The sequence below is a fragment of the Salvelinus alpinus genome, chromosome 9 (genome assembly GCF_045679555.1).
Source record: "Salvelinus alpinus chromosome 9, SLU_Salpinus.1, whole genome shotgun sequence".
In the NCBI taxonomy this organism is placed as follows: Eukaryota; Metazoa; Chordata; class Actinopteri; order Salmoniformes; family Salmonidae; genus Salvelinus; species Salvelinus alpinus.
The window spans coordinates 36655648-36875220 of NC_092094.1; the positions used below are offsets into that span (position 1 = coordinate 36655648).

The 219573-nt window shown below is 41.8% G+C and overlaps 3 protein-coding genes and 1 pseudogene across 7 annotated transcripts; 1 reads left to right on the forward strand and 3 right to left on the reverse strand.

The window, feature by feature from the left end:
* The first annotated feature begins 519 nt into the window (after positions 1-519).
* Positions 520-144588, forward strand: LOC139584742 (N-terminal EF-hand calcium-binding protein 2-like). 2 transcript variants are annotated; one of them, XM_071416913.1, is made up of 13 exons: positions 521-898; positions 3777-3801; positions 49657-49765; positions 51730-51755; positions 52075-52172; positions 103382-103521; positions 103966-104093; positions 106705-106784; positions 124863-124919; positions 139658-139770; positions 143201-143278; positions 143874-143965; positions 144355-144588. In XM_071416913.1, the coding sequence occupies exons 1-13, from the start codon at positions 581-583 to the stop codon at positions 144381-144383; spliced, it is 1293 nt and encodes a 430-aa protein (XP_071273014.1). In that variant the 5' UTR covers positions 521-580; the 3' UTR covers positions 144384-144588. The 2 variants fall into 2 exon arrangements, with proteins under 2 accessions (XP_071273015.1, XP_071273014.1); XM_071416914.1 differs by lacking the exon at positions 124863-124919 and having other exon boundaries at positions 520-898.
* A 2037-nt stretch (positions 144589-146625) lies between these two features.
* LOC139584740 (putative sodium-coupled neutral amino acid transporter 8) lies at positions 146626-154049 on the reverse strand. 3 transcript variants are annotated; one of them, XM_071416911.1, is made up of 11 exons: positions 153988-154049; positions 153560-153820; positions 150488-150686; positions 150065-150221; positions 149850-149954; positions 149188-149245; positions 148341-148455; positions 147882-148029; positions 147517-147716; positions 147360-147411; positions 146626-147241 (listed from the first exon to the last, which is right to left on the reverse strand). In XM_071416911.1, exons 2-11 carry the CDS (start codon positions 153746-153748, stop codon positions 147139-147141), a joined length of 1326 nt encoding a protein of 441 aa, XP_071273012.1. In that variant the 5' UTR covers positions 153749-153820; positions 153988-154049; the 3' UTR covers positions 146626-147138. The 3 variants fall into 3 exon arrangements, with proteins under 3 accessions (XP_071273012.1, XP_071273011.1, XP_071273013.1); XM_071416910.1 differs by lacking the exon at positions 153988-154049 and having other exon boundaries at positions 153560-153901; XM_071416912.1 differs by lacking the exon at positions 153988-154049 and having other exon boundaries at positions 150065-150089; positions 153560-153856.
* Positions 154050-164559: 10510 nt separating this feature from the next.
* On the reverse strand, positions 164560-184431 carry LOC139584743 (membrane-bound transcription factor site-1 protease-like; annotated as a pseudogene).
* Positions 184432-188948: 4517 nt separating this feature from the next.
* On the reverse strand, positions 188949-203130 carry LOC139584744 (serine/threonine-protein kinase H1 homolog). 2 transcript variants are annotated; one of them, XM_071416917.1, is made up of 3 exons: positions 202858-203130; positions 200785-201938; positions 188949-194961 (listed from the first exon to the last, which is right to left on the reverse strand). In XM_071416917.1, exons 2-3 carry the CDS (start codon positions 201733-201735, stop codon positions 194644-194646), a joined length of 1269 nt encoding a protein of 422 aa, XP_071273018.1. In that variant the 5' UTR covers positions 201736-201938; positions 202858-203130; the 3' UTR covers positions 188949-194643. The 2 variants fall into 2 exon arrangements, with proteins under 2 accessions (XP_071273018.1, XP_071273017.1); XM_071416916.1 differs by having other exon boundaries at positions 202756-203130.
* Between the last annotated feature and the right edge of the window lie 16443 nt (positions 203131-219573).

Here is a 219573-nt window from a genome sequence, read left to right on the forward strand (position 1 = left end):
TTCTGGCTATAAATATGCACATAATCGAACAAAACATAAATGTATTGTATAACATGATGTCATATGACTGTCATCTGATGAAGTTGTTCAAAGGTTAGTGATGAATTTTATCTCTATTTGTGGGTTTTGTGAAAGCTATCTTTTCTGTGAAAAAATGGCGGTGTGTTTTTGGATATTGTGGTGAGCTAACATAAATATATGTTGTGTTTTCACTGTAAAACATTTTAAAAATCGGACATGTTGGCTGGATTCACAAGATGTTTATCTTTAATTATATGTACAACATGTATTTTTCATCAAAGTTTTATGATGAGTATTTCTGTATTTCACGTTGCTCTCTGTAAATAGTGTCACCTCAAATTCTTCTCTCGACTTGTGTGCCTACGTTGTAAACTTTCAATAGGCTAGGTTGTAGCAACCACGAAAATTGCCAAGGCACCAATAGACAGTCCGCAACCCTCTGAAAGTAATGTTGAAGAGAGGTGTGTTTTCGGGGACGTTCGGAGGGTCGATGATGATGTAAGAGGAGAGGGAGGGATTGCCCCCATAACGCTCAACATGAACGCTCCGCGGCAAAAGGATGTGTGAGCAAGCAGCGCGCTACTGCAGGGACGGTGTCCACAAACTGCTCCAAAAAGAACAACCGAAACTCCGGGCTCAGGACAGCAAAGAGCAACCAAAACTCGTGGCCGAGGAAAGCGAGTCAGCGACGGCTGCACAGTCTGGAAACAGCGGCGCCCAGCCCGGTGGAATTGACGGGCTCGTCCGCTGGATAGTCACCAAGATGAGCGACAACAAAAGCATCTCTACCCGGGAATACGCGAAGGAGGAGGCAGCGGTTGCCCAAGAGCAGTTCTTCGCACCAGAGCCACGGAAAGGCATCTCTGTAATATTGGATGTAGGTATCGCTTACTTACCTGTAGGATTATCAGATATTTTACCTGCAAATTATTCATTGGTATGGTGGCAGAGGTGGAAGAAAGTCCCATTTTAATTCAGTGCACAATTACGCGTAAAGATCATCCCCAATGTTGTGCCAATACTGTTCACATCATCAATTCGTTACATAGCCTCTCGGAATATACACGTATTCACTTTATATCACTTGAAAATAAAGTTTTTCTGTAATCTGTAGATCAGATGATCCGTGTTGTCCTTAAACGGTGGATGAATTCTAAGCACCATAACCAAATCAAATAGGCTACTCAGAGTTTTTATGGAGTTGGCCTAAAAAGGTAGACGAAATTACTTTGCCACGAGCAGCACCGCATATATTGGCCGTGTCCGAGAGCATCAAAACCGTTATGTATCATGGGTAAGTAGTGACCGATTGACTGATCTACAAATAATATTGAGTTGTTATTTATGATGCAAGGTGATTTGTAGATCAGTCCGCCTTGCCTTTAAAGGCGGCTGCAATGTCGAATGTGCCAATTGAGATGCGTGAAATGCAAGACTTTGACACACATTATCTGCGCACAACGGGTTCACTTCATGCTGTGGGTTCGGAATCATAAACAGCGGTGAATTTAGTTGTTGCGGAAATTGACCCATTATGCTGTTTACTTTCTGCATCTACCACATATCACTGAGTCTACCTGTAATTAAGTGCACCCCATATTGGATGTGGGTGGTGCGCATAGACTATACATCCTAGATATAATATTATCCATGCTCTAAATTGGTATCAATTGGTGTAAATGCTCCTAGATGTGTGCAGTTTGTTACATTGTAGTCTTACTGATGTCATTTTATGCCATAGCATGCATATATAGTACAGTCCTTTAAATGTTAAATGTTGTCATAATAAATCATCTTATACAGAGCTATAGATTAATATATGACTGATAGCCAGACATCTTGTCTTTATACCACTAGTGCATCTTTGACAGGTATACCTTACTTTGAATAATTTATATATTTTTTGAGTATCCAGCAATTACGCTAGGGGTAGGCGGCTGAAGCTGGTCTCAGCAGTATTCATTTAGTAGGTCAAAGTGTTGCCATAGGATTATTCATCATTGCTTCATAATTATGTGTGTCTGGTGCTCCTTCTTCTAGGGATCTACATATTGCATTTAGGGGTACAACTAATCTGAGAGTCAGAGAAACTAGTTCACTTTTAGCCCCAGACTCAGATAAGCTAGGTGATGAAGAAGTGGTGCATGGAAACTCATTAGAATTCTGAAATGAAGACCAGAGGGGTAGAAGTATCCTAGTGTGTGTGTGTGTGGGGGGGGGGGGGGGGGGCTTGTGGGTATCCTTGTGGGTACCGGAAATCCCCCAAAGTTCGCACAAGGATAGTAAAACAAGAAAAATACTCCCTTGTAGGGACATTTTACAGGTCCCCACGAGGACAGACTATTTTAGGCTTAGAGGTTAGGGTTACAGTTAGGGTTAGGATAAGAATTAGGGTTTAAAGTTAGGGGTTAATGTTAGGGTAAAGGTTAGGATTAAAGTTAGGGTAAGGGTTAGGTGCAGGGATACGGTTAGGGGTTAACAAAAATAGGATTTTGAATGGAAATAAATTGTAGGTCCCCACAAGGATAGTAAAACATATGGTGTGTGTGTGTGTGTGTGTGTGTGTGTGTGTGTGTGTGTGTGTGTGTGTGTGTGTGTGTGTGTGTGTGTGTGTGTGTGTGTGTGTGTGTGGGGGGGGGGGTGTGTGTGCGTGAGTGCGTGTGTGGGTGCGAGGCAGAGAGAGAGAGATTACGGGGGAAATATAGTATTCAATAATATTATCTATTGCTTGGTGTGTGCAATTACATATCTGCCATTAAATAGGATTCCAAGACCATTGTCTAAAGGTGTGTAAGTATTGAAAACCCATAGAATTAGAAGACAAACTTCACAGTGGCTGTTCTTTGTACTGTATTTTTATAGCCTCGTTTTTCTCCTCTCTTCTCTCCTCCACACCCCTCCTCCACACAGCAGAGGCATAGATCCATCCATTTGTAATGAGGCAAAAAGATGCAGAAAAAACGCTGCCTCCTCTCTATTTTTTCTCTCTTTCTTTTTCTCTCTCTCTCTCTCGCTCTCTCTCTCTACCTGTTCCCACCATTCCGTGCCTCTTTCTTTCTCACACATTTTCTTCCTTCTTGTTTCTCAGCCTCTCATTATTACCTGCTTCTTAATTCTTCCTTCTGCCTTGCATGCTATTCAAGTCTCCATCCATCCCCATGACACCTCCGTTCCTTCTCTCTGTGCCACAGTGAGTGGCGTTGGCAAGTCACCGCTCTCATTCTCATGTAGTGTTCTCACATGACTTGTTTAGGCTAATGCTCTGCTGAACTGTCTTCCATTTACTGTAAACCAAACCCATCTGTATTGTTTTCTATTGTATGAGGCCCTCTGTAAACTCCCTCCCTCTCTCAGGCTACCTAAATATGATTCTCAATCAGAGACAACGATCGACAGCTGCCTCTGATTGAGAACCATATCAGACCAGACATAGAAATACAACAACATAGAAAACAGAACATAGACTACCCACCCCAACTCACGCCCTGACCAACCTAACACAAAGACATAAAAAGAAACACAGGTCAGAACGTGACAGGATTAGAGTCTTAACCGTGCCATTACACACGAGTGCATCATGTGGTTAGGCTTTTTAAACAAGATTACGCTGGGTTTTCACTTACTTTTACCTAGCTATTCAGGCAGGCTTATTTACTGTCTCTCATTGCCCTTTTGCGTCATGTTTTTTCATGTTTTTACACTGTTCACGTGACTAGTCCCTTCACTAATGTAGGGCTCATGTTTTGTCTTAACAGATTTTCCGGAGAGCTGATAAGGATGGTAAGTGTGTTTTGGTTTGTTAAACATATTTAGTTATCATGTTGTCTGTGTCCTCTCAGTGAGGTAGCTACTCTGGCCAGTCTTGTGGATTGTTAGTACATTGTTTAATTTCCAGGCTAGAACAGTGTGGTGCGGTTCCAGAGCTTCCCTCATTCCCTCATTCCCTCTGGCACTTGTTTGTCCTGCTGTCGTGTCTTGGAGCCTTTGACAGGATAGAAGAAAACTAACAAGGAGACAACTTAGAAGGATACGTTTTTATACCAACCAGATGGCCATTTTATTTTCTGATCTGTGTGGTTGCACTGTATCTCTAACTACCTTGTGGAATAGCAATGGTAATTTCACTGCTATATTTTTTAGTTATCTATTCTGTGTGTATGATTCTTAGAGACACAGTAGATACACTACAAATATGTTATTAGCTCCTAGTTAAAGAGAATCCTTGTCATTTGATGTATGGAACAAGCTCAGTTTGTGGTATTTTTACCCTCCTCTCCTGGGAAATGTTCTGTGGCTGTTTCAATGAAAGAGAGATGCTAAACACACTGTGCGGGAGGGATAGAGAGGCTGAGAGAGAGAGAAGAGAGTGAGTAGCAAGAGAGAGAGAAAGAGATGGAGATAGATAGGGGATAAGGGAGAAAAAGATCAGGGGTCCAACATCGCTCCAAGATCTGCTCTGGTCTTCACAATGGGATCCATGTATGGATCGACTAGGGTCAAGGTTTATCGCCTCTCCCTCTCTGCCCGCTTCCAAAAGGGCACCTGCTAAATAAGCCTATATGTCTCCTAGCGTTGATAACACAATTAGCAGTGAGAAGGGTAATCATTAGTGTGTGTTTTATAGCTGAGCTAACATGCTCCTTTGGCCCAGGAGCTTTTATCATTGCTGCCTCCAGGTGAGCGCTGCCTAACAGGCCCTGATTAGAGGTTCTGATCCTGTGGTGTTATGCTGCTGGGCCCACCGTCATAGAGAGGAACGCATCACAGCCCTTTAAATACGGACGTCCTGTAATGAAACTCTTTCCTGAGCGAAAGAGAGGTATCAGTAATTATAGACAAGTGTGTGGTAATGGAAATGTAATTGTCTTCTTTCTCCCACTCCCAATGCCATGATATGCTCCACTCCCGAAACTGCTCAGGGAGGGGGTGGGGGGTAGGTGGGGGGGGGGGGGGGGGTGTTCCCATCCAGCATTAAAGGAGGTACAGCACACATGTTACAGCACACATGAAAAAATACTACAGTTTGCTATAGACTACTACAGTACTTACTGTAGAATTCTGTTGTAAACTGTAGTACCTACCTACCTACCTACCTACAGATTATGGAAAATTTGCTTTTTGAGTAGTTTGTCCAGTAGGTTTCCTCAAGGAGAAAGCCCCCACTGCTATGTCAAAGATAATAAAGCCAAAACGCTATAGTATATACTATAGTAATAGCTGCAAAAAACCACTACAGTAAATACTATAGTATAATACAGTCCGCAAAAATACTACAGTAATTACTAAAGCAATTTAAATTATACATATACTATAGTAATCTATAAATAGTACAATTTACTACAGTCATTTCTTTAACACTACAGTGAATATTACATTAAAGTCTGCAAAAACACAACAGTGAATACTATAGTATTTATACCATAGTATACTATAGTATTTTTTCATTTTGGAGCACCGCTAGTTTGTATGAGAGTGTAAGCATGTATACCTGATTAGTGATTGCCTTGCCTTGGTTGTTGTGGATCTCATACTCCATTTTTGGAACTGGCTTGCAGAGAGTAATCAACTGCCTATTGTATAATATGCCATTTTCATGACTGCTCAGGGTACAAGTTTTCAGAAATGTTATTTTATTGATGCACAATGAGGAAATATTTGCAGATTTCAGCCTTTGTGAGTAAGACCTTTAAACAGGTAAACATTCACAAGACCGTAGGGCCAGACTGATTACCAGGACTCATTCTCAGAGCATGCACTGACCAGCTAGCAGGTTTCTTCACTGACATTTTCAACCTCTCCCTGACCCAGTCTGTAATATCCATATGTTTCAAGCAGACCACCATAGTCCCCGTGCCTAAGAAAGCCAAAAAAGCCTCTCCCTCAATGTCAGCAAGACAAAGGAGCTGATTGTGGACTACAGAAAATGGAGGGCATAGCATGCCCCCATTCACATCAACAGGGCTGTAGTGGAGACGGATGAGAGTTTCAAGTTCCTGTATCCATATCACTAAGGACCTATCATGGTCAAACGCACCAACATGATTGTAAAGAGGGCACGACAATGCCTCTTCCCCTTCAGGGCTTCTATACCAGGCAGTGTCAGAGGAAGGCCACCCAAGTCACAGTCTGTTTTCTCTGCTACCGCACGGCAAGCTTTTACCGGAGCACCAGGTCTGGGACCAAAAGGCTCCTGAACAGCTTCTACCCCAAAGCCATAAGACTTCTGAACAGTTATTTAAATGGCTACCCGGACTTTCTGCTTTTCACCCCTTACTGTACCTACATGTGCATAGTACAGTACTTCAATCAATCACCTAACCAGGCCTACATGTACATATTACCTCAATCAATCACCCCAACTACCTCGTACCCCAGTACACTGACTCAGTACAAGTACTCCTTGTATATAACCTGTGTGTAGCCTTTATATTGTTATTTATTGTGTTATTTTATTGTGTTACTATTTTCTTTTTATCTATTTGTTCATTTTCATACTTTTTAACTGCATTGATGGGAAAGGGCACATAAATAAGCATTTCACGGTAAAAATCACATTTTTATTGGTCACATATATATTGAGCAGATGTTATTGCACGTGTAGTGAAATGCTTGTGTTCCTAGCTCCAACAGTGCAGTAGTATCTAACAATTCACAACAATACACACAAATCTAAAAGTAAAAGAGTGGAATTAAGAAATATAGGACGAGCAATGTCGGAGTGGCATTGACTAAAATACAGTAGAATAGAATAGAGTATATACTGTACATACAGTTGAAGTCGGAGGTTTACATTCACCTTAGCCAAATACATTTAAACTCAGTTTTTCACAATTCCTGACATTTAATCATAGTAAAAATTCCCTGTCTTTGGTCAGTTAGGATCACCACTTTATTTTAAGAATGTGAAATGTCAGAATAATAGCAGAGAGAAAGATTTATTTCAGCTTTTATTTCTTTCATCACATTCCCAGTGGGTCAGAAGTTTACATACACTCAAATAGTATTTGGTAGCATTGCCTTTAAATTGTTTAACTATGGTCAAACGTTTCGGGTAGCCTTCCACAAGATTCCCACAATAAGTTGGGTGAATTTTGGCCCATTCCTCCTGACAGAGCTGGTGTAACTGAGTCAGGTTTTGTAGGCTCCCTTGCTCGCACACGCTTTTTCAGTTCGCACACACTTTTTCAAATTTTCTATAGGATTGAGGTCAGGGCTTTCTGATGGCTACTCCAATACCTTGACTTTGTTGTCCTTAAGCCATTTTGCCACAACTTTGGAAGTATGCATGGGGTCATTGTCCATTTGGAAGACCCATTTGCGACCAAGCTTTAACTTCCTGACTGATGTCTTGAGATGTTGCTTCAATATATCCACATAATTTTTCTTCTCCTGATGCCATCTATTTTGTGAAGTGCACCAGTCCCTCCTGCAGCAAAGCACACCCACAACATGATGCTGCCACCCCCGTTGTAATGGCCGTCGTCGGAAGGAGACCAAGGTGCAGCGTAGTGAGCGTATATTTTATTTTATTATTGTAAATGTCGCCAACAAAACAAGAAACGAAGAAACAACCGTGAAGCCTAACAGGGCTATAGTGCCACTAACAGAGACCCACAAACACCAAAGTAAAAAAGGCTGCCTAAGTATGATTCCCAATCAGAGACAACGATAGACAGCTGTCCCTGATTGAGAACCATACCCGGCCAAAACATAGAAGTAAAGAAACTAGAATGCCCACCCTAGTCACACCCTGGCCTAACCAAAATAGAGAATAAAAGCCTCTATGGCCAGGGTGTGACACCCGTCACACCAACACCACAGTTGGGATGGTGTTCTTTGGCTTACAAGCCTCCCCATTTTTCCTCCAAACATAACAATGGTCATTATGGCCAAACAGTTCTATTTTTGTTTCATCAGACATTTCTCCAAAAAATACGAGCTTTGTCCCCACGTGCAGTTACAAACCGTAGTCTGACTTTTTTATGCCGGTTTTGGAGCAGTGGCTTCTTCCTTGCTGTGCGACCTTTCATGTTATGTCGATATAGGACTCGTTTTACTGTGGATAAAGATACTTTTGTACCTGTTTCCTCCAGCATCTTCACAAGGTCCTTTGCTGTTGTTCTGGGATTGATTTGCACTTTTCGCACCAATGTATGTTCATTTCTAGGAGACAGAACGCGTCTCCTTCCTGAGCGATATGACGGCTGCGTGGTCCCATGGTGTTTATACTTGCGTACTATTGTTTGTACAGATGAACATGGTACCTTCAGGAGTTTGGAAATTGCTCCCAAGGATGAACCAGATTTGTGGAGGTCTCCAATTTTTTTTCTGAGGTCTTGGATGATTTCTTTTGATTTTCCCATGATGTCAAGCATAGAGGCACTGAGTTTGAAGGTAGGCCTTGAAATACATCCACAGGTACACCTCCAATTGACTCAAATTATGTCAATTAGCCTATCAGAAGTTTCTAAAGCCGTAACAATTTTCTGGAATTTTCCAAGCTGTTTAAAGTCACAGTCAAGTTTGTGTATGTAAACTTCTGACCCACTGGAATTGTGATACAGGGAATTAAAAGTGAAACAATCTGTCTGTAAACAATTGTTGGAAAAATTACTTGTGTCATGCACAAAGTAGATGTCCTAACTGACTTCCCAAAACTATAGTTTGTTAACAAGAAATTTGTGGAATGGTTGAAAAACGAGTTTTAATGACTCCATGTAACGCTCGTTGTCTGAAGATGAGGAATCATCGGACCAAAGCGCAGCGTGGTAAGTGTTCATGTTAATTTATTAAAACAGAACACTAAACAAAATAACAAAGAGAATGAACGAAACGAAACAGTCCTGTCTGGTACAGACACAAAGACAGAAAACAACTACCCACAAAACACAGGTGGGAAAAGGCTACCTAAGTATGGTTCTCAATCAGAGACAACGATAGACAGCTGCCTCTGATTGAGAACCACACCCGGCCAAACACACAGAAATAGAAAACATAGAACACAAAACATAGAATGCCCACCCCAACTCACGCCCTGACCAAACCAAAATAGAGACATAAAAAAGGAACTAAGGTCAGGGCGTGACACTCCAACCTAAGTGTATGTAAACTTCTGACTTCAACTGTATGAGATGAGTAAAGCAGTATGTTAACATTATTAAAGTGACTAGCGTAAATTCTACACTTGTTTTATTCGGCGCATGTTTCATATACAATTTGATTTGAGTCACTAGATTTATTGTTGAAGTAATTATCTTTCTGAGAGGTTTAATCCTGGTGTTGCCTTAGGTTTCAGTTTGAGTGGAATGTTTGCACCATACTATAACAGGGTGAAGGGAAGGGAAGGGAAGAGAGAGAGTGAGAAGGAAAATACATTGGTGAGGGGAGAGAAGCCTTGCTGGGAGGATTCGCATAAAGGTTTCAGCTTGCCCTATTTTCTTCTCCTTCTCTCTGTGGGTACACTGCAGGGAAAGTCCCTTTCACAACCCAACAGAGGGAAACATGAGTCTGACCCACTAATCCAACATTTCCTTCTATGCTATAATGCTCTTTTTGTTCCCCTCTTATTCCAGTATTTTGCGTCTTATGCCTGTGGTGAGCTCTCAGGAGTGTTGACCGTGTTGCTTAGATAACGGCAGTTGTTCTATTTCCTGCCTACTGATAGAAATGGGCCCATAGACTAAGTCGTCTATCGTCTATCCCAGCTGTAATGGAACCTGCACAGCGTGCTAATAGAGGTGACTTTGAAGTCTGCTCCGGACGTGTCACCTCACTGCAGGGTAGGCTGATCCCTCTTGCCCCCATCACAGCGCTGGCTTTCCCTGGTTTTCCCTGACTTTCCCTGGCCACAGATTTGACAGGAGTCAGAACAGGAGTCAGGACAGAGGCCTGGGAGCTTCACAGGGCAGCTGGAAGCTGATGAGGCATGAACAGATATAACTGCTGCTGCTACTCTCCTCTCCGCCCTGTCCTGTCCTCTGTTCAGCATCATCTATTATTCAGGGGCCTCTGCCTTGGCATTTCTGACATTCTACTCAAAGTTGGAACATCATTTGAACCAGGGCAGTCGCCAATGTCAGGAAAGGACAGTGTACGTACACACACACACCCATGCATTTCCACCTCATCCATTTTCCTCTTTCTCTCTATGTCTATCTGCCTCTCTCTTGCTCCCTTACTCACTCTGTCTGTTTCTCTCACTTTTGTCTCTCTCTCAGAGTTACCATATTGTATACTGTATAATACATTAAGATATATATATACACACACACACACACACACACACACACACACACACACACACACACACACACACACACACACACACACACACACACACACACACACACACACACACACACACACACACACACACACACACACACACACACACACACACACACACACTCTCTCTCTGTCTCTCTCTCTAAGTGACTTTCCCTTGTGTTTTTTCATCATCCCTGTGTGAATACCTGTCAGACACGTGTCCTCCCGGTAGGATAGTGCCTGGCTGTCTGATGCCTGGTGCCCTTGTTCCTTTCTTTTTGGGTTTAATTATTGTTTTTGATGCTCCATAGATTTCTGACTCATTTAGCTTGAAGTAATTATTGTCACTCACGGTGATAAGGAGACAACAGGCATTTAGGGATGTTTCTTTATCCAAGATTCTCTACAAATGCGTACGCAGTGATTTTAGTGTTGGGCTAGGGTAAAGGGTAATGACGTGGTAATGTGGTTGACCTAAATGAGCAGCATTACTGCCACAAACACTTGTAAACATGTGTTCCTCTAACTGCCCCCCAGAGTTTGTCAGCCTGTCCCCAACCTTGCTCATTTATTTTTTAACCTGCAGCCAGGCCAGCGAGAGGACAGGGCTGGGGAGAGGAGAGGGCTGGGGAGAGGAGCAAGAGGAGACTGGAAGAGAAAGGTGCTCATGGTTTATTCAGCATCAACACCAGCATGATAGAACCTGCTCACTAACTTTAAGCCTCAGATAGGCTATTCTATTCCCCAGACCAGACCAGGCCAACAAGAAACACAGCTTTAATATATATATATATAAAGACAGTTTTGGGAAACTACAGTGCCCTCCTGCCAGCATTACTTTGAAAATGTTTTTTAAAAGTTAAGCTTTACTGAAGCGACACAAAAGTACATTAGTCACTCCCTACAGGACGGCATGCTAGCTAGTACAGTACATGTTCTCTGCAGGAAAGTACAGGAAGGATAGGATAGGAGGTCTAATTAACTCCGAGCTGGCTGCTCTCATTACAATTTTCTTATTTTATTAAGTACAGATACATTTAGTTATACCACTAGTCCTTGCTGTGTATTTCAGCAGTCTCATAATTACTGATATCCTCACTCAAAACTGTGCCATCTGTATTTAATAACCAAAAGTGCTCAATTACAGTACCTGAATCCAAATGATACAGAATAGACCATCTGTCCCAACAAGCTCTCAGTCTCACTGCAAAATTAAACGTTCATCCACGTTCTCCAAATGTCACATTTTGAAGTTGCTCCAAACGTCAAATTTGGAAGTGTTTTTGTTGCTCCTGCTACTCTACAAAAATCTAATTTCTAATTTAATAGTTAATAGTTAAGTTTAAGCACTCATTCCGAATAGTTAAGGTAAGGGTTAAGGTTTTGGGATAGGATTAAAACATTAAGTTAAAAGGCTTCTTCCGAAAATAGTCCAAAAAATGCACGTGGACTAGCCTATAGCCTATGTTCTGTTCAGTTTGTGTCACGCCCTGACCTTAGTATTCTTTGTTTTCTTTATTATTTTGGTCAGGGTGTGACGAGGGTGGTATGTGTGTTTTTGTCTTATCTAGGGTTTTTTGTATGTCTAGGTGTGTGTGTCTAGTCTAGACATATGTAGGTCTATGGTGGCCTAGATTGGTTCCCAATCAGAGGCAGCTGTTTATCGTTGTCTCTGATTGGGGATCCTATTTAGGTTGCCATTTTCCAGTTTGGTTTGTGGGTTATTGTCTATGTGAAGTTGCATGTCTGCACTCATTGTTTATAGCGTTCACGTTCATTTTGTTAGTTTGTTTAGTGTTCTTCGTGTTCATTCGTCTTACATTAAAAGTATGTATTCACATCACGCTGCGGTTTGGTCTCCTCACTACGACGTTCGTGACAGTTTGAGAAGGAGAGCGCAAAGATGAGAAGGTGGACCGGAGGTCAACTTTGATAGCTTGCTACTACTGTAATCTATTTCATTAAAAACAATATGTTTCTCGCCAATGATGTATTATTGAACTCACAATAAGACAGATTCGAGTAACTTACATTGTCGTGACATTGTATTGATTAATGTGACGACTGCTGCTCATCGAATGATTAACGGTTTACAATTACGTGATTAAATGAATCAGGTAATTATTAACTCATTAACGTGGGGCACCATGGGAAAGTTTTAGCTTTATTGAGTTTCTATTTCCCAAATTAACTCAAAGAATATCAGAATATCAATTTTACAACAGTCGCAAATTAATCAATTTCCTCTACAGTCTCATTCTGAACGTCGCATAATCCGGGAATCTGCACAAACCCGAGTCCCACCAATGAGTCCGTACCACACCAATTGGGTTGATTATTTATTTACTAACAAGCTAAAATGATAATATAAGATACACATACACAAACACACAGTCTAGGCTATTGATTAGAACTTAATACAACAAAACAGCTCCCTAGTGGGCCAACACAAAATGGGGATTTCAAAAAAAAAAGAAAAAGAGAGTGCACGAGAGAAAAATACACTTGGGTCCATTTGTCAGTTATGCTTATTTTAACCCTAACCTCGCACTCAACTGCCGCTCTTATGGGTCAGAATATAATGATGTAATTACGTGTTGAAGGTCTCTGATGGTGGTCTCTACGTGGACAGTTTTGTCTTCACGGATGACACACTTCTCTGGTTACAGGGTTAACTCTCTCTTCCTTTGTCTTAAACCTCGTGTTGTGTTTTGGGGTTGCTGACTACTCAGACCTTGGCTGCAGCTCAGGTCACTTAGTCTGAATGTAAATTCTTAACTCACATGTTTTATACCCTCGGGTCAGAAGTGGGCATTTCCGCCTTTAGGGCAATTCTCTGGGTGTACCAAGTTACGAGGCAAGGTCTGGATTTTACTCAGATCCAATTTAGACAACTAACTTCACATTTCGTCTTTACAAAAACATTCTCTTTGATCTGGACATTTTCCACAAAATCGTACAATATGCAAACACCCAGCATATACTAGGAAAACTCTTAAAGTTACAATGTTTTCGTTATAACGTCGTCCTTTAACTATTAAAATGACATTCATTTTCATATTCCATCTATCGTCATTACCACCATTGTGGCTGACAAAACCTATTGTCCCAAAGTCCATTTATTGCATGTTAATGTTCTGAGGCCGGTTCTCCATAGTGAGAGGACAAATGAGATAGTGAGAGGACAAATTTACAATGGACGTGAGGTGTCATAAAACTCCCCCATCTCTATACCTCTCGATCTCTTCCCCTCTGGTGGGTGTGAGAGATCTCTCTGTAGGATTGTGGTCCACTTTAACCTGACCCGAGCAGTCCAGTCATGACAACATTGTGGTGCTGAAACTTGAAGCAGCAGCCACGGCACAATCAATTTGAAATGGACAGCTCATGGTGCTGATAGTAGGCAAAATTCATTTAAACCGTCTTCAGTTTAATTAGACTTTACTAACAACAAGAGAGCTTTTTGTTGGAGACTATTTCTTCCTATGTAGGCCTTTTCTGTAGTCAAATAACTAGTGGCCCCATGGGTGGAATGTTATTCCTATTTTTCATAATTTCATAATTAATAAACATTATTTTTTTAACTTCAGAAAATCTGGTGTTTCTATGTCAAACGGTTTTGTTACATTTCAGTCTTCTGTGATGTATATAAAGTGTAATATTGGGATGCAAACTCAAAATGTAATACATTTCAACTATATATCTGACATGGTACATTTCTTTCTGGGGTTTTTTGCTCATAACCATGTGTGTGAGGTGTATACTTTGGTTTCAAAGCAGCTTTGTTTAAGACTACCAAGAAACACTATGTGTGACCCTGATTTAGCCCATTGCAGTAAATGGTTAAGAAATAAGAGGTAGGCCTACCTGTTTGACAGACAAAATTAGGCTATGGGCTGCAATAGCTATATATAGATGTGTCAGTCAATTCCTCCACCCACCATGCACTCTTTAAATTGCCGACCTCCGTGTCAGCGAAGGGCTGTTAAGTTAAAACCAAAATTCAAATGGCATAAAGCACAGGCCTACCTCTTGTTAACTTAAGATTTTGAAGAAAATAAAACAGATCTGATTATATAGAGTGATCAATAACAGAGCTTTGGTCCGCGATGCTTTATGCTTAGAAACAAGCTTTAAAATACCCTGGAAAGATGTGACTTGTTTCTTTGAAATTCAGAGGCTGAGCTACAACCTACTATAGCCGAGAAGACAAAAAATGTGCTTGTGAAGTTGTCTAATTCTGTCACTATCAATTGATTAAGCTATTCACTTTCTGTCCAATAGAAGATGTTTAAACCCAGACAGCTTTTAGGGTTAAGCCATGGAAGAAGAGTAGACAGAGGTTAAAGCTTACATTGCTCTGCGTCGGTAGGCCTACAGTACTCTGTCTGGGGTGGAAAGGTAGGCCTAACTTTTGAAAGTGCCATGCTCAGATTCCAAATTATTTGCAAACAGGGACAGTTTCGTTGCAAACAAGAAACATTGATTTGGCATTGGAGAAATATGATGAGATGAACACATAACACCTATCTCTCTGTACATTCTTAGCCTGTAATTTCAGTCATTTGTGTGGTACTAAAAAATATTCTGCTAATATGTAAAATGACGTAGAATTGCATGAAATGTTTTTAAAAGGCAATATTTTTCTCCGAACTGCAAATACGATGATAGATTCATGCAATACTTTTACTTTAAAGGAGATCGTTCCACCCCTACTCTTGTCCACGGTGTTCTGCAAATGCACAACCTTCTGGCCCGCAGCCCTGTGTGCTATCAAAATTCCTGCGTTGCCATGTAATGCTTACAGGAGGAATAGCAGTTTCTTAAACGGCATATCTAAGGCTCTGGTCTGTCCAAAAAGTGAGGGTAAACGGTAGACATGTTCTCTGCTATCCACTTTGTTTTAATTATTATTTGGGGTATAGGGGAGGGTCACTTGTTTTTCTTTTCAAGCATTCCAGGAGGGTTTATGCATACTATACATACACATGGATTTAGTACTGTAGATATGTGGAAGTGGTGGAGTAGGGGCCTGAGGGCACACAGTGTGTTGTGAAATCTGTGAATGTATTGTAATGTTTTAAAAATTGCATAAACTGCCTTAATTTTGCTGGACCCCAGGAAGAGGAGTTGCTGCTTTGGCAACAGCTACTGGGGACCATTAATACATACAAATACAAATACAAAAGTGTTTGAAAATGGTTTTGGCACCCGCAGATCTGTCGCACTACCTAATCCCAGGAGTCCATGGCTAATTAAAACACATTTTGGGCCTCAAGCAAAGAGCTTTGGGTTTGTTCCCCTTTTCAATTGTTATGTTCCCCCCCGCCCACCCCACCCTCTCTCTCCTCAGTACTCTATTAGGTTTGGCCAAAAGAATTATGCCAATAATGTTTTTGAATTGTCACCCAGAATAAGCAACGGAGTGATGCTGTTTTTGAATGTAGAGGTATCAAATAAGGTAATCAGAATTGTTTGGGTGACAATGGTACTGAGCAAATAGAGGGTGTGTTTCTGACTTTCCTCCAAAGGTGTCTGCCTCAATAGTGTGTGATTGTGTACCGCAGTTCGAGGCGTTACTGCATGTGGGCAGTCCTCGAGCATCTCTGCATGTGGCTTGTGTTTAAGTAACGCTTTTGATATTCTGGATTTCCCCTGATTGTCTATGCAATTAAAATGTGGGTCAATAGGGAAATAAAGGTATTATCAGAGTTTTTTGTTTAGGATATGCCATCATTGTAGTATAATTAATGTGCAAGGTTTGATGTTAAAATGTACACTATCGTTCAAAAGTTTGGGGTCATTTAGAAATGTCCTTGTTTTCCATGAAAACATACATGAAATTAGTTGCAAAATGAATAGGAAATATAGTCAAGACGTTGACAAGGTTATAAATAATGATTTTTAATTGAAATAATAATTGTGTCCTTCAAACTTTGCTTTCGTCAAAGAATCCTCCATTTGCAGAAATTACAGCCTTGCAAACCTTTGGCATTCTGGTTGTCAACTTGTTGAGGTAATCTGAAGAGATTTCACCCCATGCTTCCTGAAGCACCTCCCACAAGTTGGATTGGCTTGATGGGCACTTCTTACGTACCATGCGGTCAAGCTGCTCCCGCAACAGCTCAATAGGGTTGAGATCCGGTGACTGTGCTGGCAACTACATTATAGACAGAATACCAGCTGACTGCTTCTTCCCTAAATAGCTCTTGCATAGTTTGGAGCTGTGCTTTGGGTCATTGTCCTGTTTTAGGAGGAAATTGGCTCCAATTAAGCGCCGTCCACAGGGTATGGCATGGCATTGCAAAATGGAGTGATAGCATTCCTTCTTCAAGACCCCTTTTACCCTGTACAAATCCCACTTTACCACCACCAAAGCACCCCCAGACTATCACATTGCCTCCACCATGCTTGACAGATGGTGCCAAGCACTCCTCCAGCATATTTCAATTTTTCCTGCATCTCATGAATGTTCTTCTTTGTGATCCGAACACCTCAAACTTAGATTCGTCGGTCCATAACACTTTTTTTCCAATCTTCCTCTGTCCAGTGTGTTCTTTTTAATATTTTATTTTTATTGGCCAGTCTGAGATACGTCTTTTTCTTTGCAACTCTGCCTAGAAGGCCAGAATCCCGGAGTCGCCTCTTCACTGTTGAAGTTGAGACTGGTGTTTTGTGGGTACTATTTAATGAAGCCGCCAGATGAGGACTTGTGAGGCATTTGTAGACACTCTAATGTACTTGTCCTCTTCCTCAGTTGTGCACCGGGGCCTCCCACTCCTCTTTCTATTCTGGTTAGGGCCAGTTTGCACTGTTCTGTGAAGGGAGTAGTACACAGCGTTGTACGAGATCTTCAGTTTCTTGGCAATTTCTCGCATAGAATAGCCTTCATTTCTCAGAATAAGAATAGACTGATGAGTTTCAGAAGAAAGTTCTTTGTTTCTGGCCATTTTGAGCCTGTAATCGAACCCACAAATTCTGATGCTCCAGATTCTCAACTAGTCTAAAGAAGGACAGTTTTATTGCTTCTTTAATCAGAACAATAGTTTTCAGCTGTGCTCACATAATTGCAAAGTGGTTTTCTAATGATCAATTAGCCTTTTAAAATGATGAACTTGGATTAGCTAACACAACGTGCCATTGGAACACAGGAGTGATAGTTGGTGATAATGGGCCTCTGTATGCCTATGTAGGTATTCCATAAAAATCAGCTGTTTCCAGCTACAATAGTCATTTACAACATTAACAAGGTCTACACTGTATTTCTGATCAATTTGATGTTATTTTAATGGACAAAAAATTAGCTTTTCTTTCAAACAAGGAAATGTCTAAGTGACCCCAAACTTTTGAACGGTAGTGTATGTGTAATCTGTTGATGCGTTGGATAGCAGATGTAACACATACAGCACCTTCAGAAAGTATTCAGACCCCTTCACTTTTTCAACATTTTGTTACATTACAGCCTTATTATGACAATGGAAAACAAAATCATATCACATTTACGTAAGTATTTAGACCCTTTACTCAGTACTTTGCTGAAGCACCTTTGGCGGCGATTACAGCCCTGAGTCTCCTTGGTATGACGCTACAAGCTTGGCACGCCTGTATTTGGGGAGTTTCTCCCATTCTTCTCTTCAGATACTCTCAAGCTCTGTCAGGTAGACATTTTTTTTCAGTTCTTTCCAAAGATGTTCAATTGGGTTCAAGTCCGGGCTCTGGCTGGGCCACTCAAGGACATTCAGAGACTTGTTCCAAAGCCCCTCCTGAGTTGTTTTGGCTGTGTGCTTAGGGTGTTGTTCTGTTGGAAGGTGAACTTTCACCCCAGTCTCATGTCCTGAGCGCTCTGGAGCAGATGTTCATCAAGGATCTCTCTGTACTTTGCTCCTTTCATCTTTCCCTCGATCTTGACTAGTCTCCCAGTCCCTGCCGCTGAAAACATTCCCACAGCATGATGTTGCCACCACCATGCTTCACCGTAGGGATGGAATTGGCCTGGTGATGAGCAGTGTGTTGCATATGCAAATCATTATAGCCTACACTCTTAGAAAAAAGGGTTCCAAAACTTTTTTTCGGCTGTCCGCATAGCAGAACCCTTTTTGGTTTTAGGTAGAACTCTTTTGGGTTCCATTTAGAACCCTCTATGTAAAGGGTTTTCCTTGGAACCAAAAAGGGTTATTCAAAGGGTTCTCACATGGGGACAGCCGAAGAACCATTTTAGGTTCTAGATAGCTAGATCATTTTTTGAGTGTATTGTTTTCTCGGTTTTTACTTTCCTAAAACATTAATTGTCCACCGCACAGTTCAGCTGTCAGAGATTTGAGCACTATGACAATAAAACATTTTTTTTTATGAATCAGGGTTTTTCATGCATAGGCTTTCTTGGCATTCTCTCAACCAGCTTCATGAGGTAGTCACCAGGAATGCTTTTCCAATAGTCTTGAAGGAGTTCCCACATATGCTGAGCACTTGTTGGCTGCTTTTTTTTCACTCTGCTGTCCAACTCATCCCAAAGCATCTCAATTGGGTTGAGGTCGGGTGATTGTGAAGGCCAGGTCATCTGATGCAGCACTCCATAACTCTCCTTCTTGGTCAAATAGCCCTTACCCAGCCTGGAGGTGTGTTTTGGGTCATTGTCCTGTTGAAAAACAAATGATAGTCCCACTAAGCGCAAACCAGATGGGATGACGTATTGCTGCAGAATGCTGTGGTAGCCATGCTGGTTAAGTGTGCCTTGAATTCTAATTAAATCACAGAGAGTGTCACCGGCAAAGCACCCCCACACCATCACTCATCCTCCTCCATGCTTCACGGTGGGAACCACACATGCGGAGATCATCCGTTCACTTACTCTGCGGCTCACAAAGACACAGTGGTTGGAACCAAAAATCTCAAATTTGGACTCATCAGACAGATTTCCACTGGTCTAATGTCCATTGGTTGTGTTTCTTGGCCCAAGCATGTCTCTTCTTCTTATTGGTGTCCTTTAGTAGTGGTTTACCAAAGAAGGCCTGATTTCATGCAGTCTCCTCTGAACAGTTGATGTTGACATGTGTCTGTTACTTGAACTCCGTGAAGCATTTATTTGGGATGCAATTTCTGAGGCTGGTAACTCTAATGAACTTATTCTCTGCAACTCTGGGTCTTCCTTTCCTGTGGAAGTCATCATGAGAGCCAGTTTCAACATGGTGCTTTATGCTTTTTGCGATTGCACTTGAAGAAACTTTCAAAGTTTGACGGACCTTCATGTCTTAAAGTAATGATGGACTGTCGTTTCTCTTTGCTTATTTGAGCTTTTCTTGCCATAATATAAACTTGGTCTTTTATCATATCGGGCTATCTTCTGTATACCACCCCTAACTTGTCACAACACAACTGATTGGCTCAAATGCATTAAGAAGGAAAGAAATTAGACAAATTAACTTCTCTGCGCTACAGATCCCTTTTACGGGATCCCTTTCCTAAACAACCGCTAGAATTGCAGGGCGCTAAATGCAAAAATATTACCAAAAATATTTATAATCATGCAATTACAAGTGAAATTTACCAAAACACAGTTTAGCTTGTTGTTAATCCACCTATCATGTCAGATTTTGAAAATATATTTTACAGCGAAAGAAATCCAAGCTTTTGTGAGTGTAGCTTTCAATGCTACAACAGCTAGCCTTATATTAGCTTGGTTAGCTTGGTCACGGAAGTCAGAAAAGCAATGAAATTAATCGCTTACCTTTGATAATCTTCGGATGTTTCCACTCACGAGACTCCCAGTTACACAACAAATGTTATTTTTGTTCGATAAATATTACTTTTATCATAAAAAAAAAGCCATTTGGGTTGCGCATTATGTTCAGAAAATCAAAGCCGTGTTCCGTTCGACAAATTCCAAAAAGTATCCGTAATGGTCGTAGAAACATGTCAAATGTTTTTTATAATCAATCCTCAGGTTGTTTTTAACAAACATAATCAATAATATTTCAACCGGACCATTACCTATTCAATAAGAGACAAACGGAAAATGGGGAGCTCCTCTCGCGCGCGCAGGAACTATTCGGAGGACACTTGACTAGTTTTGAAAAATCTTGTTCATTTTTCAATATAAAAGCCTGAAACTATGTCTAAAGCCTGGTCACAGCCTGGGGAAGCCATTGGAAAAGGAATCTGGTTGATACCCCTTTAAATGGAGGATAGGCGGGCCAGGAAACACAGATTTAAAAAATATATATATCACTTCCGGGTTACATTTTCTCAGGTTTTCGCATGCAGAATAAGTATTGTAATACTCACAGACAATATTTTGACAGTTTTGGAAACTTTGGAGTGTTTTCTATCCTAATCTGTAAATTATATGCATATTCTACGATCTGGGCCAGAGAAAATGTCCGTTTACGTTGGGCACGTTATTTAAAAATAAAAAAATCTAGCGCTAAGAGGTTAACTTTTAACTAGGCACACCCGTTATTTGAAATGCATTACAGGTGACTACCTCATGAAGCTGGTTCAGAGAATGCCAAGAGTGTGCAAAGCTGTCATCAAGGCAAAGCTTGGCCACTTTCAAGAATCTCAAATATAAACATTTTGATTTGTTTAACACTTTTTTGGTTACTACATGATTCCATATGTGTTATTTCATAGTTTTGATGTCGTCACTATTATTCTACAATGTAGAAAATAGTAAAAAATTGTGAAAACCAGTGAATGAGTAGGTGTGTCCTAACTTTTGACTGGTACTGTACATTTTTGTCTTCTTTTAATGCCTCTTAAGGGGAAAGTAATCTAAAAGTTACTGAATGTAATCAGATTACGTTACTGAGTTTGGGTTACGTTACTGTTTACAATTTTGGACAGGTAACTAGTAACTGTAATGGATTACATTTAGAAAGTAGCCTACCCAACCTTGAATTTGTTAGATTATAGAAGTAACTGATAGGCCTAAAACATTCTTACTCACCTCAAATTCAACTATCAGAGTCAGTTGGAGCACCAGTGCGTACTGCCTTCATATGATAGGCCTGCAACATAATAGGCTAATAGCCACACCACACCAAACCTTCACAAAAGTTTCTAAACTTCATTAGGGTAATATCAAAACTAAGTCAAGCCATTGTTTATAGGGAAAATACGAGCAGGCTATTATAACACTGCAAACACAACATTAAGTTGGAAATTCATTTGGCCAAAGAAAATGATGGGTTGTGCCTCCCCCACCTTGCGGAAACTGCGGTGGGGTGTGCTATGCCAGTGCCTACCACGTTTTCATAATGTAGAATATATCATTATGTAATAATGAATCTTATACAGTGCCTTCAGAAATATTCACACCCCTTGACTTTTTCCACATTTTGTTGTGTTACAGCCTAAATTTAAAATTGATTAAATTGTAATTGTGCGTCACTGATCTACACACAATACCCCATAATGTCAAAGTGGAATTATGTTTTTAGAAATGTTTACAAATTCATTTAAAATGAAAAGCTGAAATGTCTTGAGTCAAGTATTCAACCCTTTGTAATGGCAAGCCTAAACAAGTTCAGGAGTAAAAATGTGCTTAACAAGTCACATAATAAGTTTCATGGACTCACTCTGTGTGCAATAACAGTGTTTAACATGATTTTTTAATGACTACCCCATCTCTGTACCCCACACATACAATATAATTATCTGTACGGTCCCTGAGTCAAGCAGTGAATATCAAGCACAGATTCAATCACAAAGACCAGGGAGGTTTCTAATAGTTCACAAAGAAGGGCACCTATTGGTAGATGGGTAAAAAAAGGAATAAGACATTGAGTATTTTTTCCCTTTGAGCATCATGAAGTTATTAATTACACTTTGGATGGCGTAACAATATACCCAGTCACTACAAATAGACAAGTGCCCTATCTAACTCAGTTGCCAGAGCAGAAGGAAGCTGCCTAGGGATTTCTTTGTGAGCTTAATGGCTGTGATAAATATAACTGATAATGGATCAACAACATTGTAGTTACTCCACAATACTAACAGAAATGACAGAGTGAAAAGAAGAAATAATAAAAATACTCAAAAACATGCATCCTGTTTGCAACAAGTCACTAAAGTAATACTGCAAAAAATGTGGCAAAGAAATTCACTTTTTGTCCTGATTACAAGGCCAAATATACACTGGAGTTGCTTACCAAGATGAAATTGAATGTTCCTGAGTGGCCTAGTTACAGTGTTGACTTAAATCAGCTAGAAAATCTATGTCAGGACTTGAAAATTGCTGTCTAGCATTGATCAACAAATAAGACTGCTCTTAGATACTTACCCAGAAAGACTCACATCTGTAATTGCTACCAAATGTGATTCTAACATGTATAAGATATATTAGTGTTTTATTTTCAATCATTTTTTTCCAAATGTTTCAATTTTTCTTCTATTTGGACATTACAGAGTATTTTGTGTAGATCTTTCGCAACAAATAACAATTAAATCCATTTTAATCCAACTTTGTAACACAACAAAATGTGGAGAAAGTCAAGGGGTGTGAATACTTTCTGAAGGCACTGTATGTAGTTTATTGCAATAGCACTATGTGACTTTAAATAATACTTATATCACGGCTCAGGAGAAGACCCGGATGCAGACAGTTCGAAGTAACAAAAGTTTATTACAAAAACAGGGGGCAGGTAAACAACAGGTCAAGGGCAGACAGAGGTCAGTAATCCATAGCAGAGTCCCGAAAGGTACAGAACGGCAGGCAGGCTCAGTGTCAAGGCAGGCAGAATGTTTAAAAACGGACTACTAGAATATAGGGACTAGGGAAAAACAGGAGTACGGGAAAAACGCTGGTAGGCTTGACGAGACAAGACGAACTGGCAACAGACAAACAGAGAACACAGGTATAAATACACTGGGGATAATGGGGAATATGGGCGACACCTGGAGTGGGGTGGAGACATACACAAAGACAGGTGAAACAGATCAGGGTGTGACAATTTATCTCAAAACTGTGATTCTTAAAAGATGTTTCTAGAGATTGGTCAACTCTGTCAGATTTGTCTAAAATGCTAAATTAATCAGGAATGAGCAGGGTCAGCTATACAATCAGGACCCTTCATTCATGTCCTCATTACATGTAGTGCAACAAGACCGCTCATGGTCTGTAAAGTTCTCTACATTTGAGAGATTTAAACCAGCAATATTGGAATCACCATAAACTATAAACTCCATCTGCCTTATAGATTACGATAGAATATGAATTTTGGTTGAAATATGTTACATTGAATTACGTTTTAGAGTCATAGGGCAACTGAGAAAAAACAAAATTGCTACTGTGTATACCACTTGTATGAAGAAGAAATGTCAACACCGTAAAACATCATCTCTGTCAGACTTGTGTCTCATGTCAACTCCGTCAGAGTGCTGACAGATCTGATAGAAAGGTTGTCTTTTTGGGGGATTTTCAAATGAATCAATATTCAGAAAAAATATTTGCTGTGCTAGACCTAAGTGATAATGTTTGCTTTATAAATGTTAAAACATTTGGAAAAACATGCCAAAATGCTAAATAAATTAGCCCTGGAGCATTTAATAGTGCTATAAAACAAATCAAAAGACGTTTGGATATTTGAATAACCTAATGTTAGAATTAAACAATAAAGACCTTTAAACACTTGTTGGACAATTACTGTAAAAATGAAATGCCTTTTATTGTGTCCAGTTAGTTGCATTTTATGAAGAAAAGATATATAAATTGGAGGTTATTTCTTTACATGGTGTGATAGCTTACACTTTGATCCAGAGGTGGGACCAAGTCATTGTTTTACAAGTCACAAGTAAGTCTCAAGTCTTAGCACTCAAGTCCCAAGTCAAGTCCCAAGTCAAAACGGGCATGTCCGAGTCAAGTCTCAATTCAAGTCCGTCAAGTATCAAGTCGAGTCTCAAGTCCTAAACTTTGAGTTTCGAGTCCTTAACAAGTCATAATGTGTTCTTCACCAAATGTAATACCATTTCATATTTTTAACAAGCGTAATAGTTAGTATATTACATTTAAGCAAATCATGTCGAACAAAGTTGGAAGTTGTTGCGTCTCCATCTGCAATTTTCTACTAGCATGTTTTCCAAGTTGCAATCCGTTTTTTGATGATACAGCGTTGTCTTTATATCCGAAAATAATAATTTTGGGTATCATCTTTCCAAGGGCTCCATCTGAATTCACCTGCCGACGTTCCTCTGCACTGCCACGCACAACTTTTTCTCAGCTGGCACAATTTCATTGGCTGCTGTCTGATTCAAACTGTAATCCGTTAAATGAAGAGTTGATGCGCTGCACACTTTTTTTAATAGCATCATTTTTAATATTTGGGCTTGGGGAGGGTATCAAGTCAAGTCACGAGTCATTGGTGTTAAAGTCAAAGTCGAGTTGCAAGTCATCATATTTGTGACTCGAGTCCAAGTCATGTGACTCGAGTCCACACCTCTGCTTTGATCTATCAAAATGTATATAATTTTTTTTTGCTAAGACCAATTTTTCCTGAAAAAAATTGAGGTTGTTCCGTCTTTCATGAATCTCCGAGATCTAAAACAGTAACATTTTTACTCAGCCTTATAGCAAAATGTGTAAAATAGCATGAGATTACTACACATTTTCCTCTCTACACCATGGCAACCCCCCCCACCCCTCATTTTGGAGGTGGGGTTGAGGGTGGGGCCATGCTCGAACCTTGCAAGCGGGCCCTGCGAAACTGTTTTACGCCACTGTAGGCATTGATTGGAGTTAGGAGACAGACTATAAGAGAGTATGATTTTTTATAGTAAATGTCTTGATCTTGTGGATTTTAGATCAAAGGCTCAAAGTTAAGATGCCCCTTGAAGATTTTTTCTTGACCTGAACCTTTCAAGGTGCTGAAAAGCTTAGCACTGAGATAAAGCCCCCCCACCCCCCTCTCACTCTCTCTTCTAAACCCAGGTTTTGTTATCTCCGGTCATACATTTCTGGCAGAGACTCTCTCCCCCTGGTCATGCAGAATGAGAGGCAGAGAGCACAGAGAGAGAAAAAATTACTTCACTTGGCCAAACTCCTAAATCCCCAAAATGGGAGAATTAAACCATCTTTCCACTTTTGAGAATGTGGGAACGATCCGTGTACACATAAGGGACAGTGATGTTGAGTGTGTTTCATTTGGTGATCTCATGAAGGACAGGAAACACACATAACGATATCTCTTAAAGTGTACATTTCCCAGCTGTCAGGTTTACATCTAAATATTGGGGAAAGTATGTGATTAAACATGAAACTATTTGTGAAAAGATGTAATGTGATGTTAACCTTCTAAATGAGAGTATGGGTTTTTCATATAAAGATTAACTACTCAGTGACCATGCCCACGTGAGCATAGACATTACGTCCACGTCATGGAACCGCCCTTTTCTACTGAAACGTATAAATCCCACTCCTGATGAAATTCACACCAGACCACGCAAACCCCGGTGTAAGATAAGGTTGAAAATTTTTGAATTTCTGAGACCAAAACATGCCGGGTGACGCTGGTGTGTGAAGTGGTTTAAACTACAACTCCACCAAAGGACAAGACTATACCAGGTGGAGCATTGGCTACACGGCTGGAAATGGTTCAACTCTGAGACTATCGATCCCTACAGAATATGAGCAAATCTTGAATATGAACAAATTACTAGTCGGGCTAGAAATTATGTAAACCTAGGACGAGAATACAGACAACCGCCGAAGTACCTATTCTATGAGAACATTTGTGAATGGTACTCTGAAGTAACCATTCTAACCACCTACAACCACAAAAGACTTTGTGACTTCAATGAAAGTTAACCAGAGACTCTGATGAACCCTACAGGGCGATCAAGGATTCCAACAGAGAAGACATACAGGCGTAAATATAATGTATATACATTGCAATTATTCTCGAATGAGCGGCCGTTCATATGCAAAGGATTAGCATTTCAATTAATACAATTATAGACTGTGTGTCTTTCCTGCTCTTTCTCAGTCCCACCCCTTTCATTTTGTCTACCAAGCTGTAATGTCAGCTTAGCCCACTAGGGACTTTTCTATCTTTGTTAGTAACCAATATCTTCTGTTTGTTTGTTATGTATTTCTGTGTTTATTTTGTTAGTTAGTAAATAAATAATTAAGCCAATTTGTATATTGCTGATTCATAATTTATGCTAGGGTTTGTGCAGATAACCAAGAATTGTACAACGTTCAGATGAGACTGATAGAAGGTAGCAATTAATAATCATTAATGGCAGACTGTAATTGATAAGATATGAAAATATCTGAAGAGTCGATTCGGGAAATAGAGACTCTTTTAGAGGTCGACCGATTATGATTTTTCAACGCCGATACCGATACCGATTATTGGAGGACCCAAACCAAAGCCGATACCGATTAATCGGACGATTTTTTTTTATTTATTTGTAATAATGACAATTACAACAATACTGAATGAACACTTATTTTAACTTAATATAATACATCAATAAAATCAATTTAGCCTCAAATAAATAATGAAATGTTCAATTTGGTTTAAATAATGCAAAAACAAAGTGTTGGAGAAGAAAGTAAAAGTGCAATATGTGCCATGTAAGAAAGCTAACATTTAAGTTCCTTGCTCAGAACATGAGAACATATGAAAGCTGGTGGTTCCTTTTAACATGAGTCTTCAATATTCCCAGGTAAGAAGTTTTAGGTTGTAGTTATTATAGGAATTATAGGACTATTTCTCTCTATACGATTTGTATTTCATATAACTTTGACTATTGGATGTTCTTATAGGCACTTTAGTATTGCCAGCGCAACAGTATAGCTTCCATCCCTCTCCTCGCCGCTACCTGGGCTCGAACCAGGAACACATCGACAACAGCCACCCTCGAAGCAGCGTTACCCATGCAGAGCAAGGGGAACAACTACTCCAAGTCTCAGAGCGAGTGATGTTTGAAACGCTATTAGGGCGCACCCCGCTAACTAGCTAGCCATTTCACATCGGTTACACCAGCCTAATCTCGGGAGTTGATAGGCTTGAAGCATTGCGAAGAGCTGCTGGCAAAACGCACGAAAGTGCTGTTTGAATGAATGCTTACGAGCCTGCTGGTGCCTACCATCGCTCAGTCAGACTGCTCTATCAAATCATAGACTTAATTATAACATAATAACACACAGAAATACGAGCCTTTGGTCATTAATATGGTCGAATCCAGAACCTATCATCTCGAAAAAACAAAATGTTTATTCTTTCAGTGAAATACGGAACTGTTCCATTTTTATCTAACGGGTGGCATCCATAAGTCTAAATATTCCTGTTACATTGCACAACCTTCAATGTTATGTCATAATGGCAAATTAGTTCGCAATGAGCCAGGCGGCCCAAACTGTTGCATATACCCTGACTCTGCGTGCAATGAACGCAAGACAAGTGACACAATTTCACCTGGTTAATATTGCCTGCTAACCTGGATTTCTTTTAGCTAAATATGCAGGTTTAAAAATATATACTTCTGTGTATTGATTTTAAGAAAGGCATTGATGTTTATGGTTACGTACACATTGGAGCAACGACAGTCCTTTTTCGCGAATGCGCACCGCATCGATTATATGCAACGCAGGACACGCTAGATAAACTAGTAATATCATCAACCATGTGTAGTTATAACTAGTGATTATGATTGATTGATTGTTTTTTATAAGATAAGTTTAATGCTAGCTAGCAACTTACCTTGGCTTCTTACTGCATTCGTGTAACAGGCAGGCTCCTCGTGAGGCAGGTGGTTAGAGCGTTGGACTAGTTAACCGTAAGGTTGCAAGATTGAATCCCTGAGCTGACAAGGTAAAAATCTGTCATTCTGCCCCTGAACAAGGCAGTTAACCCACCGTTCCTAGGCCGTCATTGAAAATAAGAATGTGTTCTTAACTGACTTGCCTAGTTAAATAAAGGTGGGAAGAAAAAAAAAATCGGCATCCAAAAATACCGATTTCCAATTGTTATGAAATCGGCCCTAATTAATCGGCCATTCCGATTAATCGGTCGACCTCTAGACTCTTTAAACATTTTTCCCGTGGTGCCCCTAGTTAATTAAAGTTTACATGATTAGCTTAATCACGTAATAATAATTACACATAGAGAATTGATTTGATAAAATTACAGTCTTCACATTTAAGGATAGTAAAGACTTGACAAAAGCTTTGCCATCCACCCCCCTGTGAGCTGTAACTTTCATGCTCTGAGCACTCATGCTGCATTTAGACAAAACAATCCACAAATATGACTCAACATTGGCTAGTCTTCGTATGTTTGTAAGCTCTCTATGCTAATAATACAATTGAAGCCTTATTCTAATTGAAGTGTTCCATTACGTTAACGTTAAAGGCCCAATTCAGACATTGTTATATCAATATCAAATCATTACTGGGTAACAATTAAGTACCTTTAATAGTTTGCCATTCAAATCTTTAAAAAATCTTGCTATGACTGTCTGGGAGTGGTCTGAGTGGGGAGGGGAACACTGAAAACTAGCTGTTATTGGCAGTGAGGTTTGGAACTCTCTTTGTTATTGGTCTATTAACTAATTTACCACCTGGTGATGTCACCAGGCAAGCTGAAGGTCTGGTGTATATTGTATTTTCAACCAGCAACTGTCAGGAAATAACACTGATCAAATTTTTACAGTGTTAGATTCATCAGTTGTTACAAAATATGATACAAAAGACAATATGAAACAAATAATTTGGACCGCACTGGGCCTTTAAAGGTAACACTTCTTTCCAGCTGTGTTGTCTCCTGCATTCACTGCAGACAGACTAGAGAAAGTTACTGACACCTGTCTAGTCAGGTGATCTATAGTGACTGTCTATAGTCTCAGCTGGAGACACTATGACACTAAGTGTATCACCTGGAATACCATGGTTAGCTGCTGTCTGACTTCAATACAAACTTCCCTGTCATAAATGCAGGTGTAATATCTTCATTTCACCATTTTTTTCAGCAGGAAAATAATACTGCAGTAACAGGAAATGTGATTTATTTTTGGACATTTTTATAGGGGTTGATACATTTTCTGTTAGGATAAATCAAGTCTGACATTTTAAAGTGGTTATTACATACTTTATAAGTATTTTTAAACCTTGAATATATTACAATTTGCATTTCCTGCCGCACAGGAAAATTGTCTGTGACAACAGAGCGATCAAATTAAAGGGGCAATAATTTACTTATAAATGAATGATAGGTACCCATCTTGAAAATATATAACTTATTGCCTTATGAGCTTAGTTCATCTGTCGTACCCCATCAGAACCCAAAATATAAGCTTGTTTTACTCAAGATAACCTTTATAGCAGCTTGAGGACATTTTCCTATCACAGTAAGCCTGTGTCTCACCAGGGATCTCAGAATGTCTTCCTCTGACTCCTGCAGTGAGAAGTGCAGGCAGGATATATTTACGTTGCCTTTCTGGCACCACTATCATATGCCAACCTACTGGCAGTACTGTCATTGGAACAGTGGCAGTAGTGGAGCCGTGTAAGCCTGGGGGAGGCTGTGGGCAGATACCACACTCTCCAAACTCCTCTTCAGCGATGGCCCACAGCAAGGATCACAATTATCCATTTCATTCTGTGCTTATGTAACTGGAGTAGAGTGAGGACTGCCAGCAGGGGAGATTTAGCAAAACTTTTGTTAAAACCATTTGGTTGTTGCTGCAGGGGGACTGAGGAGCTGAACACCGGTTCATGCAGCATTCACAGTCTCAGATTCATACTGTAGTTACCATTGCAGTACACACATACAGGGAATGCACACTGTCTATTAATAAGAACAATGCATACCAACAAAATAAGTGCTTGCCTGTGGTATTATTATTTTGTGAATGATTTTACCATCGTACTCAAATTAGGTGATATATCCCAGTTGTCCACCCAGTATCCTGTGAGGTGTGGGAATGAATCATTGATGTGACCTTTCTGCTCAAAGCCTTTTATAAACAGACAGACAGCCTCTCTGACCTTCTTACTAACCAGAACAAACAAACAACTCAATACGACAGGATCACAGCACAGCACTGTGTGTCCTGGCATAGATTACACTACCCAAATCGACCAGGGTTGTGTCAGGTAGAAGGATGGCAGAGACAGGCGACATGGTGGCTGAGTTAGACTGAAAGTGGAGATTAGAATCAGCCTCTTGGTAATGTTGTAGTGGAAGAATGACAGAAGGTGATAGTTGTGACTAGCAGCTGGCTGGAGTGGGAGCACAGCGTGATGACTCAATCACGATTTATGACATTGTTTGGATGGCCGACCATCTGTGGGCTACCACAGGGATCAAACACACCTTATCTGTGGCTATCTCGATGAAGTGTGGGTTCTCACAGAAGTCCTAGGGTCACTGAAGCCAGGAGAAGTGATGACTGATGAAACTTGAATCAACTAAATTAATGTTACTGGTTTGATTTAATTGTCATGTTTGGATTGTTACAAGAGTTCATGAAGAGCTATGAATTTTCATATGTTTCAATGTACTCTAAGTGCTATGGATTTATTGTTACAGAGAAACTGTTATTTTGTTTGTCGGACGGCGCATAGTTCAAAGAGGAGCAATACAGGGGTGTGCTCTTATTATACAGTGTTAAGGTGTGGTGATTTGATTTGAGTTTTTGATTTGATTAGATTAGAGAATGTGTGTTGTTTTCATGCCTTTGTTTTAGTGTTTTTGGGCCATGCAAAGTTATGTTAATTAGACGATTGGAGATACTGGGAGTTTGCGTTTAAACGTCGATCATGCAGTCATTGGTAAACCGATCTCCTGATGGGAGAATGATTGTCATAGACGTGAATTTTCTATGCTGTTAAGACTTAGGATATTTTGTATTCTTTTTATTGTGAAGATTTCTGGTATGTACCATTTGGTAATTGTATTCTTATTGAGTAACTGCAATAAATCGGATTACTTCAAGCTAGAATCCAACACACAAGCACAAACCATATTCTTCACATTTCTGAGTAATATTCCTTGAATTATTATTTGGTGAAATGTTTAATGGTAAATGTTATTCGCAAAGTATTCAGACCCCTTGACTTTTTCCACATTTTGTTACGTTACAGCCTTATTCTAAAATGCATTAAATAGTTTTTTCCCCTCATCAATCTAAACAACAACCTATAATGACAATGCAAAAACAGGTTTTAAGACATTTTTGCTAATTTATAAAAGATATAACTTAAATATAACATTTACATAAGTACCCTTTACTCAGTACTTTGTTGAAGCACCTTTGCCAGTGATTACAGCATCGAGTCCTCTCAGGTGTGACGCTACAAGCTTGGCACACCTGTATTTGGGGAGTTTCTCCCATTCTTCTCTGCAGATCCTCTCAACCTCTGTCAAGTTGGATGGGGAGCGTTGCTGCACAGCTATTTTCAGGTCTCTCAGGAGATGTTTGATCGGGTTCAAATCCGGGCTCTAGCTGGGCCACTCAAGCACATTCAGAGACTTGTCCCAAAGCCACTACTGCGTTGTCTCGGCTGTGTGCTTAGGGTCGTTGTCCTATTGGAAGGTGAACCTTCGCCCCAGTCTGAGGTCCTGAATGCTCTGGAGCAGGTTTTCATCAAGGATCTCTCAGTACTTTGCATCGTTCATCTTTCCCTCGATCCTGACTAGTTTCCCAATCCCTGCCGCTGAAAAACATCCCCACAGCATGATGCTGCCACCACCATGCTTCACTGTAGGGATGGTGCCGAGTTTCCACCAGGCGTGACGCTTAGCATTCAGGTCAAAGAGTTCAATCTTGCTTTCATCAGACCAAAGAATCTTGTTTCTCATGGTCTGTGAGTCTTTAGGTGCCTTTTGTCAAACTCCAAGCGGGCTGTCATGTGCCTTTTACTGAGGAGTGGCTTCCGTCTGGCCACTACCATAAAGGCCTGATTGGTGGAGTGCTACGGATATGGTTGTCCTTCTGGAAGGTTCTGTCATCTCCATAGAGGAACTCTAGAACTCTGTCAGAGTGACCATCGTGTTCTTGGTCACCTCCCTGACCAAGGCCCTTCTCCCCCAATTGCTCAGTTTAGCCGGGTGGCAAGCTCTAGGAAGAGTCTTGGTGGTTCCAAACTTCATCCATTTAAGAATGATGGAAGCCACTGTGTTCTTGGGGACCTTCAATGCTGCAGACATTTTTTTGTACCCTTCCCCAGATCTGTGCCTCGACGCAATCCTGTCTCGGAGCTCTACGGAGAATTCCTTTGACCTCATAGCTTGGTTTTTGCTCTGACATGCACTGTCAACTGGGGACCTTGTATAGACAGGTGTGTGCCTTTCCAAATCATGTCCAATCAATTGAATTTACCACAGGTGGACTCCAATCAAGTTGTAGAAACATGTTAAGGATGATCAATGGAAACAGGATGGACCTGAGCACAATTTCGAGTCTCATAGCAAAGGGTCTGAAAACTTACAGTATGTAAATAAGGTATTTCAATTATTATAATTTTTTTATCAATTTGCAAATATTTTTAAAAACCTTTTCTATAAGGGCACAAGGTGAGACCCAAATGCAGACACAGGAGGCAGATGGTAGAGCTCCGACATTTATTATAACAAAGGGAGTAGGCAAAGGCAGGTCGGGGACAGGCGAGAGTTCATATATCAGGTCAGAGTCCAAACAGTACCAGACGATAGGACGTCTCGAGGTCAAGCTAGGCAGGGGTCAGAAACCAGATCTGAGTCCAAAAACAAGGGGGATAGGCGGGCTTGTAGGGGATAGGCGGGCCCTCACTTTCAAAACATAAACATTTTCATGATCCATTAGGTAATTTGTAATTTTCAATGATTAGTGATGTTTTGAGATAGGTCTGTATTAAAATAGATACAGTTGAAGTTGGAAGTTTATATACACCTTAGCCAAATACATTTAAATTCAGTTGTTTTTCACAATTCCTAACATTTAATCCTCGTAAAAATTCCCTGTCTTAGGTCAGTTAGGATCACCACTTTATTTTAAGAATGTGAAATGTCAGAATAATAGCAGAGAGAATGATTTATTTCAGCTTTTATTTAGTTCATCACATTCCCAGTGGTTCAGAAGTTTACATACACTCAATTAGTATTTGGTAGCATTGCCTTTAAATTGTTTAACTTGGGTCAAACGTTTCGGGTAGCCTTTCACAAGCTTCCCACAATAAGTTGGGCGAATTTTGGGCCATTCCTCCTGACAGAGCTGGTGTAACTGAGTCAGGTTTGTAGGCCTCTTTGCTCGCACATGCTTTTTCAGTTCTGCCCACAAATTTTCCATAGGATTGAGGTCAGGGCTTTGTGATGGCCACTCCAATACATTGACTTGGTTGTCCTTAAGCCATTTTGCCACAACTTTGGAAGTATGCATTGTCCATTCGGAAGACCCATTTGCGACCAAGCTTTAACTTCCTGACTGATGTCTTGAGATGTTTCCTCAATATATCCACATAATTTTTCTTCTCATAATGCCATCAATTTTGTGAAGTGCACCAGTCCCTCCTGCAGCAAAGCACCCCCACAACATGATGCTGCCAACCCCATGCTTCACGGTTGGGATGGTGTTCTTCAGCTTGCAAGTCTCCCCCTTTTTCCTCCAAACATAATGATGGTCATTATGGCCAAACAGTTCTATTTTTGTTTCATCAGACCAGAGGACATCTCTCCAAAACGTACGATCTTTGTCCCCATGTGCAGTTGCAAACCGTAGTCTGGCTTTTTTATGGCAGTTTTGGAGCAGTGGCTTCTTCCTTGCTGAGCGGCCTTTCAGGTTATGGCGATATAGGACTCGTTTTTACTGTGGATAAAGATACTTTTGTACCCGTTTCCTCAAGCATCTCCACAAGGTCCTTTGCTGTTGTTCTTGGATTTATTTACACTTTTCGCACCAATGTACGCTCATCTCTATGAGACAAAACGTGTCTCCTTCCTGAGCGGTATGATGGCTGCGTGATCCCATGGTGTTTATACTTGCGTACTATTGTTTGTACAGATGTACGTGGTACCTTCAGGTGTTTGGAAATTGCTCCCAAGGATGAAGCAGACTTGTGGAGGTCTCCAATTTGTTTCTCGGAGGTCTTAGCTGACTTCTTTTGATTTTCCCATGATGTCAAGCATAGAGGCACTGAGTTTTAAGTTAATTGCTTTGTCACATTTTTTGCAGTATTACTTTTGTGTTGTTGATCCATCCCCAGTTTTCGCCTATCAAAACCATTCAACTCTGTAACTGTTTTAAAGTTACCATTGGCCTCATGGTGAAATTCCTGAGCAGTTTCCTTCCTCTTTGGCAACTGAGTTAGGAAGGGCACCTGTATATTTGTAGTGACTGGGTGTATTGAGGTAGTTGTTAAAAAACTCTTGTTAAACACTATTATTGCACACAGAGTGAGTCCATGCAACTTATTATGTGGCTTGTTAAGCACATTTTTACTCCTGAACATGTTTAGGCTTGCCATAACAAAGGGGTTGAATAGTTATTGACTCAAGACATTTAAATTTTTTAATAATTTGTAATATATAAAAATATATATATATCCACTTTTACATTATGGGGTATTGTGTGTAGGCCAGTAACCAACATAAAAAATGTAATCCATTTTAAATTCTGGAACACCCAGTAGTTCCAGTTTTTTTTGTATTTTTACTATTTTCACATTGTAGAATAATAGTGAAGACATCACAACTATGAAAAAACACATATGGAATCATGTAGTAACCAAAAAATAGATAAACAAATTTAAATATAGAAAGAGGAGGAAGGGAGGCGCTACTAAGGTACACAATAGTAAATTATGGTAGACAGAAGGTGCTCTTTGGTAAAAGGGGTAAATTGGTCATCAAAAAGAAAAGAGGACCAAGGCACACTTCATATAATTAATTTAAATGCCTTAATTAGTATGGCATGTTCAATAGAAACAAAGTTAAAAAAATCCTACGTGTTGTCAATTAGACAATGATGAATTCTACCAATCTCTTACCTTCAACCCTACAGAGGACCTAAACACTGAATTGAAAGGGATCCTCACAGGAGCTAAGGAGAATGGCTACATTTCAGACAATGAGTTCAAATTTATTTTCAATGGCAGTCCGCGTATGGCTTCTTTTTACCTTCTTCCAAAAGTCCACAAAAGTCTTGAAAATCCCCCAGGCAGACCAGTCACTAGTGGTAATGAAAGTCTGACAGAACCCATCTCTAAGTACATTGATTACTTTATTAAGCCTTTTCTGACGTCACTTCCAGCCTATCTTCAAGATACCACAGATGTGTTGAACAAAATTAAGGAATTGAACAATATAGGTACAGCTTCCTTTTTAGTCACCATGGATGTGGAGTCTCTATACACCACCATTGAGCATGAACAAGGTTTGGCAGCTATGCACCATTTCTTGAGTACCCAACCTGAAACTGAGATGCCTCCTACAGAATTCATTGTCTTACTGACTGAATGGACTCTTAATCATAACATCTTTATCTTTCAGGACCGTATTTTTAAACAGGTCAAAGGATGTGCCATGGGAGCTTGCTACAGCCCTTCCTACGCTGGTTTGTACTTGGGTAAATGGGAAAATGACTTCATTTTGGATCCTTCTAATAACCATTTCTTTGACCGGATTATATGGTGGGGACGCTATATTGATGATGTTTGCCTGTTTTGGTCTGGCTCAGAAGATGAACTTATTTCCTTCCACCAATACCTTAACAGCATTAACCCTAACATCAAACTAACTATGGAGTACAGCAAGGATAACATTCATTTTTTGGACCTCGACATTAGTAAAAATGACAAAGGTTGCACAGATCAATCTTTAGTAAGCCTATAGATGGGAATACCATTCTGAGGGCAAACAGCTTTTACCCCAAAAGGCTAAAAGAGAATATTCCATATGGGCAATTTCCAAAGAGTCCGCAGAATTTGCGATCAGGAAACAGACTACAGTGTCAAATCTGCTGAATTGGAGAATCGCTTCTTGAATCGGGGCTACAGCGTTCAGGTCCTGAAAGATGCAGGTACAGTATAAGGGCTGGATTACTTGACAGAGAGAACTTGTTGCGAAGGGGAGTGCCTCGTGATACATCAGAGATAGTGTATTTTGTTACAAAATACAGCACTGAAGCAGAGAACATTAAAAGAATCATTAAAAATAATTGGGGAATCATCCAAAGTGATACGCTACTACGCCAAGTCTTTCCTGACCCACCAGTCATAAGCTTTAAGAGATGTCCTACCCTAAATGACAAATTAGTCCACAGTTATCTTCCGGGTGACTCTCAAAAAACTTGGCTTGACCACAAACCCAAGGGCTCTTTTAAATGTAATCATTGCAACCATTGCAGAAATATTGCACGGAATAAGTATCTTGTTGACACAGTTTCCAAAATGGAGTATTACGTCAAGCATTTCATTAACTGCAAAACCACTCATGTCATCTATAGATTGGAATGTCCACAGTGCAATGTGTTCTACATTGGACGGATAAAGAGACGCCTTCAAGACCGCTTAGCGGAACACAAGTACGCCATACGGGTAGGCAATGAAGACTACCCCATGGCAAGGCACTACAAGTCCTTACACCATGGCAACCCTGCCTCCCTACAAGCTATGGGTATTGATCATATTCCGGCCTCTATTAGAAAAGGGGACCGTCTTAAACAGTTAAACCAAAGGGAAAGTTTTGGGATTTACACACTACAGGCCACTAAATACCCTGGTTTAAATTAAGATATGGATTTCTCACCCTTCCTGTAGGGTTGTGATAGGTCCATTTGCTGTCATCTAGTGGACATTTTGCTCAATTGCACTCAGCTATGTTTAGACTGTTGTTGTTCATGTTTTGCTGTGTTCTAGTGTACTATGGAATATATTTATTTCTTATTCTTGACACTTCTCCCAGTCATATTTAAGGTTAGAACTACCTTTCTAAGTGTCCTGATACTTCGAGCTTGGAGTTGTATTTTTATGATAACATAGCTACAGTATTTCACTTTTTAATGTGTATAGTATTGCTTACTAGGTGTGTCCAATCAATTTTGTAACCACTCCCTCTTCTAATTAGGGCTAATTGGAAAAGCTGTTCAAAAGAGGACATTGTATTATTTTTTTGTACTCCCTGACGAAGGCCATGCAGCCGAAAAGCGTCAGATTTTTAAAACTTTGTTTCTATTGAACATGCCATACTAATAAAGGCATTTTAGTTAATTATATGAAGAGTTCCTTGGTCCTCTTTTCTTTTTGATGACAGATTTAAATATATTTTACATTTGAGATTCTTCAAAGTAAACACCCTTTGCCTAGATGACAGCTTTGCACACTCATGGTGTAACGGATGTGAAATGGCTAGCTAGTTAGCGGGTACGCGCTAGTAGCGTTTCAATCAGTTACGTCACTTGCTCTGAAACCTATTAGTAGTGTTGCCCCTTGCTCTGCAAGGGCCGTGGCCTTTGTGGAGCGATAGGTAACGATGCTTCGTGGGCGACCGTTGTTGATGTGTGCAGAAGGTCCCTGGTTCGCGCCTGTGTCTGGGCGAGGGGGCGGTTTAAAGTTATACTGTTACATTGATGCTGTTGACCCGGATCACTGGTTGCTGCGGAAAAGGAGGAGGTTGAAAGGGGGGTGAGTGTAACGGATGTGAAATGGCTAGCTAGTTAGCGGGTACGCGCTAGTAGCGTTTCAATCAGTTACGTCACTTGCTCTGAAAGCTATTAGTAGTGTTGCCCCTTGCTCTGCAAGGGCCGCGGCTTTTGTGGAGCGATGGGTAACGACGCTTCGTGGGTGACTGTTGTCGATGTGTGCAGAAGGTCCCTGGTTCTCGCCCGTGTCGGGGCGAGGGGACGGTACTAAAGTTATACTGTTACAATGGCATTCGCTCAACCAGCTTCATGAGGAATGCTTTTCCAGCAGTCTTGAAGGAGTTCCCACACATGCTGAGCACTTGTTGGCTGCTTTTCCTTCACTCTGCGTTCCAATTCATCCCAAACCATCTCACCTTGTGTGTGTGTTTTTGCTCGTCTGTGTGTTTTATGTGAATGAGTCTATCTTTGTTTCTTACTACAAGAGTTAGCGTATAGTAGGGAATCCATCCTGAGGGAAATCTTTCTTCGTCTTTCTGTTAACTTCTTACGGCTGAGATCCCGTAAACGGGATCGACTTGACAACAGCCAGTGAAAGTGCAGGGCGCCAAATTCAAACAACAGAAATCTCATAATTAAAATTCCTCAAACATACAAGTATTTTACACCATTTTAAAGATAAACTTGTTGTTAATCCCACCACAGTGTCCGATTTCAAAAAGGCTTTACTACGAAAGCACACCATCTGATTATGTTAGGTCAGTACCTAGTCACAGAAAAACACAGCCATTTTCCAGCCAAAGAGAGGAGTCACAAAAAGCAGAAATAGAGATAAAATGAATCACTAACCTTTGATGATCTTCATCAGATGACACTCATAGGACTTCATGTTACACAATACATGTAGGTTTTGTTCGATAAAGTTCATATTTATATCCAAAAATCTTAGTTTACATTGGCGCGTTATGTTCAGTAATGTTTTTCCTCCAAAACATTTGGTGATTTTGCAGAGAGTCACATCAATTTACAGAAATACTCATAATAAACATTGATAAAAGATACAAGTGTTTTACATGGAACTTTAGATAAACTTCTCCTTAATGCAACCGCTGTGTCAGATTTCAAAAAAACTTTACGGAAAAAGCACACCATGCAATAATCTGAGTACAGCGCTCAGAGACCAAAACAAGCCATACAGATACCCGCCATGTTGTGGAGTCAACAGAAGTCAGAAATAGCATTATAAATATTCACTTACCTTTGATGATCTTCATCAGAATGCACTCCCAGGAATCCCAGTTCCACAATAAATGTTTGTTTTGTTCGATAACGTCCATAATTTATGTCCAAATACCTCCTTTTTGTTCGCGCGTTTAGTTCCAAAATCCAAATTGATGACGCGCAGGCCAGATGAAAAGTCAAAAAATTCCATTACAGTTCGTAGAAACATGTCGAACCATGTATAGAATCAATCTTTAGGATGTTTTTAACATAAATCTTCAATAATGTTTCAACCGGAGAATTCCTTTGTCTGTAGAAATGCGATGGAACGCAGCTAACTCTCATGGGTGCGCGCCTGAGTGAGCCCTGACTCAAACAGCTCCCATTCCCTCATCCTTCACAGTAGAGGCATCAAACAAGGTTCTAAAGACTGTTGATATCTAGTGGAAGCGCAATGTGAAGTGCAATGTGACCCCATAGACACTGTATATTGGATAGGCAAACCTACCTACCCCAGATTTCCCACTTTCTGGTTGGATTTTTTCTCAGATTTTTGCCTGCCATGTGAGTTCTGTTATACTCACAGACATCATTCAAACAGTTTTCGAAACTTCAGAGTCTTTCTATCCAAATCTACTAATAATACGCATATCTTAGCTTCTGGGACTGAGTAGCAGGCAGTTTACTCTGGGCACCTTATTCATCCAAGCTACTCAATACTGCCCCTAGCCATAAGAAGTTAATGCCTGCCCTTTCTGTGTTCTCACTAATGAGCTGCGGTCATGAAGGTGTCAATCACATGACATGGCTGGATGCAATGTGCTTCTCTGAGCCAGGGCTCAGTAGGGTCCCTGTCCAAATGACATTTAGATGCCTGGTAATTAACCAGGCTGCCTTTCTGTGTGTTTGTTTGTCTGTGTGCGTGTGTGCATGTGTGTGTGTTTGAGTCTCGGAACTCTGTGTGATATCACAGAATTGTGTGTGTGTGCGTTTGTGTGTTTGTGTGTGTGTTTGTGTGTGTGTGTGTGAGTGTGTGTGTTTGAGTCTCAGAACTCTGTGTGATATCACATAATTGTGTGTGTGTGTGTGTGTGTGTGTGTGTGTGTGTGTGTGTGTGTGTGTGTGTGTGTGTGTGTGTGTGTGTGTGTGTGTGTGTGTGTGTGTGTGTGTGTGTGTGTGTGTGTGTGTGTGTGTGTGCGTGTGTGCGTGCGTGCGTGCGTGCGTGGGTGGGTGGGCGGGCGGGCGGGCGGGCGGGCGTGTGTGCATTAGTGCCTGAGCAATGGAGCAAACGGAGCAGCTGCACCCTCACTTTCAAAACTAAAAAATGATCATGATCCATTAGGTAATTTGTAATTTTCAATGATTAGTGATGTTTTGAGATAGGTCTGTATTAAAATAGATACAGTTGAAGTTGGAAGTTTACATACACCTTAGCCAAATACATTTAAACTCAGTTTTTCACAATTCCTGACATTTAATCCTCGTAAAAAGTCCCTGTCTTGGGTCAGTTAGGATCACCAGTTTATTTTAAGAATGTGAAATGTCAGAATAATAGTATAGAGAATTATTTATTTATTTCATCACATTCCCAGTGGGTCAGAAGTTTACATACACTCAATTAGTATTTGGTAGCATTGCCTTTAAATTGTTTAACTTGGGTCAAACGTTTTGAGTAGCCTTCCACTAGCTTCCCACAATAGGTTGGGTGAATTTTGGCCCATTCCTCCTGACAGAGCTGGTGTAACTGAGTCAGGTTTGTAGTTCTCCTTGCTCGCACACGCCTTTTCAGTTCTGCCCACAAATTTTCTATAGGTTTGAGGTCAGGGCTTTGTGATGGCCACTCCAATACCTTGACTTGGTTGTCCTTAAGCCATTTTGCCACAACTTTGGAAGTATGCTTGGGGTCATTGTCCATTTGGAAGACCCATTTGCAACCAAGCTTTAACTTCCTGACTGATGTCTTGAGATGTTGCTTCAATACATCCACATAATTTTTCTTCTCATGATGCCATTTATTTTGTGTAGTGTACCAGTCCCACCTGCAGCAAACCACCCCCACAACATGATACTGTACCCGGCACTTGCGGGGCGCAGGCACAGGATGCACTGGGCTGTGCAGACCCACGGGAGACACAGTGCGTAGGGCTGGTGCCATATAACACGGACCGAGGAGATGCACTGGAGACCAGATGCGCTGAGCAGGCTTCATCGCACCTGGCTCGATGCCCACTCTAGCCCGGCCGATACGAGGAGCGGCAATGTAGCGCACCGGGCTATGAGTGCGCACTGGAGACATCGTGCGCTTCTCCGCATAACACGGTGCCTGCCCGGACCACCTTTCTCCACGGAAAACACGGGAAGTTGGCTCAGGTCTCCTACCTGACTTAGCCACACTCCCCGTGTGCCCCCCCCCAATAAATGTTTGGGGCTGCCTCTCGGGCTTCCTTGCCAGCCGTGTTCCCTCGTAACGCCGGTTCCCTTTTCCTGCTGCCTCCGCTCTCCTGGCTGCCTCCACCTGTTCCCATGGGAGGCAATCCCTACCAGCCAGGATCTCCTCCCATGTGTCTAGAATGTCCTCCCATATCCATGAGTCCAGAACTCGCTGCTGCCCGATACCACGCTGCTTGGTCCTTGGTTGGTGGGTGGTTTTGTAACGCTCGTCGTTGGAATGAGGTGAGGACCAAAGCGCAGCGTGGTAAGTGTCCATATTCAATTTAATAACTGAACACTAAGAATAACAAAAATAACAACGTGAAATACAAAACGAAAACGAAACAGTCCCGTATGGTGAAAACACAGACACAGGAAGCAACCACACACAAAACACAATAGACAACAGGCTACCTAAATATGGCTCCCAATCAGAGACAACGACTGACACCAGCCTCTGATTGGGAACCATACTAGGCCAAACACATAGAAATATAACCATAGAACAAAACATAGAAAAACAACATAGAATGCCAACCCCAACTCATGCTCTGACCAAACTAAAATAAAGACATAAAAAAGGAACTAAGGTCAGAACGTGACAATGTGTTCTCCAGTCCTGAACATCAAGCCTCACCAGGCCTCTGTCTCTGTGGCCATGTTCTGAGGGATGAGTAGTAGGAGTCGATTAAATCTTAATCACGTTGGGCTATTGTTCATTAATTGATCCTGTCAGTGAGGCTGGGGATCATAATGTTTAATGAGGGTAGAACTCCATTAATGAGGGTTGAACCCAACTCTAATCATGACAGATGACAGACACTCATTGAGGAGACACGGGATTTATAGATTACTCAATATCTGTCTCTACCAAGCTCTGTACTTAATGTAATCACGAATGATACAGTATGTTGCTGTATGCTTCACACCTACGCTAAAGTCTGTTCATTTATGTGGTAACATCTGTTGGTATGCAGCTGGTGTGTGAGGAGTTGGGTGTGTTCCTTTATCCTGGCAGATAGGGCAGGTCTGGCTGTGCTGATGGATGGAGGGAGATAAGGATAGCTGACAGCCTTGTGTGAGCCACTTGTGTTCCTCATTTATCAGCCAAAACAGGCCTCTGTCTCTGGAACAGGCCCTGGCTGTGTGTGGGGCCGATCCTGTGTGTGTGTGTCACAGGAGGTTGGTGGTTTCCATGTATTTGATGCTATTTCATTCGCTCCGTTACAGCCATTATTATGAGCCGTCCTCCCCTCAGCAGCCTCCACTGGTGTGTGTGTTATCATTTTCAGACATTCACACACTCTCTCTCTCTTTCTCTCTCTCTCTTTCTCCCTCACACACACGCACACAGACACATTATCACTTTCAGACACTCACAACCACAACTTGTTCTCTAATGAAACTCCCCTCAATCCATCATGGGAAGATATTCCTCTGTGTGTGCTAGTCTCGCTTGGTAGGGGGCTACTCTCCTGTTCTGAATGGATGGATCCCTGACATGTACCACCTCAGACAGGAGATAATAACTGAAAAAAGGTCCTTTATTAGTCCAGGAGATAAAAAAGAGAAAATATGGGTCATTGGAAATGAATGAGTATATCTCTATACCCTTTACCTGGATCATTTGAAATGAGGAGGATGGGGAATAGAGGAATGTTTATTTAACCTTTATTTAACTTTTACTGCCTCAGAAACCCGGATCCGGGAGCACCCCCCACCCCCCACACACTGATTAGCATAGATAGCATAGCTTCAGAAGTAGATAGTAGCATCTAAATATCATTAAATCACAAGTCCAAGACACCAGATGAAAGATACAGATCTTGTGAATAAAGCCACCATTTCAGATTTTTAAAATGTTTTACAGGGAAGACAAAATATGTAAATCTATTAGCTAAACACGTTAGCAAAATACACCACTATTCTAACTCCATCAGTTTCTTACTCCTTCAGGTGCTATCACCAATTCGGCTCAACTAAGATATTGATAGCCAATAACCTATAAAAAAAACCATCAGATGACAGTCTGATAACATATTCATGGTATAGGATAGTTTTTGTTAGAAAAAAGTGCATATTTCAGGTAGAAATCACAGTTTACAATTGCACCGACCATCACAAATCCACTAGAATTACTAGATAGAGCAACGTGTATGACCAATTTACTCATCATAAAACATTTCATAAGAATAGACAAAGCATAGCAATGGAAAGACCCAGATCTTGTGATTCCAGACAATATTTCAGATTTTCTAAGCGTTTTACAGCGAAAACACAATAAATCGATAAGTTAGCATACTACATGTGAAAACGTTACCAGAGCATCGATTCCAGCCAAAGAGCGCTATAACGTAATCACCGCCAAAAGATATTAATTTTTTCACTAACCTTCTCAGAATTCTTCCGATGACACTCCTGTAACATCATTTTACAACATACATATACAGTTTGTTCGAAAAGGTGCATATTTAGCCATACAAAACCGTGGTTACACAATGAAAATACTAGGAAATCAAGCCTCAATATGTCTGACGTCATCTATCAGAGTGATCTAGTTTAATTAAAAGCTAATCATATACTTGACTAAAAAATACAGGGTTGACAGGAATCGAAAGACAAATTAGTTCTTAATGCAACCGCTGATTTACATTTTTAAAATTATCCTTACTTTTCAATACAGGGTTGGCCAAGTGAAGCTATACAAAACAAAATGGCGAAAAATGCGTTTAAAATATTTCGACAGAAACACGGTTTATCATATTAAATATTGCTTACTTTGAGCTGATCTTCCATCATATTCTTGGGCAATGTATCCTTTCTATGTTATAAACGTCTTTTGGTCGATAGATGTCCTCTGTCCTTCGAAATGTCCACTAACAACGACCGAGACCGCGAAACGTTCCCAAAGCTAGAAAGTGCACGACAAATAAATTCCTCAGAATCGCACTAAACGGATATAAATTGCTATAAAACGTTTCAAATTAACTACATTATGATGTTTTTAACAACTATAACGACTGAAAACATGACCGGAGAAATATAGCTGGTTAGAAAACGATTTGGAACGAGACAGGTCCGATGGCCTTCACGCTTGAGGCGCACGTTGAGAAAGAGGGGTCTCTGTACATTTTTGTCATTTATAATGGCTGTGAACGTCCCATCGAGTTCATTGAAAACGTGATGACGTACAGACACCCAGAGGAAGACGTAGGTAGTGTCGGTTTCTTCATAGCATTCACTGTGGCCTTATAAACAGACCCCAGATCAGAGGTAAAAATTTCTGAAATCTGAACCCTGTCATGAAAAGTGCTGTAAAAATTGTTCTGTACCACTCAGAGACAAAATTTCAACTCCTATAGAAACTATAGACTGTTTTCTATCCAATAATAACAATAATATGCATATTGTACGATCAAGAATTGAGTACGAGGCAGTTTAATTTGGAAATGTAAAAAAAAAAATAATGCTAACAGCTCCCCCTATTGACAAAAGGTTAACTTGGCAAGTCAGTTAAGAACAAATTCTTATTTACAATGACAGCCTACGGCCAAACCCAGACAACGCTGGGCCAATTGTGCGCCGGCCTATGGATCTCCCAATCACAGCCGTTTGTGATACAGCCTGGAATCGAACCAGGGTGTCTGCATTGATGCCTCTAGCACTGAGATGCAGTGCCTTAGACCGCTGCGCCACCCGGGAGCCCGAGTGGTGCGGAGAGAGGAGAGAGATGTGCACAGAGTGAGATTGAGACATCCCAAGTAGGGTCAGCTCACTTGTTCTGGTTGCCATGACAACCAGGCAGCCCTGCGCCCCAAAAAGCAATGATTAAGGATAGGCATGAATTACATAGTGTATGTCTCTTCTTCTTCTTAGAAGCGCACAGGATGTGAGAGCCCTGCTGGAAGTTAAAAGTGCTAATTGCATCCCCTTTGTCCGTAGCAGCAAGGTCTGCATAGCGTCGTCCCCATTCCCGTCTGCCCACTCAGACATATTAGCAGAACTGTTCCCATCTGTCTGATGTACCCCTATATGTCCTCACTTCAGATCCCTCCCCACATGCACACACTTATCCATTTTTATCACAAAATAACACCAATGGCTTTGAGGTCTTTTCATTACTTTGAATGTCCCCTCTTATCTGGGCTCTTAATGTAATCTGAAAATTGTGGCCATCTGAGCAGAGCTTTTCATGCAAGCTTGGCGTTTACAGTCTGTTATTATAAGATCCTGATTCTAAGATATGAGTGATAGTACACCTATTAACCTGGAACACAGAGAATGTTCTCTTCCCTGTTGGTGAATGGAGGTAGTGCTGGAACCTGTGATCTGCTCACATCAGAACCTATCCAGCCCTTATCCCATAGTACCCACTGAGCTTCAGCAAACTGTAATTTAGAGTAGAGGATGGCTGGGTTGGGCTGGCATGCTTTTTCATGCAATGGTATTCCTTAGTGGTGAGTAATGTGGTAAAGTAGGTCAGTGTTTAATTAACTAGTGGTACAGTTGTGCTGAGGCTCTACCCCTCGCAGAAAATGGAGTAAGACAAGGGGACACAGAGGAGGGGTACCCTCTTAGAAAAAAAGGGATCCAAAGGGTTCTTCAGCTGTTCCCATAGGAAAACCCTTTTTGGTTTCAGGTAAACCCTTTCGGGTTCCATGTAGAGCCCTCTGTGGAAAGGGTTTTACATGGAACCCAAAAGTGTTCTACCTGGAACCAAAAAAGGTTCTTCAAAGGGTTCTCCTATGGGGACTGCCAAAGAACCCTTTTAGTTTGGAGATGAGCCTGTGTTCAGTAGAGAGATGGCTCTGCTCTCTATCCTTCCTCCTCTATTCCAGCAGTTCACTCAGCTTTTATGTGCCTATGCGTGTCTCTCAAAAGCAAACAAGAGACAAATGACAGTGACAATGGAGAGAAGAGAGAAAGGAGGGGTGATAGAAAGAGCAATGACAAAGGTAGAGAGAAGAGAATGAACAGGGGAGGGATATCAATAGGATAAAGAGGAGGACTGAAATAGAGAGAGAGGGATGGAGGGGGGATGTGCTTCTGCAGCCAGTTGTCATTTCAATTCAAAGAACCGGATTCAAAAGATGTTCTCTTTAAAACCTCTTAAGGATCGGCCCCTTTTTTTCAATTTTCGCCTAAAATGACATACCAAAATCTAACTGCCTGTAGCTCAGGCCCTGAAGCAAGGATATGCATATTCTTGGTACCATTTGAAAGGAAACACTTTTGAAGTTTGTGGAAATGTGAAATGGATGTAGTAGAATATAACACATTAGATCTGGTAAAATATATGGCAAAGAAAACCTTTTTACAAACCTTTTTTTGTATATTTTTTTGTACCATCATCTTTGACATGCAAGAGAAAGGCCATAATGTATTATTCCAGCCCAGGTGCAATTTAGATTTTTGCCAGTAGACAGCAGCAGTGTATGTGCAAAGTTATTGACTGATCTAATGAACCATTGTATTTCTGTTCAAAATGTTGTATCAAGACTGCCCAAATATGCCTCATTTGTTTATTAATAACTTTTCATGTTCAAAACTGGCCACTCTCCTCAAACAGTATCATGGTATTCTTTCACCGTAATATCTACTGTAAATTGGACAGTCCACTAATCCTAAAGAAGTCTCAATAGTTCTGGTCGGTGGCAATAACTATAACAACTCGTTATTTTTAGGCTTGCGCTGCAGTCATTTTCATACACTGGAGTTTAGAGCCCACACTTTGTCCAATAGCCAAAAGTCCAGTTGAACAGCTTCAAGGGCAAACATAGTGGTATGAATATTTAATTTCCTTCCCATTCACATGGTGAGCCAGGGCACAGTACGGCTCCACAGGCTCCTGTAGTCCATTAAAGCTGACTGGAGTCCACCTGGCTGGGACTGGGCTTGGAGTCTAGGGCTAAGGGTGGGGCTGGGGACTAAGTTTGGTACTGGGGCTTAGGTCTGTTTCTAGTTCTGTTCCTGGGTCAAGGGCCTCAGTGGATCAAGGGTGGCCCTGTTTCAGTTGGAGTCTGCAACAGACTCTCTCCCACCTCCAGCTGCCTGTAGCAGCCATGTACAGTTGAAGTCGGAAGTTTACATACACCTTAGCCAAATACATACAAACTCAGTTTTTCACAATTCCTGACATTTAATCCTCGTAAAAATTCCCTGTTTTAGGTCAGTTAGGATCACCACTTTATTTTAAGAATGTGAAATGTCAGAATAATAGCAGAGAGAATGATTTATTTCAGCTTTTATTTATTTCATCACATTCCCAGTGGGTCAGAAGTTTACATACACTCAATTAGTATTTGGTAGCATTGCCTTTAAATTGTTTAACTTTGGGTCAAACATTTCAGTTAGCCTTCCACAAGCTTCCCACAATAAGTTGGGTGAATTTTGGCCCATTCCTCCTGACAGAGCTGGTGTAACTGAGTCACGTTTGCAGGCCTCCTTGCTCACACACACTTTTTCAGTTCTGTCCACACATTTTCTGTAGGAATGAGGTCAGAGCTTTGTGATGGCCACTCCAATACCTTGATTTTGTTGTCCTTAAGCAATTTTCCACAACTTTGGAAGTATGCTTGGAGTCATTGTCCATTTGGAAGACCCATTTGCGACCAAGCTTTAACTTCCTGACTGATGTTTTGAGATGTTGCTTCAATATAGCCACATAATTTTTCCTCCTTATGATGCCATCTATTTTGTGAAGTGCACCAGGCCCTCCTGCAAAGCACCCCCACAACACGATGCTGCCACCCCCGTGCTTCACGGTTGAGATGGTGTTCTTCGGATTGCAAGCCTCCCCCTCTCCAAACATAACGATGGTCATTATGGCCAAACAGTTCTATTTTTGTTTCATCAGACCAGAGGACATCTCTCCAAAAAGTACGATCTTTGTCCCCATGTGCAGTTGCAAACCGTAGTCTGGCTTTTTTATGGTGGTTTTGGAGCAGTGGCTTCTTCCTTGCTGAGCGGCCTTTCAGGCTATGTCGATATGGGACTCGTTTTACTGTGGATATAGATACTTTTGTACCTGTGTCCTCCAGCATCTTCACAAGGTCCTTTGCTGTTGTTCTGGGATTGATTTGCACTTTTCGCAATAAAGTACGTTAATCTCTAGGTGACAGAATGCATCTCCTTCCTGAGCGGTATGACGGCTGCGTGGTCCCATGGTGTTTATACTTGCGTACTATTGTTTGTACAGATGAACATGGTACCTTCAGGCGTTTGGAAATTGCTCCCAAGGATGAACCAGATTTGTGGAGGTCTCCAATTGTTTTTCTGAGGTCTTGGATGATTTCTTTTGATTTTCCCATGATATCAAGCAAAGAGGCACTGAGTTTGAAGGTAGGCCTTGAAATACATCCACAGGTACACCTCCAGTTGACTCAAATTATGTCAATTAGCCTATCAGAAGCTTCTAAAGCCATGACATAATTTTCTGAAATTTTCCAGGCTGTTTAAAAGCACAGTCAACTTAGTGTATGTAAACTTTTGACCCACTGGAATTGTGATACAGTGAATTATAAGTGAAATAATCTGTCTGTAAACAATTGTTGGAAAAATTACTTGTGTCATGCACAAAGTAGATGTCCTAACCGACTTGCCAAAACTATAGTTTGTTAACAAGACATTTGTGGAGTGGTTGAAAAATTAGTTTTAATGACTCCAACCTAAGTGTATGTAAACTTCCGACTTCAACTGTACTTCACTCTAGAGTCAATCTGAGATAAGGCCTATATCAAAAGCTCTGCAAGTGGTTTTTACTTCATTGATCTTACAGCTCGCAAATGCCCAAATCATTGTATAAATTCTTTACCATAATCAATAATGGTTCAGCATTGAGCCCGAAAACTGCAGGGAGATTTTGATAGATCGTGATGCGGATGATGAAGATGATGATGATGATTATCGTTATGACGATCATTATGCTGATTTTGACATTGTTAGTGATGATAATGGCGATAATGATACAACGCTAAAGAGGATGTTTATTGATCACTGTGTGTATATGATAGTCACAATGAGCCCAGCGTGTAATGACAGTGACCATGGTGTGTGTAGTTGCATGGCTAATGGCAGCATGGCTAATGGCAGCATGGCTAAGGGCAGCTGTTAACCTGATTGATGTCCCTCCTTTCCTCTCATCTGCTCCTCTCCTGCCTGCAGATGATGGGAAGCTATCTCTGGACGAGTTCCAGGCGTTCTTCTCCGACGGGACGCTGAACGAGGAAGAACTGGAGAAGCTGTTTCACACAATTGACTCTGATAACACCAGGTGAGACAGAGCATCACATCACACTGCAACAGCAGAGCAGAGCTACAGACCGGAACACAATGGGTCTGTACCTCAGTGTGAAGATACCATTGAAGCTATATGAAACTATTGCATTTTTTTACCGAAGTTGTCCTCTCGTTTCGGTCTACTTTTATCCATTGCTGGGCTATCCTTGAACCTTTATTCCCCTCTATTCATGCTAGTAGCCTGTTCACTAACATATAGGGCTGCAAAAGACGTGTGTGCGTGTGTCTGCATATGTTAGCAAATGGGAGTATCCTATAGGAATGTGTGTTTGTGCTGTTCAGTGCTACACAGGCAAGTTGATGTTTATTGTCATGAGTCTTGTCTTGGAGGCAGAACTGAGCGATTTCCCCTTAGATGAGCCAGCTGCAAAGACAAAATTGCCAATTTTGTCAAAATTCATGAAAACTAAAATTTGCTTTTTGGTCTTAACTTAAGTTTAGGGTTAGGCATTAGTGTTAGCAGTGTGGTTAAGGTTAGGTTTAAGGTTAGGGTTAGGTTTAAAATCATCAGATTTGATGACTTTGTGACTGTGCCATGTAGTGACCACTCTGCAGAGCTGCCTCCAGAACAAGATTAATGACTGAAACGTTAACCTGCACTATACAGTAGGCCAACTCTGCCTGTGTGTACTTTGATCTAGTGAACTAGATCTGTAATATGTAAATCATCACCTGGACTGTTCAAATAAAGTGTGTGACATTGAGGAGGAAATTTCACAAGTCTGAGCTACAATAAATAAAACTGCCATGTGTATGTGCGTGTGTATGTGCGTGTGTGTTTGTACGTATGTGACTGTGCATGTGACCGTGCGTGAGTGTGTGTGCGTGTGTGTGTTTGTGTGTGTGTTTGCAAAAGTATACAATTTATCTATACTCGTAAATATCACATCCACTTTTTGAAGGTCTTTTGATGTGGAACTGTGGAACCTTCAGCTGACAGGCCTTTGTTGATGACACCTTTAGATTAAAAAAAGAGAAAAGGAGAATGATGAAGAGAAAAATGAAGCATCTGGAAAGGAGATAGAGAATGATGAAAGAATTGCAGAGACTAAGGACAGTCGTCCAGTTCCTGTGTTACCTGTGGTCTCTCCTCTTATCTCCTGCCACTCTTTCTTTCTTTTACCCTTGGCTATCCATGACATCAACCTTGTTATTTTCCGACACTAAATGCTTTCTCTCATTAGAATATCAATTGAAATAACTTTATGGTTCCCCTAAATTTCTCTTTAATCAGGACTTTATCAAACACATCTTTAGATATTATCAGAAAATGTCCTTCACCATGACATTTTTTATTTTATTTAACCAGGCAAGACAGTTAAGAACAAATTCTTATTTACAATGACGGCCTAGGAACAGTGGGTTAACTGCCTTGTTCAGGGGCAGAAAGACAGATTTTTGACCTTGTCCGCTTGGGGATTCGATCTAGCAACTTTTCGGTTACTGGCCCAACTCTAACCACTAGGCTACCTGTCACCCCCATTACTCAACAGTATAACAAGTTGATTGGCCTGTTTAGAATGTTAAATTACAATGTAAGCTTTTGCTTTTTAATGCCAATCTATTTTATCAGCTGACCGGACCACAGCAAGCAAAGATGAACTGTTCACCTTGTTCCTGCTCCTCATCAATCTGGTTCCGCCAGATTGTAATTTGTAATCAGTGATATGAAGCAGTTTCATGCCAAAGAATAAGATTCAAAATGAATAACAATTTAGTGACCTGAAGCTGAACTCATGGGCACAGATATGCTTCTGATTCAAGTTCGGGTCTTGTAACCTGCTGGTCCCCCCTGATGGAGAAGTATAGATATCGAGGGTTATACTGTAGATCCATGTTGTGTCGCATGCCAGCCTTTCCTCTGTTTCTTACCCCATTCTCCCACTGCCTCTTCCCGCTCTCTCTCTCCCTATGCTGCTCTAACCTGTGGTGTGTTAGTAATGTTGACACTAAGGAACTCTGTGGTAAGTTTTAACAGATTACTCTGTGTGTGTGTGTGTATCTGTGAGCTTTACATGGTGTTTGTTTGTGTCTTTGGATGTATTGGATATGTGAACGTATGACCAGATTGTTAATCTGTGAAGTCAATATGCCATGAATAGTTTTTCATCCCAACCATCCCAGTAGAATATCTGCATTGATTAATCACGTAGCTAGTCCGTTATCCCATAAGTCACATGAAGTGCCTGTGTGTGTGTGTTTGTGCGTGCCTGTGTGTGTGTGTTTGTGCGTGCCTGTGTGTGTTTGCTCCTCTTACCACTGTCCTCTTCCCTGTCCTTCCAGACTACTTTGCCAAACACATGGGTGACTATGAGGGTGTACTGGCCTCCCTGGAGACTCTCAACCTGTCCATCCTCAGAGCCATGGACTTCACCAAGAAGGTGAGTCTCAACCCGGTACACTACACTACTAGGTGCTATTAGATGTGTGTGTGCCAGTTTGTCCTGTCTGTACTACTGTATGTATTAATCATTTGCATGTGTTTTCAGGGCTGTGCTAGTCATGGAATTTTTTATGATGGTTATTGCTCAGCCAAATGACCGCGGTCACAGTAATAACCATTGGAATAGCAACAGCAAAAAAAATAAGAAAATATTTAAAATGTAAGACACACATGTTCTCCTCCCCTCCGCTCCTGACTGGATCTGTTGCCATAGAAATAGATTTCTATGGCAGCCCAGGTAACCGAAGACTTGTTTGCAACAAAGTTGCATCATGTTGTTAAGAATCCATGTTATTGTAGAAACCAGTGGCGTTCGGGTGTCGTTTAAGATGTGGCAGGATCAATATATTTTTGGGGGAACATGGCCATATTTTATATTAGAGCCTATTGGATGACTGTCATTCATATTCCATTCCCCCAACTGATTGTAACGTCGATAGGTTTAGGCTACTACATGATACTCTTATTTTCCCTATACCCATCATGAGGTTGCTACAACCTAGCCTATGAATGAAAGTGTACAACATTTGTGCACAGAGAATTTTGAGTAATAAAGATGACAGACAGTGGTGACACATTCATATAATTCCTTCTCACATCTATCTACACTCTTTCTTCCTCTCACGTTTTCCCTTCGCTTGTAGACTTCAGTGCACAACACATCAGCTGTCTGTGGCCAGGTGAAAAAAACATATCATGACTGCTAACCACTAAACACAGCCTACATCATTGTCTCGTCAGAGTCAACATAGCTACTAGAACTAACGTATTAGTAAACCCGCATCAATCAGGCAGTACAGTGTACATTCAGCAGCAAGCAGTTTAGCAGGTCCTGGTGGCAATAAATGAATCAAACCAAAAGTTTACCTTGACTTGGAAGAGTTCCAGTGTTGGATAGTCATAGTCAGGTAACTCCCCTACCCCTTCCTCTCTGTTTGAGCCGGGTGTATGAGTAGGATACACTACCTAGCTGCATTAGACGTTAGCTAAGTAAGTGAAAGTTTAAAAAAAGGGCCTCCCGAGTGGCACAGTGGTCTAAGGCACTGCATCGCAGTGCCACTAAAGAACCTGGTTCAAGTCCAGGCTCTGTTGCAGCTGGCCGTGACCTGGAGACCCACTGGGCAGGGGGAGGGGAGGGTTTGGCTGGCAGCGATGTTCCTGTCCCATTGTGCATTAGCGACTCCTGTGGCAGGCTGGGTGCAATGCATGCTGACACGGTCGACAGGTGTATGGTGTTTCCTCCGACACATTGGTGCGGATGGCTTCCCGGGTTAAGTGGGTGTTGTGTCAAGAAGTACAGCTCTTAACCTTCGCCTATCTCTCCCGAGTCCGTACGGGAGTTGCAGCAATGGGACAGGTCTGTAACTACCAATTGGACAAAAATGTTTTTTTATCACTCTCTTGCTTCTCCTTCATTTTGGAATAAATGTATTGGTTCAAAACTGTTCAACTATTGTCTTTCTCTCTCTTTGAGTCAACTACTCACCACATTTAATGCTCTGCAGTGCTAGCTAGCTGTAGCTTACACTTTCAGTACTAGATTCATTCTCTAATTCTGTGATTGTGTGGACAGCAGGTCAGTTCATGCTGCAAGAGCTCTGATAGGTTGGAGGACGTCCTCCGGAAGATGTCATAATTACTGTGTTAATCTATGGAAGGGGTGAGAACCATGGGCCTCCTAGGTTTTGTATTGAAGAGGACAGAAGCTAGCTGTCCTCCTACTACACCATGGTGTTACCCTACAAAGTGCTGCTGGGGCTACTGTAGAGGTTCATTACGAAACAGTTTGTTTTAATAAATGATTTGGTGGCGTAAATATATTTAGTATATCTTTTTATCTAAAAAGGATAACTTTTTTAATGTTTCACTATTTCACTATTTTTTTTACTCAATTCACCTCCCTTTCTTCCTCTGAGGAGTCTCCACTGGTAGAAACAGACTCAACCGCACGAATGCCAGGCCACCCCGTCTTCAGTCAGTCGTTCGTTCCACACACCAAAAAATATAAATGTTTTATTTTCATGAAGGTCTTCATCCATAAACGTCTGTTACATGGTTATGCAGTAATTGTACCAGCCCTAGTGTTCAATGTGGTTTACATTGCAAGGTGGGGACTCAATGCATCCACCACCAGAAACCATTGCATTGGAGCTGAGCCTAGCTTTGCTGAGGATGTTCTTTCTTATAGACAATTCCTAGCAATATGGGGCTGAAAGCTCCTCTATCCACCAGTACTCTAATGTAACGCCCATGTGCTGCAGATAGGACTGGGGATTACAGTAGATGTGTGTGATGCGCTAATGTGTTAATGTGGCAGCCACTCAGATAATGTCTATATAGCCTGTTGTTTCAGAGCTTCACTTCCATATTATGTTTGTGCCTGGCTTCTCATTAGCGTTGAGTCTAGGTTCATCTTGATGATGGTAGGGCATCCAGCAACACACAGCCATCAGCTAGTTACCTCTCCCCATTCTAATCAAATATATTTATAAAGCCCTTTTTACATGAGCAGATGTCACAAAGTGCTTATACAGAAACCCAGCCTTAAAACCCAAACAGAAAGCAATGCAGATGTAGTTGCACGGTCACTAGGAAAAACTCCTTAGAAAGGCAGGAACCTAGGAAGAAACTTTTAAGGGGTGGCCAGTCCTCTTCTTCTGGCTGTGCCGGGTTAAGATTATAAGAGTACATGGCCATTAAGGCCAGATCGTTCTTCAAGGTGTTCAAATGATCATTGATGACCAGCAGGGTCAAATAATAATCACAGTGGTTGTATAGGGTGCAATAGGTCAGAACTTCAGGAGTAAATGTCAGTTGGCATTTCATACTCAAGCATTCAGAGGTCGAGACAGCAGGTGCGGTAGAGCGAGAGATGGACGAAAACAGCAGGTCCGGGACAAGGTAGCATATCCGGTGAACAGGTCAGGGTTCCATAGCCACAGGTAAAACAGCAGAAACTGGATCAGCAGAAACTGCACAACTAACTGGACTGGGAACTGCCAGGAGTCATCAGGCCAGGTAGTCCTGAGGCATAGTCCTAGGGCGAGAGAGCTTAGGTTCACACAGGACACCAGATAAGACAGGAACATTTCACCAGATAGGACAAACTGACCCAAGCCCCCCATCACATAGACTATTGCAGCATAGATACTGGAGGCTGAGACAGAGAGAGGGGGGGGGGGGACGACGACACTGTGGCCCTGTTCGACAATATTATGATGTAACCCCACCCACTTTGCTAAAGCACAGCCCACACACCATTAGAGGGATATCAACAGACCACCAACTTGCTACCCTGAGACAAGGCTGAGTATAGACCATAAAGATCTCCTCTACCACATGAGCCCGAACGGGCACAAAACTGGACAGCAAGATCACCTCAGTGACTCAACCTACTCAAGTCGAGCATAGCAAAAAAAGCCTGACACAACGTGACACACCCCTCCTAGGGACAGCATCGAAGAGCACTAGTAAGTCAGTGACTCAGCCCCCGTAATAGGGTCAGAGCCAGAGAATCCCAGTGAAGAGAGGGGAGCCGGCCAGGCAGAGACAGCAAGGGCGGTTCGTCAGTCCCATTCCTTGCCGTTCACCTTCGCACCCCTGGGCCAGACTACACTCAATCATAGGACCAACTGAAGAGATCTCCATAGCCTCCAGTAAAGACTTAAAGGTTGATACCGGGTATGCGTCTCTCACATGAATAGGCAGACTATTCCATAACAATGGAGTTCTATGGGAGAAAGCCCTGCCTCCAGCTGTTTGCTAAGAAAGTTTAGGGACAATAAGGAGGCCTGCGTCTTGTGACTATAGCGTATGTATCGGTATGTACAGCAGGCCCAAATCGGAGCGATAGGTAGGAGCAAGTCCATGTAATACTTTATAGGTTAGCAGTACAACCTTGAAATCAGCCTTAGCCTTAACAGGAAGCCACTGTAGGCTAGCACTGGAGTAATATGATCCTATTTTTTAGTTCTAGTCAATATTCTAGAAGCCGTATTTAGCACTAACTGAAGTTTATTAAGTGCTTTATCCGAGTAGCCGGAGAGTAGAGCATTGCAGTAGTCTAATCTAGAAGTTAAAAATATCATGGATTAACTTTTCTGCATCATTTCTGGACAAAAGGTTTTTTGCAATGTTACGTAGATGGAAAAAAGCTGCCCTTGAAATATTCTTGATATGTTCGTAAAAAGAGAGATCAGGGTCCAGAGTAACGCTGAGGTCCTTCACGGTTTTATTTGAGAGGACCATCAATATTCATTGTCAGATCAGACAGCAGATCTATTTTCAGTTTAAAAGTAAAAAATGTGCCGCCATCCACTTCCTTATGTCTGAAACAAAGTCTTCCTGGGTACGCAATTTTTGGGCTTCACCATTTTTCATTGAAATGTACAGCTGTGTGTCGTTGACATTGTGTTTCCAAATGAAATCATCAAGAGGTAGATTATTTAGTGGAAACAATCGTGATCTAAAACAGAACCTTATGGAAACATACAATTGATTTGTCAGAGGACAAACCATCCACAGAGACGAACTGATATGTTTCCGACAGATAAGATCAAAACCAGGCAAGAACTTGTCCGAAAGAATGTGGTGATTGATTGTGTCAAAAGCGGCACTAAGGTCTAGGACAGCCAAACTCAACTGTTATGTAAAAGGCAATACATCATTTTTCAGACATCTTTAAAAAAAAGAATCAACCAGATGCAGCGGCCGCTTTAACGCAGCAAACTCTCTTTCTCGCTCTCTCTCTAAGCAACGACCGCCTCTACTAGTGCCCCATCTAATCCAATCGTGTGGTTATATGCTAATACAAGAAGCCGCGTCTTACCCAATCACATTAATCCAAATATCCTCAGCGGAACCTTGGGACAAGCAGGCAGAAAGAAACAGAAAGATTTGACCGCGGTTCAACTGTAAATATCACAGATAGAAGAAGCTTAGTTACCAGTATCTTTGTTAATATGGCTTGTTAAAACAAATAAAAAATACTCTGAAAACCGTATATTCAAAGACGAGTGGACAGAACAGTATTTGTTAATTCTCCCCGCAACTAGCAGAAAACAAATGTGCCTAATATGCAATGAGTCTGTAGCTCTCGTGAAAGCAGGCAATGTTAAGCGCCATTATGACACCAGGCATAGTAAATTCGACCAGACGTATCCCCTGAACACAGAGGTGAGAACAAACAAGATTAACCAACTCAAATCCCAATATGAGAAGTCCACCAAAGTCCTTGTCAATTCTCTGACAGCCTAACAACGTGCAATGGAGTGTTCACTGAGGATAGCTTGGGTTATGGGAAAAAAATTAAAAATAATTCAGACGCTGAGATGGTAAAAGAATGCATGTGTGAAGTTGCTGACACCTTGCTTGAGGGTTAAAAAAAGATGAGCTCAGGGAAAATATCAAACAGATCCCATTGTCAGATTCCACAGCAATGAGGAGAACTGAAATATTAGCTGAAGATTTAACTTCACAACTTGATGTATAAGGGCACAAGGCGAGACCCAGATGCAGACATGGGAGGCAGATGGTTTGAGTCTTGATATTTATTAAACAATCCTAAAGGGGTAGGCAAGAGAATGGTCGTGGACAGGCAAAAGATCAAAACCAGTTCAGAGTCCAGGAGGTACAGAGTGGCAGGCAGGCTCGAGGTCAGGGCAGGCAGAATGGTCAGGCAGGCGGGTACGGAGTCCAGAAAATAGGCAAGGGTCAAAAAATGTGAGGAATAGCAAAAGAGAATAGAAGCAGGAGTACGGGAAAACCGCTGGTTGACTTAAAAAGCATGCAAGACGAACTGGCACAGAGAGACAGGAAACACAGGGATATATACAGCTATATATAAGCGACACCTGGTCAACACCACGTCAAGTGAAACAGATCAGGGTGTGACATGATGAGGCTATTCAGAATGCAACATGTATTTCATTAGCTGTGGATGAATCAACAGATAACACTGATAATGCCCAGCTTCTGGTGTTTGTCAGATTTTATAACGAAACAAGGAATTCTGTGAGGAGCTGTTGGGCTTAACAAATCTAGAAGCACACACGCGAGGAGAGGATATGCATGAGGCAATCAAAGGGATGCTGACAAAAGGGGGATAGATCTGAAGTCACCACAGATGGAGCTCCAGCCATGATAGGAAGAGGGAGGAGACTGGTTGCACGTTTGAAAGAGGACCACCCTGACCTGACATCATATCACTGCATCATCCATCAATTTGTCCTGTGTGCCAGTCTGTGAAAATAGTATTCTGAGGTCATGACAACAATGATGAAACGTCTCAACTTTTTGAGAGCAACATCATCCCTACAACACCGCCTGCTACAAGGCATTCTGACAGATGCCAATGCCAGTTTTGATTACTTACTACGGCACAACAATGTCAGATGACTGGCAGGGTTCTGGAACATTTTTGGGCCATTCAGGAGGAAATCAAAGCTTTCTTATGAGAGCAAAATAGTGACACGGCAACTCAGTTTTCTGAGTTTTCAGAAGATGAGAAGTTTCATTTTTGACAGGCACCTTAATCAACTGAATGTTAATCTGCAGGGACAGGACAACACAGTGTGAGACATGATAACAGCAGTCCGGGCTTTTCAGAAGAAATTGGCGCTTTTCAAGAATGATCTCCAGGGAGAATTGTCCTCTTCCCCAATCTTTTGGTGCAAATGCAGGGAGACAAAGATGTTCCCAACCATGTTGATTTCATCCAGAAGCTGATGGATAACTTCAAGGCTTGCTTTGATGACTTCACTGTTGGAAGATAACTGCTGCTGCTCATCCAGAACCCCATTCTTGGTCACAAATGTGACAAAGTTGTCAGAAGAAGCAAAACAGATCTTCAGATAGGTAGATGTTGCATCACAACAAATGGAGTTGATTGAGCTGCAAGAAAATGTGGCTTTGAATGAGCAGGCTGGAGATTGTGATCCTGATACTTTCTGGGAAAGATGGTGCCTGCAGCTGATGTCCCTGTTCACAAGAAACTGGCATTATACATCCTGACTATGGTTGGCTCCACATACAGCTGTGAATCAGCCATCTCCACAATGAACTTCATTAAAAACAAATACTGTACCAGGCTCACCAATGAACACCTGCACCATTGTCTCAGAGTTGCTCTCACACTATTTGTGCCAAAGTTCAAAGCATTGGCAGGAGACAGAAAGTGTAATTTCTCTCATTAATGCAAGGTAAGGCCCAGAGTGACTTATACATGAATATTGCATGGCCCACAGCGACATTCTGTCCATTCAGATTATTATTTTTGTTCAACTCTCCTTTGTTCTCCAGAAAACATGCACTGTATTTCATTTAAATATATATATTAATTCAAGGCCAATGTACAATGGTTCACAGTGCACATTTTGCATAGACAATTATGCAACCACTTTTGTTCTTCAGCAATGTTGATGGAATGTTGTACGTTTACATTCGAAAGAAGTTGTAATTCATTCGTAGTCTCATTTAATGTATTTAATGTACATTTTATATAACAACATGTTTCCTAAGTCGTAGACGACTATGTTTGTTACTACGCTGTACCACTGCGGCAATAAAGGATGATATCCATCCGGACCTTTGCCACCTAGGAAATGTGTGTCTCTGGACCTTCTCAAATAGTAGTTGAGTACCCCTGGTCTAGGAACAAGAGGACAGATGCAGAGCCTTGGTCTAACGCCATTAAAAGGTAATTTACCACCTTCACGAGTGCATTCTCAGTACTATGATGTGGTCTAAAACCAGATTGGAGTGTTTTGTATTCATTATTTATCTTCAGGAAGGCAGTGAGTTGCTGTGCAACAGCTCTTTTTTTTAAATTGAGAGGAATGGGAGATTCAATATAGGCCGATAGTTTTTTTTACATTTTCCGGATCAAGGTTTGGCTTTTTCAGGAGAGGCTTTATTGCTGCCACTTTTAGTACGTTTGGTACACATCTGGAGGAAAAGAAGCAGTTTATTATGTTCAACATAGGAGTTGAACTATTTCAGTAGTTTAGTTGGAATAGGGTTCAGTAGGCAGCTGGAAGATTTAGAGGCCATGACTATTTTCGTGAATGTGTCAAGAGATACAGGATTGCAAAACTTGAGTGTCTCCATTGATTTTATGTCCTGGCAGTTCTGTGCATCTCTTTTTGTCGAAGAAGTTCATGAATTCATCACTGCTGAAGTGAAGGCCATCCTTTCTTGGGGAATGCTGTTTTTTAGTTAGCTTTGCGACAGTATCAAAAACACATTTTTGATTGTTTTTATTCTCCTCAATTTGGTTGAAAAAGTAGGCTGATCGTGCAGCAGTGAGGGCTCTTCGAAATTCGGTACTGTCTTTCCAAGCTAGTCAGAAAACTTCCAGTTTGGTGGAGCGCCATTTCCATTCCAATATTCTGGAAGCTTGCTAAGGTATTTTTTGTATACCAGGGAGCTAATTTCTTGTGACAAATATTTTTTGTATTTAGAGGTGCCACTGCATCTAGGGTATTACGCAAGGTTACATTTGGATCCTCAGTTAGGTGGTTAACTGATTTTTGTACTCCAACAGAAGGGCATCTAGGAATAAAATAAAATAAAGTATTTCACCTTTATTTAACCAGGTAGGCTAGTTGAGAACAAGTTCTCATTTACAGCTGCGACCTGGCCAAGATAAAGCAAAGCAGTTCGACACATACAACAACACAGAGTTACACATGGAATAAACAAACATACAGTCAATAATACAGTAGAAAAAGTCTATATACAGTGTGTGCAAATGAGGTAAGATAAGGGAGGTATGGCAATAAATAGGCCATGGTGGCGAAGTTATTACAATATACCAATTAATCACTGGAGTGATAGATGTGAATCTTTGGGTTGTCCAAGAATTTATAGTGCAGTTTTTGATAATCCTTGGTTGGGGTCTGAGCATATTATTTGTTGTGATTGCAAACATAATAAGATGGTGGTCCGATAGTCCAAAATTATGAGGATTTTTTGTTGTTGAGCCACAATATTTATTCCACGGGACAAAACTAGATCCAGGACCTACAGTACCAGTCAAAAGTTTGTACACACCTACTCATTCAAGAGTTTTTCTTTACTATTGTCTACATTGTAGAATAATAGTGAAGACATCAAAACTATGATATAACACATATGGAATCATATAGTAACCAAAAAAAGTGTTAAACAAATCAAAATACATGTTATATTTGAGATTCTTCAAAGTAGCCACCCCGTGCCTTGATGACAGCTTTGCACACTCTTGGTATTCTCTCAACCAGCTTCATTAGGTAGTCACCTGGAATGCATTTCAATTAATGTGCCTTGTTAAAAGTTAATTTGTGGAATTGTTTTCCTTTTTTTTGAGCCAATCAGTTATGTTGTGACAAGGTAGGGGTGGCATACAGCAAAAATAAAGAAAACCCCTGAAATGAGTAGGTGTGTCCAAACCTTTGACTGGTACTGTAGGTCTGGAGACACATTGGGCAAAACCCCCTGAGTCGATGATGATTCCGAAAACCTTTTGGAGTTGGTCTGTGGACTTTTCCATGTGAAAATTGAAATATTGAATATTCCGTGAAAAGAAATTGAATATTATCTGCCATGACTGATGGCCTTGGTCCGATAGGAATTCAGGGAACTCAGTGAGGAACACTGTTATACGGCCCAGGAGGCCTGTAAACAGTAGCTATAAAAAGTGAGCAAGTAAACTGCATAGATTTCATGACTAGAAGTTCAAAAGACAGAGACTGTTTTTTAAATTTGCTGTCATAAATATTAGCAAAACCTCTGTCTTTGCGGGATGCGCAGGGGATATGGTCTCTATTGTAACCAGGAGGAGAGGCCTCATTTAACATAGTAAATTCATCTGGCTTGAGCCATGTTTCAGTCAGGCCAATCACATCAAGGTTATGATCAGTGATTAGTTAATTGACTATGACTGCCTTGGAAGTGAGGGATCTAACATTAAGTAGTCCTATTTTGAGATTTGAGATATAATCACAATCTCTTTCAATAATGACAGGAATGGAGGAGGTCTTTATTCCAGTGAGATTGCTAAGGTGAACGCCGCCATGTTTAGTTTTGCCTGACCTACATCGAGGCACAGACACAGTCTAAATGGGGAAAGCTGAGCTGACTACACTGACTGTGCTAGTGGCAGACTCCACTAAGCTGGGAGGCTGCTTAACAGCCTGCTACCTGACCTGCACCCTATCTCATTGTGGAGCTAGAGGAGTTAGAGCCCTGTCTATGTTGATGATAAGATAACAGCACCCCTCCAGCTTGGATGGAGTCCTTCACTCCTCAGTAGGCAACGCTTGGTCCTCTTTGTTGGGGAGTCCCAGAAAGAGGGCCAGTTATCTACAAATTCAATCTTTTGGGAGGGACAGAAAACAGTTTTCAACCAGCGATTGAGTTGTTCGAGTCTGCTGTAGAGCTCATCACTCCCCCTAACTGGGAGGGGGTCAGAGACAATTCCTCGATGCCAACACATCTTTCTAGCTAGGTTACACACTGAAGTTATGTTGTGCTTGGTGACCTCTGACTGTTTCATCCTAACATCGCTGGTGCCGACGTGAATAACAATATCCCTATACCTTCTACATTCGCCACTTGTAGTCTCAGCCTACACCATCTAAAGATTAACCTTTACGTCGGTAGCCCTGCCCCCTGGTAAACAATGTATGATTGTTGGATGATTCTGTTAAGTCTAATACTGCGGGTAATGGAGTCGCCAATGACTAGGGTTTTCAATTTGTCAGAGCTAATGGTGGGAGGCTCCGGCGGCTCAGATCCCATAACGGGTGGAGGAGAGACCTGAGAAGGCTCAGGCTCTGACTCCGACTCGTTGCTTAGTGGGGGAAACCAGTTGAAAGTTTCTATCGGCTGAATGAGCGACACCGGTTAAGCATGCCAAATGCATTTCTTTCCAGAAGCCATTAGAAAATTGTCCGGCTGCAGGGGCTGTACAGGGGGATTAACACTACTCCTTTTATTTACTGGTGGCACAAACGCTGTATCATCCTTTCCTACACTTAAATTTCCCTTGCCTAACGATTGTGTCTGAAGCTGAGCTTGCAACTCTGCTATCTTCACCATAAGGCGATAGTTCACCTGTATATTAAGAGTTCAGGGACTGGAATGAGAAGCCATAATGAGAAGCCATAATGAGAAGCCATAATGAGAAGCCATAATGAGAAGCCATAATGACTTAGCTTTATATTTTTTTTGCGGCCGGAGGAGGTCCTGCAGATCTATGTCCAGATAAAGGGTACGGGGTGAGTAAGTGGGAGGACAAAACTAAGACCTTAGTAAACTTATTAAATCCATAGTTTGATTATAAAGTTATTAAAAGTTAAAAGCGAAAAAGTTTGGCAGCTAGCCAAGTGGCAAGAAACAGTACAACAGTACAGAGACAACGTGGAAGTGCGTTGAATGACTGTTGAACAACTGCTGTTTTATGTATCAGTCTATCTCAGCCCTCACCATTGCTCTCTTTCTCCAGGCTGAATATCGGCATCCCGTGCAGTTTACAGTCCTGGTACTTGACAGAACCGAGCTATATATAAGTACTGCAGGTTAGAGTCCTTAAAGAGTTGGCTGAATGGCTGTTGTAAACTATCTAGGCGTACACTAACTAGGAGTTCACATTTTAAATATTGATGGTCCTTTTTACGGTGCTGCGCTAGGCACAGGGGCGAAAATCTGATATCAACCTTGGAGGGGACAATTACATTAAATTTTCTCAAGAGCAATTCCTGAGGGGGACATCAAAAGTAGTGCTGTAACACATAGCCTACGTTGTAATATGTTAAATGTATATTGAGGAACCATAATCACTACTACTGGATAATTGATAGGTACAGTAGTTAATTGAAGGGTTGTCCCAACTTGTTCAAATGTTTAAATCATTATAATACTACTACTAATAATAGTTATAGCAGTGCTCCTTACCAGTCCAGTATGTATGCAGGTATTCGTACTTACAAACAGCAATATCAAGAAAGGCCAGTAGGTGACAATGGTACTGTACACTGTATGGGTGTAGTTTTCATAAATACAATGAACATGGTGCGATCACATCTAAAAGAATCTCCATTGAGAACCATCACAAAGTTGGTCTCCGTATTGAATTGACCTTTTAATTAGACTTTTTCTGATACATTTATATAGTCATTAAATATCTGCCACTGGCCTGAGTCTACTACAATAGCTTTACAATAACAAAAAGCTTAAAATAAGTACAGTTCTAAAAGCAAAATAACTACTTCAATGAAAAAGCCAAATAATCAAACAAAATATCCTTCAGTGTCTCAACTCTTCAAACAGCAGCTATGGACAAGTATGTCGCACAAAGTATGCCATTTTAAATAAAATAACAGGAAATAAATAATTTGTAAGTGTACTGTCATGTACTAAAAACTGAAAACTACTAAACAAAAGAACAAATACCAATTACACCAGGGGTTCTCAAACAGGGGTCCATGGACTAATTGGGTTTCCAGTAAGTTTACATATAATATAGAGTGGAGGTCCCTGAGGACCACTCAAAACCTTGCCTGCCTTGCCTCAAAATATGCAGGGGTTCCAGTACCCAAAAAGGTTGAGAACCACTGCTATACACACTACTGAACAAAAGAACCGAACATATGTTTGCGGGTTTCAATGGATCCAACAAATTGCTGGCAGATATTTTCCCTCTTGAGACTGTCCAGCCTGTCTTTATGTACATTACAGACAACTACGCCGTTCAGTCTCTCTTGGCCCATGCTAGCCCGTAGCCAAGTCTTTAACCTGCGGAGTGCATTGAAACTCCTCTCAGCCTCACATGAAGACACTGGCACCACAAACAAAATTCTGATCAGCACCTCAACTTGGTCAACCAACCGCCGCACCTCCACTGGAAGCCTCCTGAGGACCTCTGCTGCCTCTCCACTGCTGCTACAGGGGTATTTGTTGTGAAAGAGAGGGATCTGCACTGAAAGAGAATCTATGTTCACCTCTGGGTACTGATCTAGAGACTCATCCAACTCCCCCGTGAGAAGCGCTCTTTCCAACTTTTGCAGGACGTTTAGACTGTCCTGGTCAAAACGGTCGCCAAACTGAACCTCTACACCATCCAACACTTAAAAGAATTCTGCCCTATAGTGATCCACTGCTTTGCCAGCAAATTGTCTTGAGTGTGACTCAATGGATTCAATGGAGTCAATCAATGTTGTTGCTTTCTCATACAGTGCAAGGTAGCTTTCGTCATTTCTCTTGCCCCTAAGAGATGACCGCACACACTCGACTGCAGCCTGCATACCAGAGACAGTCTGAGTTTTCTTCTGCAGTGAAATGTTTAGACATTCAAGCTCTCCAGGAACAGCAGAGGCAAGTGTGAGGCCCAGCACAGCCTTGCCTTTGCTGAAGTGCTCGATTAGCAGCACACACACACATTTACACAACATATGCTGCAACCTTTTGTACTTTTAATATAGTTTGTTTCATATTGGCTGGCTTCCAACAATAGCTGAATTTGTAAAACTAGCGAGCACAAATTCCGTTTCTGTGGTGTTTGCTATAATCTTTGCTACCTGGTTAAATAAAGGTAAAATTAAATTTAAAAAAGTTCACTAGCGACAATTTAGCTTTTGAAATGAGACCATTAAATATAGTGTTCAGTTTGGACTTCAGTTTATCGCTAACCTTATCACAGGGACTTTGAAGCACTACAGCTGCATGCTGATCTTGGAATAAACTGACGATAGCAAAGATTCAATCTTTGACGACGCCACATCATTGGAATAGGTACTAGCTAGCTTGATAGTTAATGTTTGCTTTAGTTTGCGCGCTAGCTCTGCAAATTCAGCTATAGTGTGTGTGAATCCTGCCAACATAAAACATCGCTATGGTGCGATTGACTGGATTAACCTCACGTTAATTACGTGCATTGAGTGCCTTTCGGACAGTAAATACGAACCCTCTCTTACCTTGCCAGCTAAAAAACTGTCAGTGGATCAAACCATTGTGAGGCAAAGGGCGGGGGGTCGCAATCTTTTGAAACTTAAAAACGCGCTATTAAGTGTCTATAATCAACACAAGTGCTTTCATTGCGTATTATTAATATTATTGAAATTACATAGTTATGTTTACAGTGATAGATTGGGGGGGACAAATCATATTTTTCCCAGGATGGGGGGGTCGTGTCCCCCCCGTCCCCCCTGGGATTTCCGCCTATGGCTAGGCAGTGCTGCAGCTACTGGTGCTGCTGTGTTCACATGGTTGGCTGTGCTGCAGTGGCCTCCTCAGGACCTTGGGGAAGAGAGAGATGGCGCTTCGGATGAAAACCATTTCTGTTTTAACACAGCTGAATGACTACAAACAAGAACACCTTCAATGATTTAGAAAAGCTATTTTTTCCATCACTGTCATGTCCTCCTCCACCCTTTTCTCCATCACCAATCTCTTCTCGTTCACTTCTTTTATTATTTCTCCTTCTCTCACAGCATTTGTTCCTGTTCTTCTCTCTTCTCGTGCAGCACTGACTCTGCTGCTATGCTCTGATGTTTAATCTTAAACATTAAACGTCTCCTTTAACGTGAAGTGTGTTTACAGGGCTGCTGTTGAACCCGTTTACAGGTGGAAGGTCTCAGTATGTCTGAAACCTCTTGAAGAGTATCTTAAATAACTCTCAAGGCGCCCCCTGTGAGAGTTATTTTCCTACTAGCGCTGATAAATCTTTGTTGAGGAAAATGTACTTGATACGATTGTGATGTGTTGTTTATTAAGATGAATGCACTAATTGTACATCCCTCTGGATAAGAGCGTTTGCTAAATGACTAAAGTTTAAAATGTAAAGTTTCCCTCTGTACGGATTGTGAAATTCTCCCAGGGAAAGAGGGAGCATTAAAGAATGCTGCTTTCATGCTTAAAATTCCTGCCTTATGGTGGGCAGCACAATCCTCCTGCCTGCTGTTCTGCTTTCTACCTTTGAACTTTGACACAGTATTGAGTTGCGCATCCCTTGAGTTTGATTGCAATCATGTCCATTATGGCGTTTCCCCTGGTGAGTGTGTCAGGTGTTCTCTTTCGCCTAGCTGGAAAATAAAGCCCAGGAGATTGATGTCTATTTCATTTTGGATAATCTAACAACCCAGGCTCAACTCCATGTGATGTGTGCTTGAGGACCTGACTGGTTTACAGAAGAGGCTATTGATAACTTCTCTGTTTTTGAGATAGACTGTGAGTCTATCTTTCATGTCTCAGGGGACACACCACTAATAAGTCATGTAAATGTGATATTTCCATTCACTTCATGAAATATTCATCCTGTGAAAGTCTGTGTCAACTAGAGGGACAGTTGTAACCCCTTTTTAGGATGGAAATTAAATATGCAGACCAAATTAGGTAATTAATAAACAGGAGCTTGAAATAATGCATCCTGAACTTTCACGCAAAGCTTTGGTAATTAAGAATAATTTGGGTGTTTATGTGAGTGATTTACATCTCTGCCTCCCTCTGGTAGTGCTAGCGTTACCGCCTTGTCTTTGTTAAGCTGCAGGATTACTCAGGTGGTTAAGAGCTACATTCATTTGTAAAACTCCTGAATATCTTGGGCATTGCATACAAATCTTTATTGTTGTTGGTGTAATCCACTCCACAGAGACAGAAGGAAATGTCAGTGAAGCAGTTTGTGCCATACCCAAATCTAGCTGGTATACCTGTGTCCCTGCTAGCTTCTTGATCTTCCATAGCTGCCTGCGAACATGTCATTAGCAGTATGTGAAGCAGACACGGTATGGGATTCTACCTGCTGCGCTGAATTGCTTCTGATGACAGGCTGATCACAATGATTGCACTCATACCTGTACAGCCAAACTGCCATGCGGTGATTTTGTTCTGTGTCTGTCTGTATCCCTCTAAGAGCAGGCTGTGGGTCAGTCAGGGGCTGTCATTAAGAGAAGATTGGCAGCTGACTCCCTAACAGGGATCAGTCATTTCTCACCCTGCAGCTGACATACTGATCCAGCACTGGACCACCAGGACTCACTGTGAATATCTGGATGGCAGGGACTGGATTTGATGCTAATGGAAAGAGATGTGAGATGTAAGTCCTTTGGGGGAAAATCTTCCATTTCCACATAACAGTCAGTTAGACTATATCAAAATAACCAAACAAACATATAAATATGTACCCAAATAAATACACAAGTGTACAGGACATGTGTGTTGAATATTCCAACTACTGTACTTTAAAAGCAGTTATGCTAATAAGGAAGTCTGAAATGTTTCCATAACGTTTTTAATTGGCTCTTTAGCAGGTGGAAACGACTAATGGACACTCCCATGGGGGAGGATAGGAGTAAGGGAAAACATGAGAATTCATTAAACACATCTCATCTGCTTTTCGTCCTGCGCACACTGTTTAATGAGCTACTCTCATTATCCTCTTATTTATTCAAGCCTGGACTCAGCACACACACACACACACGAACACACACACACACACACACACTTTTTTTCTGAATCCACTCAGGACAAGTTGTTTATTTTGCTAAGTGACCTTCCAAGTTTGCAACTTTTCCAATGTGACATTTCTTACGCTGGACTGTTGTTTTCCTTTTTTTGATTTTCTGTCCTTTCTTTCTTTTTCATGTGCACCACTTTCATTTTCTCTCTGTTCTCCTCTCCACCCCTCCTCATCCCTGCTGCGCCCAAGAGGAAGCAAAACAATATATATATTTTATTTTTACAAAGAAAATGTAGTAAGGAACTATATACTGTATACAGTAAGTATTCAGACTCCTTCACTTTGTCCACATTTTGTTACGTTACAGCCTTATTCTAAAATGGATTAAAGAAAATCCTCATCAATCTACACACAATACCCTGTAATGACAAAGGGAAAACAGGTTTTTAGACATTTTTGCAAATTTATAAACAAAACAAAGAAATACCTTATTTACATAAGTATTCCCTTTGCTATGAGACGTGAAATTGAGCTCAGGTGCATCCTGTTTCCATTGATCATCCTTGAGGTGTTCCTACAAATTGATTGGAGTCCACCTGTGGTAAATTCAATTGATTGGACATGATTTGAAAAGGCACACACCTGTCTATATAAGGTCCCACAGTTGACAGTGCATGTCAGAGCAAAAACCAAGCCATGAGGTTGAAGGAATTGTTCATAGAGCTCCGAGACAGAATTGTGTCAAGGCACAGATCTGGAGAAAGGTACCAAAACATTTCTGCAGCATTAAAGGTCCCCAAGAACACAGTGGCCTCCATCATTCTTAAATGGAAGTTTGAAACCGAAACTACCAAGACTCTTCCTAGTGCTTGCTGTCTGGCCAAACTGAGCAATCGTGGGAGAAGGGCCTTGGTCAGGAAGGTGACCAAGAACCTGATGGTCACTCTAACAGAGCTCCAGAGTTCCTCTGTAGAGGTGGAAGAACCTTCCAGAAGGACAACCATCTCTGCAGCACTCCACCAATCAAGCCTTTTTGGTAGAGTGGCCAGGCAGAAGCCACTCCTCAGTAAAGGACACATGACAGTTTGCCAAAAGGCACCTACAGGACTCTCAGACCATGAGAAACAAGATTCTCTGGTCTGATGAAACCAAGATTGGCCTGAATGCCAAGTGTCACGTCTGGAGGAAACCTGCCACCATCCCTACGGTGAAGCATGGTGGTTGCAGCATCATGCTGTGGGGATGTTTTTCAGCCGCAGGGACTGGGAGACTAGTCAGGATCGAGGCAAAGATGAATGGAGCACAGTACATAGAGATCCTTGATGAAAACCTGCTCCAAAGAGCTCAGGACCTCAGACTGGGGTGAGGGTTCACATTCCAACAGGACAATGACCCGAAGCACACAGTCAAGACAACGCAAGAGTGGCTTCAGGACAAGTCTCTGAATGTCCTTGAGTGGCCCAGCCAGAGCCCGGAACCCGATCGAACATCTCTGGAGAGACCGGAAAATAGCTGTGCAGCGACACTCCCCATCCAACCTGACAGAGCTTGAGAGGATCTGCAGAGAAGAATAGGAGAAACTCCCCAAATACATGTGTGCCAAGCTTGTAGCGTCATACCCAAGAAGACTTGAGGCTGTAATCGCTGCCAAAGGTGCTTCAACAAAGTACTGAGTAAAGGGTCTGAAAACAAATGTAAATGTGATATTTCAGTTTTATATTTTTAATACATACATTTCTAAATACCTGTTTTTGCTTTGTCATTATGGGGTATTGTGTGTAGATTGATGAGGGGGGGAAACTATTTAATACATTTTAGAATAAGGCTGTAACGTAACAAAATGTAGAAAAAGTCAAGTGGTCAGAATACTTTCCGAATGCACTGTATGTTATATATACAGTATATATTATATATGTAGTATATATTTTGTATTTCTTTACTGCAACCGCCAACCACAGGAGGACTCAGGAGTGTAGACTCTCAATGAGTGTAGACAGCCTGCTGCTGCAGCTCTGCTAATCATCAGATGGGGGGAGGAGGTTGGGGGCCCACCTGCCTTGATTGGGTAACTGATTAATAATTTTGTAATAATTCTGATCAATCATTTTTTTAAATAACTGTGGATTAGGTTTTATACACAAGCACATACAGGTACAGTATCTGCCAAAATAAAGAAAACACCAACATAAAGTGTTGGGCCACCACGAGCTGCCAGAACAGCTTCGATATACCTTGGCATAGATTCTACAAGTGGACCTAAACCATGCCAGGAAAATGCACCCCACACAATAACATATACTTTGTATCCTTCGTTCACTCAAGTGTTTCCTTTATTTGGGCAGTTACCGGTATGCCTACAGCCAGGAAGACTGCAGTTTGGGCAGCATGCGTGTCAAATATACAGCTTGCTGCTCTGTGCCAATAGACATATAATACATAGGGTTTTGTAACCTCTTACCCTGGCAATTTGACTGTTAAACTCATGGGTACACTAGCAATGGCTGCCAGTCTTGACTTGAATGGGAACTGCCATCTATGGATTATATTTCTATGGTTGGTTGTGACTGTCGTTTTGCCTTTTGCAGATTTCAAAATACAATGTCGGGAAAAACGTACAGTTTGGAAAGCAAATGCCTACTGCTGAAAAAGAAGACTAATCTGTCTGTAGAAACAAAATGTAAAAACAAATCTCAAAAACTCATTTTTTTTATACTAATAGCAGCACTGTTTTTCAAAGTAGCTCATCTTGAGAGAGGCTATTGGCACGACGGGCACACCAGCCATCACCGTGAGTAGCTATGGTTTCATTTTCATCATAAGTCAGTGTGTTGCAGGAAATTATATTTAGTAGCCTACTGTAGCCTATGATATATATTTATACTGTACTGTATATAAATGTCCTCCTAATATTGTACAATCTGTGTGTCGCTTCATTGGCATGGGCTGTTGTTTGTTTGAATTTAAGACCAGATTGATCTTAGTTTGTCAGTCAGAGTAGCCACTCATTTCAGTCACTCATTTCAGTCATTTGTGTGGTATTAAAAAATATTCAGTTAATGTCTTCTGTCATGTAAATCACGTGTGGAAATCCTAAAAATGCCTCTGCTCAACTGTAGCCTATGCCACATGGCAAACGTTATCATGACTTTATTATAAAGGGGCTTTTTCTTTAACAGTAAATTTACTACACTTCGAATTGCATCTTGGTGCAAAGATTTATTTACAGAAAATTATGTTGTGAAAGGGGGGAGGCTATGATTTCGTAATCCGGCCCTGCCTGCCGTTCCTTTTCTTGAGAGATGGAGGGGGGTTATTTAAAAAAATATATATATATAGTAATGTATTGTCACAGGCATGGAAGCTATTGTTTAAAATGGTAATGTAGAGAGATGTCTTAAAAGGTGCAGGGCTGGTGCAACAGCCCTTTGAACAGCTCTATCTCATTGATTTAGGTTCATATTGACAGATGACGCCGAAGAACATGGCTGACATTTTACATTCTCCCAACCAATTGTGCTATTTTGTTAGTTTTTTTGCGTTTGTATAACTTATTTTTTTACTTATTGTGTACATAATCTTGCTGCTACCGCCACTTATGACCGAAAATAACTTCTGGACATTAGAACAGCGATTACTCACCGCGGACTGGAAGAACTTTTTCCTTTAACGAGTCTGACGAGAAGGATATCCTGCTTTCAATGGAACAGGCCCAGATCCCCGCATTTTGCGGGAAGAAAAGATGCAAGGAAAGGGGCCGCAGATCGGGCAGCCTTCTGATAATCCATAGGCGATTGAGTAAACTCCCACTGCCATCCGTTCTTCTTGCTAACGTGCAATCATTGGAAAATAAAATTGATGACCTACGATTAAGATTATCCTACCAACGCGACATTAAAAACTGTAACATGTTTCCCCGAAACGTAGCTGAACAACGATATGGACAATATAGAGCTAGCGGGATTTTCCATGCACCGGCAGAACAGAGACGCTACCTCTGGTAAGACGAGGGGTTGGGGTGTGTGTCTATTTGTCAATAACAGCTGGTGCGCGATGTCTAATATTAAAGAAGTCTCGAGGTATTGCTCGCCTGAGGTAGAGTACCTTATGATAAGCTGTAGACCACACCATCTACCAAGAGAGTTCTCATCTATATTATTCGTAGCCATTTATTTACCACCACAGAACGAAGCTAGCACTAAGACTACTCTCAACCAACTCTATAAGGCCATAAGCAAAGAAGAAAATGCTCACCCTGAAGCGGCGCTCCTAGTGGCCGGGGACTTTAATGCAGGCAAACTTAAATCAGTTTTACCATATTTTTACCAGCATGTCACATGTACAACCAGAGGAAAAGAAATCATAGACCACCTTTACTCCACACACAGAGATGCATACAAAGCTCTCTCCGCCCTCCATTTGGCAAATCTGACCATAATTTTATCCTCCTGATTCTTGCTTACAAGCAAAAACTGAAGCAGGAAGTGCCAGTGACTCGCTCAATATGGAAGTGATCAGATGACGTGGATGCTACACTACAGGACTGTTTTTCTAGCACAGACTGGAATATGTTCCGGGATTGATCCAATGGCATTGAGGAGTACACCACCTCAGTCATCGACTTCATCAATAAGTGCATCGACGACGTCGTCCCCATAGTGACTGTACATACATATCCCAACCAGAAGCCATGGATTACAGGCAACATCCGCATCGAGCTAAAGGCTAGACCTGCAGCTTTCAAGGAGCGGGAGACTAATTATAAGAAATCCCACTATGCCCTCAGACGAACCATCAAACAAACAAAGCGTCAATACAGGATTAAGATTGAATCCTACTACACCGGCTCTGACGCTCGTCGGGTGTGGCAGGGCTTGAAAACTATTACCGACTACAAAGTGAAACCCAGAAGCGAGCTACCCAGTGATGCGAGATGAGCTAAATGCCTTTTATGCTCGCTTCGAGGCAAGCAACTCTGAAGCATGCACGAGAGAACCAGCTGTTCTGGATGACTGTGTGATAACGCTCTCGGTAGCCGATGTGAACAAAACCTTTAAACAGGTCAACATTCACAAAGCCGCTGGGCCAGACGGATTACAAGGACATGTACTCAAAGCATGCATGGACCAACTGTCAAGTGTCTTCACTGACATTTTCAACCTCTCCCTGACCGAGTCTGTAATACCTACATGTTTGAAGCAGACCACCATAGTCCTTGTGCCCAAGGAAGCAAAGGTAACCTGCCTAAATGATTACAGACAGTCGTGAAGAGGGCACAACAAAGCCTTTTCCCCCTCCGGAGACTGAAAAGATTTGGCATGGGTCCCCAGATCCTCCAAAGGTTCTACAGCTGCACCATCGAGAGCATCCTGACTGGTTGCATCACCGCCTGGTATGGCAACTGCTCGGCATCTGACCGTAAGGTGCTACAGAGGGTAGTGCGAACGGCCCAGTACATCACTGGGGCCAAGCTTCCTGCCATCCAGGACCTATATAATAGGCGGTGTCAGAGGAAAGCCCATACAATTGTCAGAGACTCCAGTCACCCAAGTTATAGACTGTTTTCTCTGCTACCGCACGGCAAGCGGTACCAGAGTGCCAAGTCTAGGACCAAAAGGCTCCTCAACAGCTTCTACCCCCAGGCCATAAGACTGCTGAACAATTAATAAAATCTCCACCGGACAATTTACATTGACCCCCCCTTCCTTTTGTACACTGCTGCTACTCTTTGTTTATTATCTATGCATAGTCACTTCACCCCCACCTACATGTACAAATTACCTCAAATAACCTGTACCCCCACACACTGACTCTGTACCGGGGCCCCCTGTATATAGCCTCATTATTGTTATTCTTATTGTGTTACTTTTTATTATAACTTTTTATTTTAGTCTACTTGGTAAATATTTTCTTAACTCTTCTTGAACTGCACTGTTGGTTAAGGGCTTGTAAGTAAGCATTTCACGGTAAAGTCTACACTTGTATTCGGCGCATGTGACAAATAAAGTTTGATTTGATATTTATGCAGCTCCAGTGTATCTATGGTCACCCATCTACACACAATACCCCATAATGACAAAGTAAAAACATGTTTTTAGAAATTTAGGAAAATAGAATGAAGGGAAGCGCTGCTAATGTACACAATAGTAGATTTTGGTAGACAAAAGGTGCTCTTTGATAAAAGGGGTAAATTGGTCAACAAAATAAAGGAGGACCAAGGACCTGTTCATATAATTAATTATTATTACACACATAATGAGTCCATGCAACCTATTATGTGACTTGTTAAGCACATTTTCATTCCTGGACTTATTTAGGATTGCCATAACAAAGAAGTTGAATACTTATTGTAGTGTTGAAAACATAATTCCACTTTGACATTATATTATATAGTGTGTAGGCCAGTGACAAACAAATCTCAATATAATACATTTTAAATTCAGGTTGTAACACAATAAAATGTGGAAAAGTCAAGGGCTGTGAATACTTTCTGAAGGCACTGTTGCTGATGCTGTATCGGTTTGATCATGTTCCATCCTTTCTTCAGTAGGGACAGAGGGACAGAGTATCTTCAATGTGTTTTCAATGCTGACACACAGTCCAAACCCAGAGATAAGTCCACTTAAGTGCTTCTGTTTTTGTTTTGTACAGGACCAAAGTTTCATCCAACTACTTTTTCTTAGATGAGGTCATTAATAGAGGTGAATAAGGTTTCCTGAAAATGAGATTCTCAATAGCTCATTGCTTATTTTCTGTTTACTGCTGAAGTCACAGCATCTTTGTCTGTGTAGCAGTGAAGTTATATTAACCATGGCCCGGTGTGAACTCTAGTGGCACTTAATATCCATACCTCTAGCCTAATCAAACCTGGTGACTAGGGTTACTGGGTTACCACGGTAACAGAGGAGGCACCTATCAAGAAGCCCTCACCTGCTTTGCTGTAAACCAGAGGTGTTGGAGGGGAAAGCCAAGGGATTGATCCCTGCTGTGCCTCTGTTTGTTCTGTTTCAGGGACATATTTCAACAGTCAGTGTTGATAATTTCATGAGGATGTGTAAATAATTTTTTCACTAAAGTAATTTGATGGGTGTGTCATGCAACCAACTGTCACAATAACATCTGTTTGTCATCAAACATCCCAGTGTGTGGTCTGTCTAAAGGGATATATTTTGCATTGTTAGCCTGGCTCTCTGAATAATAAATTTCCACGCAGTTAATATACTGTATATTTTTTTGTGGGAAGTTAAAGAGGGTGCAGAAAGAGGGGGAAGGAGTGAGGAAGCTAGCCTTCAAGGCATGGTTGCTGTGTTTCTCAGGGGAGGGCACATCCAGATGAAGCTCTCTCTCTCATTCGTTCTTTTTCCTCAGGAACATGCTCGTGCTGCTGCTGTGGCACACAGGGCTCTCACAGATCTGTCTACGTCTGAATAATCTAATTGGGGAGCTCATTTGAAATTCTATATACAGTGGGGAGAACAAGTATTTGATACACTGCCGATTTTGCAGGTTTTCCTACTTACAAAGCATGTAGAGGTCTGTAATTTTTATCATAGGTACACTTCAACTGTGAGAGACGGAATCTAAAACAAAAATCCAGAAAATCACATTGTATGATTTTTAAATAATTAATTTGCATTTTATTGCATGACATAAGTATTTGATCACCTACCAACCAGTAAGAATTCCGGCTCTCACAGACCTGTTAGTTTTTCTTTAAGAAGCCCTCCTGTTCTCCACTCATTACCTGTATTAACTGCACCTGTTTGAACTCGTTACCTGTATGAAAGACACCTGTCCACACACTCAATCAAACAGATTCCAACCTCTCCACAATGGCCAAGACCAGAGAGCTGTGTAAGGACATCAGGGATAAAATTGTAGACCTGCACAAGGCTGGGATGGGCTACAGGACAATAGGCAAGCAGCTTGGTGAGAAGGAAACAACTGTTGGCGCAATTATTAGAAAATGGAAGAAGTTCAAGATGACGGTCAATCACCCTCGGTCTGGGGCTCCATGCAAGATTTCACCTCGTGGGGCATCAATGATCATGAGGAAGGTGAGGGATCAGCCAAGAACTACACGGCAGGACCTGGTCAATGACCTGAAGAGAGCTGGGACCACAGTCTCAAAGAAAACCATTAGTAACACACTACGCCGTCATGGATTAAAATCCTGCAGCGCACGCAAGGTCCCCCTGCTTAAGCCAGTGCATGTCCAGGCCTGTCTGAAGTTTGCCAATGACCATCTGGATGATCCAGAGGAGGAATGGGAGAAGGTCATGTGGTCTGATGAGACAAAAATAGAGCTTTTTGGTCTAACTCCACTCGCCGTGTTTGGAGGAAGAAGAAGGATGAGTACAACCCCAAGAACACCATCCCAACCGTGAAGCATGGAGGTGGAAACATCATTCTTTGGGGATGCTTTTCTGCAAAGGGGACAGGACGACTGCACCGTATTGAGGGGAGGATGGATGGGGCCATGTATCGCGAGATCTTGGCCAACAACCTCCTTCCCTCAGTAAGAGCATTGAAGATGGGTCGTGGCTGGGTCTTCCAGCATGACAACGACACGAAGCACACAGCCATGGCAACTAAGGAGTGGCTCCGTAAGAAGCATCTCAAGGTCCTGGAGTGGCCTAGCCAGTCTCCAGACCTGAACCCAATAGAACATTTTTGGAGGGAGCTGAAAGTCCGTATTGCCCAGCGACAGCCCCGAAACCTGAAGGATCTGGAGAAGATCTGTAGGGAGGAGTGGGCCAAAATCCCTGCTGCAGTGTGTGCAAACCTAGTCAAGAACTACAGGAAACGTATGATCTCTGTAATTGCAAACAAAGGTTTCTGTACCAAATATTAAGTACTGCTTTTCTGATGTATCAAATACTTATGTCATGCAATAAAATGCAAATTAATTACTTAAAAATCATACAATGTGATTTTCTGGATTTTTGTTTTAGATTCCGTCTCTCATAGTTGAAGTGTACCTATGATAAAAATTACAGACCTCTACATGCTTTGTAAGTAGGAAAACCTGCAAAATCGGCAGTGTATCAAATACTTGTTCTCCCCACTGTATATAACAGGGTTAGTGGTGAATGTTAGATTTGAATATAAGTCTGCAGATGACAGGTTACTGCTTAGCTAGGTATATTGTTGGCTTATTTATTTTATGTACAGAATAGACAGAAGCTTTTGTTGCTCCCTTTACTATTGTGATAGGTGGTACCGCCAATAGTATGCAGTCATTGTTGCTTCCATTGTGATACACATGGCACACTATGTCCCTTTTCCCTACCCCAGAGTCTCCTTTCTCTTCTCCACTCAATGGAGGTTTTTGATCTAGTTAGAGGGTATGAGATGTAACTCAGAGAGACAAATAATGCATGCATGAGTAATGTGTCTCACTCCCAGCTAGAACATGTTCAGGTCACGACTCCATGCTTTCACATTGCATTGATGGGGATGTCAGCTCCTTTGTCTTGCTGATGCTGAGGAAGAGGTTGTTGTCCTGGGACCACACTGACAGGTCACTGACCTCCTCCCTATAGGCTGACTCATCGTCGTCAGTGATCAGGCCTAACACCGTCGTGTCGTCAGCAAACTTAATGATGGTGTTGGAGTCGTGCGTGGCAATGCAGTTGTGGGTGAATAGGGAGTACAGGAATGGACCAACACTCCCCTAAGGGGCCCCCGTGTTGAGGGTCAGCCTGGCAGATGTGTTGTTCCCTACCCTCACCACCTGGTGGCAGCCTGTCAGGAAGTTCAGGATCCAGTTGTAGAGGAAGGTGTTCAGTCCCACAGACCTGCGCTTAGAAGGCATTTAGCTCGTCTGGCAGGCTCGCGTCACTGGGCAGCTTGCGGATGGGTTTCCCTTTGTAGTCTGTGATAGTTTGGAGGCCCTGCTACATCCGATGAGCATCAGCGCCGGCGTAGTAGGATCCGATCTTAGTCCCGTATTGACGCTTTGCCTGTTTGATAGCTCGTCGGAGGTCGTAGCGGGATTTCTCATAAGTGTCCGGGTTAGTGTCCCGCTTGAAAGTGGCAGCTCTAGACTTTAGCTCAGTGCAGATGTTGTTTGTAATCCATGGCTTCTGGTTGGGATATGTGCGTACGGTCACTGTAAAAGACGACGTCGTTGATGCACTTATTAATGAAGCCGGTGACTGATGTGGTAAACTCCTCAATGTTATTAGATGAATCCCGGAACATATTCCAATCTGTGCTAGCGAAACAGTTCTGTAGCTTAGCATTCGCTTCATTGACCACTTCTGTATTGAGTGCGTCACTGGTACTTCCTTTTTGAGGTCAGATTTGCCAAAGGAGGAGAGGAGAGCCTTGTATGTGTTTCTGTGTGTGGAGTAAAGGTGATCTAGAGTTTTTTCGCCTCTAGTTGCACAGGTGACATGTTGGTAAAAATGAGGTAAAACGGAATTACATTTCCCTGCATTAAAATCACTGTTCACGAGAAGCGCCATCAATGGATGTGCATTTTCTTGTTTGCTTATGGCCCTATACAGCTCATTGAGTGCGCTCTTATAGCCAGCATCGGTTTGTGGTGGTAAATAGACAGCTACGAAAAATATAGATGAAAACTCAACACTAATATTGCAGATAGATTGTGGCTTCTAGCATATGTATTTGTTTTTGTAAATATACAGTACCAGTCAAAGGTGTGGACACATCTACTCATTCCAGGGTTGTTGTTTTTTTTATACTATTTTCTACATTGTAGAATAATAGTGAAGACATCAACACTATGAAATAACACATATGGAACCATGTAGTCACCAAAAAAAGTGTTAAACAAATCAAAATATACACTCTTGGCATTCTCACAACCAGCTTCACCTGTAACGCTTTTCCAACAGTCTTGAAGGAGTTCCCAAATATGTTAAGCACTTGTTGGCTGTTTTTCCTTCACTCTGCGGTCCAACTGATCCCAAACCATCTCCATTGGGTTGAGGTTGGGTGATATGTGTTATTTCATAGTTTTGATGTCTTCACTATTATTCTACAATGTAGAAAATAGTAAAAAATAAAGAAAAACCCTTGAATGAGTAGGTGTGTCCAAACTTTTGACTGGTACTATATTATTTTAAATATACACTACCGTTCAAAAGTTTAGGGTCACTTAGAAATTAAAATAACATCAAATTGATCAGAAATACAGTGTAGACATTGTTAATGTTGTAAATGACTATTGTAGGTGGAAACGGCTGATTTTTAGTTTGTACGACTATGTAGATATTCCAGAGGCCCATTATCAGCAACCATCACTCCTGTGTTCCAGTGGCACGTTGTGTTAGCTAATCCAAGTTTATCATTTTAAAAGGCTAATTGAGCATTAGAAAACCCTTTTGCAATTATGTTAGCACAGCTGAAAACTGTTATGCTGATTAAAGAAGCAATAAAACTGGCATTCTTTAGACCAGTTGAGTATCTGGAGCATCAGCATTTGTGGGTTCGATTTCAGGCTAAAAATGGCCAGAAACAAAAAACTTTCTTCTAAAACTCGTCAGTCTATTCTTGTTCTGAGAAACAAGAATAGGGTGAGCCATTCTATTTAATCATTTCTGCCCTCCAAATTCATATTCATTATTTAAACAGGCCTGTTTAATTTTGTCTGGCTTTCCGTTCCAAATAAAGTGGAATATTTTTTGCTTATATAATTAAAAGAAACAAGTCATTAGTTGTCGGCAGGGCCATAAGTAAATAGGTATACTGGGATATGACTAAAGAATTAATCAGGGGAATTTTTCCACAAATAAACAGGTGTTGCCCTTTCCATGGTAGCAAAATTGGATCTTATTTTGCTAACTTTCTGTTCAAATGTATTGAAGTGAGATCATTTATTTATTTTGGGATATGAATACCGAGTATGTCCTCTTCACCGTCGGACCATTTTATTTGTAAACTACACGGTAATGTAAAAGTTGTATTTTTTAGAGATCCAATACGTAATATCATAATTCGGTTTTAATTGAGAGAGGTTCGAAAAATGATCTAGATCCTCTATGAGGCTGTGCAGGGATCCAAATTACAGATTTTAAAGGAGACATGAATCATCAGCGCACAACGACTCCTTTATTTTTAAGCCCTGGATTTCTAGCTCCTTGATATTATTGTTGGATCTGATTTTAATAGCTAACATTTTGATGGCCATTATAAATAGATATGCCGATAGTGGACAATCTTGTTTTACTCCTCTTGACAATTTAATACTTTCTGAGAAGTAGCCATTATTTACTATTTTACACATGCGGTTACTATACTATACTTATCAAAGGCTTTTTCAAAGTCAACTATGATTACCACACCTGGTTTCACATAGGCTTTAATTTCATCTAGAAGTTCCTTCACATTAGTCTTTCTGTATAGCTGTTAATATTTCAAAAAAATCCTGACAATTAACTTCAATTAGTGGAGATGGAGTAGACTGAAATGAAAACATATGCTTAAAGTACTTTGCTTCTTCTTTCTTGGATGACTCCGTAATTTGTAACAAGTTTCTGCAAATTATTTTTGGTAGCATTTCTATGGTGAAGATAATAAAATAAAGAAATTGGTGCATTTTTCCCCATATTCCATCTGGCTCGAGTCATACGTCCTCCAAAACATGACCCACCAAACCGCGCTTCTTAATACCTGCCCGCTTAACCCGGAAGCCAGCCGCACCAATATGTCGGAGGAAACACCGTTCAACTGACGACCGGGGTCAGCCTGCAGGCTCCCAGCCCGCCACAACAGGCCAACTGTGCGCTGCTCTAAGGGACTCCCAATCACAGCCAGTGGTGATACAGCCTGGGATCGAACCAGGGTATGTAGTGATGCCCCTAGCACTGCAGTGCCTTAGACCGCTGTGCCACTCGGGAGCTCCCTATTTCTCTAACTCTCTTTGTTTAAAAGATCAATATTGAATTGCATGGCCTCTAAAGGCACATTTTAAATGTGTCCCATAAAATAAGGCTGTACCTATGTTATGTAGGTCAGTTGTAAATTCTTCTGTCTTGGTTAAAAACAAGTTTTCATCCAGTAGGCTTCGATAAAATGTCCAATATCCTCGCCGAAATTCTGTAAGTGTTTACCAATTATTGGATAATCCGACCACATTCTGTCCCCTATCAACACTCTTTTAACTTTTGGTGCAGCGAAAATTACATAAGAAAGTAGTCAAGACAACTAGCTTGATTGAGCTTCCGCCATGTATATCTCACTAAACCGTATTTTAATCTACCACCATAATAATTGAGTCATGTATAGCCTGTAAGCTCGATAAATTATTATATATATATTTTCAAAGAAGAGTGGATCATCATTATTTGGACCATATAGATTAATGAGCCAAATCGGTTTATGGTCCAGTAGCATATTTAAAAGGGCCCAGTTTCCTTGTGGATCTGTTTGAACAGTTTGCACATTGGGATTAAAATGATTGTTAATTAATATCATCACCCCTTTAGAGTTTCTTTGCCCATGGGAGAAATATATTTTGCCCCTCCCCAGTCATTTCCCCATGCAACTTTGTCTTTCCTGTTGTCACGTTCTGACCATAGTTCCTTTTTTATGTCTTTATTTTAGTTTGGTCAGGGCGTGAGTTGGGGTGGGCATTCTATGTTGTTTTTCTATGTTTTGTTAGATCGATCTACACCCCTCCCCCCAATTACATAAGTAAGTAGTAAATATGACTAGCTTGATTGAGCCTCCGCCATATCTACACCCCTCCCCCCAATTACATAAGTAAGTAGTAAATATGACTAGCTTGATTGAGCCTCCGCCATTTATATCTCTCTAGGTCAGGATATTTAAGCCTCCATATATCCATTAATTTGAATAGGGCTGGCAGTAGGAATTCTACATTTTTGTCAGCAGACGTGGGATTTAGTTTAGTTTAGTTTAGTTTGTTAATTCGGCAATTTTAAAAAACAAACACACATAAAACTTAAAAGCCATACATGCACATTAATAAAATCATCAAGGATAACACACAATAACGTCTGGGACTTATTTCCATTGTGGTCCTCTTGAGACAAGATGGCTAGACAAGATCGAACACAGTTTGGCAGTGAAATAATAAAACAAAAACATAAAAGAAGAACATCTATCTCATCATTCCAGTTACATCATAGGGGTTATTCATATGGGCACAGAGGACATCAAACATATTTTTACTTTATTTTTAAAGCTGTCCAGAGAGGACATTGTTTTTATAGGCAGAGGCAACTCATTCCATTCTGAGGCTCCAGTATACAAGAAAGTACATTTCCCAGTACTCCTGAACCTGTATAAGCACACATCAGCAAGACCTGATCTGGTGCTGTGATTGTGTGCATCCCTAACACGAGGAAAGTAATCACTTAGATATCTGGGCGCAGGACCATAAATACTCCTGTAAACCAAACCTAGTCTAATCTGGGACACCCTAGCCTCAACAGGCAGCCAGTTTAGTTCCTGAAAGCAGCTCCTACCTATGTGACTACGTGGACTCACCTTCAATACTACCCTGATCAACTTATTCTGGGCTATCTGGAGCTTCCCCTTCATAAGTTTAGATAAGCCCCCAAACCAGGAAGTACTAGCATAGTCAAAATGGCATTGAAAGCACTTTCATGGAGTCCTTATCAAGCACCTTGGACTTCCTAGCCAAAAACTTCAAAGATTCATACACTCGCTCACGCCACCACTCCCAAACTAACACCTCTGCCCCTCTCTCCCCTTCCACCCATAGATCGATCTACACCACATTCACCTTTCTGTCATGGCTGCGTAGGCTACTTGCAGAATACCTATAAAACAGATAAGGACTCCTCCTTAGTGGGTGGGTCGCTCAGGTGGGTGTCTAGGATATAGGGTTGGCACCGTTCCATCATGATAGGAAAAATTATATTTTAAAATGTAAATCCCATATCTGCACAAAAGTTAAGACTCACACTCTGTCCTACTAAGTCCTACTCGCAGACACACACGGTCTCTGGCTTTTGCAACCATTTTCCTTACTCACTCACTTAACTCAATCACACAAAACACACAGGCACTCCATCTTCCTACACACCCGCACTCCCCTCACATATACACCCATACATACCCAGATACTGTGCATTTTATGTCGTGTTTTTATTTGTAGCTTGTTGATTCCTGCCTAATTTCGAGCTTTGGGTACTTTTGTGTTCCAATTCCTTGTGATTGGGGATTTATTATTTCATGAATTGTCCTATCTTTTATCTATTTATAAATACTATACATAGAAAATAGAATACCAATTATGTTATAACATTTCCTAACTTCAATAATATAGTGTATTTTTTGATTCTTTATTATTTTTTGATTTATTACAATCCCTATCATTAATAGTGTTGGATTTTGTCTAGAATAGCCATGGAGTAGTCTTGGTGTCTCGGAACAGTTGGTTATCAATGTATAGCTTGTTGACTTCAAGAGCTACACGTCTCCCTTTTAGTCTAATGTTTTTGAAAAGTGGATACAGTACTTTGCGTCTTTCTACGATTTCCTTTGAGAATGGATCGTGCCTATTTTAAAGCCAGCGAGTCTTTTCTCCAGGCTTTTAACCATTATTTTATCTTTAAAGGATGCAAATTTGGCAACAATTGGGCACTCTTATCGCTGTCCTCTCTGTCCAAAACAATGTAAGCGTTCAAGTTTAATTTGGTCGACAGTGTCGCCTGGGATCTGCAGCACTTTAACCATGAATTCTTTCACCACTCTCTCTGGATCTTCACCTTCATCCTCTTTCATTCTGGTAAGCACCAGATTTTTGCGCATTGATCTAGTCTGTATATCAGTAGGGATTCTCTTAACAACTTGTTCTCTCTTTTAAGTTCATTAGCGTCAGCTTCGATGACATTGACTGTCCCCTTCATGTTTTTAGTTTCTTTTTCCAGTGTCGCAGCTTTCTCATCACTCATTTCAAGGATCGCCTTCGTCTCTTGTATATCTTTACGGACTAACTCAAGGTCGGCTAATTTATCATTTATAGATTTTAGCAGTTTGGTTTCCACACTTATCGTACAGGGTGGTGAAAGTAGGTCATTCGTGTCAGTAGAAGAGTCTCCACCATGTTTTTATTTTGACTGCATTGGTAGTGTTTGTCAATAAAATTATCTAGCCTTACAAGTTGTTGTGAGTTATTATCCAGTTTAGATGTTGTTGCCCACGAGTGAGCAGATCAGCGTAAAAGTACTATTATTTGGTCTGTTTTGGGGACATGTATTTCTAAACTTTTTCAATAGGCATTTATGAGGCATTCTGCACCGCCATCTTCAGTCCGCCATATCAGCTACAGTAGTGTGGTGTAAAGACAAATATGTGACAGAAGCCTACCGTCAATTAGACAATGACGAATTCTACCAATCTCTTACCTTCAACCCTACAGAGGACCTAAAAACTGAATTGAAAGGGATCCTCACAGAAGCTAAGGAAAATGGTTACATTTCAGACAATGAGTTCAAATTTCTTTTCAATGGCAGTCCGCGTATGGCTTCTTTTTACCTTCTTCCAAAAATCCACAAAAATCTTGAAAACCCCCCAGGCAGACCAGTCATTAGTGGTAATGAAAGTCTGACAGAACCCATCTCTAAGTACATTGATTACTTTATTAAGCCTTTTCTGACGTCACTTCCAGCCTATCTTCAAGATACCACAGATGTGTTGAACAAAATTAAGGAATTGAAGAATATAGGTACAGCTTCCTTTTTAGTCACCATGGATGTGGAGTCTCTATACACCACCATTGAGCATCAACAAGGTTTGGCAGCGATGCACCATTTCTTGAGTACCCGGCCTGAAACTGAGATGCCTCCTACAGAATTCATTGTATCACTGACTGAATGGACTCTTAATCATAACATCTTTATCTTCCAGGACCGTATTTTCAAACAGGTCAAAGGATGTGCCATGGGAGCTTGCTACAGCCCTTCCTACGCTGGTTTGTACTTGGGTAAATGGGAAAATGACTTCATTTTGGATCCTTCTAATAACCATTTCTTTGACCGGATTATATGGTGGGGACGCTATATTGATGATGTTTGCCTGTTTTGGTCCGGCTCAGAAGATGAACTTATTTCCTTCCACCAATACCTTAACAGCATTAACCCTAACATCAAACTAACTATGGAATACAGCAAGGATAACATTCATTTTTTGGACCTCGACATTAGTAAAAATTACAAAGGTTATTTGCACACATCAATCTTTAGGAAGCCTACAGATGGGAATACCATTCTGAGGGCAGACAGCTTTCACCCCAAAAGGCTAAAAGAGAATATTCCATATGGCCAATTCCAAAGAGTCCGTAGAATTTGCGATCAGGAAACAGACTACAGTGTCAAATCTGCTGAATTGGAGAATCGCTTTTTGGATCGGGGCTACAGCGTTCAGGTCCTGAAAGATGCAGGTATAAGGGCTGGATTACTTGACAGAGAGAACTTGTTACGAAGAGGAGTGCCTCGTGATACATCAGAGAGAGTGTATTTTGTTACAAAATACAGCACTGAAGCAGAGAACATTAAAAGAATCATTAAAAATAATTGGGGAATCATCCAAAGTGATACGCTACTACGCCAAGTCTTTCCTGAACCACCAGTCATAAGCTTTAAGAGATGTCCTACCCTAAATGACAAATTAGTCCACAGTTATCTTCCGGGTGACTCTCAAAAAACTTGGCTTGACCACAAACCCAAGGGCTCTTTTAAATGTTACCAGTGCAACCATTGCAGTAATATTGCACAGAAAAAGTATTTTGTTGACACAGCTTCTAAAATGGAGTATTACCTCAAGCATTTTATTAACTGCAAAACCACTCATGTCATCTATAGACTGGAATGTCCACAGTGCAAGGTGTTCTACATTGGACGGACAAAGAGACGCCTTCAAGATCGCTTGGCGGAACACAAGTACGCCATACGGGTAGGCAATGAAGACTACCCCATGGCAAGGCACTACAAGTCCTTACACCATGGTAACCCTGCCTCCCTACAAGCTATGGGTATTGATCATGTTCCGGCCTCTATTAGAAAAGGGGACCGTCTTAAACAGTTAAACCAAAGGGAAAGTTTTTGGATTTACAAACTACAGGCCACTAAGTACCCTGGTTTAAATGAAGATATGGATTTCTCACCCTTCCTGTAGGGTCGTGATGGATCCATTTGCTGTCATCTAGTGGACATTTTGCTCAATTGCCCTCTAGCTATGTTTGGACTGTTGTTCATGTTTTGCTGTGGTCTGGAGTACTGTGGAATATATTGCTTTCTTGTTCTGGACACTTCTCCCAGTCATGGTTAGGGTTGGAACTGCCTCTCTGGGTGTTCTGATGCTTCTAGCTTGGAGTTGTATGCTCATGATAACATAGCTACAGTATTTCACCTTTTCATGTGTATATTATTGCTTACTAGGTGTGTCCAATTTGGTAACCACTCCCTCTTCTAATTAGGGCTAATTGGAAAAGCCTTTCAAAAGAGGACATTGTATTCTCCTTTTTCTGTACTCCCTGACGAAGGCCATGCAGCCGAAACGCGTCGGTTTTTAAACAACAACTTTGTTTCTATTGAACATGCCATACTAATAAAGGCATTTTAATTAATTATATGAAGAGTGCCTTGGTCCTCCTTTCTTTTTGACCGCCATATCAGCCTTTGAAAACTCTCTTGGTAAATACTATAGTGTGGTCTGCAGCTTATCATGAGGTATTCTAACTCACGCGAGCAAAAATTTGAGACTTCCTTAACATTAGTGATTGCACACCACACCCCTCCATCCCTCGCCTTACCCGAGGCTGCCGTCCGGTCTAGGCAATGTATTGAAAAACCAGCGAGATGTACTGTACATTACAGTGCATGTTTGATGGCACTCTCAGACCCTCAACGTTTTCCTTGCAGAATCATTCATGTGTTGTTCACTGATGATACAGGAACACTAGATATGGTTTCATGTAATTCTCCATGCCAAGAGCTCAAAGTCATATCAGATGCTGAATGTATATTCAAATTCAATGGTTGCTAATTGGTTTAGTTCTGAATCTGGGTATAGATGACCATATTTTGATCCAAAATGGAGTGGAATGTATCCATAAGGTCTGTAGAAACAGATTTGTTTAAGGTGTGATGGTACGATGGCAGTCTAAAGCACCTTTAGATATGATGCCAGGTTTATTAGAACCAAACATAGCTTCTATACTGTAGTAGTCAGTGGCAACAGTCAATATGAATTTCATGCTGGTCAGACTGCGCTGCAGTGGATAGCAGCCGTTTTACAGGCTCCTGACCATTTCTCCTCTTTTGCGTTTTTTTTTTTACGCTGGTCTTAACTTTTTTGTACATAATGTCTCTGCCATCGTTTCCTATGACCGAAAACAGCTTCTGGACATCAGAACAGCTATCATTAACCTCGATTTGGATCACAATTTCTACTTCAATGAGTCGACAGCTCTGGACGTTCTGCTTACTCCGTACCAGGCCCTAATCCCTGGGAATCGAAGAGGAAGTGACGGCGCAAGAGAGGCAAACGTGCTGGCATCCTGATGAGACAATGTTGGCAAGCAAATAAGCCGCCTCTGCACTCCATTCTATTGGAGTACGTACAATCGCTCGAGGCTATCCTATCAATGGGACCAGAAGAACTGTAATATTCTATGTTTCTCGGCAACGTGGCTGAACATGGATATGGATCAGACACACTGTATGTGTCTCAGATGTATGTGTCTCAATTTGCCATCTTTATATAATTTCTCCTTCTCCTAACTTCTCTGACAGAATTGATGAAAGCCAAATGGAGAACGTTCTACCTTTCCTAAAGATGCATGTAGTCATCCATCTTGTTCTGTCTGATCACAGAGCATGGGGAGATAGGACACAGGAAATCAATGACAAAGTTTGATTTATTTATCATTTATCAAGTTCACTGTATAGTATGTTTTATTTACAAACCTTAATACAGTGTGTCACACCAAATTTAGCAACAGCTGCACAGCATTCATTAGTTATGTGCCGATTTCAAGTAGAGTTCGCTTTAAAGTTGGATGCAGAGGTCAGGTTTTATAACTTAGCTTTCTTCAGTCCTGCATATGTTTTTTTGACCTTATTGATATAGTGTATCCAGTGTTAATGTAAAAATAAAACCATACACGACAACACAGAATCACACCAGCAACCTTAATAAAGAATTCTGTTTGAATTCCCTCTCCAGCCTAGCCATAAACCTCTGGGCCAAAATGTATTTGGTTAGGGGCACCACAGTTATTCTCCAGTTATCCTCTCTCTCTCTCACTGCAGCAACAGTTTCTATCATATCCCCCTACCCGAGAGAGAGACCCTATTTACTTTTGGGAATAGAAACTAAAAAAGATTGAATCCTGTAATCTATAATTCATTGAGGTCAGGGACCTCTAGAGACTGCATCGCCCCATCTATCTGGAAGGTTGATTTGCTTTGTTTTCATCTTACTCTTCACCTTGTGTTGTGGTTGTGTTGTGGTTGGGATGTGGTGCTGCTAACACATGACACCCTAGAAGCTATCATGTTTTGTTTGAATCTACTTGATTCTAATTTTCATACATACGCATCAATGCAGTATCAGCAATGCCCATCAGGTACTAGACCAGCCAGCCAATCCAACTGCTTTTCAAACTGACTTATGATCAGATTTTTCCCCCGATAATATCTTTAACTTTCATTCAGTCCAATTACAGCCCAACATAATGATAACTGAATTGTTAGTGCCTGATGAATAGTACCAGTGAATTGAATGTTGAGATTAGAAGAATCTTTGCTCGTCTCAAATCTTTTCTTCACCAGAGAGAGGAGGGAAGTGAGAGAATATGACATGCTTCTGCCTGTCACTTTGTGTGTTTATAATCAGTGCTTGACTTGGACTGAAATAGGTGTCGGTACTCATTTTGGGTGGGGGTACTGTTTACATTTAGGTGCAGGAGTGCCACAATACTTTAGAACTAATATTCTATAAGAGGAACAGGAACTCAAACAGTAGAACATTTGAGGTGCTGGTACTTAGCTCCGGTCAACTCCTGCCCAAGTCAAGCACTGTGTAACGGATTTCATCCGAAGAGGAGGAGCAAGGATTCGACAAAAATGCAGCGTTGTAGTTCAACATATTATTTATTTACAACAAACAGACGAAGACGAAAAACTCTTGAATAAAATACAAAACAACAAACGAAGTAGACAGACCTGGACTACGAACTTACATGTAACGAAGAACGAACGAACAAGTACTGACTACAAACAAACGAACGATACAGTCCCGTATGGTGCAACAAACACAGACACAGGAAACAACCACCCACAACACCCAATGTGAAAACACCTACCTTAATATGATTCTCAATCAGAGGAGATGAAAACCACCTGCCTCTAATTGAGAACCATATCAGGTACCCATTAACCAACATAGAAACAGAAAACATAGACTGCCCACCCAAACTCACATCCTGACCAACTAACACATACAAAAACTAACAGAAAACAGGTCAGGAACGTGACACACTGTTTATAATTACATCTTATCAGTTTGAAATAGGTCAGGCTTTCAAGGATTCTCTCTCTGTCTCTTCATAACTCGTTGTTCTCACGTTATTTTGAGTTTGAGTCTCCCTTATCCATTAAGAGAGTGCTGTAGTAGCTTGACTTGAAGTATCAACATGGATGGGAAAATAGGGTAGAGGGGTGTAGGAAGGATAGGAGAGAGAGGTAGAGGGTGTGGGAAGGAAGGAAGAGAGGGGTAGAGGTGTGTAGGGAGGATGGGAGAGTGGGATTGAGGGGCGTAGGGAGGCTGGAAGACAGGGGGGTTGGGAGAGTGAAGGTGAGGGGTATAGGGAGGTTGGGAGAGTGGGGGTGAGGGGTGTAGGGAGGTTGGGAGTGTGAAGCAGAGAGATGTAGGTAGCATGGGAGAGTGTGGGAGAGAGATATGGTTTGGGCAGCAGCAGGGTCTGGGGTGTGGAGGATGAGAATATATGTGGTGGAGCAGCAGCACTACGTTGGCCGGCCCATCCCTGGCTAATAATGTGCTCTTTCGTTAAGCCTGGGAGCCTCCTGTTCTACATTAAACCTCTCTGGGGGTTTTCTGTGTGGCTCCAGGCGCCAGTCGGCGAGACAAACTCCACAGCCTCCCTCTCTCTCTCCACCCATTTTGTCTTCAGTGATGCTCCAGGAGTGTGTTTGCCGTGCTGCAGACTCGTAGTCAGTTGTCTGAAATGTGGGCAGTTATATCCCAGAAGTGATCCCTGTCTGGAATATAAGCGCCATGTGAATTGAAACAGACTTTCGGAGGAGTTTGGCTATGGACTTTCTTTCTTTTCTTACCGCACTGCAGTGGAGTCCTCCTTTCATGCAATCATATAATATTGTCTCGTTACTCCCTTTTGAAGAGGCAGGTTGTCAGTTCAGTGGTTTTACTGAATGCAGTCCTTCTGCATCATTAAATTAAATCACTGAGCGGCGGGACAGAAGAGCTAGAGCAATGAGAAGCATTTAGACAATTTACAGTATGACTCCTCAGTAACCCTTCCTCTGTAGCAGGGAGTACAGTAGGCACAGGGATCCAGAGATACTGCCGTGCTGCATCATGTCTTTAATCAAAGACGATAGAAAAACGCCCCCGTTGAAAAGTATTTATTGTCCAGCCTTCTCCACCGTCCAAACAAAAGCCTTATCATCATTTCAGAATCCCAGGCCTTCTCCAAATCACCCTTCCTGATTAAAATTGCCTGGAAAATGGCGGTGAGCAGCGATTATAATTAGGTGCTAGACGGGACTCATTTGGTGGTATTTGGGGGCATTGTTTGTCGTTACCTTCCTGCTGACCTGATGTTGTGGAGAGAGGTGTCCACTGGGAGAGAGGTACACCTAGGGCTGTGGCGGTCTCGAAATTTCGTCAGCCGGTGATTGTCAAACAAATAACTGTCATTCTCACGGTAATTGACCGTTAATTAACATAAACAAATTTATCATCTCCTGGCTTCCAACACAGCCTACAAGCCTCTTTAAAAAGTCTAATAAATCCATGTAATATAGCCTACACCTTCACAATAAATCCATAATTTATTTTATACAGGTCTAAAGAAGCATGATTTGAAGAAAATGTAGTCTATTTCAGAAGAAAAGAAAAGCATACTCTGAGTTGTCCTTATGTTAGATACTGATGTGGATATGCCAAATGGCTGTGGGCGACACTAGTTAATTTTGCAGACAAGATTGGCTTATAATTCCATGGCATTATTTTATATTATTTTATAGTATGAAGAATATAATTGAACAAAGCTGAAATAAATATTTTCTCCAATCGATTTTAGGGAGTGTGCACATGCGGCTATTCTGTGTTGAGCAGTTAACAAAAAAATAGGTACTCATATGCTTCATTTAGAGTTATTAATGTAACTTTAGTTGTTCGACAAACGTTGTGCTATATGTTTAGATTTTTAATACAGAATAAGGTTGCATGATGAAACTCTAATGATGATTTGAAAACAGTCGCTTGAAAGGTATGAATTCTGCTTTGTTTTTTGCTTAGGCTGTACACACTTCGTCAGTCTCTCATTCACAATTTGACAAGCACTTGATAATGCCTTGAAGTTCAAGGCGGCATCCCCGTTGTGGCCGTTATGCATCCTAAAAAATCCATGCCTTTTGCGGTCCGGAGTGCTGCTTTGTGCCCTTCTCCCTGAGTGTGCTGCGCAATCCGAAGTGTGTCTCACTCACACATGGCTCTAAGTCATGTGATTGGGTCTTTCTCACAGGCTACAAGTTAAGACAGACAGATCAGGGACGCAACTGCGCGTGTCCTTATCCAATTTCGAGGTGCATATTGAAGATATTGGATGAACTGTCCACATTTACTTTTCATCAGCCAACAAGATGAGTAGGCCTAAAGAACACTAAAAGCACTAGCCTATGTCAATCTACTATCCCCCATAGTACAAAAGCTGACCTATTCTATTCTGTGCGAGAAATAAATATTCCGGTCTGGGACAGTTGTGGGATGCGATAGATCCCAAATTAATACAACTACTGGCATCAAAAAAAAAATGTTTATTCAATGTGGCTGACGCCACAGATCAGAACCTTTAGCTTAAAATGTTGATAATTTATTAGGCCATTTCTTCACATTATAAGTGCAGCAACGCGCACATGGTAGTAGGCTATAAGCTCGAATGTTCCATAGCTTTTATTATAAAGGTGCATTTTTATGGTGAAAATTCTCATTCCCGAACTTGAAACTCACACACTGTTTATATATGCCAGTTAGGCTCTACACCCCTTTTAAAGTGGATTAATGTGATTAATTTTAGGAAGTTATTTGGCCACTTTAGCTGTGATACAAAACTTATTAAAACATATAGGCCTATGGGCTAGGCTAACAAGTCGCAAAAAAAGGCATTGTTTCTTATGCTCGGCATCATTCACAAGTGATAAGATATAAAAATCTAATCAAAGTTTATTTGTCACGTGCGCCGAATACAACAGGTGTAGTAGACCTTACAGTGAAATGCTTACTTACAGGCTCTAAACAATAGTGCAAAAAAAGGTGTTAGGTGAACAATAGGTAGGTGAAGAAATAAAACAACAGTAAAAAGACAGGCTATATACAGTAGCGAGGCTATAAAAGTAGCAAGGCTACATACAGACACCGGTTAGTCAGGCTGATTGAGGTAGTATGTACATGTAGATATGGTTAAAGTGACTATGCATATATGATGAACAGAGAGTAGCAGTAGCGTAATAGAGGGGTTGGCGGGTTGTGGGTGGTGGGACACAATGCAGATAGCCCGGTTAGCCAATGTGCGGGAGCACTGGTTGGTCGGCCCAATTGAGGTAGTATGTACATGAATGTATAGTTAAAGTGACTATGCACATATGATAAACAGAGAGTAGCAGCAGCGTAATAAGAGGGGTTGGGGAGGGCACACAATGCAAATAGTCCGGGTAGCCATTTGATTACCTGTTCAGGAGTCTAATAAGTCTAATAAGTGATAGGCTAATATTGTCACCCATCAGACTATTCTTGATTTAATCTTGTCTTTACATTTACTAAATAATATATGTGTGACATTTGTTATGATTTAAAATGAACCATTATCATGCACCTGTATTGAAACAGGGGCAGTGGGAAAAAATACATGTCATCTATGCACTTAAATAGCGAATGGAGGATGCTTTTCCCTATGGTTTATTTTCATGCCAGCCAGGTAGGCTATACTCCTGTTGTAAATATAAGCAATGTTCTTACTATTAGGAAGTTGATACATAAATATAGTAGGCCTAGCCTATAAAAAGCTCATGGGATACTCCTCTTTATATTAGCGGCCATCACTCTGTTTTCCCCCACAATTGCACAGCCTTTAGAAATGTTGCGCAAAATGAGACATGGGCTCTCATGTAGTGTTTGATTAGATTTTCGAATACATTTGCATTGATGTCAGAGTGATTAGTTGGACACTAGAGTGCTTAGTACCAGGCAGTTAGCAAGTTTGGTAAGTTACTAATAACCAGCAGCAGCATCAGAGCTGCGTAATAAGCTTAATAACCGTGACTAAACGGTCATTTGTAATTTGACTGCCTTCATGACTGTGACCGCCGGTTTGGCGGTAATAGGTAATACGGTCACCTCAACAGCTTTAGGTACACCCTGCTGGAGATCACTCTGCACCTGCAAAACTATGGCTAGCGCTATCTGGGATCCTTGGAACGTCTCTACCCTAAACCCTAACTCTAACAGTAACCCCTACCCTTACCCTACCCATAACTCTTACCTAACCCTAACATTAACCCTTACCGTAACCATTTTAAATGTAAACTTTAATGGGGTGACGTCAGAGGTGGGACATCCCGAGGATCCCGTTTAGACATTTCTGCTAAACTATGTGTCAACTTCACACAGAGATAACTGCACAAATCCCATTTCCTGTCTCTCTTCTGTTTTTACCACTACTTTTACTACTACTGCTTTCACTGTTTTTACTGTGGCTTGACTGACAGGTGGATATTGATGTATTTAAGTCATGCTTGAGCAGTTCTGTACTGATTGTGTGTATTCATCAGAATCCAGTTACCTCTGTCATGCTTCCACCTGTCACCAGAGTGTGGCAGAGACCGTCCTAGAGACATTAACGACACTCAGGTCTGTCCAATTTAGTCTTTATGATTTCCCTGTTAAAAGAGGTGTGTTTTCTGTTGTTCTTTGCAGAAGCTTGAGTTGTTTACTGTGTGCGCGTCCGCTTGTTTCCTGAGTGAGTTTTCAATACTTTTTTCAAGTGTACTGTGTAGCTACCGTTTCTAAGTAAAGTATTATATTCATCCTTAACCACTGATTCCTCATCTGGTCTCTTCTCTGCACATGGGTCCAACCTTACCATGTCACAGCAAGCTTCTGCCCAAACATGGACCCAGCAGAGATCACCCAGATCAAGAATTGTGTAACCCACCAAGGAGCACTGCTGGGGCGGCAGCAAGAACAACTCTCCCAAATATCACATGCGCCGAATACAACAAGTGTAGACCTTGAAATGCTTGCTTACAAGCCCTTAACCAACAGTGCAGTTCAAGAAGAGTTAAGAAAATATTTACCAAATAAACTAAAGTTAAAAAGTAACACAATAACGCGGCTATATACAGGGGGTACCGGTACCGAGTCAATGTGTGGGGGGTACAGGTTATTCAAGGTAATTTGTACATGTAGGTAGGGTTGAACCACAGTGCAACCTCAACCCAGGAGGAGCCAATGTCCAAGTCTCATCGCCCAGTGCTACAGGCGTTCCTCCAGTTCCTCCAGGGAACCTGCACCGGGAACCCAAGATCTCAACCCCCGAGCGGTATGATGGCCCCCTGGGAGGATTCAAGGGGTTCCTCACTTAGTGTTCTCTGGTGTTCGAGCTACAGTCCACCTCGTTCCACACTGATCGGGCCATGATCGCGCTACATCATCTCTCTACTTTCGGGCAAGGCCCTGGTGTGGGCAACGGCGGTGTGGGAACAGCAGTCACTATCCTGCAGCTCCATATTAGCCTTCATTGTCGAGCTGTCATGAGTCTTTGACCAACCAGTCAGCGGACGAGAAGCAGCCAGCCGACTGTTCAACATCCGCCAAGGGGCCAGACCTGTGGCTGGCTTCGCCATTGAGTTCCGCAGCCTCGCCGCCGGGAATGGGTGGAATACGGAGGCCCTGGTCACCGCTTTCCACCAGGGCTTGTCTAACTCCATCAATGATGAACTGGCCCCTTGGGAACTGGGAGAGGACCTTGAGTCCCTGATAACGCTGGAAATCAAGATCGACAACCGCCTCCGAGAACGCGTGAGACAGCGCCTTTTTGACACCACCCCAGTATCACAGTTTCCTGAGCACCCCAAGCCCCCCAAACACAGCATTGAGGAGCCCATGCAGCTGGGATGTACACGTCTGAGCCGACAGGTGCATGACAGGCGCATGCATGAAGGCTGCTGCCTCTACTGAACCACTCAGACTCTTAGTTTTCTTTTTATCACTGCTCCCGAGAACCCCCTTATCCTAGGGTACCCCTGGCTAGTGCTACATAACCCACTATTCTCCTGTTCCACGGAACACCTCCCAGGCTGGGGTAAGGACTGCCAGACTAAATCTAAGACCACCACCAAGAGCCTCACTGTGTCCTCCTGCATCCATTGAAGACCAAGACTCTCCCTGCCGAATACTTCGACCTCCGGGAGGCCTTCAGTAAGAGGCAAGCGTTTTCCAAGTTTCCTTCCTGGGTCACATTATCTCTACCGCAGGTATCCAAATAGGCTCCGTAAAGGTTGAGGCAGTCACCGACTGGCCCCGTCCCACCTCACTCAAGCAGGTCCAGCGGTTCCTCGGGTTTGCCAATTTTTACAGGCATTTTATACGCAACTTTGGTGAGGTGGCAGCGCCTCTCAGGGTCCTAACCCTGCAAGTCCCAAACCCATTTTTGCTGGACTCCCGAGGCTGACAGGGCATTCATGGAGCTCAAGGGACGTTTCACCTCTGGACCCATCCTCGTTCATCCTGATCCTACTCATCCCTTTGTGGTAGAGGTGAACGCCTCGGACACCGGCGCAAGGGCGGTCCTTTCACAGCGGAACGAGGAGGACAAGAAACTGCACCCATGCGCCTTTCTCTCCAAATGGTTCTCGCCAGCGGAACACAACTATGATGTAGGCAACCGGGAGTGGCAGTTAAGTGGGCTCTTGAGGGGTGGAGACACTGGTTGGAAGGGACATCTCATCCTTTCGTGATCTGGACGGACCATAAGAACTTGGTCTCCATTCAAGAAGCCAAGAGGTTGAACGCTCGACAAGCTAGGGCTCTATTTTTTAACAGGTTCGATTTCACACTAGCCTATCACCCGGGATCCAAGAATCAGAAAGCAGATGTCCCGCCAACACGATGTCTCTAACGAGGAGAGGGAATCCGAGCCCATCATCCCCAGCTTCCGCATTCTGGCCCCTCTGATATGGAGTATTGAGTCCACGGTCCGACAAGCCCAGACCTGAGAACCTGACCCCGGCAGTGGACCCACGTTCCGCGATCAGCCCGTTCCCGAGTACTACAATGGGGACACCCCTCTAACTTAACTGGGAATCCAGGGGTCTATCGGATACTTGGGCGGAAATTCTGGTGGCCCAACATGATTGAGGATGTGGGATCCTTTGTTGTGGCCTGTTCCACCTGTGCCCAAAGCAAGTCCTCAAGACAGCGACCGGCTGGGTTGCTCCAACCTCTGGCCATCCCAAGCCGGCCCTGGTCCCACCTTTCCGTAGACTTTATCACAGGGTTACCACCATTCCAAGTGTTTACCAATATCCCGGTGGTCGTTGATCGGTTCTCCAAGACAGCCCATTTCATTACCTTACCCAAGTTGCCCTCAGCGAAGGAGACTGCTAATCTCATGATTACCCATGTCTTTCAACTACACGGACTTCCCCAGGACATTGTCTTGGATCTTGGGCCCCATTTCGTCACACGGTATTGGAAAGCCTTCAGCTCCCTGTTGGGGGCCTCGGTGAGTCTCTCCTCAGGATTCCACCCACAGCAGAATGGGAAAACATGGCGGGCCAACCAGGAGCTGAAGATGTTCCTCCGCTGTATCGTCTCCACCCAGGCCAGCAACTGGAGCAAGTTCCTCGTCTGGGCGGAGTATGCTCACAGCACACTGCCGAACTCGTCCACTGGACTATCGCAGTTTGAGTGTCAGTTTGGGTTCTTTATCCTTAACCACTGATTCCTCGTCTGGTCTCTTCTCTGCAACTGGGTCCAACCTTACCATGTCACAGCAAGAGGAAGAGATACAGCTCAATCATTGGCTCCTTTGAGGGGAGGCTCCTCGTCTCCTCCATTAATTCTCTCCAGCAGTAGATCTAATCCCAGTCTTGTAAAGTCTCTGCAACATAGCAGCCTCTGAATGGCTGTATCCATGAATGAAAAACTGCCTCATGTTCTGACTGCTTTCAAGCCTCACTAATGCGATTGAGATTCAATCTTTTCTTTCATTTTCTCTGACGCTCTGTCTAACTGGGTCTGGAGCAGGCCCAAAGGAGTTCTACTGATGCAGGCAGCACAGCGCCTTTACCTGGCTGTCACTGTTCAGACTCCATCATGTAGGGGATGAGTTTAAAAAGAAAATCCCAAACCTTTCTTCAGCCACTCTAATGTGCTAGTGACAGTGTAACACTGTGAACTGTCTCTTATAGTACAGTTGAGGTAATACTGTACAAGTCAAACTTCATGTTTGTCTAACTTCCTATATACCATACCTCTGTCAATTCCAGGGTATGATAATGATGTATTACAATGATTAAGTACATACACAACAGACGTCAGGTTGTCATGAAATATTATTTGATATTTGTGAACTATGTGAACTGTGGTTTTTATGGAATTGACAGTGTAACATTATCCTTATAGACGGGAAATGGGCATTATAGTAGGCTCAAGTGGAATTATTGATTTTGCTTCGAATTTTCAGTCTTTCGCAGGGCCTATTCTACAGTAAAGCATTCCTCGGTGTCACTGTCTCTGTTGTCCAGCTGGAGTGCAATCCTGCCAACAAAGGTGTGATCTGTTTGAAAACAAATATGCCAAGATAACTCATGTTTTTATCTATTTTAAAATATAAACATTCAAAGCTACACACTCTAAAGTGGCTGTTGGCTGACTTGAACCAATTAATAGTATCCTAGCAACAGCAGTCAATATGTTTCTTAGCAACACCATTTGGATATGCATAAATTATATTTAATTCAAAACGGGTTGGTCTAAACAAGCATTTTTTTTATTTTAACTTTTATTTAACCTTTTTAACTAGGCAAGTCAGTTAAGAACAAATTCTTATTTACAATGACGGCCTAGGAACAGTGGGTTAACTGCCTTGTGATTGGTTGAGATGCGTTCTAAGCCATACTAAAAAACCTGTTTAGCATGGGTAAGCCTATGTCGCAGAAATGGGCATCTTTTTTCCGTTCCATCTGAGAGATCCCTGCGGATCCACTGTTCCATCAGCCCAGCCAGCCAATCCATTAACTTCATCTCCACTGCAAAAAAGCATAGTGTAACGCTCGTCGTCGTAAGGAATAGTGGACCAAAGCGCAGCGTGGTAAGTGTTCATGGTTTTATTTAATATCAAAAACACTCGAACAAAGTAATAAAAACGAAAGCGAACAGTTCTGTCAAATAAACAGATACTAAACAGAAAATAACTACCCACAAAACACAGTTGGGAAAAGGCTGCCTAAGTATGATTCCCAATCAGAGACAGACAGCTGCCTCTGATTGGGAACCACACTCGGCCAAAAACAAAGAAATAGAAAACATAGAAATAAAGAAACTAGAATGCCCACCCTAGTCACACCCTGGCCTAACCAAAATAGAGAATAAAGCCTCTCTATGGCCAGGGCGTGACACATAGAGATATTATGTATCCTTGCTTCTAGCCTAACATATGTTATGCAACAACGGTACAAATTTTACTGTCTGTCTCTCGACGTTTGCAACATTGTTTCAATATTGAAATTTGATCTCCACTGTCCTATTGAGAATGAACGTGTCAGGACGAGGCAGACGTATTTTCTCAGCCAGTCGAAGGCATGAATCAGCATCATTTTTATGGATATACTAAAAGAAAGAAATGTGAATAAAAAAGCAGGTCAAACAAAATGAAATGCAGCTAGTTTGCTGTCTTAGAGTTTTTTTTAACCTTTATTAGGCAAGTCAGTTAAGAACAAATTCTTATTTACAATGACGGCCTAAGAACAGTGGGTTAACTTCCTTGTTCAGGGGCAGAATGACAGATGTTTACCTTGTCAGCTCAGGGATTCAATTTAGCAACCTTTCGGTTACTGGCCCAATGCTCTAACCACTAGGCCACCTGCCACCCCAAGGTGAATGAAGTGATTGTTAGCCTTAGTAGGCTAGCTGGCATACAAAGGATAAGAGCGTTGCCAGCCAGCATGGCAACCTGACCGATAGAATGAATGGCCAGCCGGCTTGGCTAGCAACCATAGATGTGTCAGAACTAGGCCTATATTTTTGTTAAGGGATGAAATAGTAGCCTATGAATACATTTATCAAAATAAAGTTTTTAATGTAATTGGTAACCCCTTGTAGAAAAGCAATTGTACACAAGAGGGCGTGCAAAACAACTATTTTAGCACAGCTGTGCTGATCTACGGTAGTCGGCTCCGCTTCGTACCTATGACCGCAGCACATCCGTGCTAAAAAAGTAGTTTAGCATGCCCTCTTGTGTATAATTGCTTTAGCAGGGCCTTTGAGTAAAGTATTTGAGGAAGCTAAGGCTCACACATTATCAATAAGGAATCATCAGGCACCATCATCTTAGAAGTCATAAAAATATGAGCTTCCAGGAGGTTACTGTATGTCTAGATTTTGCATAATCTTATAGGAGCCTACTCTGAAAGGGATAGAAGTGGCAGATATCACTCAACTCAATTCAGGTATCTCTCTGTCTCACACTGCATTCAACCCTCATTATGTCTCGTTTTCTGACTGACTGCTGAAAGCCTTTATCACACAATGCCTCTGTCTGAGACCCTTCCTGTGTGTGTCTGTCCTTGGAGGTAGACTCTGTTAATGAAGAGATCATAGTTTTCTTTATCATCAGGCCCTTCAGCTCACACACACAGAGCAGCAATTAGACCTCTATCACTCGTCTTCTGTAATCAGCCCACAGCAGCCAGGCTTAATGTTATCTATTAATGCTTTCTCTCTCCCTGTGTAATGACCAGTGGAGGCTGCTGAGGGGAGGACGGCTCATAATAATTTCTGGAACGGAGCAAATTGAATGGCGTTAAACACAAGGAAACCACGTGTCTGATGTTTTTGATACCATTCCACTTATTCCGCTCCAGCCATTACCACGAGCCCATCCTCCCCAATTAAGGTGCCACCAACCTCCTGTGGTAATGACCTACAGTGATATGATCTGTGGCTGAAAGGGCTTTGCGTCAGGTGCTACCTGCTGCTCAGGACACTAATATTTGATATTTAACAAGCCCATTAGTTAACAAAACACCTTTTCTGATTTTCCCACCTCTGAATTGTCACTCATATTACAGGTACATCTGAGACAAGACACACCTTATTCAGTCTCCATTTAATATGGATGGCTCTGAATTGAATTACAGATTTTGGGAAATGAGCTCTATTCACATGCATTTTGAGGTTGTGGCTATTTCTCTGGGCCAGCCATTTGATAATCAGTTTTACAAATTCATGTAATTTTCCTCAACCCCTCATCTGGAGCTGGGAATCCTGTAACTTGTCAATGATGCAGGGCTTTGAACCCACATCCTTTTAACGGGCTGCACTCTGCGCACACACCCAATCCTGGCGACCTCAGCGTAATAGAATATGGACCTGTGAGCCAACACTGTAGTATTCACCCTACTTGTGTTACTATCACACTACTAATAGACCTCTCTGTCTGTCTACCATTAGTGCAGTACACAAGGCCAACCACAGGCTTCATGTATCATATGTTGCTCTACTTGTGTAGATATGCACACAAAACATGACTGACGTAATATCAAATAATCTGAAGCTAATTTGTATACTAAGATCAATCAAATAGTCTCTGTTTGTGCAAACAATCTTAAAGGGAAATTACACCACTTTTCAACCTCATTTTCAATCCATTGCATAAACCATTATCTCTTGCTGATACTGTCCCTAAATTACACCCTGTACTTGTAAACAACATTGTATCACTGTTTTGATGTTTTTTTATGAAAATACTGCCATGTTTGATTGCTATATGGTCTACTATATTAATTCTCTCAGTATTACTTTGGTGCAGACTGCAGTATAGTCCTTTATAGAATCCATCATCTCCTCTCTGCAGAGGCAGGGTCAGAGGCAGGGTCAGAGGCAGGGTCAGAGGCAGGGTCAGAGAGACAGGGTCAGGTTTAGAGACAGGGTCAGAGCCAGAGACAGGGTCAGAGACAGGGTCAGAGCCAGAGACAGGGTCAGAGCCAGAGACAGGGCCAGAGACAGGGTCAGAGACAGGGTCAGAGACTGGACAGAGACAGGGTCAGAGACTGGACAGAGACAGGGTCAGAGCCTGAGACAGGGTCAGAGACTGGACAGAGACAGGGTCAGAGCCTGAGACAGGGTCAGAGCCAGAGACAGGGTCAGAGCCAGTGTCAGAGACAGGGTCAGAGGCAGAGACTGGTTCAGAGACTGGTTCAGAGACTGGGTCAGAGACTGGGTCAGAGACTGGACAGAGGCAGAGACAGGGGCAGAGATAGAGGATGGTGAAAGAATGATCACACTCTTAAACCTCCTCCTTCCTGCTGTCACACTATAACCTGAACTCTAAAACCTCGAGAGAGAAAAAAATCTGATGCTGATGAAACATGGCCACGGCACCAACCCCAGATTCCATTCTGTCTCCATCTTTACTATACCAGCTCAGCAATGTCCATAGTGTGCAATTTGACAACAAAGTTATAACTCTTCTAAAGTATCAGACAGCCTCTTCGTAGATCCTCTAGTCACACAGTAGGCTATATTTCATATTATCAAGCAATGATGAGACTTGGATTAATGTTCATTCTTTGGTATGCAATCACCAGAAATGCCAATACAAAGTCTTAGAAAAGTCTCAGCACATTATCTCATTTGTTCTTATCAGACCAGTATGCAAATTGTTTCTGAACCTACAGCTGGCATTGGCTGAGATAATGGAATTCGATATTCACTCTCTATTTTCTTGGCCTGTTTACGGTTTTCTGTGATAATTAATTATAAGGTTGATGGAACAAAGTGTTCTAATTATCTTAGAAATCTTATTGTGTGTCTGCTTACAAGAGCTGACAATTAAGTTTATCCAAAAGAACATAAAGCTTATTTGACAGCACAAACCATTTCCCCACAATGGCAAAGCAGGAAGAATATTGTCTATTTCATCCAGTGAAATTAAACTGACTATAGATGAGTACGGCCAAGGCTGCATCCTAGCTGACTACTGCCTATATTTCGTTTTTTCTCTTAAGCTTAGAGAAAGTGCCTGTCTTCAACCTTGGGGGAAAATATGTTCTAAAAGCACTCTGCAGCAAGGAAGCTTTCAGAGGCAGTGAAAGACATGCAGAGAGGGACTTATCTGATGTGTGTTCAGATGGGCAGAAGGGTGCTAAGGCTTCTCTCATCCTCTATCTCCTCCCCCCTACGCCTCTCTCTATCTCTCCTCTCGCCAGGTGTACGAACGAGGGACCAACGTGGAGCAATTTGTTACCCGCTTCCTGTTGAAGGAGTCAGCCAATCAGATTCATTCTCTGCTGAACTCGGTGGAGAGTGCTGTGGACGTTATTGACGAGCAGCACTGTAGTCAGTCAGGGTGAGTTGTGGAGTGAGGAGGACACCACTGCTGTGTCATGTCATTATGTGTGTGAAATTTAGCCTGGAAGTCCCCCAAATGAAAATCACTCAGGTTCCTAGCAATGTGCCTTCTCTGGTTACTGTGATCCACCCTCATCCTCTCTCTCTCTCTCTCATCTCTCATCTCTCTCTGGGGCAGCTGGTAGCCTAGTGGTTAGAGCATTGGGCCAGTAATCTAAAGGTTGCTGGATTGAATCCCCGATCTGACAAGGTAAACATTTGTCGTTCTGCCCCTGAGCAAGGCAGTTAACCCACTGTTCCCCAGGTGCCAAAGACATGGATGTTGATTATGGCAGCCCCCACACCTCTCTGATTCAGAGGGTTAAATGTGGAAGATGCATTCAGCTGTACAACTGACTAGGTATCTCCCTTTGTTTGTCTGTATTTCACTCCCTCTGTATAGGTACCCTATTAAGGTCAGTCAACAGGTTCCAGAGAAATGTTATGAGAACCCAGTGCCTGACTACCCTCCTAACAACAGAATCAGTGCTGCTAAGGATGCTGCCCCAAGGATCATCAACACTGCTACAGGTGAGGCCTCTATGCCTGTGTCACACACAACATACTGTACACTGGCATAGGCCTACAGTATGTAGTCTCTCACTGAATAAGTTTTGTATGGATTGGAGTCAATTATCCAGCCCCTTCTACAATCTGCTGATTCATTTAAGTGATGTACTTTACCTTCTGTCTCCCTCTCTCTCCCCTAAGAACACTGAACACCCTCTCTCTCCCCTTAAAACACATCACGTTTAAGCAGAATGTAGACATGTGTCACCTGAACCAAATGCAATGTAAAAAAAAAAATCTGAATGAAGTCTGACATACATTTGTCATTTGCATTTGTGATTAGCTTGGAGACAAGCCTGGTAGAATGAATCAAGCAGAATGGAAATCAAAAGCACTGTTCTCTTCAGGCAGAGTGTTTTATTTCCCATTTTCTACATTCTCAATCAATCATCTACAGGAACATGGAGATGTGACTAGCGGCTCCAGCTCTCCCACAGAGAGGATGAGGATGAGGCAGGGAGGGAGGAAGAAGCGGCTGTAACAATGACACAGATATGCAGATTAAAAAGTCAAATACATTATACACTGCATGCAGCCATCACTTCAGTTAGAGTTGGTTCTGCAGTGAGCCGCTGTAAAGCAGCACATGTAGGCCTATGGGTTTGAGTAGCAATATCAGTCTTCCAAAACCAGTGTGCATATGCCAGACACCCTTATTTGTAGATTTCTTCATTCATTCAGAACCACAATGACATTTCAGCTGTTTCATGCTTCTGTCTCAAAGATAATTCTGGAATATATCAATTTAAAGCAGCTTGCATAACGTACAGCATTCAGAGCAATTACAGAATAAACAAAGAGTGCACAATCAGCATGCATCATGCATGCACTAGATAAACATTATGTACTGTGGTGTACAATGGTTGGGGAGTAGACCAAGTGCTGAAAACGAACTTTCCAATGGGGATAAATAATCCCTTTTCCCCTGAATCCATTCCTGAATTTCAATTAGAGAGTGGCTCCACTGAAAAGCAGAGTTAGAGCTTCTGGCTATGGCCTCACAAATTAATTCCAGTCCAAACTGCTCTCATTTATTAACAGGCTTTATAGAATTACATTAGAATGACATGGAAACCATAGAAACGGGCAATTTTGAGTCCATTACTTAAGCCTGACACCAGTTAAACATTTCCCACAGACACTCATAAACCTGACAGTTTGGGCAATAAAAACCAGTATTACAGCTGTCAGCGGCTGGAAATAGGGCCTTGATTGGGGCCAGCTTGGCCTGGCCTGTCATTTATTTTATCAGGAAGAAAATATTGATCAATACTTCCCTGTGCCCCCTCCCCCTCTGTCTCTCACTCTTAGACTCACTCGTTCTTTCCTGACTTTCCCTCACACTTTTATCAAATATATTTATAAATATAAATATATATTTTTCCTACAGTTGTTCCTGCTATATTGCAATATCCCTCTTTTTTTATCATGGCAGACAAAACATTCTTGTTGCAGAATCTGTCTGTGCTCTCTCTTCACTGATCAGGGAATACCTTGCCAGTGAATGTGCTAAATTTAAACATTCATGCTGATCAGATTTTTGGAACTGCCTCCTTGCAGAACTATATGACACTGTGGGAGAAATTTTGTTTTTAAGTAGGTAACATTGTTCAATGTTACCTGAGTCAAGCCACATTCCTCCATGCATTTTGACAAGGGTGTACTTGTGCTTGTGTGTGTGAGTGTGCAGGCATCAGTGTGTGGAATGAAAATGTTCCTGCGAAAATGTTCCTGCCATATGTTGGACAGTATGCTAAGGCAGCTGCACATGGAGATGGCTGTCTGTTGTTAGCATTGCCAGTCAGGAATAATGACAGCTCTCCTGTGTATGACAGAGAGCATGCTCAAACAGCATGGACAGCCATTCAGCCCCAACTGACCAAATGTGCCTGCTATGTGCATGCTTCAAACGTCTCTATGGTTAAGGCTGGTAGGTTCCAAGATGCCACAGCCCCTCTAAGCTCTGTGCTTCTGTGGTAAGCTCATCGACACAGGGGGAAGTGTCATCCTCTAATTGGCTTGGCACCTTGAGAGGTGATGATTTTAAAGAGCAGAAAGCCCTTTTCCACCATTAATTGGTTATGTTGCATCACATAGAGGGGAGAAGAATGGAAGGATTAATATTATTGGCCTTCCTATTCATTTCTGCCTCACTGAGGCCTCTTATCACAGGGCCTCTCAGTGTGTTTCATTCTATTGTCATTGTCGTCCTGGCTGTGCCTTTACTGCACACACTATTATCCAGGGTGACTCACAAAGGCAAAGCTAATCACAAGAGCCAAGTACGTTAGGATAGAATGTGTTATTGCTTTCTACACAGAGCTGAAAATCAATAAAGGCCTCTTCTCTGCTGAGGCACAAGGTATATATTTGTCAAACCTTGAATAGTCATGATTTTTCCTGATTAACACATTTTATTCCCTATTTATCAGACCTGGTTGGAACTCTTTAATTGCCTCAAATATTCATAGACTCTGGAGGAAAAGATCTATACCATAAAATGTGTTGAATGCTGAGAATGTGTTGGCTTCAGGTGTTGAATGCTGGGAGTGTGTTGGCTCTGTTCTATCAGGGGTGGTGGAGGTAAGGAAAGAGACGCTGGAGGCACAGATCAACCGACTAGCTGAGCTGATTGGACGCCTTGAGAACAAGGTAAGAACACCCACCCTGCTCAAAAAAAGTATTGTAATAAAATACAAAAATTACACTAAACAAAAATACAAATGCAACATATAAAGTGTTGGTCCTATGATTCATGAGCTGAAATAAAAGATCCCAGAAATGTTCCATTCGCATAAAAAGCTTATTTCTATCAAATTGTGTGTACAATTTTGTTTACATCCCTGTTAGTGAGCATTTCTCCTTTGCCAAGATAATCCATCCACCTGACAGGTGTGGATTATCAAGAAGCTGATTAAACAGCATGGTCATTACACAGGTCCACCTTGTGCTGGGAACAATAACAGGCCACTCTAAAATGTGCAGTTTTGTCACACAACACAATGCCAACAATATTGCAAGTTTTGCGGGAACGTACAATTGGAATGCTGATTGCAGGAATGTTCACCAGAGCTGTTGCCAGAGAATTTAATGTTCATTTCTCTACCATACATCGTTTGAGAAAATTTGACAGTACGTCCAACAGGCCTCACAACCACAGACCATGTGGTTGCCCAGGACCTCCACAACCCTGCTTCTTCACCTGCGGGATCGTCTGAGACCAGCCACACAGACAGCTGATGAAACTGTGGGTTTGCACAACCAAAGAATTTCTGCACAAACTGTCAGAAACCATCTCAGGGAAGCTCATCTGTGTGCTCGTCATCCGCACAAGGGTCTTGACCTGACTGCAGTTTGGCATCATAACCGACAGTGGGCAAATGCTCACCTTCAATGGCCACTGTCACGATGAATCCCGGTTTCAACTGTATCGGGCAGATGGCAGACAGCGTGTATGGCGTCGTCTGGGTGAGCGGTTTGCTGATGTCAACGTTGTGAACAGAGTGCCCCATGGTGGTGGTGGGGTTATGGTATGGACAGGCATAAGTCACTGACAGCTAACACAATTGCATTTTATCAATGGAAATTTGAATGCACAGAGATACTGTGACAAGATCCTGAGGCCCATTGTCGTGCCATTCATCTGCCGCCATCACCTCATGTTTCAGCATGGTAATGCACGGCCCCATGTCGCAAGGATCTGTACACAATTCCTGGAAGCTGAAAATGTCCCAGATCTTCTATGGCCTGCACACTCAACAGACATGTCACCCATTGAGCATGTGTGGGATGCTCTGCATCAACATGTACAACAGCGTGTTCCAGTTCCCGCTAATATCCAGCAATTTTGCATAGCCAGCGAAGAAGAGATGGACAACATTCCACAGGCCACAATTAACAACCAGATCAACTCTATGTGAAGAAGATGTGTCTCGCTGCATGAGGCTAATGGTGGTCACACCAGATACTGACTGGTTTTCTGATCTATGCCCCAACCTTTGTTTTTAATCCATAGATTAAGGCCTAATGAATGTATTTAAATTGACTGATTTCCTTATATGAACTGTAACTCAGTAAAATCTTTGAAATTGTTGCATGTTGTGTTATCTTAGAAAATGCAGTTTGTATTTTCTACTTCGGCATGATCAGCTCAGAAATTGATGACTACAAACTTGAAATCACTGATTATCATCACAATTTAGCCCACCCCAGTCATAGACTGTTCTCTCTACTACCGCATGGCAAGCGGTACCGGAGTGCCAAGTCTAGGACAAAAAGGCTTCTCAACAGTTTTTACCCCCAAGCCATAAGACTCCTGAACAGGTAATCAAATGGCTACCCAGACTATTTGCATTGTGTCCCCCCCCCAACCCCTCTTTTACGCTACTGCTACTCTCTGTTCATCATATATGTATCGTCACTTTAACCATATCTACATGTACATACTACCTCAATCAGCCTGACTAACCGGTGTCTGTATGTAGCCTCGCTACTTTTATAGCCTCGCTACTGTATATAGCCTGTCTTTTTACTGTTGTTTTATTTCTTTACTTACCTATTGTTCACCTAACACCTTTTTTGCACTATTGGTTAGAGCCTGTAAGTAAGCATTTCACTGTCATGTCTACACCTGTTGTTTTCAGCGCACATGACAAATAAACTTTGATTTGATTTGACTGATTGAATCTCCTGGACAGCTGTCGTGAGTAGCCTAATTTCATTCCATTGGCTATTGTCCATTTTGCTTTGACCTGTCCTGTTTATAGGATGTGGTGTGTTTGTCAACATGTTCATTCATAATTCACATTGAAGCACATTTTTATTTGATAGGACGCCATTTAGGCTATTTAATCAGAAACACTCATGATGTCAAAAGTGTCTCATGACATTATCATAAATTTGGTCGTCCTGTAGGCTACAGAAAAGGCCACAGAGGCTATATAGTATTTATACTGTATAGGCTGCTACATGATTTATGTTAGATGACTTTGACAGAGCGTTGGTGGAGCGCCGCAGGTCTGTGTCTCCAACAGTACCATGGAGATGTGCGCTGGGCATGGACAAGATAAATGTTTCGCGCCCTGCCTTTGGCAAAGTGGACACTGCTTATCATGGGGCAGCATCACCACTCACCTTAATAGCCCATATGTCACTGGGTGAATAATGTTTTCATTGTTTTGGCCAGAATTATGTGAGGTGATATGTGTTGTTGGAGGTGCGTCTTGGTCAATTTAGCTTGTTAAATGCCACCCTCGTCAATCTGCTGCCCTAAGAGGCTGCCTAATCATGTCTAATGGGCGGGCCATCCCTGATAGAACCAATCTCTAGCACATCCCATGGCTGCTCGCTAGCGCATCTCCAACAGGTCAGACTCGCTCAAGTGGAACAAACTTAAATTTGTGCCTTTTTCAATGCTGATTTGAATGTCATTGAGAAAACAGAGAAGTGTCAAAGAATTTTTTTCACAAACATCCTTTCTGAATTTAAAAGTAATAGTCGAAGTAATCATCTAGTTTTTCAAAAGTATCTGTAATCTGATTACAATATTTTTTTGCTGGTAATGGATTACAGTTTTTTGTAATCCCTTACATAATCCGTTACACATATTTAGCAGATCAGGGTTGGAGAGTATGTGACCAATAAAATTTGATTTGATTTGACTTGAGGGCCGAAAAACTGGGACCTGGGAAACTAGGTGAGTGCAAAAACAACAGGTAGAGTCAAAAAACAGAAGTGTTCAGTAAGGACCAAAATTGTACAATACATTTTTTCTGGCACTCCAAAATGTGATGTTGTGCTCCTAGCTTTTTAAAGTAGGGAGCACTGGGCCTCCCGAGTGGCGCAGTGTTCTAAGGCACTGCATCGCAGTACTTGAGGCGTCACTACAGACCCAGGTTCGATCCCGGGCTGTGTCGCAGCTGGGTGCGACTGGGAGACCCATGAGGCAGCGCACAATTGTCCCAGCGTCGTTCGGGTTAGGGGAGGGTTTGGCCGGCCGGGATGTCCTTGTCCCATCGCGCTATAGTGACTCCTTGTGGCAGGCCGGGCACATGCACGCTGACACGGTCGCCAGCTGTACAGTGTTTCCTCCGAAACACTGGTGCGGCTGACTTCCGGGTTAAGCGAGCAGTGTGTCAAGTAGGGAGCACCAGTGCTAGAGATGTTTTAATATTGAGCCCTGCCTGGGAGGTGCAGCACAGATTGGATGTGTTGTTGGAGATAGAGACCACTATGATGGTCTGGGTTTTGATGGATCGCGGTAAAAGAGCAGGAATAGGCTTTTGTAGGCTACAGTCCAAACTATGTCTTCCAATGGTGCAACTGCTGTTGGCATCCAAAGATTATCCAATTTCAATAAACGCATGGAGGTAAGGATGACAGCAGTGATGTATTCTACGGCGATACGGATATCACTTATTATGGATATCTCCATAGCTCATTGATGTGAATCATACTGCTGCTCTCTCATTTAGCTATTTACGCCTTTACGGATTGTGGTTGTTGTTCACAAATCTAAATGTGGATTTGAACCCAATAATGGTTGAATTCAAGAAGTTTAAGCTGACTATCAATCATTGTTTTTGAAACCAGTGGATAGCCAGTGACAATGCGCTCTTGCAACAGCTGCATAGTGCGGATCTCAGCCTATGGAATAAAAGTGGGGCTTTTTTTTTTTAAGACTGTCAAAAGTGTGCGAGTTTGAGCATGTGGCCTATGGACACATGCTCAAACTCGCACAGTTTCGACAGACTTAAAGGGGCAATCTGTAGTTGCTACATCAATTTTTGGACTTATAAATTATATATACAGTGGGGAGAACAAGTATTTGATACACTGCCGATTTTGCAGGTTTTCCTACTTACAAAGCATGTAGAGGTCTGTAATTTTTATCATAGGTACACTTCAACTGTGAGAGACGGAATCTAAAACAAAAATCCAGAAAATCACATTGTATGATTTTTAAGTAATTCATTTGCATTTTATTGCATGACATAAGTATTTGATCACCTACCAACCAGTAAGAATTCCGGCTCTCACAGACCTGTTAGTTTTTCTTTAAGAAGCCCTCCTGTTCTCCACTCATTACCTGTATTAACTTCACCTGTTTGAACTCGTTACCTGTATAAAAGACACCTGTCCACACACTCAATCAAACAGACTCCAACCTCTCCACAATGGCCAAGACCAGAGAGCTGTGTAAGGACATCAGGGATAAAATTGTAGACCTGCACAAGGCTGGGATGGGCTACAGGACAATAGGCAAGCAGCTTGGTGAGAAGGCAACAACTGTTGGCGCAATTATTAGAAAATGGTAGAAGTTCAAGATGACGGTCAATCACCCTCGGTCTGGGGCTCCATGCAAGATCTCACCTCGTGGGGCATCAATGATCATGAGGAAGGTGAGGGATCAGCCCAGAACTACACTGCAGGACCTGGTCAATGACCTGAAGAGAGCTGGGACCACAGTCTCAAAGAAAACCATTAGTAACACACTACGCCGTCATGGATTAAAATCCTGCAGCGCACGCAAGGTCCCCCTGCTCAAGCCAGCGCATGTCCAGGCCTGTCTGAAGTTTGCCAATGACCATCTGGATGATCCAGAGGAGGAATGGGAGAAGGTCATGTGGTCTGATAAGACAAAAATAGAGCTTTTTGGTCTAAACTCCACTCGCCGTGTTTGGAGGAAGAAGAAGGATGAGGAATGGGGGGGGCTGTGTGTTTCGGGTTGTTGTCATGCTGGAAGACCCAGCCACGACCCATCTTCAATGCTCTTACTGAGGGAAGGAGGTTGTTGGCCAAGATCTCGCGATACATGGCCCCATCCATCCTCCCCTCAATACGGTGAAGTCGCCCTGTCCCCTTTGCAGAAAAGCATCCCCAAAGAATGATGTTTCCACCTCCATGCTTCACGGTTGGGATGGTGTTCTTGGGGTTGTCCTCATCCTTCTTCTTCCTCCAAACACGGCGAGTGGAGTTTAGACCAAAAAGCTCTATTTTTGTCTTATCAGACCACATGACCTTCTCCCATTCCTCCTCTGGATCATCCAGATGGTCATTGGCAAACTTCAGACAGGCCTGGACATGCGCTGGCTTGAGCAGGGGGACCTTGCGTGCGCTGCAGGATTTTAATCCATGACGGCGTAGTGTGTTACTAATGGTTTTCTTTGAGACTGTGGTCCCAGCTCTCTTCAGGTCATTGACCAGGTCCTGCAGTGTAGTTCTGGGCTGATCCCTCACCTTCCTCATGATCATTGATGCCCCACGAGGTGAGATCTTGCATGGAGCCCCAGACCGAGGGTGATTGACCGTCATCTTGAACTTCTACCATTTTCTAATAATTGCGCCAACAGTTGTTGCCTTCTCACCAAGCTGCTTGCCTATTGTCCTGTAGCCCATCCCAGCCTTGTGCAGGTCTACAATTTTATCCCTGATGTCCTTACACAGCTCTCTGGTCTTGGCCATTGTGGAGAGGTTGGAGTCTGTTTGATTGAGTGTGTGGACAGGTGTCTTTTATACAGGTAACGAGTTCAAACAGGTGAAGTTAATACAGGTAATGAGTGGAGAACAGGAGGGCTTCTTAAAGAAAAACTAACAGGTCTGTGAGAGCCGGAATTCTTACTGGTTGGTAGGTGATCAAATACTTATGTCATGCAATAAAATGCAAATGAATTACTTAAAAATCATACAATGTGATTTTCTGGATTTTTGTTTTAGATTCCGTCTCTCACAGTTGAAGTGTACCTATGATAAAAATTAGAGACCTCCACATGCTTTGTAAGTAGGAAAACCTGCAAAATCGGCAGCGTATCAAATACTTGTTCTCCCCACTGTATATTCTTCAAGAATTAATGGATATATATATATATATATATATATATATATATATATATTATCAGCATCCTTGAAGAATATAACTTATAAATGCCTCATAAGCTTAGTTCAACTGTTATACTCCATGAGAACCAAAAATATAAGCTTGTTTTCCCCCAATGTTTGTAAACATTGTACATTTTATAGCCTATAGCATAGTTAAAACAATCATTTTGATATCATGAATGGTCTGTCCTTGCATCCATTGCTCTGTCTCTCAATCTGAGCGTGGTTACATTTCTCCAGGCCCATCCCTCAGCGTTTTACCAAAACAGAAGCGGGGCGTCCATTTTGTTATTGTTTCATCTGTGGATTTGCCCTTTAAACAGCTGTATATTACCAAGATATCAAAGTGTCTTCAACAAAAAGGTGAACAAGAGGCCAAAAGCAAATGCAGCATATGACGTTCATTTTCACATGGAAATAGCACTTTTCAGTAGCACTCAAAGCATGCCATTCCATGAGCGCAGCATTTATTTTTCATCTCGAATCAATGAGCCCAATCAGTCCTCCAAGACAACAAAATCATAAAGAATAGAGTTGTTCTGGCTAATAAGTTTTTAGATTTGGGGTTATGTTCAGGTAAAACAATATTATTGAAGATCAAGGGGTATAACATTTATTGGAAGGACTGGAGTTCTAATAGATTTTGGTTTTTAATGTAAATATACATTTTATCATATTATTACAGTACCAGTCAAAAGTTTGGACACACCTACTCATTCCATTACATTGTAGAATAATAATGAAGACATCAAAACTATGAAATAACACATATGGAATCATTTGTAACCAAAAAAGTGTTAAACAAATCAAAATATATTTTATATTTGAGACTCTTCAAAGTGGCCACTCTTTGCCTTGATAACAGATTTGCACACTCTTGGCATTCTCTCAACCAGCTTCATGGAATGCATTTCAATTAACAGTTGTCCTTTGTTAAAAGTTAATTTGTGGAATTTCTTTCCTTCTTAATGAGTTTAAGCCAATCAGTTGTGTTGTGACAAGGTAGCGGTGGTATACAGAAGATAGCCCTATTTGGTAAAATATCAAGTCCATATTATGGCAAGAACAGCTCAAATAAGCAAAGAGAAACGACAGTCCATAATTTCTTTAAGACATGAAGGTCAGTCAATCCGGAAAATTTCAAGAACTTTGAAAGTTTCTTAAAGTGCAGTCGCAAAAACCATCAAGAGCTATGATGAAACTGGCTCTCATGAGGACTGCCACAGGAAAGGAAGCCTCTGCAGCAGAGGATAAGTTCATTTAGAATTACCAGCCTCAGAAATTGCAGCCCAAATAAATGCTTCACATAGTTCAAGTAACAGACACATCTCAACATCAACTGTTCAGAGTAGACTGAGTGAATCAGGCCTTCATGGTCGTATTGCTGCAAAGAAACCACAACTAAAGGACACCAATAAGAAGAGACTTGCTTTGGCCAAGAAACACGAGCAATGGACATTAGACCAGTGGAAATCTGTCCTTTGGTCCGATGAGTCCAAATTTTTTATTTTTGGTTTCAACCGCCGTGTCTATGTGAGACGCAGAGTAGTTTAATGGATGATCTCTGCATGTGTTGTTCCCACCGTGAAGCATGGTGTAATGCATCTGTGTGGAGCTGGTGAGATGAGTCAGGCGCAGGACAGCAGATATGAGTAATGAAAGCAATTTTACTCAATAATATAACAATACACGTCGTATAAATACAAGGCCACAAATACAGACCGCAATACAATAAACAATTACTCACAAACAAACATGGGGGAACAGAGGGTTAAACAATCAACAAGTAATTGGGGAATTGAAACCAGGTGTGTAAGACAAAGACAAAACAAATGGAAAATGAAAAGCGGATCGGCGATGGCTAGAAGGCCGGTGACGTCGACCGCCGAACGCCGCCTGAACAAGGAGAGGGACCGACTTCGGCGGAAGTCGTGACACATGGAGGAGTAGGTGTGATGGTGTGGGGGTGCTTTGCTGGTGACACTCTCTGTGATTTATTTAGAAGGCACATTTAACCAGCATGACTACCACAGCATTCTGCAGCGATACGCCATCCCATCTGGTTTGCGCTTAGTGGGACTATCATTTCTTTTTCAACAGGACAATGATCCAACACACCTCCAGGCTGTGTAAGAGCTGTTTGACCAAGAAGGAGAGTGATGGAGTGCTGCATCAGAAGACCTGGCCTTCACAATCACCCGACCTCAACCCAATTCGGATGGTTTGGTATTAGTTGCACCACAGAGAGAAGGAAAAGCATCCAACAAGTGCTCAGCATATGTGGGAACTCCTTCTTGACTGTTGGAAAAGCATTCCAGGTGAAACTGGTTGAGAGAATACCAAGAGTGTGCAAAGCTGTCATCAAACACTTTTTTGGTTACTACATGATTCCATATCTTATTTCTTAGAAAATGTCTTCACTATTATTCTACAATGTAGAAAATAGTAAAAATAAAGAAAAACCCTTGAATGAGTAGGTGTGTCCAAACGTTTGACTGGTACTGTATCTGTAGTAGAAAGTGATGGGTTAGAAGAAGCCTAAATAACCAAGCCATAAAGTAAAATGTAACATCCATATATGGCAAGCTATGTAAACTTTAACATTGATTTATCCTGCAACAGATGTCGTTCAAGTTGGTAATATACATTTTTGTCTTCTCTTAAGGGGAAAGTAACCTAAAAGTAACAGAATGTAGTCATATTACGTTACTGAGTTTGGATAATCCAAAAGTTACATTGCTGATTACAATTTTGGACAGGTAACTGTGACTGATTACATTTAGAAAGTAACCTACCCAACCCTGTAGCAGATGTTATTGCGGGTGTAGCGAAATGCTTGTGTTCCAAGCTCCAACAGTGCAGAAATATCTAACTATTCACAACAATATACACAAATATAAAAGCAAAATAAGTCGGAAGTTTACATGCACTTAGGTTGGAGTCATTAAAACTTGTTTTTCAACCACTCCACAAATTTCTTGTTAACAACTATAGTTTTGGAAAGTCGGTTAGGACATCTACTTTGTGCATGACACAAGTCATTTTTCCAACAATTGTTTACAGACAGATTATTTCACTTATAATTCACTGTATCGCAATTCCAGTGGGTCAGAAGTTTACATACACTAAGTTAACTGTGCCTTTAAACAGCTTGGAAAATTCCAGAAAATGATGTCATGGCTTTAGAAGCTTCTGATAGGCTGATTTCCATCATTTGAGTGAAGTGGAGGTGTACCTGTGGATGTATTTCAAGGCCTACCTTCAAACTCAGTGCCTCTTTGCTTGACATCATTGGAAAATCAAAAGAAATCAGCCTAGACCTCAGAAAAGAAATTGTAGACCTCCACAAGTCTGGTTCATCCTTGAGAGCAATTTCCAAACGCCTGAAGGTATCACGTTCATCTGTACAAACAATAGTACGCAAGTATAAACACCATGGGACCACACAGCCGTCCTACAGCTCAGGAAGGAGACGCGTTCTGTCTCCTAGAGATGAACGTACTTTGGTGCGAAAAGTGCAAATCAATCTCAGAACAACAGCAAAGGACCTTGTGAAGATGCTGGAGGAAAAAGGTACAAAAGTATCTTTATCCACAGTAAAAACGAGTCCTATATCGACATCACCTGAAAGGCCACTCAGCAAGGAAGATGCCACTGCTCCAAAACCGCCATAATAAAAGCCAGAATATGGTTTGCAACTGCACATGAGGACTGTTTGGCCATAATGACCATTGTTATGTTTGGAGGAAAAAGGGGGAGGCTTGCATGCCGAAGAACGCCATCCCAACCGTGAAGCACGGGGGTGGCAGCATCATGTTGTGGGGGTGCTTTGCTGCAGGAGGGACTGGCGCACTTCACAAAATAGATGGCATCATGAGGTAGGACAATTATGTAGATATATTAAAGCAACATCTCAAGACATCAGTCAGGAAGTTAAAGCTTGGTCGCAAATGGGTCTTCCAAATGGACAATGACCCCAAGCATACTTCCAAAGTTGTGGCAAAATGGCTTAAGGACAACAAAGTCAAGGTATTGGAGTGGCCATCACAAAGCCTTGACCTCAATCCCATAGAAAATGTGTGGGCAGATCTGAAAAAGTGTGTGCGAGCAAGGAGGCCTACAAACCTGACGCAGTTACACCAGCTCTGTCAGGAGGAATGGGCCAAAATTCACCCAACTTTTTGTGGGGAGCTTGTGGAAGGCTACCTGAAAAGTTTGACCAAAGTTAAACAATTTAAAGGCAATGCTACCAAATACTAATTGAGTGTATGTAAACTTCTGACCCACTGGGAATGTGATGAAAGAAATAAAAGCTGAAATAAATCCTTCTCTCTACTATTATTCTGGCATTTCACATTCTTACAATAAAGTGGGGATCTTAACTGACCTAAAACAGAGAATTTATACTCAGATTAAATCTCAGGAATTGTGAAAACTGAGTTCAAATGTATTTGGCTAAGGTGTATGTAAACTTCCGACTTCAACTGTAAATATTAGGACAAGCGATGTCGGAGTGTCATTGACTAAAATACAGTAGAATAGAATACAGTATATACCAATGAAATGAGTAAAGCAGTTTGTAAACATTATTAAAGTGACTAGTGTTCCGTTATTAAAGTGACCAGTGATTTAATGTCTATGTATATAGGGCAGCAGCCTCTAAGGTGCAGGATTGAGTAACCGGGTGATAGACAGCTAGTGATGGCTATTTAACAGTCTGATGGCCTTGAGATAAAATATGTTTTTCAGTCTCTCGGTCCCAGCTTTGATGCACCTGTACTGACCTCGCCTTCTACTGTGGTGCCGTCAATGTGGATGGGGGCGTGCTCCCTATGCTGTCTCCTGAAGTCCACGATCAGCTCCTTCGTTTTGTGACGTTGACGGAGAGGTTATTTTCCTGGCACCACTCTGCCAGGGCCTTCACCTCCTCCTTGTAAGCTGTCTCTTCATTGTTGGTAATCAGGCCTACTATGGTTGTGTCATCTGCAAAATTGATGATTGAGTTGGATGCGTGTGTGGCCAGTCATTGGTGAACAGGGAGTACAAGAGGGGGCTGAGCACGAACCCTTATGGGGCCCCTGTGTTGAGAATCAGTGAAGTGAAGGTGTTGTTTCCTACCTTCACCACCTGGGGGCAGCCCGTCAGGAAGTCCAGGACCCAGTTGCACAGAGCGGGGTTCAGACTCAGGGCCCCGAGCGTGAATGCTGTTGAAGGCTGAGCTATAGTCAATGAACAGCATTCTTACATATGTATTCCTCCTGTCCAGATGGGATAGGGTAGTGTGCAGTGCAATGGCGATTGCATCGTCTGTGGATCTATTGGGGCGGTAAGCAAATTGAAGTGGGTCTAGGGTGTCAGGTAAGGTAGAGGTAATATGATCCTTAAAAATTCTCTCAAAGCACTTCATGATGGTAGAAGTGAGTGCTACGTGGCGATAGTCGTTTCGTTCAGTTACCTTTGCTTTCTTGGGTACAGGAACAATGGTGGACATATTGAAGCAAGTGGGGACAGCAGACTGGGATAGAGAAAGATTGAATATGTCCGTAAACACCCCAGCCAGCTGGTCTGCGCATGCTCTGTGAACGCGATAAGGGATTCCATCTTGGCCTGCAGCCTTGCGAGGGTTTAACACGCTTAAATGTCTTACTCACATCGGCTATGGAGAACGAGAGCCCACAGTCCTTGGGAGCGGGCCGCGTTGATGGCACTGTGGTATCCTCAAAGCGGGCGAAGAAGGTTTTTAGCTTGTCCGGAAGCAAGACGTTGGTGTCCGCGACATGGCTGGTTTTCCCTTTATAATCCGGGATTGTCTGTAGACCCTGCCACATACATCTCGTGTCTGAGTAGTTGAATTGTGACTCCACTTTGTCTCTGTACTGATGTTTTGCCTGTTTGATTGCCTTACGGAGGAAATATCTACACTGTTTGTATTCAACCATATTCCCAGTCACCTTGCCATGGTTAAATGCAGTGGTTCGTGCTTTCAGTTTAACGCGAATGCAGCCATCTATCCATGGGTTTCTGGTTTGGGTAGGTTTTAATAGTCACAGTTGAAACAACATCCCCTATACACTTCCTGATGAACTCAGTCACCGTGTCCATGTATACATCACTGTTATTCTCCGAGGCTACCCAGAACATATCCCAGTCCGCGTGATCAAAATAATCTTGAAGCATGGATTCCGATTAGTCAGACCAGCATTGAATAGACCTTAGCACGGGTACTTCCTTTTTGAGTTTCTGCCTATAGGAATGGAGGAGAAAAATGGAGTCGTGATCTGATTTTCCAAAGGGAGGGCGGGGAGGGCCTTGTAGGCATCCCGGAAGAGAGAATAGCACTGGTCGAGTGTTTTCCCAGCGTTAGTACTACAGTCAATGTGTTGATAGAACTTCAGTAGCATTTTCCTCAAATTTGCTTTGTTAAAATCCTCAGCTACAATAAATGTTGCCTTAGGATATGTGGTTTGCATAAACTCCAGTGTAGTTCCTTGAGGGCCGTCATGGTATCGGCTTGAGGGGGAATATACACAGCTGTGACTATAACCAATGAGAATTATCTTTGGAGGTAATACGGTCGGCATTTGATTGTAAGGTATTCTAGGTCGGGTGAACAAAAGGACTTGGGTTTCTGGCCGTTATCAGAATCACACCATGAGTTGTTAATCATGAAACATACTCCACCGCCCTTCTTCTTCCCCGAGAGTTCTTTATTCTTGTCTGCACGATGTACTGAGAACCCAGCTGGCTATCTGGACAGGTGACAGTATATCTGGAGAGAGCCATGATTCCGGAAAACAGAGTATGTTAGTCCCTGATGTCTGTCTGGATGTAGACCCTCGCCCTGAGCTTGTCTACTTTATTGTCCAGAGACTGAACATTAGCGAGTAATATACTCGGAAGCGGTGGATGGTGTGCCCGCCACCTGAGTCGGATTAGAAGTCCACTCCGAATACCTCTTCTCCGCCGGCGGCGTCTTGGAGCAGACTCTGGGATAAGTTAAATTGTTCTGGGGGGTGCGAACAAAGAATCCAATTCGGGGAAAACATATTCCTGGTCGTAATGCTGGTGAGTTACCACAGCTCTGATATCCAAAAGTTATTTCCGGCTGTATGTAATAACACAAAAAACGTTCTGGGCTAATAATGTAAGAAATAACACACACAAAAAAATAAATACTGCAAAGTTGCTTAGGAGCTAGAAACAGCTGCCATGTCTGTCGGCCCAATCTATTACCCACCAGCACTGACATTGAACAGCCCAGGCCTATATGAATTCTAGCTACTTCTGAAGCACATGTTGTGCCCTCAACTCATTTGTAACTCTGTAAATACATTTGTTTATTATAAAAAATGTAAAAATCTTCATAAAAATACTTATCATTGAAATTAAAAAGACATTTGTGGAATATTAGGTTTCTACATTATGTAAAAGCACAAATTTGAGATGCATTACATTGAAAATTGTACACTGCCTTTTTAAGAGTGTCAAGTTTGTGACTACAACATGCAAGTGATCAGTCATTCATTTATTCATTACTATGACCATTGTTCTCCTGAAGAAGCTATCCCTTTTCCATTCTTACTGTGCCCCCAAATGTTCAGATATACTACTGGTAAAGTTATCAGGTTGCTAGCTAGCTAGCTAATGAGGTAATTAACTTGACTGAAGAAGATAAAAAAAAAAAGGTTTTTAATAAAAGGTCAAGGGCCATAAAGTACAAATTGTCTATCTTGTAAAAATTCATGAAAATTCTTAATTTAAGGTTAGATTTAGGCTTAATGTTCGCAGTGTGGTTAAGGTTTTAAAAAATCTGATTTTAAGAAGATTAATTGTATAAATAAGTGGGGTTTATGACTTTGTGGCTGTGGGAATTAGTGACGACCTTTTAGAACGGCCCTTGACATGGTTTATGAATGTAAAATGCGTCCCTCCCAATCCGCAATAGGAAGATGGTGGGAAGGGAAGGGATGAGAGAAGAGAGCGAGGGAGAGCGAAAGAAAGAGACAAAGAAAGCAATTATAGAGCCCTGACATCCAAACTATTGCAATATGTCTTGCTATTTCTTTCACTCATCCCTCCCTCTCTCCTTTGCACTCTTCTTCTCCCTCATGCCCTCTCCCCTTCTCCACGCTGTCTTCCCTCACTCATTCCCTAAGGCTTTATCTGTGTCTCTCTCTTTTTCATTCTCTCTCCTCTCTCACTCGCTCCACTCTTTGTCTCTCTCCGTTGCCCGTGTCTTGTATGCAGTGAGCATGGTAGACTAATGGAGTCTCCAGTTAATTGTGTTGTATCTAGCAGGCAGGCAAGTTCTTATTGCAGCAGCTAAGAATAGCTGAACAGGTTTATTCCACGCTCGATGAAGCGCCCCTGAGAGAACAAGGAAGGCACTGTCAGACCCCAGTGAAGATTCCTAAAGGGAGGATTTTTAGGTCTTCCTAGGCAGACCTTCTGTGTCACAGGGCTAGGAACGAACCTGGAACAGTCAACTGTACCGCACGTCTGGCGGGATGGATTTGGTGGAATCAGACAAACGTTCCCTCACAGAAAATATGTATTCGCAGCGGGCTCCGCTGTTTGCCACAAGTGCTTATTATCCATGTTATGGGAGAGGGGCTGTACAAATTTATGGATGTGGGCAAAAAATTATCACAAAAGGGTTTCGAACAGAGTGAGAATCTTGTTTACTGGATGCCGTTATGACTAGCATGCATTGCACAAATTGAGTTGTCTTCTGCCTCACGAGATCAAAGTAGTAGTCCCCTCAGCTATGTCCATGCTATCTCCGTCTGTGATTCTAGTCCTGAATGTACTTTTCTGCATTTCTCCTTCAAACCAGGCATATGCTTTAAATTTGTTAGTCCCATACAATGTGACTTATTTGCACACACTGAATGCCCTGATTGCTATAGTTATGTCTGATCTAGTCATTGTATATTTTCAGCAGGATGATTTTAACCAGCGGTGACCTCAAGCCCATCCCACATGTGTGAAGGATCCTTGTCATCAGAGCTCTTGTTGTCTGTAGAATGCTGTCGAATGCTGTAGAGTGCTCGCCTGCTGGTTCAGGAAGCATCATTTCCTTTCCCCGTTGTGTCATTATAAATGCCTCAATCACCGTGGCAACTGGAGCACCAGCATACTTTCTTTCTCCAGCAGCCCTCATATTGCTACAGATGAAGGATCCTAATTTGATCACTATTTTGTTGCTGAGAATTTAAAGCAGAATTTAAAGCAGTGATAGGAGAAAGTGGTCTGGATCAACTGAGTCAAGTTACAATGGCATTAGCAATGCAGGCATTCTGTGGCCTATTCATCTGAAGTCTAGTTTACAGGAGGCCACATAGGACAGAGCCAATACATTACATGAGACAAACTGTGATGAGTAAGTTATGGACTGCAACTATTGAAAACTCATTACAAACTTGTAGTGTATTTTCAATAACCAAAAATATTGTATTTTCACCTTTTTGAAGCTGTTGTATAAAACCGGAAGTAAAATATACAACAAAATAAACTTAAGAACGAGACGCATAGAAATAGCGCACATAGAACAGATCTACCGCTTCTTAGACTTGCGTTCAACGAGAATGACAGGTCTATAACTCACATGTCTATGTGAATTTGGTTGGGTCATTACATATTGCAGCCTTAATTATAATCCTCATCATAATTCACATTTCCTGTTGCTGCAGGATTATTTTTCTGATGTAATTTAGCAGACTGGCTCAAATTAAGATCCTACATCTGTACAGTATCTGGTGCTGTATGAAAGATAATCCAGGGTCTCGACCCACATTCAGACACATCTGCGTTGTCTGTTCATCATTATGCACCAATGTACACTCAGTAAGACATTTGTCTTACAGGAAACTGCTATACAAGCAGGAAACTGCTATACAATACAGTGTTTCACTCCACTCCCATCGGATAGATGAGAGTAACTTCAGAAACACCACAGAATGTGAATTTTACATGAGTTTTCAATAGTTGCAGTCCATAACTTACTCATCACAGTTTGTCTCATGTAATGTATTGGCTCTGTCCTATGTGGCCTCCTGTAAACTAGACTTCAGATGAATAGGCCACAGAATGCCTGCATTGCTTATGCCATTGTAACTTGACTCAGTTGATCCAGACCACTTTCTCCTATCACTGCTTTAAATTCTGCTTTAAATTCTCAGCAACAAAATAGTGATCAAATTAAGATCCTTCATCTGTAGCAATTTGAGGGCTGCTGAAGAAAGAACGCATGCTGGTGCTCCAGTTGCCACGGTGATTGAGGCATTTATAATGACACAACGGGGAAAGGAAATGATGCTTCCTGAACCAGCAGGCGAGCAGGCATTCCACAGAATTCTACAGACAACAAGAGCTCTGATGACAAGGATCCTTCACACATCTGGGATGGGCTTGAGGTCACCGCTGGTTAAAATCATCCTGTAGATAATATACAATGACTAGATCAGACATAACTATAGAAATCAGGGCATTCAATGTGTGCAACTGAACCCAAAAACGATATTTTGGTTTTTGTTTCATTAGTCCGTTGTTGATATAGTCCCAAAATGTTTTGTATGTCATCAAGTTTTCAAGATATATAACTTTCTAAATACAGAAATACAGCCGGTAGGATGCTGTCTTTCCGTATTTTGAAAGTTATACATTTTGAAAACTTGATTGCTGACATTCAAAACATTTTGGGACTATGTTATCAATGGACTAATGAAACAAATACCAAAATATTGTTTTTGGGTGTTATTTTCCTTTATTATGTGATTGGAAATATAGCTCTGTAATACAGTGATGGGTTTTTCTGGGCTTGACATTTTCCTGCAGTCGGAGATGCTCATCTCTGATTAAGATCTCTGTGATTCTATATTAAATGTTATCTAAGGCCGTTCCACATTATACTATGTGATAGCTACCCTCTCTGCAGTGTAACATTTTCCTCTACAGATCTGTGAATATATTAGCTAGCTAAGCGATATAGCGTGTCACAGTATTCAAGACAGATTTCTGCTCAAATAGAAAGCAAGCATTTCCTTCATTACATAAAAAATCTGTTCTAGAAACAAATAGGCGGATAGTTTGACAGTTTGAAGGGAACTCCATTGTTAACTGTAATAAATGGGTAATAAAGCAGCAAGAAAAGTATAATTCATGACCACCTTAGTTACTGCAGTTTTTATTAACTGCTCAACTAGTAGCTAACTACTAGAACTACACACTACTTTTTTTGAAAAAATAAAATATAGATGAAGTAAGCCAGAATTTCCTTTATTTTTCGGCATTAGACCTGCCTAATTCTCGCTTGAAACACTTTTTGTGTGCCTAATTCTAACTTTTTGTGTTTTATGGTCTAAATTACACATTCTGTTAACATCTGACTCCAGAGTAATTTGTTCTTGCAATTTGTAGTCTATGACATTTTAGATATAGATATGATAATTTTTCACTAAGTAGTTTGGATGTAGTTAACTACTTTTCAAAGTAAGCTTAGTTAAGTAAACTGTATTTTTATTAAGGGTAGCTGTAGTGTAGCTTAACTTATTTCAGTGTGAAGTAATTGGTACCTTGGTAAACTACATTTTCAGAGTAGCTTCCCCAACACTGATATTCATTCAGCTTAGTGATCAATTGTCATCAGAACAGTATCAAGGCAAGTCTTGAGTCGGATTAAAAGAAACATGCATTATTTCTGTACAGTTGCAAATAAGAAATGTGAGGTGGAAAAAAACCTGCCCACCTGGGTGTGTGCAGTGCAGAGTAGGGTGCCTCTGTTCCACTGTTCCAGTGCAGCTTAGGCTTAACACTAATCCACTTGTGGTTCTTGTGTTTTGGTTCTTGTTGCAGACAGTTTGGTTTGACCTGCATCAGAGGCTAACAGACACTGATGGCACAGCCAGCGCAGTAAGTAGCATATTTATGCCTGAGAGCCTGGTAGTGGGGCACGGTTTGGCTGTGGCACTGTGAGGGATTTGCTGCTCCACCCCTAGCTACCCCTTACTACCCCTCACGACCCCCAGCTTGCACAGAGAATCATTGGCATCTCATATCCACCTCCTATCAAGCAGAAAGCAGACAAGTAGATTACTTATCTCCCTGCATGAAAAGCATGAGTGCATGTTATCTATCTTTTCTTATCAAAGTGGTCAGACCCAGTGCTTGAGTTCAAATGATGTATTTTAAGTGCCTCCCATGGGTGGTTATTTGACCGTGAAACCTCAGGGCAAGCATACATTCTGTTCATATTGTTGTTATGGCCTCATGCTTCCATATTAACAATTGTTAAACAGTTTGAACAGTTTCCTACAGTATAGCTAAGTTATTTATCTTTCAATCCGAAACATGCTTAACCAAAAAACAAAATACTCATATGTCGCTATACAGTTTGTGTAGTCTGCAACAAGCATACTCTCCAAATGCCAAAATGTTATTATGCTCTTGTGACCCTTTCATTATTATTTTTGACTGATTAGACAAAAGTTTCTCCATCTGGTTCTTGAAATATATATCCCTCCGTCAGCATGCCTGTATGAGATGTGGATGCAATGGCCTGTAGAACTGTCAGTATGAGTAAGATGGAGAGATGGCAGTTCACACAGGGACAATCAGAGGTCTGATGGACCTGAGAAATAATACAGGGATTGGTGTCTTTATCTGAGCATCAGTGCAGTTCCCCTGCTCACTCCTAGGGTCCTACTGCAGCAGTCCACTGGCAGCACCTGCTCTGAATCTGAAACAAGCCGCCCGGATCCTGCCTCTGATTGACTTCTGCCTTATTGATGCTTGAGGGATCCAAGCAAATTGAATCATTCCTTTTCTCCCATTAATCATTGTCAGCGTCTAGAGCTATCATTTGCTCTCACAAATAGGATTAGAGCAGGCTTCACCTGTCAGCTGGGCCAGTCTGATTGGTATGGAGCTGCATGTGCGCTTGTGTGCCCAAAGCTCAATAGGGGCACATTAGTAGGCCCGACGGGTATTCTTAAAGTGGGAGAGAAGATTGAACCTTTTGACCCACCATACTCTCAGCAGGGTTTTCTTAGTGCTGTGAGCCCTACTGCAAGTGATTCACTCAGCATACAATCAAGAATAGAAAGATTGAATCTAAAGTCATGTTTTCTACAACAGCATGCACAGTAGAGGTGCCAGAGTTCACCATCCACATTTGAAATGCCTTGAAATAGCTTACTGAGTATCCTTGCTTGCAATTGCTCTTATAAAGCATGTTGTATGGCATTTTGATATTAATGCGGTACCATTGCTGTATGTGTATTATGCAGTGTTCCTTAATGCAAATGCCTGAATCGTTCCAGTAATTTCCCCCTCCTCTCCAGCACCCAGGTCACACATACACTACCATTCAAAAGTTTGGGGTCACTTAGATATTTCCTTGTTTTTGAAAGAAAAGCACATTTTTGGTCCATTAAAATAACATACAATTGATCAGAAATACAGTGTAAACATTGTTAATGTTGTAAATGACTATTGTAGCTGGAAACGGCTGACTTTTAATGGAATATCTACATAGGCGTACAGAGGCCCATTATCATCAGCCATCACTCCTATGTTCAAATGGCACGTTGTGTTAGCTAATCCAAGTTTAGCATTTTAAAAGGCTAATTGATCCTTAGAAAACCCTTTTGCAATTATGTTAGCACAGCTGAAAACTGTTGTTCTGATTAAAGAAGCAATAAAACTGTCCTTCTTTAGACTAGTTGAGTATCTGGAGCATCAGAATGTGTGGGTTCGATTACAGGCTCAAAATGACCAGAAACAAAGAACTTTCTTCTGAAACTCATCAGTCTATTCTTGTTCTGAGAAATGAAGGCTATTCCATGTGAGAAATTGCCAATAAACTGAAGATCTGGTACAACGCTGTGTACTACTCCCTTCACAGAACAGAGCAAACTGGCTCAAACCAGAATCGAAAGAGTAGTGGGAGGCCCCGGTGCACAACTGAACAAGAGGACAAGTACATTAGAGGGTCTAGTGGCAGCTGGCAGCTTCATTAAATAGTACCCGCAAAACACCAGTCTCAACATCAACAGTGAAGAGGCGACTCCGGGATGCTGGCCTTCTGATCAATTTGATGTTATTTTAATGGCCAAAAAATATGCTTTTCTTTAAAGAACAAGGACATTTATAAGTGACCCCAAACTTTTGAACGGTAGTGTAGATATGAGACATTTACATTTACATTACATTTAAGTCATTTAGCAGACGCTCTTATCCAGAGCGACTTACAAATTGGAAAGTTCATACATATTCATGAGACTAGGGTCTGATTATTAGCTCTTTGGTATCCCTTAGTCTCTATTTAATTACATGCTTCCAATGTATTGTGCCACAGCTAATGATGCTCAGGCTTCTGTTTTCTTGCTGTATTGTGATTTTCAATAGTCAAGCAGTTCCATTTTACATATTGATTGCCTGCTTAGAAATTGCAACGTTTTGTACATGTTTGCCTGGAGGGGGTGGCAATGTTGGAAAATATTTGTTATTTACTTTTATTTACATAAAATGGGGGTGTGGTGCATGCCCTCAAGAAGCACTCGGTATGCAGCAACCCCATTTTTGACACTGATTTATCTGGATTGACTGTGAGGAAAACAAAAGGCCAGTCTGCCTTACCTGAAAGACCACACTGTATTTCTCCTTCCATTATCCAGTTCAGAGTGATATACTGTACCTGGGACAGAGCAGTGCTGCAGACCTGAGTTATCTGACCTAACTTCAGCCAGTACAGTGGATACTGGGTATAGCACTGACCACAGTGGTACTTCTGACTGACCTTTTTCACCCTGGGTGCAGCCTGGGTAGTACATATTTTCATCCACTCTCCAATTGTTTGTTCCATAATGTGAAACTCAACAGCTATGTGGTGAGGAATCGGAGCGTTAGAGGGACTGAGCAGTAGTTATTGCTCACTGTAGCCTTGTGGGAGTGACCAGTGCTCAAACATGCACTGTCTCCATCGGGAGAGAGTCAAAGTGTGAACGCATCATTGCTCTTGTACATCACACCACAGTGTATCTATTGTGTCAGCAGTTTCTTTAAGGGTTTCGAATGCATTTCACAGTTATTAATAGTCTCCTAGACCACACACAGCTTTATTTTATATTGGCAGACCTGAAATCACTGGCCCTTGTCGATACAACCACTGTGCCATGAGGGATGGGGAGAAATGCACAAGGAAAGAGAATCATTGGAGAAAGATATGCAGCATTGCTCATTTGGAGGGTGGTATGGTGCGAAGGGATGCACCACTGCAGAAAGAGAATTGTCTCTCTAGGACAGGGATCTTCAACTGGCAGCTTATGGGCCGAATTTGGCCCGCGGATGGTTTTATTTGGCCCTCCAAGATGTTTTTCTTTTTATATTTATTTTCATTAATGGACATAATAGACTGTAAAAACACCAGGAAATCAGCTCCAAGTGATTTTAATTTTGGAAATCTGTTCCCATTTATTCCCATGCATAATATAGAGACATACAGTGCATTCAGAAAGTATTCACACCCCTTGACTTTTTCCGCATTTTGTTGAGTTACAGCCTGAATTTAAAATGGATTACATTTTGTTTCGTTTTTTGTCACTGGCCTACACACAGTGTTTTACATGATTTTTGAATGACTGCCTCATCTCTGTGCTCCTCAGTCGAGCAGTGAATTTCAAACACAGATTCAACCACAAAGACCAGGGAGGTTTTCCAACGCCTCGCAAAGAAGGGCAGCTATTGGTAGATGGGTAAAAAAAAGTTAAGTTATTGATTATACTTTGGATGGTTTATCAATTCACCCCAATACAAAGATACAGGCGTCCTTCCTAACTCAGTTGCCGGAGAGGAAGGAAACCGCTCTGGGATTTTACCATGAGGCCAATGGTGACTTTAGAAAAAACTGTTACAGAGTATAATAGCTGTGATAGGAGAAAACTGAGGATGGATTAATAACATTTTAGTTACTCCACAATACTAACCTAATTGACAGAGTGAAAAGAAGGAAAATCAGCCAACGGCTGAATCCCGAGTGGCGCAGCATCTCAGTGCAAGAGCTGTCACTACAGTCCCTGATTTGCACAATTGGCCCAGCGTCGTCCGGGTTTGGCCGGGGAAGGCTGTCATTGTAAATAAGAATTTGTTCTTAACTGACTTGCCTAGTTAAATAAAGGGGGGAGGGATATTCTCCAGTTTCCATGTTAACGGTGCAATTCTGTGATTCCCCTCTGAGTTCTCCCCCAACTTCTTCCATACCCTATGGGGGACACATTCCCGTACATACATTCAAACTCTCTCTCTTTCACACACACCCTCATATACACAGCCATGCACTATTATCTCATGATATATTCAATGGATTCCTTACTGCCTTCATTATTCCATGTATGCCTGCATGTGTTTGTGTGCACACATATGCCTACATATAGATATTGCCCTGAGCCATACACACACACAAACCCTTGTACAATCACACACAAACCCACAGACAGACAGACAGACAGACAGACAGACAGACAGACAGACAGACAGACAGACAGACAGACAGACAGACAGACAGACAGACAGACAGACAGACAGACAGACAGACAGACAGACAGACAGACAGACAGACAGACAGACAGACAGACAGACAGACAGACAGACAGACAGACAGACAGACAGACAGACAGACAGACAGACAGACAGACAGAATAAATAATGTAGGTAATAAAGAGAGAGAAGGGGGATGAATGGATGGATTTTAGTACTGCCATTGATAAGGCCTCTTGTATCTTTATTGCAGTGGTGGTCAAAATAGTTCCTATCAAACTAGCTTATAGAGTCATTAACCATTTGTGAAATGTCCCCATTTTCACATCCAGTAATGATGACACTTTATAGATCTCCCCACAGACAATTACTATTTTATGGAAACTCATGCTGAGATACACAGTTACAAGGATTTCTAGTTTTGTTTGACTTTTTGTCTGTGCCACACGCTGTCTTGTTAAAACCAGCCTAGATGACAAATGAAAGGCACACAATTGAATCAACTTTAATTTAGCATGATGGGCCTAGCCCTTATTTTAGGCAGCCTGGTAAATGCTGCATGTGTCTTGGTAATAGTTGATTTATTCTCCATCTGGAATGGAAGAGGAAATGTAATGATATTGCTCTGGTTTGAGGTAAGATGGGTAATTTACTGTTTCTGATTGAGTTTTGAGTTTATTATCAGTTTTTTGCCCATTTATTGCCCTGGCCCAGAGGGGATGATAACTGTAGTTTGGAATGGTCCTGTCAGACAGGAGTTTCTAATGGCTTCAATTAGTTTTTATCTTTCCCACCCGCTGAAGCATCACATGTTGGACTCAGCTGCTCGCTAAATAATGAAGAAAAACAACCAACTGTAGATTTAAGCAGTTTGATTGCGTTGTCACAGTCCCTATGTCACATATCAGAATAATGTTAGGCATAATTTAAATTAATGTATTGTATAGCAATCACCGAATCAGTGACATAAATACATACAGTATATTATATAAATTATACTTTTTTTAAACAGAAAGAACATGATTTAATGACAGGAGTTGGCACAAGAGTTAGGGTTGTGGTTGAGGCTAGGGTTAGTGTTGAACCAGGCTGTGGACATGAATCTAGGTTTAGGGTTGTGGTTGAGGCTAGGATTAGGGTTGAACGGGGATGTTGACATGAAGTTAGGGTTAGGGTTGTGGTTGAGGGTTAGGGTTGAACAGGGAAGTGGACATGAAGCTAGAGTTAGGGTTATGCCAAGATTAGGATTTAGGGTTAAGGCTTGGTTCTAACTAACAGCTGCTACATCCAAAATAGTTATTTTGCAAAGATCACAACCAAATGTTATCTTAGCGACTGTTCAAGCAAGAATCAAAACATAATTTTATGCATATGAAAACCCCAAAAAGTGGTTTCCGCAGATGGCGATGGCTTTCTTACTGCCGCCAAGAGTCACACGCATCCGTGTGGTGACATCAGTGTGTCGTGTACTGAAAAAGGGTCTATACCATGGCTATACAGAACACTGCAAGCACTCCATAGAGCAGGGTTCCCCAACTGGTGGCTCGTGGGATGAATTTGGGCCACTGGGGGGTTTTATTTGGCCCCCCAAGTTTTCTGAGCGAAAAAATAATAATAATAATATATTGTTTTTAGAATTTATTTTCATTGTTAGATGGGAAATACTGTAAAAACACCAGAAAATCAGCTCCAAATGATTTACATTTTGGAAATCTGTTCCCAAGTATTTCCACACATAATAGAGAGATGTGATTGTATATAAATGTAAGCAAGGTTTGATATTACTATGTTTTAGTCAAATATTATACACAGCTCAAAAAAATAAAGGGAACACTTAAACAACACAATGTAACTCCAAGTCAATCACACTTCTGTGAAATCAAACTGTCCACTTAGGAAGCAACACTGATTGACAATACATTTCACATGCTGTTGTGCAAATGGAATAGACAAAAGGTGGAAATTATAGGCAATTAGCAAGACACCCCCAAAAAAGAAGTGATTCTGCAGGTGGTGACCACAGACCACTTCTCAGTTCCTATGCTTCCTGGCTGATGTTTTGGTCACTTTTGAATGCTGGCGGTGCTCTCACTCTAGTGGTAGCATGAGACAGAGTCTACAACCCACACAAGTGGCTCAGGTAGTGCAGTTCATCCAGGATGGCACATCAATGCGAGCTGTGGTAAAAAGGTTTGCTGTGTCTGTCAGCGTAGTGTCCAGAGCATGGAGGCGCTACCAGGAGACAGGCCAGTACATCAGGAGACGTGGAGGAGGCCGTAGGAGGGCAACAACCCAGCAGCAGGACCGCTACCTCCGCCTTTGTGCAAGGAGGTGCACTGCCAGCGCCCTGCAAAATGACCTCCAGTCTGCTCAAACGGTCAGAAACAGACTCCATGAGGGTGGTATGAGGGCCCGACGTCCACAGGTGGGGGTTGTGCTTACAGCCCAACACCGTGCAGGACGTTTGGCATTTGCCAGAGAACACCAAGATTGGCAAATTCGCCACTGGCGCCCTGTGCTCTTCACAGATGAAAGCAGGTTCACACTGAGCACATGAGCACATGTGACAGACGTGACAGAGTCTGGAGACGCCGTGGAGAATGTTCTGCTGCCTGCAACATCCTCCAGCATGACCGGTTTGGCGGTGGGTCAGTCATGGTGTGGGGTGGCATTTCTTTGGGGGGCCGCACAGCCCTCCATGTGCTCGCCAGAGGTAGCCTGACTGCCATTAGGTACCGAGATGAGATCCTCAGACCCCTTGTGAGACCATATGCTGGTGCGGTTGGCCCTGGGTTCCTCCTAATGCAAGACAATGCTAGACCTCATGTGGCTTGAGTGTGTCAGCAGTTCCTGCAAGAGGAAGGCATTGATGCTATGGACTGGCCCGCCCGTTCTCCAGACCTGAATCCAATTGAGCACATCTGGGACATCATGTCTCGCTCCATCCACCAACGCCACGTTGCACCACAGACTGTCCAGGAGTTGGCGGATGCTTTAGTCCAGGTCTGGGAGGAGATCCCTCAGGAGACCATCCGCCACCTCATCAGGAGCATGCCCAGGCGTTGTAGGGAGGTCATACAGGCACGTGGAGGCCACACACACTACTGAGCCTCATTTTGACTTGTTTTAAGGACATTACATCAAAGTTGGATCAGCCTGTAGTGTGGTTTTCCACTTTAATTTTGAGTGTGACTCCAAATCCAGACCTCCATGGGTTGATAAATTTGATTTCCATTGATCATTTTTGTGTGATTTTGTTGTCAGCACATTCAACTATGTAAAGAAAAAAGTATTTAATAAGAATATTTCATTCATTCAGATCTAGGATGTGTTATTTTAGTGTTCCCTTTATTTTTTTGAGCAGTGTATATATATATTTTTTATTCAAGTTTTACAAAATGTACATCAAAGATTTTACCATATTCCAACAACCCTCTCTTCCTCCCTCCACACAACACATCCACCCCCAACCACCCAAGTCCCTTCCCTACCTCTCCGCCCTACCTCAGTCCACCCACCTCGATTCCCTGTGATAGATGTCATGGTGAGACATGACATCTATCACACTCATTATTTACATTTGGATATATTTCAGACAATTTGGATTTGGAAAAATACACTTTATGTAAAACCTTAAATTGTTTGAGACCAAGACGAGCACAAGATGTAGTGGAGCGTACTCTATCAATTGTCTCATCCCACCACTCCTGTGTAAATTCAACACCCATTTCCCATTCCCAAGCAGATTTAGTTTTGTTGGTGGAGTGTTTGTCCAATGACATAATACACAGATAGGTCTGAGAAATTACTGCTTTCTGTCGTGGTAATAGAGTCAATATGCCATCCCAGGGGGTGGAGCAGGGATGCCAGAAAATTGGGAGGAGACACAATGCCTAATTTGAAGGTAACGGAAAAAGTGAGATGGAGGCAAAGAGTATTTGGAGACCAGGTTGGGATAACTAGAAAAATCTATTTACGATAAGTCTTGTAAGGACTTAATGCTTTCTCTCACTGGACAGGGAAAGGTTTAATCTATTAGGGAAGTGGGGAATAAGTGATTCTTATCAATAGGATCCATAGTAGACGCAGAGGAGAATTTAAAATGCCGTCGAAACTGGTACCAAGTCTTAAGTGTGGAAAGTACTGCAGGATTGCCAGTATAGCGAGAGGGGGATGCTGGGAGAGAAGAGCAGAGTAAAGCATGAAGAGAAGCAGAAATACAAGAATGTGCCTCTAGGTGGCAGCATGGGGTATCTGGAGCATGTAACCAGAATAGCAATTTCTGAAAGTTGGCTGCCCAGTAATAGTATAAAAAGTTGGGTAGTGCAAGCCCTCCTCTAAACTTGCATCTCTGAAATAAAGATCTCCTGACTCTGGGTACCTTTCCTCCCCAGATAAATGTGGTAACTAAATGTGGTAAACTTTTTTTAAAACTTTGATTAAAAACAATGGAATCGATTGAAATAGATAAAGGAATTTGGGTAAATGGTTCCTTTTTACAGCATTAATCCTTCCTATAAGTGATAGTGGTAAGCTACCCCATCTCTGAAAATAAGATTTATTTTGCGTAAGGAAGGGAGAAAAGTTTGCAGAAAAAAGAGCATGTAATGAACAAGTTACGTTCACTCCAAGGTATTTGAAACCAGAGCGGCTAAGCTGAAAAAGCAAGTCTGTCTCCTGGAGCTGTAGCGCTGCTGGATTGATTTGAAAGCACTAACTTTTCTGGAGATTCAGCTTGTAACCGGAGAAAGAGCCAAAGTTCTCCAGAATAGAAAGGATAGAAGGTAAACAGGTTACAGGGTTATTTACAAAGAGAAACAAATAATCTGCATGTAATGATAACCTATGTTCAACTGCTTCCTGTGTTACATATTAGAAAGAGGAGGATGCCCGTGAAGCTACTGAAAGGGGCTAAATGGCAACAGCAAATAACTAAGAGGAAGATGGGCAGCCTTGGCGTGTCCCACGTTCCAGGGCAAAATAATCCGAACGGGTGTCATTGGTACAGACAAGAGATGGATCCATGAGCTAAATTTGGCCCCAAATCCAATTTTTTAAAGAAAGCAAATAGGTACTATCATTCAATTCTGTCGAATGCCTTCTCTGCGTCTAGGGAGATTGCCACCTCAGGGGAGTTAAAAAATTGTTTAGAATAAATTATATTAAACAGTGTCCGAATATTTTTAAAAAATGAATATCTGTCCTTTATAAAACCGGTTTGTTCCTGTGATATGAGTCCTGGTAAGACTACTTCCAGACGCCTCGCTTTCACCTTCTCAAGCACCATAACATCCACATTGAGGAGGCTTAGGAGCCTAAATGAAGAACAGGAAGTCGGGTCTTTCCCCTACTTAAGGAGAAGCGCTATTGAAGCCTGTGTTAGGGTAGCTGGCAGTGAGCCACGTTCAAGTGACTCGTTATACATAGATAAGAGTAAAGGGGCTAACTTGGTATGGAATTTCTTAAAGAACTCAGTTGGAAACCCATCAGGCCCTGGAGCCTTGCTGCTCTGCATTGACTTGATAGACTGAATAACTTCTTCAAGGCTGAGAGGAGAATCAAGGTCATCAGTTTCAGCCTCAACTGTGGGAGTCTCCAGTTCACCCAAAAATGTAGTCATATTGGCAGTATCTGATGGAAATTCAGACGTAAACAGGGAGGTGTAGAAAGATTTGAAGGTGTCATTTATCCCCGTAAGGCCAGAAATCAAGTTATGAGAGGAATCTTTAATTTGGTGAATCAGACGGGTAGTAGCGCTGCTTTTTAATTGGTGTGCAAGCAGACGACTTGCCCTGTCGCCATGTTCATAGTAGATACCACGTGAATGCAATAGTAACCGTTCTGCATCTGTGGTGAACAAGAGATTGAATTCAGATTGTAAGTTCAAGCGTTGCTTATATAGCTCTGGGGATGGCGTCAGGGCATATTGATGGTCTAAGTCAAGGATGACTTTAATGAGTTGTTCTAGTTTAACTTTCCGACTTTTGTTTAAATGAGAAGAATAAGAAATGTTTTCTCCTCTAAGATAGGCCTTAAGGGATTCCCATAAGAGAGAATGAGAGGTTGAGCTTGTCTGATTGGAAAAGAGAAAATGATCAATAGAAGTGGAGATAACGTTACAGAAGTCTGCATCAGACAGGAGAAGAGAATCGAAGTTTGTCCTGAGAGGACTATGTCGAGGGCTAAAGGTCTATGGTCAGAAATTACAATGGATAAATATTCAGAAGAGGTGACATTTGGAAGTAACTTATGATCAATAAAGAAATAGTCAATATGAGAAAAAGAATGGTGTACATGTGAAAAAAATAATAATCTTTTGCCTGGGGATTCTGAAACCTCCAGGGATCTGTACACCCATTCTGAACCATAAAATCTGAGGAGGACTTTGACATAGCAGAAGGAGACATACAGTGAGGGAAAAAAGTATTTGATCCCCTGCTGATTTTGTACGTTTGCCCACTGACAAAGAAATGATCAGTCTATAATTTTAATGGTAGGTTTATTTGAACAGTGAGAGACAGAATAACAACAAAAATATCCAGAAAAATGCATGTCAAAAATGTTATAAATTGATTTGCATTTTAATGAGGGAAATAAGTATTTGACCCCTTCTCAATCAAAAAGATTTCTGGCTCCCAGGTGTCTTTCATACAGGTAACGAACGGAGATTAGGAGCACACTCTTAAAGGGAGTGGTCCTAATCTCAGTTTCTTACCTGTATAAAAGATACCTGTCCACAGAAGCAATCAATCAATCAGATTCCAAACTCTCCACCATGGCCAAGACCAAAGAGCTCTCCAAGGATGTCAGGGACAAGATTGTAGACCTACACAAGGCTGGAATGGGCTACAAGACCATCGCCAAGCAGCTTGGTGAGAAGGTGACAACAGTTTCTGTGATTATTCGCAAATGGAAGAAACACAAAAGAACTGTCAATCTCCCTCAGCCTGGTGCTCCATGCAAGATCTCACCTCGTGGAGTTGCAATGATCATGAGAACGGTGAGGAATCAGTCCAGAACTACACAGGAGGATCTTGTCAATGATCTCAAGGCAGCTGGGACCATAGTCATCAAGAAAACAATTGGTAACACACTATGCCGTGAAGGACTGAAATCCTGCAGCGCCCGCAAGGTCCCCCTGCTCAAGAAAGCATATATACATGCCCGTCTGAAGTTTGCGAATGAACATCTGAATGATTCAGAGGACAACTGGGTGAACGTGTTGTGGTCAGATGAGACCAAAATGGAGTTCTTTGGCATCAACCCAACTTGCCGTGTTTGGAGGAGGAGGAATGCTGCCTATGACCCCAAGAAACCATCCCCACCGTCAAACATGGAGGTGGAAACATTATGCTTTGGGGGTGTTTTTCTGCTAAAGGGACAGGACAACTTCACCGCATCAAAGGGACGATGGACGGGGCCATGTACCGTCAAATCTTGGGTGAAAACCTCCTTCCCTCAGCCAGGGTATTGAAAATGGGTCGTGGATGGGTATTCCAGCATGACAATGACCCAAAACACACGGCCAAGGCAACAAAGGAGTGGCTCAAGAAGAAGCACATTAAGGTCCTGGAGTGGCCTAGCCAGTCTCCAGACCTTAATCCCATAGAAAATCTGTGGAGGGAGCTGAAGGTTCGAGTTGCCAAACGTCAGCCTCGAAACCTTAATGACTTGAAGAAGATCTGCAAAGAGGAGTGGGACAAAATCCCTCCTGAGATGTTTGCAAACCTGGTGGCCAACTACAAGAAACGTCTGACCTCTGTGATTGCCAACAAGGGTTTTGCCACCAAGTACTAAGTCATGTTTTGCAGAGGGGTCAAATACTTATTTCCCTCATTAAAATGCAAATCAATTCATAACATTTTTGACATGCGTTTTTCTGGATTTTTTTGTTGATATTCTGTCTCTCACTGTTCAAATAAACCTACCATTAAAATTATAGACTGATCATTTCTTTGTCAGTGGGCAAACGTACAAAATCAGCAGGGGATCAAATACTTTTTTCCCTCACTGTAGTTCTGGGGTTGGAGCGGTCTAAAGCTGGGCTAATAACACAATTCAGATCCCCGCCAAATATCAAAAGATGGGTGGTCAGAGAAGAGATTTTCCCCAGCAACCCATTGGCAAATTCAACATCATCAAAATTGGGAGCATATACATTGACCAATACTACAGGTGTTTGCCAAATGGTGCCAGTTATTATTAAATATCTCCCATTACTGTCTGAAATAACATTAGTAGTAGAGAAATGTATTATTTTACTAACCAAAATTGCAACACCTCTTTCTTTGGAGTTAAAGTCTGAGTGGAAAACCTGACTGAGCCTGGAGTTTTGTAGCCTTGAATGATCTTTAATGCATAAATGGGTCACTTGTAAAAAATACCTTTTAGCTTTTTCAAATGGGAAAGACTCTTGACAGGATTATTCATTGTCTTAGTATTCAAGGATAAAAACGTTCTAGGATTAGGCCTACCTATTCCAATATTACTATTATTAGCGTTGTTAGCCATCTAAAATATTGAAAGGAAAAAGGTGTGAAAACAAACCAAGTATTTGCAAAAATAACAGAGAAAACTGATGAAAAAAGCAACAACAAAAAAATAAAAATTTAAAAGGACCAAAAAAGGTCACTCCCCCTCCCACCCAAATCCGAAGTCTCCTTCCCCAGCGAATGGAGACAGCAGATTGACGTTTGCGCAGCTTCGGTACATATAAACAGAAACCGTTCCTTTCCTAATGCGGAGAGGCTCCATAGCACGAGTAGTGAAATACATTTGAAAAGGAATTCACAAAATGGTAAAGTAGGTCAACAGATAACCAAAACAAAGTCAGAAAACCCCATAACAGTAAAACAAAACTTTCCTGACTCAGGGAGTCTTCAATCAGTGCAACATGTGCAATGTCTCTTAAGGATGGCCAAATAAGTGTCCCGCAGTATGTTACCCTGTTACAAAAAAGAAAAGGGGCAGAGTGTATGTACATGTACGAATGATCAATGGGGTGTAATAAAGTGGTGAAAAGTCCTTCAGTAAGTATCTAGATAAAAAATCTAGGAAAGCTCTGCAAAAGCCTGGAATTGTAGCCATGCATTGCTATGCTAGCCACCTAGACAAATAAAAAGGACCTCCCAAACGTGTAGCTTAAATAACAACCACACAAGACAGTATTAGTCATTTTTATCAGAGTTCAATAGTGTTTCTGCAGAGTAGAAAAGGAATGGCAACAGGGGGAAAAAGTACCTGCCATGAAAATCAAAACATACCTTTTGACTTGGAGGGTAGGCTAGGTTATGCATGCTAACTGGCAAAAGAGTAGGTCATAGATCCAAAAAAACGGCTCAGAAGTGACTGTCGAACCGACGCTGGGCATCCTCGTGGGAGTCGAACTGTAGCTTGTCGTCTCCGCCCGCTGGGGAGGGGGCAAATGGGCTTTGTCCAGCTTTGGGGGTGATGGAACTATGGCAGGACCCAGCACCTCCACGAAGAAGTCTGACATGAACTTAACTGAGTCCCCTCCTTCAAGTTTCTCTGGTATACCAACAACCCAAAGATTGCAATGGCGAGAAAGGGTCACTGTAGTCACACAGGTCATGTTCAAAGCCGCCAAGTCGTTCATGGCTCGGACACCATCCAGGACGGTGGAGAAGAGGGGCCAGAGCAGCATCAATGGCAGTTTTGAGCTGGGTGGCAATGGTAGCTGTGATTTCCGAGACCAGAACCGTACGGAGGTTCTGACGATCTGTGTGGAGTGTGACCACATGAGAATCCGTAACGGTTGGACTGGAGTCGGTGCCATTACCATTCACATTTGCCATCACGGTTGAAACGTTAGTTACAGGTCTTCTGCACCTCAGATCGTGTGACATTTGAATCAAAAAGGTAACTTACGAGGTCATCAATCAAATCTGATATGTAAGAAAGTGGAATGCAAAGTAAAAATGTGGCAAATTTAACTCATGCGTACAAGCCTCGTCCACATGCTTCTTCTCCACTCACATGCTAAACCAGGAGCCCCCATCACATGATCAAATGGATTTCCTTACCTATTTTTCTGCTTTTATCTCCCTCTTTTTCTCAACCCCTCACTTTTTACTTCTGTCTTTCTTTCTGTCCAGTCCCTGTACCTGATTCGTCAGGAGATGACGGTATCCCAGAAGCAGCTGGGAGAATTCTGTGAGGCCCTGAAGCAGTACCTGAAGAATGTCTCTGCTGAAAGAGACTGCTTCCAGTGAGTCCACCTATTTAACTTTATCTGTGTATCTTTCATTGTCCATCTCACACAATACCTTTCGTGACCATTTGTCCACTGTGTGTGTTTTTCTACCTGGCTGATGTATTCACAACCTAACTGGTTATCTACCAGTGGAGGCTCTTCAGAGGAGGAAGGGGAGGACCAACCTCCTCAGTGAATTTCATTTTTTTTTTAAAGTAAAACATTGAAAAAGTTATCCTTTTTAGATTAAACTATACTAAATATATTTACATCACCAAATAATTTACTAAAACACAATGTTTTGCAATGAAGGCCTTCAGTAGCCTCAACAGCACTCTGTCGGGTAGCACCATGGTGTAGCCGGAGGACAGCAAGCTTCCTTCCTCCTCTTGGTACATTGACTTCAATACAAAACCTAGAAGGCTCTTGGTTCTCACCCCCTTCCATAGACTTACACAGTAATTATGGCAACTTCCGGAGGATGTCCTCCAACCTTTCAGAGCTCTTGCAGCATGAACTGACATATTGTCCACCCAATCAAAGGATCAGAGAATGAATCTAGTACTGAAAGCATAAGCACAGCTAGCTAGCACTGCAGTGCATACAATGTGGTGAGTAGTTGACTCAAAGACAATAGTTGAATAAATGAGTTTATGGCTAGTTTAGTTACTCAAACACCCAACTTAAACAGAGGGGTGCTATGTTAGCTAGACGGCTGTGACTATCCAACACAACACTGGAACTCTTCCAAGTCAAGGTAAGCTTTTGGATTTATTCATTTATTGCTGGTGTAACTGCTTACTGATTATACACTGTAACGTTACTGCATGATTGTAGCTGGTTTACTAACACATTAGTTCTATTGGCTATGTTGACTAGGACGTTACTTTAGATAATATGTAGGCTGTGTGTAGCGGTTATGACATGGTTTGGCTAGAAGCATTTTTTTCGCCTGGTCACAAACAGATGATGTGTTGTTCATTGAAGTCCACAAACGAAGGGAAAAGGTGAAATTGTCCAATAGAAACTCTTGTTTGCAACTGACGAATGATTACACCCTAGATAAGCTAGATGCAGGCAAGAGTGTGCAAGGCAGTATTGAATGTGTCATTGTCTGTCCATGTGTCACTGTCTGTCATCAAATTTTTCTCTCGACCTGTGTGCACTTACGTTGTAAACTTCATTCTTAGGCTAGGTTGTACCAACCTCGTGATGGGTATAGGGAAAATTGTAGTATCATGACGTAGCCTAAACTTATCGATGTTACATTGAACTGGGTGAATGGAATATGCATAACAGTCATCCAACATGCTGTAATAGAAATAAGGTCATGCTCATGAAACACAAATGGTCCTCCCTCATCATAAACAGCACTGATTGCCACTGTTATCTACTGACCATGCTCAAGTACTTTACCAATCTTCAATATACAACTTAATATTGTGAGACAGATGCCCTGACACATTTCTTTGTTAACCCTGTTGTGATTGTGTCATGCCTTTGCAAATCCTCACATTTGTCTCTGGCATGATGGGCCATGCCTTCATACAGATGGAGGATCTTAATTTGAGCCAGTTTGTTACAGCTGGAAAATAATCCTGAAGCAACAAGAAATTTGAATTATTATGTGGATTATAATACATTTTTGTGAGGGTTGATTCATTTTTCGTAAGGGAAAATAAAGTCTGTAATTTCAAAGTGGAAATTACAAACTTCAGAAGCCTTTTTAAAACTCAAATACACCAGTTTTAAAAGTAAAGTACTCCTGCAACAGGGTGATCAAATTAAGATCCTACATCTGTAATGCTGATTTTGTCACAATGCTCCGCAAGGTACTAATCTCATCTCAAATTATAATGGCAGGAAGGCTCGGGGAGGAAACTCAGAGAGAGCATGAATAGATATTAGAAAATAATGGACAAATAAGTCAACATTACAGATAGGGAGAGACAGAGCGCATCTGAGTGCTGGTGTGTACAGGTTATGGATGGTTGAGGGAGCATCTGGCAGAGAAAGGATGTGCTGGGGACTGAAGAGGCAATCAGACTCGATAAACCTGTTTAACACGCTGTTGTTCTCTGCCTCTCCACAACCATCATCAACCAGGAGGAATCTCCATGTGACAAGGGACGATGAAATGGAAAATAGGGCTGAGCAGATTAGAGAAACCTGGATTTAGGTGGACAGAGCCTCTCAGATCGTCTTGCTCTGAGCTGAGGTAATGTGCGGCAGCCTACTGCACAACCTCCAAATATGCTTTAGAGCACTGCTGTCATAGCAAGGAAAGAGCTGATTTGTAGAGAATATGACATGTATATCCACTATTACTGCTGCTGCCTGTAGCACAAATATATCTTCTTTCCTATCAATGTAGCAGCAGATTCTCATGCCCAGGGTGTGTAAGACTCAGTTCAAAAGGACAAGTTCCTCTACAGTCATTTCAGAGCGACTCCCTGAAGCCAAGTCCAGAAAATAGGCATTTCAGCATTTTGTAGTCTCATCATAATACACGTAGGGATGGTGAATAATTGATTACTGAGGAATTGGGCTCTGACTCTGGACTGTGAATAGGCTGTTTTCTTTCTCTCTCTCTTTCTCACATTACCACTATTTAAGTCTGAAACTTTATTTTCCTCCCTCATGTCTCTACTATAGGTTGTTATAAGTGCTTCTACATGGTACTAATACATCCTGCAAATTATGCCATAAGAATACGTCCTCCTTTTTAAGTCCTTGAATTTACACATACACACAAACAACCCACAGACAAACATTGACAAAGTTATGGGAAGGAAGCACACGTGTGGATGCACAGACACACACTCAGACACCCTCCCCTTGTGCACATCTTTCTTTTAGATGGACACACATTGACTTGGACATGTTTTTTTTTTCGGTTTGAAGAGTGTGATTGTGGAGCCTCGCACAGCAGCGGCCCGTCAAATGAAACAACGCAGTGGTCTGATCTAGTTGTAACCTCAGACAGAGAGCTGTCAGCTGTAATGGAAGCATTCAGGAGGTCAATAAGATGTGTCAGGAGTCTCTCCAGTTGCGAGCCCCACTATGATGGAAGGAAACATAAAACCCAGCTCATACAGTAGAACTCTTCTACTACACTAAACCCCTGAGACACAGGTCAGCCGTCTGAACCACTACTGCCCTCCAGTGGAGGATTACGCGTGGGAGTGAGTGGAGCTGAAGTCAAGTGACTATGGGCATCTACTATAATGGTTGACTATGGGTGTCTATTATTATGGTTTATGTGGTGTGAAAGTGTTTCTGTGCTCAACTACCACACATCACTCTCTGACATCTGTCTGCGTAAAGCTTATTGGTAATTCACTGTTTTTATTCAAATATTTTATAGTTCTCCAATGTCCTCTGCCCATTATTGACTTGCCAGTGTCTTACTCTATCTCTCTTTTTGTATTCCTTTCTTCCTCAGTGTGACTGCAGTGCGGCTGCCAGATGGGCTCTCCTTCGTGGTGTATGAGTTCTGGGATGGAGAGGAGGAGTGGAAAAAGTAAGTTCTAGAATTGTGTCTCATTTGACATCTCACCCATGGAGTCATCCCTCCCTCCCCCACATTTCCTGACCCTTCACCCCTTGGTCTTCTTATAATCCCCATAGGTACAATTTCCAGAAAATATGGAATCAATAATGCACAATAATTTGATATGTTGGTGTCTACTATTTTGTAAGCACAGTTCTTATATGAGATGTGTATTTTTTTACACAATTGGGTAGATGATTACAGAAGAGCCGTCATTGCTTAGTGTTTTTGTTTAAATGTTCATACAAAGCTAACATCTGGAGTCAGACTTTGGTTAAGCAGACTTCAGAGGTACAGAGCTCTATCACGGCAGGAACCTATCTACAGCTATAGCCACTGAATAAGGCTGACATACTATAATTACTTATCGATGTTTTGCGAGATGTGCTGAGGCTGCAACGAGTCTCTATCTTTCAAGTTCCCTATTCATATTTTACTGTTCACAATCACAATATCGTCTATGGGGCGTAGGAGAACTGAAGGAGTGAGCGTGTGTGCGTCTGCATGCATGGGTGTGCGAGTCTGTGTTTATATGTAATCTCATGCCCTCCACCTGTGTCCTCAGGCACCTCCAGGCTGCATCCTTCAAGGCCTTTCAACATGTTAAAGTTGACACTCTGTGCCAGCCTGAGGCTGTGTCCACTGTTGCTGTGCCAGGTTAGTCTCCTGAGAGAGAGCTGGCATAGAGCACAATCCCCTGCGTAATGCTGGCATAGTGCCATATATCTGGGATGGGGAGCCCTGATAGCGATGGAACCTACTGGGGGAGAGAACTGTTTGAAGTAGAGCAGTCAGGGAAAACACATACCCTGATATGATATTATATTTACTTATTGTTATTGGTATAAATGCATGTCATAGACATACCTCAGGCAAACCTGAAAATGTATGACATTCAATTTGAATTATATTATGCAGTGTATCATCATTGTATTATCACATTGAGCAGAGAAACACTAGACCTGAGTGTGAAAGTGTTGTAAATGATTTATCTATTCCTGAGCTGCTTGTCTAACTGAACTCCCCCTCGCTCTCTCTCCCTGCAGCCGCCTGGTGCAGCCTGAGCAGAGACTGATGGGGGTGGGGACGCATCGCCTAAGTCCACAACACCCCCATCCTTAGCTCCCACATACCCCCTTTACCTCACTCTCACCCCCACAATCCCTCTTTCTCTCTTTTGTAAGTACATGTTTACACAGTGTCTGTTTGATATTGAGACAAAATGGAAGGCATCAATTGCAGTGAATATTAAACAGTGCATTAAAGCGAGATTACCGCCATCCAATGCATTTGTTCATTATATCGTTCACCCTCAAGTCATTGTAGAAATGAGGTGAACAGTTAACCTGCTTTTGAGGCTCTACTGCATGTCATCAATTTTGACTAAAAGACATGAACCTGCTGCTGCTGCTAATGACAGTAATAGAGCCCTCAACATTCATCTCTATCAAGCTGTGAAGGTTCGTTTTTTTCCGTTGTGTTAAGAGTACTTGTATGAATCAGCAATGGATATATTAGCTGTTAAAGTCTAGTAAAATTATATGAAAACATGTTCTATTATAATTATATTTGTATTGACGTCTTTAGTGGTAAAGTGCAAAATTCTTCAGAAAAAGCGGTTACAACAAAAGCAGGAAAACTTGTGGTTTGCTGCAGACAGTTTCCCTTTTGAACAACTCATCTCAAGCCTTAAACATCAGCATAGGGTTGAGGTTGTAGGATTTCCAATAATGCAGTTGCTGCAGATCCAACTTCACAGGACCGCAATCAGTTTCATGAGGATATGCATTTAGATCTTGAGTTATAGTGTTGTTTTGAATGATGTACAGTGAGCAAATTTTAGAGCAGATGGTGTTAACTGTAGCATAGCCTACAGAGACTGTGCATAAAGTAGAGAATAAACACATGAGCAGAACATGATCCACACATGCACAGAATCTTTAGGACCTTTAGTCGAGGGAATAAAGATCTGGGAAAAGTCAGATCCACAGCCACGGCCCTCCCATAAACACAGAGTAATTTGATTTTAAACATCTAACGCACAGCCACATATTACAATCACAATGTTCATTGCAATTGAGCAAAAAGGAGATGTTTCACATGCCTATCAAGCAAATGATAGTAACAGAAAATATATCAGAAAGAATGTTCACCCACCAACCCAGTTGAATAACCTCTTGTGCACATCTAGGAGCATGACCAGTTTGTCCAACTCCAACAACCTGAAATCAACATTATCCAACAGACCCAGTCGAAAAGCACAATGTAAATTAATGAAATATAGCGATTACATATATTTAAAGTATGAGTGTATTACAAATTATCTCAATAAAAGTGTTTTTATCTATAAACAATAATGTATGAATCACTCATCTTGATCTACCTTTAGAGGGTGGAATCTTTCACCCACTTCTCCATTGAATTTCTTAGTTTGTTCTGTAAGCACATGGTGGTGGCAAGCTTGTCCTTAACCAATTGGGGGATATCAAACCCTCACTCCCCAGGATAAGATTATCATCTCAGATAATTACATGTAAGTATAGCAAAGACTGTCCCTGTTCACTGTAAAAATACAACTTTATTTACTTGGCTTTGATCGTAACTAGGACCACCACTGAAATGAAAATAACACATGTCCAGTTCCATCTCTGGTGCTAAGCCACATTGCACTTTTCTTTGAGAGAACCCTGGACTTCTCCGTGTTAATACACCCGTGATATAAATAATAAATAGCACGCCTTGGGCTTCATATTAGCCTCAGCATCAGTATTACAGAGCAAGAGCATGGCTCCCTTGTTGACATAGACTTATGTGGGGAAATTCTACTGGAAAGGTTTTCTATCCGTAGCTTCCGTTGGGTTCTGTATGAACAGGTCAGAGCCAGTCAGAAAATGCCAATTCTATTTCTGTAACATTCCTGGCTGTTCCCTAAACTGTGCAACCAAATTTTTTCTCCCCGTCTCTTGAGTGCATGTTAAAATGAATGTCCAGTAACATATTTTCTATAGTATTTAGCCATGCTACTTTCACTGGGTTTTGTGGATTTCTTATTTTTCTTTTATAGTATTCCTATAAAAGGACAGACAAAACAAATATATATATGAATAGAAAATGGCATACAGAATGAACATTCACTTTTATGGCAGTGTTTAGAGAAATACTCATTCTTATACTTATGTATGTTTCAGTAAAATGGCTTTCTCTCTGAGTGTAGAGACTTATTGCAGGGATGCAAGTACTATATTTGGTCTTAAAACTGTTGAAATTCTAGATAATGTAGAATGATAAAACTCAATAAAATGGAAATACACCATGAATCTGTTGCTTCATTGCTTTACATTTCTGGGAAAGCATGCACACAACATGTAGTATGAAGACTAATGAAAAACAAATGCCAGTGCATATTTCCTATAAAACATTTTACTTCTGATAAACATGTCAATACAATGAAAAACATCGACATACTGTACACAAAAGGCAGAATCGTAACTTGAGACAGCAACCTATGTGAGAATACACCATTTATGTTCATTCAAAATATCAAAGCAAACACCACACACACATTAACAAAAAGTGAAAATAACTCACTTTCTCCCCCACCCCCATATGACATGTTCACTCTATGGCCATCCTTTCATTATGGCTGTAAATACTTTTTTTTTAACCTATTATGTAAACTTCCATTCCGATTTCCTTCAGTGTATCAGACAGTAAGCAGAACACATTGTGCAAATGAAATAATACAAAAGTAAGAAGAATAAGAATAGAAAACTCCACTATTCCTACCCAGTAAACAAATCTCACACAATGAAGACATGTACCAGTTAGGGTTAGATCTTATTGAGGAGCTGTATGATGGCGATGGTGGTGCTCTGTCCAAAGATGAAGGCCCCACAGATCAGAGTGATCATCCCCCATGTTGTTAGGACCACTCTGAGAGGGAATGGGGGAGGGGGAGTGAGAAAATAAAGCAGAAACATGGTGTCAATGAAAAGAAGGATTTGGATGGATGAATGGTTTGAATGAGTGACCATGATTGGTTTAAACTCACCGTGTTTTGAAAGATACTTGCTCTGACTGCATGGCAAATACTAGACATAACCCTGCACACAAGCAGATAAAGCAAACATACATTATCTCTGCTGGTTCGATTCACATACAACTGTGTGGGAGAGAGTGAAGGTGTGAAAGGGGGATAATTTTCCCACCTGGGAAGATGAAAATGAAAAATGCGCTGATTCCCCCAATGATACTGATAACCTTGCTGATGTCTGGGATGAACATGGCAATTAGCAGGGTGACGGTGATCCAGGCTATAGTCAGCCCCACGCGGCTACAGTTCTCATACGACTCGGTCACAACGTGGAAGCGCCGACGGAAACTCAGCAGTGGGTCCTGAATCACGGACCTGAGTGCAGAACGTTAGAGACACTGCAATGAGACTCACTGGGTCAAACAGACAAATTTACTAACAAGTTCTTTATTTCGACATAAAATGTTCTGATTTAAATGGCCAATGAATGATATTTCTATGTAATGCCCATTATTAAATGCTCTCCAGCCATCATGTTACCTTCCTAGCAGGAGGATGATGGGGAAGATGGTGATGATAGAGATCCCAAAGAGCAGTCTTGCAATGATCATGAGGACATCGTCCCCTGTGTATGACATCAGAATATCTGCTGCAACATCCTTGCCAAATGTCAGGTATCCGTAAACACCTGAACCAGAAAGGGAGGGGAAACCTTCAAACACCAACTTTACCTAAAAGGTTCTTCAGCTGTCCCCATAGGAGAACCCTTTGAAGAACCCTTTTAGGTTTCAGGTAGAACCCTTTATGGTTCCATGTAGAACCCTTTCCACAGAGGAAACCTAAAAGGGTTCTACCTGAAACCTAAAAGGGTCCTCCTGTGGGGACAGCTGAAGAACCCCTTTGGAACCTTTTTTTCTAAGAGTCTACAATAGCATAGTCACTGTGTTCACTACAATCACTTGGTGCTATGAGCCGGAGTATTGAAGGGATGAGTCTCACCAGTTAGGGAGTAAATGACCAGGCAGAAGAACATGGACACCACAGAGATGAACACCCAATGGGACAGGCTTTTGTTCTCCATGCTGCTGTAGATGGCTATGCAGGCCTCGTGACACTGGAGCACAGAAGGATACAGAACAGAACATGGCAGGATCAGAATGCAAAGCTCAGAGAAACATGACTACATAGACCTGTGACAGGCTTGAGTCCTTTGAATCATTCTGGTGGCCAGTTAGCTCTGGCCCTTACATTGAGACTATGTATAGCATGGGGCTCCACAGCTCTTAATGCTTCCAATCATAGAACGTCAGATCCTTTGTCACAAGCTGACAATTCAACTATATACATTACACTAGCAAGGTTCTTCCAGGTTTTCTATATCAAATTTTACTCAACATTCCTCCATCCACCTTCCTTCAGGATTCCCATCCTTCCTTTTTTTTCACCAGCTCAGTAATCAATCAGCCCGGGGGTGCAGGGGCTCAGGGAGCTGGGCTTTGTCTGCCTCTCTCCCCACTTCCCTTTTATTACATTTCTGACAATCCCCCTGTGTTTCCTTGATTACTCAGAAGATTACAAACAATATCTCTGAAAATGAGTAATATTTTCCAATTTTCCTCCAATCTTACCCAAGTTAAAATATTGAACAGAGAAACAGCTTTCCTCTGCCGGATAGCCTGAGGCTCTGTTGGACTGTGATGACTGACCAGTCCTCAATAGACAGCTCCTCAATTGACCAGAATTTGGGGTAAATGCCAGACTTTTAACCATTGGCTTCATAAAGAAAATAAATCTAACCTCACAAGAGACCACTTTGAAAACCAAACATGTTTGAAGCCGTACTCACCTGAAAGCCAAAGCAGATGGTCGGGATAACGCTGAACATCGAAGCCCAAGAGCTTATTCTACAGAGAGACGACAAGAAAACTTCAGAGTGGCTCTTAAAAGGGCTTTTTCAACAAGACCTAATCTGACCTGAGGCAATTTCAGTCTTTTACAGTTTCTGTCAATCACATCGACACATTACAATGTGTGGGCTGAGGGCTCGGACTCCACTCCCAGACAGTCAAAATGTAGCTCAAAATGAAAATACCTTTAACAACGGAACAAGGACTAAAAGCTCCTAATATTATAGGGCATCTTAGATCCTGATCTCACAGACTTCTTTACAGGTTACATTTAACTTGAAAGCATTTTCCGACTATATCGATATGATTTTATGATAGGCCTATCCTGAAGGCCATCACATAGGCCTATGCTGAAGGCCATCACATAGGCCTATGCTGAAGGGCATCCCATAGGCCTATGCTGAAGGCCATCCCATAGGCCTATGCTGAAGGCCATCCCATAGGCCTATGCTGAAGGCCATCACATAGGCCTATGCTAAAGGCCATCATATAGGCCTATCATAAAATCATATCGATATTGTTCACGTCACTCAGACTATGTAACAAGGACATAAATTGCTCAAAGGTCAAACTAATATGAATTGGGATTACAAGCACTCACCCACTTGTGTACAAGGGGGATATATGCACCTCACTGCCCTCTCTTGTGTGATATTTCACAATGATGGCCACTGTTAGGTATGTAGCCGCCAGAGTACCTAAAACACTTCAAAAAGAGGGAAAGGGTTGAGCATAACATGAGATTGAATATGGCAGTAACAGCCATTGCAAATCTTTGCAATGCTGTAGTACACTGCCCATAAATTACTCACTCACCTGATGTACTTCTGAATACTGATCTCTTTAGGGATGGAGAGAGGGAGGATGAGAAAGACACACAGGAGGATGAGGGCGAAATGTGGGTGTGTGTACCAGTGGTATGGCATATCTGTCTCAGGCAATCCAGTGATCAACTCATAAAGGGAGATGCATACTGCAACACAAACACATAAATTACATAAAGAAACATGTATCAGATACTGTATATGAAGTTGAAAATATATATCATTAACCTATTTCCAATGATCATCATTACATCATGAGAAGAGGGGACAGAAAAATCTGATGATTTCAAAGGCTCCAGAAGAAATAGTTCAGGAAGGAATGACTTTATTATGAAACGGTAACATAATCCAGTAAGAGATAGTTAGGGAGTCATGCAGGAGTCATGCAGTCGGGGAGAAGCATGAAGATACTCACGTTTCTCCAGCTGGTCCGACACTACGACCAGGAAGGCCACAGAGATCATAAAGAGGTTGAAGATGAAGACGACCTCACAGAGCTGCCCGATGGCAGGCCCACACACATCCTTCACCACGGCCTGGTACGTGTTCTGACCACTGATGGAGGAGGAGTAGCCCAGGATTACCAGGCCACTGATGAGGAACACCAGGGACACCTGGGGCGGAGGAGAGATGAAGATACAATCAAGAGGTTGCTGAGTGGGAGAAGAGAGATGTGATTGAGCAAATAATAAGAGAGTAGGTCTATAACGGATTGGTCTGGCTGACACCAAACTCGAAGTCTTCGTGATTCATGTCAGCCAGGCTAATAAAGGAGAACATGGATGAGGGGAAGGGATAACCAGAGGGAATTTCATAGAAAGCTGAATTTAGTGTGTACAACTGCTGAGAATGATGTGTTTGACTGCAGTGCTTTATATTGATTATATACTAAATGAAAAAAATTGAAATTGTCAACAATGATGCTATTATTTGATTAAGAATATGTAGGCTACCCAAAATTAATCAATTACGCAAGCTATCCGGCTCTTGGCATGTTAACCCCTCCTCGGCGACACTACGGTGGCAGGCCTGATCACCAACAATGATGAGACAGCCTATAGGGAGAAGGGCAGGGAACTGGCAGTGTGGTGCAAGGACAACAACCTCTCCCTCAACGTCAGCAAGACAAAGGAGCTGATCGTGGACTACAGGAAACGAAGGGCCGAGCACGCCCTTAATTCACATTGACAAGGCTGTCGTGGAGGGGGTCGAGACCTTCAAGTTCCTCGGTGTCCACATCACTAAGGATATATTATGGTCCAAACACACCAACACAGTTGTGAAGATGACACAACAACGCCTCTTCCCCCTCAGGACGCTGAAAAGATTTGGCATGGGCCCTCAGATCTTCAAAAAGTTCTGCAACTGCATCCTTGAGAGCATCTTGACTGGCTGCATCACCGCTTAGTGTGGCAACTGCTTGGCATCCAACCGCAAAGCGCTACAAAGGGTTGTGTGAACGGCCCAGTACATCACTGGGGCCGAGCTCCCTGCCATCCAGGACCTCTATACCAGGTGGTGTCAGAGAAAGGCCCTAAAAATTGTCAAAGACTCCAGCCACCCAAGTCATAGACTATTCTCTCTGCTTCCACACGGCAAGTGGTACCAATGCACCAAGTCTGGAACCAAAGACTCCAGCCACCCAAGTCATAGACTAGTCTCTCTGCTTCCGCACGGCAAGTGGTACCAATGCACCAAGTCTGGAACCAACAGCTTGAACAGCTTCTACTCCCAAGCCAAAAGACTGCTAAAAAGTTAGTTAAATAGTTAAGCAAATAGCTATCCGGACTGCGTTGACCCTTTTTGCACTAACTCTTTTGACTCATCACATATGCTGCTGCTACTGTTTACTATCTACACTATCTGTCAATTTATTCCTAGTTATATGTACATATCTACCTCAATTACCTTGTACCCCTGCACATCAACTAGGTTCTGGTCCCCAATGTTCCCTCTACGCTACGCATGTGTCTGGGAGCGTAGCACGTGCAGAGAATCACAAGGCTTAACTTCACTCAACTTTCTAGAGTTTTCCCCATTAGTTAACACTATCAACGTTTCCCTTTACTGTTGAAATTGTGATCGAATTAATGCAATATTAGCCACTTTCAATGCAACATACTGAAACAAAACGAACTATGCAAGACTTAGTATGCAAAACTATGCAAGAGATTTTGTTGTAGGCAGAGCCCATCAGAAAAGGCATGTATGGCATGACTCAGGCCCATACTCTACACAGACTGGTGCGCCATAACCAATCAGAGCTGCAGTAGGCCTATACGCAAATAGACCATTGCCATATATGGATATGTACCATTCACTTTGAACTGGACTGTTTTACAGCATGAGCGGTCGTGATTATTATGCACCTGTTTTGAGATCAAAGCGAGAGCTGCATGTAGCCACGTGTGCACATTTGTTCATATTCTTTGCTAGTTAGTGAGTCATTAGCTCAGTTATAGCTAATGTGTAGTCAGCAATGAGGGAGTGATTGCTTCCTACAAGAGCACAAACCTGTACATTTCCAGCCATCTTTAAAAAGCAGTCAGGTAAAGAGCTTTTTATGTCTTAAAGGGGCAGTGTTGTATTTTAAAACAGGCTTGAATAAGCTAAGTAGCCAATAGGCAGAGGGTAGGATAATTTGTCTGATTCTCTGTAATAATGGTATGGGAATAATAATAAATAGTATTTTGTAAAGTGGTTTCTTGCATCAAACAACACAACAAAATGTTCAGTCACCTTCTTGTCTGAAGGACAAGTGGATAAACAGGTTAATGTCAAGCCCAACATGTTTTTTTCAAAAGTCTTGTGGAATGTAGGCCTACATTGAACACCACATATTGGCTGCTACTGTAGACTGAATGATACAACCTATTTCCATGTTAAAATGTTGTGATGCATTTTCTCCACCGTTTTTTATGGTAGGCCTACATTATGATCAAATAGTCACAGTAGCCTACTTGGACACTGTTAAAACAGTAAATTAATGGGGGTATAACCCCAGTATTCACAGTAAACGTGTGCTGGAAGTTGCACAGAATTTTCACAACCTGAAGTTTGCTCAATGCAAAAAAAAACGAGGGAACATTGCTGGTACCCCTTGTATATAGCCAAGTTATCATTACTCCTTATGTATCTACTATCACGTGTTTTACTTTTCTATTATTTATTTCTCTCTGCATTGTTGGGAAAGCCAATAAGTAGACTGGGCATTTCACTGTTCGTCCACACCATTTGTTCACGAAGCACGTGACGAATACAATTTGACTTGATTTGATTCCCAAAACGAATCACCAACCAATTCTAGATGGTTCGTCCTACACAGTAAATGACAAGACTAAATCAATAGGTTTGGAGTAGGCCTACATATATCGTTTAAATTGGTTTAAATTACATGTTAAATCAGGAGGTGGTTAAAATGACGTTTAATAACAGGAATGCATCAAATAAAGTAAGTTGTGTTACTGGGGTCAGTAAAGTCACTTACCATCTCCACTGCGACCGCGGAGCGAATTCCACCGGCTTTCTCGAAAGCCCATGGGAAGTTGAGAAGTCCCGCTCCAAGCGCAGATTTGAGCATGATGAAAATTGCTCCCAAAGATCCAAGTCTTGGGCCATCTGTATCGAGTGTGGGCTTGGCCAGCAAGCTGATGCTTTCTCTCGCCAACTCTTCCATGCTTTGTCAGATTTGCTTCAAACTCTCCGAAAAACCTCTGCGACTCGTGCCAGGCGATGTGTTCACAGGAATCTGCTCAAGAAATAAAAGTGAATTAAAAAGGAGGCTGGAGCAAGGATTGGGTTGGGAAGGTCGGTGTACTTTTCTTATTTTGATTTCCTAGTCAAAAAGTAGAGTGGAAAACAGAAAACGGCTAGTTTTTAGTTTCTGAATTTGAGAAACGAAAATTGTAACTCAACTTGTTCTCTAATTTCTCTCATTGATTGTTTCAAAGTTGGACATGGTATAACTAAAACAATTAACATTTGACATTTGGGGATTTTAGTTTTTCATTTTGTCCATACCTGGAAGTACACTCCCCCTCATAGAATATTCATGAGTCTTAGGGGGTGTGGTTAGAGCCAAAGTTGGCAGCACAAAGAAAGGCTTAGCCTGTGTGTGCCAGGAAGATAAAAATACTCATGTTAGCTAAGATGCAGAATTTATTATGAAGTTAGCATGCCAATAGAACAAACTCAACAAATGTCAGCTGACTAGCTAGCCCTACCTGGTTACTGGCTATAGTCATGCTAGCTAGTAGTAGCTAGTGGAAGTAAGTTAGTCCCTCAACCTGCAACAAGATGAAGCTGCACGGCCAAAGCTACCTGCTATGGAAAGGTCAGATTTCTCCATTACTTTCTGTTCACAAAATTCTAATTAAAGGTCCACTGTATTTAAAGGGATGGTTTAATTTAAATGTGCTGAAAACCCCAGGAAGCTGCTGAAGGGAGGACAACTCATTACAATGGCTGGAATGGAGTAAATTAAATGGTATCAAAGACATGGAAACCATGTGTTAGATGAGTTTGATTACCATTCCAAATAGTCTGTTCCAGCCATTACTATGAGCCAACCCTTCCCAGTTAAGGTGCCTCAAACTCCTGTGCTGAAAACCCTATTGAATGAAAACTCCATGAGAAAATCTGTTAGCCAGCAAGTGGGAGGGTTTTTAGCAGTTGAATTAAATCTATTCAGTGCGTGCAAGGGAGTCACGCAAAAGGTAAGTCTGAATACCAACTACTGAGAAGTGTGTAGGAAAGGCATATATTTCCTAATTAGGAATTGGCCCATAAGTGAATACAGACTTAGATCTTCCTTGAACGTGTGTAAGTAGGTGGGGGCGGGGAGAGGAGTGTACTGCAGGTGTGTGTGGTGGCCTGCCTGGTCATTTGTTAGTGGGCTGTAGCCTCAGGCCTTTGCCTCTTAATTCTCTGACCCCTCACCTACAGTGCTTGTCATAAAAAAAAGCTAGCTAGCCCATGGATGCAAACAATGTTCTTCCCCAGAAACATAGCAAAACAACATCTGTTTCAGTAGATATAGTTAGCTAGCTAACTATATAGCTAGGTGTCATCATCTAAAATAAGACAGTTCTTATTTGACTGGTTCAGACCCATCTATGTGAAGCTAGCCACAATAAGGATTTGCCACAATAGTGGATTTTGCGGTTAGCCTTCAAAATAAAAGTATGTCATTAACAGTGAGGAAAATTAATACAAATAGTAGAATTATGCCATAATTGAATAGATCATGCTAAACGAGGTTGGAATGTTATATAAAATGAACAAAATACAATTTGTTAATTTGACAAAAATCTGAAATCACACTGGATGTATTATACTTTAGAATTGCATTGGGAGCATACTTATTTCACTGTACAGCCTTACCTGTGGATTGTGGATCCATGACATGGGGTATCAGTCTACTCAGTGACACCCAGAAAACATTAGCATCATAGCTCTTATTGCGGGACTCTGAAACAACTGTGAATTGGGCCACATTTATTGTCAACCTATGTGTGTTGAACACTATTCCTGAGGAAAAACAATACTGCCTAGATGTTTTGTAGTCTGATAATTTTGAGGAGGACGTTGGGAAAAAATATCTTGAGTAGACTTGAGTAGACTGATACCCCCATTTCTTAGATCCCTAATCCTTAGGTAGAGCTGTACAGTGCCATATGAATGTCATTACACATAATAGGCTGACTGGGGAGGGGATTTCACACAGTCACAGTCCCGCGATAAGAGCTACAACACTAATATTTGCATAAACACTTCACAGTGTGTTCTGTGGGTGTCACCGAGTAGACTGATTCCCCATTTCATTGCTTCACATTCCAACCTTGTTTAACATTATCTAGTCTAAATATGGCATGATTCCACCAATTGTAACCTTCTGCATCACTTTCAAAAAGGTACTTTTATTTTGAAGGCAAACTGCAAATTACACTATTGTGCCCAATCCTCATTGTGGCTAGCTTCACAACACATGTTCTGGTCGAGCGTCACTAGCCAGATTAAGTTAGCGTTGGGCAACAGGGTTAAGTAGCTGGCTAGCTATTTATTTTCATGAACTGAAGTTCAATTTCAGTATGCAAACAACAAGTGGCTACCAAGCTAATACTTACTCACAAGGATTCCTAAATCATTGCTAAGATTAATGAAAATGACTGTAGTTTCTCCTGGTCATTGTTTTCAGGCTGGTGGGATTGGTGCTAGCTAGGTACCAAGCTAAAGCTAGCTACCCCAGAAGTTGCGATCATCCAAATAATGCTTTATTACCAACCCAGTATTGTAAACATATCGTTCGTGGCCGGTGTTTGCTTGTTTGCATTTTGTTAATTTTTTTTGGTGTACAGCTTTGACAGTGCTACTGATGGTATTGGTGGCGTTTGACTTGCACGTGCAAATTCAGAACCCACAACATTCTATAATAGAACTGTGTTGTTCGACGTATCTTTTTTGACACTCAAAAACCCAAATGGCATTCCATAGTATGTTGTGACGCTACTACTGTGTAACTCCGGTAGGGCTACATCTGAAAAATAGTGCACTTGGTGGTGTGTACGGGTGCTCAACCAGTCGTGAAAGCCAACATCACCACGACAGAGAACGGTTGATTGTCAAGGGCAATGAATTCCATTATCTTGGCGTTAATGGATTTCGCCTTTGTGTTGTCTCGCTGAAATGTTCTTACTCTTTCAAATGACTGCTCGACTTGTTGACTGCTCGATCCACACAGCAGACATTGTGGGCAAAATTGTACGTGGCGTCATTACGTCATGTACCTACGTTACGTAGGTATGCACGTCAGCTTTGACATCGGTTTTGCACATCGGCGTTAAACTAGACATCAGGCTAATGTTGGCATTTTTAGCTAATATCGGCCTATTCCGATATGTTCACCGATAGATTGTGCATCCCTAATTGTAATGTTTTTAAAATTGTATAGACTGCCTTATTTTCCCTGGACTCCAGGAAGAGTAGCTGGGGTTCATCAAAATAAATACAAATTATATCTCATTTAGTCTTAGCTTGTAACTTATACAATTATTTGATTTTGGATCACAGGTAAAATGCAGCAATTACATTCAAATGTATTACTTATCAAGAGAAGGAGGGGAGGTAGGGGGACAGGTTTCTTCAACCAAACCCATCTATCCACTCTCTCCCCGCACAACCACATCCCCCATACAAGTGCCATCTGTCAACTTTCAGTAAAAACCACACATGAAGCAAATTTAAACATTGAATTAAACCGATTTAATCAAAGGGCAGTTGAACAAGAGTGAACAAGGTTTGGTATGAGGGGGATTAAGTAGTTGATTTGGCAACCTGGCAGCATGGCATTGGTGCCAACAGTAAAACAACTTACCCCAATGTATCCTGGAGAGAAAGAGAGAAAGCAAGGGGCAGTAGAGGAATCATTTGAATTCTGTGAGATGGATGCAATATTTAAACACACAGGTAACAAGTAATTAGTCTGATGTAGACAACCAATGTGAAAGTGTCTAGGGGTGTTCTCTCGGTAATACCACACAACATGTGAGAAATTGAGAAACGCATCTTGAGACCATCGTGCCTAAGAGGTAGTGTAAATAAGGGACTTTCCTTGAAGGATGGGGAAGGAGAAGAGGGTCTCAGCTGAAGTCCAAGAATTCTGATATGTTCTGTCCAATTGTCCCTTAAACAGACCTGCAGGTGTAATCAACCAGCCTACATACCATCTGTGAGTGAACTGTGAGGATTGTCAAGACAGAGAAATAGATAGAGGGAGAGTTAACTGTTCATTTGAGTTTATTTATTCCACTTGCTTTGGTAATATTATCATATGTTTCCCATACCAATAAATCCCCATTGAATTGAGATGGATAATCACTGTTGAGCATTCATGCCATTTAAAATATTGTAAACAGCACCCGATGTCACAGGAAGGCCAAAAAGATAATCAAATCAAATCTATTTATAAAGCCCTTCAACTGATATCAACTGATATCTCAAAGTGCTGTACAGAAACCCAGCCTAAAACCCCAAACAGCAAGCAATGCAGGTGTAGAAGCACGGTTGCTAGGAAAAACTCCAGAGGAAGAAACCTAGAGAGGAACCAGGCTATGAGGGGTGGCCAGTCCTCTTCTGGCTGTGCCAGGTGGAGATTATAACAGAACATGGCCAAGATGTTCAAATGTTCATAGGTGACCAGCAGGGTCAAATAATAATAATCACAGTGGATGTCGAGGGTGCAACAGGTCAGCACCTCAGGAGTAAATGTCAGTTGGATTTTCATAGCCAAGCATTCAGAGTATCTCTACCGCTCCTGCTGTCTAGAGAGTTGAAAACAGCAGGTCTGGGACAGGTAGCACGTCCGGTGAACAGGTCAGGATTCCATAGCTGCAGACAGAACAGTTGAAACTGGAGCAGCAGCACGGCCAGGTGGACTGGGGACAGCAAGGAGTCATCAGGCCAGGAGAGGTGGGGGGGGCTGCTGAGAGAGAGAGAGATAAAATACACTTAAATTCACACAGGACACCGGATAAGACAGGAGAAGTACTCCAGATATAACAGACTGACCCTAGCCCCCCGACACAAACTACTGCAGCATAAACACTGGAGGCTGAGACCGGAGTGGTCGGGAGACACTGTGGCCCCATCCGACGATACCCCCGGACAGGGCCAAACAGGAAGGATATAACCCCACCCACTTTGCCAAAGTGCAGCCCCCACACCACTAGAGGGATATCTTTATATATATTTATATGTACAAATTCTTATTCCATCCCTAATCAAGGGCAACAACCACCTGAGCCACTGCCTGTTCACCCCGCTACCATCCAGAAGGCGAGGTCAGTACAGGTGCATCAAAGCTGGGACCGAGAGACTGAAAAACAGCTTATATCTCAAGGACATCAGACAGAGAGGCTGCTGCCTACATACAGATTTGAATCATTGGCCACTTTAATAAATGGATCACTAGTCACTTTAAATAATGCCACTTTAATAATGTTTACATGTCTCATGTACAGTGGGGAGAACAAGTATTTGATACACTGCCGATTTTGCAGGTTTTCCTACTTACAAAGCATGTAGAGGTCTGTAATTTTTATCATAGGTACACTTCAACTATGAGAGACGGAATCTAAAACAAAAATCCAGAAAATCACATTGTATGATTTTTAAGTAATTAATTTGCATTTTATTGCATGACATAAGTATTTGATACATCAGAAAAGCAGAACTTAATATTTGGTACAGAAACCTTTGTTTGCAATTACAGAGATCATACGTTTCCTGTAGTTCTTGACTAGGTTTGCACACACTGCAGCAGGGATTTTGGCCCACTCCTCCCTACAGATCTTCTCCAGATCCTTCAGGTTTCGGGGCTGTCGCTGGGCAATACGGACTTTCAGCTCCCTCCAAAGATTTTCTATTGGGTTCAGGTCTGGAGACTGGCTAGGCCACTCCAGGACCTTGAGATGCTTCTTACGGAGCCACTCCTTGGTTGCCATGGCTGTGTGCTTCGTGTCGTTGTCATGCTGGAAGACCCAGCCACGACCCATCTTCAATGCTCTTACTGAGGGAAGGAGGTTGTTGGCCAAGATCTCGCGATACATGGCCCCATCCATCCTCCCCTCAATACGGTGCAGTCGTCCTGTCCCCTTTGCAGAAAAGCATCCCCAAAGAATGATGTTTCCACCTCCATGCTTCACGGTTGGGATGGTGTTCTTGGGGTTGTACTCATCCTTCTTCTTCTTCCAAACACGGCGAGTGGAGTTTAGACCAAAAAGCTCTATTTTTGTCTCATCAGACCACATGACCTTCTCCCATTCCTCCTCTGGATCATCCAGATGGTCATTGGCAAACTTCAGACGGGCCTGGACATGCGCTGGCTTGAGCAGGGGGACCTTGTGTACACTGCAGGATTTTAATCCATGACGGCGTAGTGTGTTACTAATGGTTTTCTTTGAGACTGTGGTCCCAGCTCTCTTCAGGTCATTGACCAGGTCCTGCCGGGTAGTTCTGGGCTGATCCCTCACCTTCCTCATGATCATTGATGCCCCACGAGGTGAGATCTTGCATGGAGCCCCAGACCGAGGGTGATTGACCGTCATCTTCAACTTCTTCCATTTTCTAATAATTGCGCCAACAGTTGTTGCCTTCTCCCCAAGCTGCTTGCCTATTGTCCTGTAGCCCATCCCAGCCTTGTGCAGGTCTACAATTTTATCCCTGATGTCCTTACACAGCTCTCTGGTCTTGGCCATTGTGGAGAGGTTGGAGTCTGTTTGATTGAGTGTGTGGACAGGTGTCTTTTATACAGGTAACGAGTTCAAACAGGTGCAGTTAATACAGGTAATGAGTGGAGAACAGGAGGGCTTCTTAAAGAAAAACTAACAGGTCTGTGAGAGCCGGAATTCTTACTGGTTGGTAGGTGATCAAATACTTATGTCATGCAATAAAATGCAAATTAATTATTTAAAAATCATACAATGTGATTTTCTGGATTTTTGTTTTAGATTCCGTCTCTCACAGTTGAAGTGTACCTATGATAAAAATTACAGACCTCTACATGCTTTGTAAGTAGGAAAACCTGCAAAATCGGCAGTGTATCAAATACTTGTTCTCCCCACTGTATGTACATCTCATATATATATATATATATATATATATATATATATATATATATATATACGGTATTTTATACCATCTATTGCATCTTGTCTATGCCGCTCGGTCATCGCTCATCCATATATTTATATGTACATTTTCTTATTCCATCTCTTTAGATTCGTGTGTACTAGGTAGTTGTTTTGGAATTGTTAGTACACACAAATATAAGAAGTAATCTATGTAGTTGTTGTGGAATTGTTAGATATTACTGCACTGTCGGAACTAGAAGCACAAACATTTCACTGCACTCACATCTGCTAACCATGTGTATGTGACCAGTAAAATTTGATTTATCTAAAAACAAGAATAAGTGGCTCCAGTGGGCACGCAATCACCAACACTGGACAGTTGAGGAGTGGAAGAAAAAAATCACCTAAAACAAATCTCGGTTCCATGCTGATGGCAGAGTAAGGATGAGTCCATGGCCCCATCCTGCCTGGTGTCAACAGTACAGGCTGGTGGTGTAATGGTGTAGGGAATGCTTTCCTGGCACACGTTAGGTCCATTAATACCAATTGAACAATGTTTGAACGCCATACCTTGTAGAATCTATGCCCCCAAAAATTCAGGCTGTTCTAGAGGCAAAGGGGGGTCCAACCCGATACTACTATAGATAGGTGTACCTAATAAAAACTGGCCACTGTGTATGTGTGTAATATATATTTATTTGAGAGTAGGGATTGTGTGTGTGGGGGGGAATTAGTACACAAATAATATTAAACTGGTTTCATTTCATTGATCAACACACACACACACACACAGATGGATCTTAATTTGAACATTTTCTCACAGCAGGAAAATAATCCTGCAGGAACAGTTTATTGTGTGGATTATAATTATATATTTTTGTAAAGTTTGATACATTTTTTGTTAGGGGAAATCAAGTCTTACATTTTAAAGTGGAGGAAATGTCCAGCAACAACAGGGTGATCAAATTACAGATCCTACACCTGTATACATTCAGAGAAGTATAGCCTACATCTGCCTTACAGTGAACAGGAAAGGATTTTGGTGAAGTATACCCATAACAATAAAAAGGCTGATTTTAACTTACTGATGTAACTACATCAGGCTGATGTAACTACATGAAGTTCATGATGTTCAGCTCAGATGCCGTACTGTGGTTTTCTCCTGCAGGAACACTCAGCGAGCGCACACACACACACACACATCAGCACTGACTGTAGTTTAATTGGATATTGTTGTATGTGTAAGCAATAGCTAAGTTAGCTATGCAAAGTGCTAGATAGTTTCTGTAAATATTTACCTGCTGTTCATTATTACTCAGTCAATAAACACCATCACCTGGCAGAAGAGCTAGCTACTGTAAGTTAGCTACAGAAAGTCATGGATAAATCTGACCTTTCTGCAGCAGGTAGCTCTGGCCAGGCAGCTTCACTACCAGCTAGCATGACTGTAGCCAGTAATCAGGCCATTTTTTGTTTTTCCAATCTCCGTTTTGACTTGGAAATCAAAATAACAAAACGTACATAGACCAGGTCAGAGGTCAATGAGAGTTTAATTTGGTCAGCCAGTCAAAAAAAATGTAATTGATCATTTGCTATGTGAGGCTTATGAGGTAATATACGTTTTGTAATGGTTAGATTGTTACGAATGCATTGGTATAAGTGGATGGACGTGGCATTTTGGCAAATCTGAAGAAAAATGACTTTTATATCAGAGTTGTGCCTGTTGTTCACAACTGTATCTGCCCTCTCCCACCTGCCTTCCATCTTTGAGGACATGTACTGTATTTCCATTGTTAGAGCAGTCACTGGACTATCTTGTCAATATAATACATCATCTTTGCCTTTATGAATTACCACATGTACAAACACTGTTAGTGCCCAATATTAATTACTAAACTAGAATCCTAAATTGAAACTATAACAAAGCACCCTTGGGGCTAGAGAAATGTAACCACTCAAATTTATAGCTATGGATGCAAGCACTGACCATCCATGATATCAAATGTATAATTTTAACCATGTCTTGAGGCTATACAGTATACATTTAGGTTGTTTAAAAACATTGACATAACACGTGAGGCATTTATAAGTGGGTATATATATCATAAGGACTTAATTAACATGGTCATCACTAAGGACTTAACATGATCCACACACCCTTGAAGAGTGCACGACAGTGTCTCTTCCCCCTCAGGAGGCTGAAAAGATTTGGGATGGGCCCTCAGATCCTCAAAGTTCTACAGCTGCATCATTGAGAGCATCTTGACTGCTTGGTATGGCAACTGCACTGCTCATGACTGCAAAGCGATAGAGGGTGGTATGGAGAGCTGATGGCCTAGTACATCACTAGGGCCGAGGTCCCTGCCAACCAGAGGGGTATATTACGATTGAAGCTAGATCTACTCAAGCTTTTATAAATTTAGCAAGCTTCAGTTAGCTTCACGTTCAAGCTTCATCCATACTACGAAGGTGGATATTGATCATGCAGCTGCCGCCAACTCAAGCAAGGTTAAATTGCAGCACTTCTAATAGCCTTTTTCACACCATAGCCTGCTGAATTTGCAAGATAATTTTTCATTTTGGCAATAATGAAAATGTGGCACTGCCTTGCCCCTGGGTTGTGTAAGTATGGTCTCAATGAAGAGTTTGGCGTTCGACATGCAAGCACAGTTACAAGCTTGCTAGAGTTAGCGGCAGTCGTACGAGCAATACCCACCGTCATAGAACAGATGAAACCTGAGCTGGAATGTGAAGATAACTGAAGCTGGCTAGCTTTAGAAAACCCGGAGTATATCTAGCTTCAATCATAGAATACCCTTCAGGTCTGTGGTGGTGAAGCCTGTAGGTATGAATTTGCTGGCTGTCATATTCGGAGATGTCAGCAGGAGAAATCGTTAGCTACTTTTCCTGGCTGCTGGGAACCTTCCAAGGGAAAAGAGGGCATGTGATTTCACGCCACAAGATTTTTTTAAATCCATTCAACCACAGATCACAGGGTCAGTTCCCATGTTCTCCAGGTAATTAGCATCCATTGTGGGCTGTCATCCGAGAGGGACCAGTGACATTTTCACAGGCTATTCTCCCCCATTAAAAGTGGATCAAGCTGGGGATTTAGCAGGACCGCCCGGCCCCCATCACCTTTAATGGAATTAGTCTACTTCACAACCAAGGCAACTGATCCTCAGACAGCTCTGATGGAATTTGAGGCAGGCTATAGTGGGATGGGGACCTTCAGCATCTCTGGTATGGGATTACACCACCGAGGTTATTCTGATATGTGAACCACTTATAAAAATGCAGTTCTGTAGAAAATCCCAACTCTTTTCATATATAACAATTACACTGTGTGGGACAGTTTCAAACACCAAAGTACATGAATGCAAGAGATGTCCTTAGAAAACTGTTTGACCATGACTTACTTTGAGGTAAAATATTTGATCATTGATCAAGAATGTAGCCACTTAGGAAGACAGCTATTTTACCAAGAGGGATTGTAAACCACTCACTCATGCTGACAGATCATGACAAGGCCATTCATCTTGTTTTAGCTGAAGATTACATTTCAGATGCTGTTGTTGAAACTGATCTTCAGTTGCCACAAATATGTTGATAGCACACTTAAACCACTTTCAGGCCTCAAGTGGTTTATTGTGAAGATGGGTCCATGTCCATCTGTTGTGTAGAGCTATCGAGGCACCCAGCTACATGGCTCAATGCCAAATGAATGGGAAAGATAAACAATATTTCATCAATTCAGATGCTGCCTATCATTCCCATGCCATTTGGGATGGGGCAGTATATAGATGAGAGATGTGGGTCATCTTCGACATTAGAACACTTTTGAAATCATACATTTAGATTAAGGTTTTGCATGTCGTAGCTTTTATCAACATACTTTAACACAGATTTCCCAACTGTTAATTTTCTGAATGTCAAACATTACAAAAATAAACAAGGGACCCAAGGCTTACACTTCATAATTAATTTGAAAAGTTTGCCAATGCTACTCCATTAACAGTTAAATCATGATGGATATTAGAATGCCTCACCAGAGCTCATTATATAAAAACAAACAAGACAAACAATTAAGCAACCCATAATCGCCTGAACAAAAAGTACTAAATAAGGATATCAGTACATCAGTTAATCTGACTTTAAAAGAACACAGGGAAGATGAGGCCAATCGGGGGACGATGCAGATTCAATAAATACAAAAAGTGGACAGACATTTCAATCAAACTCCATTTGGTCAGTGGAAAGAAAAGCTCCTTTGAAGAGTGGAGGCAAGATCCTGTGGAAAACATTGACTGCGTTTGTAGGCTGCATATTTCAAAGACAAACAACCTGCCTATGAACCTTCATCCAACAGCCACAACTCAAAGGCAGAAGCACACACGGTCTCAGCATAGTCTTCCAGAGTTCAGGGCCTTGTGTACTTTGGCATAATAGTCTGTGGTGTTGGTGCCAGTTGTTGCTGCTGCTGCTGAAAGTAAGTTGGACGTTTGACTCTGGGTTTCCATCGTTTGGGCTTGCTTTTGGATTTGGTGAGCTGCACCACAAAGGACAGCACAACCATGGCTCCCAGGAAGGCAAACATGGGGATGGTCTGGCCCACTTCTGGTTGTAGCGTCCTGGCATTATATCTGGGGAGATGACATGGGTGTCAGGAAGCAGCACATATTAGCATTGTCAAAATGGACAATGACTAGACAAAAAAAACAGATCTCTTAGATATTCAAACAGTTTGTGTGCATTTTACAAATGGACTCAGAACACAGTACCTCTGAAACATGTGCTGTTGAGCAGGTGATAATGCTACTCGGTATGTATTCTCACCTCCAGGGATGTCCCAGGCTCCACTCTCCCCAGGAGACAGAGGCCGGACCTGAGGTCTGTAGTTTCTGATGTTGGGCAGCACCACTTTGTCCATGTCAATAGATAGCAGCTTCTGGTGCTTCCATAGGTTACTGTGTAACAAAGGCATGGATGCACATTACGACACTTACTTATCAATATGGAGATTAACAGTTGAGTGTATTCAAAATAATCTCCCCATATGTTTGATAGAAAATGAAAGGAAATGTAGGAGATGGAAATGAACAAAGGAATAACACTTCAGGGGGTAGGGACATTGTTACATGGCTTAGAGAATCGGCACACACCTGGGTGCCGTTTCGTTAAGTGGCTGTGGCTTGGACCATGACAGGTGAGGGAAGGCAGGGAGTGGGCGTGGCTTTGGGTCTCCCAGGTGAGCCTCCAATACCCTTGAATACCGATATAAATGATTACCTGGAGGAGGATAGCTACTAAGTGTGTAAAGCTGAAACAAGTGCTGAGCTGGATATGTTTGAAGGCTTTCTCTTACCCTCCAGTCTCTCTGGCAGGGGGCGGTCGGAGCTAGCAGGAGGAGCCACCCTGCTCTTGGAGTGGGTGAGACTGGGAGGTGTCAAGCTGCAGGAGAGCATCCAGTAGCCAGAAACAATCTATGGGACAAACACACACAACGGTCAAAACCACACCAACTGATCATTTAAGATATTGAAAATGTAATGATTTAAACTTAACTGACAGTTTCTCAGATATGGTTTTAGATATCTGAAAATGCAGGTGGGGTCTCTACCTTTCTGCCTGTGACTGTCATCTATACAGTGAGTCTCCGTAAAGGGCTATCCGACCTCCCCCTTCAGACAGTGTTTGGTACATTCCCAGTATGGGAACACCCTCCACAATCGCAGTCTCCTGCTTCAAGACCTCCAGCCCTTAGGAAGAAAAAGAAAGAGGGGGGGTGAATATGTGAGAAAGACAAGGAGAGAAATATGAGAATATACAGCAACATCTCCATGGTAACAGCTGTCAGGTGGAAGTGGGTGTTTGCAATACCTTGATCCTTTAGGGTCTTGGAAATCACAATCCCATCTTCTGGAAACTTTGCAATACTGCAGCCTGATGCATAGTACACTGAGGAGACAGACGAGTTTAAACATTACACTAAATAATATAACATTTATTAATCCATCTAACCTTGATTCATTTTCTAGATTTACACACAAATGAGTGGCACAGCGAGTGAATGAGGGTGTGTGAGCGCGTGTGTGTTCTTACTGTCATGGTCTGCCATGGTGAAGTCTCCCTCAGAGCCCATCACTGAAGGCCATCGCCCATACAGAGATCAGATCATTCAGAGCTGGCACGTTGGCGCCCCCTGTGTCTGGCATCCACCATTGCCTGAGGAGAACATATTCAACCCATGAGAGGGGATACAAATGAAAGGCCAATTCTAAAACAGATGGGTTGGCTGACGTCACAAACGATGTGCACACATCGATGGGGCAGTGTGTTGCTATGATTCTGGATGGTCAGATAGCTAGCAACAATGACAAGAAGCTGCCATTGGGGGAATCGTAGATGGCTCATTTCAGCTCGTCTCGTTATTGATACCATGTCTTGTTTTGACTGATGTCATGTCTATGCTAATATGCTGGGCATCGGCACACATTTCAGCAAATAAACGCCTGTTTCAAATAAACGCAGCGTCTAAATTAATTGTTTGAGGTTACCATAGACATAGCTCTGAAGCGAGAAATCTGGGGTATATGATAAGGCAGCCTAGTCTTTGCAAGTCAGATCTGCGATGGATTTCTTATGTTTATACTGGTCCTACTAAATCACAATAAAGTGTGGTAGTCTAACATTTTTATTAAGCAAAAACTGTGTGCATTAAGGAAATGGATGCCTGGTTTAGTTCCTCGGCAGTAGGTGACTCCTGAGATTGACGGCTTTCTCGCGCCTGATTTTACACCCCATCAGCACTGGCAATCGAACCGGCAACCCTCTGGTTGATGTCCCACTCTAACCTCGAAGCTACCGCCATCCCCTATTGACACAGGCTATGCTGAGGCTTGACGCCCTGTCTGTCCTTTGATGTTTTAATGAGGACTATAGGAGAGAGACTCAGAGAAGATACAAAGTGGTGTTATAATACCTACCTGGTGTTTTCATCGTAGAACTTGACCTTCCTCATGACAGAAATGTTGTACCAGTCACTGAAGACGATGAGAGACAGTCCCTTAACCAAGCTGTGGCGAGACATTGATATCTCCTCTGGAAAGTACTCCTCTTCACTGTCCACCATCAATGTCCCTAAACACACACAGGAAATGTCAGCCCGAGACCAGATACAGAAAAACATGCTCTGCTATGCATGCGTAGGCACTGGAACTATTGCTGTAAGCAATGACAGCATGATAAGCCATTCATTCATGTGCTGCTCCCCCATATCCCGCTCTAAAATATGTTAGATCACAGTCAACTGACAAAGATAGCAAACATATTCTCACCATATTGATTAGCATCAAAGCAGGTGATGGGTGCACCCAGAACCTCCACAAAATAACCCATACTCCTCAGGTGCTGGTACATATCCCTGAAGTTGGTGTGAATGTGATCTCCATTCCTACAAATTATTCAGACAAAGCCAATATCAAGACACCAATCACAAAAAAAAGCAATGATTGTAAAGGGGTAAAAGGTCTGGCTTGCTCTTATATGGCACCCTCTATAGGCACGTTTTAAGAGTTGCACTGCAATGATCCCAAACAGCCTAATCTTCTCTTAAAACTAAACAGTGATACAGAGCTAAATAGTTGCCCAAAGAACTCACCAGTCCAGTGGGTCATTCTTCATGCGCAGGTTCTCTCGAGGGAAGTAGCCAGGCGGATAGCGCAGGTTGTGGTACTGGTCCCACAGAACCCTCTTACTACGAAGAGGAGTGGGCACTATCTTCACCTTGACTGGCAATTTAACCGTAGAGGTCATCTCCCCATCCACCTCAGACTGAGGAATTAAACAACAATGAGGGTCAGAACATTGAACCATTGACCCAGGATACAGCAAGCTACTTTGCTAGTAGGTAGCTTGCTAACTCTTATCCTAACAGTAGTATCTAAATATTGTGCTCTCTGGTTATAAATCTACATTAGAGAATGGCAGTATGAGATTACAGAAATAACATAAAAGTGAATGGTGAGATATGGTAACTACGCGAAACATATCCTGGTTATTACTCACATTATTCCCAACAGGCGAAGACACGGTCACCATCACATGACCCTGGGCAATCCCCTCCCATGATGCAGATTTCTTGGCGACAGAGATGGAGACTGCCAGGTATCCAGCCCAGGGTCAGAGGACTGGCGAATAGGAGACTGCCACATCAATGTGGTCACCATTCTGTGATAGGTAAGGCTGCCAGATGGGCTGGAGAGCACAAGAAAGGAAAATGTCAACAAACGGGAGGATGACACACAAAAAATAAATAAACACAGCATGTCAGATCAATTTATATTATTTATGTTTTGACATGAGACCTAAAGCCTTCAATACAAAAGTACCTTGTCCAAAATCCTGCCCGTCACACCCATGCCATTGAGGATGGTGACGTTGACGATGGTGGGCATGCCACCGTAGTAGATGGGCTGGGAGCAGTAAGGCCACATGTAGGGACACTCAGTCAGGTCGATGTAGCTGGGACTGAGACTAAAGACAAACAGGATCAAATCAACATGATCAGGTCAGAGTTATGAAAGAGGACCGCTGGACATTGCTAGAACCTTTCAAGTAGTTAAGAGTGAACATATAACAAAGTGAATACTATGTAAAACAAAGTGTATGATGAGCGTGTGGAGTGTGTGCAGTACCTGGCCTGGGGTTTGTAGCTGTTGAGGATCTGGTAGGCTCTGATGAGGTCCAGTTTTCCGTGGCCCTGTACAAACATGTTGACTCCAGGGAGCCTCAGTGCTGAGGCGATCAGAGCCTGCTTCATACTGGCTGGGTTCACCAGCTCTCTGCTCAACACCGTGCTGTAGGAGAGACACAGCTGGGTTAACAACTATTACATTAACTTTGCATTATGTTTCAATGATCAATAAAGATGAGGAATAAAAAGCAGAGCTTCCATCGGACTCAACAGATGAGAAAGAGTGGGATGAGGTTTTAGAAACAGACAGACTGCGAGACGGAGATTTAGGTGCAATAAACCCATTTGTAAGAGATGTGAGAATTAAACTCAGTCTGGATCTTAAGAGACAAATGGAAGTGGAGATAAAGGTGAAAGTGTGTCAGCTCTTTCCCTGGATGGAAAGTAGATTGATTCTGTTAAATGTCTGTGTTCTTGTTGTTTTGAAGTGAAGGATAACTATCGATTTCATTTATCCCAAAGGGTCCACAGGAAAAAACAGCATCATCAGACCACTTACACAGACACAGTCTTTCTGTTAAATTGTAACTGCATCTTGAACCTGAAATCAATTGTTTCAATTCAGCCGACTCTTAGTCTGTCACTAACACTGCGAATGAGGTGTTCATGGTCTCTTAAAGAAATACTGCTGAGTAAGGTGTCTCCTGCAGAACAAGTAGACTAACTTATCAATCAAATGCTTTAATGCTACTATGCCTATACACCAGACTGTAGCATAATGTTTACAGACAAGATGTATGACAACCCATTGAGATGTGTTGTAATGGTAATTATTGAACCAAATAAATTGAGTGAACTGCTGGCAGACTATAGAAGAATGTTCACCATTAGCCATGTTTCAGCATTTCAGTAGAAACGAATAATGCCTCTGGTAGGTAATGCAGCAGCCACTTCTTGTTAGAGTATGTTCTGAAGTTATTCTGCTCACAGATAAAAAGCAGCAACATCTCTCACAAAGCAAAGTCTGACCATGAATAATATATTGTGTATGTGTGAGTGAGTGAGTTGTGGAGAAAGTGGGGGAGTGCTAAGAGCATGCGGGAGGGAGGGAGGGAGGGGCCAGGGGAAAAGAAGTGTAGACAGCCAGGCAAGGAACACACACACACGAACATAAATTCACCTGTTAAGGTACAGATTGTGAGAACTCACCTCACCAGTGGGGTCACAGCGCCTGCCACCACAGGTGATGCTACGCTGGTTCCTGAGAGAGAGCGGCAGCCCTCCTTCATCCCTGAGCCCCTCACCCCAGAGCCATAGGTCACAATGTCAGGCTTCACTCTGCCATACCCCCCAGGCAGCTCCTAAAACAGCAGGCAGAGAGAATCATGTTGAATAAAGAGTATAGGGGAAAGAGAGAACATGGGAGAAAGAGACACTTGCAGCGAAGCCGCTCAACATTTACATTAAGTCATCTAACAGACTCCCATCCAGAGCGACCCACAGAAGCAACGCCCTGCTTAAGGGCACGTCAACAAATCTCCCACAAGGTCAAAAACCTTCCTCAAGCTCCCAACCGCCAGGCCACCAGCCCTCCAAGATCCCCCCCACAGTTCCCTGAGAGCTGCCCCTCAACCATCTGAGACCCCCCCGAAAACAAAATCATAATAAAATTAAAATAATTCCATTCTCCATATGTGCACGTTTGAATGCATGTGTACACGCGTACAAACACTTGCGCGGCATCAGCCTCAGGCAAACAGGCATTAGATTAGTGTCATTCAAACTTTTTTTTTTCATACATTTTTTTTTTTTTACTTATCTTTGACCGTCATTCTAACTCCACTCCCACTTGTCTCCAAATCCACATCCCAACCCTCAGCTTCCCTCAGCCCATCCCACCAATCTCTGCTGGCCACCCTCTTCAGATTTTCATACATCTTTCAACTATGCTGTGATGTTTAACATACAATTTGAATCTATTGAATAGTATCCACAGATTGCGAGTTGAAGATAAATACTTTTACTTAGACCGCAGCAGTCTAAGTTACTGCAGACCCGGGTTCGATCCCAGGCTGTGTCACAGCTGGCCGTGCCTGGGAGACCCATGAGGCAGTGCACAATTGGCCCAGCGTCATCCGGGTTAGGGGAGGGTTTGGCCGACCGGGATGTCCTTGTCCCATCACGCTCTAGCGACTCCTTTTAGCGGGCCAGGCGCATGCACGCTGAACTCGGTCACCAGTTGTACGGTGTTTCCTCGGCTACGGCTGGCTTCTGGGTTAAGTGAGCACTGTGTCAAGAAGCAGTGCAGCTTGGTAGGGTTGTGTTTCGGAGGACGCCTGGCTTTCGACCTTCACCTCTCCCGAGTCCGTGCGGGAGCTGCAGCAATGGGACAAGACTAACTACCAATTGGATATCACGAAATTGGGGAGAAAAAAGGAGTAAAATTAAATAGAGTATTAGTATATTGGTATTTGACTGACCAGGTCTCTCCAGATCTCACAACAAAGCTATTTCTAGGGTCAATTACCAATACAGACCAGAAACAGTCTACCTGAGGGCAAGACCATAACAAATCTATTGATTCTGTATCCTCACAACAAAATCTGCCGAGCTGCGATGATATGCCCCAAATGTTCAACATTTTGTTGGTAGCAAGAATTCTGTACAATCATTTTAGCTGAAAAGCACAGTCTTGAATCTTACGTTGTTTTATACATCAACTCATACATCCTGTATCATGGAATATCTACATCAAAAATCTCTTCCCAACTATTTCGCAATCTGTATGGCACAGCTGTCAACATCCTGGTCCTCAAATGAAACTGGTATACTTTCCTATTTTTATTCCTCTGCCAGTTTTGATCCTTTATATTGGGCAGACCAGTTTCCTTCTAGGTAATGCTGTCATCAATTGGTTGTAATCTTAAGCAGACCATCCCATACAATTCTGTTAACTCCATGAAAGACATAACTCCCCATCCCAATATCTTTTTATTTTATTTTTATAAATAGCTTTTAAAACATATTTTCCATAAATAGAGCTCTTTTATCAACCAGCACATTTGAGTTCAACCAAACATTTGTTGTAATATTTGTTCTATCTTTTCAGGGGGATGAAATTGAAACCAGCTCTGCAATGCTTGTTTGAAAAAGGTTTAATTTTCAATTAATCGAAAATGAGACATAGCAATCTGCACAAAGGCATGAAGGCAATTTGTAAACAATGGATGAGCTTTTCTTAGTAATCTACTTGAGAACCATTTAGGCTTCATTTAAAACTTTTGTATAAGTTAAACTTTAATATTAAGGTTTAGTGCTTTTTATATTTAATAATCTTAACCCACCCAGTTCATATTCATTATATAGATGGGCACGCTTTATCTTGTTTGGTTTAGCGTCCCAGACAAAGCAAAATATTTTTTGCTCATATTATTTGAAAAACGAATGATCAGGAGTAGGCAGCGCCGTAAGTAAACTGAGATATGACAATGTTTGCATTCCTCATTTATATGTCCCACAAAAAAAAGGTTAGGGAGTGCCATATGCTGCCATACGGTCTGAACACGTCCAATTACTCTATCTCAGTGTTTTCTTATGGCTGAGAGTCAGAGACGCAGGGTTAGATGTCTAGTGTGGAACTGATAATAGGTAGGCTGGGGAACAGAGTTCAGTTTACTATTACTATGAAAGGTAAGAGTACACAGATAGACATTTGAGAGGTTATGCTGTGAGTGAGACGTACCCATGTAGTCATCCCCCGCGAGGAGAACCTGGCAATGTTGTCCTCAAAATCTATCCCACCGACCCCAATCACATCCATCTGATCCGCTGGATTGTTCAGGGTGCTAGGATACGTATGGAATTGAAAATGTATGTAAAATAATAATTACATCTTGGCTTTCCTTTAAACTAATCTGTATCTTGTAATAATCAATGCTACGCCCTTTTGACCACCACACCTCCTCTAGGTGTGAGAACACACCCATATAGTGGTCCATCGTTCCCAATGGCAGAGACCATGATCACTCTGTTAGCAGTCAGCTCCCAAACCTGGCACACACAAACACACATTTTCAGCAAAATAAACTTTTAGGAAAGTAAATCAGTTTAAATGCTTTTGGGATTCTTTATTATTCACCTTATCAACAAAGGGGTGGTCCATGAAGTCTGGACCGCCGATGCTGAGGTTTAAGACATCAATCTTCTTCAGAATGGCATAGTTAAAGGCATCCAGGAACCAAGAGGTGTAGGAGACCTGATTGTTGGTGAACACTCTGAACATGTGAAACTCAGAGTCAGGGGCAAAGCCCTGGCACTCTCGCATGCTGGCAATGACCCCTGCCACAAAAGTACCATGTCCCAGCCCTGGAGAGAGAAGGACGAGACCAAACGTAGTGTCAATGGCCACAGCACAGAAACAGATCACATTACTAAAGCACAAGGAGAGGAGAGGGTTCACTTAGTACCCATGATCCTACCATTATCAAGTGTCTTTTCATTGGTCCAGTTGGTTCTCTCCTTCACGTTTTTAAAATGTGGATGTTTTTCGATGAGTCCTGTGTCAAAAACAGCCACCTTCACTTCGGAATCTACACAGAGAATACGGACAGTTAGAATAAACCAGCAAATAAATGTACACAAACTACAACATGTACACAAGACACGTTAATGTAAACGACCACAAACACACCCATTCAACTGTTTACACACAACCTGTTATTAACCAGACAGACACAGTGCCCCCTGCTGTCTGTCCTCACCGGTGTGTCCCATCTGCCAGAGGACATCAGCCTGGGCCACGTGTCGGGGGATGGCTCTCAGTAGCCTCCGGCTGGAGTGGCGGCCCGTGGCATGCCAGAAGCCCGAGGCCAGAGACAGGCTAGTCCGACGCAGCAGCCGGGACGACTGCCACTTCTGGGTCCAGCGGGTGTCGTTATTGCAGGGTTCCCCGGGGTCCGGCGCTTACGGGCAGGGATGACAAGAGAGGAAAACGTCAAGAACAACCGTTGCTGAAATAGCCAGGAGTGAAAAACAAACATTCAGTCATACATTGGTAGTGTGCGCACAATATTGAGAGAAATTCATAGCTCCCCAATGTGATATGAAATCTCTCTATTCTGCATACAGTGAAGTAACCTCTTTCGTTCTCATTTAAAATAATCTGCATGTTAACGAGCTACTGAATTGAGTTAATCATGAAGAATACATGAGCTCATTGAACTTGACTGGGTTCCAAATGAAACAGCACTCTGTGACCAGACCATTACAATATTCAGAGACAAGATATAGGAGATGGTGGTGGGTGACTAACAAGCACCACTGACCTAATCATGTGAAATGGCCCTATTGCAGTAACAGTCTTCAGTGACACTGACAGAGCTGCTGATGTCTCCACTATGAAGTGTAATTATTTTACACTCTATTCTCCTAGTCACTCCAACAGATGATGATACCGCCACTGCCTGCTCATAAGTATTACCATCTCTAAATGGATCCAGGAGGTCAACCTGTGGAGATAACTTTAGTCTGATTAATATCAATGGAATAAAACATCACTGAAAACTATGAAATGGTTCATCAACTCGCATCACGCAAGGAGAGCACTGTGATTTTAAGTGCACTCCTCTTTCATCAAGTTCATTTTAAATGTCCCCTTTCAATTAAATCATGTTTAAATTGGTGGCAGTTAGTGGTACTGGTGTTGGTTTGTAGTGCAGCATGGTCATTGTGGTGGTGAGTGATTCCTGCACTACAGATGCAGACTAGGTGGTGGGAGGAGGACGACCATTTAGGGCTCTGGGGTGGAGGGGGCTCCAATGTGCCCAGACACAGCACTCTCATTCCAACCCAGGTCCTGAGAGGAGTTTCTACCAACCCCCGGGCACACACAGTGCTCTGGAGCTGCATGATATATGATCCCTGCTAAACGTCTAACACGTCCAAACACAGTGACAGAACAGAGCACTGAAACTGCCTGGAGCACTGAAACAAAAGCACACTGACCAAACTAAAGCTACTGTGTAGCAGAGATAAAATAAGCACCAATTTACCTCTGACTGAAAGGAGTCTGTGTGTATGGGAGCAGTTTGGTGAGTGGACATGTGAGATCAAACAGTTTCATGGCACGGTTTCAAGCGAGGGACAATAACATGGTGAGTTTACCAGGGGGAAAGACTTGGGGGGGTGATCAAACACAGAAAAACATGACCGGAGGGCAGCTATACGACTTGACACACATGTGGGATATGGGGACAGTCCATATGACAAAGCGTAAAGTATGTGGATCAGTTAAAACAAGAAAAGCAGGGCTGAGTGGAGATGGAGACTCACAGTCAGGCATATACTTGAGTGTGCTCCAGCTGGGGCGTAACCCTCTTTATGTAGGGGTGGTCCTCCAGGGTGAGCAGGCTGCTGTGAGAGGCCTGGCAGATCTGCACCACTTCAAAGTCACTGGGGAAGTCACTGGCTGGGTTCTCCCGGAGCACGATGCCCCAGTCCAGGGCCTCGGCGCTCCGCAGAGCACTACTGATGAAGTGACTGATTCTCTTGTTTCTAGAAGAAAAAAAATGCCCAGTTACATCTCTGGGCTGGTACAGGACACAATAGTGCAGCATTATACTAGCAGTTCCTCTGCTATCACTTAATTGCAATAGGGAAATATAAAGCCCTTACGTTTGACTGACAAACAACTTTAATAACATCTAACTAGACTACACAGTTCTTGAGAATTAACACTAACCATTGAGCAAAAGCAAATAACCAAAACAGTGAAATAAAAGTCCATAAGAACAGCAATGGATGACAAAAGGAGGCCTAGAATCAAATCATACTGAATAACTTTGTTAGCTACATTGTGCCATTGTCAGTGTACAATTGCAAAGACCCCTTAGGTGTGGTACCAATGCAGCTTAATTGTCATGAATTTAGTACGAATGTGTTGGCAGAGACAAAACTACAAGCCAATTCTTTATTGACTCTGTAGAAGGCCCGTCACATGATCTGGACCGCTTAGCCCGACCACTCTGTCATGATTTTTATTTTTTTTATTTTTTTACCGTTATTTTACCAGGTAAGTTGACTGAGAACACGTTCTCATTTGCAGCAACGACCTGGGGAATAGTTACAGGGGAGAGGAGGGGGATGAATGAGCCAATTGTAAACTGGGGATTATTAGGTGACCGTGATGGTTGAGGGCCAGATTGGGAATTTAGCCAGGACACCGGGGTTAACACCCCTACTCTTACGATAAGTGCCATGGGATCTTTAATGACCTCAGAGAGTCAGGACACCCGTTTAACGTCCCATCCGAAAGACGGCACCCTACACAGAGCAGTGTCCCCAAACACTGCCCTGGGGCATTGGGATCTTTGTTTAGACCAGAGGAAAGAGTGCCTCCTACTGGCCCTCCAACACCACTTCCAGCAGCACCTGGTCTCCCATCCAGGGACTGACCAGGACCAACCCTGCTTAGCTTCAGAAGCAAGCCAGCAGTGGTATGCAGGGTGGTATGCTGCTGATGATGACCCCTCGTCCTGCTTCACAATGCACTGCTCTCACTGGGTCATTAGGAATTCATTGAAAAATAGGGCTGCGGAATATAAATACCATGTTATATTCTGGCATGGTGTTCAGCCAGCAGGACTGCACAGACATGCATCCCAGACAGACTACTCTGACTGGAGCACTGGGCATTTAAGAGGAAGGAGGGTGGTATGTACGCTCTGGGACAAAAGCCAATGAATACTCCATCGAACAATGAAGGATCCAACAACAGCTTAGCTAAAGCCCTCAAACTCAACTCTGGCCGTGTCTAGACTTGACAGTTCATGCAGCTTTAGTATTCTGACCATGGAATTCCGAACGTGTCATGCATCTACACCTACATTTAAATGCGTCTACAGGCGTTATATTCAAATAGCAGCATGCATTCTACAAACGGTGGAATAGGCGAAATTTGACAATACCACAACAACTGATGGCAGTAGCTAACCTCTGTAGCTAGCCAGCATGCAAGCAAGGCTAAAGGGATTGCAAACAGGTTAGCATAACTCTAGCCAAACAATCTTTTCCTAAATATTAGCTAGAAGGCTAGCATTTATGAGTCCAGCAAACACGTTCCTTACACGCTAGGAAAATATTTCCTCCAAAGTTATAATTAAAAGGTGCCTCTTGGTCCCAAAACACACGTTTGAGACATGTGGGAGTAGTGCTGATGATGTCGCCCACTGTACGAGCTTTCGGTAGCCTGATTGCGTCCGTACTAAGGAGAAATCTGCACAGCTCTGTACACAATCCGACCACAAATCGACTTGTGCGTCTAAACCAGTCTTTTCAATGCGATCTTCGTTTTCTGATTGAAGAAGTCACATGTAAGTGTCAAGTGTAAACATGACCTCCGGAACTCGGAGCCAGTTCCACTGCTTTTTTTTATTTATTCCCCTCTAACCAGGAACTGATTTAGTGGATGCAATTAATTATCAGGTAAAACCAGCAGGCTCCGGACGTTGTAGGGTAAGAGTTGAATAACCCTGGCCTAAAGTCTGCCAAGCCATGTGGGAACCTCCAGCCAGATAGAGTAGAGAAGCATGGCAGTGATAGTCCTGCCAAGTGCACGTTGTGTTATCGGTCTGTGGCCAATGAGTGACAATTCATTGAACAAACACCATAAAACAGAAAGATAAACTTGACTTACGTGTCATAAATGGCAATCACCGTAAAGAGAATGTGGCCTGAATATATCTCACAAACATGATTTGGCTTTGACCCAAATAATGACAAGACAAGGTGTTGTTAGGGAATGGTGAGTATGGACTAAGGACCTTGTATGTCACTCAAGATGTTTCAGAAGTTCCATAGTAGTAGCCAAGAGGCAGCCCTCAGTATTAGCTTCCTGGCATTGGTGTTCTAGTATGTAAACTACAGTAACATAGCTTACCATGTTCGACTACTTTGGTGGAAAAATTCAGTTTTACAGTGAGACTTGAGCAGTTGGAACTGTGGGTCTCATCAGGGTTGGAAGAGTAGATGAAGGATGCAGCCTCATCCCCTTCCTCTATCCCAACTAGAATGAACCTGCCACATAGCAGAATCACTAGTATGGAGAAACATATAGGCACCAGGGTCATGGTCCAAGCTTTCCTTTTCTGTTCACTAGAAATAGTCTGTATCCCTCCAAGCCCAGAGCCCAAAAAGCCCAAAAATATGGCTATGAAAATCATCAACAACATAGTTCATGTCCAGCGCTCATCGGTGCCCTTCTTGCACACGGCCTGAGCTTCTTTATTTTCTTTCTGCGTTTCCTCTCCATCTTTAAAGTCCAGTGTGTTGATCCTTCAGCCAGGCAACTAATCGGGGATCCATTTTCACACACAGAGGAGATCCACAGAGGCAGATGAGGACGGTGGTTGTGTAGTCTAGGGAGTTCCCCTGCAGATCTTTTCTTCAAATACCTGGAATGAAATGGAAGACACATTGTCATATTAACAGGACATAATAAAATCTAATGCACACATATGCTTCAGAAACTTCATGCTTTCCGTTCCCCAATCAAATCAATCTATACTGAACAAAAATATAAACGCAACATGTAAAGTGTTGGTTTCATGTTTCATGAGCTGAAATAAAAGATCCCAGCAATTGTCCGTACTCACAAAAAAAAGCTTATTTCTCTCAAATTTTGGGCATAAATTTGTTAACATCCCTCTTAGTGAGCATTTTTCCTTCGCTAAAATAATCCATCCACCTGACAGGTGTGGCAAGTCAAGAAGCTGATTAAACAGCATAAAAACGAAATAGAAATGTTTTTCTAAAACTTTAAATAAATACAAGTAAAATGGATCTGAAAACTAAACTGAAACTAATAGAAATAAAAACGAATATATAAAGGGAGTGGCTGCGGTTCCGTATTTTCTGGAAACTCAATTTGCCTGGCTAAAGATTTATGCGCATGTGCAGGATCTTTTTTTCCTTAGCTGCTGCCGACGTAGCTGTTGCTCAGTACTCAGCTGCTGCTTTGCACTCCTTGATCGGTGATGAATGCCTTTGTCTGGTGTAGCCTACAAATTTAATGTTATACACAAAAGGACATGGTCGACATGTTTGAACTATTGCATTCCATGCCTCAGTAGGCTATTAAGCAGAAGCGTGATTTCATGTTATTTTATCAGGTGGGGAGTTGAGGCGTTCGCATGCTTCCCAGCCGAAAAAGTTCGGTAGAGTTCGTGCATATATTATGACGATATTTTGTGGTGTTTTGGACTTCATTGTTTTTTATGGTAGTTCGGGCACACAACATTATCCCATCCCTAAAAATCTACTGTTTTTCTGCAAACTCACAGGTCCTGTGATTAGTGGTGGGTAGTTGACTCCAACAGAATTGATTCCTCTATTCCTTGCCCGTCGACTCCCATTATGGATGTCAAGATAGCGGAATTTTTACAACGGCGGAAACTATTCTCCGTAGACTACTTGAAGAAAACAAACTCTTGCGTCTTTCACAGCAAAGAAAGAGCAAGCTAGCTAGCGAGCGAGGTACACAAAAAAAATTAGCAAACTAGAATGCTATTTGGCCCTAAACAGAGAGTACACGGTGGCAGAATAGCTGACCACTGTGATTGAACCAAAATTACTTTAACTATTTGCGCATCGTTACAACACTGTATACAGACATAATGTAACATTTGAAATGTCTCTATTCCTTTGGAACATTTGTGAGTGTAATGTTTACTGTTCATTTATATTGTTTATTTCACTTTTGTTTATTGTCCATTAAACTTGCTTTGGCAACATAAACATATGTTTCCCATGCCAATAAAGCCCCTTAAATTTAAATTGAGATGGGAGGGGCACAGCTAAGCATACTGTAGGTAGGCATGTCGGCAGACAGAACTGTGCATCGGTAATCAAAAGATGTAGGCTATCGCAATGCTGTATTTTGCAATTTCTTGGCTTGCAATGTCACTAAAGTAGGGGCTATCAATTAGTAGGCTGAGCTATTCTACACAACAGACCAAAGACCAAGACACACACTAGCGTTTTTTCACAGTGAAGAGAAAGAGGAGCAGGCGAGGGAGAAAATCGGGGCAGGCAGAGACAGAACCGGTACGCATAGGCTTTGTAATCTGTATCTAGCAATGACCCGTAAATTCACAAAAAGTATATATTAGTCTAACAATGAGTATGGCTGCTATTCTTCATAATGCCAGTAAATTGAAGTTGAACATAGCCAAAGAATAATTTTTATTAAGCCTAAATGTGCAATAAATAGTATTGCCTATATCTTATTTAATGAAACCCTGGCTGGCTGTTGACGAGCGGATAAGAGTGTAAAAGGTTGCGTCAATCAAATCTGGTATCAGGATAAAATGTGATTCAGAGTCACCGAATATACACTGCTCAAAAAAATAAAGGGAACACTTAAACAACACAATGTAACTCCAAGTCAATCACACTTCTGTGAAATCAAACTGTCCACTTAGGAAGCAACACTGATTGACAATAAATTTCACATGCTGTTGTGCAAATGGAATAGACAAAAGGTGGAAATTATAGGCAATTAGCAAGACACCCCCAATAAAGGAGTGATTCTGCAGGTGGTGACCACAGACCACTTCTCAGTTCCTATGCTTCCTGGCTGATGTTTTGGTCACTTTTGAATGCTGGCGGTGCTTTCACTCTAGTGGTAGCATGAGACGGAGTCTACAACCCACACAAGTGGCTCAGGTAGTGCAGCTCATCCAGGACGGCACATCAATGCGATCTGTGGCAAGAAGGTTTGCTGTGTCTGTCAGCGTAGTGTCCAGAGCATGGAGGCGCTACCAGGAGACAGGCCAGTACATCAGGAGACGTGGAGGAGGCCGTAGGAGGGCAACAACCCAGCAGCAGGACCGCTACCTCCGCCTTTGTGCAAGGAGGAGCACTGCCAGAGCCCTGCAAAATGACCTCCAGCAGGCCACAAATGTGCATGTGTCTGCTCAAACGGTCAGAAACAGACTCCATGAGGGTGGTATGAGGGCCCGACGTCCACAGGTGGGTAATACGGGTAACCCCTCCATTCCCAATAAGGACCCGTATTTGTAATCATGTAATCCCAATAAGCACACCCATGCCCATTAAATAGGTACACTGGCACCCTCCTATATACAGGTGTTAAAACCAAACATTTTGGCTCAATTCTCCTGGTTCCACAAATATCTCAATTTCTTCCCTGCTTATCCAGATTAAGTGATCCTTCATGCTTGGTTAATACAAAATCCTCATCGTCTAAACTATGGGTCAGGTTACCCTCTTTAGCCTTCTCGGGGGCTCATGGTGTATCAGGAATATGGCTCCCACAATCAGACAGCTCAGAACAACCAGTACTCCTGTAAAGCCCCACCCTCTCCCAGAGAACACATCATCAGCCAGAGGCCAAGCCACACTTTCACTTCTATGAACGCTCACAGTGGGGAAAGGTCGGGTATAAGGGAATCTTCAGTAGAGAGTTGGCCCCCAGTACCCTGTTGGTTCTGGTTCTGCTCCTACCCCTGTGATTGTTCGACAGTGTCAGTGTGTCTTACCCTCCTACAATGTGTGATATGCCCAGGTAGTTCTTTCAGCTATTCTCACTGCGAATGCAGTCACCAGGAATACTTGGTATGGCCCCTCCCAACGGGGCTGCATTCCACCTATTCTCCTCATGGACTGGATTGCATGAATCACCTTCTCCTGTAATTCACCTGTAGTGCATAAAATCTTGGACATACAGGTTTGGTTAACAAACAATTTCTCATTTATTCTATCTGATTATATCTTCTTCTTTGCCTACTTGTTCTGGTCCCTAACTCTGTCATTCTATTTGTTCTATCTGATTAGCTAGAATGTCCTCCATTATTATCCTAGGAAACCAACTCTAGGGATAATATCTTGACCTAATATTTCAGTTACCATACTCGTGTCCGCCAAGTAAGTTGGGAACGCTATATATTTTTATTTATTTATTATTATTAACTAATAGGCCACACCACAAAGTGCCCTATTCCATCCCCCTTTTGATACATGGCTCCGCCCTTGTATCAATACTGGCGCAAATCTAACAATTCTCTGTCAAGTGTTTTATCTACTTTAAGAGTTATCTGTGCTGCTTTGTATGGTCTCCTTTTTTATTTCACAGGCCCTAGTCAATGCTACTATTTCAGTCTGTTGTGCTAAACTTTCTCCTCTCTGCTCTCAAACCTTCAAGGTCTCAGCAGTGCGGGGAGGGCCCCTCTATCTGCCCTTTCCCCTATCTATCTGTAGCTCTGTCTCATAACAGTCAGTAACAACTATGTGTTGTTTCCAAACATTAACTGAGTGTCTCACTGTTATGCTTTATCTTAACTCATGGAATTAAAAACAAATGTCTATGGTGGCAATTTCTAAAGTCCTTACATAGGTTAAATAAGGTTATCTCGATCCTATCAATAATCCTGAATCACCACAGATGTCATATATCCTTGTCATCTTTCTACTATTTAAATACAAATCTCCACATGAATTGATAAAGCCAAAATACTGCTAAACATAGCATATGTTTTCTGTACTAATGAAATCTCTCCTTCGGGAGTCCACTGTATTTTATCTAACAATAACCTGGGTTAATCTTAAATCAGTCTCATCAATAATTTAATATATGTTGCATAGTATGGGATCCATTATCTACAGTAATTTACCATCCCTAAGAACTGCAAAATTTTTATTTTCATAATTAAATTGAATGCTTATAAAATCACTATGTTTCTACCTTCATCTTTTTTCCTGCCCTGTTGGTTTAAAATATGTCCTAAATACTTAACATGAGTCTATCTTTTTTTTTCACTGTTGTATTAATCCCCACCGTCACTCATGCTTTTGGACATATAGCCCATTGGGCATCTCACCCTTATTCATACACGCTTGGCATCTCACCCAGTACATCACATTTGTTCGTTATATCATAGAATACCTGGCCAGTCAAAATTGCATTCACCACCATATATTCCTTATGATCATTTACCAATATAAACTAATAAAATGTGGTTACTTACATCAAACAGGTATCTCACAAAATAAATTTGGATAATGCCAATGTGCAGATCTTTAGTTATTTGCAATTGGTATCTGCTTACCTTTTCTTTTCTTTTTGACCGGTCTTTTTTGTGAGAAACACCGTTCGACAACAGTAATGGTCAATTTGCTGGCACGCCAATGTCCAGCGAAGTCCTTTACCAGATCACGTCGGGTCACCATGTAAAAGGTTGTGTCAATCAAACCTGGTATCAGGATAAAATGTGATTCAGAGTCACCGAATATACTTTATTTATATTTATTTAACACAAGTGATAAATGGTAAATGCAATTTTCGTATATACGGGTTCACTGTATCACCACGCAGGGTAAAGCAGAGAACTGGCTGAAATAGTACAGACATCTTCTTTTATACTGTGACAGAGGTAGTTCCAACTTTAGAGTTGGCCTGTCACAGTAGAGGCTTAGTGTGGTTTAAACTTGCTAGCCTATCGGTGGTGCCCAGGCTGGTCCCAGCCCCACAGCACTCAGGATTCAGATGTCCGGAATGGTGTTTGTGAAGATTGAGCTGAGTTGTCGGTTTCTACACATTCCTCAGTTCCTGTTTTCTTGTTATTCAGCATTTTTCCTACACATTCCTCATGTCCTGTTTTCTTGTTATTCAGCATTTTTCCTACACATTCCTCAACCTTGTGGTTTGCACAGTCGACACCCTAGATCAGGGGTGTCAAACTCATTCCACGGAGGGCCTAGTGTCTGCAGGTTTTTGTTTTTTCCTTTCAATAAAGCCCTAGACAACCAGGTGTGGGGAGTTCCTAACTAATTAGTGATGTTAATTCATCAATCAAGTACAAGGGAGGAGCGAAAACCCGCAGACACTCGGCCCCCCGTGGAATGAGTTTGACACCTGTGCCCTAGATTAACAACAGCTTTTCTGCAGTCACGCTATGTTTTGTGATTAACATGTCCTATTTCTATAAGGCATATATTTTTGTTAAAAAGAGAACAAAACCATCCTTCACAAGAGGCAATCCGTAATTTAGATTAAGACATCAATGAGCGAGCTAGGACGGAGTCAATATAACTATTTGTTCAGCACATTTGAAATGTACAGCGACACATGGGCCGTTCTTACAGTATTCTCTCTGTACACCAACTCAGAACCATAGGATAAATAAAGGGGCATATAAGCAGACAATGAAAGCTCTTACACTATTCAATGATTACATTTCTCTAAAACAGGCTATATGTGACCAAATTATTAGGGTGATGCACATGGGCTACTAACAGCTTACTACACAACATACACTTAGTATTACTTTCTTAGCTACAGACAGTATACATATCTCCCGGGCATATTACATAATTTATGCAGCAGCATACAGGGCATTTTTGGACTCACCTTGTTGGGATGTGCTCACTTGAACAGGAAGGTGGCGTGGCGGTCCTCCGTGGGCAAATTTTGTCATCAAACTTGGTCAAAGTCGGCATTCTCTAGATTTATGGTGCTTTCAAAACAACTGGGAACTCTGAAAAAAACAAGGTCGAATCATGATGACGTCAGTGATCTTCAGGTTGGAGCTCTAGAAAGAGGCCAGAGTTCCTGACTTGCAATTCCTAGTTGGATGACCGTTCAAAACTTATTTTCCCAGTCGGAGCTCTTTTTTTCGAGTTCCCAGTTGTTTTGAACTCACTAAAATCAGATTTCCCAGTTCGTGGTTTCCAGTTGTTTTGAGCACGGCATGCTGGAATGACAGCATGGCCAATGTTGAATGTTTATCCTTTTAAGCTTGGAAAAGAGACCCTTAAACTGAGACTTGGGACCACACCCACTCCACTGAATAGCAGGCTAGTGATTGCTTTGCAATGCTTGCAGTTAGCCACTGATTCCTTCCAAACTACTCATTGTTGAATTTGCAATTTCCAACTTGTGTAATGTTTATGTCCAATGGCCGATGAGCACCGATACGTTTTATCTATAATTATTTATCTTCATATGACAAGGATTGTAAAGGATGTCAGTAGATTGTCGACTTGATTCATGATAATGACTGCTAGCTTGCTAGCTAATATTTTGAAAGCATGATGTTGACAATCAAAGCTACTGTAGATATGATTTGATGTCATTTTATCTTTGGCCAATTACCTTGAGCCTTCTTGGATGGGCACTTCTAATGTAACTATTTGGCAGCACCCAAGGAGCTTGAATTTTCTAGCTCTCCCCATCGATTTTGCACTGACATAGTGTCTCCATAAGTGAGAACACTGAGCCAATCACGGCGCAACTAGAGAACATTACCACCCTTACGCTCCTTATTTTCCGCTGGCTGCCCCACCACCACAGAAAGCCCTGAGCTAGGCTGAAACACCTGCATTTTGGAGTTGCATTACTCAAGAAAGCAAAAAAGAGACCATGTTTGTATGCAGCTTTATTAACTCAATTAATGTTTTTATTCGGTCTTGTGTGTAGAATAACTCAGCATACTCATTGATAGCCCCTACTTTACTGAATTGGCGCAAGTAATTAAAATACCAGAAATTGCGAAATACAGCATTGCGATAGACTAACTATTTTTGATTACCGATGCAAGGTTTTGACTGTCTACCTGGTGGCCGATATGCCTACCTATGCCTGGCTGTGACCTTCCCATCTCTCTCCCCCTAGCCCGGTCTTTCTTTGCTGTGAAAGACGCAAGAGTTTGTGTTCTTGAAGTAGGCTACAGAAAATAGTTCCCTCCGTTGCAAAAAAATACTGAATCTTAGGAGTCGACGCCGTGATTCGACAGGTAAGGAGTAGAGGAATCGATTTGAGTCGACTCCCCATTACTAATTATACTTCACTCCAGCTGCAATCTTTTTTCGTAAGGGGACAGGGTAGTGGGCTTGATTCCCGGGACCATCCATAAAATGTATGCACGTATGACTAAGTCGTTTTTAATAAAAGTGTCTGCTAAATGAGATATTGTTGTGATTATATTATCTACATAGCATACCGCTACCACGTTCAGATAGCTAACCATCATCATTCAGCAGCAACAGACGCCTCTACGCCAGGCTACGACATTAGCTATCTAGCCCTGCCTTCTGGATGGGATGCAGATTGCACTTTAGCTTCTTCATGAGGTTTAACGGCGGTTAGCATCCAATTTGTTGCATTACCAAACTCCCTTGTACTTTACTTGAAATAGAAAAATGTACTAAATAAATACCCTACCATCTAACACTATACTCACAAATTTCAAAACTATATAAAATAAATAAACACCCCCCTACTCCACTAATTAAATGTATTTATTCCTACCTCATGCCATCACCCTAAAGGGATTGGACATCACCACTCAACACATCCTGTAACTCTCCTGCTGTCAAGTCTTGCACACCCAAATACATCTCTGCATCTGCCACCACAACCTCAATTTCCCGAGACTTCCGATCCATTCCTGCAGTACCATTAATAACCATTGCTATAAATGCTAAAAATCCAATCTTACTGAAACTTATTTAACTTTTTGGCCTATCCCTCTGTACTGGTATATTTCTACTACTCACACCACTCCTCCCTTTTAACCCATCTTCCTCTACTTTCTTCACTGCCTCAGCATATGACAACTTCTGCTCTACTCTAACCCTGGAAACCTCAACCTGCCTCTCGCACGGGACATTTCTGATCCCCAGCTCCATGGGCACCCCTACAATTAACACATTCCACTACTTCCCCAATTCTACACATTCCTTTGTCTCATGTCCTTTTGCACATTTCTCACACCTTGGACCCTCCCCCCTACACACTGCTGCCACATGCCCATAATCTTGACACCTGTAACATCTTAACGTATTCGGCACATACGCCCGTATTCTATATCCTAAATTCACTTTATCAGGCAAAGACTCAGCTTCAGAACTCAAAAGAACAGACAATGACTCTTCTGTTCCCACACTCTAGCCACCCTGTCTGCGTTGCATCAAACGCCGAGCATCACATACACCGGGAATCTTTGCCTTCAACTGGTCAACGTTTATATCTACTGCTACCCCAGTTATCACGCCTTTCATTGGTGCCTTTTCTTACTTACCCCCATTCGTTTTACTTTAAGCGCATTCTTCCTCTGCCCAACAGAAACACAAACAATTATCACTGGACCACTTCTAGATACCCTCACCGATTCCACATGACCCAACAGTGAAACCACAAATTAATCAGCCAAAAGGCAAGAATCCAATTTCTCCATAAACTTCACTCCTACTGTCACAGACTCTTCTTCATCCTGATCCTCTGTGCATACCTCGATCACTTTACCGCACCTACCACCTCCGATACTTCACCGTCATTCACTTCCATTTCTCCTCCTGTCTTCAGCTCCCTCTGCTTACACTTTCTACCATTCTTCTTTGACAAACCATCTCCATTTTTTTCACAATTTTTATCCGATTCAAGCTCACGCTCCTCTTCCCTCACTCTTTTCCCCCATTCCTCCTCCGTTTGTCTCGGCATTGCTTTCCACATGCGAATAATTAACACGAAGCATTACCCCATTAGAGGAGCCAGCTTCCCGTCGTCCCAAGACTCTCACCACCATAAGCGTGGTAAGAAGTGCTGTATGTATATCGTTTTATAATCTTATTCAACTGAATAACACGACCCAGCTCAACTTTCTTCGGCCTCGAGTCCAACGCTTCTTCGGATCACTTTGCCACGACAGTCAATCCCTCTCCCCAGTGCCGACCAGGTTGGCTCAATCGGTCATGCAGATTGCACCACATTACATTTATTTAACTAGGTAAGTCAGTTAAGAACACATTCTTATTTACAATGACAGCCTAGGAACAGTGGTTTAACTGCCTTGTTCAGGGGCAGAACGACAGACTTTTACCATGTCAGCTCGGGGATTCGATCTAGCAACCTTTACGGCTACTGGCCCAATGCTCTAACCACTAGGCTACCTGCCGCACGGGACCACCAAATTATTTATTGGCTACATTTAAACTAGTCATCAACACTAGTCTATCAAGTAAACATATTGCACACATCAACTGGTAAATGAGATAAAAGCACAATTTCAGAGGCTTGGATTTTTAGATGCATTGATCCATCGAGCCATAGTGTTGATATGGAGGATTTCTTAGGGTTACCCAATCTGAAATCATAGCAATGCTGCTCCTTGTTGTAAAGTCTTTAAAATTCTTAGCTAATTTAATTACCCACATACCAATACCTACCTATGATGAAACATGATAGATCACCATCAATCTTACATTGCAGCAAACCCCTTTTAGTCATATTTGTGGAATGTTTTACTAGGACTGTCAAACAAAAAATCTATAGGGCTCACACATGGGAGACCACAATGATGCCGACTCGATGAAAACACAGGGAAATCTGACAAAGCATGAGACACACTCGGTGTGAATAAGGGTGCGTTTCTTCACTTTGGTATGAACATATGGCTGATACTTGCTTAGATTGTTGCAATAAACTATCACGAAGACTGATCATTGCTGAAAACTTATTTAAATTACTATTAAAAAAAAAGTAGTCAGGTTCGAGTTTATTTGGCACATTTGCATAAAACATGACTCATTGAACCAGTTCACCATTAGTTAATGTAGAATAATCAATATGTTGTTATCACTCATTTAAACACACAAATTAACAAGAATATTCAAAATCATAAAAACAATTGTACTCAGAAGACAGTGTTGAATTGGCTACTTCAGAAAACGGTCAACAACATTTATACATGTATAGTACATATAGAAAAGGTGAAAGGAAACACTTTAGGAAAGATTTTCACATTCTGCAAAATCGCTTGCAAATACTATTGAGTTATTCATTGACCTGGCACACATTGCACACTTTATACAATTAAGTGTTTTATTTTTAAACCTTTGCTTCATTTCAACATGTTTTTTAAATTCTCTTTTGGTCCAGCAATTGTGTTTTTGTGATGTACAGGGAATTTAGAATCTCAAATGTGCATTAAAACCAAACCTTTGTTAAAAATAAATGTAAGACAGTGGTGTTCCAAAAACCAAATCAACAAGTTACTGAAACCATGGCATTATTAGTTCTGTGGGGTGGAAATGCATGTTACAGATGTACAGTGCATTTGGAAAGTATTCAGACCCCTTGACTTTTTTCACATTTTGTTACATTACAGCTTTATTCTAAAATTGATTGAATCGTTTTTTTTCTTAATCTATCTACACACAATACCCCATAATGACAAAGCAAAACTTTTTTTTAAATGTTAGCAAAACAGAAATATTACATTTACATAACTATTCAGAGCCGTTATTTTGTTGAAGCACCTTTGGCAGCAATTACAGCCTTGAGTATGACCCTACACACTTGGCACACTTGTATTTGGGGAGTTTCTCCCATTCTTATCTGCAGAGCCTCTCAAGCCCTGTCAGGTTGGATGGGGAACGTTGCTGCACAGCTATTTTCAGGTCTCTACAAAGATGTTCAAAGTCCGGGCTCTGGCTGGGCCACTCAAGGACATTCTTAGGGTCGTTGTCCTGTTGGAAGTTTAGCCTTAGCCCCAGTATGAGGTCCAGAGCACTCTGGAACAGGTTTTCATCAAGGCTCTCTCTGTCCTTTGCTCTGTTCATCTTTCCCTCAATCCTGACTAGTCTCCCAGTCCCTGCCACTGAAAAACATCTCCACAGCATGATGCTGCCACCATGCTTCACTGTAGGGATGGTGCCAGGTTTCCTCCAGACTTGACTCTTGGTTTTCAGGCCAAAGAGTTCCATCTTGGTTTCATCAGACCAGAGAATCTTGTTTCTCATGGTCTGAGAGTCCTTTAGGTGCCTTTTGGCAAACTCCAAGCAGGCTGTCATGTGCCTTTTACTGAGGAGTGGCTTCTGTCTTGCCACTCTACCATAAAGGCCTGATTTGTGGAGTGCTGCAGATATGGTTTGTCCTTCTGGAAGGTTCTCCCATCTCCACAGAGGAACTCTGGAGCTCTGTCAGAGTGACCATCAGGTTCTTGGTCACCTCCCTGACCAAGGCCTTTCTCCCCATATTGCGCCGTTTGGCCGGGAGGCCAGCTCTAGGAAGAGTTTTGGTGGTTCCAAACTTCTTCCATTTAAGAATGATGGAGGCCACTGTGTTCTTGGGGACCTTCAATGCTGCAGACATTTTTTGGTACCCTTCCCCAGATCTGCGCCTCGACACAATCCTGTCTCGGAGCTCTACGGACAATTCCTTCGATCTCAGGGCTTGGTTTTTGCTCTGACATGCACTGTCAATTGTGGGACCTTATGTAGACAGGTGTGTGACTTTGCAAATCATGTCTAATCAATTGAATTTACCACAGATGGACTCTAATCAAGTTGTAGAAACATCAAAGATGATGAATGAAAACAGAATGCTCCTGAGCTCAATTTCAAGTCTCATAGCAAAGGTTCTGAAACCATATTTTCATAAGTAATCTGTTTTTTACTTTTCATACATTTGCAAACATTTCTTTAAAAAAAAACTGTTTCACTTTGTCATTATGGGGTATTGTGTGTAGAGTGATGAGGGAAATGTATTTAATCCATTTTAGAAAAAGGCTGTAACATAAAAAAGTCAAGGGGTCTGAAAACTTTCCAAATGCACTGTATGCTGCATGACACACACAGAGTTGAACAAAAAAAGTGTCTACTTACAGAAACATGCACATAAATGACAACAATACAAATGTCATTAATAGGCACTTCATGTGACGAAGAGATGCTATTCAAATTGAGTTACCATTACGTCAACAGGTGACCAAGTGAACTATGTGGGGTGGGGGGACACACCACTGCACTTGACTGTGTGCAACAATTTACAAAACAAATAAACAGCAGTAGGACCGACAGTGTAGATGGAGCATAATGTAACATTATAGAAATACCAAAAGAGAGACTGAGGTCAGCTGATACGGCTGTTGAATTTCCAGTATCTTTAAAAAAAAAAATGTACCTCAAAATACCAGCGCTTCTCACCGCAAATTACTTAAAAGTACATATGACCACATCATACCAATTGCTTACAATGGTTGTTCTGGTTGGTGTACAAAAAGGTAAACACAAAAGTATCTAACAAGAGCAGTTTTAATGAAGACATAAAACCTACAGCCTGTCAACACAATAACTAAAAGAGGTATAATTATTTCTTTTTTTTAACACACAATTTCTTTTTGAAGCCCTTCAAAACACTTGAATGACCCCTCAAAATGAAGTGCTAGAAACTGGAAACAATCAGTTAAATGTGATCAGGTTCTTGATCCATCCCTTGAATATAATTAAAATAAGTGCATTCACAGGCTATAACAAGGTACGCTATACTTCATACTTCATAAAACTTTGAAGTATTGAAGATAATTATTTGAAAGAACAATGTAAAATACGTCATCACAACACTCCAAATTTGTTTTTAAGCATATTTTATGGCAATTATTCTTGACTTTTAAAAGACTTGACAATAGAGAACAAGTGCCAGATTTAATTTGGTCTCTCCCAATTGTCTGTGAGCTCTGACTGGCAAAGCATCCACAATATCACAAATATTGTCAATCTACTAACTATATGGTTTGGTCAATGACAATTATGGAAAAAAATACAATAAAAACATGACATGCCTAAATTACTTTCCAACAAATTGGAAAGACATTTGATATAACAAACTAAATGAATACTGAGCCATCAACCAGTTCTCTCCATCAGTTAGTGATCTATTGGATCGATTCTCCATCAGTTTGTTAAATTACACATCCCTTGACGTGTATCCTTCATTACAACAGGGCCGTCCATCTCAGACTGTGTAGCAGGACCAGGAAAGTGCAGAGACAGGACAGGGCTCGATCCGAGTAAGTCCCTACAATGACAACTATGCAAAAGCACTGGCTCATCTTTCCTTATTTAGAGTTTCCAGTCAACCTCCCATAGTCTTTTAAGATCACAGTTAAAAAAGAATCCCAAAATGAATAGAAACAACTCCTACATTAACAGGTTATAAAAACTGAATCCTGGCAAGAAAAATACTTAATTTTCAAATCATGAAAGCAACTGGTCAGAATACAATAATATTGGATATACTAGACTTCTAAACCAAAATTAAATAAATAAATGTTTATTTTGGCATTCATTAAACAGGTTTCCATCCAACCTCCTATTTCTTTTAAGTCACGACGGGCCTGATGGAAACCGCACATTTTCCAGTAAACTTTCCAAATGTCGACAAAACAATATATGCTACACAAGGTGTGATCTTTTTGTGTCAGTAAAATTAATTATCAGAGAAATGTAGGTGGAAATGCTTTTATGCGCAAATAGTGATAGAATAACCATCATATCGAAGTAAACTTGGAGTCACGTGATGACATGTATGGTCCTCCCACTACAACTCGGGAAACCATGCAGTTTATTAGGCTACAGATGAAATAAATTATGATGAACTTCACAGGGTGGTGAAAGTGCAAGGTGATGAGCTTGAATCTCCTTTCCAATAAATATTGAGGGTCTTATTCTGGTGACATGATGACCATAATAATCTCATCATATAGGCTATACCTGCACTGTATCTGCGAGCTGTTGGCTAGAGCGCAAGGGTCAGTACCAGAATGGGCACATCCGCTATATAACGCAACATTTTTTGTGACAAAACAATCTGAGTTGAAAATGCGATGGAAACCCATTTAACTTATATTTTTTAATATGGGAATTTAACCGCCAAAGTTATTTTTATGTACACTACGTCATCAAGCAAAGCCTTTCATCCGCAACAAGTTCATTTCCCGGAAACACATCTCTGGTGGGAAAATGTGCATATTGTTTTTATTCAATTTTTTTGAATATTCACAAGAAAATCTGTAGTCAATTGGATGGAAACCTTGCTTCTGACATACTTGTGTTTTAGCACAAAGTATACATTTTTTTCTTCCGTATCTCAGGATATATTCACTACATGACCAATAGTATGTGGACACCCCTTCAAATTAGTGGATTCGGCCATTTCAGCCACACCCATTGCTGACAGGTGTATAAAATCAAGCACACAGACATATAATCTGGGAGTAGAATGGCCCGTACTGAAGCGCTAAATTACTTACAATTGGGCACTGTCATAAGATGCCACCTTTCCAACAAGTCAGTACATCAAATTTCTGCTCTGCTAGAGCTTCCCCGGTCAAATGTAAGTGCTGCTATTGTGATGTGAAAACTTCTAGGAGCAACAACGGCTCAGCTGCGAAGTGGTAAGCCACACAAGCTTATAGAACGGGACCGCATAGCGCGTAAAAATCGTCCGTCCTCAGTTGCAACACTCACTAGAGTTCCAAACTGCCTCTGGAAGCAACGTCAGCACAATAATTGTTAGTCAGGAGCTTCATGAAATGGGTTTCCATGGCCAAGCAGCCACACCAGCCTAAGATCACCATGCACAATGCAAAGCGTTGGCTGGAGTGGTGTAAAGCTCGCCGCAATTGGACTCTGGAGCAGTGGAACCACATTCTCTGGAGTGATGAATCACGCTTCACCATCTCGCAGTCTAACGGACAAATCTGGGTTTGGTGGATGCCAGGAGAACACTAGCTGCCCCAATGCATAGTGCCAACTGTAAAGTTTGGTGGAGGAGAAATAATGGTCTGGGATGTTTTTCATGGTTCGGGCTAGGCCTCTTAGTTCTAGTGAAGGGAAATCTTAATGCTACAGCATACAATGATATTCTAGACGATTCGGTGCTTCCAACTTTGTGGCAACAGTTTGGGGAAGGTCCTTTCCTGTTGATTTTGATGATTTTGGAATGAGATGTTCGACGAGCAGGTGTCCACATTCTTTTGGTCATGTAGTGTATCTCCACCAAAGCACTGTTCTTGTAACATCAATTCACAGCAAATAATCAAGAACGAGTGCAGGAACAGCATTTTAACACCCCTTCCTAAAACTTAATTCCTAGAATTTTGTTCAACAGATCCGTTTAGATGGGCAGCTTCAAGTGACCATTTCTACGGAAACAATATAATCATGACAACAATAAATAAATGTGAGACACACAAGGACAGGAAAGAAACATTAGGGAATAGGAATCTAGGAAAAAAGGGTGAAATATGAGGATGTTTTTCTTGCTGCCTCAGTGGCACTATGGCCTAGGAGCTGAATTGCTGTTCCAGGCAGCTGCTGGTAAGTCCCTGCTTGTGGTCTCAATGAGACACACAACATTATGAGTTTCAACATTGCAACCCACATAACTATTACTCAGCCATTGTATTGTTGTTGGTAGCGGCGGTTGAGCTCACGCAGCTCTTTCTCCCGAGCACGACGAGCCTTGTTGGACTTAGTGGAGCGGCTGGAGCGTGTGGACTGGGCAGACTTGGTACTGTGACAGCGTGATGAGGCCCTCTTCAGGAGGTTTTGGGAGATAGAGCGCTGCAGGTTCTTCATGGAGGATGACGCGGCCATGCTGACGATCCAGGGGTGCTTCAGAGCCTGGCCTGCTGTTAACCTCTCACTGGGGTCAACAGTCAGCACACGGTCGATGAAGTCCTTTGCCAGGTTGGACACACTGGGCCATGGCTGAGCAGGAAGAAAGAAAGAGGTTTAAATGTTGAGAAACTGCACATTTCTATGCACTAGGGGGGGTGGTCGAATCAAAGTAATTAATTAGCAGAGAGAGTCAATTTCTCTAGCACACTGGTTGTTACCAGTTCAATTTTGGGGCATGGCTATAATGAACAATACACACAAGAGGGCAGCAGAGTGTAAAGCAGCTACAGTTTAATATTGCTGTACTGTAAGGCTCTGTAAACCTACAGGCTACATGTTAATAGCACAGTAGTAACTTCACAATGTGAACTTAAAGGCCAATTCTTTTTTTGTAGTGTAACATACGGCAACGAGATATTGAGTACAATTTCTGAACCCTAGGATCCAAGGAAAAAGACATGGCCAAGCATGTCTTTCGCTCGTTCAAAGTGCTGTCCAATGATAAAGGACAGGGGGTGATTTGCCCTCAGACTACAGCATAAACATTAGGCCTTTATAAAGGAAGAATAGCTACACCCATGTATGTTACCCCCACTGAGAAGCTGAGCCAGTCTGATTCAGAGTATAAGAAAGGCCCCAACGCACGCACACATTGAGCATACTGTGGTTGCTTCCAGGATCTCCCGCCTTAAGCTACGTCACAAAGTCACGTAGGGGGGTCGTGTTGAACATTCAGAGATGACATGAGTATTACGCCCAGTTGAGAAACACAGACACATGTTTTTTATTAAAATTAAACCTAACACATAAGTAACTGTCTGCAATGCATCCAGAATGAATTTAACATTAAAAAAAAAAACTAAAAGAAATGTCACTTTCGTTTTGATTCTCTGCTGGGATTCAGGTGTTCAACTCTTTTGGCATTATTGGGTAGCTTTCTAACTGTGAGGAATCTTTCTTTACTACAGTGGAGTGACTAAGTGCACTCAAGTGCCCTACTGTACACTTGTTTCTACCTCAGTCAGATGTTACTAGGGCTGTTGCAGTGACCATATTACTGCTACACAAGTCACGACCGCAGTAAAATTCCAAGTGACCGTTGAGTCACGGTAATCTCACTTTATGCACTCTTAGACATGCGTTGGTAGTACTCAACTCACTAACAATCATCAGGACGCTAATGGCCTGGTACTCGGGACTCTATTGTCCCTCTAACCATTATGACGTCAATGCAAATTCAATCAAAAATCACATCAAACACTTATCATCAAAACAGTATGTGGTTTTAAAACTTACCTGTGACTGATCAATTTGAGGAAAGTTAAACAATCGGTTGAAACAGTAGAAAACATGATCTTTGTGGATGTTTCAAAGCCCAACAACACTTTTAAGGTGAGGATTAATTCAAAAACACCCATATGCATATTACAGCCTGTGCATATTAGAGCTTATGCATAGGTCTATATATGAGCCCAAGCACCCCCCAAAAAACTGAATTTAAAATAATGATTGTGCCTACACAATACATAGCCTAGCGCATATTATACATTGCAGAAAAACCACCAAAAAAACCCGAAGATGTCTTTGGTACATAATTACAAATAGTGTCCAATTGGTGAATTTGTATTTGATTTTGAATAGGGATTGTTTTTACATTTTCATAATTAATAGGCTGACATTACCTGTAGCTACAGAATCTCTCACCACGGTGATTTTCCATCTCCTCCCCTCTCTCCTTCATTCCTTTCTCGAGCACGCAGTGAGAGGGGCTGTCGACAGTTAATTAAATGTTTCGTTGTGAAAACATGTTACTATTGATGTGCCCGAACAGGCTTCACTTGGTTTCCCAAATTAAGCATCGGGTAGCTGCAGGAACAGGATTGTAGAGCTCATGCTATAGAGAGTTTGGGAAGAATGTCACCTTTCACGTAGTGAGAGGCTGCATGCTCCTCAAATAGTGGTTAATGTGTGGAATGAAATAATCGGAGTAGCCTACCCCGGCATCAGTGAAAAACGAACCTGCGGGTAAGTGGCCTCCATTCGCTATTCGAGTGCATACAGACATCTTTTTTCCCATGCCCATTTGATAATGGACCATTATAAATCGAAACAAATTTGACATATTAGTAAAGACAGATTAAATTGAGAATAGTCTGATGGGTGAAAATATGATCGATCACTTGATGAGATTAGCGTGTGCAGCCTGAAGCAAGGAACAGAGTACGTTTTTTTTTTACTTTCTCAAATCAATAGCCTATAGTCGCATCATGCAGCCCATATATTTTGATTTATAAGACATTGTAAGTTTTGTACCATTCACAACTAAAGTTGCCAAACAGATTTAGAGTTAACATATAGGACCTGTTTCAAATGATCACTTTTACACTCAACATAGTCACTTCATAAGTGCACTCGTTCCGGAATTGGGAAAAATATCCCTTCTATTTTATTTAGCTATAGTATAGTAAGAAGTATATAATGGTGTGGGATTTAGAGCATATATTGTTTGCAAAAAGAAGTAGCCTACAGCATGGTGCATAGCCAGATAACATACATTAGGGCAAATGTTCATCTGAAATACATTTTTGTCATTTCATGTTTCTTTAGACAGGACTAAAATAAATGGACTTATTGTGATGGTGTATATTCAATTGATATATTCTACTTTTTTAAATGTAGATGTTCCAAAGGCTCGCATCAGCAGCTTGTATGCGTGGGGGCCTGGAGATGCTAAACGTGTTTGTTAATTACCAGAAGACCGGCAGTCTTTTGCATGACAATAACCAGCTAAGAAAATGTCATGACCGCCACAGCCCTAGATGTTACACCTCCTGAACTGTAAACTGCTGCATTTCCAATCACCCAGCAGGCACACAATATACATATTTTTAGACCCACAGATAAATCTCATATGAGCTTAATATACATGACACATATAGCTCACAGATATTACATCCCCAAACCGACATGATGCTGAAGGCATTTCTGATAATTACCATAATGTCCAATACTCCAAAACAAACTACTCAAATATTTGTTTTAAAATCTACAGTGCCTTCAGAAAGTATTCATACTCCTTGACTTATTCCACTTTGTTGCGTTACAGCCTGAATTCAAATATATTTTATTCTTGCCCATCAACAAACAATACTCAATGACAAATTGAAAACATGTTTTTAGAAATGTTTGTAAATCTACTGAAAATTAAATAGAGATCTAATTTAATATACAGTACCAGTCAAAAGTTGACACGCCTACTCATTATCAGGGTTTTTCTTTATTTTTACTATTTTCTACATTGTAGAATAATGAAGACATCAAAACTATGAAATAAAACATTTGGAATCATTTAGTAACCAAAAAAGTGTTAAACAAATGAAAATATATTTTATATTTGAGATTCTTCAAAGTAGCCACCCTTTGCCTTGATGACAGCTTTGCACACTCTTGGCATTCTCTCAAACAGCTTCATAAGGTAGTCACCTGGAATGCATTTCAAGGTGTGCCTTGTTAAAAGTTCATTTGTGGAATTTCTTTCCTTCTTAATGCATTTGAGCCAATCAGTTCTGTTGTGACAAGGTAGGGGTGGTATACAGAAGATGGTCTTTTACCAAATAGGGCTAAGTCCATATTATGGCAAGAACAGCTCAAATAAGCAAAGAGAAACGACAGTCCATCGTTACTTTAAAACATGAAGGTCATTCAATGCGGAAAATCAAGAACTTTGAAAGTTTCTTCAAGTGCAGTCGCAAAAACCATCAAGCGCTATGATGAAACTGGCTCTCATGAGGACCGTGACAGGAAAGGAAGACCCAAAGTTACCTCTGCTGCAGAGGATAAGTTCATTAGAGTTAACTGCACCTCAGATTGCAGCCCAAATAAATGCTTCACAGAGTTCAAGTAACAAACACATCTCAACGTGAACTGTTCAGAGGAGACTGCGTCAATCAGGCCTTCATGGTCGAATTGCTGCAAAGAAACCACATTTGGTTTGATGAGTTCAAATTTGAGGTTTTTGGTTCCAACCGCCGTGTCTTTGTGAGACGCAGAGTAGGTGAACGGATGATCTCCGCATGTGTGGTTCCCACCGTGAAGCACGGAGGAGGTGTGATGGCGTGTAAGGGCTATTTGACCAATAACGAGAGGGATGGAGTGCTGCATCAGATGACCTGGCCTCCACAATCACCTGACCTCAACCCGATTGAGATGGTTTGGGATGAGTTGAACCGCAGTGAAGGAAAAGCAGCCAACAAGTCCTCAGCATATGTGGGAACTCCTTCAAGACTGTTGGAAAAGCATTCCTCATGAAACTGGTTGAGAGAATGCCAAGAGTGTTCAAAGCCGTCATCAAGGCAAAGGGTGGCTACTTCGAAGAATTTCAAGTATAAAATATATTTTAATTTGTTTAACACTTTTTTTGGTTACTACATGATTCCATATGTGTTATTTCATAGTTTATGTCTGCACTATTATTCTACAATGCAGAAAATAGTAAAAAGGAAAGAAAAACCCTTGAATGAGTAGGTGTGTCCAAACTTTTGACTTGTACTGTAAGTATTCACACCTCTGAGTCAATACAGTGATTATAGCTGTGTCTTTCTTTGCACACCTGGATTGTACATTTCCATTTGCACATTTATTTATTTTTTATGATTCAAGCTCTGTCAAGTTGGTTGTTGACGATTGCTAGACAGCCATTTTCAAGTTTTGCCATAGATTTCCAAGCCAAAACTTTAACTAGGCCCCCAGGAACAATCAATGTTGTCTTGGTAAGCAACTCCGGTGTACATTTGGCCTTGTGTTTTAGGTTATTGTCCTGCTGAAAGGTGAATTTGTCTCCCAGTGTCTGTTGGAAAGCAGACTAAACCAGGTTTTCCTCTAGGATTTTGCCTGTGCTTAGCTCTATTCTGTTTCTTCTTATCCTAAAAAAACTCCCCAGTCCTTGCAGATGACAAGCATACCCATAACATGATGCAGCCACCACCATGCTTGAAAATATGAAGAGTGGTACTCAGTGATGTGTTGTGTTTGCCCCAAACATAATGCTTTATACTCTGGACAAAGTTCATTTCTTTGCCATTTTTTTCCAGTTTTACTTTAGTGCCTTATTGCAAACAGGATGAATGTTTTGGAATATGTTCTATTTTGTACAGGCTTCCTTCTTTTCACTCAGTCAATTAAGTATGTATTGGGGAGTAACTACAATGTTGTTGATCCATCCTCAATTTTCTCCTATCACAGCCATTAAACTCTGCAACAGTTTTAAAGTCACCATTGGCCTCATGATGAAATCCCTGAGCGCTTTCCTTTCTCTTAGGCATCTGAGTTAGGAAGGACCCCTGTATCTTTGGGGTGAATGGGTGTAATGATACACCGTCCGAAGTGTAATTATTAACTTCATCGTGCTCAAAAGGATATTCAATGTCTGCTTTTTTTAAACCATCTACCAATAGGTGACCTTTCTGAGGAATTGGAAAACCTTAGTATTTTGAATGAATTTGTAAACATTTCTAAAAACATAATTCCACTTTGACATTATGGGGTATTGTGTGTAGGCCAGTGACACAAAATCTCAATTTAATCCATTTTAAATTCAGTCTAACACAAAAAAAATATGGAAAAAGTCAAGGGGTGAGAATACCTTCTAATGGCCATGTATGTACCAGTACATCGACTGGTATTGGTACCCTCTTCATCACTCACTAATATGTGGTGTGTGTCAGTGTATGTACTGTCCAAGTAAAATTGTCCAAGTAAAATATCCCCATGAGTATATCATATAACGTTATCAACACGTCAAAGGAGGACTGTTCGATAGGGGATTGTAGAATTATTGAGAAGTAGAGAGGACAACAAATTAGTAAGAAACAGAAAAGAAATGGATGAAGGGGGTGTAACGTCATAGATGCTTACCTCCCCAGAAAAGCTGTACTTCCCCTTGAGGATCTGACGGTAGAGGCGCATGCGGTTGTCATCCTCAAAGGGCATGGTTCCACTCAGCAGAATGTAGGAGATGACCCCTAGAGCCCACATATCCACAGCATTGGTGTATGGCTTTCGTACCAGGATCTCTGGGGCAATGTACTCTGGTGTCCCACAAGTGGTCTTCATCAAGCACTCATCACCCTTCTTACGAGTGCTGGCCAGCCCAAAGTCAGTGACCATAATCTTAGAGTCCGCACCGGGGTGATAGTAGAGCAGGTTCTCAGGCTTGAGGTCACGGTGGGTGATGCCAAGTGTATGTAGATACTTGACCCCGTCCAGTACCATCTGTAGGACACGTGTAGCATCACGCTCTGTGAAAGAACCACGGGCGATGATACGGTCAAAAAGCTCTCCCCCTGTAGCCAGCTCCATCACCATGTATACTCTCTCAGCTGTCTCAAACACCTCCATCAGCTGGATAATGTTGGTGTGGCGTACACGCCGCAGGACACACAGCTCTGACTCACATACCTCACGTCCCTCTCTGTAGCGCGTCTCTATCATCTTGATGGCATAGGGCTGCCGCGTGCTCTTATGCTCCACTCGCACCACCCGGCTGAAGCTACCTCGGCCTATCAGCGCCTTAATGTCATATTTGGCTGTGACCCGTGGGTCAAACTTAGCTCTGTACTTGGCTACCTTGTTTCTGCGTGGGTCAGAGGCCTCTGGTTGGCCTGTATTTGTGGGTGCCTGGGCGGCTGAGAATGCTGCCTGGGGCGGGGAAGAGCCTGTTTTCTCCCCTCTCATTTTACTCCCACTGCCGTCGCCTCGGATGAAATGTTTGTAGATGTCGGTCTGGAGGGGATCCACCTTTTTGACCAAGTCTAGCTGGACATCTCCAGGTGGCTCAGGGAGGACCTTGCTCGTCCTGCACCCCATCACATCACAATCCTGTCCCACTGGGACCAGCAGGACATCCTCATCGCCCACGCAACATCCAAGCACTGAAAAGCATCAAGCCACAGGAGGCAGCCAATGTTCTTGAGGAAATGCTGCAGTGGCCCACTGAACCAATCACTGTGGCAGACCACTCAGAAAACAGACTTCACTACACTGTAGTAGACTGATGAAATGGGGCAATTCTGAAAGAAAGAATACAGAGTAAACAATTATACATTTGAAATAAATCTTTGTCCAATACCAAGTTCAACAGCAAAAAAATGTGCATCCTGAAAAATTAGAGCCATTGACTGATTTGACTAAACATTGCCCAGTAGCATTTAGGCCTATTTGCTGTGGCAATGTATCACGTTCTACCTAAACTGACAACCGTTGACTAAAACAAAATAAAATCAAGAATTATGTTCGTAGAATCAACACTGAGCTGTCTGGTAAAAGATCTAGAATCGGGCCTACCAAGATTGCCTATAAAAATAATCGGCATGTGTTGACATACCGCTAAATAACAGTTCACCCATCCCACCAACTACCCCCCAGATCCATATCCATTTACGCTTTAGGCCTGGATACATCGTATACTGACCTTGTAAACGAGGAAAATAGCGGTATTGGCAACAGCCGCCATGTATCAAATATATAATGTATGCACAATTGAGAAAATTATACAATGTTGTCATAAGCTGCACAATGTATCATTTGGTGGATGTAACCAGCAAAATGACTTTGTCGGCCATGATGATTGTAACAAACCTAAATGCCGATAGTAGCCTAGCATTCCTCTATATCATGAACTAAAAGTATAGGCCTAAAAGTTGTTTGAATGTTTATAGTTGGGATTTGAAACAATTTGCCAGATAAAGATAGTGAAGTTCCAAGCCATTATAAGTACATTTATCTTGATCGAGTAGATTTAAGATTTTAAAAATACATTTATACCTTGTATGAGTAGATTTAATCGTATTATATACCCTGAAGCATCAAAACAACATAAAATCTCACCTTATATCAAAGTGAGCTATTTAGCAAGTTAGCTAGCAACATACGACAGCGGGAGTTACAAGGCAGAAGTTCACAACTTGCCAAAGCCAACCTCCTCCTCACCCCACTCTCAGCTGTTGTCTCAGTTTTTTTGGTTCGGATTTTTCAAAGTTGAATCCAGATGATAAAACGGCACACTGCTCCCTTATGGCTCTGATAACGTTTCAAGTAAATTGCAACTAGTTGATGGCTTCATTTTGCGCGTAAAGCAACAACACCGTGGCAAAAAAAGCAGATAGAAGCGCTCGGTCGTTTGCTTCATAAAACGGTGTTCTTGAGTGGGACAAGAACTGCAAACTTCTTTGTTGGAACTACCTCCTCGTCGGCTTGTTTCTACCCCAGAAAATCCTCACGAGTACGTCGTGAGGTCACTTCCTGGATACAAAGAAAAGTACCGTACCAAAGCATATATTTTGTTCATCTAAAATATTACAAGAAAACTGTCAAAAGTGTGGAAAATACATGACACGTTGAAATCGCTCTTGAATTACAGTGTAGGGCAGACCTACCTGAAGTTATTGTCCTGCTAACAAACTCTGTCATAATATTTTTTCATTATTAGGCTAATCAATTAAGTGTTGATGTGGGTAATTCTATGTATTTCAGAATTTTGTTTTCTCTTGATGCTGCAAGGTCTATATCAAATGTAGGCTACTTGAAATGTGATTTGGTGTAAAGACCTAAAGCCTAAACCTCAGAATGTTGCTCAATAAAACCAGCATAGGTTAGCTACATTTTGATGTGGCATATAAATCGCAATTGTAAACTAATAAACGTTACTCTGCTTTTTAATTTTACCATACAGATCCACGGGATGGCGCTATATGCATGTGATATAGATTAGTCCAGTGGTTGCCAAACTGGGGCGCTCGGGGTGGGAGGGGGCGCATTTTTTTGTTTTTATTTATTTAACCTTTATTTAACCAGGTAGGCTAGTTGAGAACAAGTTCTCATTTGCAACTGCGACCTGGCCAATATAAAGCATAGCAATTCGACACATACAACAACACAGAGTTACACATGGAATAAACAAAACATACAGTCAATAATACAGTAAAAAAACAAGTCTATAAAGAGATGTAAAAAGATATATACAAGGGACACGACAGGACAAAGTTTGAAGGAACTCAGTCCGGCTTGAAACATACTTTTGAAAAGTTGTGTAAAATGTGTAGAAGTCCAGGAAATAATCTTTAAACTTGCAAAACAAGAAGGGTGTGAACAGTTTGTGTTACGAACAGCGCTTGTGCCCATAGAAATAGACATGGGCACGCTCAGGGGTGCACAAGATGTTCCCCAATGCTGGAAGGGGGCCCGAGTTAAAATGTTTGGGAACTCCTGGATTAGACCACTATCTCTCACCGTTTTCCTTATGATTTTGGCAACTACCCCTTTATCTGTTGTATTCCTATTACATTTTGGGGCGGAAATTCACATTTTTCATATTTTACGCTTCTTGCTGAGCTTGTGCTCAGCTGGCTACATGGGTGACTTTTGAATTACAATGTTCAGATAAACAATTCCACCAAACAGGGCAAGGCAATGAAAAGCCTATGGTTTTTATAGGGTCAATGAATGTTATGAATTGTGTTGGATTAGTTGTAAACGATTGCCACTGACATGCCTCCTGCCCCTGCAGCGAGGACCTCAATACGACAGCTGCACATATACACAGGCAATGAGCAGAGCAACAGGCCCAACCCCCGCTAATACACCCACCCAAGTCCCATCCTGCGACCTAAGAGGTCTGTATCAGATGCTCAACATGCTCTGCACACACCTACTGTAATGGTCTGAGCCTAAACCACACGAAAACAACACTATGGAACACAAATCTTTTCCTATCTCACCCTGGAATATACAAGGTCTGAGGTCATCTGCCTTTGGCCTAAAGAACAGGAACTTAGACTTCATCAAATAAATTGGAAATACAGACATTGTCAACCCACAAAAAATATGGTATAGAGGAGACGGATCCACTGATTGCCCTCTAGGTTACAGAGTGCTGGTAGTCCCATCCACCAAACTACCAGGTGTGAAACAGGGAAGAGACTCAGGGGGTATGCTAATTTGATATAGAGCAGACCTAACCCACTCTATTAAATTATTCAAAAAAGGAACATTTTACATCTGTTTAGAAATTAATAAGGACATTATCTCTATAGAGAGAAAAATGTCCTCAAGTGTGCTACCTACAGTGCATTCGGAAAGTATTCAGACCCCTTGACTTTTTCCACAATTTGTTACGTTACAGCCTTATTATAAAAGTGATTAAATACACATTTTCCCTCATCAATCTACACACGATATCCCATAATGACAAAGCGAAAACAGTTTTTTTTTGCAAATCTATAAAAAATAAAAAACAGAAATACCTTATTTACATAAGTATTCAGGCCCTTTGCTGTGAGACTTGAAATTGAGCTCAGGTGCATCCTGTTCTCATGGATCCTCCTTGATATGTTTCTACAACTTGATTGGAGTCCACCTGTGGTAAATTCAATTGATTGGACATCATTTGGAAAGGCACACACCTGTCTATATACGGTCCCACAGTTGACAGTGCATGTCAGAGCAAAAACCAAGCCATGAGCTCGAAGGAATTGTCCGTAGAGCTCAGAGACAGGATTGTGTTGAGGCACAGATCTGGGTAAGGGTACCAAAATTGTCTGCAGCATTGAAGGTCCAAGAACATACTGGTCTCCATCATTCTTAAATGGAAGAAGTTTGGAACCACCAAGACCCTTCTAGAGCTGGACGCACGGCCAAACTGAGCAATCTGGGGAGATGGGCCTTGTTCATGGAGGTGACCAAGAACCCGATGGTCACTCTGACAGAGTTCTTCTGTGGAGATGGGAAAACCTTCCAGAAGGACAACCATCTCTGCAGCACTTCACCAATCAGGCCTTTATGCCAGACGGAATCCACTCGTCAGTAAAAGGCACATGAAGGCCCGCTTGGAGTTTGCCAAAAGGCACCTAAAGACTCTCAGATCATGAGAAACAAGATTCTCTGGTTAGATGAAACCAAGAAATAACTTTTTGGCCTGAATGCCAAGCGGACTGGAGGACACCTGGCACCATCCCTATGGTGAAGCATGGTGGTGGCAGCATCATGCTGTGGGGATTTTTTTCAGCGGCAGGTACTAGGAGACAAGTCAGGGTCGAGGGAAAGATGAACGGAGCAAAGTTTCATCCCTGATGAAAACCTGCTCAGGCCCTTCAGAACAAGTCTCTGAATGTCCTTGAGTGGCCCAGCCAGAGCCCGGACTTGAACCTGATCGAACATCTCTGGAACGACCTGAAAATAGCTGTGCAGTGACGCTCCCCATCCAACCTGACAAAGCTTGAGAGGATCTGCAGAGAATAATGGGAGAAACTCCCCAAATACAGGAGCACCAAGCTTGTAGCGTCAACCTAAGGAGACTCGAGGCTGTAATTGCTGCCAAAGGTGCTTCAACAAAGTACTGAGTGAAGGGTCTGTATTCTTATGGAAACGTAATACTTATTTGTAATAATTTTGCAACAATTTCTAAAAACTTGTTTTTGCTTTGTCATTATTGGGTATTGTGTGTAGTTTGGTGAGGGGAAGAAAAACTATCTAAAATGTATAAAAAATAAAGGCTGTAACTTAACAAAATGTGAAAAAGTCAAGGGGTCTGAATACTTTCCGAATGCATTGTATATCCCCCCCAATATAATCCCGTACTTTAACGATGACCGCTTCTCCATCCTAGAGGGAGGGATCAACCATTTCCAGGCCCAGGGACATGTACTTGTCTGAGGTGACATAAATGCCAGAACTGGACAAGAACCTGACACTCTCAGCACACAGGGGGACAAACTCCTGGAGGTGACAGCATTCCATCCCAAATATGCCGCCCTAGACACAACTATGACAAAACAACCAACAAAAATGGGTCTCAACTCCTGCAGCACTGTACACAGTCAATGGTAGGCTTCAAGGGGACTCTTACGGTAGGTACACCTACAGCTCATCCCTTGGCAGTAGTACCATCGATTACTTTAGTCTCTCTGAGCGTTCAGTCAGCCCACTGACACCCCTATCAGATCACAGACTACTTGAACGGAGCAATACTCAATCAGGCATCAAAGCCAAAGGAAATGCATAATATTATGCTATGTTAAGGATGGAATGAAAGTAGTGTAGAAAACTTTTTTTTAAACAATTGGGCAACAATTTCTAATCCCCTTTAGACAACTTCCTGGACTAAACATTTCACTGTAATAGTGAAGGTTTAAACTTGTCAGTAGAAAACCTTAACAGTATATTTGACCTCTCAGCTTCCCTATCAAATCTAAACATTTCAAGCAGACAACCTAAGAAAATTAACAACATTGACAAATGGTTTAAAGAATGCAAAAACCTAAGAAAGAAATTGAGAAACCTACCCATGTAACGTAGACGCTGGGAGTCGAGAAGCAGGTAAGTTTAATATAACAACGAACATGGAATGATACAACGTAGGAGTAGCGTCTAGACATGAACAAACAGAAACAATACTGCCTGGGGAAGGAACCTAAGGAAGTGCCAGATAAAGGGAAGTAATGGAGAACAGATGTGCTTGATGAAGTGCAGGTGTGCATAATGATGAATGCCAGGTGCGCGTAATGACGATTTCCAGGACCGGTGGGAAACTGGTGACGTTGAACGCCGGAGGTGAGGAGCGGGAGTAGACGTGACAATACACCCCCCGACAGATGCGCTGCTCCAGCTGCAAGACGACGCTGGCTAGAGGGACGGCCCCGAGAACGAGGAGTAGGTCGGTCTGGGCGGCGAAGATGGAAATCACAGATGATTTTGGGAGCCAGAATGTTGTCCACCGCAACACAACACCGCTCCTCTCGGCCGTACCCCTTCCAGTCCACCAGGTCCACCCACGACGTCGGGAGTCCAGTAGGGCTCTGACGGCATAGGCGGGAGTCCCATCTACGTCAAGGGGGGGGCAGATGGGTGTCGTGGGGGACAGCATCAGCCAGGGGAACAGGAACCGCCGGCCTGAGAAGGGAGCCATGAAAAGAAGGTGAGATACGGTAATCACTGGGAAGCTGTAACCTATAAGTCACCTCATTGACCCACCGGAGAACCTTGAACGGCCCCACAAACAGAGTGAGAGGTTCCCGTTAGAGAGCCAGATGCGATCCCCAGGATAGAACACTGGAGTCTCACTGCGGTGGCAGTCTGCCTGCTCCTTCTGACGGTGGACAATGCGCTGGAGTCTGACCTGAGCCCCGCTCCACACTTCTGCGCGCTTGAACCACTCATAAACCGCAGGAGCATCGGTCTGGCCTGGGGACCACGGAGCCAGAGCCGGCGGAAACCAAGAACACACTTGTAGGGAGTCAGCCCGGTGGAGGAGTGGCATAACGAATTCTGGGCGTACTCTGCCCATGGAAGGAATCAGGCCCACTCTCCCTGCCGGTCCTAGCAGTGACTCCTCAGGAACCTCTCCAGCTCCTGGTTCATCCTCTCCACCTGCCCGTTGGACTGAGGCCTATACCCAGAAGTGAGGCTGACGTGACCCCAAGCTTTTCCATAACGGCTCTCCATACCCGTGATGTGAATTGGGGCACACGGTCGGAGACGATGTTCTTCGGAAGGCCATATTGCCAGAAGACTTTTGACATGTTTCTACTGACTGTTATGGAACTTTTGGACATTTCGTCACGTTATAGTGGACGCGCTTTGTGACTTTGGAATTGTTTCCCAAACGCGCTAACCAAAGTAGCTAATTGGACATAAATAACGGACATTATCGAACAAATCAAGCATTTATTGTGGACCTGGGATTCCTAGGACTGCATTCTGATGAAGTTCATCAAAGGTAAGGAAACATTTATCATGTCATTTCTGGTTTCTGTTGACCCCAACATGGCGGCTAATTTGGCTATTGTTCTGAGCTCCGTCTCAGATTATTGCATGATTTGCTTTTTTTTAAAAGTTTTTTTGAAATCTGACACAGCGGTTGCATTAAGGAGAGGTATATCTATAATTCCATGTGTATAACTTGTATTATCATCTACATTTATGATGAGTATTTCTGTTGAAACGATGTGGCTATGCAAAATCACTTGATGTTTTTGGAACTAGTGAATGTAACGCGCCAATGTAAACTCAGATGTTTTGATATAAATATGAACTTTATCAAACAAAACATGCATGTATTGTGTAACATGAAGTCCTATGAGTGTCATCTGATGAAGATAATCAAAGGTTAGTGATTAATTTTATCTCTATTTCTGCTTTTTCTGACTGCTATCTTTCGCTGGAAAATGGCAGCGCTTATTGTGGTTTGGTGGTGACCTAACATAATTGTTTGTAGTGCTTTCGCTGACAAGCATAATTGAAATCGGACGCTTTGGTGGGATTAACAACAAGATTACCTTTAAAATGATATAAGACACATGTACAGTATGTTTGAGGAATTTTAATTTCTGTTGTTTGAATTTGGCGCCCTGCACTTTCACTGGCTGTTGACATATCGATCCCGGTAGCGGGATTGCAGCCATAAGAAGATTTATACAAATTGATGGAAATAGGTGTTGGGAGAAAAACATACGACATTATAAAATCCATGTACACAAACAAGTGTGCGGTTAAAATTGGCAACAGAAAATACACACATTTCTTTCCACAGGGCCCTGGGGTGAGACAGGGATGCAGCTTGAGCTCCACCCTCTTCAACATATATATCAACACATTGTTGATGGCACTAGAACAGTCTGCAGCACCCATCCTCAACCCTACTAGAATCTGAAATCCAATGTCTACTGTTTGCTGATGATCTGGTGCTTCTGTCCCCAACCAAGGAGGGCCTACAGCAGCACCTGCAGTGCCTTGCAAAAGTAGTCATCCCCTTTGCATTTCTCCTATTTCATTGCATTACAACCTGTCATTTAAATAGATTTTTATTTGGATTTCATGTAATGGATATACACAAAATAGTCCAAATTGGTAAAGTGAAATTAAAAAAATAACTTGTTTAAAGAAATTCAAAAAATGACAAACGGAAAAGTGGTGCGTGCATATGTATTCACCCCCTTTGCTAAGAAGCTCCTAAATAAGATCTGGTGCAACCAATTACCTTCAGAAGTCACATAATTAGTTAAATAAAGTCCTCCTGTGTGCAATCTAAGTGTCACATGATCTGTCACATGATCTCAGTGTATATATACACCTGTTCTGAAAGAACCCAGAGTCTGCAACACCACCAAGCAAGCGGCACCATGAAGCCCTAGGAACTCGCCAAACAGGTCAGGGACAAAGTTGTGGAGAAGTACAGATCAGGGTTGGGTTATAAAAAAATATCCAAAACTGTGAACATCCCACTGAGCACCATTAAATCCATTATTAAAAAATGGAAAGAATATGGCATCACAACAAACCTGCCAAGAGAGGGCCGCCCACCAAAACTCACGGACCAGGCAAGGAGGGCATTAATCAGAGAGGCAACAAAGAGACCAATGATAACTCTGAAGGAGCTGCAAAGCTCTACAGCGTAGATTGGAGTATCTGTCCATTGGACCACTTTAAGCCGTACACTCCACAGAGCTGCGCTTTACAGAAGAGTGGCCAGAAAAAAAGCCATTGTTTAAAGAAAAAAATAAGCAAACACGTTTGGTGTTCGCCAAAAGGCATATGGGAGACTCCCCAAACATATGGAAGAAGGTACTCTGGTCAGACGAGACTACAAGGAAAATGCTATGTCTGGCGCAAACCCAACACCTCTCATCACCCCAAGAACACTATCCACACAGTGAAGCATGGTGGTGGCAGCATCATGCTGTGGGGATGTTTTTCATTGGCAGGGACTGGGAAACTGGTCAGAATTGAAGGAATGATGGATGGTGCTAAATACAGGGACATTCTTGAGGGAAACCTGTTTCAGTCTTCAAGCGATTTCAGACTGGGACGAAGGTTCACCTTCCAGCAGGACAATGACCCTAAGCATACTGCTAAAGCAACACTCAAGTGATTTAAGGGGAAACATTTAAATGTCTTGGAATGGCCTAGTCAAAGCCCAGACCTCAATCCAATTGAGAATTTCTGGTACGACTTACGTTTGGTGTACACCAGCGGAACCCATCCAACTTGAAGGAGCTGGAGCAGTTTTGCCTTGAAGAATGGGCAAAAATCCCAGTGGCTAGATGTGCCAAGCTTATAGAGATATACCCCAAGAGACTTGCAGCTGTAATTGCTGCAAAAGGTGGCTCTACAAAGTATTGACTTTGGGGGGGTGAATAGTTATGCACACTCAAGTTTCTTGTTTTTTTGTCTTATTTCTTGTTTGTTTCACAATCAAAAATATTTTGCATCTTCAAAGTGGTATGCATGTTGTGTAAATCAAATGATACAAACCCCCCAAAAATCAATTTTAATTCCAGGTTGTAAGGCAACAAAATAGGAAAAATGCACGCCACTGTAGATCTTCTGCACATATTCTGTCAGACCTGGGCCCTGAACGTAAATCTCAGTAAGACAAAAAATAATTGTGTTCCAAAGAAGGTCCAGTTGCCAGGACCACAATTACAAATTCCATCTAGACAACAGAACCTTAGAGCACACAAAAAACAATACCTACACTACCGGTCGAAAGTTTTAGAACACTTACTCAAGGGTTTTTCTTTATTTGTACTATTTTCTACATTGTAGAATAATAGTGAAGACATCAAAACTATGAAATAACATATATGGAATCCTGTAGTAACCAAAAAAAGTGTTAAACAAATCCAAATATATTTTATATTTGAGATTCTTCAAAGTGGCCACCCTTTGCCTTGATGACAGCTTTGCACACTCTTGGCATTCTCTCAACCAGCTTCATGAGGTAGTCACCTGGAACACATTTAAATTAACAGGTGTGCCTTGTTAAAAGTTCATATAATTTGTGAACTTTCACAAAGCTGTGAATGATCTGAGAGACAAGGCAAGGAAGACCTTCTACTCCATCAAAAGGAACATAAAATCGACATACCAATTAGGATCTGGCAAGAAAAAGAATTCTGGTTATGAGGTCTGGGGTCCGCTGACCAACCAAGAATTCACAAAATGGAACACCAAATTGAGACTCTGCATGCAGAATTCTGCAAAAATATCCTCTGTGTACAACGTAAAACACCAAATAATGCATGCAGAGGAGAATTAGGCCGATACCCGCTAATTATCAAAATCCAGAAAATAGCTGTTAAATTCTACAACCACCTAAAAGGAAGCGATTCCCAAACCTTCCATAACAAAGCTACAGAGAGATGAACCTGGAAAAGAGTCCCCTAAGCAAGCTGGTCCTGGGGTTCTGTTCACAAACACAAACAGACCCCACAGAGCCCCAGGACAGCAACACAATTAGACACAACCAAATCATGAGAAAACAAAACGATAATTACTTGACACATTGGAAAACACCCAGAGCAAACGAGAATGCTATTTGGCCCTAAACAGAGAGTACACAGTGGAAGAATACCTGACCACTGTGACTGACCCAAAATGAAGGAAACTTTGGCCATGTACAGACTCAGTGAGCACAGCCTTGCTATTGCCATAGGCAGACCTGGCTCTCAAGAGAAGACAGGCTATGTGTACCCTGCCCACAAAATGAGGTGGAAACTGAGCTGCCCTTCTTAACCTTTTGCCAAATGTATGACCATATTAGAGACACATATTTCCCTCAAACTCGCATATCTATTGGGTGAAATGTCACAGTGTGCCATCACAGCAGCAAGATTTGTGACCTGTTGCCACATGAAAAGGTCAACCAGTGAAGAACAAACACCATTGTAAATACAACCCATATTTATGTTTATTTATTTTCCCTTTTGTACTTTAACTATTTGCACATCATTACAACACTGCACATAGCCATAATATGGCATTTGAAACGTCTCAATTCCTTTGGGACATTTGTGAGTGTAATGTTTATTGTTCATTTTTTATTGTTTATTTCACTTTTGTTTATTATCTATTTCACTTGCTTTGGCACTGTAAACATATGTTTCCCATGCCAATAAAGCCATTTGAATTGAAGAGAGAAGAGAGAGAGAAGATTTACCAGACCACACGTGTGCCTAATAGTTTACCCTCTTTTTACCCTGCTGTTCCTCAGGTTAACAGCTGTCTTTTTGGCCTGGTCCTGCAGTGCAGATGTGGTCAGAGACCTGAATAATAGATGGAAGGTTAACAGTTAAACATTTCTGATTGAGTACTCTTCTGTCTGCCTGATAAAGATTCTTTGCTCAATCCCTTCAAAAGTATTGACACTCATGTTCTCTCTCCTGCATATCAATGTCCACCACATTCTCCCCTGTCTTAGTCTGTCTATACCCTCCCTCTTCAAACTCCAAAAAGATAAATATCATCTGTTAAATCCGAATTTTCTGACTGCTGTGAATTATTTATCAACATGGAGAGAGAAGCAGCTCTATTAAAAGTTCTACTGACTGTTTCTCTCTCGGTCAATTATTCTCATGATGATCATTCTTACTCTGTGTATCTATCTGTCTCTTGGCAGATGGACAGCACTACAAACATAATGAATCAGAGTTGGTAGATTTGGTACACTGACTTTTGTTAGATCCCCTAAACTCATTGTGGTTTCTGTGGTTCTATTTCTACTCGACAATCTAATTTCCTGTCCCGTCCAATAGCACTGGGGACTTCCCTAGCAAAGCAGGCTGAAGAACAGAGGAACATTATTTGGCTGATTGCTCTTCTGCCCTGATTTAAACTTCCATAACGATCAAGGACACAGAACTGAGATTGAATGGAAACCATTCTCTGTGAATGTTTTAGTTCATTCCTCTCTCAGCAATAGTGAGGGGTCCAAGGCAGAACACTAAAAAAACAGTAGTATATTTTAACATCATTTCAAGAAATAATGTTAAGAATTGAATGCCTGTTATGCATTTTATTGATTACCACTTCAGGAGCTTATTCTCCACTACCCACTGCTCATTTTGTGTTCCAGCATAAACACTTAAAGATTGTTCTTAGCTTGCAAAGTGCTACTTGAACTGTTATGTAATATTGTGAACAATCCTTTTCTAAGCCATTCTCTGTAAGTACCTTATCTTTTGAGAAGTTCTCTTTATACAAATATTAAACCTATTAAAGCAGAACGAATGTCCCTGAAGACAGGCTGTTAAACATAAAAAATCTAGCATCCAAATTTGCCCAAGTACATGCATTCAACGTTGTATATCTCGTGGAAGGATGAATTAGTATGAATAAATGTAAAATATATCAATCATTATTTGAATATGTTGGTAACCCGTTGTATAAAAGTGATAATGCCTTCGAAGGCGGTGTTTGGAGGATATATTTGCATGGTTTCGTCTCAAGCCTAACAACACTCATGACAATATATCCTCCAAACACTAGCTTCTCAGGCATTATCACTTATGTGACCATGTTAAAAATGTATACTAGATATAAGTATGGTATAATGCTCTCTAACTGTTATTTTGTGTCCCACTGAGTGTATACGCTTTACAGAGTGTAAAAGGACATTTTCTCTGTAGAATTGTCAATATTAAAGTTTTAAGATGAACAATCGTAATCATTGTAATCATTGCTAAAGAGCTGACCAATTTTGTTTATGTAGAGATCATAATACAGTGAGCCAAATAAACAAACACAATAACAGTAACACAATATTCGTCAGGTACAGATTTGAAGAAAAAATTGCCACAGAGGAAGAAATCTAATCAAATCAAATTGTATTGGTCGTATACACATATTTAACTGATGTTATTGCGGGTGTAGCGAAATCAGTGTGTACAGGCAATGGATTTTCCATGTCATAGACATTGTGTATATGACTCTGTGCATTCCTATCATCCCTCCTCAGCACCCTCCTCCACACACACCTCTCTCCCGCTGTTCGATCGATTATTAATCACTGTTTCTCCGAGTGCAGAGCAATTGCAAGCGCACTGCTGCCTCGCATGATTTCCACTGGGACTCTTTCAGGGACCATTCCCATCTCAGTTGGAAATTAGAATATGATTACAGAGAGAAATTAATCACAGCTATATACATGCTACACACACACACACACACACACAAACACAAGCATGCATGCACGAGCACCCACACACATAGCATCCTATAGGGCAGGCAGTGTAACCCCTCATGGGCTCTTGTGATTGGTGTTTTATGGCGATCATAAAAACACTGCTATAAATCCCTCTGGACAAATCTCTGGACATTATGCAGTGGGATAAGTTACATACATTGACTCATGCTAATCTATACTCAGATATCAAGAACAATTCAGAATCATTAAATAATAACTAAGACTCAAATGCTCTTTTACTGTCATGTTGTTTTTTATATTTCAATTTCCATTAAAGATAGATATATGGAGAGAACGTAAGATGGGAAAAACAAGAAAAGTCGAACTGCTCATCCAGTCACTGGATCCTCCAAGGAACCAATCTCATGTTGAAATGTCATGTTTCAAGTGCACCATGCCATGCAATGGTCTTATGACATTTTGAAAAGAGACAATATCATAACATGCAGAAACAGGGGGAGGGTGAGCAGAAAATGGGATGAACGGGACTTCCAGCCCCTACATACCCCTGTTTTTTGTGTGTCTGGATCCAACAGAGAAAGAAGTCCCTAGGGAGGAAGTGAGGCCATAGGGTTAGAGAATATTGATTTGAATAGAGTGGCACCCTACATGCAGACCAGAGGGAAGGAGAACGTAACAAACAACTCTTCTGCTTCAATTCAATGTAAGGGCAGTCAGTGTTTTGTTGGGGGGAAAGATATGGGCAGAGTCAAAACTCTCAATAACCAACTACATTATGTTTTCTGTGGCTGACAAAACAAGGATTTATGCTGCACATTGCCCTTTGCAGGTACAAACAGACAAGATAATTGTGCAGATTGCCTCTTGCAGACTGGAAATCTCTGGTGTTATTATTGGAGATTTTGAGAGTTTGATTGATTTGAAACAATTAGTTAAAGGTCAAACAATCACTCGACCAATACCCTTTCTATCAAATTTATATTCAACACAATTACTGGCAGAACAAAAACAAAAATCTCTTGACTTGTTCATTGGATCAATTCACCACGGGTGACTGGGACATGTGAAAGCATAGCATCCAGACTGTTTACCAGCCCATCCAACCCTGTGTTTTAGTGTCGGATCAGGATGTATTCTAATATGGGAGAGAGGACAAAGACTGAATAGTGTTTGTGTGTTATGTATCATTGTGCGCAGTACTGTACAATGGCCCAGTAATCATCTCAAATACATCCCTATTGAGCACACAATATGAATCATTTCATCTCAATACTCCAAGGCTATGCCACTTGTATCAGCAATGCTTTTCCTGTCTTTTCAAGGTCAGTCCACACACTGAGCCACCCATCTCCTTCTCCTCCTCTTTTATTACTTAGTCATCTGTCCTCTTGACACGTACACAATATATACAAAACTATGTGGACACCCCTTCAAATTAGTGGATTCGGCTATTTCAGCCACAGCAGTTGCTGACAGGTGTATAAAATCGAGCACACAGCCATGCAATCTCCATAGACAAACTTTGACAGTAGAATGGCCTTACTGAAGAGCTCAGTGACTTTCAACATGGCACCGTCATAGTGTTGTTATTGTGAAGTGGAAACGTCTAGGAGCAACAACAGCTCAGCCATGAAGTGTTAGGCCACACAAGCTCACAGAAAGGGACCGCCGAGTGCTGAAGCGCGTAGTGCATAAAAATCGTCTGTCCTTGGTTGCAACACTCACTACCGAGTTCCAAACTGCCTCTGGAAGCAAAGTTCATCAGGAGCTTCATGAAATGGGTGAGCAGCCGCACACAAGCTTAAGATCACCATGCTCAATGCCAAGCGTCAGCTAGAGTGGGGTAAAGCTCACCGCCATTGGACTCTGGAGCAGTGGAAACGCAATCTCTGGAGTGATGAATCACGCTTCACCATCTGGCAGTCCGACGGATGAATATGAGTTTGGCGGATGCCGGGAGAACGCTACCTGCCCCAATGCATAGTGCCAAGTGTAAAGTTTGGTGGAGTAGAAATTATGGTCTGGAGCTGTTTTTCATGGGTTGGGCTAGGCCTCTTAGTTCCAGTGAAAGGAAATCGTAACACTACAGCATACAATGACATTCTAGACGATTCTGTGCTTCCAACTTTGTGGCAACAGTTTGGGGAAGGACCTTTCCTGTTTCAGCATGACAATGCCCCCGTGCACAAAGCCAGGTCCATGCAGAAATGGTTTGTTGAGATCAGTGTGGAAGAACTTGACTGGCCTGCACAGAGCTGTCATGACTGTCCACGAGAATCCAAATATCACCCGCAGAGGGGTTGAGGAAAGAACTAGTGGATTAACAACTCACGTCCTGTTGTAAATGAAAGGAAAAAGCGATTCATGTCTCTCTCTCCAAGATTCACCAAAGGAATGTTCTTTGTTGCAATATACTTTTCCCGACAAAACTCTAACACGTTCAAAAGCACATACTGCAAAAATATTTCTATAGAATGTGGGGAATGGTTAGAGGCAATCTATAGAACACTAATGTCATTTTGTTTGTTATTTTGTGAAGTCATTAAAAATGTTACAAAGGAAATATTGTAACTTGAAAAGTATATCCACCATGCGTTGTGCATGTAATATGACAAATGATAAAAGTGTTTTTGTTAAGAGAGGGATGTGATTTGAGAAGCAAAAAGAGATAGTTGTTTTACATAGCTTTGCACAGTGACAAGTCACGCCCCCGAGTGAGGTCAGAGAGCAGGTCAGCCTGACGGAACCACCCCTTTCGAACAAACTGTAAAAATGATGGGTTAAGAAATTAACATTCCAGACCAGAAAGACGTGAAGCTGCAGCTGCACGTTTAAAGTGGTTTGAACTTTGAATCTCAACACGAGGTAGATACGATAAACTCACCTCCCGGACAATCACTGGTACGGCTGATTAGCTTTCCAAAGTAAAGTATCTTCGAAAGCTAATTTAAATAGGACCATTTTGTTACTCTGCTCAAACCATCGTATTACGCTACTCTCATCACCCCACTGGGAACCATCGACACGGCTGGCTAGCCTATCTTCAAAGAAGCATCTTCAAGAGTGAATAGAAGGAAAGTCAACTCTGTAGTTCGGTTCAGGACTACACGGCAAGTCACCGGATACCGGACAACTACAGAGAAGGATAACAGTAGAAGACGTGTCGGAACCATTTCGGACAATCAGAGCCTTACAAGCGTGCTGCGAAAAGGCCCAACTCCCTTTCCTAGGTTGCCTTGTCCACCGAGAGAGGCATTTCACGTAAATACATTCATGATTTCTTACTCAGAACGGGCGGCGGTTTGTGTGCAAAGTATATGGTTACTGCAAGTAAGAGTAGTTTCTGAATGTACCAATGTTAAGTGTCTCCGTCCTTTTCTCCCTCCCTCTCCATCTCTTTTGTAACAAGCAGCCATGTTGTTGTCATTTCGCTAGGGACTGTTTTTAACATATTAAGTCTCCAGTCAATAACTGGTGCAGAGTGTGTATGTTTATCCTATGTTCCCATTTAATTAGCTAGTAAATAAATAATTAACCCAATATGTGAAGTACTGATTCATAAGTAAGGCTCAGGTTTTTGCAGATGCAAGGTTACGACTGTTCAGAATGATGATATGATACGAGGTTGTAATTGATAAGTTGACTGTTTATAGATGTGATAGGTAAAGACCTTTTAGAGTTTTATTCGGGAGATGGTAACTCTTTAAAGAACCGCTCTCATGGTGCCCCAGATCCTAATGAGCTAATTGTTACATGATTAATTTAGTTAATTAGATAAATAACAGTCTTCAGATGAATGTTAAAGACAAGTCATGACAGAGCCCTGACCTCAACCCCATTGAACACCTTTTGGATGAATTGGAATGCCGACTGCGAGCAAGGCCTAATCGCCCAACATCAGTGCTCAACTTCACTAATGCTATTGTGGTTGAATGGAAGCAAGTCCCCTCAGCAATGTTCCAACATCTAGTGGAAAGCATTCCCAGAAGAGTGGAGGCTGTTATAGTAGCAAAGGGGGGACTTAATGTTAGATGAGCAGGTGTCCACACACTTTTGGTCATGTAGTGTACCTTCTGTTCTCTCTCTTTCTGCCCCCACAATCTCTCTCTGCTTTGCATTCTCCATTCCTCTTCTCAATCTCCATCTGCATGATCTCTCCTTTCCTATCCCCTCTCCTTTCAGACAATGACTTGAGACCTTGTATACAAAGGGGAGAGGAAAGGAAAAATGTATCAAAATTCTCTCTGTGTTGCTCTCAGACTTATAGACTGCTGAAATGAGGGAAATGCTGAAAGTAAACTCCAGTCAGCCCCTTGGGCACAGTTTTAATAAGCAAGTGTGTGCTTGTTTTCTTTGGAGCTGGTAGGGGCAATATCAGGATTTCCTGAGTGATAAATCACCTATTGTCTTCCTGAATTTATTAAGTGAACATTGAGAGGGATTTTCAAGCAACAGTAATCCATCATAGGGGATTACCTCTTGGAGAATGCAATAGACGTGCTTTACATGGTGTGAAAACTACAGTTACTGTATAGCAAATCCTTGACAATGTGTGCAAAAGTGAGCTTTGTCGAGAGAACATACATCTCTCCTGTTTGGGTGGGTCCGTGTTACTCTGTCTGAATTGATTTGAAAAACAAAGACATCTTTTAACAACTGTTATTTCAATGCAATTTTCATAGAATGGATATATTTCAGGCAGACACAGCACCCACATGAGAGCTATA

Excerpts from the sequence above, each read along its gene's own strand:
- LOC139584742 (XM_071416913.1), top strand. The coding sequence starts at position 581 with ATGTGTGAGCAAGCAGCGCGCTACTGCAGGGACGGTGTCCACAAACTG. Across the intron at positions 52,173-103,381 it reads CCATGGACTTCACCAAGAAG|GTGTACGAACGAGGGACCAA; the intron begins GTGAGTCTCAAC and ends TCCTCTCGCCAG. Across the intron at positions 143,966-144,354 it reads GTCCACTGTTGCTGTGCCAG|CCGCCTGGTGCAGCCTGAGC; the intron begins GTTAGTCTCCTG and ends CTCTCCCTGCAG.
- LOC139584740 (XM_071416911.1), bottom strand. The coding sequence starts at position 153,748 with ATGGAAGAGTTGGCGAGAGAAAGCATCAGCTTGCTGGCCAAGCCCACA. Across the intron at positions 149,246-149,849 it reads TCCCCCTTGTACACAAGTGG|AATAAGCTCTTGGGCTTCGA; the intron begins GTGAGTGCTTGT and ends GTCTCTCTGTAG. Across the intron at positions 148,030-148,340 it reads GGTCATTTACTCCCTAACTG|GTGTTTACGGATACCTGACA; the intron begins GTGAGACTCATC and ends TTTCTGGTTCAG.
- LOC139584744 (XM_071416917.1), bottom strand. The coding sequence starts at position 201,735 with ATGGGGTGCAGGACGAGCAAGGTCCTCCCTGAGCCACCTGGAGATGTC. Across the intron at positions 194,962-200,784 it reads AGTACAGCTTTTCTGGGGAG|CCATGGCCCAGTGTGTCCAA; the intron begins GTAAGCATCTAT and ends CTTCCTGCTCAG.